This window comes from Notothenia rossii, assembly GCF_949606895.1.
Source record: "Notothenia rossii genome assembly, chromosome: 7".
NCBI classification, from domain to species: domain Eukaryota; kingdom Metazoa; phylum Chordata; class Actinopteri; order Perciformes; family Nototheniidae; genus Notothenia; species Notothenia rossii.
Genome location: NC_136905.1, coordinates 29,076,106 through 29,364,463, shown reverse-complemented (window position 1 = coordinate 29,364,463; position 288,358 = coordinate 29,076,106). Strand labels below are relative to the sequence as shown.

Below are 288,358 nucleotides of genomic sequence, written 5' to 3'. Positions count from 1 at the left end.
CATTGAGGAATGGGTATATTACTTAATGGAATGCAGAATAGAGGAGTCAGAATGTATTGAGACCCATGTTTGGTTTAGTTTTGTTATGATATTTAATGAAAATTAAATATTTTTTATTTGAGTCGGAGTGAATGTATTTTATAGAATGCAAGAATGAAAGAGCAAGAAGGATAATAAATCACTGAGTGAAGTTGAAAGGTTGTGAAAAAGACCACAATAAATTGTTCTGTACTACTATTCCTGCTGTTGATGCATCTTACAGATATCCTGCAAGAAGAGAGAAGCGTAAGAGCTGAAGCTCTGTTCTTAAGGAATCAGTAGAAATGGATTATCATTTGTAAAATCTGTGCTTCCCATGATGAGAACGGGTGTGATGTTCTGACAATGAAAAAGGCAGAATGATTTTTCCACTAACAGGCTTGAGAGGTCTTAGGTCTGAGATCTGTGATCAATATCCTGGACAGAGGCCTTGCTGAGCTGCAGGAGCTTTCCTTCTGTTCACTGAGCCAGCACAGAAAAGGAAAAGTGTCATATTGTGATCTTTATCCAGTAATCGTCCTGACACACAGTCAAGTGATATATATGTCCGCCGGTTTGCTCCGGGGCTCCATGACTGTCCGCTGTGCGCAGCGCAGCTATAACATCTCTGCTGAACCCCGCTAGCACCTGGCCATAGAAAAAAGCTCAGAACCAGAGGAGAATGAAAAAAAGCAATTACAGACAAGTTCCATTGGACATTGTTGCAGCAAAACAGCCCAAGAATGAACGGATACTTGTGATTTTCGGGATCAGTCGATGTTTATTTTCAGCAGACACGCAAAGTAAGCTGTTTGGCTAAGAAGATGGACCACGTGTTCCAAGGTCAAACTGAATGGCTACACAAGCCAAAAAATCGTTATGACATCATAAAGTGGCCAAAATCTGATCAGCTCATTTTCAGACAGGTGTTTATATAAATGGATCAGGACAAAAAGAGAGAGAATCATTTTTCCTGAAACCTTCAGAATCTCTTTACACAGAAGGGACACATGTTGATGTAGAAGAGACATGAAAAAGTGGATTTTGCATAATAGGTGACTTTTAAGTAACATGTCTTAGGACTTCTTCCACCTCCGTTTAAGAAAAACTACAGGGCGAACTGCTCACTGGTGTAGGGTTGATGTAAACCAATTTGAAATAAGCATCGAGTAAAACAAGTTTAAGCTCTAACACAAAAGGACCAGACTGGCAAAAAAACGGAAATCGACCAAAAATGTGGGTATTATTCCTACAATTTTAACTCTCTCATTGATCTATACTGTGATAAAAAAAAATGTCACATTTACGTGGGACTGACTTCCCTCTTCGATTATCTATCAATGCAATCATCATTCCCAACATGCCATCTAAGCATGATAACTTCATGTCAAACCAAAATGTCAAATGGACGTCAAAACTATTGACAAAGTGATTATCAGTGTATTACTTAGTTACTGCTAGTAACTCACAACAATGTGATCCTGGACAAACAATCGGGGGGTATTTTTATAACCCGGGTTGCTAAAGTGGACCGAACTTAGGTCAAGGTTGTCACGATTCTCATGTTATGTCACGTTTATAGTTTTGTAGGGTTTTTGCTGTTTTCCATTTCATGTTTTCCTCTGGGTTATTGTCTGGTCCTTTTCCCTGCGTTTTCCTCTTGTCATTAGTTTCCCTGGTGTGTCTAATTGTCTGATTATGTTCACCTGGGCCCCTGTCTTTTCTCCTCCCTCCTCACCTGTGTGTTGTTGTGTGATTAGTCTTGTGTGTATTTAAGTTCTGGGTTTTCTGTCTGTCTTGGTCGGTTCGTCTTGTTCCATGAGTAGTTCTGCGGTGAGTGTTCTGTTTTGTCATTGTACATATCAAAGCCTTGAAATAAAGGAAGTTTCAGTTTATATCTGCATTTGGGTCCTGCTTGTTTCACAAACCTTGACAGTACGAACCGACCAAGAAATGGGCCCAGTAGATCCGTTCGAGTTGGAATTATTACATATTTCCTTATTTTTGGCTAACTGCTCGGATAGATGGAAGAGAGCACCCGGAGTTCAGCAGCGGGAGGCTGTGTTGTCGGAGGCGCGCCAGATGGCTAGAGAGAAACCAGGTATGGTGAAGTTCTTACTTGGCTGGATTTCAAAGATCCTCCCTGTGTGTGATTCCCGGCCTGCTAGCCCCAGGCATGCTAGCTCCCGGCCTCCCAATTCCCAACCTGGCACCATACGCCTCGGTGGGTTCCGTCTGCAGTCAACCCATGCTTCTGCCCCAGTTCCTGCTCCTGTCCAGGAGTCATATTCTGGAACTCGTCTGGCTTATGGAGGTCCACGGTGTATTCAGGCGGCTGCTAAGAGGAGGAGTCGCAAGGCCAAGCTAGCAACTCAAGCCCCAAGACTCATGGTTCCAGCCCCAGAACAGGCCCCAGCAGCCGTGGCTCCGTGCTCCAGTGCCGGGCCACGCAGCTTTGCTTCCATACTCCATTACCTGGCTTACACAGCCAGGCTCCAGGCTTCCGCTCCGCGCCCAGCAGCCAGGGTTCCGGCTCCAGAACCGGACCTTACAGCCATGTTTCCGGCCCCAGAACCGGCCCTTACAGCCATGTTGCCGGCTCCAGAACCGGACCTTACAGCCATGTTTCCGGGTCCAGTGCCGGCCCACACAGCCATGTTTCCGGCTCAAGAACCGGCCCACACAGCCATGTTTCCGGCTCCAGAACCGAACCTTACAGCCATGTTTCCGGCTCAAGAACCGGCCCACACAGCCATGTTTCCGGCTCCAGAGCCGGCCCACACAGCCATGTTTCCGGCTCCAGAACCGAACCTTACAGCCATGTTTCCGGCTCCAGAACCGGACCTTACAGCCATGTTTCCAGCTCCAGAACCGAACCTTACAGCCATGTTTCCGGCTCCAGTGCCGGCCCACACAGCCATGTTTCCGGCTCCAGAACCGGACCTTACAGCCATGTTTCCAGCTCCAGAACCGGACCTTACAGCCATGTTTCCGGCTCCAGTGCCGGCCCACACAGCCATGTTTCCGGCTCCAGAACCGAACCTTACAGCCATGTTTCCGGCTCCAGAACCGAACCTTACAGCCATGTTTCCGGCTTCAGTGCCGGCTCCAGTAACCATGGTCCCGACTCCGGCTCCTCGTCACCTGCTGACTCATCGGCCGACGCCAGCTCCCCGTGTCCTGATGGCTGTCCGTCCGACACCAGCTCCCCGTGTCTTGTCGGCATACCGGCCAACTCCAGCACCTCGTCTCCGGTTGGCTGTCCGTCCGACGCCAGCTCCCCGTGTCCTGATGGCTGTCCGTCCGACGCCAGCTCCCCGTGTCTTGTCGGCATACCGGCCGACTCCAGCACCTCGTCTCCTGTTGGCTGTCCGTCCGACGCCAGCTCCCCGGGTTCTGTTGGCGAACCAACCCACTCAAGTTTCGTTGGAGGTCCCGCAGACTGCCCTTCTGCCGGGGGTCCTGCCAACCCCATGTCCTGAGCCGTTGGAGGTCCCGCAGACTGCTCTTCTGCCGAGGGTCCTGCCAACCCCATGTCCTGTGCCGTTGGAGGTCCCGCAGACTACTCTTCTGCCGGGGCTCCTGCCAACTCCATGTCTGGTCCCGTTGGAGGTCCCGCAGACTACTGTTGTGCCGGGGGTCCTGCCAACCCCATGTCCTGAGCCGTTGGAGGTCCCGCAGACTGCTCTTCTGCCGGGGGTCCTGCCAACCCCATGTCCTGTGCCGTTGGAGGTCCTGCAGACTACTCTTCTGCCGGGGTTCCTGCCAACCCCATGTCCTGAGCCGTTGGAGGTCCCGCAGACTGCCCTTCTGCCGGGGGTCCTGCCAACTCCATGTCTTGCCACGTTGGAGGTCCCGCCGACTACTCTTCCGCTGGGGGTCCTGCCAACTCCATGTCCTGTCGCGTTGGGGATTCCGCCGACTGCTCTCCTGCCGCGGGTCCTGCCGGTCCTGTGTCCTCTTCCATGGGGGATCTTGCCGACACCAGCTCCTGAACGGCCTCCGGAGCTGTCGGGTCTTCACCCCTCCTCGGACTCTGCCTTGCCCCCTGGCCGTCCGCCCGAGATTCCCTCCATGGACTGAGCCTTGCCCCCGGGCCGTCCGCCCGAATTCCCCTTTTTTGAACTCTGCCTTGCCCCCCGGGCCGTCCGCCCGAGACCCGTCCTCCAGACCCCCTCCACCCACCCTGCTGGATTTTTGTTTTTTTGGGACGTCTGGAATCCTTCCCTTAAGGGGGGGGTTATGTCACGATTCTCATGTTATGTCACGTTTATAGTTTTGTAGGTTTGGGTGTTTTTGCTGTTTTCCATGTCATGTTTTCCTTTGGGTTATTGTCTGGTCCTTTTCCCTGTGTTTTCCTCTTGTCATTAGTTTCCCTGGTGTGTCTAATTGTCTGATTATGTTCACCTGGGCCCCTGTGTTTTCTCCTCCCTCCTCACCTGTGTCTTGTTGTGTGATTAGTCTTGTGTGTATTTAAGTTCTGGGTTTTCTGTCTGCCTTGGTCGGTTCGTCTTGTTCCATGACTAGTTCTGCGGTGAGTGTTCTGTTTTGTCATTGTACATATATATCAAAGCCTTGAAATAAAGGAAGTTTCAGTTTATATCTGCATTTGGGTCCTGCTTGTTTCACAAACCGTGACAAAGGTGGTGAATAACACATAGGGACCAAACAAAGTATAGGAATTGGATATGAGCATTGGGAATGGAAACTTGATGATGTTGTGCGTTAAAGCTTTGCCAGCACAGCATGCAGGAGTGAGTGAACTCAGTATAAATGGGAAAAATATAAAATAAAAAAAACTGAGTGATTTTCATCTTGTGATCCAGTCGCAGTCATCGGGAGTAACACTCAAGTCAAGGTAGCCATAGTAATGTGAAGAGACATGTGTACATGACAGCTGAGTGTCCTGAAAATAAACAAACCCCTGTCAAATAAACATGTTTGTCAAAAGGCTTTCTGAGATAAATGCAACATATTCCAGAGATTGGTGTCTTCAAATTAAAACCTGAATAAAGAGACTTGACTTAAGCACCAGTCTTGAATCAGAATCAGCCTTACTGCCAAGTGGGTTTTCATGCACAAGAGATACAACTATAGAAACACTTGATGAATCTATTAGCAACATCACCTCCAAGGTGATCAGTGAAATTAGTTACCATTATTAGTTACGTGTGCGCTCACATAACCTCAGCTGACTTATGGAAGCTTCTGGCCATCAACAAGCATAAAAAAATATGAAAAGAAGCATTTGTAGTAACCCACTTTAAAGTCCTCACTACAACTACATAGATACTGTATACTGGTAAGGTATTTCCTATTCAATGTCTATGTTTAACACACAACCCAGTAGCTCATGTTGGTATGTAGCAACATTTAAAATGCTATAGTCGATTATATGCATTTTTCAAGCAGAAAGGCACATTCTAAGAAACATATTAGCAAACCTTTTGGAACCATACAACATTCAAAGTGGACTTTAACGTCAATCTGTGTGGATAAAGTCTGTGTTAAAGGTCCTAAATCAACTAATTGTTTAGTGGACAAAATCGTGTGTGTTGTAGTCAACTTAGAATTTGGTCGAGGACAGCCCTAAAGCTATCTGGGTAAAAGAAGAGCTTGTTTACTCATTTGAGCAGGGTTAGGGTTCAACCCAACCTGTTATTCTAGACACATGTGCTTCAAGTAATCTAATATATGTAATCCTAGATATGTTATGCACTCTTCTGAATGAACACCTTAATTTTCATATGTGCTTTTTGTCCGTTTGGCTACATTTTAGACATTGTGTTTTATGCGTGTACCAAGTACACAATGATGAGAGTGACTGTAGAATGGTCAGCAAGGTAAGGTATCACCAACACCTTTCCTTATGCAAACCTGACACCTACTGGGCATCTACAGTACACTAGGATAACCAATCAAAAAGCATAAGAAATAAAGAAATACATCTTATTAAATTATATTATTTTTCTTTCTATATTTGTATCTTTTGTACATATCTTTAAATTAGGTTGTGTATATCTTTATGGTATTGTGTTTATTTTCTTAGGTTTCCTTTACATTTTTACACATTGTACATTTTATTTATTTTGAAAAAAACATTTGTACAATAGTAACTTGTTTTTCTCATATAACCATTAATCCATTTTAAAAACCTAAATGGGATTGTGATTCTGTGGATGTAATACACCACTGTACAGTATTAATGTTAATATGACATATATTGTTGAGTTTGTAAAAACGTTTATTAATACAAGTATACCTAATGCCATATTAAGATTATTAGCTTTGTCGACACTATTATTTGTATATTTTGCATGTAAAATGACATATTGTTTAGGTCTTTATTGTTTTTCCCATGCACTAGCATTTGAGATGCATCTGCTGAGTTATTCATAAAGCCCCATTACTCCTTATGCATTTTTAATTGGCCAGACATAGCCTTTATGTCATGATTTGGAGGCTTGTAATGAATATTTACTGTCCAATTATTAGTGTCCGGGACGATTAATAATAACCTGAAAGCCATGGCACATAAAAATTCCGCCACACTATTCATTCAGGTAAAAGTTGTATTATATATTTAGCTATATTTAATTGTAATAACATCCTTTTAATCATTGAGATTGTTCTTTATTCTTTGACCTTTGTTTAAGATGTGGAATATTATAATTCAAACTGCTGTAGGGGAATCATTTCTGCATTTGCTCTAAAAAAGTGACTATGCAGAAGGTCTCACTCCATTTGTCCCTCATTGGTTGCTGAGGTAGAATATCATTGATTTCCCCCCCCCCCCCCCCCTGACCATATGTCCTTACCTTGAATGTCAGAGATGTTCATCACCCTTTTTCCAATATTTGTTCACCATCGTGCCGTCCCATCACTCACACAGACTTTCAGTGTATTTAAAAATGCACCGTCAGCAGCTCAATGATAGCTTCAATGACTGCCAGCTTTTACTTTTTAGAAAGATGGAGAGAAAAGGAAAAGAGGAGACTGTCAAGTGGGAATTAGAAGTATCAGAACTGCATGCTCGTTTAGTTTTTTGTTGGGGTTCGAGTTGGGGTTAGGGTTGGGGTTAACCTACAGTATTCACCTTGATGAGTTAACCTTTCTACAGTCAAATAAAGTGCATGATCTAATCTTTGATTTTCAGGGCCAGATCACTGATGGTAACATAGACGCAGAGTTACAGCTTACAAGATCTGTCCTGTCTACTTCTTGTATTTCTTTAATCACATTTACCCTTGTGGTGACATCAGACAAGTGATATGATGGTGAGACCGGACATGTCTGCAGCCGTGTAGTGAGGACAGTAAAACACTCGCTCACATACATTCGTTTTCAACCAATTGTATTATAGGTACCGTTTGGTAAAAAGTGAGATGTCCATGTCAAAAGAAATTAATAAGGGCTTTAGAAATACTGTGAAAGAATCAAAAAGCTAGATCTATGTAGAAATACACATAACAACTATACTTAAATGTATAACTACACTATCTAAAACGTGTGGCATAAATTATAGCATCAACATTGATCGTCAAAATGTAATCAAACATTTTAAGCATGAAAATAATATAATATAATGTTTTTATTATATGGTACGTTTGACATTCATTGATATAAAACAGCAAAAGCAGCCCCAAATGTCATTGTTTTTCATGCAAGTTGAAAATAATACAATACAACTAACACTAACTATTTATGACCAATCATTTTGAATACAAATATTTTATTCTTGTTTATTTGTTTTATTTATATTTAAGAAGTGTGTTTATCCCTATCTTATTCTTTAATCGTTTAAATCATTATTATTTGTTTATTTTTAAGATACGCAGATACGAAAAGAAAACAAAAGAAACATGACCAATCAGAGCAGACTTGGAAATGTTAAGGTGGGGCTTAAAGAGACAGGTGCTTAAACAGAGTGTTTCAGACAGAGAGTGAATTCAAGTATATTCTGACAGATAGTTTGAGAAAAATAAAGTGTTTTCTTTACATAAAAGCACCTAAACATATTCTAGTAGCAACCCAAAACCCAACCATAAAACAGAAAATGTGCATAATATGTCTTCTTTAATATGTATAGGAAATGTGTATAAAGGTTGGTGTCAATAAATGCATACATTTTATATCAAATTGAGAAAAAACGAATAAAAAAAAGGACATTTATCTTTCATTGAATATGTGTCAGAACGTATGTGTGAAATTCTGATCTCCTTAATTGAAGGAAGGTATTGATTTCATTCCCTTTATTTCGTGGAAAGCATTTTTGACAGAGCTTTGGCGATAGGATTTCTGGAGATGGATGTCCTCTATTCTACAAGACACCTGTCTCTTATCTCCCCAGCTTATCTGTGAGGATCGAAGCATGCAGACTCTTGAATTACCTATCCATACAATGTCATCTGTTTGTCCCCCAAGTTGGTGGTAACCCGACCTTGAAATCAGAGCCTCCTAAAATAAATAAATGAAACCCTAATCAAAAATGCTACTCTCCTTTTGGACGGGTGTCAAAGAGGGGAAGGATGATCCGTCCTGATTTGATTTTGTTTCCAAACCACATGATGCATTCGGACAATTACAATTTCAGAAAGTCTTTCGCTGATAGCCCTGTGAGTGAGTGCCGCTGGGCCGGGTCTTGGGTTTTGGATTTCTTGCGGTTCGGCCGACACTCCGAGGGCAGGTTATTTATTTTGGCCCGCTGCCACTGTCTGAGGAAACCCATGTTTCTCTGAGTGTGTGTCTGGAGTTGCAGATCAAGGTCAAAGTGTTCAAGGAGCAATGAAGAGATTCAGTGTGCTTTAATAGAGAATATGCTCGTGTACATTCATCGCAGTGTTCACCTGTTGTTGTTCTCTTCACGTAACACCTTAGATTATGCAGTAGTATAAGTTGCATTATAAATACACGTTTCATTCCACTGTACAAAACCTTTGTAAGAGAGGATTTTGGTCAAACTTAGCACAGCACTTCCATATGAACACTTGTAGTTCCAATACTCTCTGGAATTGCCTTATTTAAGAATACACTCAAAACATGAAACGTTGACTTCAATTAAATGTATTCTGTCAACAGATTACTCATCATTGTATTATTAGGTTAGTTGAAAGCAATAATATTTAGTTGAACCAAATATGTATTATTTTTAACATAATATTATTTCTTTCAACTAACCTAATATAGCTATGTGTAATCTACTGACAAAACTAATTAAATGAAAGTAAACTTTTAAGTGTGTTGAGTGAAAAGTTGACTTAACACTATCTGTCAGCTTAAATTGCATTGTAAACACTTGTACATAATAAATAAGTTTCAATGTATTATGCATATGATTTAAAATGTACAAAGATATACATCATTTACAATAAATGCATTGCATTATATGGATGCATTCTGCACATTAACTTTAACAAATCTGATTGTTTTGTGTTAAATGTGAATGCTTTAGTTATTAGTAAGAAGTCACAATTTAAAATTGAACTACGTGGCGTTAGAGCAGGAATTTCCTTCCTTTAAACTGAAAACCAGCAGAGTCAGACTCGTGTGTGTGTGTGTGTGTGTGTGTGTGTGTGTGTGTGTGTGTGTGTGTGTGTGTGTGTGTGTGTGTGTGTGTGTGTGTGTGTGTGTGTGTGTGTGTGTGTGTGTGTGTGTGTGTGTGTGTGTGTGTGTGTGTGTGTGTGTGTGTGTGTGTGTGTGTGTATGGAGCTTGTCCCAATGGAATCAATGAAAATAAATTAAATGAGGGGAGGATTTTAAATGGTTGATTAAAAGTGACTCTAGTTTGTTAGTTAAAAGTGAAAGTACAAGTATTAAAACACAAGTGCAATAATAAAATAAGTGCAATTAACAAACTCCCCAACAATTATAATAGAAAGGAAGGGGGGCACACCGGGTTAGTGAAATAGTATAAAAATTAAGTAGATGTCACTGAGAAATAAAAACCACTAAGATCAAGGTTGGGTAAGTTTAAAAGATTCTTCATAGGACAGGTGTTTAATGTATTTTAATTTGTTTATTTAAAAAGGTGGCAGGTCGGTGAAGATGTTCTCTGCGGGTGGTTTTGCTGGCCTCCAGGTAATAAATAAATAAAATGATCCCTCCTCATGTGGCTTTGATTACAATAAAAAGGTAAATGCATGCAAATATATACATAAAAGCATGTAATAAGTAATAAAAACATACGAGAAATAAATATAAACACCATTAAAATAAATAAGATAGTGCCAAAAACATGCGTTAAAAATGGAGCACACTAGTAAAAAAAAGTCCAGATGAGGAGGATCACAAAAATGTATTGGTTTAGAATTAATATAAAAATATTTTAGGGTTAAGCATGTGTTGGTTATGGTTAAGGTTAGGATACGTCTCCAGGAAATGCATGTAAGTCAATGTAATGTCCCCTGAAGTTGTGTGTGTGTGTGTGTGTGTGTGTGTGTGTGTGTGTGTGTGTGTGTGTGTGTGTGTGTGTGTGTGTGTGTGTGTGTGTGTGTGTGTGTGTGTGTGTGTGTGTGTGTGTGTGTGTGTGAATGCAGCTTGTGTGCAGCCACTTGTGGAATGTGTTAGCAGCCAGCGTGGCATGGCGCTGCGCAGATAAAAATAAATTAAAGTGAATGTGATTAAGATGAAGTCATCAAGTCTAATCTGCTGCTGCGGAGCCACACTGCAGGCTCCTGTGGTCGGGGGCCCTTCTGTGCCCGGCACTGGACCAGCAGATATGGCTATGCAGCAGTCCGTGACACCCTTTTACCCAGAGGGGTTCGTCCACAATGAGAGTGACAGCGATGATGATGTCATCAAAACAGACCCCGGCGAGATGTGCACGAGAAGGGTGCTCGGCTATGGGGGGAGTTGTCGATTTAGTAAGCAGCCAAGCATGGCAGCTGCACTACAGGCAGTGCATAACTCCCAGAAAGGACATTTGCTTAAAAAGAAAAAGTGTCTTTCTTCCACATAAATAATCAAATATAAATGGCACTCTATTCCTCCTGGCTGGCTGTGCAGGGCTTTTTCTGTTTTTCTTATTACACTCCATTGGGTTTTTTCCTCATTGAATTTCAATCTTGGGGAAACAAAGACCACTCTTCAAAAACAAGTCAACAGGAAATTCCTAAACGAGCGCTCCTCCAGGATTAAAAGCTGTCAGGGAACTTTCTTTATTGCTTTTGCATTATGAATAGAAGTTGTGGCAGTGCTTTTACAGAGGCTAGGAACCATAGGCTATGAACAAATATATATTTCTCCGTGCTCATTTCCCAAGTGCTTTGGGTAAAAGTGAATGGAAATTACGCAATTAATCAACACCTTTTTTACCCTTGCCAGTAACAATACTTAGAAAACAGTAATATAAAAAAAGTGTGATGAACATTTTCAGGAAACAACATATAACACAGCAATTGACTGGTAATAGATTGAAAAGAGAAGACCAACAGACAGAACATTAAACATTAATTAATAAGTCTTAAGAAACAATTTGCATGCCAATCAAGTGTGTTATAATTATTTAGTTTCACTATAATCTGGAGTAATGAGGAAATTCCTCAGGATGGTGTTGATGGCAGTAGTTTATGTTTAGCATTCAATGTTCGATCAAATCACAATGCTGCCATCAAGTGGGAGACTGTGAGAATTACAGTCGCAGACAGGTATGATAGTAAAAATAATGCTTTTGGGAGGTTTTCCCTTTCCTGTAGTGTGTTACTGTATATAGGTTTTTGTGCGAGTGAATAATCTGCTAAGGCTAAAATCCCAAAGTTCCGTCCAGAGGGAGTTTCTCTACCACACACCACACACTTTCTGCTGCACGATGTTGGCAGTTTAAACAAAGATTACATCTGAAGTGGATATCACTCCTCCTTGTCTTCCCAGCAAATTAAAGAGTCCTGAGGCCCTGAAGTATAGGCTCGATGTCTCTCTGCAATGGATATGTGTTTGTCCTGATACACCCCTTTAACTCAACAGCGGCGTATTTTGGTATGCCTGTCCCATTTTGCCAAGTGAGAACGTCCCACACTGCATCAATTACAGACAAAATAAGATTATGAGTTCAACCAGTAGAGGTCACCATAACACAGTGTATGAAATCTCCAGAGCATCGTCCTTCCAGCTTCCCACAGTGATGATCTCATGTTTTTAACCTCAAGGAAAACCTAGATATTGTTCTATGTAATGGGATGCTAATCAACAGTGATCCAAACAGCAGGGGCAGATCTAGAAAAATATTCATGGGGTGGCAGGAGGGTGGCAGGAGAATTTGAGGGGTGGCATCCCCATGGCAGAAGTATATGCTGATTTAATCGCAGTCATATTAATCAATGTTAACTTGGAAAGCCACAATATTGATATTTTAACTCAATATAACATTAGGTGACATTATTGTGGCACATCAGTAAAGCCTTAAATATAAATATATAAGGTGGCAGACATCATTTAATGAATTTTAACTGAATTAGTTTGTTTCACTCTTAGACCAGCAGGGGTGCCAAATCTATGCAGACTGCTGCAATAAGTACATGAATTAACTGTCTCATCGATGTGTGTCTGTATGAATATCCATCCATCCATCCATCCATCTTCTCCCGCTTATCTGTCGTCGGGTCGCGGAGGTAGCAGTTCCAGCAGAGAGCCCCAAACTTTATTTTCCCTGGCCACATCAACCAGCTCTGACTGGGGGATCCCAAGGCGCTCCCAGGCCAGCGAAGAAATATAATCCCTCCATCTGGTTCTAGGTCTACCCCTTGGTCTCTTCCCAGCTGGACGTGCCTGGAACACCTCCTTAGGGAGGCGCCCAGGTGGCATCCTAACTAGGTGCCCGAACCACCTCAACTGGCTCCTTTCGACGCGAAGAGTCTGTATGAATATGATAATATTAACTATCAGCTTTCAATCACTTTTATGATTCACATATTCAGTGTTATTATTAAATCAACTATATTTTTTTGGAGCAGTTAATTATGAATGTTCCTCAAGATCCTTGCTCACCCTCCTTCAAATTTGAAAGACAAGTAATTACTATCATAAATCAAAAATAATCAAAAGAACAGTTCAGCGCCACACAACTTCATTGCAAACAGTTACAACCTTGACTTTACATCAGAAAAAAAAACATCAAAAGAAGTGATTAACTGCATCAGTTATGGTTAAAAAACGTTTATTCAGCTAAAACATATACATCGCTGCAGTTATTATCCAGTGGAAAGTCCGCCACTGGCCTAGTTAAATCAAAGTGGTTGCTTTTTTTTGGCTGGGCAGTGTAGTTTTACACACCGTCTTATTTTACTTTATCAGGACTTGAAAAAAAATGTTGGGGGCAGACCCCCACAAAGAAGAAAAATATATTTACACACGTAAGGTCATCATTTTAACAGTTGTTTATGCTCATCGAGTCATCCGTGAGCAGAGCATCAAGTTGGCATGCCTATTACAGCTGAATGTGGAGATTACCATCTTGATCAGCAAAACGCCTCACAAACTTATTAAGATCTAAAGCTATGGTGCGTTTTGATTCAATGCTGAGTACAGCCAAACTTGACAGTCTCTTCTCTGTCATTGTAGACAGTGGCGGCGGCAGAGTATTTGTGTTGGGTATAGTAGGGCTAACCCATACAGTGGTGGGGCTCAAGTCAGTATTTGCAATGTAATTACATACACGCTCCCCTTGACAGTGAAACGCCACGCGTGAGGTTTAGATTATTTCCCTGTCTCAATCCAAATTGAACTGTATGAAATAAAAAGGCACATTTTTCTTGTAGTAAATAAAAAGGGCGACCTGGAGCCAATCCTGCAATTTCCCTACAAGTGAAAGAGTTGACATGCTGAAAACCCAAACCCGGAAGGGGTGTCTGGGGGAGATTTTTTGAAATGCTAACATAAAATACATATTCTGGTAGTACGGAAGAGGATTAGGGCCACATGATTTTTTTTTTTGGGAGGATTTGAAAAAAAAAGTCAGAATTCTGACTTTAATCTCAGAATTCTGACTTTTTTCTCAGAATTCTGACTTTACTCTCAGAATTCAGACTTTTTTTTATCAGAATTCTGACTTTAATCACAGAATTCTGACTTTTTTCTCAGAATTCTGACTTTACTCTCAGAATCCAGACTTTTTTTTAATCAGAATTCTGACTTTAATCACAGAATTCTGACTTTAATCTCAGAATTCTGACTTTTTTCTCAGAACAAAATAAAAATATTGTTTTTGGGAGAAAAACATTTCTGACTTTAAAGTCAGAATTCTGAGAAAAAAATCAGAGATTGAAGTAAGAATTCTGAGAAAAAAGTCAGAATTCTGAGAAAAAGTCAGAATTCTGAGATTACAGTCAGAATTCTGAGAAAAAAAATCTGAATTCTGAGATTAAAGACAGGATTCTGAGATTAAAGTCAGAATTCTGACTTTTTCTCCCAAATTATTTTATGTTTTTTTGTTCTGAGGAAAAAGTCAGAATTCTGAGATTAAAGTCAGAATTCTGAGATTAAAGACAGATTTCTGAGATTAAAGTCAGAATTCTGACTTTTTTCTCAGAACAAAAACAAAACATATTTTTTTCAAATCCTCCCAAAAAAAATTATAATGTGGCCCTAATCCTGTTGCGTATGGTAGGCTACTCTCTTGAGAAGAAAAATAAATAAATCTATTACTCCACGACATATTTAAAAAAAATGAATGTCATTTTAGTTTTTTGTTACTTTGTTCTGAAAGCTGAACCTGCTGCTCCTCACTGAAGAGAGAAGAGGCTGTGTGAATTACTTTACATTGTGGATAAGGGTGGATAGCCCCCATAAGTTCTGTGTGTCAAAATGAAAGACAGCCCACACACCTATCAATCATCAAACCGTGGGGTTTTATGTCATTACGTGTTGATTTCTATCAACATGTAATGTTGTATCAATGTATATAGAGATGTACTACAGCAAAATTATTCTCCGTCGGGACTTCCTGCAACAACACCACGCCGTTATCTTGATTCTGATTGGCAAGAAGACATTATCAAAGATGTTCTATTGAGAAGACGATCACTACGTGACAAAAGTTTTCAAAATCGTTTCTAGTCTTCGGTATTTCCAGACAACTGGCTACTGAAATCAATCTTACTAACTGCTGTCTGTGCAATTTACTCCGCGCGAGTTGGCGGACTTTCTATTTTGCTTACTTTAACATCATTTTTCATGGTGGGGCTAAGCCCTTTCTTGACCCCAGAGTCCTGCATCGGGTCGGGTATCCGCGGGTACCCGACGGGTGACCCGCAAAAAAGGTGATTTGCGGGTGGTATTTTAAACGCTTTTTTCCGGGTTCGCTTCTGGGTAAAACAAAGATGATGCGGGTCGGGTTGCGGGTGTTGCATAATAAATATATTTAAACAATAATAATTTAGTTTAATGTTTAAATCCTCAGACCTCTCCTCCGCGGGACCGAACATAATCATAATCTCTGCAGTGCCTCTATCTGCTGCTGAGCGCACCACATTCTGAATGGCTGAGGTGAAGCTCTCTATAGCGGAGAATACAGCATTTTCAATAACTCTTCCTCAAGAGCGAAATCCAACGTCTGGGAGGCTTTTGGTGTCATCCTAGATGGAGAAAATAACCAACATCCCCGGCTTTTTGAGTAGAATATGCAACTGCGTGTGTTAATAATTGCACGTTTTCACTGCTTATATATATGCGGGTTCGGGTCGGATTGCGGATCTTGTGCCGGCGGGTCGGGTCGGGTTGCGGAACTAATTGGCAATATGTGCGGGTAGCGGGGCGGGAGCGGGTCTTGAAAATCAGACCCGTGCAGGACTCTGCCTGACCCTGACGGCAAATACCTAATTCGTTCCGTCTACTTGGATCCGAAATGCTTCTCGTTTTGCGCTGTCCCCCCCGTTCAAATGAAATCGCCGCCAATCATATGTCCACGCTCCCACCAGGGGGGGAGGGGTTACAAGGCTCGCGTCTTGTGCTGCATTCACTTGCACTCGGACATTAGAGATTTTCTCTCATAAATGTCCGATGAGCCACAACTTTTCTTTCAAAACAAAGCTGCCAAATGGGGTGGCCCCGTAGAACCGCCACTGCCAAACAGTAAGCAGCACTTCATTGTCGATTGTGGTGTGTCAAATTAATATAAGACTCGATAAGGCATTCCTGCTTATCTATTTATGCAAGACATTGAATGAGATCCCTTTATTTTTAAAGAAAAAATATAATAATTGTTCAAACAAATATTGTTTTTAAACCTTCATAATAAAAACTTGATTGCTCAAGACCCTGGTATCTTTGCTCATTTGAAAGCAATAGCCATAGCAATAGCCCTGGTATCCCTAAAAAATAAAGTACGGAAGCCATGAGAGGCAAAGAGAAAACAAATATTTGTATCAGTCTTCTAAATCTGATGTGTTTATGACTCCACAATACGTTGTGCTCCTTAAATTATCATTTAGTTATTGTTGTAAAAAATATCTTTGAAAGAGGTGGAATTTAGTTTTCTTTGCCAGAAAGGATCATTTATATTTATTTTGTTCTTGTAATGCTAATTTGTTACAATGCTCACAAACGATGAATGTTTAATGTTCATGTGTTTAATGTAACTTCAACACTAACACACTAGAAAAAACCTTAAGATACAACTCAACCCATTGCTTCCGTTGGGCAATATTATAAGGAATCACTCTGTACATTTTAATTGTTATGCGGATGATACTCAATTATATTAATCTATCAAGCCTGATGAAACCAATCTAAATAAAATTCAAGACTGCCTCAAGGACTGAAAAACTTGGATGCTCATACGACCAAATACGTTGATTGTTCACCAGCTTATCACAACCTATAATCACATTTTAAAGTTATCCTGTAGTGCTCCCGTTGACTGCAAACGCTCCGATGGGTCGTATATTCACAAATAACTCTCTCTGGAAAATCCTAAATTGTAGGATAGTTTGGCCATTGGCCAATACTTTTTGATTACATTTCTAGCGAGAAGTGTATATTGTACTTTTATAATCCACGTCCAGTGGATATGTAGGATCTACAGTTTGATAGATATTACGAAGATGATTTGAGGTCTCGCCAGGAGAACGTGTATACTACGTCTTTCCCCCTATTAATTTCTCTTGACGGCAGTGTCCATGTAAAGTTAGCGTCAACCCTCAGGGGGTGAAAACAGTATTTCCGGTCTCGAAGTTTTCATAATAAAACCTGTTTCCCCTCACTGTCAAATGATTTTAAAGTTATATCTGCGGTAGTCATCCAATAAAAAACATCAGTTTATCCTAGGTTTAAATTGTATACAACTCTTTTGTGCTTTTCCCATAGGTTTTTCCCTTTCGATTCTGAGAGACACATTTCTTTTTTCAGAGGTTTTGACAGGCTAAAACATCTAACCACCCATAATCCTGAGCTATCATTGAAGCTCGGTGAATGGATGTTTTAGCCGCAATGCACGTTGGCATAATGATGTATGGGATATGAAATCCGAAAACATAAATAAAAAAAATTAAAAAATGTATTCCGCGTGTGCTTGCTCTTTTCTTGAAAGTCATCACATAATGGTATTGTAATACACAGTTTGGCTGCATTCAATATTACACATCTGCCGTAATTCTTTATTTATAGAGCACTGATTAGAAGACTTCTGAACAAACAGGAAGAACTGCCACCGAAACTGAATACGTGACGTGGATCATAAATATATCAGCAATTAAACAACATCTTCAATTTCTCTTAACACAATACGTCTCCTTGCAGTATCAATAGTAATTTGGCTGACTTTTATATTTGATCCAATTGGTAGATAGGTTATATTTACACCATAACGGTGCACAGCTGATATAAAAGGACTTTCCTTTTTAAATATATTACTGATTTTCTTTGAATATAAGAATGTAAATATTGAGAGAATAGTCAGGGGTTTTGGGTGATGGGAGACACATCTATGGAATCAGAATTCCAAAGCTTACCGTTAAATGACGGATATACCTTTCCGTCTGTGATGTTTTACAAATTAAATATTAATGTGTAGAACTACAATATGTGAAATAAAATAGCAATATCCTGTAAAATGATGTGAAAACATGAATAAAACTACACATCTTCAGATGTTATACATAAATAAGTGTCCTACACTAATAATACAAACTTATTATGGCATTGTATGCTGTGTGTCATTTGTAACATCTTCAGAAACTACCTTTCCAACTCCTCACCAGTTGACTGTTACAGGGGTGAACATAACTTTTTTGCCCTGGTTCCCAAAGGAGCACCTGGAGATGTTGCTTTGTGGGGGGGGGATGTTAAACATGCATAAGTGTCCGATACTAATAATACAAAGTTATTATTAGTGCTGTGTGTACCTTGTGTGCACCGCCTAGTGGTTAAAGCACGTTATTGAATTATTGTTGTTGAATAATGTTATTTTTGTTGAATAATGTTATTTGATGAAAAACATATTAAGAGTACATACTTTCAGGTCAATGATAGAAATATAGAATAAAAAAAATCAAGAAGATACTGTAAGTGATCTCTACAATAAAACAGTTTAGTGCTGGATGTACAAAGATATTAATATGAGGATGTGCAAAACAGACAAACTAATTAACATGTATTAACACATTAAGGAATACTTTAGGTTAAGGAGTTCTTTTAAATAAGAAAAAAGGTTTGGGCTTATCTATATACAGATAAATATTAAGCCTGACAAGGTACTTAACGTCTAATATAATACTTTCCTAAAATGTTAACTATGTTGAAGCACTTATTTTTAACTGATATTATACACATTAATTATACTCTTATGTATGTAGATAGTATAAGAAAAAATTCGCAGAATTTGACAGTTTAATGATGTCAGATTCAGATGTCTTGTAATGCACTGTTGAGGAACCTGTGACCCAAGTTGTTCATTCATTGCATAACTACACTGTAGTTGTGTATATGATATGTCAATAAACCTTTGAAATTTTGAAATATTGAAAGGGATGTCCCTCCTTTCGAGTACCTTAGAGTAAACTTTCCCGGGGAGGCTGAGTAGTGTGATGCCTCGGTAATTGGCACACACCCTCTGATCCCCCTTTTTGAAAAGGGGAACCACCACTCCGGTCTGCCACTCCTTCGGTACTGTTTCCGACTTCCACGCAACGTTGATGAGACGTGTCAACCATGACAGTCCCTCAACACCCAGAGCCTTCAGCATTTCTGGGCGGATCTCATCCACCCCCGGGGCTTTGCCACTGTGAAGTTGTTTGACGACCTCAGTGACCTCCCCCCGGGAGATTGGTGTCGATCCCCCTTCATACTCCAGCTCTGCCTCTAACATAGAGGGCGGAGTTGTCGGGTTCAGGAGTTCCTCAAAGTGCTCCTTCCAACGCCCTAACACTCCATCAGTTGAGGTCAACAACGTCCCATCCTTACTGTACACAGCTTGGATGGTTCCCTGCTTCCCCCTCCTGAGGTGTCGGACAGTTTTCCAGAACAACTTTGGTGCCGCCCGAAAGTCTTTTTCCATGTCTTCTCCGAACTTCTCCCACACCCGCTGCTTTGCCTCGGCCACGGCTGAGGCTGCTGCCCTTCGGGCCTGTCGGTACCTTGCAACTGCCTCGGGAGTCCCCCGGGATAACAAATCCCTGAAGGCCTCCTTCTTCAGTCGGACGGCTTCCCTGACCACCGGTGTCCACCAGGAGGTTCGAGGGTTACCGCCCCTTGAGGCACCTAGGACCTTGAGACCACAGCTCCCCGCCGCGGCTTCGGCAATAGAGGCTTTGAACACCGACCACTCTGGTTCAATGTCCCCAACCTCCACAGGAATGCCCGAAAAGCTCCGCCGGAGGTGTGAGTTGAAGGCCTCCTGAACTTGGGCCTCCCCCAGACGTTCCCAGTTCACCCGAACTACACGTTTGGGCTTACCAGGTCTATCCAAAGGCTTCCCCCGCCACTCGACCCAACTCACCACCAGATGGTGATCAGTTGACAACTCCGCCCCTCTCTTTACCCGAGTGTCTAAAACATACGGCCTCAGGTCCGATGATACGATAACCAAATCGATCATGGACCTTCTGCCTAGGGTGCTCTGGTACCACGTACACTTATGAGCATCCTTATGTTCGAACATGGTGTTTGTTATGGCCAATCCATGACTAGCACAGAAGTCCAGTAACAAACCACCACTCCGGTTCAGATCAGGGGGGCCGTTCCTCCCAATCACTCCCCTCCAAGTGTCTCCATCATTGCCCACATGTGCGTTGAAGTCTCCCAGCAAGATTAAAGAGTCCCCTTCAGGAGCCCCATACAGGACTCTTTCCAGGGTCTCCAAGAAGGCCGTATACTCTGAACTGCTGTTGGGTGCATAAGCACACACAACAGTCAGAGTTTTCCCCCCCATAACCCGCAGGCGTAGGGAGGCAACCCTCTCGTCCACTGGGGTAGACTCCAACAACGAAGCACCCAACCGGGGACTTGTGAGTATCCCCACACCCGCCCGGCGCCTCACACCTTGAGCAACTCCGGAGAAGAATAGAGTCCAACCCCTATCCAGAAGTAAGGTTCCAGAGCCGACGCTGTGCGTAGAGGTGAGCCCAACCAGATCCAACTGGTAACGCTCCACCTCCCGCACAAGCTCCGACTCCTTCCCCCCCAGAGAGGTGACGTTCCACGTCCCCAAAGCCAGCTTCTGTCGCCCGGGTCTGGTCCGTCGAGACCCTCTGCCTTCACTGCCACCCTTCTGGCAGCGCACCCGACCCCATTGCTGTTTCCCGTAGGTGGTGGGCCCGCGGGACGGAGAAGCGGAGGTGTTGCCCACGTTGCCTTTTCGGGCTGTGCCCGGCCGGGCTCCGTGGCAAGCCCGGCCACCAGACGCTCGCCGACGAGTCCTCCTTCTGGGCCTGGCTCCAGAAAGGGACCCCGGGCTTCCTCCGGGCCGGGTATCCTCACTTCGTGTGTCGTCTTTCATGAGGTCTTTTGAACCAATCTTAGTCTGGCCCCTTGCCTGAGACCAATTTGCCATGGGAGACCCTACCAGGAACACAAGGTTCCAGACAACACAGCCCCCAGGTTCATCAGGGCACACAAACCTCTCTACCACGGTAAGGTGCTGGTTCTTCAGAGAGGTAAGGTACTCGAAAGGAGGGTCAGGCCGATTGTCGAACCTCAGATTGAGGAGGAACAATGCGGATTCCGTCCTGGTCGTGGAACGACGGATCAGCTTTTTACTCTCGCAAGGATCCTGGAGGGTGCCTGGGAGTATGCTTATCCAGTCTACATGTGTTTTGTAGACTTGGAGAAGGCATATGACCGGGTTCCAAGGGAGTCACTGTGGGAGGTGCTGCGGGAGTATGGGGTGAGGGGGTCTCTACTCAGGGCCATCCAATCTCTGTACTCCCAAAGCGAGAGCTGTGTCCGGGTCCTCGGCAGTAAGTCGGACCCATTTCAGGTGAGGGTTGGCCTCCGCCAGGGCTGCGCTTTGTCACCAATCCTGTTTGTAATATACATGGATCGGATTTCGAGGCGTAGTCGTGGGGGAGGGGGTCTGCAGTTCGGTGGACTAAGGATTGCACCACTGCTTTTTGCAGATGATGTGGTTCTGATGGCTTCATCGGTCTGCGACCTTCAGCACTCACTGGATCGGTTCGCAACCGAGTGTGAAGCGGCTGGGATGAGGATCAGCACCTCCAAATCTGAGGCCATGGTTCTCAGCAGGAAACCGATGGACTGTCCACTCCAAGTAGGGAATGAGTCCTTACCCCAAGTGAAGGAGTTCAAGTATCTCGGGGTCTTGTTCTCGAGTGAGGGAACAATGGAGCGTGAGATGGGTCGGAGAATCGGAGCAGCGGGAGCGGTACTGCAGTCTCTTTACCGCACCGTTGTGACGAAAAGGGAGCTGAGCCAAAAGGCAAAGCTCTCTGTCTACCGGGCCATTTTCGTTCCTACCCTCACCTATGGTCATGAAGGATGGGTCATGACCGAAAGAACGAGATCGCGGGTACAAGCGGCCGAGATGGGTTTTCTCCGCAGGGTGGCTGGTGTCTCCCTTAGGGATAAGGTGAGAAGTTCGGTCATCCGGGAGGGACTCGGAGTTGAACCGCTCCTCCTTCGCGTCGAAAGGAGCCAGTTGAGGTGGTTCGGGCACCTAGTTAGGATGCCACCTGGGCGCCTCCCTAGGGAGGTGTTCCAGGCACGTCCAGCTGGGAAGAGACCAAGGGGTAGACCTAGAACCAGATGGAGGGATTATATCTCTTCTCTGGCCTGGGAGCGCCTTGGGATCCCCCAGTCAGAGCTGGTTGATGTGGCCAGGGAAAAGAAAGTTTGGGGCTCTCTGCTGGAACTGCTACCTCCGCGACCCGACCACGGATAAGCGGGAGAAGATGGATGGATGGATGGATGGATGGAAAGGGATGTGCAAAATAGCAATTATATACAGTTTTTAATTAACTATTAGTAGAGAATAATGATTAATGAATATACTTTATAGAGATCTGCAGATAAATGTTTAGTCTTCTCAAGCACCAACAATCAAATATCTCTCATGATTGTTGGCACTTGACAATCACCTTTCCCTGAATGTTACTCAGGTGTAACTAAAGTCTGCTTTAAGGGTTGTTTATATTTCACATCATTAATCAGAATCTGAAGTAACTAAAATAAATATAGTGGAGTAAAAATACCAGGTTAACCTCTGAATTGTAGTGGAGGAGAATTACAAAGTAACAATGAGCTGTCATGTGGGTATATATGCTGCCCATTATGGATACAAGCAATTTTCACCCATTTAGTAATTACATGTTTTAAATTTGTACACACCAATTTGTTTCCTATTGCCTAAACCTCCAGGGCTGTACACAGTTTAATACTGTCAACTTCTAATTTTGTGAAAAACGAAAACGTCTTTTAAAACTACAATTCTCAGTAGAGACGTGCCATAGAGAACATGTTGCGAAACACAATAGCCAGCATGTGTATTTCTGGGGCGGCGTTCGAGTCCAGTTTTGAATAGTCTGCCATGGTTTCGTTCCATTTCAAAGTGCTTGACGCTCGGCGTAACCTTGGCGTACTGCCACTCCAACATCCAATCCCAGAGCTTGAAGATTAATCACAGGGTTTGTCGCAAAACGGACAGGCGTCTTCACAACAATAGCTGGGGATTGTGGGTAGTTTAGTCTCTTGGGGGCTCCACATTTCAGATAAAACAAGTTGTTTCTCAGAATTGAAGGGGAAAAACACAAAAGCATTGTACACAATTTAAAGAGCATCTTGCAGGGTTTTTTTTCTTCTACATTTATGCTTAAACTTGCTTGAAAATTACAATTAAAAAAGTGAATGTAGGATTGGATATGTTTTACGAGACATAAGGGCAGGAATTAAGAGGGAAAGGAGCAATTTTGAGCTCTGCTCTTAAAAACGGCTTTTTTTTAAGGTCATACGTCAAACGCGTCATATTACATCACAAAGGGTAAACATCTCCGTTCTCTGACCGCGGGTATAGTTAGTAGTTGCGTTGAGTTGAGCGGTTGTGTTTTAGTGAGCTGGTATTTTTCTGTAGTTTTACATTGTATTTCACCATTTGTAATCATGGTGCAGTATTGTGTTTGTGCAGGTTGCACAAATACCAGCCTGTCAGGACATCGAGTCCACAGTTTCCCTCACGGGAAAAGGACCGGAGCTAGCGTTCGTTCCTGGGTGCGTTGTGCTTCCACCTCCCTGCAGCACATACTCTCCACAGCTTTATCAGGAAATCGTATTACATCTCTCTCCAACCCCCCCCCCCCCCCCCCCCCCCCCTTCGCTGCTCTCTCTCTCTCTCCCCTCCGGTACACGGCACCGTAAGCAGGGGCGTAGCTGGGGGGGGGGAGGTTAGGATGATTCCAAGGGCCCAGCACTGGGGGGGGGCCCAGAGAACACTATTATTATCTTTTTATTAATATGGTTTTATTATTATCCTAAAGTAAGTTAATGTAAATGACTCAAAAGTATAATTGCCTGTATTAAAAAAAAACGTCCCAAAAGAAACAAACAGGTGCTTGTTACTCTGTTTGACAGAATGAGCACCCCTCCCTTCATTCATTGCATGGTATGGGCGCCTGAGCAATGGAGCAAGCGGAGCAGGTGCATCCCCACAATTGACCTTGGGGGAGCAAACGTGTGCTTTTGCACCCCCACTTTTTGATCATATGAAAAATATGACATTTCCCCCCCAATATATCACTGTAAACATAAGTGTGTAATTTCAATCGAATTAATAATACGCAATGAAAGAACTTGTGCTGATTATAGACACTTAATAGCGAGTTTTTAAGTTTCCAAAGATTGTGACCCCCCCCCCGCATTTCGCTCACAATGGTTTGATCAACTGCCTCCCACCCACAGCAGTCCTGATGCAGGTAGGCTGAGTGTAAATCACCGCGAACAGTCTGTCATTGGTGGCAGACCTTTTCAGTAAGTTGTTCAAACAAAGAATATGTTAGACATGTCTTTACTTCTACCACTCAATACAATAAAACACATTTATAATCATCACCTTCTCTTCATTTTCGCTGCATTGAATTACAGGTCACTCTTTATGTTAGCTAGCGGTTAGCTGACGTTTGCTAGCTAGCTAGTAACATCAACCAGTGTGTGTGTTTGACTAGCTAGCTACCTGGTAGATCGAAGCCCATTAGAGTTTGAGTTTATTAGGATCCCCATTAGCTGTTGCATGACAACAACTAGTCTTCCTGGTGTCCACACAAAACATAAAACATTGCATTCGACAAGACTTTTACAGAACAGTAAATACAAAATAAAAAACTTTTCCGAAGTCCATTTTCCTTCAAGCATTGACTTTCATATTTTCCATCATATACCACTTATTTTCTGATTTCATTTCATTGGAAAGAAAATAATGATAATAAAATAAGAATAAAGTACTTATATCTATCTGCATTTACAGATGCCAGCCTTCAATTCTCTTAAGGTACAACTACCTGAAATGAAAATAAAAGAAGAATGAATTATAGAATGATAGAAGATAATATGATAGAAGCCCATCTCCTACTGTAACTAACCTGCACACTGTGTGTGTGTGTGTGTGTGTGTGTGTGTGTGTGTGTGTGTGTGTGTGTGTGTGTGTGTGTGTGTGTGTGTGTGTGTGTGTGTGTGTGTGTGTGTGTGTGTGTGTGTGTGTGTGTGTGTGTGTGTGTAGCCAGCCAGCCAGCCAACCAGGTAGAACATGGCATAAAAAATAAAAAATCATGTATTCAACCCAGTTCAGTGTATTCATACGTGTATTGCTCTCCTGTGTAGAATGATGTGGTGGTGACAGTGCAGACTCAGGGAGGAGGCAGAGAAGGAGAGAAAGAGACAAAAGAGTTACAGGTAATGGAAATATCAGTCAGCTTAAAGTGTAGGATAACATAACAAATTAAGACACAAATACTTGGATAATATATTCCCCCCTCTCTCCCTTTCTTTACAGAGTAGCATAAAGATTGTGTATTCAAACCAGTTCAGTGTACTCATAAGTGTATTGCTCTCCTTAATGTAGAATGATGTGGTGACTGTGCAGACTCAGGGAGGAGGCAGAGGAAGTGAGAAAGAGACCTAGGATAACATCCCTAGTCAAAAAATGCTATAGGAATCTCTATACGTTTTTGGAACCCTATAGGAATCCTTTAGGATCCCATAGGATTTTGAGACAGTTCTGTGCTCTATATTGCAGGAAATTGCACGTACAGGTGTTCATTAAATTAAAACAATTCTGCCTTGGAGGTGGTCGTGCCTGACCCACTCCAAACCACCCCTTGCCTGCCAGTTACTAATCTTGCACCCCCACTTTCAACTATAACTAGGCGGCACAGCAGTGCACCAGCAGCTTGCAGCTTGAACAGACTGACAGGAAAATGTCCTCTACAGCTCATGAATCAGGAGCTCAGAAACGAAAGAAAAAACGTCAGCAAGAGGAAAATAATAAAAGAGGTCGACAGATAGTCACCAAGTATTTTCACAAGAAAGGTATTTATTCACAGAACTTGTTTTGAAGCCCATAACAGCTTAGCCAACATTTTGTGGCTGACGTTAGCTACCTGTTGCTATCAAAAATTAGATGAGTGTCGATGAGCCCAGTGAATTTGTATCCAGCAGCTATGCCCTTTTGCTATGGCTAGCTAACCTAACCTGTATAATGTTACATGCTAATCACATCTGCTCTAATGCACAGATGCGGCTTCAGGATCAGTACCCCTTCCCTCAGGCCGGTTCCCAGTTGAAGGAGAGGGAGGTAAAGCAGCAGGGCTTGGGGTTAACAAACAGATTTTAAATATGCTTACCATGCATTGAATACAACTTTAGGTAATATTCACATTTAGTTACTCTAGTTCTTCCAGTAATTGCAATACCATTGACCACTGGCACATTAAATTGAGGTTGTTACAGTAGCTATAGCTAGATTTGAGCAATTGAAAAATATCTATACAAATGATTATTATTATTATTATTATTATTATTATTATTATTATTATTATAACAATTAAGAGATAGCTCGAGCTGTACTGTGTTATTACTATTATAGGGCATTTTATAAATTATGTACACTATGGATACTCTAGAGCCAGGGCCTTCGAGCAAGGCAGCCAACGAGGAGAGCAGAGGTGAAGAGGCAGAGGTACCAGTACAAGAAGAGGTCGAGGACCATGAAAGCAGCACAGATGAGGAGGAAGCAGCTATGGACAGTCAATGTCAGGGACAAAGTGAGGCTCCGACACAGGATGCCACAGATACTGAGCCACCTGTAGTGGTGTCTGAGGTAGAAGATCTGCTATCACTTGACCCAGGGTTGTTCCCAGCTAGGATGAGTGACAAGGACAGGGCAACTATTGTAAAGAAATTAGCAATGCGAGAAACAGATCAAGAAATTCCACATGATTCAAAGGGAAAGAGATTTCCAGATTACTTGAAATACACCAAAGCAGATAAGGGTAGGGGAAAAGTGAAAAGGGACTGGTTGATTCACAGTGAAAGTGCAAATGCACTGTTCTGCATACCATGTGTTCTTTTCTCCAAGGAGCAAAAAATACCCTCTCTTAGTGCTTTGAGTAGTGACCAGGGATACAAGATGTGTGACGTCGAGTGGCGTCGCATGTATGATAAATTCCCAAGCCATGAAACAAGTAGGAATCACAGGGACTGTTATTTGCGATGGAAACACCTACAGTGTTCGGTTATGACTGCATGTGGCGTTGATCATCAGTTGCAGAGAGAGCTACAGTCTGAAATTGAGAAAAACAAAGCTATCTTGCAGAGACTCCTTGATGTCACTCTGCACTTGGCAACGAGGAATTTAGCTTTCCGAGGTAAAACGCATGCTTTGGGCGATGTCCACAATGGAAATTTTGTAGGTACGCTAGAAATTTTGTCACGATATGATCCACTCTTGAAAGACCACTTAGACAAAATCAGGACATCCAAAAAAGGAAGCCAGCTAACTCATTATCTGAGCCCAGACATCCAGAACGAGTTTATTGAATTGTGTGGGGGAAAGGTTTTAAAAACCATTCTGACGGAAAGGGAGGATGCCATATACTATGGAATCATTTGTGATGCAACGCCTGACATTTCCCACACCGAGCAAAATGTTGTGCTCATAAGATATGTACATTATAATGAAGACACAGGCGAATGGGAGATCACTGAAAGATTTATTGAATTCAAAGATTTCAACGGAAAAACAGGATGTGAAATAGCAGGCATGATGGAGAGTGTGCTTCTGGATCTAGGGATAGACATTAGTGATTGCAGGGGGCAAGGGTATGATAATGGGGCGAATATGTCAGGGAAAATCAAGGGAGTCCAAGCACAAATACTGAAAAAGAATAATCTTGCTACTTTCTCACCTTGTGCCTCCCACACGTTGAATCTGGTAGGCGTGCATGCTGCAGAATCGAGCCCTGAAGTATCCAACTTTTTTGGTTACATTAACCGCCTCTACACATTTGTAAGTGCCAGTCCATCTCGTTGGTCTATATACAAAAAGAAAACAGGTTGCTCTGTACATAGGCTATCTGACACTCGCTGGAGTGCGAGAATTGATGCTGTGAAACCTGTAGCAAAGCACCTACCTGGTGTCATTGAAGCCCTTGCTACCATACTGAGCTCATGCAGTCTCACAGGTGAGGCCAGATCTGAAGCTGTTGGTCTGAGGAACTACCTCATGTCATTTGATGCCATTGTCCTTCTCACCATTTGGGTGAAAGTATTGCAATCTATTGATGACAGAAATGTGATACTCCAGTGAGGGAAAATCTCAATAGAGGTGGAGGCAGGTAATGTTGCTGCACTAAGAGATGAGATGCAGACTCTCAGAAATGGATGGGATGCTATTCTGTCTGAGGCATCAATGGTAGCTAAGGAAATGGAGGTTCCACCTCATTTCAAAAAAGAACTTTGCCGTGAGAGGAGGAGGAAGAGGTTTCATGATGAAACTGCTGAAGGAACAGGTCAGGAGGATAGGCCAGAAACAACATTCCGTAACACTGTGTTTCTCACTGCCATGGACCAGATCATAAGTGACTTGGACACTCGGTTCCAAACAACAGCAAATATTGTTGAAGAATTTGCTGCCATACTTAAAATTGGGAAGTTGAGTGACAGTGTCATGGCTTCTGTGTGTCAGCCACTGAGGGAGAAATACTCACAGGATCTCACAGATCAGTTTGAGAGTGAGATAAGGCATCTCAATAAAATATTTTCTGCCACTTTCCCCCCTGATTGTAGCTCTCTTGATCTACTGAATGCAATATACAAGATGGAACTCCAGAGCATTTTTGGAGACGTTTGCATTGCCCTCAGAATTTTCTTGACGCTCCCAGTTACCGTAGCTGGTGGTGAAAGATCATTTAGTAAGTTGAAACTTATCAAGAGCTATTTAAGATCTACCATGTCGCAAGAGAGGTTGAACAGCCTTGCAATGTTATCGATTGAAAGCAAGCTGGCTCTGTCACTTGATTTCAAAGAGCTCGTAAAAGATTTTGCCACCAAGAAGGTCCGGCGATTGGCGTTCGGGATTTAGGAATAAAAATCCAGTCTATGACAGGATTGTGGGATGTTTCCCTATAGTAAGCTGACAGGCTACAGCCCACATTGTGAACAATTACTATCTGATGCATAGTCCTCTCGCACTACATTTTTCATTGTTTGCTGTAAGTGTGTTCATGTCCTGAGAGTTTATTGTTTTATAATTATGTTCAAATCTTCAGTTAATTTATACTTTTGTCCTTGTGTTGTTCAAATCTTAAATTAATAAGTCAAAGAATGTTGAGATTTTTTGTTTGTTCATTCCTGTATTGGGTGTAATTTTCAATTAAATAGACAGAAGATAAAGTTGATAGTCAGTGCATGTTGATTTCTTGCAGTCCATTACAGTTCATTAACTTCAACAGGGTTTTCGAGGTTGGGTTTCATCGTGTCGTTTTGGGGGTGGACGCAAGGTTCTGACCCCACCAGTATCCAAGAATCCTGAATTGTCCCCACCAAAAACTCAACACTTGTCACTCGCGCCTCCTCGAATTACTTGCGCGTGTAACAGGTAGGGCTTTAGCACTCTGCTGAGAAAGGCAGCAACCCGGCCGCTACAGCAAAAAAGCTAGTGCTCTGCCCGCGACAGTTCAAAATCTGCTTCGTAAAAGGTATATCCAAGCAGGGAACGATTGTATACTACAGAGCACATCAAAATGTAAGTGTCTGTCAACCTAATAGTGTGCTTGAGTAGACTATTTGTGTTGGAGATGGGATTACAGAGAGACAGGACAAGTAACAGCTTTTGTATGTTGAGTATCAGAAAACATTGTCACAAGAATAGGGGAAAATATGCCTAGCTAGTGCAACTCAAGGTTGTTTGGTAGACTATTGCATTGGTCCATTCATTGAAGATGAACGCAATGCGACATCCTGAACTGGTGCTGAACTGCTGATCCGAATGTATAGGTAAAAACCATATTATGCGTTTTCATCAATAAATAAATGGCCACATTTTTTTTAGCGTGCGCGCTAATGCGCACTCGCATGGATTGGGGGCCCCAAATAGATTCTTTCATGGGGCCCAGAATTTCCAGCTACGCCCCTGACCGTAAGACATAGTGTGGAGTTGCATTAGGTAACGCTGTAGTGGTGTGTTTGTTTGTTTCCCCCTGTCTGTGCTGTTTGTGTATGCGTGGTGGCTGTCACTCCTGGCTCCCGGCTCAACCTCCACTCACCTGCTGCAATCAGCTGTGCACCCTCCCCGACTACACACCTGCTTTCCATCAAGCCATTTACAACGACATATCAACGGAGGCTCCACAACCTTTCTCCGCCAGATCGTCAAGTATCAGACGTATCTCGGGTCTCCCCTCCGGTACACAGCACCGTAGTGTGGAGTTGCATTAGGTAACGCGAGATACGGCTGATACTTGCGCATTAGTTTCTGTTATGGATCAGTATCAACAGTCCTGCCAGTAACGTTACTATACTATCAATGCTACTTTAGTTATAGCCTGATATATAATAGCTAACTTCACAATGTTGTGATGTGACGTTAGCTAACATTCTGTAGCTAACGCCGGTCACTCACCAAGATAGCTGCCCAGTTATCCACTGGTTCTCCTCACACCACAGCTCAATTTCTCTCCGATGGCCGTTATTTCTTCTAATCCTTGGCTGCTCCTGGTCTCTTGGACGCCTAGCAGGCTCATAATTATAAGGTTGTGGTCCTATGCATTCGAATATTCATGTTCAACTTCTTCTGTGTCTTCTGTGTCGAAACTAGCATTGGGATCCATGTTTATTAATACGTTACACCGGCCGCTCTCCCCCTTGTTTCCCCCGTGTTACGTCACACGCGGGAGGTCACGTGCCGAGGCTTTTTTTATGCGGAAGTGAACATTTCTTACAAAAACGACGCCAGATGTCACTGTAGTGTATATTTCTGTATATTTTTTTGAAAATCTAGTGTATTCATCATTTTCCTACACATTTATTCACAGGTGTTTTTAACCTGGAAGTTGCTCTTTAAACCTATCAATGTTGTTTAATTAACAAAGGTAATCTGGTGTTTTTGAGTTGATGAGTAGTGGAGATATCACTGTCAAATCAATCGACAGTAAGGAGAATACTTACTTCCGGGTGTACAGTCATATTGCCTTTAAGAGCTGCCAACATAAATGGATGCGGTGCTTCCCTAAGCGTCAAATACCGCCGCCGATGGGAATATATTGCAATCAGTTGAAAGCTCTTTGCGTCCGTTTATGAAGCTGAAGGAGCCTCGGCGCGTCACAAATGGACGCCACGGGACCCTGACCAAGCGTCGCTCCTGGACGCTTAGGGAGTGAGAGTGTGTTGAATATGTTGAAGAAAAAAAATTATATTAAGAGTACATACAAAATAGGGGGTAAGTAGAAGGTCAATGATAGCAATATGGAATAGAAAATATCAAGAAGATACTGTAAGTGATCTCTACAATAAAACAGTTTAGTGCAGGACGTCCAAAGATATTAATAGGAGGATGTGCAAAACAGGCAAACTAATCAGGCTTTATTTAACATTAAAGAATACCTTAAGTTAAGGTCTTCTCTTGAATAAGAAAAAGGCTTTGGGGGCATCTACAAATAAATATTAAGCCTGACAAAGTACTTAACGTCTAATATATTGTATAGTTTATTTTGGCACTTGACAATCACCTTCCCTGAATTTTACTCAGGTGTAACTAAAGTCTGATTTAAGGGTTGCATATATTTCACATCGTTAATCAGAATCTGCAAAGTAACTAAAATAAATGTAGTGGAGTAAAAAATACCAGGTTAACCTCTGAATTGTAGGGGAGTAGAACAAAGTATAATAAATGTCATGTTGCACATGCTGCTGTAACAAAAACATTTCCCAAATTGGGATCAATAGAGTATATCGTATCTTATTTTATCTTAAGATGATCGATGGCTACTGCCATATTTGCAAAATTTGCCTCTGAACCTCAGCAAGTGCATGTTTCAAGGCTTATCAATGAACAACAGGAGGGGTCAGAGACATAAGACCAGCTATTAAATAAAGCTCTTCTGACCTCAGCTGTCATGTGGGTATATTAATGCTGCCCATTATGGACACAAGCAATTTTCACCCATTTATTAATTATATGTTTTAAATTTGATAACACCAGTATACACAGTGTAATACTGGCAACTTCTAATTATGGGAAATACGAAAACGTCTCTTAAAACTACAATTCCAAGTAGAGACGTGCCATAGAACATGTTGCGAAACACAATAGCCAGCATGTGTAGTTCTGGGGGGGGGGGGGCTGGACCCGTTCGAGTCCAGTTTTGGATAGTCTGCCGTGGTTTCATTCCATTTCATAGTTCTGTTTGACGCTCGGCGTAACCTTGGCGCACTGCCACTCCAACATCCAATCACAGAGCTTGATGACTAATCAGGGGGTTTGTCAAGCAAAGCGGATGTTGTAGTCGCAAACGATAGCTGAGGATTATGGGTAGTGTAGTGTCTTCGGCCATCCTAAACTCCCAAAAATTACTATTTGTGTTGTTGTGGGGAAAGACGTAGTATATTAACATTCTCCTGACGAGACCTCAAATCATCTTCGTAATATCTATCAAACTATAGATCCTACACATCCACTGGACGTAGATTGTAAAAGTACAATATACACTTCTCGCTAGAAATCTAATCAAAAACATTTTAATGGCCAAACTATTCTACAATTTAGGATTTTCCAGATAGGGTTATTTGTGAATATACGACACTCCGGAGCGTTTGCAGTCAACGGGACCATCAGCCCATATGCCGCAAATTGTTGTATCTTACATGACCACTAGAGGTGCTAAACTTTAAAACTTGACTATAGGTTGTAATAAGCTGCTGAACAATCGACCTATTTGGTCGTTTTTTGGAGGAGGACAGGCTGATGTTTTTATGTTAAACACGGAGAAAACTTAAGTTATTGTACTCGGCCCAAAGAACCTATAACAAACTATCTAAATATATACTCATTCTGGATGGCATTAACTTGGCCTCCAGTGAGACTGTGAGGAATCTTGGTGTTATATTTGATCAGGATTTATCCTTTAACGCCCACATAAAACTAATCTCACAGACCGCCTTCTTTCATCTACGTAACATTGCAAAGATTAGGCATATATTGCCTTAAAACTGATGTAGAGAAACTAGTCCATGCATTTGTTACTTCAAGGCTGGATTATTGTAAATCTTTATTATCAGGTTGTACCAAAAAGTCAGTTAAGTCGCTTCAGCTGATTAAAAATGCTGCAGCACGTGTACTGACCAGAGTTAGGAAAAGGGACCACATTACTCCTGCTCTGGCTGCCTTACACTGGCTCCCTATAGAACACAGGATATAATTTAAAATTCTTCTTCTCGCCTACAAAGCCCTTAATGGGCAGGCGCCATCTTACCTTAAAGAGCTCATTATACCCTACTGTCCTACTAGGGCATTGCGTTCCAAGAATGCAGGGTTGTTGGTTGTAGAGTCTGGAGTCTCTAAAAGTACAATGGGAGCAAGAGCCTTTTGTTATCATATGAGGGGCCGTACAGGCCGTAATACATACATACATATATTTTCACTCTTACACACATACATTCTCCTTTTACATACATACATTTTCACTCTCACACATGTATATATTTACACTCACACATTCATACATTTTGCTCTCATATTATCATATTTCAATGCACACATTCACATATTTTAACGGTCATATTTATACATTTTGCTCTCATACACATTCATTCAATGTGTACATTTAATATTATAAATAATATTTGCATGTCTGAAGACAATATATGTATGCAAGAGAAGAATGCATGTATGTGTGAGAGAAAGTATAGTGGAAACGGAAGGAGTATGGTGGAAACGGAAGGAGTATGGTTGAAACGGAAGGCAGGTCATTATTGCGTGTGATTGGCTCAGAAGGTCGAGCGGGGCGGGCTCATGTTCAGAACTTCGGATTCAAATCAACATGATGGAGGGAGATGAATCTGTGTATCTTCGTACCATTTGTTTTTCTTTATTAAAAAAGTAAACGAAAGAACGTCTGCTTTTTGTTTTTTACCTTACTAAATGGTCTAATGGTCATTTGAGCGAGGGGCGCGAAACTCGCGGAAGTGATTTCAAAACAAAAGCACTTGTCTGCTTGGAACGGTGATAATATTATAAACAAGGGGAAATAAGGTGAATTTAGCGATCAAAACAAAAATGGCCAAGACACACATTGAGCCCAGAAAATGAATTGTATTAAGGGCTGTAAATATAATAAACCTATGTCTAAAATGGAAAACATTGTTAGGAGATTTAAACCATACAGCGATTCTGCACTGTTGTCAACTCAGCCGTCTCTCGAGTTTGTTTTTCAAATCAGCTGCTCTTCATTTTTTTCCCTGCTATATTTGACGAGTGATAATAGGTCGAAAATGTATTAAAAAAAATTATGTAACCTGAAATAACAATAAAAACAATAAACAGCAGCAAGTCTATGAACATATCTACAGTATAAAGGACATGAATCACAAGAATACTCAATATATAATGTTCTAGATAATTTAGACTGTTCTGATCATTTAGACTGAACAAATATGATGTTAAAATCTTGTCACCTTAACCAAAGACCAGGATGTAATGAATTACAAAATTCCAATAAAAGCACCTATCAAGCTTTCTCTGAGGCACCTATTAGCTCAGTGTTGTGTATGACTCTGTGGACTGAGGGGTGATGAATAGAAGATGTTGCTTTTATGCTGCAGAGAGGCAGAGAAATGGACCGCAGTCTGACAAAGACACATTCAACCTGATTAGATCAGGTAAAGCTGCTCCGTCTCCATGGTAATAAGCATCCACAAGAAGGGGAGTGCAATTAAGATGGGCCTAATTCTACTTAATGGTTTTAATAGAGCTGACATATGTGGGAGGATGACACATGGACACAGCCATTCAAACATGTGTCAAAGAGTCACATTATGATCTCCCGCTGGGCTTCACATCCAGATCTTCAGATATGAGCCGTATTTATCAGGGCTAAGAGAACAGCCCTTTTTATGACCTTAAAGGAGTTTTTGACCACAAGGGGGCAATTGTTTGATAAGCATGAACCAGTTTTATAGTCTGTCAAGATTTAGAACAAGACTACATGCTTACAGGATCAGTTTTAAGTATCTTACAGGGTTGAGTATCTTATAAAAGAAGAGAACAACATGTTGACTGGAGGTAGTGTGTTTGAAGCACTTCACTGTCAATTGTAGTCAGATTACGGTAATTAATGACACCCTATAAACGCATTCCTGCTACCTTATTTATCTCAGGCATCAAATGTTGAATGAGAGCCTTCACTATGAACAATGTATTTCTCAAGACCCAGGCATCTTGTCTCCTTTAAAAGTGAAGGATTAATACACTAGCCTTATAGAGTCAAAAAGAAAAAAGATGGATATAAATTGTCTGTTCATGACTTTAACCCTCCGGTATCACTCTGGACGTTTTTGTCCCGAATGACTAATTAGGGTAGTCCAATCGAATGATATCGGAGGGTTAAAAGGTTCTAAGTAATAAATGATTATTCTTACTAGATTATTTCTTTGTTGAAAGGATCCATTTTCCAAGTTTTTGTTATTGTAATGCTAATCTGTTAAATAACAATGCTAACATAAGGACCTTTTTATTAATGTAACAATAAAAACAAAACGATTTTTCTCCAACTTATTTGCTTCAATCACAGCCATAGCCGCCAACATCCTATTCTAAAACAGGGAGGGAAGTACATGCAAACTCCACACAGAAGGTCGATTTTGAAACCAACCGCCTTGCTGCGGGGCAATGGTGCTAACCACTCTACCATTTTGTCACCAAACAAGCGGAATACTGATAATTAGTATCAATAGGCAGGCAAGGATGAGAATAACCACATCAGTTGGATGCCTCCGTCTACCAGTGAAGTTGTGGTTTACATCGTTGTCCATTTCATCCTATTAGGCATTTGAATTCTAGAGTTATGGCTGGAAATGTGATTTGTCAAGTAATTGTGACCCACAAAATTCTAATCAGTTGCTTTGGTCCAAGTGGACACTTGTGCCACATTTGAAGTAATTATCTCCTGGTGTTAAAGAGATGTCAGAATAACAAAAATGATTATGGGTACAACTGGGTTGTACATTGATTGTAAATTGATTGAGTCAATTGTTTTCGCAAGAATTTGGTCGTGTATCTTGATTGTAAATTGATTGAGTCAATTGTTTTCGCAAGAATTTGGTCATATATCAAAGCAATGTAATATTCAACATATTATACTAGCTTCGGATGAGAAGTCAGAAGACCACGAAATATTACAATTCATTCTCAAGTTACGTGATAAAATGTCGGTAAGAAAAATTGCAATCTATTTTAGTTGATGGGTGGACGAATATGGACTAAAATGTTCCCATACATTAGGCCCATGTGTCAGACTGCATTATTAAAACGTAGAGTGGCTGACAACGGCTGGTTGATTCTAAAGATGCATCAAGTTTCCCTTTGGAGCCAAAGGGCCCTCTCTGAAGGCAAAGTGATTAGCTCAAAAGTTTGATTAAATGTGTTTATTGGATGATTACTTTAATTCACTTCTTGGATAGACTCTGTAGCGTGTGACTCACCCCTCGAGACACTCATAATTAAACGGATATCACAAAATCAAATTTTGGTGTTAATCATTTGATAATATGCCAAAACTTCTTCGTGCAATATCTTCTCTAAAACAAGCAGTCAAACTATATTAGTCATTATAAAACGGACAAGTCAAATCAAGCAATCTGATTGGTTCTTAGCCGTGATATACTGAGCGTATACCATGGGTAGAATTGTAAGTTACTTTTCACAACAAGTCAGTATCCCTCCGCGTCTACGAAAAACAGTATACCGATGGGTTGAAAAGCAAACTGCCTGAACAAGAAAGCAGCGGATAAGTAACGGGGCAGAAACCCTCCTTTTTACGCAGCGGTCCAGACATAGACATCAAACGGCAAAACATATTCAGTGTGCAGTTCCTTTGGCATTAGGGCAGGGATATCTAGACACTTTCCAAGGTTTGACATAATGAATTGTGCTACTTTTAAAGCAAGCAACGATGTTTTCAAATCTGTAATCAAAGAGGTCCGCAAAAACACTATCGACCAATCAGATTGCTTGATTTGATTTGTCAGTTTTATAAATATATTTGCATTTCTTCAGTTACGAAACAAACTTACAAAGCCTAAGATGGAAACATTTAAGATTAACTTCGACCTCCGGGGGGGTCTTACTATGGAGGAGTGGATTGAGCAGTGCCTATCTCAAGAAAGCACCTAAACGACGACATGCAGAGCTACGTGAAGAGCAGGTAGACCAACTGGAAAAGTAGCACCATTCAAAAGCTTTCTGATGCGGGTCTTGAAACAAAGCAGAGAATTTATGACCGTTAGTGGCCACAGGCTGAGAAAGCTCTCTCCAGAGCTACTGGAAGCCCAATCTCGGGGACCGGAGAAAGTGGAGCAATATTTTCGCCACGCCAAGCAACTGCCTAGAACAACCTCAACCTATACAAGTGACCACGTAAGCCATGCTACTGATGCTGGACAGTTTTTCAGTGGCTGCACAATAAACAGCAACATACACATTAATGTAAATAAACAACCAAATAATGGATCAACGCTCTCTGTCTAATATGTTCGATAGCTGTTAGTGTTGTTGCATAGCAACCACCTCGCACTATGTTTTGTGCAGAAGGCAACGGAGGGACTATTTTATTTTGATCATCATTATTTACGAATAAAAACTATTTAAATTAGAGTGTGTATTTTTCTTTCATATTGCCACACTTGGTAACCGTTTTATAAAAGCAATAGCTCACTTCAGGCCGTGGTATATGCTCATTATACCACACCCCTTAGCTGTGATATAATGAGCATATACCACGGCCTGTCGTGAGCTATTGCTTAAATATATTAATATATATTAATCAACTCCTAAAAAATCATTGGAAACTGTTGCCTCTTTCTTCAGCTAAGTAACTAGCCAACTACATTTTAAGTATCATGTTTTAGGGATCAAACAAACCAAATTAGTACATTGAACTAACTCAAAGAATGCCAAAGTGTATTAAATATCTAAAAATAATGCTTGAAAACTGTTTTAAAGTGTACTCTGACTGTAATTCTGCGGCTCTCCTGGTGACTTTTAACCCTTAGATGCACGAGTGACTGACCTACACTCTTCCATAAGTGGGTCAAAAAGCACCCGTATTAGAATAATATGTGTTTTTATGCCATTTTTGTCATTTTGGTTAAGAAAAATCACTTGTATAATAATTAGTATTATATGTTGGTTCACGCTACAAATAAGTTATATTTCATTTTTCACTATTTATAATTTTCCAAAAAAAAATTACATTTTCAAAAAGAATGTTTTGAACATATTGATGCAAAGATCTCCGCTATTCTGAGACCCTCACAGTATTCCATTCCCTTTTCTTAAAATGTATAACATTTCAATTTGAAATTTGAATGGCATGATAGCCAAAACATGTTTTTTGAGGAATAGCTGGAATATGAAATGATAAAATGTTTTAATTACAAAGATACTTCAAGAAAACCACCTCACCGGGTCAAAAAAGACCCACTTATGGAAGCTTGGGGTAGTAATACGAAAACTACTATTTCTTAAAATGTATTTGTATTTTTATTTGAAATCAGTAAGATTTGCAGCATCTTGAATATGGTGAAAATTCGTGCCACCTCTATCACTTTGTCTATCATTCTTTCTGACTTAAAGTCCTTATCTTGTGTAATTTACTGTAGCTGAAAGATCATAGAACTGTTTCAAAATGCATTAACTTGTTGGGTCTTATTCCAGTAACACGTGATATAGATCGAATATCGTTTCCTATTTGCTGTAAATCACTTGTTAATATCGGGAAAATGGGTCAAATTCAGAGGTATCCAGAAAAGTCTGGATTCAAACTTGCCGCTGCTTGGTGCTGTGTCGTGACGTCACGTGTGGTTCCGCGAATCCTGGTGAGTTCAGCCCGTCCCAGCATCACACAGTGTAGCATTGCTGGTATAGCCGCATGTCAACTTTGTGTATCAGTGTTTATCTCCGAGTTTGTCTTGTTTTTTCCGGATCATGGTGAAGAGGTGTGTCGTTGGCGGGTGTAGCAACACCAATCGGGATGGTTTTACCGTTCATTTGTTCCCGAAAGAGAAGGTTTTACGGGAGAAATGGGAGCGATTTGTGCGGAACACAAGAAAAAATTGGCAGTGCGCCAGTGAAACCAGCGTTATTTGTGGGGCACATTTTGTTGTCCCTGATGATTTTGAAGGCTACCAACAATGGAAGATGGGTTTCAAAAAACAGTTGGACATAAGAAAGGGTGCAATTCCATCAATTAGGACAGGTGATTCAACCCCAATGACTTCCTCGCGTTCCGAGGCTGAGCCCCAGGCATCGTCGATATTTCGCGGCCAACGGGAGACAACGCTGTCCGATAGTAAACAGGGTGAAACACAAGTGATGTCAGACTCCTTGGCGGAACCCCTACAAAAGAAACACAGGTCCGATAAAGCTGTGAAAAAACTAACACTGTCCAGGGTGAGTGAACCATCAATTTGAAATTTGTTTATCATTTATATATCCTAATCTAAGTTGTAAACTGGGAGAAACCCAGGTATCATTGAATGACATGGCACTATAGACAGACACTCTAGTTAGTGCCCAAATTCGCCACGCCCAAATCCGTCTTGTCTTGTAGAGTCTATTTATTTATAAAGACTGATAGACAACAATGCAATTAAATTTTGTATGAATCAGGGCACCTAGCTGGTATGCAATGAGATCCGGACGGCAGCAGGGAGCCAGACAGCGGCAGCCGGGAACCACACGTGACGTCACGAAATGGCCTGCTTCCAGAAGCAAAGTTTTTTTATTGGACCTAATATTTTTCCTTTTTTTACATATTATTCAGTATGAAATAAAGAAACATACATTGACTATCTGTTGCATACACCCCCCAGAAATCAACTGCCAAAAAAAGTTTTTAATGTAAGATAAGGACTTTAAGTCAATTGGGTTGTTGGATAAGATAATGATTAAAAACAATCAATCATGAAGGACTGAATTCCTTTTATTGCAATATGGCAAATCAATATCTGAGGTCAACATCCTTTCATGAACCTGTTGACAATTTTATTGACAGATGAGATTAGACGTTATTATTAGCTCACTGCCACTAAAATCGAAAGCCCTTTTTGCAATTCATGAGTATAAGACTAAACATTTTCAAGAGGTGGAAAGCCATGACTCTCACCTGAATTGGAGTGACTCCCTCTCCACTCATGCTCTCAAAGTCCATTTTGTTGCATTTTTGAAGAGGTAGAGTGACCAAAACACAGTAATTCAAGACTTCTTGATTTAACATATTAACAGCTTTATTTAATCTACAACTTAATATGTATGGATAACAAAGCTAATTTGTTTAGCTTGTAACAGAATTTTTTGAGCGTTTTAAAACCATGGTTTTGCTATATTTGGAGATTTGGACCCAACTTTTTGAAGCAACCTAACTGCTGTCTATTGTCTTTCCTGATGCTTTCACATGGGGGCACTACATTGAAAATGTCATATTTGCTTTGAAGGCACATGACTATAATTGTGTGGTTGTTGTTTGTAAGCTGAACCTCCCAATTTAGCCCTTCCTACCAGCACAACAAAGGTTATAGTGCATTTATTTTGTTGTGCTGTGTCATTTTAAAGAGACGTCCATTAATGATGACAGGAGGCACAGCAGCCCTCTGCCTGATGGACAGATGTGATCATGATGACTTATACATTTACTTGTAATTCATTCACAGTGCGGTATGATGAGTGAATAACAGGCTACAGATGCGGAAATATGCACACACATTATATTTATGGTCGCTGAAATAGGGAATTGAAATTACGGGCCAAAAGCTTTATTTTCAAGTATTAAAAGTAAGCATAGGGAGAGATATCCGGGAGGATGGCGGAGAGACTGGTTGTGTGATTGAGTGGCTCTCCCAGGTCGGGCAAATTATCCCACTAAATGCAAATAACTCAACGTTTAAAGTATGGAATGAGTGGGGTAAAAACACGGAGGAACAGTAAAAATAGTAAAGGACCAGGAAAAGTGAAAAATCAACTTACAATGGATGAAACCCCCGAGCACGAGGCTAGCGAACACCATGATAGCGAAAACGACGGCTCAGATGCACTGCGGGCAGGCTTTGCCATCATTAGCAAAGAAATTAAAGACCTTAAACTCGAAATACGACAAGAACTATCCACATTCAAAGACGAAATAAAGAAGGAGCTGAAGGAGGACATCACTTATCTGCGACAAGAACTCGACCGTAAACTTATGGAGAACAACAACGAGCTGCAGGCACAACGGGTGAGCATAGCCGAGGCACAGGAGCGCATATCAGATGTGGAAGAGTGGAAGACGGAGGTGAATGAAGTGATGTCGGTGATGATGGAGCAGACTGGACTGATGCAAGGAAAATTGACTGATCTCGAGGGGAGATAGAGGAGAAACAACATCCGAGTGTTTTGCTTACCCAAGGGCACGGAGGGGAACTCCACAGCCAAATACATGGAGTCACTTCTGAAAACCAAACTAGAACTACCCGAAGAAACTCGGCTCCAGATCCAGCGTGCTCACAGAGCACTTGCCCGAAAACCGAGCCAAGGCTTTACTCCCAGATCAACCGTGGTGAATTTCCTCCGGTTCGAAATAAAAGAGATGGTCTTAAAGATGGCTTGGCAGAAAAAGATACACGAAGGGGGCAAACAAATATTTTCCGACCACGACTATCCTACAGCCGTGGTCCAGAAGCGACGTGCATATTCAGGCATTAATGAGTTCTTATAACTATAATTATACAGTGTTATAAGCTGATTATAATACATTATAAGAATGTTCATAATGCATCAGACATTGGGTGCATAGCAAGTATTAGTGTATTACCGCTTCATTTATTATGCTCTGATTCTTCCTTTGAATAAGATTACATTGACAATGTACACATGGTTCTGACAGGAGGTAATTATAAAACAATATAAGCATACATCATACATACAGACGTACTGGGAAGCTGTGGTTGGCAAACAGCAAGTCAAATAATGTATGGCAGCTACAGACAATTTCTCCAGAATTGCCAGAATTCAATTTTCAAATATTACATGACATTCTTCCAAATATGTAAAACCTGTACAAATGGAAGCTTGTCCCTACTCCTCTATGTGCTGTTTGTTTGGTCACAGAGGAGACAGACCATTATGTTTGTTTCATGTCAATGCTTGGGCAACTCAAGTTGCTGCCCTTATCTTGTTTCTGTTCAAAGTGGAATTTACACGGAAATAGCCAAATATCATTCTGGGTCTTAACACACCCCATAGTGAAATATATAGCCTAGTGTAAACCTTATACTAATAATAGCAAAATTGTCCATCTAAAAAACTTGGATGATATTCAAAGATGACCAACAAAAGTTGTATAAGGCAGACAGTGTGTTTTTCTTTCTGAGTTCATGTTAAATATCAAAATTGATCTTTTGATTGATGAAGTCAGAAATAATTAAATCTGGGCACATATTTTGTGGTTGCTGAATTAGAACACCCAATAAAATGTTTATGTTTAATGAAGACTTTCCTCTTTGTATGTACTGTATATATTTTCCTTTGTACAATGTATTGGTATGTACTATACATTTCATCTTTAGTATTTGATGTGTATTGTAATGTTTCAAAAATAATAAATACGTTAATTAATTAATTAATCTTACCACCAGACACAACATGAACAAATGAATGATACACATCAGGACAGTAACTTCAACTTCAGTATTTTAGGTGTACAGAAACCTCTACTCATGTTGTTAAATGATATACAGCAATATCTTCCATAAAACGTAGTTGATTAATTTGAATAATAATTGCTACCACTGCACAAACAGTAAAAAATGATATGCCTACAATTTATGAGTTTAATGTATCCTATGTTATGATAAACTATCAAATTGACTCTGTATTCATTATGATCTGTCAATAGGTCAATTAATTTGTCTTCTCTGTGGGTGGTATACTCTTCATTCTTTATGCAAATTAATTATAATTATTATTTTTCAAAGTTCCTTTATGATTCATTCAAAGCATTAAAATAAATGAGAAACAGAGCGTCATATACCTTTAAAAAATACGTGGGGGGCGGGGCTCATAACCCTTTAGGAAACGCCCCCTATAGGATATATAGACTGCATACAGACTCTATTGATATTGACCGCAAAACAGAGACGTGCACACATAAACTCTAGGTAGTGCTTGAGCACCTACCCGTTTTGCCCTCTGGACAGCAATGTGCCCTTTTCAAAGTTCGTTTTCTAGTTTTTTTTTTTTTTTTTTACAGTGTACTGTACGTGGCTCATGGTAACATCGATCAATTCTGGATTAAAAGCTTCTAATATATACAACAATGCCCCAAATGCGCGTTTTAATTTTGTCAGACATCCCCACACGTGCCCCGCGGCACTCCCGTACGTGCCCTGGCTGCAGCCCCTCCCTTCCCTGCTCTCAACGTGAACGCGCAGCGCGCAGAGCAGACACTAGGCTGGTTTGAGACGCGTTGCGGCTCGCCTCGAAAGTAGACGAGAATAGCCGATCACAGCCGGGGGAGGTCTCAAAAAGCTCGTCAAATCGGACAGCTCCGAGTCGGCTTCTTCTTCTTCTTCTTCTTCTTCTTCTTCTTCTTCTTCTTCTTCTTCTTCTTCTTCTTCTCTCGGTTCTTTGGCGGATTGCAAACAACTTTAAGGTGCATACCGCCACCTCCGGAGTCGGCTTGACTCGGTTTGCATTTATAAAGAATGCACACATGTGTTTAATTGTTAATGTCAGATATGTACTAAGTAAATACATTTGTTCCTGCTCAAGATTAGATTCAACTTTATTGTTATTGCACATATTACAGGTACTGAGACAACGAAATGCAGTTTAGCTTCCAACCAGGAGTGCAACAAGCAGTAAAGTGAAAAGTAATGTATGTACACAATCTACAGAATAAAATATAGAATTAATTGAATGATGAATAAACAGTGAGGGGTATGAATACATTAGATATACACAGCAGCATGAGCAGTATGAACAGTGTGTATGAATATGCTTAGATATATAAAGTATAAAAACGGTAAGTAGTGCAAGTATAGTATAAAATATATAGATATTAATTTCATGATGATAAACATTGTGGACCAATGATGAAAAATATGAGTGGAAGTGGCGATGTAAAACTGTCACAAATCAACAACAAACTTTTGCCAAGCCAATGTGAGAGTTTCATCAGCAGCACGTGGTAAAAACCACCAATGAGCGCTCAGCTCGAGATACCAGCGAGCCGTTTCCCATCAAGCATCCGCAGCCCGTGGAGAGGAACTGTGCCGCCTCGCCGCGCCTCGCTCTCAAGACTGCTAACCCTAATCCCCTAAATCAGATGCCAAACTAAACTCACTTCTTTTCTTGCATCCATCCATTTAGTCTCGTTGTGCACTTTTGAAAATAGCAGATCTACAAGCTCACAATGCGTCATTATGTGCTTGTAGATCTGCTATTTTCAAATGGGCTGAAGTGATGAAATGTATGTTTTGTAATAATCTTAATCTAAATCTACAAAGCAACTAGTAACTACATTTTTCAAATAATTGTAGTGGAGTAAAAGTAGAATATTTGCATCTGAGATGTAGTGGAGAAGTAAATGTATTGAAAATGGGAAATACTCAAGTAAAGTAAAAATGCCTCAAAACGTACAATATAAGTAGTAGTAACCTTATAGGTTTACATTAATGCTGCTGTTAAATGTTTCTAGGAGATTAACCCTTAATTATCATGCACAGTAGAGCAGTACATTGATTTAGCTCATTTGCATTTACCACTTGTAGAATAATGCCAAGAAGAGACCGGATAAGAAAAGAAAAACAAAGATAGCTATAGCAGGCAGCCCGGGGAAGCAGCTCTCTGCTCTCCTGGGTAAAGCAGCCTGAGCCTACCAGCAAGGAAGATGAGGATGCAGATGTGCCTGATGAACCCTTACCCATCATCAATGATGAAGATGAAGAAGAAAGGTCAGAGTCAATACCAGAGTCATGTTAAGGGACAAACTGTCTGTCTAGAGCCCTTTCATGCTCAGATTTGAACTAACCCTAACCCTAACCCTATTTGAACAAAAATAAGAATTATAACCCTAACCCTAACCCTAACCTAACCCTAACCCTAAAAGCGAAATAAAGTAACCAAAAACCGAAAATAAACTAACAAAAAAAAATTCGCGCACAATTTCGGCGCGCGAAGGTGCCCTTTTTTTTCCTCTTGAGCACCTGCCCCTATAAATGTCTGTGCACGCCACTGCCGCAAAACTCACAATGTCCCGGTTTTCAAAATCTGGTCACCTTACTTTAGTCCCTCTCTCTTGTCTTTCTCTCCTTTCTTTTCTTTCTTGAAAGCCTGCCTTTGTTAGTCGTTGAGACATCGTACACACGTAAGTACTAGCATCCTTCCTCACATGCTCTCACTTTCTGCTAGAAAGGGCCCCTAACAGCGTTTGGAGGCAGGACCAAACCATTACATGTAAATAGAAGGGGTGTTCGATGCTTTGGATAATTAACTTTTGAAAGAAAATAAGTTAAATGAATAGTAAGTTTAGTGAGTACATTATCAATATGACGTTATATTAATGTTGATTATTGATGATTGATGAAAGGTTACTTAAACATTTTTTCTTAATTTTCTAAAAATGTTTGGGGCCCCTGTCAGTCACGAGCCCTTAGAATCGTCCTAATTTACGGCGCCAGTGTTTTTAAGTGTAGTCCCACTGTTATGTTCCTCCTTCCTACAGAACAGACAATGAAAGGATAAGATGTAATTTTTCAGTATAGTCCTAATTCTTAAAACCTTCTCTGTTGTTTAAGTTTCTGATACTTGATAACCACGAATAGTAAGCAATGATATAACAGTAATGATATAACTATAGGCTAGGCTATAGGATAAAGTCAGACACTGTGTTTTTTTCAACCTGATCTCACCAGAATGCGTGACTCCACCACGACTCCTTAACACCGCATTGCGTGGTGGAGTGACGAAATTTGTTATATTTATTTGTCGGCATCACGCAAACAACGCCAATGTAAAGTGAATGAGGCTCCTTTGTCGTGGTGCACACACGCATTTCTACAACGTCCTGCAGTGAGCTTTTTATTCGATAAAACGTTTTTAAAATCTACTTTATATCTTGTAGTAACTCACGGGAGGCTTGTTTTATTTTATTTGTATTCATGATCATTTCTATTTTTCGTCAGAATGTATTATGGTGCATTATTTACCTAATGTGTGTTCTCAAAAAACAGTGCATTGTGTGTAATACAACTGTGATTTTTATTAAATTAGTTATTTTTTAAGGAGGGCCAGAGCCTCAGCTGTGTCAAATAGATTGTTCCCTTTAGTTTACGTTGTTTAAAAGACAATTATATTCCTATTTGATCAATAAAGGGGTATTGTAGGCCAATATTAGTCATTTAAAAAATATATAATGATGATAATGATGGTGAAAACCACTCCCCCCACATCGGAATGACGATGGCTAACTGTATTTTAAGTGCTTTTTGTTTAATAGTAATAATAATCATTTTTATTATAACAACAATAAACCAGAAGAAGATTCCGTCATTACCACGGCAACGTTACGTCGCGCTTGACGGCAACGTGACGTAGCCACGTTACGTTACCCACAATCACCTCACTTTCATTAATTTCATCTGACAACGGACAACAGTAAGTATCTAAAATCAAGGGGAGTTTATTTCTTTAAAACACGAAATAATATTGCTTTTATTTATTCCACTGTACAGTAGCACAGTCTCTATAGCGTTTAATTCCTGGATATTAGGTTGAGTTTTGTAGTGTGTTAAGCTTTTACAATAGGCAAGCTAGCGGCCACGTTCAGCTAGCCTCCGGCCTTCCGGTCAAAGTTTTTAGCTGGATAGCATTTATAGTTTATACAGCTAAATGACATTAGCTGTCACCGGCACAGTTGGATAGTGGAGGTGCGTGCTAGAAAAATATGTTTAAATGCATGTATGTTCACATGTGTTGTAAAGACAGTGTTCAACACAGAGTTTTAATAGTGGCTAAAGGGCATCGGCGATGGAGTGGAACAAAAATGTGGAACTGGAGTTTTTCCAGAGGATTTGACTGGCCACCCAATGTCCCACTCTGAATCAGAAATACTTAATTGATGTCCGGGGGAAATTGTGATTGTTACATTGTAGAATTTAAATATATAGTAGAAGATATAAGAAAAACAAGTATGTAAACATATGTGCATAATATAACAATATGCACAGTATAAATGCATAATGCATGCCAGAGTATTGCTCAGATTAATTATTATTGCATATAGAGTAATGCACAGATTAATTATTATTGCATAGAGTATTGCAAAGATGTTACTGTAAATAATCCTAATCATGTTTTTATTTTTCCTGTTTTACAGCTTCATTACAACACTTAATATCTCCAACACACACATATCCACACACACACACACACACACACACACACACACACACACACACACACACACACACACACACATAAAACCAACGGCACTTTTAAGAGCCACTCTCTCTCACTGTCTCTCTTTCTATCACTCTCTCTTTTAATCGCTCTCCTGTCTTTCTCTCACTCTTCATTTTGTGTATTGTTTGTATTATTTGTATGCCATGTCCCTCAACCCTGAAGTGAGAGTCTTTGAGGATCCCAATGAGGCCACGATGCACATGGCATCATTGATTAGCGAGGCTCATCTCCATGAGGCCAGGGTGAGGCTTTTCATGATATCCATGAAGCAAATACCCAAGTCTGTAATATAATCATTGCTATTGCTTTTTATTGATGTAATGTAAAGGGTCCGTTAGACCTTTTTATGCAACCGTTAAATAATTGCTCAAATATAAGTGCTGCTGTCTTATGTTGTATTACAACTTTGTTGTTGATCTCGACCTCTGAAAAAATATAGGCTGCCATGGCCACTGAAACTCCTGCCATCCCTCCAAAAAAGAAAAGAAAAAGCAGGAAGAGACCTCTTTCTAATCCAGTGGTCACACGCAGACGTGAGAGACAACGGGAAACACAACGCTCCTTATCAGGTTTGTTCTTTACTATATCATGATTTCTAAGTCTAACAATAAAGATAATTCATAACAAAGTTATTTTGGTGTAAACAGTATGAAATTATGTAATTTGAAGATACCTCTGTCTTGACAAATCTGTTGCAATGTTTAAAACATTTTCAAATTAAATCAAGATATTTTAAGAGCCTGTGACTGATAATCATTGCTTGTGTTGTATTTTTTTAAATGTGTACCTCGATTTGGATAAAAGTATGCCAAATGTAAATTGTCATTGTGATGCTGTGGTAATATGTTCTTCGTTTCATTACCTGAAGTCCTTACAGAGCATTTTCATATTACAATTAATTGGTGTAATTTTAGTTTGATTGAAGGGTTAGACAAAAATGACTGTCTCTGCAGCTTCACAAGCCAGAAGAGACGATCCTGTGCATGAGGAAGGCCTTCAGCTAGAATATCAAGAGTTTGGTAGTCTTGGTGAATATATTGATTATAACAGCAGTTGACTGGCACTACAGTTTTTCCCAATGTTTCCATTTTTATACTCATCTAGTTAATCATAATAAAGTATTGAGTATTGACTGTTTCATGACAAGTGAATGCATATTTGGTATAAGTATCACTTGCTAATATTGCTTCGGATGCATATAATGATTCGTAGCATCTTGCTATTATTAGTCCGCATATATTTTTCCAACTCAAAAGTGTTTCAGTATACTACCTTAATATCCATCATACCAGTTTTAGGATGGCGGCTTAACAGCTGTTCTATTTTTTAGAAACACATCTCCAAGAGTTAAGGGACACCCTAACTGCAGTCCAGGTTCCGGAGGCAACAGAAGGAACGGTTTCTGCCTGGGCACAAAGGCAGCTTCTCACAGATGTGAGAATGAAAACTGCTAGGCCAATGCTTTTTAATGCAAAACTCTCAGCTGAGAGAATAGCCATTCAGAGGTGCCACAGATGCTGTGCAGAAGAAGCGGCTATTAGGTGCCTGGACTGTGTTCCACTGGACATGGAGTTCCTCTGTGCAACCTGTGACATGGAGGCCCACAAGAGGAATATCTTCCATGACAGAGAGGCTGTGTTCAATGGATTTCTGGAGCCCATTCCCCCTACAACTGCTGTGGTGGTGGATGAAAATGGCCAGCCTCAGTTTTGTGAAAAAAGTATGTAAAGATTAACATTACATTACAATGTCCCATTATAGTGTAGTTCCCAAAATTAAGTGCGAATGGGAAGTGTACATAGCTGATTGAAAAAAGTATGATTGGTTTTGACTAGGGCTGCAAGATATGTGGAAATTATGCAACATTTTATTGAATATCTTGATAATCTGGAGAATTAAGGAAAAACTGTAAATACACCCTTCCTAACTTATTATCTATATTGCAGTATGTCAACTGCCTGTTCCTACTTCAAGGTCAATCTGTGAATGCTCTGATGATGTCACAGTTACTCCTTGGAAGCATATTTCTGTGGTCACCATCAACGGTATGTTGTTCTGAAAGCCCTTCTTTTTGTACAAGTAGTATTGTACGGCAGAGTTTTAACACTTTGTGCAATGCAAAGATTTGTATCACCTTGTCATTTTCAGACAACACCCAAATGCCATGTCAAATAGCTAATACATCATATATGCACATCTATGTATAAAATCCAATATTTTAAGGCAAACTCACAGTTTGATTACCGAAATACCTTTACTTTGTCCATTTGTTCACAGGACGATACAATGTCTGCTTGCCTCGGAAATCAACCTGCTTTTGTATCGGTACTGGTCAGCTAGCACCAGCTGCCAGACGCTTTACAAATATGATGTGTTCACCTCATTCGAGCACATGAAGGTGACAGCACCAGCTATGTCCAGGCAGACATTTCTGAAAATGTTGGAGCACAGCTCTGTTCAAGCTGGACGGGTAAATCTGCCTGAATCACACGGAAACATACAAAAAACAATATCATATTACTGTATACCATATCATAAATTGTTGGCATTGCTTTCAAAACAATACTTACTAATCCACTTTTTTAAAATCAATATACAGACAGGTAGTATCTGTGCTGATACATTTCAGCGAAGCTTCTTCGAGTTTTGCTTCTGTCAGTACAAACAAGAGGATATGTGCCAGATCCATCACTTTGTTTGTCCAGCATGTTCTCCAGACATGTTGGCTGTCTGCTGTGATGGAAACCGCAAGCATTACCGCTTTTCCAAGTCAAAAGGGTATGTATAGGTATTAATGAAAATGATAAAGAACACACCGCTAATACAAATAGTAGCCCTTGGGGTTGTGTTTGAGTAGCCATAACAGACATTAAAACAAATCATAGTAATGTATTGCTTTGTGATTTTTATTATTGACTTGTATGTTAACTTATCATGGACAGGACTGAGGAGTCGCCAATCTATGAGGGCTTGTTCCTGGCCAAGGACGAGGAAGTCGCAACATTTGTTGACCTTGTCAGAGGCAACATGAAAAGTCTACGTTTTTTTTCTTATTATGATAGTTGCAGTTACAGCTGTGTTGTTCTTTTATATATATGTCAAAACTTGTGTGTAATAAACTGACTTTATAGGGAAATGACAGTGCCGTCTGTGGTACTGCCAAATTCACCGCTGGCAGAGAGATGTCAAAAAAGTCTGGTGCCCAGATAGACGAGGAGGGCATTCAAGTGGCATTTTGCAGGTATGTATTTGTAAGTGTGTCTGTGTGTGCATATGTGTTTGGTTCTTGAGTCTGGTCTCTTTATTTCAGTTTTAATAGCAATCCAAGTCTAAGCCTTTGTAAGAATTGGAAGCATTAAACACTTTTGATTGTGGAGCGGAATTGATCCATAATTTGTAGCATCCAAGTGTTATTTTTTGTTATAACCACCTAGATGACAGAGATGAGTGCTTAAGCCAGGCCTTGCTGTGTCAGTTTATTATTAACAACTAGATTTCTTCTGATTAATCAGACATGGGTTTCTCTTACGAGGACTGAACCACTTCCGTGGAGAAATATACGCTTACCCAATGTTTCTCCAAAAAGAGATGTCCAAGAAGGCAAATGTTGACTTCTTCTGTATGGATGTAACATGCAGGTAATCCTCACTGTCATATTGCACATCCACAACAATGTTTAAAATGGCCTATGCCTCAGCAGTCATTTTAGATGTTATTGATATTGTTGTCATGTCAATTAAAATGTTATCTTTGGAACACTCAATCACAAAATGCTGCTCCTGCTTCTTAGGTACTGGCCATACCTTAACAAAATAGCCGAGGGATTACCAGAGCTTCTGCCGTTGACAGAAATGAGGCCATTTCTTAGCGTGATGCATGCTAAAGCCCATACAGCAAAATGTGATGTACATAACATCTTTAATAAAAAGGACTTTTAAATGTTGTGCATGGCATGCCTTATTGGATATCAAACACTTCTAAAGAAATGCTACATAACACTACTTGCGCTGTGTTGCAGGTGAGATGGGGTGGCAGAAGTCAGGACGGAGCAGGAAACACAGTGGGAGAGGAAGTAGAGCAGGTATGTTATTAATGGCATTATTGTAACTGTATGGATACAAGAAGTCTTAATAGAAAGCAGTACAAATATGTATGTGTCATCTCAGTGACAAGCCTGTTGATTAGTTGAAAGCATATCCTTTATGTCTGAGTTCAAATGAAAGATAGGCAGTTCATATGTTTAGCAACACTAAATGCATGCATATTGTAGGAAGTCAGTACACAAGTTTTCTCTTAAACCATCCAGTTCAAGATCTATGATGTGTAGGTGATATTGTTATGTAATGGTGACCGAACATTAATTGTAACGTTCATTATAGGTGAACAGCTTTCTCTCCAGGGCAGCTCTGGTCACAAAATACATGACAAAAGCAGGTTGGTATTAACACTACACACTGTGATAAGGCAGTCCTGATAAGTATTTTACAGAGAGTTCCCTCCTTAAAAACATTATTGGTGTATTACTTTACTGTAATGACCAGCTCAACAACCTTTCAACGATTGGGTTTAGTCACGTCTATCAGGTTTCTCACTCAGTATTGCCTTTTTGATGTGAATACTTACTTTTTTGTTTGTGGATATATTTTTGTCTTTTTTAGGAAGAGTGAACATGCTCACTCAACAGGCCATGGGTTGGAAGAGAAGGAAGAGGGACAACCTTCATCCAGTTTTAGCCCACAGATATGTAAAAGTAAGGGCAAATTACAATTGTCTTCTCATCTGACATTACATATTTATGAAGGATGTCTGCAATGTAACCTCATGGCTATATACATGATGTTCTCCCTTATCCACACTTCCTCTTGCAAGTCAGATGGTGTCATGGAATGTTTCAACTGTTCCTCTGAAGGTCTTGTACTGAAAACTGGTGTTCTTTGCATTATGGTGTTGCATGGCGCTTTTGCTCTGACATTTTCTTTTTTTGGTAAAGATCACAGAGAGGGAAAAGGTGGAAGCTGCCAGCTTCAGCGACTTCAAAAAAGAGCACAACCTTGATCAGGAGACCATACAGCAGTGGGTCTATGATGTCAGGCAATGGGCGGTCACAGGTAAGACATACCACAGGTTTTCCATATATACACCTGTTAATTACTGTAAGTTTAGACACACAATATAAGTTTGGCCATATGTTGAAATTGAGACTGTCACTGATTGCATCTCTTCTCCAATTGTTTTTTTGCAACTATTTAGAGAGTCTACGCCCCAGGGTGTACTGAAGGACTGAGGGTGGATATTGAGAACATCACCGTCACTCTTTTGCGCAGGAAGCAAGATCTGTATCGTCAGCATGGTTTGTTGTCAAACGTAGTTATTGAAATTACACTTCAAAAACAACAAAAACATTCTGGCACCATGACACAGTTTTGTTTCAGTTTCACTTTGCAAACAGCAACCAGGCAAGGCAAAGAAAGAGGAAGAGAATGACAGAGCTGAAGAAGAAGCTTCGCGAAAAAGTTGTGCAATACAACACAGGAGTTCAGGAAGAAGAGATTGACGAGGAGTTGGCTTGCAGTCTCACAGAGGGCTACATCCTACCATGGGAGAGGCATGCAAATGGTAGGATAATTGCTAGTTTGGCTTGTTTTTTTTTTTAGTGTATACCAAAATATGACAGGGGCAGAAAAAGCAATGGTGATACCTGCAAATATATAATATTTGTTATTAGTTTACATTATAGAGAACCAATGCTATCGCTACAAAGATTCGCGTCTCAGAAATGAAAATCATTCTGTAATAATATAATTTATGAATAAATATTCCTTGTCCACTACTCCATTCCTTTCCTCAACCTAAAGGCCACACTTTCAGGTTGAATAGGTCTGTCTTTGACCAGGTAATGCTGGTCAGACGTTTGGAGGAGGAGCAGAGCATCCTGGTGAAAGAGATGTCGCAGCACATCATGTTCCTTCTGAAGGAAGTGCAAGAAGTGGAAGCACTCAGAGGACAGACTTTGGAGGGCATCAAAACCAGCAGTATGTCTGAGATCTTAACATTTTAATATTTTCATCCACTCTTCAACACATTGCATGTCTTACATAAGTAGAACACATCTGTCACTGTGTCGGGCCGAAGTGAAATAGTAAATTACTGAAACTATTCATTATCAAGATCATAATCGATTATTTTCTGTCTATTGACTAATTGTTAAGCACTATCAAACATTAATCAACATATCCCATTTGGCACCCAATATATAGTAACATCCTTCAGTTTAAGATGGATTTACCTATTTTGTAGTGTTTTTACATATGCAGCATTGTACAATGCAAAGAGATTTGCAATTTTCATGGTTTGTTTACATTGAGCCCTTTTTCTTTGTGATTATCCCTCGACAGATTTCGGTGACCTGACAGAGGATGCTGTAGCCGTGGTGTAGCCGCTATGGAATGCCATGATCTTCAATTACAGCAGGACATTGAGGAGTCGGATGACAATGGCTACACTAGCCCTGAGTCTGAGGAAGAAGACCTGTAAAGGTTTCTGCCAAGCAACGCAGAGGCACAAGCGACGTGTCACGTCCACACGCTGGCGCACGCCATAATAATGACAAAACACATTTAAAAAACACTATATATGAGAACGATATGAAACTATGCACTTGTTTCGCCCGACTGAGTTCATAGTAATTTGAAAATGTGTTTATATTTTGTACTTCTGTTTATTTAAAGCGCTTTGACTTGCTGATGTGTATGAAAATAAATTGCCTTGCCTTTATATTAAACTGTCTCTTATTACTCAAACAAGTGCTATACAATGGTTGTTTTCTTGTCACTGCATTTTGTCATTCGTTGATTATGAACTATTAATGTGAATACATTGTAAATAGAGTTCATACATTCACGTAATTCTTTATTAGTAACGTGCATAATGCAGGGTAAATACCAACACATTCTCACTCCCAACTCGTACTTCTAATTTTGTATTATTTTCTAAACCACACAGTGTTATTTACTCAACAATAACACACAATTATTCTTGTGTTTATTTGTTTGATTGTATAATGTCGGACTTTTGGAGTCCGTCAGGACCTATGGTCAGGACCGAGGGTCGGAGCAGCTCATAGTAGTTGCTTTAGAGAATTTTACACCCGGAAGTAAGTATTCTCTCTTCTTTGCTTGACAAACCCATCCATGGACAAACCCCGTGATAGTCCTCAAGCTCTGTGATTGGATGTTGGAGTGGCAGTGCGACGAGCGTCCAACAGCACTTTGGAATGGAACCACGGCACATGGTCCAAAACTGGAGTCGGACGGGTCCTCCCCCTCCCCCTCCCCCACCCCGTCACCAGAACTACACATGCTGGCTATTGTGTGTTTCGCACATAGGTTTCCATGTTCTATGGCACGTCTCTACTGGGGATTGTAGTTTCAAAAGACGTTTTCGTATTTCCCATAATAAGAAGTTGCCAGTATTAAACTGTACATCCCTAGAGGTTTAGGGGATACGAAACACAGTGGTGTTATCACATTTAAAACATATAATTAATAAATGGGTGAAAATTGCTTGTGCCCATAATGGGCAGCATTAGTATACCCACATGACAGCTAAGGTCAGAAGAGCTTTATTTAACAGCTGGTCTTATGTCTGCGACCCCTCCTGTTGTCCATCGATACGCCTTGAAACATGCACTTGTCAAGGTTCGGAGGCAAATTTTGCTAATATGGCAGTAGCCATCGATCATCTTAAGATAAGATATACTTTATTGATCCCAAGCGGGGCCATTTTTTCATTACAGCAGCATGTGTAACAGTTGGAAATATGCAGTGGTGTTTATTTGGAAATCATTTAGTATAATCACACAAATTCTATGTTTTATATGTAATAATTTTCTGTTCCTCATTTATTGGATGTTCAATACCTGACAAGGTCAGAGATGAAAAAGTTCAGAGATTAAAAACTTGGGTCCCAGGTTCCTCAACAGTGCATTACAAGACATCTATCGATATGTATGTACCTCCACCATTAAACAGTCATATTCTGCACATTTCTTATACTATATAGATACATCATATAAGAGTATAATACATATGTATAATATCAGTTAAAATAAGTGCTTCAACTTAGTTAACATTGCAGGAAAGTTGATTGTCAAGTTCCAAAACAAACTATGCAATATATTAGACGTTAAGTACTTTGTCAGACTTAATATTTGTCTGTAGATAGATACCCTCAAAGCTTTTTTCTTATTTAAAAGAAGACTTTAACTTAAAGTATTCTTTAATGTTTAAATGAAGCCTATTTAGTTTGTCTGTTTTGCACATCCTCCTATTAATATCTTTGGACGTCCTGCACTAAACTGTTTTATTGTAGAGATCACAACAGTATCTTCTTAATATTTTCATCTATATTTCTATGATTGACCTTCTACTTTCCCCCTTTACTCTTAATATTCTTATGTTTCATCAAACATAACATAATTCAACAAAAAAAATCAATAACGTGCTTTAACCACTAGGCGGTACGGGTTAAAAAAAAAAGTCAACTTTAAAGTGTTAACAAGACAAATTATACTGCTGTTTCCAGTTTAGTTTATGATGGATGTATTTTATTATCGACACATATATTGTTTTGATATTTGTGACACCAATCTTCGGAAAAAGTGTGTTTGGTATGTGAAATAAATGAGGGTTATGCAGGTAGCGGAGAGTGGACCGGCTCCGTTTCCACGGCAACGGTGGCTGAGGATCATGGGTAATCTAGCCTTCTGCTGTCCAAAAAGACCACAAAAAAATGAGTAAAAAACCTTTGAAGCCCCTGTACTGGTATTTTGAAGTTATCTACTGGCACTTCAGCATAGCTTAGTTAACTGGGGAAAGAATAATAACACTAAATTCCTCCCATCAAGAGCTCCCCATCAAACACCGCATTGACTTTAAAATATTACTTTTCACTTTCAAAGCCCTCAACAACCTTGCCCCCACCCGTCGCCTCAGATGTTAGCTGAAGCTAACCTACTGCAGCCCATCAGGAAAAAGCTCCGGACCTGGGGTGACAGGGCCTTCGCAGCAGCCTCCCCCACTCCCTCTCCAGCCACGTCAGATCCGCCAACACTCTCACATCATTCAAACAATCTCTCAAAACTCACCTTTTCACTCTTGCCTTCAACTCCTAATCAACTAACCCCTTTCCCTTATTCCACCTAGCTTAGCACTTTCTACTTTTGTTATTTTTGTTTTACTTGCTTGTAAGCGCTTTGAGGACCAGGAGAAGCGCTTTATATATGTAATGTATTATTAAATTAAAATAGCCTACAAACAGTGCATTTTCAAAGGATTGAAGCATTGGCTACTTATTTCTTGATGTTTTGTGCATTAAGCATTCTGTTATTAATGTTTTCAATAATGTACTATCATCTCAAGCACCCCTTGTGTGCTGCTTCTATGTATTTCAAGCAGGAGAGACTTCATTTTGTTTAAAGAACATTTATTGACACATGCCATACGATAAATGTTAAGTCTTTGGCGATTAGACCCCGATCCTGAAATGGTATATCTAAAGGGGGAAATGGAGCCGTGAGCATATAGGGAACCCCCCCTCCCCTGGGGTCTAGACACTGGTGATGATGCTGAAGATCTGGATTTGATGAGGAGATGGGATGAAGAGGGGATGTGATGAGGTCTTTGGATTAGCTCTCCTGGCAGTGGATGTGATGAGAGGAGGTGGATGGGGTGGAGGCGGGCGGCAGCATGACAACCTGAAATAACAGCTGACTGCAATTTTAAAGTTTGGCTGCAGCACGGTGATTGGCTGCTGGAGAATGAGGTGAAATGTAATATGTTAAAGACAACGCCTGTGATGAGCTGATTATATGCAGCTGCAGAGTGAATGTATATATATATATATATATATATACCCAGACAGTCTTCCTGAAAGAACTTGCGCTGAGCTTCATTTTACATCAATATGTAATTCACCTGTGAAATTAATTGCCAGTGGCCATAAAACAATGCAACAATCCTTCAGGTCAAAATAATGTTAAAGAGCAACTTCCAGGTTAAAGACACCTGTGAATAAATGTGTAGGAAAATGATGAATACACTAGATTTTCAAAAAAATATACAGAAATATACACTACAGTGACATCTGGCGTCGTTTTTGTAAGAAATGTTCACTTCCGCATAAAAAAAGCCTCGGCACGTGACCTCCCGCGTGTGACGTAACACGGGGGACACAAGGGGGAGAGCGGCAGGTGTAACGTATTAATAAACATGGATCCCAATGCTAGTTTCGACACAGAAGGCACAGAAGAAGTTGAACATGAATATTCGAATGCATATGACGGACCACAACCTTATAATTATGAGCCTGCTAGGCGTCCAAGAGACCAGGAGCAGCCAAGGATTAGAAGAAATAACGGCCATCGGAGAGAAATTGAGCTGTGGTGTGAGGAGAACCAGTGGAGAACTGGCTATCTTGGTGAGTGACCGGCGTTAGCTACAGAATGTTAGCTAACGTCACATCACAACATTGTGAAGTTAGCTATCATATATCAGGCTATAACTAAAGTAGCATTGATAATATAGTAACATTACTGGCAGGACTGTTGATACTGATCCATAACAGAAACTAATGCGCAAGTACAGTATCAGCCGTATCTCGCGTTACCTAATGCAACTCCACACTACGGTGCTGTGTACCGGAGGGGAGACGCGAGATACGGCTGATACTTGACAATCTGGCGGAGAAAGGTTGTGGAGCCTCCGTTGATATGTCGTTGTAAATGGCTTGATGGAAAGCAGGTGTGTAGTCGGGGAGGGTGCACAGCTGATTGCAGCAGGTGAGTGGAGGTTGAGCCGGGAGCCGGGGGTGACAGCCACCACGCCCACACAAACAACACAGACAGGGGGAAACAAACAAACACAAAGGAGACGGCTGGAGCAGTATACAGCCACCACAGCATTACCTTCTTGTCTTACGGTGCCGTGTACCGGAGGGGAGAGAGAGAGAGAGCAGCGAATGGGGGGGGGGGGGGGGAGAGAGAGATGTAATACAGTTTCCTGATAAAGCTGTGGAGAGTTTGTAATTCTTACATGCAGGGGGTCCTAGCAGTGCCAGTGGTCCACCATGCAGCATTACGAGTATCATACAGTAATTAAATGTTTACAGCAATCAAACTGATCGCTTCAATATTTGCAAAAGTCAATGGTATCCCCCATACTGGGTTATCATTGGAAAATGGAAGTTTGATAAGTGAACAAAATATATTTATTTAATTTTTGGCCTGCAATATAATTAGGAGTCATATGTGAGATTGCGCGAGAGCTGTCACTGGCTTTATTTCTAGACTTTGCTATCCATATGTGTAGGTGGGAAAGATGTGCTGGTCGAGGTCACTTGAGAAGACGTGTGTGGGGGCCGCAGTGTCTTCAGTGCGCTCTTTGTGCACCACAGAACGCATTGGAGACACAGTCTGGTACTTGCATCTGTTCTGCTATTGTTTACTGCTATTTCATGTTATCTTGGATTTTTTTCATCAGCTGTGGTGCGCTCCACAACTGACCACGAGTGTCAGTACTATACTGTTTCAACCATCTCCCCTGCGCTCCGATAGTGGGGAATGTGATGGCGAGACAGTGCTGATGAAATACAAAGTGGAATTTGATTTGAGATTTGAGTTGGCTTACTTCTTTTACAATTGAAAGATGCTTATGGAATTAGTTATGGCTCACAAGCATATGCACAAATAACACTGATGGTTTTAATGTTGGATCTTTAAGAAACGTGTGATATTAACTGAAATTAAATATGTGAGAGGCTTTATTATATGTATAATGATGCTTATAACATGTATTTCTATAATCTGGCTTCAATTCACCACCTCACCATCTGCATAGACAATTTCCTCTGTCATCATAATCTTCTGTCAATTAAAAAATATATATAGATTACAACTTTTGCATAGGAAGTGGCATACACCTCTTTCAAGCCCTGTTTTGTGCATACATAACAGTTATAAATGAGACCCCAGCTGTTTAAAATGACTCTCTTTGTTGCTTTGAAATAAACAGGACAAATCAACACCACACATTGTATAACAGATAGTCAATATATGCATGAGTGACTCGTGCAGATGGTTATTAAATAAATGCAATCTCACCTGCAACCATCAGCTTGAAAATGGCCTCCACATTGTCGAGGCATGTCTTGGCTGATGGGCTAAGCTGGACATGCATGGGCATCAAAACCTTCATTTTAGATGTCCGTGGCACCCTCTTGGTGCAGCAGCAGCAGGGGCTTCAAGCCAAGGGCATGCAACTTCTCCAGCTGGGAAAATAATTGTTGAGAGGTAGAGAGATCAATTAAATAAATACACAAAACTGTTGTTTACATTTGAATTTATCCTAATATCCTGGCATCATAATAAAAACAATGATTTGTTCATAATGTTTTGTTGGATACATTTTGGATTTTTAACTTATGAGACACTTCCTAAACTTCCAACACATAATAGTTAACTATGTTTGAAAATCATTAATCATGAATTATACTCTCATTAATGATACAATTTAATACTGTGGATGTAAAGCAATACCAGTTAATTTATAATCCTCTGTCAAAGTAATAAAACTACTTTTCACACTTTTGGTGAATGAGATAATTCAGTAAACTACATACCAAAAGAGCGGCGTCATCAAGAACGTGGGACTTGATTCTGTTTTTAGTCATGGATGACAAACACTGCTCCTGCTGGCTTTGGAATTTGTCCATTTTCTTTTTGAGTCTCACATTGTTTGGCTGTGGATGTTCACATAGTGGGCAAATATTTTCTCTACAGTTTGGGCAGGTCTTTTTTTGTGACCCTCCAGCCATTTGTAGGAGTGAGAGAGTGATTAAAAGAAAAAGTGAGAGAGTGATTGAAAGAGAAAGTGAGAGAGAGTGATAGAAAGAGAGACAGTGAGAGAGAAAGTGGCTCTTAAAAGTGGCGTTGGTTTTATATGTGTGTGTGTGTGGATATGTGTGTGTTGGTGATAGTAAGCGTTGTACTGAAACTGTAAAACAGGAAAAAATAAATAGGATTATTTAGAATAACAGTAACATCTGTGCAATACTCTATGTAATAATAATTAATCTGTGCATTACTCTATATGCAATAATAATTAATCTGAGCATTACTCTGGCACACATTATGCATTTATACTGTGCATATCAGTGTTTCCCCTACCATTGTCTTGGAGGGGCGCTACGCCCCGACAACGGAGCCCCGCGCTCCCCCTGAAATTCAAGGTGTTTAAAAACACTTTTTTATATATATATATATATATATATATATATATATATATATAGCACCAAATTGCAACTAATCTATATCTACTGTCACTTTTCACATTGAACATGTGTTCTTTTATTAAATAAATTAAATGCTTTCATTTTAAGTTGTGAGTTTAGTGTTTTTGACCCTAAGAAACACTGATGCATTAATCAATAACAATAATCCACAGCTCCTCTCTCCCCTCAGCCAGCACCCCCCCAAAGCAGTAAACCTAGGGGAAACACTGCATATTGTTATATTATGCACATATTTTTACATACTTGTTTTTCTTATATCTTCTACTATATATTTTTTATTCTACAATGTAACAATCCCAATTTCCCCGGAGATCAATGAAGTATTTCTGATTCAGAGTGGGACATTGGGTGGTCCCCACTGGCCAGTCAAATCCTCTGGAAAAACTCCAGTTCCACATTTTTGTTCCACTCCATCGCCGATGCCCTTTAGCCACTATTACAACTCTGTGTTGAAGACTGTCTTTACAACACATGTGCAAATACATGCATTTAAACATATCTTTCTAGCAGGCACCTACACTATCCAACTGTGCCGGGGACAGCTAATGTCATGTAGCTGTATAAACTATAAATGCAATCCAGCTAAAAACTTTGACCGGAAGGCCGGAGGCCGATAGTAGCTGGAAGTGGCCGCTACAGTAGGTTGCGCGTAGCCTATTGTAAAAGCTAAACACACTACAAAACTCAACCTAATATCCAGGAATTAAACGCTATAGAGACTGTGCTACAGTGGAATAAATAAAAGCAATATTATTTCGTGTTTTAAAGAAATAAACTCCCCTTGATTTTAGATACTTACTGTGGTCCGTTGTCAGATGAAATTAATGAAAGTGAGGTGATTGTGGGTAACGTAACGTGGCTACGTCACGTTGCCGTCAAGCGCGACGTAACGTTGCCTTGGTAATGACGGAATCTTCTTCTGGTTTATTGTTGTTATAATAAAAATGATTATTATTACTATTAAACAAAAAGCATTTAAAATACAGTCAGTAGCCATCGTCATTCCGATGTGGGGGGAGTGGTTTTCACCATCATTATCATCATTATATATTTTTTAAATGACTAATATTGGCCTACAATAACCCTTTATTGATCAAATAGGAATATAATTGTCTTTAAATAACGTAAACTAAAGGGAACAATCTATTTGACACAGTTGAAGCTCTGGCCTTCCTTAAAAAATAACTAATTTAATAAAAATCACAGTTATATTACACACAATGCACTGTTTTTTGAGAACACAAATTTGGTAAATAATGCACCATAATACATTCTGACGAAAAATAAAAATTATTATGAATACAAATAAAATAAAACAAGCCTCCCGTGAGTTACTACAAGCTATAAAGTAGATTTTAAAAACGTTTTATAGAATAAAAAGCTCACTGCAGGACGTTTTAGAAATGCGTGTGTGCACCACGACAAAGGAGCCTCATTCACTTTACATTGGCGTTGTTTGCGTGGTGCCGAAACGTAAATGTAACCAATTTCGTGACTCCACCACGCAATGCGTTGTTAAGGAGTCGCGGTGGAGTCACGCATTCTGGTGAGATCAGGTTTTTTTTTTTCTATCAAGCCTAAAATATAATTTGTTCAAACTGCTTCACTCGCTTTAATTGCTCCTTTGAATGTAATTTTCCTCTGTGATTACTTACTCAACACATTTTTGTATTGTAATGCCACTCATATTGTACTTGTTACTTTTATTTATTGAATGTTTTGAAAGGTGCCCTAAAATAAAGTGTATTATTGATCTTATATCTGTGCCTATATCACACTATTAATGTTCCTTATTTTAGACTAGGTTTTCCTGGTGTCAAAAGGGAAGATCTGCACTGTTCTACATATGTTCAGCAGAGCAGGTATTTCTCCTGCCAGATATGGCACCCCCCCCCTACAACCTTGTCCAGGACAGTCACACCGTCACCAAATTCATACTGGTGTTGCCTGATCACCTCTAGTTTGTGCTCACAAAAGCATTTTACTCTGGGTCCAGCAGGTAAAAAACTAAAGAGGGGCTTCCATATCCGGCAGAGAAGGTGTTGTAGCTGCCGGATTTGGAAGCCCCCCTATATCTTTGTCCAGGATAGTCACAACTTCACCAAACTCATACTGTGTTTGCTGTTCCCCTCCAGTTTGTGCTCACAAAAGCATTTTACTCTGGGCCCAGCAGGTACAAAATTAAAGAGGGGCTTCCATATCCGGCAGAGCAGGTGTTGTAGCTGCCGGATTTGGAAGCCCCCCTATCTTTGATAGTCACAACGTCACCAAAATCATACTGGTGTTTGCTGTTTCCCTCTAGTTTGGTGAAGTTGTGACTATGAGCCAGAGTCCTGCACGGGTCTGATTTTCAAGACCCGCTCCCGCCCCGCACCCGCGACGTGCAACACTGAACCCACCCCGCTACCCGCACATATTGCCAATTAGTTCCGCAAAAAATCATTTTATCTCTCATGAAAGATGGCAGAATTTGGCAGCCTATTTGTGGTAGTAGTCTAACAAGTACTGAGTCAAACAGAACCAATTTTATTAAGAACTTATGGCTAAAAATCATTTTATCTCTCATGAAAGATGGCAGAATTTGGCAGCCTATTTGTGGTAGTAGTCTAACAAGTACTGAGTCAAACAGAACCAATTTTATTAAGAACTTATGGCTAAAAATCATTTTATCCCTCATCAAATATCATTGATTGATTTCAGTGGCGGCTGGTGGAAAATATTTTTGGTGAGGCTATGGAAATGGTGACAAAACCATACTAGGGCGGTCCAGGGGATCGTCCCCCGGAATAATTTTTTGAGAAATGACCCCTTAAATTATGACTTCTGGTGATGTTAGAGGGGAGGGGGGGGGGGACAAATTGAGGCTTAAAAATATGAGATAATCCATAATCTTCAGTGTGGTTAGCTATGAATCTTCCTGTGCAACAGTACAGTAGGCCCACACAAACTTTGGGAAGACTCAAATGATTGAATTCCCATTTAAAATCAGGAGACTAAATACAAACTGTGTGTGTGTGTGTGTGTGTGTGTGTGCGTGTGTGTGTGTGTGTGTGTGTGTGTGTGTGTGTGTGTGTGTGTGTGTGTGTGTGTGTGTGTGTGTGTGTGTGTGTGTGTGTGTGTGTGTGTGTGTGTGTGTGTGTGTGTGTGTGTGTGTGTGTGTGTGTGTGTGTGTGTGTGTGTGTGTGTGTGTGTGTGTGTGTGTGTGTGTGTGTGTCATACTTGCCAACCCTCCCGATTTTCCCGATTTCTGACAAAATCAGATTTAATCACGACTGTTTCCACTCGGACTTTAATACAACTACACCATTGTTTGGGTTCCATGGTAGCGCGTCTCTTTAGCAGCACACACAACTCAAAGTCTGAGAGGATGAGGAAGATGAAAACTGAACAAGAACCGACAACTCAACCCTCTGCTCACTCCTTTCCTGTAAAATACAGGTCCAGCCCTCACATATGCTCCATGGTGCTACAGGCATTGCCCTTAAGTTACAACTACAATAAGCATGTAAATGTTAATCTACAGCTCCGGCGATCCACTAGCACCGGAGTCTCCACCTGCAGACAACTACTGTAGCGTCACCTTGGATACGAGTCCAAACAACTCACAGACACACAGGCCAGGGCGCTGACACAGGGCGCCCTTTGAGCATCAGATCTGACGACACTGATTGGCTGAAATTATGTTTCAGCGGCATAGTTTACAGATAGCAACAGTCAGCTTGTTGGCTGCTGCTGCTCTGGCTGAGGGATCCTTTCTACCGCCCGGACGAGAGAGGGTAATGATACACGCTGCGGCCAGCCAGGAAACATGTGACTTATCAGTAACTTTAGACATCGTAAAACAATTTTAAATGAGATTTTATTGTAGATTATACATTTTACTGATACCAACTATATAATATCTACCTTGTTCTTTAAAAATAATTTTAAATGTTTTTTTTTAAATATATATATTTTTTTAATGACAACCAAACGTGGGAAGAGGGGGGACGGCCGGCCGCCACTGATTGATTTATCAAATATAACAAGCTCTTGTACTACCGTCAGCGCCGCTTCTCGGCAATTACCGTAAAGACGCTATTAATCGCGCACTCAAAAATGAAGCGCTGCTCATTTGACCAAGCAAATGCGAGAGACGGCTGAGTTGACCGCAGTGATTCAAGGTACTGTATTTTTTTGTACTAGAACCTGAATACAAATTACCCATTTTCATCTCTTGTAGCCATCGATTTATTTTGTCTTGCAAATGGTCCCCAATAGATACACACTTTTATATTGATACAGCAACATTTTATAATTTATAACACGTTTTAGATACACCCTTGCAACGTACCCCACTTTAAGAACCACTGTAACAAAGGACGTACAGCATTCCATTATCAATCCATAGACCCATCGGGAAAGCAGCAACACTCACCTACAGTATAACATCACAGGACCTGCTCTGTTTGGTACAAATCAATTGTTCCTCGTTCCCTTTGGCTTGTCATTGACATGTTGTCCAGAAACAACCTGCCACTATCAAGAATTTCCAGGTTGTCACAATAAGTGTCAATGCACCTTCATACCTCCTCACATCTGGAATAGGCCTAACAACATGAAACAGCGTCCCCTCAATGTTAAAAATGATCCTTATCAGCTCCCTGTGATTATAAGGGTGGTGGTTCACAAGTTCAACACATCCCTGTCACATTCAATCAACACATTGAAGCTGTCTTTTATCTCACCTCTACTTTTCTGATCATTATGTTACTGCTTCTGAGTGTTACACGTCCCTCACTGGTTGTCTTGTTGCTGACTTGAAGTTAAACCTTTCGATCAATACAAGGACAAAAAGACTGCACTATTTGACAATCCAAGTCAAATTAAGGGCCTATGAGCATAAGATCTTCCAACACACTGCCAATGCTGCTTTTACACAGGGGTTGAATAATACAAATGTAGTATATTGAATTGAATTTATATTTGGATTACTGTAGAGATTAGTTGTCTCTGTGTTGATAGTAGCCAATAGCATCATTATATTACAGTACTTGATTCAATGTTGAACTTGTGAGATAATAAAACATCCAAGATGAGGTTGAATACAATCAAATCAAAATTATGATGTGCCAAATATGTTATAAGCTGATAGCATCAATTATAATAAGCATGACAAGCATCATATATAACCTATATAATCTTGATCGGATGATGTTTGAGTTATCGCCCATGTCCTTCTGTTCCCAAGGCACACAATTTCTTCTTCCCTTTATCGATTGCTGCCTTCATCTCGATAGCGAAGCCGTCATTTCATTACCCTTATCATCTCCTTGTTATTGCCGTGACCTTTCACTGAAGAGTCTAGGATGAGCTAAGAGGCAACGTTACCTCATAGCTCATTCATTTTATCAAATGGAATGTGCAACCATGTTTGAATGTAGAGGACGGGGCTGTCACTGGGTTTATTAAAGCGGGTATACCATTTGTCAGAGACGTCTCAGTAAATTAGCTCTTGACGCAACCAGAAGGCTCAGGCATTCGAAACCCACAGACAGCTAAAGTCTTTATACCAAGGCCCCGGATCTCAAACGAATGTAGTTCTAAATGTATCCCCGATGACTGAGCAAACGAGGGCAGCTATCAACGCTTTTTTAATATCTCTGACAGTCGTGGTTGTTGACCTTTAGCTTTCAAGTGTACCCAGACTTCTGCTTTCATTTTATATTGAGCCGTTTATTGACTAGGCTGCAATCAAGCAACGCCTACATCTGATTTCAGATGTAGGTATACAAATGTTTATAAAAAAAACTAAAAGGGCACCCAGTGAGCGCAGACCTCCGCCAAGGCTGTCTCCATAATTGAAAAACTAGGCATGGATCTGCTCCCTATTTCATGGGTTTTTACTTTGCCCTTTCCACAAAGTTTTATTAAAATTGGTTCAGAAGTTGTGCTCAAGACAACTAAACAAACCAAAAACATATCCTCCTTAGCGAAGGTTATAAAAGGTACTTTGCTATATTTAAATTAAAAGGGCGGAATCTCATTGCAGCATCTTTATCCAAGCTACTTTAGCAAGATACTTCAGGAGTTGGAGGTCACCACCACAGTGTTTCTCATGGATTTTAATAGTCTGCTTTCAATGTTTGGGTTCGTTTCAAGGTGCCACTCAGCTCTCGGTAAATCAGTCCGATGTGTGGGTGCTAAAGCAACTCTGGCTTGACCCTACAAATCAAATGTCTGTCTCTGACCCAGTCTTTCAGCCCACAGAATGGGAAAAAGAGGGAAGTCTTATTGTTGCCTGTTAGATAAAAGCTGTGCCTCGTTGTCATAGCATCCAAACAATAAACAAAAGTGCTCTGGGTATCACAGCAAATGCTTTAGGGGGACGTCAAACACCTCATGGCATATCTGCAGCTCTAATGGATAAGTTCTCAATCCCTGTAAACCAGAGGCATATCTTTGTAAAAAGAAAATGGGGAAAAGTTGCTCTATACACGCATGGAAGCTGGATTAATAACATTTTCCTCAAAGCGTTGAAAATGAAAAATAAATACACAAAGCTGATGTTTTATCTCAGTGTTTTCATTATGAAAGCAAGGTCATGTTTTTAAAAGTTTACTGAGTTATCTGAACAACTTCCTGGTGCTCCAGGTGTTGTTTGATTCCGATTTACATTTTGGGAAGCAGGTTAAAAGTACTATCGAGGGGTGAGAACCAGTAAGTGACATTTTGGTCAAAAATGAGTTATATATATCAAATGAAAGCTCTCAATAAGCTCTTTCTACTGCCAAAGGGGTGCATGTGAATTCTAAACCAATCCAGAGTTATTCATCGAAAACCAAAAGACCTAACACAGAACACACTGAACTATTTGGGGCCAAAAGGACCTAAGTGCACTTAGGCCCTTTTGGCCCTGAGAAATGTATTATGGTTAAAGCCTTTGGATAAAATGGCTGACACCATATTTAAGCAAGCTAGGTCAACCATGAGAAGAAAGCTTTTCACTGCTGAAGAAGTGTTACTAAGCTTATTTCAAGATGCAGAAGAGCTTGATGAAGAGAATGAACTAATCCAGGATTCAAAGTCAATGCTGAGTGACAAAGGAACCTTAGTTTCTTCAGATCCATCTTCAACAGAGAATTCAACTCATCAGAGATCAGCACATGCATGTTCCAGTATCTGTCAACTCTTTCAGGTATGGCATGTGGTGGGCAGAACAGGAATGCTGGTTTTAGTGCCATGTGTCTCCATGCAGTTAAAACCTTGCCCATCTCCATTATTGACCATACATTCATGGAGTCTGGACACAGCAAGATGGAATGTGACAGTGTTCATGCAGCCATTGAGACCGACAGAAAAAAAGGGCCTTTGTGCAGTTCGGAGGGGTACTACACTCTTGTGAGGATGGCAAGGAGGAACAGGCCATAGAAGGTGATTGAGCTTTGGCACAGTGACTTTCTGGATTTCAAGTCCTTCTCACAACACACTAGGGCTGCTCAATTATGGCAAAAATCCTAATCACGATTATTTTGGTCAATATTGATATCACGATTATTAAATACGATTATTCATTGACTTTGAAAACATCCATTTATTGAACTTTTAAAAAATAATAATAATTTGAACAGTATCTTTTTAACAGTTGATAACCCTGAACTTTAAGTATAACTCAACTGCAAAGTATTCAGCTAAAGCCACACATTTTTTAACTTCCCCACGGCATTTGTCATATAGGGCAGGCAGTGCAGATCTGGTGAAATGATACCGAGATGGCATCCCGTAACGCTTGTCCATACATAGTGTTAGCCAGTCGCTTAAACCCTTGGTTGCTAACCGTGCTAACCGGGCACATGTCTTTAGCTATGTAGAATGTGATGGCATGTGTTATATCTTTGTGTCCTTGCGAGCTGGTTGAGTTGGCCGTTGCACTGTAAAGTGCGTCCTTAATTGATGACTGTGATGTGGTGGATGAAGTCGAGGGGGCACGCTCGTGAACTGTCAACAGGGGGGGGGGGGGGGGGGCTCGCTGCGGGGAAACTATGGACCTCGTTGCAAGCCGACATCGTAATCGAGATTAAAATATGATTAATTGCACAGCCCTACAACACACGGTCCGAAACAGAACCAAAGACACAGAGGGACAAACAGTTCGTTGGCAGAAAATGAAATGGCTGTGCTACACAAAAGAGGATCCGAAAAGGATTCAGTTCAAATATGAGCTGTCCGACCAAACTGCAAGTTGGAAAGCAGGAGACCAGAGGTGCTCATGCAATTGAACCAAAGAAGATGCACACAGGTCCACCTGGGACCACTGCTGTGAAAAAGAAAGACGTACTCACAGGGGCGGACCTAGCACATTTGGTGCCCTAGGCGAGCTTCACCACTGCGCCCCCCCCCAAAAAAAATATCAAAACATCTTAACAGTTATACAGTAAAGTACTGCAGCTTTATTTATTACAAGCAAGAACAAGAGCTAAGAATAAATGTAAAGTGCACACTAAAGAATTAAAACAAATAAACAACTTAGCTAACAAACAATAATAATATCAATAACAAACAATAAAAGAATGTGCAAATTTGCTTTCAAAGAAAATTAAGAAGAAATGTAAAGTGCACACTAAAGAATTAAAACAAACAACTTAGCTAACAAACAATAATAATAATAACAATAACAAACAATAAAATAACGTGCACATTTGCTTTAAAAGAAAATTATGTATTGTAAAATATGTTACACATGTCAAATAATCAAAATATAATATGCTAAATAAACAAACAAATACATAAAAATTACAAATTCACTTTGTCTCAAGAACTATTTACATTCCACTCCCTATCATCACACAAGGTTGGCCTACATATTAGCTCCTACTGGTTTCCATTTACAGTGCAATCCTTCTGGCCTTCCTCGCTGCAAAGTCATCAATCACATCATCATATGAAATCTGACCACCAACCTCATGGTTAATACTGATTACAGCCAGACCACTGAGGCGTTCTTGAGCCATGGTGGACCTCAGGTATGTTTTCAAGAGTTTTAATTTGGAAAAACTCCTCTCGGCTGAAGCTACTGTTACTGGTAGCGTTGCACTGATCCGCAGAGCAATACACAAGTTGGGATATATTTCGGTGAGCTGCTTTGTATGTATGAATTTCAACAACTCAAGAGTTGTCATGCTCTTTGAAGGCAAGTCAAGTACATTTTCCAACTCCTGAGCCAGCTCCTTCCCATCCAAATCAGATTGCCCTCCATGGCTTAAGGTGTGTGCAAGTGCCTCTGCTTGCTTCATCAGCTCTTGGTGTGGCAGGTCTGGGAAGTTGTACAGAATGCCAAACTTGTCTTGCACATGTTCAAGAGTGGTAAACCTCTCCTTTTGTGCTGACACTGCAGCATCTACCACCACGTTAAAGAACGTTACCTCCAGATTTTGCAAGGCATTCCTCAATGGCTCATCAGGAGACTCATATGAGAAGTGCCTCTTTGTTGACTTCAGCCGCTTTTGCACAAGGACTGCATCCACATTCATGTCTTCACACATGTCCTTGGCTGATGTTTGTGAAGCCACAAAGCCTGTGGCTCTGTAGGATTTGAGAGCTTTTTCAGTCTTTTTCAGTAGACTTACTGCTACATCCACTTGCATTGTTTGGGACTGCAGGACTTTGCTCACCTGCTGAATTTGACTTAACATGTCATACCAGACCACTGTGCACAGTGAAAAGCGGAATGACCCCACTTCTTCTGCCAGAGACTGGGCTTCAATCCTGATGATTGGGTCTTTGGCCTGGTTTCTCACCTCAAGCAGTGCCTCTCTCACAGCTGTGGCTTCATATCGCAGAGGCTCCACAGCTTTCACTCTGCTCTCCCATCTGGTTTCTGACCACATTTTGAGTGAAAGGTTGACGTGTTTCTTGAGGATGGCCCATCTCTGTGTAGAGGCAGAAAACAGGCAGTATAGCTTCTGCACAATGCCAAAAAATGATATGGCATCTTTGGAGCTTTTGGCAGCATCAGCAATGACCAAATTGAGTGTATGTGCCCCACAAGGCACAAACAAAGCTCTTGGGTTCAACTGCAGTAGCCTGGCCTGTACTCCCTTGTTCTTCCCTCTCATATTTGCGCCGTTGTCATATGACTGTCCTCTGCAGTCATCAAAGGCAATCTGCAACTCCTCCAGCCTCTTCAAAATCAGGGCGGACAAACTTTCACCAGTGGACTCCTCTGCTACTAGGAATCCCATGAAGTGCTCTTTAATCTGGGGGTCTTCTTCCAGTGTCACAATTCTGATGACTACTGACAGCTGTTCAGTGTGGCTAACATCCGGGGTGCAATCTAAAATGAGGGAAAAGTACTTGCATTTCTTTATTTCTTGCACTATTGTTGATAGAATCTTTCCACTGATGCATTCAATCAACTCATTCTGAATGGTTTTGCCCAAGTAGCTGTGGTGGGATGTTTGACTTTTAATCTTGTGGATGTGGTCTTTCATCACTGGGTCAAACTGCGCCAAAAGCTCAACCTCTTTCAAAAAGTTTCCATTTGAAGGAGAGTATTTCTGTCTTTCCTCTCAATGCCATATTTCGCCCTGCCAGAGACTGTACAATAGCAACCAGTCGTGTCAGCACTGCTCTCCACCGACTCTTCTCTGCCTCAAGGAGGGCCTGCTCTTGTTTGTCTATTGTTGTACCTTGTTTTAATCGAACTGCCAATTCTTTCCATGACGCCAAATTGTTCAGGTGTTCCGGACTATTTTCATGGCTGGTCAAAGCAGCACTTGCATTTTTCCAATCCGACAGTCCTGCATTTGTTAAATTAATTTGTTTTGGAGATAAAAGTTGACAACAAAAACAAAAAAGACTGTTCTTCTTTTTTGAATATGTCACCCAACTTCTTTTGATCCTTTCTCCATTTACTAAGGTCCTGCTGAAGTACTGGTGGTGGCAACTTCTCCCATCATCTCTCCTTGGGAAAATGAAATCAGGTGTTATCTGATATGGTCCTCTCCGAACAAACTCTGTCCTCATTGTGTCTGTGAGATGTGAAGGGCAGTCAGCAGGATCGGTTGGTAGTGGATCGTCTGTCTTTGCTGCATCTGGAGGGCATGTGAAGCACATTTTCTCACCTCATATTCACAATATCTTCACACACACACACACACACAACACACACACACACACACACACACACACACACACACACACACACACACACACACACACACACACACACACACACACACACACACACACACACACACACACACACACACACACACACACACACACACACACACACACACACAACCCCAATTCCAAAAAGGTTGGGACAGTGTGTAAAATGTAAATAAAAACAGAAAGCAATTATTTGAAAGCATGAGGACAATTAGGTTTATAGCTAAACATCTTTACATTCATAAGGCACACACCTGAGAAGAGTGTATGGGTGGAATCTGTGGTGCAATCAGGATGAGATGCAGCAGGCTGTTCTGACGTTCCTTGCAGTGGTTCTGGGCCTATACATATATAGAGAACACACAAGAGCAAATATATTGGCTGGATTAGAAATGGCACGACAGTCATTTTTACATTCAATTATTTATCATCACATCAGGAACATCTATTGACATATTGTACTCACCAGAACAAACAGACACAGTGGTCAGTGGCAGGGTGGAATCAGTGGTCATCTCATCAGGATGAGCAGCTTGCTGTTCTGACGTTCCTTCATGTGGTTCTAGGTCTATAAATATAGAAAGAAAACACAAGAGCAAATATATTGACTGGATTTCACATTCAATTATTTATCATCAGGAACATCTATTGACACATTGCACTCACCTGAGGAAGCCGGCACAGCTGAGGTGCATGGCGGTTCCTTGTCAACTGATGCAGCAGATGGTCCCAGATATTTTAAAAGTGAATCTAAAATGATATAACAAAATGTGTATTATCAACATTGAATCATTTCCATTTGTTAAATGTAGCTATTATTTAGTTAGTAAGCATTAGGACAGCCTGACAGGTCTGATTCAACTAATCAAGAGCTATGCCTATCTTATTAGAACAGTTGAATCAGGTGTGTTAGTTCTGGGTTGGAACGAAAACATTCAACAGGACTGGAGTTGAGAACCACTGAGCTAGTTAGCTAACGTTAGCGCACATTATGACAGGGTTGAATTTGGCAAATGTTTGACTCGGATAGTCAATGTGCTTTCTGAGGTAAACTTAACGTTAGCTAACGTTACCAACTAACTAACATTCCACCACACTGGCTAGCTCGCTACACCAAAACTAACATTGTTTTTATTACTAATATTTCTATTTCATGACACAAAGAAAATAGCCTTATGACAGTTTCGACTGAATGGCAATAACAAACGCTGGCTAGCTAACGTTGGCTTGGCTAACTAGCAAGATTACATGATCCATTCGCTAATGTTGACAATACAATCAAAATTGCATACCTTTCACCTTGGCACGTTTCTCTTCTTCTTCTTTTCTTCTGTTTTTATACTGCGCCCCAGATGGCTTTTGCCTCTTCATAGTTCTCTAACGTTAGTCTTTCTTTCCTCAACGCTCAATTTGATAAACACTTGACCGATACCCATCAATGCACAGCGCTCTAGCATGTTCTGACTGTGAACACCTAAAGCCGAGGCTCTCCGACCGACCGTTTTAGATTTTTGGCTCATTTTCCCTTATGTTAGAATTTTTTTTTTATGTAAGAATAATGGTTGCAGATATAGAGGGGGGGCGCCAAAACTGCGCCAAGCAAAAAAAAAAAAAAAAAAAAAAAAGATTTTTTTTTTTGTTGCAATTTTTGGCGCCCCCCTCTGGGTGGCGCTCTAGGCAACCGCCTATATTGCCTGTAGGAAGCTCCGCCCCTGCGTACTCACACAAATGGGAGTATCCCTCACTCCTATGTGGACTTCTACCAGTCTTTGCAAGTCATTCAGGCAGAGTAGGCTATTTCAAATCAATATGAAACGTACATGATCTGCATGAAATATGCACGTATATAATTATATTGCAATATTTGACATTCCCAAACAGTTATTAGGCCAGGTTTAATGTAATTTATTGTTATTCAGTGAACTAATGTGATATTGATATTTTATATGATCACAATGGACTCTGTAGCCTATTTTCAATTGGTTATTTGGGGAAATGGCTAAATAATTAATTATTTGGCAAAATGGTTATTAATGTTTTTTGTTTTAATATAATTACATTCAATGAACTAATATGCTATAAGGATATTTTCATATAATATTGTTATTATAACAATTGATTACTGTTACTTTTGAACTCATTAAGGTAAAGCCTTTTTCCTATTTTTATCAGATACACCCTTTTTCTTAGTTCATATGAGATAAAATCTTAGTTCCAAAAAGGCGCATGTGACTTTATTCCGAATTTTAAAAAAAATAGAAGAATATTTTTTTCAATAAAAGTCAAAATATTGTTCATTAAGTATATTGTCATCCACATGTTTATAAAGTTTTCATATTAAAGATTGAATTTAATAAACAAAGTCAGGACAAAGTATGGTCCTTTTTAGTTTTGGCTCTCCTGTAAAGTTGGTCAAATGTCACTTACGCCCCTCTGGTTCTCACCCCTCGCTATGCGCTCATTCTCTGGACCACTTCAATTAATAACCTCCACTGATTTGGGGAAGGTCGTATCTGCAATCACCTTTTTCTTATGCAGCACTACCCTGAAAAACTTTCTGTGGTACTTGCGCTTTTAAGCACTGCACAAGCTAAGCTGCATCAACATTACATCCCTACTTACTATACAGAATATTTCAACCAGCGCCATATAGACTGAGAGTTATGTCATCTCCGTTCACTCCAATGGACCACTTTTTTACAGCAATGGCAGATCGTGGAGCCTCTCAATCGTTCCCCGGAAGTTAGCGCCAAGGCTAGCAGAGCTGTAGAGTTGCAGCATAATAGACCGTTCGTGACGGACTTTTAAAGGTAAGAAGAAGTTTAAAGATTTATATTGTGGATATTATCAGTACATCTGTTTCAAATTAACATGTGTATTAAAGGATGTCAGTGGATTATCCCTAAATTAGTAGATTTAGGGAACGTTTACAGATAACAGATTAAGCTAGGATACCGTACCATAGTACCATACACTATACCATAGTGGTTGAATACACAGTATTAGGAAACACTTTATACTTACTGGACATGTTATACTCTTTACATACTGTATATAAAATATGACCAAGAATGTGAGACAACTTTATAGAAATTCATATCACATCTGTTACTGATGCCATTTGTCATACTTTGTTAAACTCACAAATAATAAAGTTCCATAACTTCAGTTGGAACAAAGACCACACCTTATCTCCCCAAGGCAATTTCCCATCCAATAGGTGTGCTATATAGGTGTGTATAACCCTTTCTCCTGTCTGTTACTCCCTCTTTCAGCACAAGAACCAGAGGGGGATTCAATGGAGCCTGAATACCTGCACTGAGACCCTCACCCTGCACTCTGAGTCTCAACTCTCAGTGTTTTTCAAGCCTTTCCCTGTTTTTTTCTATTAAACAAAACATTAAGCTTTAATGCAATTAAATGCAATTACCACTTCAATGGTGTGGTTTTCGTTTTGTGAAAAAGTGCAAATGCAGTGTTTGTATATAATAACCTCACATATTTTTTTGCTTTTGGTCATGAAATTGCTCCTGCTGATTTGAGCCAGCCATTTTTTCCTCCGCTCTGTGTCAGTGGGGAAGCCGTACAATTGTACTCCTTTCTCGGAGCGATTTGAGCATCCCCAGGCAGCACAGCAAACCATGGTGGCGACTAGGAGGCAGCACAGCAAACCAGGACAACACGGAGGAAAAGGCACAGACAAACTGCATGATAAGCTATTCAATGTTTATTGAATTCCATGTATTTGCAATGGATGTTCCTAAAACAACACATTTAACATCATCATCATCATGCTGCTGCTGCTGCTGCTAGTCCTTTGATAGTCACCTGTCCTTTCTGAAAGCCATAAAGATGACATTAGTCATTTAGATAACTTGTGTCCTCAATTACCATGGGATTACTGAAACTACCATGAATTTAAGAAAATGGTAGAAATTAATCTAATCTGAATTTTGAAGCATTCCTTTAGATCCCCTCCCTCTAAATATATCAATAAACATTAGAAAGTGATGCTCCTGACTACCATACAAGTTTAAGAAGATAATATTGGTTTTAAAGAATTCAAAGCTATAAACAGCAACAGGCTCTTTAACCAAGGCACTGTTAGCCTAACATGTAAACTAGTTGTTCACACTAATCCTAATATTATCACTTAATATTAGCAAATTCTATTTTATTTAAAAAAAAATATTGATCTAAATACATACACATATCGATTTGTTGTATAAATATTGCAAATCAAAACCTTTATTCACTAATAATTACCAAAAATCGTAGTTCTATCTCCTGTTATCAATGCATTCACATTGCCCGCCATGAACTTCCGGGGAACGATCCTCGTCTACATGAACCACGTGACGATAACCGTTTTTGGACTTATTTCAACCACAACAAAGCAGATTTTTTTATAGACAATGTTAACAGTTATGAGACAGGTAGAGACTTAAATCCATACATTATTATCTTGTACAATTCTGACCAAAACATTTAAAAATGGTAAATTAGAAAATAAAGGTTTTTGAGAATTTATATAATAATGTGTCATCTTTGTTTTCCCTCTGTGGGACGAAATAAAGGCATTCTGATCTGTTAACTTCAAACATAGACTGTATATATTCAACCTATAAATGGATCATGTTGTTTTATATAAAATAGTTATAATGTTGTTGCGTATGTATCATGCTCTGTAACCATATAATTTATATAGCCTATATACAGGGCCGGCCCTAGACTTTTGGGGGCCCTAAGCAAGATTTTGTTTGGGGGCTCCCCTCACTCTAGCGCGTTCTCACTACACACAACACGGAACCAACTTTTGTCTTATGATGTTAGTATGAGCACACATATTGTACAAATAAGCATGTAAACACTAAAGTGGGACCTGAGAAGAGCAGCACAGTCTTTAAATTGACTACAAATAACTACCTAGGCTATAACTAATGACTATATAAACTCAGTGAACAGAAATATAGAAACTCCTCAGTCCTCAGTGACATATGTTTTGTTGTTGTGGCTCTGAGTCTGTACTCCAGCACATTAGATTTGAAATGAAACAAGGACTATGAGGTTAAAGTGCATACTGTGACCAAGTATTAAATATGACTACTTTGTTGAAGTGTATGTTAATTTGTCCAATATTACATTTGATCCCCCATTTTAGGGGATCAAAAGTACTCTGACAAATGAACATAAACTTGAATAAAGTAGTCATATCAGATAGCACTGATGAACTGACAGTACAGAATAAAAAGACTGACAAAGTGACCATCACTGTTCAAAGATAGATATTTTTAATAAAAAACACTCAACACTAAATAGAATATATAAATAGATCCAAAAATACCTTTAAAGGATTAAATAATATGTGCAAAACAAACTGCTTAACAATGAAATGAAATGTAAAAAAACAAATGCAAATACAAATGTTCCTCTCGTACGTACAGTCAGAATTGTTCTCTTCTTGCTTTCCTGGAGGCAAAGTCATTGATGACCTGATCATAGGAGATCTGGCTGCCAATCTGGTGGTTTATGCTGATTATTGCCATTCCACTCAGGCGATCCTGGGCCATGGAGGACCTCAAGTATGTTTTTATCAGTTTGAGCTTCGAGAAGCATCTCTCTGCGGACGCCACTGTCACTGGAAGGGTACAGGCTATTCTCAGCGCTATCCAAAGATTTGGATAGATCTCACACAGCTCGTTTTCATTTAAGAAGGTGAGCATCTCCAATGTGGTCATATCTTCTTTGGGAAGCTCTGGAAGGCTTTGCATCTCCATGGCTAGCTCTCTCCAGTCAACGTCTGCCTCTTCGCTACAGGTCAATGTTTTTCCCAGCAGGGCACATTGGTCTGTAAGTGACTCATCATCCAGATTATGGAAGTTGTGAAGCACTCCAAACTTGTCTCTTACTTCCCCCAGGGACTTGAATCTGTCCTCCAAAGACTGGATGCCACCGTCCACCACAACATTAAAGAATCCTGTTTCCAGTCTCGTCATGGCATCAGCCACTGCCTCGTCAGCTGCCTCGTAGGCAAAATGCCTCTTTTTGCTCCGCAGCCTCTTTTCTTTCAGCACTGCCTCAACATTCATATTTCCACAGAGCTCTTTTGCTGTGGCCTGAGCATCTGTGAACCCAGTGGCCCTGTAGGTTACCAGCGATGCTTTGGTTTTGTCTAAGAGACTGACCGCAACATCCAGCTGCATGTTGACAGACTGAAGGAGCTTGCTAACTGTATTGATCTTTGACAGAATATCATACCAGACAACAGTGCAGATTTGGAATCTAAATGATCCAATTTCTTCTGCCAGGGATTGGGCCTCAATTCTGACCATGAGATCATTTGCGTTTTCCCTCACCTCTAGCAAAGCCTCCCTGACCTTATCCGTTTGGTAGCGCAACGGCTCGATGCTATTCACTCTGCTCTCCCACCGCGTCTCACTCCAGGACTTGAGAGTGATGTCCACATGTTTTTTCAGGATGGTCTACCTCTGGGGAGAACCTGAAAACAAGGTGTACAGCTTCTGAACATTACCAAAGAAGCAAGTAGCATCTATTGATCCTTTGGCTGAATCCGCCACCATCAAATTCAGTGTGTGGGCTGCACAAGGAACATACAGAGCTCGAGGATTCTTCTCCAACAGCCTGGCCTGCACCCCTTTATTTCTGCCCTTCATGTTTGCACCATTGTCATAGGATTGTCCTCTGCAGTCCTCAAAGGGGATCTTCAGCTCCTCCAGCCTGTTCAAAATGAGTGTAGACAAACCAAGCCCTGTGGATGCAGGGGCTATGATGAACCCCAGAAAGTGCTCCCTGATCTCAGTCCTTTTCTTCACACTCACTGTTCGAATCACAACAGTCATCTGCTCCTGGTGGCTGACGTCTGGGGTGCAATCCAAAATGATGGCAAAATACTTGGACTCTTTGATTTCAGCCACCATTGCTGCAAGTATTGTGTCACTGATACAGGACATGAGTTCATTTTGGATTGTTTTACCCAAGTATGTAGTGTAATTTCCTCCACTGTCAATGTGTCTGATGTGTTCTTTCAGAACAGGGTCAAACTTGGCAATTAGCTCAACTTCTTTGAGGAAATTCCCGTTGTTGTGGTTATGCAGGGTGTCAACAGTCCCTCTAAGTCCCAGGTTCCTCTCTGCTAGAGATTGGATGATGGAAACCAACCGAATGAGCACCTCTCTCCACCTCTTCTTCTCTGCCTCCAGGAGGTACAACTCTGTTTTGTCTATTGTCTTCCCTTTTCTAAGACGGAGCTCTAGTTCCTTCCAAGTCAACACACTTTTCACATGATCTGGGCTGTTGTCGTGTAGCTTCAGTAATGCGCCAATATTCACCCAGTCCTGTTGTCCCTCTGTTATGAGCTTTAATGATTTCTTGGAAAACAACTTGCAGCAAAAGCAGTAGACTGAATCATTGTTCTTGGAGTATATTAACCAGCTTCGCTTAACTTTCTCACCATTTACAAGTGTTCTAAACATGTAATGATAATGAAAGCTTCTGTTGTTTGGTGTTTTCGGGAATACAAATCTCTGTCCACCTGTACTGGCCCCCTAATCACCAGATCTGTACGTACGTGATCGTTAAGTACTGATGGCCACCCAGTTGGATCCATTGGTGAACCAGAGAGAAAAGGAGTAGAAGTTACAGAGGTAGGTGTAGTAGGCGTAATGGTACTGCTCTCAACTTCAATGGGTACAGAAATACCTATAGGGAAATTAATTTTAAAAAATAAGTTTTTGTTACTTGACATGTTTACAAGTTGATGTTCCTGGCAATGAACAACACAGTTGAATGATTGAACACAATAGTAATAATAATATTCATAATAATAATAATAATAATAATAATAATAATAATAATAATAATAATACCATGATTGATTGGACATATAGTGCTTTGCTTTTCTTGACAAACAAAGTTAAGGTCTCTTTGATGTAGGCCTAAACTTACCAGCATTGTCAGAGGTGGTTTCTTCAGTGATGGAAGTTGATGGAACTGCTATGGAATAAAGAAGTATATCATTGTTTAATATATGACTATAGGACTGTCTCTAGATCAGCTGTCTTTTCACCACTATGGTGCTGCTTTTGAGATAGCTCCAAAGTGCTGATCCAGAATCAGTCCTTAAAAACAGGTATCATCAAACTCCTGCCCCATGCATGACAGATATTTATTATAAGCAATGAACAGCGAGCTTGCTCAATAGAACTTCGACAAATGGCAATTGTAGCTAGCTCTATGGGCTTAATCTATACACTTAACACATCATTTACCAGCATTGTCTGAGGCGGTTTCTTGGATGACATCGGAGTCACTGGTGCCAACAGCTGACCTTGTGGTTTCACATTCACCAACAGCAGCGGTGGAGGTTGATTGACCTGCTATGGAATAAAGAAATATATGATTCGTAATGTAATGATTTAATATTCCAAATTCAGAAAGCTCTCACTTTGGGCCCATTTGAACTCACCAACAGTGTCCTCAGTGGACGTTGTGGTGTGTGCTGGCACCTGCTGTGGGCTTCCAAAGTACTTCAGAAGTGCTCCTGAGGAGAATATGTTACAGAGTTAAGCTTTATGGAAACAGACTTGAAATGGAACATCAAATGGAACATACTAGCTTTATATAGCTAATTCAATATTCAGCCAATGAATACTTGCATTTACATGAACTTAGAACCCACACAATGATGTTTGGATAGTTCGATAGATAGATAGATAGATAGATAGATAGATAGATAGATAGATAGATAGATAGATAGATAGATAGATAGTACTTTATTAATCCCAGGGGAAATTGGTTTACTTGGTCAAAATATGAAACAAGCACATATACCTAGCTAACATTAGCTACGAGTGTGACTTGCTGCCTGAGCTAAACTTTTCTAAAGTAAATTAATCAGTAACGTTAATAGCATCGCATTATTCTACAGAAAGGCTGAGATAATAATGATAACTTGGCTAGTTAGCTAGCTGTAACGTTAGCTAGAAAGTAAGTAGTAGTAGTAAGTAAGTTAGAATACTCCCAAATCCAAGTTATCCAACTATTGTTAGTGGGACACAGGACAGGAGACAGAGCCATAATATGAAGTTACATACCTTTATTGTCTTGCCTTTTTTCTTCATTAAGTTTTCTATTTTTTCGTTTTTGATCACCAGAGGCGTATGTCCTTTTTTTGCCAGACATCATGCAAACTGAAGGCACCACAGTTGAGCGCTCAGCTTTGCCTGCCTGCTCGCTCAAGTTGTCACAGAGTTACAAATGTGCCACAAAACCAACCAATCGGAGAACTCGAGAAGGTCAATTCTGATTGGCTGGTCGTCTCCAATCATATCTTCTATCTGAGATAGATGAGAGTAACACCTACGCCACGACGATTGTTTTTGTACTCCAAATATTAAGCAAAATATGTCACATTATATAATGACTGTTACAGAGTCATCATTTTGAGAAAAAGGCCTTCAAAGTTTCCTCTTCTCTGGATCGATCTGATTGATTATTAGCGGAGCAAATTATCAAAATAGTACGGAGGGAAGATATTTTCGTTTGGATTACTGGTCTGGGGGAAGCCCGCGAGTGTGTGCGTGTGTGTGTGTGTGTGTGTGTGTGTGTGTGTGTGTGTGTGTGTGTGTGTGTGTGTGTGTGTGTGTGTGTGTGTGTGTGTGTGTGTGTGTGTGTGTGTGTATTTTTGCATTTGTGTGTATTGTGGGAAAACACTCGAGAAACACCGGCTGTTGTTATGCCTGCTGTGACGTCAAGTTACTCCGTTCTCCGCTTTTAATTATGCCGTTACAAGCTTCAAAGTTTTATTTATCATCTGAATTTGCCGAAACAAGTTTAATATTCTGAAAGCCAATACTTTGTTTATTTGAAATCAGATGAAAACAAACTGTAACGGACCCTGCCGTGTTATCTATGATTACTATACACCTTACATTCATCATTTCAGCGGAGGGAGGGGAAGCGGCGCTGCGGAACAGCAGAGTGGCGAGTGAGAGCTGTCATCCTCCCTTTACAAGCTTAAAATGCCTGTAGCTAATGAGATTGAATCAGTGTTCGAATTACCCATTTGCTTTCGGGGGAGCCCTATTTATTTATTTTATTGCTAATCATATAGGCAGACCTGAAAGATCTATATGTTTCCTGCATTAGGTCAACATTGATCGCCAATAGCTTGTTTGGTAGGACATCTTTTTTTCTCCTCTCCGAAATCTCGATCGCTTTTTCGTTTGCCTGGCCCTTATGGTGATTATAAATCTTTTTCCGCAGGTTATTCTTTTAATCACTGCTGACTTTTCCCTGAATCCTTTCTTGTGAAAGGTGCACTCCGGTGGATTTTTCTGCGAGCGGCAGAGAGCTCAATATACTTTTTGCGTCTTTGCAAATCTCATATCCACATTCATCAGAAAAGATGGAGTGAGTGGAATGAAAAGCCATGGATAGCTTTCATTCCACTCACTCCATCTTTTCTGTGTCCAGTTAAAAGGCAGGTCATGGGCATCGTCAGGTTTGCTAGTGCAGGTGGCGCCGGCGGCTGTGGCCGTTGTTGAAGCCTCTTCAGGCTCCGCATCGGCAAGCCTCTCCCTCGGTGTGGAGCTGTCAAACGCGACCCTAACGCCGCTTACAGCCGGCTAGCTAAAAGTTGTTCCGTTCACGTTGTCATTTTTAGAATCCTTCGCTTCTTTGCTTGTGAATCCAAAAGCTGCGAGGCTTGGCTGATTTCGTTTCGCCATATTTTTTATGAACATTTCAAATACGCCGCCGGCATTGCCACCGTAACCATAGCAACGTAAGTAGCGTAAAGAATGCAGCGTCGCCACGTACAGATGGCAACACCCAGAAATATTCACAAATATAAAACAAATATTCAGAAACTGTAATGAACAATGACTATTATTTATTTCAAGAACTTTTATTTACAGAAACTCAACATTTCTAATCTGTGTGACACAAATATGCAGCTCCCCCTATTTATCTCAAAGTCGGCCTTCAGGGGAGCTCCCTCCCTCTTCGGGGGAGCCAAGCTCCCCCTTGGCTCCCCCCCATTTCGAACACTGGATTGAATATAACAATCAAAAGTAACAAAATATACACAGCTAGATCAGATCGCGTTTTAGATGCGACTTTAGAGTAGAGCAACGGTGTACTGAGATAAAAAAAAAAAATTAAATTAAAATTTTTTTTTTTTTTTGCTAGGGGGCCCCTCAGTGGCTGCGGGGCCCTAAGCGGCCGCTTATGTCGCTTAATGGGTTGGGCCGGCCCTGCCTATATATTTAACGTTTATAATATGGATTAAAAAAATGGTAAAACTGCATTTCAAATATACATATGTGGTTTCCTCTGTTTCGGGATCCCTCTGTTAACAGTTTTTGAATACTTTTCTCAATATGTAAAGTTTATATTATAATAGAAGTAGTTGCAGCATTGTAGCTTATTAGTATATTAGTAGTGGAAGCAGCACTAAAGAAGCGGCAGTTGGTTGAATGTCACTTTCTCTATTGTCTTTCTCTATCTCTATTGACAAATGCTGCATTCCTCTTGGTCACGTGACCAGCCCGCTGTCTAATCACGTCGTTCAAATGGAGTGACGCAGGAAATTCAAAGTCGGCAGCAACGTCTCTGCTAAGAGGTTTAGCCTGCTGCATTTTCACCGGCAGCTGAAGCTTTTTAAAAGCTTCTAAAAGTTATTTATCTCCATGTTTTCATACGAGGGAATCGGGATTTCACTATAAGAATGAATGGTAAAGTTATTGGAACGGGTCCATACCGGGCAACCAAGCTGGTGAGTCTGTTGTTAGCAGAGCAAAGAGAAATGTTACGTGAATGTGAGACTGTACGCTAAGTTGTAACGTTAACATTAACTTGCTATGTGCATTTCATGTTGGAAGCGTTACATAATGTACTTTTCCAGCCTTCATTGAATTTAATTTCATTACGTTTTAAGCTAAGAATTGTTTTACTTTTGCGCTCTGGTAACGTCACTGAGTTTACGCGTTTTAAATAGTAGGCACCAAATAATAGGACATTTACTAAAAGGGCTCAAAATGTATGTTCAACCAAAGCAACTTGTTATGAAAAAGTTCAGCTCTGCTTTTCTGTGTTTGACCTGACTTCATCAGAACTATGCAGTAAGTGTTGTTTATCATTTATAATCACACCATTTACATAAGTATTCCCAAGTGTTTACGTAAAGGGAAATTGCTGTATCTACCAGGTTAATGGAGTGCTAATGTATTCTCTGTGCTAATCATAGGTGCTAATGCAACATGCATCCTTGGCAGTCACTATCAGCTATGTAATTACATGTTAAAGAAAATCACAACATGCATTATTGTTTCTGGCTTTTTGGAATATGTAACCCCTTTCAACACCATTCAGTTACTGCATGGCTTACATTAATGCAACACCCACACACATAATCTTTATGTTGTTACATGCAATAGTGAACATACTACATTAACAACAGGCTGGCATTTTATTTTTTTAAAGGCACATTTGAATCCCAGCGAGTTATTTACAAACCACATGGTTCTCCATGAGCCTTTTTGATAGCACTCACTTAATTCTTAAATACTAAAAGCACAGGTGTTCCTGATGTATTTAAGAAGCGCTGTGTTCCACTTAAGTCTCCAGCATGCACAATACAAGGGTCCTGAAACAAAAGCAGCTTAATGGAATTCAGCCATTGTCCATTTTATTATTTGAACCTCTGCCTTTCTTTCTGTGACAATGTCAACATGTCTTTGTTACCATGTCAGGACAATCTCTTTAGAAAAGCCCTCTGCTTGGTCAATAATAATGAGATGAAGTTTGACAGTGCACTTGAAAAAAACAAAAATGGTGTACCATACTATTTTTACAATTTCCTGATTGTTTTCTGCCTAGTTTATTCATCTAGAGTTAGGTCTCATACAGCATGGAGCATGTTGAAATACAGTTTATTGAAGTGTTCTTAACAAACTAAAGTTAGTACGTTGTAAAAACATTTATTTTCCCCCAATGCCCGTTTTTCTCAGGAGACACACATTCCACTTCAACAAAAAATACAGATGAGCTGGAGAGACATGCCAAGAGATTTTCTTTATTAATGAAAGAATACTTGTGCCTCTTCCCCCAATTGGTTCCAGACTTACTTATTGGCTTTTAAATGTCTCAAGTTTTTCAATTTTCCACATTTGACGTTTATTTATTTTCAAAATTCGGACCAACAGAAGTGGGCAGTAATTTGCTTCAAACAACAGTGTGATAATCTCCTGGGTTGTAATGACCTTGAAAAACCAACATTTCCTGCTCCATCCCTCTACTTCCATCTTCTTCTTTTTTTCTTTTTTTATCTACTACTACTTCTGATGACTAGATGAGTGTAGTCTGGATACTGCGTGTGATTTGAATCACTATTCAGAGACTAGTTATGTGCACATATTTACTGCTGCAACATAATATTGTATGAATAAAATTAGTAACATGCACAGTTGTTTTACTACAACTAGCTCTATATGCATGTCTGTGTTCCCAGTTACTAGAACAGTGTAACAAAGCCTCAATAATATTAAAAACAGGAACCCAGTGAATGCATCAAATGCTGCTATCTGGGCTCTATCAGCAGTGTTGCTATGTAGTTGGTTTCCTCCCAAATGGGCTTGTTTCATTAAGTTGGACGGGGAAAATTGCGTTGGGCTGGAAAATGAAATTTTGAATGCTTTTGTCAACATTTTGCTGGTTTTTGAACATATTGTGGAAAAAATATTACCAAACAGTCCTGTCATTTTGGTGGAGGCGTGTGGCGCAGTGGAGTTGTGCGTTGGTGTTCGGATCAAGGGAGCACAGGTTCAAACCCCACTGCAGTCAGGATGTCGTTGTGTCCCTGGGCAAGACACTTCACCCCAAATTGCTCCTGTGGGGATTGTCCACAGTATTGAGTATGCAAGTCGCTTTGGATAAAAGCGCCTAACAAGTAACATGTAATGTAATGTAAATGTTATGGTCGATCCAATTAATGATTGTGTTCACTCATTTATAAATAGTTGATTTTTACAAGTTGTACAATTTAATTAATCTTAACTGATAGCTAATGACCCAGTGTTTCCCACAGAATTTGATTCTATTTGTGGGGGCACCGCACCGCACACGTAGTGGGGTTCCAGGCGGGATTTGAACTCGCAACCTTCCGATCATCAGCCCACCTCACTATCCATTGATTAGACCACCAACATTCTTTTTTTTCTTTTTTTTTATGAGATCCATTTGTAGCGGATGATATTTAATTGTGGCGGCCTGCCACAAATAAATCAATGTATGGGAAACACTGACCTATTATATGTAGTTATCGTTGACTGACTGCACCCTTATCTTTGGTTATTTGATTCAGACATTAAACTTTGTATGATTTGGATCTTTTTAACCTTCTATTGCATATGTGAAGGTTTAATGTAGTTTCTGGTGGGTTATGATTTAAGGTATTTTTTTACTGAGTGAGGCTATCCATCTGATCTGGCAACACTGTCTATCATAGAAGCAGCCTAAGTGACATATTTACATGTCATATCTTACAGTATTACACTAGATTGCAAACAAACACATCTGAATTCACTGTCTGTAGCAGAAGTTTTCTCAGCATTTGTCTCACCACATTGTCTCCCTCCCTCTGTCACATGTGTCTCCCTTCTCTGCAGTGGAATGAAACCATTAAACTGTTCCGTGGAGGCTTGCCGCTGAGAAGGCACTGGGCGAACTTCCGCTCCTATGATTGCAGTTTCACAGGAGCTGAGGCTGTCGATTATCTGCACGATCTGCTGAGGCGCAATTACAACTTTGGGCCCGAAGTGACTCGCTACCAGACTCTGCAGCTGCTCAGGAAGTTCCTCAAGGCTCATGTAATCGAAGACATCAAAGGACGCCACGGGAACGAGGACTTTGAAGACAATGGCCATCTGTACAGGTACTTAATTGTCGCCTTGTAGGCCTACTGTTGTTCATGGTATTTGACGCAACAAGTGTTGCACGAGTGGTGCATTAATGTCGTATTTTTTAAGGCTGACAGGGAAGCATCGCAAATGCTCCCTCGACATAAAGTAATGGGATTATTCCATTGGATTTAACAATATTGAAGGAAGATAAGATCTGTGGCGAACACGTTTATGATACATACATGTTTTATTCAGCAGAATAATCTAAACATTTGACCACAAATGTTGTTATAGTTGAAGAGTGAATGCAATCGGCAGAAGTAGAAAGCTAACGTTAGGCTATAAACCAATGACATCAATGTCGCATAGGTTCGTGTCACCACCGCTAAGCTAACAAACTTGTGATCAGCGAGATGACATTTAGTACTCTAATCTTAGTAACTTGTTAGCAAACATCATTTTTAAGACAAGGAAAAGCTTCAGACATTAATGGTTAAGTTTTTACTGACATATTCTAAGTTCAACAGGCCTCACAACAGGCATCGAACAACAAATGAGTTCAATAAACCTTTGACTTCGAGTGAGGGAACCAGACGTGGTGAAATGCTCACTCCTTTACGGGTTCTAGGACTCATTCCTGCACCACTCTATAGAGCGCTTTTGCTTTTGCTCTTGCTCTTGCTCTTACCTTAAGTCCCGCTTCCAATCCTACACCTCACAGCAGCATCACGTTCTTGGCTCAGTCAAATGGGGGAAAATAAGTCTGGGTTAGGCTTTTTGAGCATTTGACATGATCTTATGAAAGAATGATTCAAATAAGGGTTATCAGGTGTTTGTACTGGGTAGTCAATTTAAGTTGAAATAAATGTGTCCTTCCCAACACTATATTAGTGTTGTTGTTGCTTCTATAGAGTTGGCCCCTTCATCTGTTTCAGCTAAACCCAGTGCTGTTGTCTCTCTTCAGGTTCCCCCCACTGTCTCCCCTGAAATCCTTCCCAACAAAGCCTCTGTTTAGAGACTGCGGTGACCTTCCCAGACTCATTCGTTGGGATGACTACGAAGAATTACCTCAGCGGGAAAACATAGCACCACTGAAGTCTTCTGTCATGGTGAGAGGAAGACAAATATGTGTCAGCTGCTCCACTGCCTTGCCTAGACTCACGCAGGGCTTAATGCGCTTAAGCGTATTCATGGAGAGCAAATGGCAAGAGGAGATGATTTCAAGTCTCTACTCTGATGCAATTACAGCTGTAATCAGTCATTCTGCACTTTTAAAGCAAAGTGCATTGAGAGGTAAGGCATTACAAGAGGCCTATATTTGTACTTACTGCAGCTGAAGTTTATTTGTTGAACTTCATTTTATGGTGCAGCTTTATGGATATATTTAATAGCATTATATTGAAGGGCTTTTCTAATACTTTGTTCACTATATTTGCATTATGGAGAAAGAAACTGTGGAAATCTATACACCAACAGTGCAATACAATACTGTGGAACGACAACAAAAACTACAGTTTGAAAAAAAAAAACGATTAATGTTAACATGTGATTCAAACATTGACAGAAATGAAATGTGTGTTATTTGTTAACATGAATGCTGTTTGTTTTTGTACAATTGTATTGTACTTTAGGCAGTTACACACTGCCTACATTTTGTTCTGCCCTCATAATCTAAGTCAAAAGTAACCTTTTCTCATTCATGTATCCATTTTTTTTTTAATCAGACCTCAGATCTGTGGAATAAGAGGCACAGTGTTGCTATTGGGGATGTGAATGAGTGCAAGCTCATACGAAGGAAGGAGATAACTACGAAGCAAGTGGACCACATATGGAAATCAATGACAGCTGAGCAGTATGTAACCTATCCAGAACTTTTCGTAAACACTTCATTTGTACATGTTGTTTTTAACATTTGCTCTAAATCAGTGGTTCCCTAACACATTTTTTACCATGACACTTACTTACTTTTTCTTTTAAATTGGCTTATATTTAATATTAACATGTTAACTGTTTGCCTTTAGACCCAACTCCACAGGAGGTTTCTGGTGTTGTGTTAATGTGGAGATGAGAGCCAGATCACACATATATGCAATACCATGCAGATAGGGATGTTTACAATGTTCACCACTCTAGATAATTAATGGCAACTCTTTTGTTTCAGTTTACAGAGAGTGTTGGGCCTAAAGTCACTGGATGGCGTTTTAAACCCTACGCATGTGAACGGCAAGCACATCGTTCACAACGTGTTCAGCGTGAATAAGACGGGCATAGTCGTACTGGAGAACAAAGCAGGTATGATGCTTTGCTTCACAATAAAAAAAGAAAATGTGTTTTGTTGCAACATATATTACAACTCCCCCTATCTTCTTTTGCATCTCCAGAGGACATGCCATATTGGGTGGTATCAGCAATGAAATGCCTCGCCAATTGTAAGTGTACATTTTATACTCACTTTTGAAAAAACTCACCATCTGCTTCAGGACTGCAGTGAGTCTTCCACCTCAAGGACATAAGTACAATGTTAAACCTGAGAGCTTATGCTACAGTTACTTCACTAATGATCATTTTGAAAAAGTAGGTTCCAGATGGTAGATATCTTACTTTGAGTTTAACTGTTTACATAATGTGAGTGATTCCGCACACATAAACCATAAAAACCTAAGTAGCTGGTTTGCATTTTGATCTGCACGATCACATTAACTGGGGTTTGTCGTAGACATTCAATGTGAATGTCCTTAAAGTGAGAGACGAACAAATAATGTGTTCATAAGAGATGCCTGAAACTGATCCTGAACAATACAGAACACACCATTTCTAAACACACACACGGAGGCAGGTGCTGAAAAAGAAGCAGGGATTGTACGCACATTCTTCCCTGTGAATCTTCCCATGCCAACAGCACTTTCGTAGGCATGGATCAAAGCTAGCAAAGAGGCCCCATAGTGAAAGTTCATTGCAGTCACATCATTACATTTCAAGGAATATATCACTTAAATGTAATGCAGTTGAGTTGAAATTACAATAAATCTGGATACATTGCTATAACAGGGATAACTGTATATTTGCTATTGTCTTGCATTCTGTGTGCTTTCTCAGGGCCGAATGGCAATGGAAGCAAACAGCCGGCGTATCCTGGTTTTGAGAGGGATGTTCTGAAAACAGTAGCGGATTACTTCCAGAGGCTCAAAGAACCACTGCTGACTTACCATCTCTACGAAGTCTTTGTCAACATTCTCAGTGAGTGCTTCACCACATGCATCTACTGATATGTGTGTGCACAGTGTGTGTTTGACTCTCCTCTTCCTCATGTCTCTGCAGGTCTGCAGCAGCAGCAGGAGGTGGCTACTGAAGCTCTGCAGCTCAGCACCCTCCTACTGCCCCCCCCCAACAGAAGACGCCTCCAGCTTCTCCTGCGGCTCATGGCCCGGGTGTGCCAGAATCCCCACCTGCCCCCCCTCAATGACGCCATCGCCACCCGCACACTGGTACACGTATCCAAAGTTTTAACATTCTGTTTGTGTGACTTTTCAAGGACACAGTGTAACAAACACTTTAAGTCCCCATTACCTTTTATAACACTTTGCATAGAAGAGGTTTGGTTTGCTATAGTTGTTGTATATTTGTATTTAATTAAAAAAACACTATAGAGAACTCTAACACAGTATGGAAGGGGGGCAAGGACACACACATTCTAGCCTCTGGGCACAGAGGAATATTTTTTGTTCAGAGTCATATCATGGTACCTGTGAAAATATAATGGAAAGTGGGCAATCTTTAAAAAAATGTGAATTGGAATACAAAGCAGTCGGGATCTGTAGACGATATAGAAAAAAATCCCTAGGGTTAGAGTGCAAAGATAATGTTTGTTGCAGCTCTATTGCATTCAAATTAAATTTGAAGCCAAGCTGTTTTTTTTTGGTGTTTTTTTGCATGTCTATTCATTCTGTTTAAAGTCGGCATTTGTGCACAGTGGCAGATAACAAGGAGCTACACTAATATCATTTTGTGTGACTGGCGAAGCCACACACAGTCTAGTATTTGACATACTTATCTCATCTTATTCTCCTTCTTCCGCCACAAATGTTGTCATGCTACTCGTCCGGCAGTGTTGACACGAAATACACAAAAAACACATCAAAACGTGCGGAATGACTGGGATCGGGTTGCTTTTTCTGCAATCATTTGTCCCATAGGAATGAATGGGAAATCCATTTGAACAGAGCTAAAAAAATTCAACCCACTTCGACCCCATACAGATTCCGCATACTTTAACGTAGAACAGAAATTACAAGTTTAAACGGTTCTCGAGAGAATTGACTTCATTCGACTAATTGGATATTTTTTGATAGCTAGTACGGTTCTAACGTAGTCGCAGCTTACGTTTTGTGAACATTTCACACTGTTTCCCATTTTATAATGGGTGTGTATGGGAGAGTTAAGAGTTAGAGTGGGTGACATCACGGCTAGAGGGGAGAGGAGCTGGAAAATCTGAAGAGTTGTTTCCCAATTATTGCTCGGCTGGCCACAATCTTCACTCTTCATACGTAATTTGGTGATCATAATGTAGGGACATTTGTCACGGCCACAACAATATGCTGATTTAATCAAACGGACTTACATATAGCAAACACAGAGTCATCGGTGTTCATCTGGTATCCTGAATACTCGGGTAGGATATTTAGCTGATTGGAGTTACAGTTTTTTACTTAGAAGCAATAATGCAGCACAATATTGTCAATACAATCCCCGACAGGCTGTCTCTCAATCACAGGCAGGGCGTTGCCGTGGAAACGCTTTGAACACACCTGTCGGTCGTTAACTAAATCCAGTGGTAATCTAAAGATGTTCAGAAACGATGCAGGAATGTGGTACAAGAATCCAAAAATGTAATGGATAAACAGTTAAAATAATAATACAAATAGTCAGCTAAAATGAATGGATATTCTTTGTTGTACCTCAATAATACAACTAATGCTATTAACAGGGGTGCACATAACTTTTTTTAGTGAGTTACTCAGATGAGTGCCAGGAGACAGCATTTGGTACTCACCCCACAAGAAGCGTGGTCCTCCTCAGTGTCTCCTTCTCTGTCCTCTATTTACACTTCTTGCATGCTAGATGATGAAGACGATAAAGATGCAACTCCCTGTCTCTTTTTAAGCCTCCGACTTGCTTTCTCCAAAACTTGTTGCCAAAATTGTTAAGTCCTTGCATTTCATGAGGCCAGGTTGAAGGATCAAATACTAAGAAATGATCACATGACTTGAAGTCATATCTGATTTCAGATGTGGGAATTTACTAAGTACACTTATTCAAGTACTGTACTTAAGTACAATTTAAGATACTTGTACTTTACTTGACTTTGATGCTACTGTGTACTTCTACTCCACTACAGTTCAGAGGTAAATGGTGTACTTTTACTCCATTACATGTATTTAATACCTTTTTAGTTATTTTACAGATCTGGATGAATGATGTGAAATATAATCAAGTGTTGAATCAGACTTTAGTTCCACCTGGAGTAAATTCACAAGCTACCTTGCAGTATACAAAGTCCTTCAAACTAGCTGCACCTTTACCAGCTTTGATAACACTTTAATGATCAATCATTATAAAACATATGATATATATTATTCTGAAATGGACCAATCTGCACAATGACTGCTTTTACTTTTTGTACTTTAACAATATGTTGATGCTCATACTTTTCTACTTTTACTTGAGTAACATTTTTAATGCAGGACTTTTACTGTAACAGAGTATTCTTACACAAGGTCTGAGTACTTCTTCGACCTCTGTCTGATTTCAAACTCTTCCATTAACACCCTGAGGAAATTTGCAACTGCGTGTTTTACTCCACTTTGTCGTAAATAAAACTGCAGCAGCTTGACCACAGAGCGTGAACGTTGTGATCAGCTGATTTTGACGACGCTGAAGTTGGCTTCCAATTCAGAGCATCCGATTCGGCAGTTAAGGGGAAAGTTAAGGGAGATTTAATTTACAGCGCTGAGCAAACAATGCTCCGTGTTTGAACCTCTTAAATCGCTGCATATCCGATTTATTTGGACTGGATTATCCCAGAGAGTCTAAATATTATTTATAACCCAGTTTGAGATTTGTGAAACCTTTATTCTATTTGTGAAAATACAAAAAAGGGAGATTTCGGTGCTTTTTTCACATGTAGACCACATTAGACCAGGTCCTGATCTAAAACCACTAGACCTAGACTCATCAAATCTGGACTGGATTATCCCAGAGAGTCTAAAGATTCTTTATAACACCGTTTCAAATTTGTGAAACCTTTATTCTACTTGTGAAAATACAAACAAGGGAGATTTTGCAGCTTTTTTTTAAAATCTAGACCACATTAGACCAGGTCCTGATCTAAAACCACTAGACCTACACTCATCAAATCTGGACTGGATTATCCCAGAGGGTCTAAACATTCTTTATAACACAGTTTCAGATTTGTGAAACCTTAATTCTATTTGTGAAAATAAAAAAAGGGAGATTTTGATGTTTTTTTTTTAATCTAGACCACATTAGACCAGGTCCTGATCTGAAACCACTAGACCTAGACTCATGAAATCTGGACTGGATTATCCCAGAGAGTCTAAAGATTCTTTATAACACAGTTTCAGATTTGTGAAACCTTTATTCTATTTGTGAAAATACAAACAAGGGAGATTTTTCAGCTTTTTTTTAAATCTAGACCACATTAGACCAGGTCCTGATCTAAAACCACTATACCTTCAACCTCCAGACAGGGAAGATAGACAAACTAACATCTCTGTTAACCACCTTTGCTTTCTCACTGTCTCCATCCCCACCAACTCATAACGCTGGCAATGTCCTTGATCTCATATTCTCAAGGAACTGCACTACTTCTAACCTCTCTGTAAACCCGCTCCACACATCCAATCACTTTTTCATTTCATTCTCTCTACCCATTTCCAAACATAACAACCTAATCTCTTCTAATTCTGAACCTGTCCACCGTAACCTCCGTTCCCTCTCGCCCTCTACCTTTGCCTCATCGGTGCTCTCAGCCCTCCCTTCCTCTGATTCGTTCCAACTCCTGCCTCCAAACTCTGCTGCAGAAACTCCTCTCTACTCTCTCATCCTCTCTGGACTTTCTCTGTCCTCTCACATCTCGGCAGGCTCGTCAGTCCCCTCCTTCTCCCTGGCTAAATGACCTACTGCGTGCTAATAGAACCATCCTTCGGGTAGCAGAGCGGAAATGGTGGAAATCCAAACACCATGACGACCTCCTAACCTATCAGGCTCTCTTCTCCTCTTTCTCTGCTTCCATCTCTCAGGCAAAAAGCACTTTCTTTCAAGATAAGATCCAATCTTCCTATTCCAATCCCCAAAAACTATTTTCAATCTTTTCCACCCTCTTGGAACCCCCCAAAGCCCCTCCTCCCTTCTGTCAAGCGACTTTGTTAACTACTTTTAAAAAAAAAAGGTTGATAATATTCGCTCTTCTTTTTCTGACTCACCTTTACTCACCGCTGGGTCACCAGAACCTCCTTTCACCCACACACTGACCTCCTTCTCCCCTCTCTCTCCAAGTGAGGTTCTTACCCTCGTTACCTCTGCCCGTCCTACCACCTGTCCTCTGGACCCTATCCCCTCAAACCTCCTTCAGACTATCGCTCCTGATATTCTTTCCAAACAGTCTCAAGGAGGCAAGAGTAAACCCTCTCCTAAAGAAACCCACTCTCAACCCGTCTGATGTTATAAACTACAGGCCTGTCCCTCTCCTCCCGTTCCTGTCTAAAACACTTGAACGCGCTGTCTTTAAACAACTCTCCTGTTATCTCCATCATAACAACCTTCTGGATCCGCACCAGTCTGGTTTCAAGGCAGGTCACTCAACAGAAACTGCCCTCCTTGCTGTCTCTGAGGAACTGCTCACTGCTAAAGCAGCCTCCCTCTCCTCTGTCATCATCCTGTTGGACCTGTCTGCTGCATTCGACACGGTGAATCATCAGATCCTCCTTAGCACTCTCCAAAAACTTGGAGTTTCAGGCTCTGCACTTTCCCTCCTCACCTCATACCTCAAAGACCGCACCTACAGGGTAACTTGGAGAGGGTCCGAGTCCGACCCTTGTCAATGAACTACAGGGGTCCATCAGGGCTCTGTTCTTGGTCCCCTCCTCTTCTCCTTGTACACAAACTCGCTCGGATCAGTCATTAGCCCGCATGGTTTTTCATACCACTGCTACGCTGACGACACCCAACTAATTCTGTCCTTTCCCCGCTCAGAGAGCCAGGTCGTCGCACGCATCTCTGCTTGTCTAGCAGACATCTCTCAGTGGATGTCTGCTCATCATCTCAAGCTCAACCTTGACAAGACTGAAGTGCTTTTCCTTCCGGGAAAAGATTGTCCAACTCTTGACCTAACAATCAACATCGGCACCTCTGTTGTTTCCCCGACTCAGACTGCAAGGAATCTGGGTGTGATCCTAGATAACAAACTGTCCTCCACTGCAAACATTGCTGCTACAACCCGCTGCTGCAGATACACTCTTTACAACATCAGGAGGATACGTCCCCACCTGACCCAGAAAACCGCGCAGGTTCTGGCCCAGGCTCTCGTCATCTCACGCCTAGACTACTGCAACTCCCTCCTGGCTGGTCTGCCTGCGCCATCCGACCTCTGCAGCTCATCCAGAATGCAGCTGCTCGTCTGGTCTTCAAACTTCCAAAGTTTTCCCACACCACGCCGCTCCTCCGCTCCCTTCACTGGCTTCCAGTAACCTGCTAGAATCCACTTTAAGACACTGGTAATTGCGTACCATGCTGCGAATGGATGTGGCCCTTCATACATCCAGGACATGGTTAAACCGTACACCCCAGCACGTGCACTCCGCTCTGCATCAGCCAAACAGCTCGCTGCACCCGCACTGCGAGGGGGACCCAAGTTCCCATCAGCAAAAACACGTGGGTTTGCTATCCTGGTTCCAAAATGGTGGAATGAGCTCCCCATTGAAATCAGGACAGCAGAAAGCTTACACATCTTCCGGCGCAGACTGAAAACTCATCTCTTTAGACTCCACTTCGAGCGATTGAATTACTAACAAAGCACTTATATAATAATAAAGGGCTGGCTTATCTAAAGCCGGTTGAGTAGCACTTGAAATGTTTGGCTCTATGAAACCTGATGTACTTATATGATTCTGTTTTCTTCAAGGTTGTATCTTCCTGGTCGAATGTACTTATTGTAAGTCGCTTTGGATAAAAGTGTCAGCTAAATGTCATGTAATGTCTCCTTTTTATTGCGAGATGCAGGGTGTACAGGAGGTTGTCCACTGTGCAAGTGTTTGTCATTGACACAGTTTGCTGTCCAATTGTTCCCTCTCCTCCCCAATGTGGACAGCATCCCTTTTGCTTTTCCCTTGCTTCAGACAGTTTATACTTTTTTCTCTGAGCAGTTGGAGTAGGGGGGCTGAAGTACTTCGACTTTCTTTTCTGCGTTTTACTTCGCTTCCTCCATGTCTCCTCTTGTGACAGAGGAAGTGTCTCTGGTCCCTCAGATTGTCTTTTGTCTTCAGCGTATGTTTTTGAAGGATGCACCTGTTTTTTCATTATTGCAACGCCCTTGAGTCTTCCAACCACAAACTCTTGCTGTAGCTGGAGAAAGTCTCCTGCTCATCTGTGCAATTTTGATGAAAGGATCACTTTTTTTCTTTGTGCGGAACCAGTTCTCTACAACAGCATTACTGTCACAGGTTTTGCCAAGATCTTTAAGCATCAGACCTGTCCAAAGAGGCACAGTACCAGTGTAATGGAGAATTATTTCCACAAGTGTCTCACAATAATGAGGATCTGCCGGCATTCTCCGTTTGCGTCATCCTCCTTCCCTGCTTCCTCCTGTGCTTGTGTGACCACCTCTTTGATAGGAGCAAAAAAAAGGGGATGATTTTGTGAGAGCTCTGTGCATGTCTTCAAAACTCAGAAGGTGTGTGGTCTTCATCTTCATTTTTGAAATTGATATTTTCTGACTTCTGTGTCCGTATGGCCTCCTGCAGTGCTGAGAGATGTTTCTTGCACCTATTAGTTTCAGTCTTTGATGAAAAAACATGTACCAACCATACACCTTGAAATTGACAATACCTGGCCAAATACAGTAGCATTTTGAAGGAGGCCAAAACAGTACAAAAAAAATAGTTGTGTCTCCTTTCTGCACTGAACCATGGACAACTTCATACTGATCAACTTCAGCATGTGAGCAGCACAGAGGTGTATTACTGTCAGCTGCACTGACCGCTGCCCTTGGAATTAAGATAAGGTTTTAAGGTATAATAAGGTATAAGGTTTTATAGAATAAAGGTTTCACAAATCTGAAACTGTGTTATAAATAATCTTTAGACCCTCTGGCATAATCCAGTCCAGATTTGATGAGTCTAGGTCTAGTGGTTTTAGATCAGGACCTGGTCTAATGTGGTCTACATGTGAAAAAAGCACTGAAATCTCCCTTTTTTGTATTTTCCCAAATAGAATAAAGGTTTCACAAATCTCAAACTGGGTTATAAATAATATTTAGACTCTCTGGGATAATCCAGTCCAAATAAATCGGCTATGCAGCGATTTAAGAGGTTCAAACACGGAGGATTGTTCGCTCAGCGCTGTAAATTAATTGTCCCTTAACTTTCCCCTTAACTGCCGAATCGGATGCTCTGAATCGGAAGCCAACTTCAGCGTCGTCTGATTTTGCGCAGTTCTCCAGTGTGTGCGCGGGGCACAGAATGTGCACAGGGGAGTCTCCCACTCCAGCCAGTTGGCGGAGTTTTGGCACAATTCTGTTGTTCATACTGACGTTAACCCTGTCAGTGTGTACACACGGCGACCAACTCTGTTGTCCGGTGATCTGCCTCCTGTAAAGCTTTACAGGACCGTCGATTATGTCCTGCGCGGCTCGGCCAGCTCCCGAAATATGTGTTTTTGTTTTGAGGTACGCAACGGCGCGTAGTGACACAAGTGACGTTACGCAATTCCGATTTGTACCGCGCATGCGTACCTGCGTACAAGTTACTGTATGTGCACCCCTGGCTATTAATACTTACAAAGCGGGGGTAATGTTAGCATCGGCAGCCAAGTTTCAGTCACACAGTCAACATTTCTCTGAATTTTCTAGTTTGTATTATACTATTTTTAAAACTGCATTCAAGTAATGGCTTTATTATAATTATTAGTTTCGCAAACATTTCAGACTACACGAGGAATGTCAATTTCAAAAGTCAACATTTTTGTAATTATGTTTCAATCCTTATTTCTTAGTGTTTAGCCTTTAAAAAAAACACTGCGGTTAAAAAGCTCTTTCTGTTTGTGCACAAAAATAAGCATGGACTTTATATTAATAAAAAAAGAACTTACAAAAAATACATACAATACAGCCCTAGATGCTATTTGCTACCGGCAGTATGGAATCATGAGGTCTGAAATGAGTGTCCTTTCACTGAATTCAAAACAGGCATATCTGATCGGATGTTTTATCAGCAATTCAGAATATATAAAGTTAACATTTGTTGTGTTGTGTTGTTTGATTGAGACTTTATTGGTGGATCATGGTCTCTAACTCTTCTCTCGTTGTGTTTGGTCCAGATGGTGCAGATGTTCTCCCACTGCGTCCTGGGCTCTGTGGATGAGATGGACCTGGACGAGCTGCTCTCCACCAAACTGGTGACCTTCATGATGGAGCACCACAATACCATCTTCCAAGTCCCTGCAAAGCTGCGTAGCCAGGTCCAGGAGCACCTGTCCCACCTGAAGAGAGCTCAAGTCAGTTCACTCTCTAAGCCTTCAATTAATTAATGACTGTGTGACGAAGACTTATCTGTGCCTCAATGTGCCGGATGGTTCCATCCTCTTGCCAAGCACGAAGCGGGGAAGTGGGGAGACATTAATATATTAATGAAAGCCTCATAAAGCCATGGATCTCTCTGTTATTAAGAGTTGGAAACATTTTAGGCATTAACTGTATTCCTCTTGATGGTTTAGTCTCCAGCATCTTTAGTGACACATTCACTGGATTTTTTGTATTTTGCTGTTCTGTTTGTGTATGTTTCTTGGCAGCTCTCTCTGCCCCTCGCCTCATTTGAAAAGCTTGACTAAATTATTAATTACATGATCTGTAAACAAATACCATTTTGCGTTTACAAGCTAGTTCGTAGTTCAAAGATTTTTGAATGAATGGGCCCTACTGTGCTTTTTTGGGGTTCTGCCTTTACTGTAGTGCAGTGGTTCTCAAACTTTTTCTGTCAGGGGGGGAAAAAAAAGTCCCCCCCCCCCCCCCCCCAACACAAATAGTCACGTAATGGCCAAGTTAAAACATTTTTAAATACATCAATATGAACATGAGAATCCCTTTTAAAAAAAATCACTTTGCTAGACCATTGATAATAAAACAATGCTCAATAAGACTGTGTGCCCAAAAATAATAATACAATTGTGCAATCCCTTTGCTAGAACAATAAGTTATAATACTTTGCCACTTTGCAATCTATTCAAAAAATGAAAAGAAAGAAAATACTGATATCTTTTTGTGCGTGTAAATGGTCTGCAAAGGCTTAAGTCCCCAAGTTCCCTCTATATGGAGTTTCTCTCCCACACACACACACGCACGTGCGCACGCGCACACACACACACACACGCACGTGCGCACGCGCGCACACACACACACACACACACGTGCGCACGCACACACACACGGAATTGAGAATGACTGAAGGTGAAGGTAGGTTTTCTGGATTGAATTTACGCTCAACTTCATTCAACTTGTGACAGGCTGATTGAGAATGTTGTGCTTTCTGTTGATCGCCTTATGCAGTCAGAGGGCTCTTGTTCCTTTTATTTTAGCCATTGTGCACATTTGGTTCATCTTGATGTGTGCATGTGTTTTATTTTGGCAGGCAGATCATAAAAAATAGAACACAGTCTATATTGACTGTCAACATTGTTTGGAAATGCTTAATTTTATCTCTTCATCCAACAGTGGAAGCACAGGCTTAAACTCCCCCACTGTCAATGAGAAGCTGTAGATGGTGGGAGAGAAACTCCCTCTGGAGGGAATGTTGTGATTTTAGCCTTTGCAGACCCTTTACATGCACAGAAACCTATATAACATACTACAGGAATGCATAATAGGAGCCCCTTAATGATCACACTTAAACGGTTCTGGGGAGAATGTATAACCACAGTGTTTCCCCTAGGTTTACTGCCTTGGCAGGGTGCTGCTCGGGTACCCCGAAAATGTTGTATCCTCTGGAGCAGAGAGAGGAGCTGTGGATTATTGTTATTGATATCGTACAGTAACAAAGTATTTGTACATTAAAAAGTAATAAAGTACCGTGTTACACTGTACTTTATTACTTTAATTCAAACTGTATTCCCTTCTTATCATGTAGCCTACACTTCTTCCTTTCATTGATACATTTAAATCACCTGACTACAGCATAACATACCTGCTGCAACCCTGTGCTGCTGCTGCTGCTTCTCTCTGCCTCATCCTTTATTGCTGGAGGCAGCTCTACCTCATCTGATCTCTGATATGAAAGCAATCGTGTTATGATCATATTGACCTATTGGTGTGAGTCTAACATTAAACAAGCAGTCTGCTTGTCATACATTGCTGACGATACATTTTAAGTGACAATTTGTTGAGTAACTGCCGCTAAATGCCGGTAGCATCAAGCTAGCAAATCCTGCATTAGCCTCACATCAACAGGTGTAGACAGAACATCCAATTATCCTGAGCTAATTTACTGAATAAACCAACTCACATCTCCTGTCTTTTTTTTCAGCCATCTCATTAGACTATTATTCTGCTGGCGTTTCATTGTTGCTTTATGTCAAATTCAATACTGTAGTTCAAATGTGAATGTGAATACGCAAGGCAGTGGACACTGAAACATGCACATTGGATAAATAACATAGGCGTTTAGTTTATTTAATAAAAGAGCACATGTTCAATGTGAAACGTGACCGTAGATAGATTACTTCAGTTGCAATTTTGTGCTATATATATATATTTCTTTTTTAAATAATAAAAAAAAAAATGTAAATAAAAAAAATAGCACCTTCAATTTCAGGTAGGGTGCGGGGCTCCGTTGGCAGGGCGCAGCGCCCCGCCAAGACAATGGTAGGGGAAACACTGTAACCAGTTAGCCACTGTATGGGTAACGGGACAATTATTAAGAGACTAGATCCTAACCAATCAGAATTCAGCCTCCAAAATGTACAATATCAGAATATTAACGCCATTGTAACTAGGGTTGCAAAGGGGCGGAACATTTCCGGTACATTTCCGGAAAGTTTCCATGGGAAGTTAAGCTGGAGAATTTTGGAAATATTCGATGCAAAGTTAAACAAAAAACATGAAATTTCAAGAGTTCTTTTCTGTAGAACAGAAGTTTTTATTATTTTATTGAACAATTATTTGTTTCATTGAAGAACGAAAACAGGAATGTTGAATTAAATATTACTCATCCCCCCCAACCCCACTCATTAAAAAATGAACAAAAATGCATCCCCCATCCAGAGATCCCCACAAAGTCCCATTCAAAATATTAAATGAAAAGAGCCCTTCTCCCTCCAAAAATTCCCATTAAACATGCAAATTTTCCATCAAGCGATCCTCTGCATTTTTGCTAAACCCTTTCAGTCAATGGGCTCTTCCTGGGCCTCATCAATATCACACTCTGAGTCTTCCTCTTCAGTGTCACTGTCCAGCCTTGTTGAGGATGGCTCTGTGTCAGGCTCAAAGAGCCTTAGGTTTGCCCGAATGCCAACCAGTTTTTCCACTCTCACATTTTTGAGCCTGTTGCGAACCTTTGTGTGGTCTCAATAGCCATGTGCTATGGCATGGATATTCAAGTGTACTTGAATGGCATCTGTTTGTTTTAGTCAAAATTATGCTAAAATATACTTTCCCCAACTATATTGAAAGTGGACCTATCATGCTATATTTCAATAATATAGTATAGGACCATACCTATCCACCTATCCACTTCCATGGGAAGTTAAGCTGGGGAATTTTGGAAATATTCGATGCAAAATTAAACAAAAAACATGACATTTCAACAGATTTTTTTTTTTTTTTTTTAAGTAGAACATAACAGCTTTTTATTATTTCATTGAAGAACGAAAACAGGAATGTTGAGTTAAATATTACTCATCTGTGCATGTGGTGGAGGAATGCACAATGCCTGTAGGGGGTGTGGTCTCAATGCCCATGCAGTAAGAAGTGTGCTATGGCATGGATATTCAAGTGTACTTGAATGGCATCTGTTTGTTTTAGTCAAGATTATGCTAAAATATACTTTCCCCAACTATATTTAAGTTCCCTATGAAGAGCCAACCTTCAATTTAGAAAATTCCCAGTTTTTTCCCGTTAATTCCCATGGAAAGTTTCCATCTTTGAAAATTCCCGGAATTTTGCAACCCTACTCACAGGGAGGGGGGGCAGGAGCTCCAACAAGCCGTGTAGGACAGAGAGTGAATACACATACTTTACAGAGATGCTGTATGAGAAACCAATGTGAGTTTGGAAAATGTCACAATATAAATCTATTCTAGTATACCCAGTGTGAGAAAAAGTTTTTAGAGAGTACTTGTCCATGGACAAGTGAGTTTGGCAATTTACTTGTCCGAATACATTTTTCACTTGTCCAGAATGGACAAAAATTGGGGCCACTGGAATCTTATTCTTCGCCATCGTATTTTACATTTTCACACATAGGGTTGGGTATCGTTTGGATTCGAACGATTCCGGTTCTGCTTTTCGATTCTGGTTATTTTCGGTTCTTTGAGAGGGTAAAAATAAGTCCCATGATAAAGTGGGAGAAAAATATATTTATGAAAACATTAAGTCAAATCTGTATTCCTATTTACAAATCACTTCATACTGTTTAATTTCTTATGGTTATTGAATACAATTATATAAAAATAATCTCTTCATTATTTAGTTAGTTCTAAGTGGTGCAGTTTGAGAATGTACAATTGGCCCAGTCTCCTCTGATGTTACACTGCAACCTGCCTGATACCTGCCTATGTAGAAAAGCGCTAGGCCTTAAATATAATGATAATAGGCTAATAATAATAGCTTATAATAATAAGTAATAATTAATTATTAGGCTACTTATTAGTAGCCTAATAATAAGGCCTAGCGCTTTTCTACAACTCAAAGACGCTTGCACGCTTACACATGTCCTTACGCATGTGTATTACATGCTGCAGCTGCCCAGCTGCTCACTGTTTGTAAAAGTAAATAAATAGTATTTTCATTTCAATAATGTACTTTCTATACCCTGCTTCATAAACAATACTGACATCCCTGTGCTCCTCCGAGTCTGGGGGTCCGGGGATGTGAGGACAGCGCGAGGACACAGGGAGGCTGCTTCACTTCATAAAGGAAATGGCGGTCAATATTAACAACACAGGAGCTAAAACGCTTAATAACCTTCATTACGTATTAGAGAAAGAACATAAGAAAGTTTGAAAAAGATGAGGCTGTTAAACGGGCAGCGGATCCGCTGTGTGTAGAAAGAGAGAGAGAGACGCTGAGCTGCACCATGCAGCGAACAGCTGATCCGGAGAATAGAGAGAGAGAGAGCTGTGGTCCGCGGGGCTCGGCCTCGCCTCCTGTCCCCACAACTCTTATTAATCCCGGTACCGGACAATTGTTATTTGTTCCTACTCGGAACAGAGTTTTGCTTCCCAACCCTGCCACTGTGCTACACTTCCAGCGCTGCCCCGCCCCGCCCTAACTGTACAGAAAGCGGCGAGATGCATTCCCTTAGGAATCGACAAGCAGAACCGAAACTAACATTTCTAAACAAACAATGGCGGACACTGACAATTTGCGAATGAGTTCTGCCTTATGTAAACTGAATTTATCAATAAATCAGGGCGAAAAACGTCACTTGTCCGCCGGACAAGTCAATTGAAATATCTACTTGTCCGATATTGTAAATAACACGTCCCGGACGGTGGGACGTGTACTTTTTCGCACACTGATACCTCAACAATGGAATTATGATCAGTAGAAATGGCCATGACATGGGACTTTTAAGATGCCCTCACGAATTGCCCGATGTTGTTACGATCAGAGCCAAATTTGAACATTTCCTTTATCGTGTGTCCGTCTGGTGTCAATTTCGGGACAGTGTGACAGGGGCTTAACTGGCTGTATGTTTTTAGAAGATATTTTGCTTATTTACTTTATAACTTTTGACCTTGAGTGTTGTGGGTTTACATCATTTGCTGGTGATAATGCAGTAAATAAGAACATTTCGAATGCACTTTACCTTTATTTCTTCATAAAATAACAAGTGAGCAAATATCCAGAATATTGTACTTTGGGCGACAGCTGTGTTGGTGCATCACTAAATATGTATCCAACATTTCCTCTGTGCCTTCCATCAGATCAAATACGCGGGTTCAGACACAGACTTCAGCGCCTCCCCAGCTTTCTGTAAACAGATTCGCAGGGTGGAGTCGGAGGAGCAGAGGGTGATAGGAACGCAGACCCCGCTGCAGGCGCTGCTGGAGGGCCTGATCGCAGACAGAGAGCTCCCTGCCAAGGACAAGAGAAAACGCCTCAAACAGGTAGGGCTGGACTAATATGTTTTAAAAGAGAAATGTCATTAAATATAGGCCCTTTATGAAGTTATACTGTAATGATGCATATCCTTTCCGTTTCAGTTCCAGAGGTCGTACCCAGACGTCTATAACTATCGATTTCCCACGGAGGAAAGCAAAGCTGCTGCACTGCCTGAGAAAGCCCCACGACTCAAACCTCACCTCATGTTCCTCAGGAAACCTTTCCAGCCCTTCCAGAGGAGCTGGAGCTTCAGAGCGTGAAGAACCCCGCTGACACATCTACTCTCATGCTGTACACACAACTCTAACTCAGCGTCATGAGGAGAACACTGTGGTTGTAACGGTACTCTGGCCATAAAAATAATGTTTAAAAAGAATAACTGGACTAGGCTGTAGCACTGTTAACCTAAGATAATACTGTAAAGGGTTGGTTCACACAAATACACTTAATTATAATAATAAGACATCCTAACTGTTTTACTCTTAGCACTATCTGAGGCTGCATTTAAACGGGAACGCAAACAAACCGAATTTGATATCAAATAAGTCTTCCGTTCACACGGATACGGCTCAATAAACGTGTCCCTTCACACGAGACCGCTCGACCCGCTGGAGATACTGTAGTACATATGCCGGGCCTGTAAGTGGCGCTGTACTTCCGCCACAAAATACACCAAAAGCAGCGAAGAAGACCCCCGAGCATGGTTGCCATGGTTGCCCTTCTGTTTATTCTCCGCAGTGGATTTAGGAACATGTAGTTCATGTAATTCTCCATGTCCACTTGTTGCTGATGGTTGTGGTAGAGGAGCTGTAGATTTTGCACTAACATCTGGAGTGGAGTGCAACCAGCTGGGCGTAAGCTGGGCGTAACTCTACGTCCGACGTAGAACCGAAGGTTAAAACCAAACTAAAATTATGACTAGTGCACCACTTAGACTTAAGCCCTGTATGCGTTGCGCCCGGGTGTAACTTTTCGCCTAGTATGGAGCAGGCGTAAATCGGAAAGAGAGACTAGTATCCATAGTAACGTAAAACAGGCAAGAAGGAAAATAACTATGGCAGTGCGTCTTGTTTACATGTTGTAACAACGAAAGGGCATTAAGACGAGAGTCGTCCGTGATCGAACAAACCCACTGGACATCTATTCAGTGAGCTGATAGAGAGGTTTCGTTTCGGCAGACAAGCCCTTTTTGATTTAATCGAGGAGATCTCCCCTCAACAACAGAACGGATCAGACAGAAACGCTGCGCTCTACCCAACCTTGCAGTTGCTGATTGCGCTCAGATTTTACTTTAATACTGTGGGAGACATGATTAATGTTCATCGCACAACTGTATGTCGGGCTAATAGACACGTTTCCTTGGCTCTCCAGCGCCGCCTTAGGAATTATATTTACTTACCAACACAAGAAGAAGCAGCAAAATCCTCCTGGCATCCGTGAAGATATCGGTGGGCGACTTAACCGCAATCACATAATAAACAACATATAGCCCTGTATATTTGTAATATGAACGCTGCATTTCAATAAGCTCACATTGTGACCACATATTTTCATTGGGCCGTTTTATAGCCTATTTTATTCAAAAAACACACACAAGAACATTAGATAAAAACATTTGGAGAACTATTAACATGCAATTGATATAAAAACAAGTACAACAAATATGATTAGAGAATGGTGAATGACAAATTGTCTTCTTCAGTGATTCTTTGCGGATTCTTAAGAATTATAATTTTGAGTCTTAATTTCTTCTTTTCCAGCTCAATTTTGTCATGTTCCGCTGCAGTTTTGCGCTCTCCACCTCCACACGAACGATCTCTTTCTCCACCAGTTCACGCTGTAGCTCTGTAAAATCCCTCTTTCTTTGTGGGCGTCATTTTTCTCTTCTTTTGGTTTCTGTTATCCATGACTTTGTTATCCAAGTCTTAGCTTGCTCTGAATGGAGGAGTTTGAGTGTTAAATTATGTAGACGTGTGTTGCTTGGCAACAATTACTGTTTCGCGTGTATTCACGTGCACACCAACGCGTTTTCAGCTCCGGCTCGGAGCTGGAGCCTGAAAAGTACAGTTTTTTCCTGTTCACACCGCAGCGGCACAGTCAGTTTACCTTCGGTTGCTATGCTAACATCACCCATTTTATACCAGAGACACTTTCATAACAGCGTTGTGATGCCAAACAGCGTCAATTCAGACTGACACACATTCACTTAAGGGGAATTGGGGATATGTATCAGCTGCTTGTGTGACAGTCAGACAGTGAATACTTTAGAGAGGCCGCTCTAAAGTATTAGCTAACCCGGAGCTAACGGGAGAATAAACTCCAGTGGACAAGCAGCACTGCAGCGGTCGGTAAATGCCGCTGAAACACATTAATAAACAATGAACCACGGCACTCTGGAGAAAAGTATAAGCTTGGAGAAGTCGTTATTTTATTTAATCTGACTTTGTGTGATTAAAAGCAACACGATCATCAACCCGACGCAGTCCCCCGTTGTTGTTGTTGTGAGCGCCGTTGGGGAGCAAATCAGCGATGTAAACGGTGACGTCATGACACAGCAGCGGAAGCACCAGTCGGGCTCTGGGCGGTGTGAACAGAGCGGGAGCAGAAAAGGAAATCCGGAGCTGAACCAGAAAAGCTCTAGCTCGGAGCTAGAGCGGGAAAAGCGCTGGTGTGAAAGTTGCATGAGTCGGACGTAGCTAAGCCCGACGTTAGAGTTAAGACCTACTTTTTTAAGCCCAGCTGGTGCACTCCACTCCTGTAGCATGGTCAGTAGCAGTAGCAGTAGCTACTGACCATGCTTCAGCAGTGAGCAGCGGAGGTGGGGAGAGGCGGGGCTATGGCTTCATCGTTATTAGGAATTGATCGTATAGGGCGTACGCACGGAGCCGTTTGGCCCCCCAGAGCGTTCCGTCCATAGATCTATCCACCTTGGGGCCCGTTATCATTTTAGGGGTCCGTTTCCGTGGTTCTGTTACAGCCTCGTGTGAACGAACGGGCTATACGAAAGAGAAAAGTAGCGGATACAACCCGTTTCGTTCCTGTGTAAACAGCACCTAAATGTCTGAATTGACCCTTTAAAATAATACATTTTTACTGTTGCTAGATGACTTGAACAAAGTATAGGAAAGGATGATGCACTAACAGAACCACTTGTGTTTCTTAAAATGAACTCTCATAGTTGTTCAACAAATGTATATTGGTACATAATTTACTAAGATACTGTACATTAGAAATATCATAAGCAGGCATGGCATTGAATGACATTGGTCTTGCTGTATCTTGATTGAATGAAATGCATTTCTTAATAATTTGTTTACGAAAAGTAAATGATCGAAGAGCATCATACTCGCAAAGCATTTCTATTGATGTATAATTTTGCACTGTTTCATATTCAGATCATTTCTTGAATAGGCTTTCAAACTGATGATGTCATTTCATTTGATTGACTCTTGGCAATGCAAAGAGCATTTCATTTTTATAAACACTGTTCTTGAATCTTGAATCTAGGCAGCTCCAATTCCAATATTATCTATAATTGTTATCTTTGTCACTTAATGTCAGTAAACATCACAGGATTGATAAGAAATACAGCATATATGAGGTGTTGCATAACTGAGAAGCTGTATTGAAATATAGATGATCATTGCTAACATTCGTAACTACAAAACAAATAAGGAAAAAAGTAGATGACATTGTTTACAAAATTGTACAACTACATTTAAAACATTTGATATCCATATGCTAAACCATAATCTCAGAAAAAGGAAGGAAAGGCTAAATCAAACATTTCTCATGTTACAAACGGTCCTTTCTAAGCCCTCCTCCAGATGACTGGACGGGTCCCGCTGCACTACGACTCATTTCATGTTTTTACTTGTCGGTTTTATTCTGTATATAAGTACTGTTTTATTCATTGTTACATATTTCAATTGTTCAATTTGGTCATTTTCTATTACCTGCTGTTCTTTAATTTTTCACTTAATTTTACACTTACAATTGTTTATTTTTTATAAAGATTAAGTACTGATATTCCTATATGGATTTCAATTAATGCTCTTAAACAAATGTAATAATGCTGGAATAACTGTTACCCTTGAATTGCTGCTCTTCGCTGGAAAAATTCAACAGAATAAAACTGAATGCATGTTGATACTGATTTTTCTATAAATATTCTAATTGGCAAATGTGAGTTTTTTTTCTTGGCAATTATGGGTAGTTATTTGTGGCATACAGTACATAAGGAAATATGGTGTTGATGTAACCAAAACTTCTACATTCTCCAGCGTGGGATTGGCAACTGCAATTGGTGTAATTTATTGTACATCTTCACCTCCTGTTCAACAGAAATATCATTAATGCAACACACAGTTAGATATTTTTTTCAATTGTTACATCTGTGATTTGTTAGTTTGCCTGAACCAAAATCACATTTTCCAAAAGCAGTCATTTATCGTAGAAGCAGTATATTCGAGGAGGATCAAGAATATTGCTTTTAAACAACATCTAATGGACATATTTTTCGTTTATAATTCGTTTTGCTAAAAGATACTGCACTTTTCAAGCAATATTAATTTGCATTTTTGCTAGAGAATTAAAGAATGGGATATTCTAAATGTGTCTAACTTTTCTGTATGCTCACCTGAAAAGCTTTTAAGTGATGGTAATCATACGCTGTCTGACAGATTATATGAATATACAGAGTGCTAGAGTGACAGTTATATGTTTAGCTGCAATCAGATTTGGGGGGGGGGGGGGGGGGGTTGGTGCAGTATTTTTGTATGATTGCACAAGAGATGCAAGTCAGCAGCTGACACCTGCAACATTTCACAAGAAAACATCCCACGCTGTAAACACTTTGGCTCGTGTGCTGGGTAAGAAAGTAAAATTCATTATCCCACACAAGTCCTCACTATAGATATGATTCACAATGTTGAGGCAACTGCACAAAAACAGCAACTTTCAAAGTATTCTGGTGGCACCAGAGAAAATAAGAAATGATAGATAAAATTTGCTAATTCTGACCCTTACACGTATACATTGGTCTTTGCCATTATTTTTTTTATATACAAGCACTGGGCTGTTGGTAAAGTTTAAAATCTTTAATGTCAACCGATGGTTTTTACATGATGTGACATGCTGACGAAACATGTTTAACATGCTAACAATCTTACAAATTCAGGTCGATTTGACACGTTAAGCGACAATGGTTTTGTATTGATATGTACTGTAGGCTATTTAGCTCGGGTGACTAGCCTGTAGGTACTGTTGACCTGATTCTGGTGCTTGATGGTGTCTGCACTTATCCTCAATATTTCTGAAATGAATCCTGAGAGGGACATGAATATGTGTAGCATATTTTCAGGAAATAAGTCACACAAATGATCAGATTAGATATCGGATAATGTTATAGTATGTTTTATCTAAAACCTAAAATATAAATCTCATGATGTCACAAGGGGATCAGCAAAAACAGCAGGATTCACTTGTGGCCGTCATGAATGTCTCCATCAATGTTCCAGCCCATGAATCTAGATAACCAAAGCTTTATATGTACAGCATTTCTATGCCATCCAACAGCTGTTGAGATATTTTAGTCATATCCAATCTCCCCACCTGGCTCTGGGTTTTAAATGTTCTCAGGCAAATACAAATTGTTGCCTTAACCTGCAAGCTCCAATGCTAATAATACATTTCAGCAATCATAGAGTCGTATTAAATGTGTTCCCGGTCGGCCACTGGACAAGCTCCAGAAAATCACTATGAAAACATCATGCCCAATTGCACATAAGCTAAATTGATTCAAAACATGACATTGATAAGGAAGACCACATCCGATGCAGACTACTGTACGCCCCTTTTGTTTACCTTTAAGAAATCCATCCCCCATCTGCTGTAGAGGATAACTACATTATTATAATGTAGTTACAGTAGATGGAGATACCAGTGAAAGGCCAGTCTGGGTATCTGAAAAGCACCATGTTGAGGAGACAACTCAGCGACCCTCTGGCCAAACCAAGTGACCATGGAAGTGAAAGTCTGCCAGCAGGAGGTGACTCCACCGGTTGAAAAAAAATTAGTCCAAAAATCTATAGAAGTCAATGAGAAAATGTATATTCTCCTCCTTTAACCTGGCCGGCAGGTGCAAACGCGGAACAACGGCCAAAAACGCATACATAAGCAGGAAACAGTTGCAAATAATGAAATGAAAAACAAACAAATACAACAAAAAAAAGCTGCATTTACAGAAATGATGCAAACTAAATACAACACACAAACCCCGAAAATAAACGCAACAGAAAAACGCTGCAAATACAAAAACGATATGCAAAGTCAAAAACACATACAAACCCAAAAACACACAGTGCTCCAGGCCTCTAGGGGGCACGTTACGTGGAACAGATTGATGTCCGACCAGACATGGAGAGAACGAACGAGAGTGATGGAAATTGAAGCCGGAGGAAACAAAGTTGATCGAAGTAGACAAAGCCGATATAAGAAGGTAAGTTTTGTTTTGTTTTTATACAAAGAGTGTCATACTTACGCAGCTAGCATTAGCGTGCCTACAGTAACTACTACGCCAGCTGAGGAGAGGAGAGCTTCACGTGAAGAGAAGATAAAGTGAGGGAGGAACATTGTTGGCACGGGCCACGCCACAGTAAGTTCACTTTTTTAAAAATTTTATCTGTTTCAAATGCAAGAAATAAGGATTCAACACACTACTCTGTTTAGAATACTAATTGGCAGATGCATACAGTTATCAGCATGAAGGACACATTTGTTCACTGTCTGTTTATGTAAAATATGTAGAAGCCATCATTAAATTGTAGACCAATGCATGATTAAATACACAAAACAGCTTATATTATACATTAATAATTGTGTATTAGTTCTATCATTATAGAGAAAATTATACATTTAGAATCAGATTTTGAGACAGTGAGCGGCTGGGAAAGTCTCATCGCCATGGGGCACAAACAGTTGCTATGACATGATGTTTTCTTTGCATTCTCAGGCATTCCATAATAGTGTCCACTCCATCCTCAGTTTGTCCCTCATCATCAGTGAACTTCTTAACTGACATCTCGTGAGAGGGGTCGAATGAGGCACCTTTGAAGCCGCGGATTGCTCCATCCCACACATTGGCTCTATTAATATTGAACTTGCTGCAAGATGTATTTGTTATTTTTGCAGAGTTCTGCGACAATGTCCTCCGCAGTCAGGTATTCTGTGCTGGGAAAGACAAAGTGATGTATTGTAATATTAAATGATGAAGCTAGTAATAAGATTTATAGAATAGACAAATTAAGTGGTAATAGTGACAATTAATACCTTTCCTCTGCAGTTTGCTCCATGTTGTCTTTTGGCTCAGGCTGGCTATCAATAATGATAGGTGCATTGTGTAGTTGCTGCAGTAAGAAGACAGTTGAATAATTACTTTTAAATACATAATATATGCATTACAGTCATATTTACCATCCTCTTCCTGTTTTCCTTTTAATACATTGGGTTCTAAACTGACAACAACACTTTGTCATACTCCTGCACAATCCTTGTAAAAATTTTTAATGGATGCAAGAAACAATATCTGATCTTTGAAAAACATTTGTGGGTGTTTTTTGTATTGTCTTCACTAAGATGTAAGATGTTGTGGGTGTCATTTGGAAATGTATAAAAGTATAATTTTTCTGCTTCCTGGCAATGTTACCCACTGTGATTGGAGGCTATACAAACAAACAAATGTACAAATAAAGATACACGCCAAACAACTGTGTCACGATGCAACTGTCAACGTTGTTTACCTATAGAAGTTGCCCGGGGCAGACTGGACCTCTTCCTGGAATGGGGTTGGTGCTCCATCCTATTTTTACCAAGGAAATAAGTGCAGTTGATCTAATGACAGTGTCATTACACAAAGGTATTTATTGATTTCATGATCACAAATTCAAACCTACATGGTATAATTACATTTTGAATAAGTCTTACCCGATCAGAAGCTGGTTGTGGGTGCCTGAGAGGTCTGATAAAGGTAAACAAAAAATATATTCAAACTACTGTACTGTTAAAACATTCTGCTTCTTGTGGCACAAAATAATATGTAGACAATGTTTTATTTTACCCTGGCAAACTGTTGTCCATTCTTGGAGTGCTCACTTTTTGAACATTTGGAATGTCCCACACCTGCATACACACAAATGACTGACTGAAATAAAAATAAATTCGCTTTAATTAAGAATAAATGCCACGATAAATCCAAACTAACCATCCATCCATCTTCCATCCATCTTCTCCCGCTTCCGTGGTCGGGTCGCGGAGGTAGCAGTTCCAGCAGAGCCCCAAACTTTCCTTTCCCTGGTGAGGTGAGGGTAGGATCGAAAATGGCCCGGTAGACAGAGAGCTTTGCCTTCTGGCTCAGCTCTCTTTTCGTCACAACGGTGCGGTAAAGCGACTGCAGTACCCCTCCCGCTGCTCCGGCCCATCTCACGCTCCATTGTTCCCTCACTCGAGAACAAGACCCCGAGATACTTGAACTCCTTTACTTGGGGTAAGGCCTCATTCCCTACTTGGAGTGGACAGTCCATCGGTTTCCTGCTGAGAACCATGGCCTCAGATTTGGAGGTGCTGATCCTCATCCCAGCCGCTTCACACTCGGTTGCAAACCGATCCAGTGAGTGCTGAAGGTCGCAGACCGATGAAGCCATTAGAACCACATCATCTGCAAAAAGCAGTGGTGCAATCCTTAGTCCACCGAACTGCAGACCCCCTCCCCCACGACTACGCCTCGAAATCCGATCCATGTATATTACAAGCAGGACCGTGACAAAGCGCAGACCTGGCGAAGGCCAACCCTCACCTGAAATGGGTCCGACTTACTGCAGAGGACCCGGACACAGCTCTCGCTTTAGGAGTACAGAGATTGGATGGCCCTGAGAAGAGAACCCCTCACCCCATACTCCCGCAGCACCTCCCACAGTGACTCCCTGGGAACCCGGTCATACGCCTTCTCCAAGTCTACAAACACATGTAGACTGGATAAGCGTACTCCCAGGCCCCCTCCAGGATCCTTGCGAGAGTAAAAAGCTGATCCGTCGTTCCACGACCAGGACGAAATCCGCATTGTTCCTCCTCAATCTGAGGTTCGACAATCGGCCTGACCCTCCTTTCGAGTACCTTAGAGTAAACTTTCCCGGGGAGGCTGAGTAGTGTGATGCCTCTATAATTGGCACACAACCTCTGATCCCCCTTTTTGAAAAGGGGAACCACCATCCCGGTCCACCACTCCTTCGGTACTGTTTCCGACTTCCATACAACGTTGATGAGACGTGTCAATCATGACAGTCCCTCAACACCCAGAGCCTTCAGCATTTCTGGGCGGATCTCATCCACCCCCGGGGCTTTGCCACTGTGGAGTTGTTTGACGACCTCGGGTACATTATATTGTTGACCGTCCTTAACTCTCTGTGAGAATGCCAGAGCAGCCATGGAGGCAAAATAGGAGAAGCAGGCAGGTTGGTGTTTTTCCACAGAAAACTGTTTTATTTTTCCATCCACTGTGACCACATTGCGGCCTCCACCACTCTTAACAACGTTAACAGACAGCAGAGCAGTGGGGGCCGGTTGGTCAATCCCCGACCCGTATTGCACATGCGCAAATCTAAGATCCAGTAGAAATTATAAAAAAGTAAAAGTCTGCTACTTATTGTTCTACTACGCCAACATAGAGTCAAAGAGTATATGAAACGTGAGAGTGTGTTAATGAATATATTTGGCAGTTTGGAGTAAGTCTGTAGATTTGTTTGTTTGTGTGTTTCATGTATAGGCCTCCCACGATAATTAATTTTGTCGGACACATTTTCCCGGAAATTATTGCGAAAAACGATAATATTGTCGGCAACGTTTCATGACCGTTTTAGACCACTGACATAATGATAATATATATTAACAATTCAAGTACATCCTTTCAAACTGCTAGTCACATTCTCATGTAAATGGCAATTTATCGAGTTAATTTTTATTTATATATATATATAAGTCAATTATTTGCTAAATCGCGACAGTGGAAACAAACATGTGACTTTTCATTAGTGAATTAAACTGTGTGCCCTTTATACTGTAGTCTGTCTAATATTGTGTATTTGTATATATTGTATATATATCCTATATATATATACATATATTAATGCTGTCAAAATTATCGCGTTAACGGCGGTAATTAATTTTATTTATTAATTGCGTTCAAATATTTTACGCATTTAATGCATGGGCAGAATGGCCCGCCCCATATATCCCACCATTGGCAGCGCTGGGGTAGACTACAGCCATACCAAGAAATGGCTTAGCCCCACCTTTAGCCCCACCATGAAAAATGATGTTAAGTAAGCAAAATAAAGTCCGCCAACTCGCGCCGAGTAAATTGCACAGACAGCAAAGTAAGATTGATTTCAGTAGCCGCCTGTTTGGAAATACCGAAGACCAGAAACGGTTTTGAAAACTTTTGTCACGTAGTGATCGTCTTCTCAATAGAACATATTTGATAATGTCTTCTGGCCAATCAGAATCAAGATAACGGCGTGGTCTTGTTGCAGGAAGTCCTGACGGAGAATACTTTTGCGGTAGTCAGTGGCGGCGCAAGAGTATTTTTGTTGGGTAGTCTATGGTAGGGCTAACTCATACAGTGGTGGGGCTCGAGTCAGTATTTGTAATGCAATTACATACACGCTATATCGCCCCCCTTGACAGTGAAGCCACGCGTGAGGCTTTTATTAGCTTTTATTAGTCTCCTTTTATCAGCTAAATTACATCGAGAGCAACAGGTCTGAGTTAAACAATACAATAGCCTATTCTGCTAATTCCACGTTGTTACAACATGCTACGCAGCGGCAGAAACAAGAAAAGTTGGCATATAGAATTGACACGCAGAGGGAGAGAGAGGGAGGGAGAGACAGAGAGAGAGGGAGAGAGACACAGACACAGGTAAACAGAGAGAGACAGACACAGCACACAACAGGTTCAGACTTGCCAACCTTGAGACCTCAGAAATCGGGAGCATTTAAAAATGCAAAATGGAGGGGGGGGAGGGGTGCTAGTGGATCGCCGGAGCTGTTAGATTAACATTAACATGCTTATATTGTAGTTCTAAGTGCAATGCCTTGCACCATCCTTGATGGAGCATATGTGTGGGCAGGAAAGGAGTGAGCAGAGAGTTGAGTAGTTGTCGATTTTTGTTATGTTTTCTGTGACTATTTTCCTCACCCTCTCAGACTTTCATTGCGCGCGCTACTAAAGAGACGTGTTACCATGGAAACCAAACAATGGTTTAGCTGTATTAACGTCCGAGTGGAAACAGTCCTGAGTAAATCTGATTTTGTCAGAAATCGGGAGAAATGTGGGAGAAATATGACCCCGGGAGGAAACCGGGAGAGGGCAATGAAATCGGGAGTCTCCCGCGAAAATCGGGAGGGTTGACAAGTATCATACAAAACACTTTTTCAAATGACCCATTATTACAAGATATATTCAAAACTCACTTTTGACGTTCTCAAAGCGATCCGCCTGTTGTTGTGGTTGGAAGCGAAAATGTCAATGACACGCTGGACATCCAGTGCCTTACTCCTCTGCTTATTGATAGCCAGCAGGCCCAGGTTGCTGTTCCGTGCATCACCACTGCTGTTTCTTAGATAATTCTTGATGCGACGGAGACAGGAGAAGCTGCGTTCGCAGCTAGCAGAGGTCACAGGCAGAGTCAGGGAAATGCATATAGTCTGTGTAAATCCGTAAAGGGTCGCATTAAAGCGCCTGTTCGGCTTGTTGTACAATGCGAGGGCGTTTAAGAACAAATCTATCCATCCGAAATATACAATTAATCCTAGAAGTTCTGCTGTCTGTCTGCAATTTACTCGGCGCGAGTTTGGGGACTTTTCACTGTGAACGTAACATATCAGTAATGCATGACGCAGCAGACCCAACGTTTCGTTGCTCTGATTGGCTGTAGGCCTATTCAAATTGCATTCGGAGGCATTTTGATCTGACCGCGGCCGTGCTGATATTATAACGCGAGAGAATCTCCACACCTTTGTGCAGGGTTTCCCAAACTTTTTCAGCATGAGACCCGAAACAGAAATGTTGTGGTCCTAAGGGACCCAAGCTAAAAAAATGTCAAGATTTTCCATAATATCTACATTTATAAACAAAGAATGCAACACACCATGAATTTAAAATGTAAATGAAAATGTTTATTTAATTATAAAAGTGCTTCGCAGCAGGTTTCTCACCATAAAAACCTTCCCTTTGAGCTTGCCCAGAAAAAATAAGGATCAAAGCAAAAAGACGAAACATGGGAAGTGCAGTCAAGTATATACAGTACAAATCAAATTTAAATGATACAATTAACAAAAGTGCAATATTAAGTTTGTCACTAGCTCAAAAACTATGTACACACCATTTTAAAGTATTTTAAATGAACAAAGAACAAACATGTTGTAAACAGAAAGGGACAAAACACTAACTATAGAAAGTGCAGTATACAGTACCCCACAGGTGAAACTACATTTAAATTATCAGAAGTGCAACATTAAGTTTGTCACTTGATCAACAACTATGTGTACACACTTTTAAATGAACAGAGCTGTTGTAAAACACTCTGAGAGACAAAGAAACTCCAACACTTGGCAACTGATTAACTTTACTGACTTATTTACAATATGTTCTCATCTGACATGCTAGAAGGGGTATTATATAATATATTGATACATGATATAATATAATAACAATTACATCTAATGAGAGGTATGTGGCTGGTTGAAGTTTTCAACCAGCAGATCTATTCTGGGCTGGGTTTTTGATAGTGCCAATCTGAGGTCATACTCAGGATCTAGCCTGTTTCTGTATTTGTTTTTCAGGTATGCTAAAGTAGAAAACCCAGATTCACACAAGTATGTGGTGCCAAACTCTATCAATACTTCTACAGCTATCTTAGCCAAGCAGGAGAACTCAGCCTGCTGGAAATGATCAACCCAAAACTGTGCCAAAGTGGTTGTTTCAAACAGCATCTTACTGCCCCTGTTGACCTGCAGTGTGACCAGTGCCTCTAACTCTGCCTGATTGAGACCCAGGTCTTGTGATGGCACAGCTTGGAAGGGAAACTTCACCCACTGAAGGTTTTGAGCTCTCTGTGAGTCAGGGAAGTACAGCTTGAAGTTCTCCTGTAGTTGAGACAAGTGCTCGACTATATTCAGAGAGACGCACATCTTTAAGACAAGGCTTGATCAGCTGCTCCCCGATGGAATGGGGCTTCTTTGCTTTGGCAATGTGGAGGCTGACTTGATAGGATGCCCTCAGTGCCCCTCTGTTCCCTTTGAATGCCTGAAAATAAAAGAGAAGATATCATCATTAACATTGCTGGGTTATTGGGTGATTTTTAACGCCAGCCGGCGTACGCTGTATACCTAATGTGGACCTGGCAACCGCATTTATAGCGCATTACATTACATGTTACTTGTTAGACGCTTTTATCCAAAGCGACTTACATACTCAATACTGTGAATTAGGACCCGCTAGCCGGTACTAGGCCAAGTGGAAACAAAACCAAAAACGGGCCCCGCACGGCTCGGCACGCTTAAAGCGAGCTACCCGCTGCAGTGGAAACGCGCCATAAGTGCAAGCAGGCACTATTTGAGTGTGAGGACAGGGTTTGAGGGAAAGCAATACATATTCTGAACCTGAAATCAATAAAGTATGCTCTCAAATTTAAAGACCACGCTCTTGAATAAAGATAGGGAATAACCCCCATATGTATTGTGCATCACACTGCAGCAGTCACGTCCGTGCGGCTGCAGTGAAAAAAAGCTTTCTCTCGCTTTCCTTCTCATTCTACCTGCCACTTTCCCTCTAATCTTCCTGTGGTTATTGTTTCTCTGTTTTTCTCCCTGCCGTTATAAAAACATTTTAGGCTAGTAAAAGTTGAAACATCGCTCTGTGCCACTACATTCTAGACATTCTAGAGGACGTGCGAGAGCGCGCAGCTGGAGGTCCGCTCCGGGGCTCAGTCTGCATTTCATCCAACTTTGCATTAACGAAACAATTTCACAACAGACCCGTACAAACTCACAAACACACAAATCAAATGATTAAAATGAGTGACTTACTTTTCCGCCGTCAAAACACTGCTTCTTGAACGACTCTTCTTTGCAGATGAAAAAATCCTTCGATTTGTCCCGATGCAGAAGATGTTTTGTTTGGAGATGCCGGTCCAATTTGTTCATTTTCAAGCTTTCGTTACTGAGCACCTCTCCACATAAAACACACTTAGGCCACTCCTCTCCATTTCTAACAGCTTTTGTGAAGCCAACGTTTAAAAACTCCTCTTTGTATCGTCTTTTTGCCATCATGTACGATCAGCTCTGTTTTTCAAACAGAGCTGATACAAATAAAATCTTTTATTTTTAGTTTATTTGTATTTAGAAAGTTTAATAATTCAATATACAATGCTATATTGCATAATTTCATTTTCAAAATAAAAAATTAAATTCAAAAATTATAAAAAAATTGTATTTGCAACGCAGCCATCAGCTCTGACGCTGTGTGTGTGTGTAGCAATGCATTTAACATGGCGACCCAATCAAAACGGGTCCGCGACCCATTTTGGGTCGCGACCCTGAGTTTGGGAAAGGCTGCCTTAGTGTATAAAACTCACCCACTACCTAGACCAGGGGTCGGCAACCCCTGGCACGCGTGCCAGCATTGGCACACGGGACCGTAACCAGTGGCACACTAGGAATAAGTGGAATAAGTGTGCAAAATATTTAAATTAATTTTCGGATCCTGAACGCGAGACCGCCGCCAGAGCGCGTCTCCCCGTTACCTGCAGAAGGAAGCCATGCACGCAACGCAGCCCCGCTCTCTTTATCTCCAGGTGACTTTCTGCCGCTTTCCTCCGTGGTGCAGTGCTGATCGTTTCACCACGGAGGAAAGCACTTCACTAATTTCAGTACCCATAAGGAGCTGTACAAATGACGCAGTTTTTGCGTGGCTGTGTTTATTTAGTTGAAAGCCCAGTGCTCATCTCTCATCGAAATAATATGCTACAAAGGGGCGGACTGGCCATCTGTGTGTTGAACTTTCCTGTCGGCTCCCAGACCGTAGTCGAGGAGGGCAGAAGCAACAAGCTTCAGGTTCAATAACCCACTTTAGCTTAAATGACTGGAGAGAGGCAAACTCTTCTTGGGAGGACGTTGCATTTATTTAGCTGTTCTTCTGTTTCACAAAATACATCACAGACCTCTGTTTTTCTGCTTTCCCGTTTCACTTCCAGAAACATACACACGTTCCCTCACTGTCGCTCTACCATTCACAAACACACATGCACAAGCCGCACCCCTCTCTCTCTCTCTTAAAGGGACAGTGATCTCATCTCACTCTGCATGACCCTAATATCATAACTTGTGTGTTCTGGAGAATCACAGAACGGACGATCGTCCTTATTATTATGCCATTTAAACCAATTATTTAAATGTGTATGTTAAATTTGGCATCATGTAAGTTGCGCTGACAGGCATACTTGTCAACCCTCCCGATTTTCGCGGGAGACTCCCGATTTCATTGCCCTCTCCCGGTTTCCTCCCGGGGTCATATTTCTCCCGATTTCTGACAAAATCAGATTTACACACGACTGTTTCCCCTCGGACTTTAATACAGCGACACCATTGTTTGGTTTCCATGGTAACACGTCTCTTTAGTAGCGCGCGCAACTCAAAGTATGAGAGGGTGAGGCAGATATTCACAGAAAACAGAACAAGAATCGACAACTGCTCTACTCTCTGCTCACCCCTTTCCTGTAAAATACAGGTCCAGCCCACACATATGCTCCATCAAGGACTGTGCTACAGGCCGCAAGTCAATGCACTTACAACTACAATAAGCATGTTAATGTTAATCTAACAGCTCCGGCGATCCACTAGCACCCCCCCCCAATTTTGCATTTTGAAATGCTCCCGATTTCTGAGGTCTAAAGGTTGGCAAGTATGCTGACAGGTCCACACACTGCTTCCCCGCAGCGAGGCTCCCCCGCCTTCCTGCTGGTAGTTGACGAGCGTCAAGCTCCTCAACCCCCCCCCCCCCCCGTTGATAATTGTCGATCGTTGGCACGCTGATAACATTTTTTTTTTAAATGGCACTTCATATCAAAAAGGTTGCCGACCCCTGACCTAGACTATTCCTTACACCCCTCTAGCATAAGCCCGAATGGTCTCAACCATATTGCGTCAGTAACTTGCACTTCAGGATCAGTTTGTGTGTTGTGGACACGACCGGTAGATTTTCGCAATCCGTGTTCTCAACATGCTTACTTTAACATAATTTTTCATGGTCGGGCTAAGGTAAGGCTAAGCCATTTCTTGGTATGGCTATAGCCTACCCCAGCCATACCCTGGCGCTGCCACTGGCGGTAGTACATCTCTATATACATCGATACAACATTACGTGTTGATAGAAATCAACACGTAATGAAATAAGACCCCACGGTTTGATTATTGATACAGTATGTGTGTGGGCTGTCTTTCATTTTGACACACAGAACAATGTTATAATAAACATACATACATACGGTATGTTTAATGGATATATCCGCCTTCTTTCATTTATCTTTCCATTCCCACAACAATATAGATAAAGAAATGGCATATTTTGGACATAGTTCGAATGGTGATTAATCATGATTAATTAATTTTTAAGCTGTGATTAATCTGATTAAACATTTTAATCATTTGACAGCCCTAATATACAGGACTGTCTCAGAAAATTAGAATATTGTGATAAAGTTCTTTATTTTCTGTAATGCAATTAAAAAAACAAAAATGTCATACATTCTGGATTCATTACAAATCAACTGAAATATTGCAAGCCTTTTATTATTTTAATATTGCTGATTATGGCATACAGCTTAAGAAAACTCAAATATCCTATCTCTAAATATTAGAATATCATGAAAAAGTATACTAGTAGGGTGTTCAACGAATCACTTGAATCGTCTAATTAACTCGAAACACCTGCAAGGGTTTCCTGAGCCTTGAAAAACACTCAGCTTGGTTCAGTAAACTAAATCACAAGTATGGGGAAGACTGCTGATCTGACTGCTGTCCAGAGGACCGTCATTGACACCCTCCATCAGGAGGGTAAGACACAAAAAGAAATTTCTCAAAGAGCAAGCTGTTCACAGAGTGCAGTTTCAAAGCACATCCACAAAAAGTCTGTTGGAAGGGGGAAATGTGGCAGGAAACGCTGCACAACCAAGAGAGATGACCGCAGCCTTAACAGCATTGTGAAGAAGAGTCGCTTCCAGAATTTGGGGGAGCTTCAAAGACAGTGGACTGAAGCTGGAGTCCAGGTATCAAAAGTCACTGTTCACAGACGTGTCCGGGAAATGGGCTACAATAGCCGTATTCCCATGGTCAAGCCACTTCTGAACTCAAGACAACGGAAGAGGCGTCTGACTTGGGCTAAGGAAAAGAAGCACTGGACAGTTGCACAGTGGTCCAAAGTCCTCTTTTCAGACGAAAGCAAGTTTTGTATTTTATTTGGAAGTCAAGGCGCCAGAGTCTGGAGAAAGGCTGGAGAGGAGCAAAATCCAAGTTGCTTGAAATCCAGTGTGAAGTTCCCACAGTCAGCGATGGTTTGGGGAGCCATGTCAGCTGCTGGTGTTGGTCCACTGTGTTTCATCAAGCCCAGAGTAAATGCAGCTGTGTACCAAGAGATTTTAGAGCACTACATGCTTCCGTCTGCTGAAAAGTTCTATGGAGATGAGGAATTCATTTCCCAGCATGATCTGGCACCTGCCCACAGTGCCAAAACCACCAGTAACTGGTGTACTGACCATGGCATTACTGTCCTCGATTGGCCTGCAAATTCCCCTGACCTGAACCCCATAGAGAATATGTGGGGTATTGTGAAGAAGAAGCTGAAAGACACCAGACCCAACAATGCTAATGAGCTAAAGGCCGCTATTGAAGCATCCTGGGCATCCATAACACCTCAGCAATGCCACAGGCTGATTGCCTCCATGCCACGCCGCATTGATGCAGTAATCCGTGCAAAAGGATTCCCAACCAAGTACTGAGTGCATTAATGGACATTTTCAAATGTTTGATTGTGTTTTGCTGTTATAAATCTTTTTTTTTTTACTTGGTCTGAGGAACTATTCTAATTTTTTGAGATAGGATTTTTGAGTTTTCTTAAGCTGTATGCCATAATCAGCAATATTAAAATAATAAAAGGCTTGCAATATTTCAGTTGATTTGTAATGAATCCAGAATGTATGACATTTTTGTTTTTTTAATTGCATTACAGAAAATAAAGAACTTTATCACAATATTCTAATTTTCTGAGACAGTCCTGTATATATATATATACTAAGGTCCCGCTACTGACACGATAGCAGTCATTTAGTGCGCATGTGTGTAATTAAACCCATGATTTCAAAATCTCACTCCAGCCAGGTACTCAAAGTTGGCAACCCAGCTAAAGTGCTGAGTAATATTATGTCCGTGCACAGGGAAGTTGTCGTCAATATACCCTATACAGTACAATGATTATATATCATTTTCACTCACTGATACCTAGGCACTCGCGTGAGGCAGTCGCAATGTCTTCAGGCTCGTACTACCTGTTAGCATCTAGCTCTCCTGCTTACAAACATTTAGCCATCCCTGCTTATACAAGTAGTAGTTTTAGTTGTCTGCGATCTGCGGAGGCCTACTCCCACCTGTCGAGTACGGCTGTACTGAGGTATTTTTCCCCCGGAGACGTCGCGAAGAGACGGAGCGGCTCCACCTGTTGCTGCCTGCGATCTGCGATCTATGGAGGCCTGCTCGTCGCGAAGAGACGGAGCACTTCCACGCTGCTGCTTTCGCCTGTCCTTTGCTGCTGTGCTGATTTGCTCCAGGAACATCGCGGATACTGTGTGCTGGTCTGGGAAAATGGCCCATATCGGGATTCTGCTGTGCCTGTTAACTGTTTTGGACTATGAGAAGATCTCTAGTCTTTCTGAGAAGTCTACTGGATTCAGGTCTGTTCTGCCACCCGCAGTGGGCATCCCCTGCAAAGGTTTGGATGTGTTACACAAACAATTACCGGTTGCCTTGTTACGGACAATCTGCTCAACAAAATATGTTTGTCTTTTTAGTTTTCCTGCGATGATTGTTCTTCAGGACTGCTTCTTAAGCTCAAATCACACTCTCGCAGACTTTTCAGGTGTTCCTAAAGTAGATGACATTGTATGTGTGTCGTTTAAGAGGAAAAGATGCCTGGTTTTTGTTGTTGTTATTACTGTCAGGAAATGTACAACCTAACCTTGGTCCGCCCAGTAGTAGTAGTCAGATCGCTACTCCTGCTGATTTTAAAGCTAGGTCTGGGTTGGGTTTCATCCACTTGAATGTGCACAGTCTGTTAGGTAAACTAGATTTTGTCTGCATTTGGGCGAGCTCGACTGACGCTGAAGTCATTGTTTTATCAGAAACATGGATAAATAAATCTATTTTGGCCTCTGACATTGCCTTAAATGGTTATAATGTGTATTGTTCCGACCGGCCTAATAAAGGTGGTGGCGTTGCCATTTATGTTAAGAATAAGTTCAGTGTAACCACAGTAGTTTCCAAATCTATCAGTAAGCAATTCAAATGTTTAGCCTTAAATATAGAAGTGGCAAAGGGGCAACAGGTCATGGTGGTGGGCTGTTACAGACCCCCCTCAGCTGGCAAGGACTCCTTGTCTTCGCTAGCAAATCTTTTATCGCAACTAGACTACAAGGAAATAGTGCTACTTGGAGATTTTAACTGGGTCTGGTTAGCGGCAGTGTCAGAGGATTTTAAAAACCTTTGTATCTCTTTGAATGTTACTCAGATTGTTGACAGTCCTACTCGCCCTAACATTAAGTCCCCTAATAAATCCTTCCTAATTGATCTCATTCTAACTAATGCTCCCTATAAATACTTATCTGTGGGAGTATTTGCGAATTATCTGAGTGATCACTGTGTTGTAGCCAAAATTAGGGACACTAAGGTTCAAAAGATTAAACCTCGTATTATTATTAAGAGAGACATAAACCATTTTGTGGAGCAGGGTTTTGTACATGATCTGTTTGGGTTTGATTTGGGAAAAATCGATCTGTGTGCTTATGTAGAAACTGCATGGTCGTATTTTTATCTTGGTTTTATGGAGATCATTGATAGACATGCACCCCTGCGTACATTTAAAGTAAAGGGACGAGACAATCCTTGGTTTTCTGCTGAACTGTCCAGTCTCCTTCATGAGAGAAACAAGGCCTGGGCAAAGGAGGCAATCAGGCTCAGAGGTAGAATGGCTGCGTTTTAGGCAGCTAAGGAATAGCTTCACTTCAAATGTCAAAAGTGCAAAGTCGAAGTACTATTTGTCAGTAACCACAGAAAACCTAAATAATCCTAGGAAATGTTGGAAAGCCATACAATCGATATCCACCGGTGATATCCATAATGAGCTACCTCCATGCCTTACCACAGCATCTGGCTCTATATCGGACAGGGCCACTATGCTAAATTGCTTTAATGAGCATTTTGTGTCCTGTGGCTCTCTGTTTGATTATGTGACTAACTCTGCTGCTATGAACACCCCAATCCGTGACTCTGAACAATATGGTCTGGGAAACCCTTTCAGTTTTACTCCTTTTAATGTCAATGTTGTTCATGAAGCCTTATCTAAGCTAGATCCTAAGAAACCGGCTGGCCCGGACAACGTAGAGCCTTTCTTTTTAAAGATAGCTGCAGATTTTATTGCTCTTCCTCTTACTACTCTTTTTAACCTCTCCCTCAGCACAAATGCAATTCCAAAAGTATGGAAGTCAGCTTATGTCTTGCCTTTGCTAAAAGGAGGGGAGGCAACTATTTTAAATAACTATAGGCCAATCTCAAAATTGTCAGTTCTGGCGAAGGTGCTCGAACACCTAGTGAGTGAACAAGTAAAGGAGTTTTTATGTAAAAATGACATCCTGTCTAAACATCAGTCAGGCTTCAGAAAGCAACATAGCACCATGACTGCGACAATGAAAGTGGTGAATGACATTACGAGTATTTTAGATAATAAGCAGAGTTGTGCAGCTCTATTTATTGACCTTTCCAAAGCGTTTGATACCGTTGATCATCGCATTTTGAACCAGAGGCTACTCAGTATTGGCATATCCATCCATGCAGTGGGGTGGTTTGTGAACTACCTCTCTGAAAGGTCTCAATGTGTTCACTTTGATGGGCTGTCTTCTGAGTGGTTAAACATTGCTAATGGTGTTCCTCAAGGTTCTGTTTTAGGTCCACTTTTATTCTCTATATATATCAATAGTTTAGGTGAAAATGTGGATGAAGCTACTTTACATTTGTATGCGGATGATACCGTGATGTACTGTGCAGGTCCCTCCAACCTGTTAAATCCCGAGCCTGTTTTTCAGGTTTCAGGCTCGAAAATGAAATTCCCAGAACAAATGACCATATCTTCCCTTCTAAAAGGGTTAAATTAATCATCTTTTTCTCAAAGTAATGATAAACCTGTCAGTTGGATGTAGAAAAGTCAGGTTCAATATAGATGTTTTTTATTTTAAAGAAAATTAAGATTGAACATGGTAAAAAACTGTAAATTATAGTGTCCGTCCAAAAGATATCTTGTACTTATAGTGAAAACTAACCTTGGATGATGGGTTAGTAGAGTAAAAGCTTTAGGAATCCAAAGTACAACATATAATAAGTACCCTATATCAAGATTGATGCAAAACAAGTGATATTTGACATTTTTAGACAGATTTAGCAAAAGAAAACCTCTTCTGGGGCCATTTGGGTGGATTTTTCATATCTCTGGCTCCCCCTGCTGGATTTTGACATGTGACATCTCTTTCTAACCGTCAGAGCCATTGGAATCGAGGGGAACTCCCACATAGTCCTTATTTGGTCATGTGTGTGTATTATACTGCCGCATAGCCAAGACCGGAAGCAGCAGTCACTCTGGTGGCTACCATTAGTAGCTAACTTTTGCTCTGCGATTTTTACATAAAAATGGAATTATGGATTATAAATAATTCCAATTATTGCCCAGGAACTTTATCAACCTATGGATTAACCGATTCAGCCGCGTTTTTTCTCGTTTTAATGCCATTGAACACTTCTTTTGATCAGATTAACAGCTACGGTGAGACGATCTCCCTAGAAGCTACGTAAAGGTACGTGTTGTGATGTCTGTCTTTGCTTCCCCTGTTGCAAGTTAAGATCACTCAGTGATGATACTATATACCTAAATAATCTGTGGAACCTCAGCTTTAATCGGAGATCTTGTATGTGCAGCTACGATAAGTAATAAGGATACTTTTATCTTGAGTTCTGTGCCAATGTCCGTTAGCATTTTTCGCTAAGGGTCATTTAGATGCTTCTTATGAGACTTGTATTTTGTTTTGGTAAAAATGGTTTATATCGTCAGTTAGCTGAGATTATTTCCGTTAATTTGGTATAACAAATTAATAGGTTCATAAATATTAAGATCCCCTGAGACACAGTGTCCTGAAAAAAAAAAAAAGGGTCCCCGGGGACCTTGGGGCTTAACAGGTTTAAGGAGGCTGGTGTTAAATTACAGGCTGTTTTTAACATTATTCAGACTCAGCTCGCTGAGTTTAAGCTTCTTTTAAATGTGGATAAAAACCAAGGTAATGCTCTTTTCTAAAGCTAAAAAGACTACAGACACTGCTTTGGATATTGTTACTATGCAAGGACAAGTACTCAAAGTGGTTACCTGTTATAAATACCTAGGTATCTGGGTTGATGATTGTCATACTTTTAAACTTCAAAGGTCATTAATCTGCTTAAAAAGCTGAGGGTTAGACAGGGTTTCTTTTTCAGAAACAAGTCCTGTTTCTCATTTGAAGCCAGGAAAAGGCTAGTCACTGTGATCTTTTTACCTGTGCTGGACTATGGTGATTTGATCTATATGAATGCACCTGCCCATTGCCTGGAAAAGTTAGATGCCGCCTATCACAGTGCCCTGAGATTTGTTACTAACTGTAAAGCACTTACTCATCACTGTACCCTGTATGCAAGGGCAGGTCTGCCTTCACTAACTGTACGGAGGCTCAGTCATATGTTCATCTATAAAGCCATGTTGGGTAAACTACATTTTTATATCTGTTCTCTGATCTCTCGACGAATTGAAAGTACGTATTGCCTGAGATCTCATGATGTTGTTTTATTAAATGTGCCAAGTGCTAGGACTCTTAAGGAAGAAAGCTTTTAGTTGTGCAGCTCCACTAAATTGGAACAGTCTGCAAACATGTTTAAAACTGAGCACTTTGGTTCCCCTGCATCATTTTAAAACTCGGCTGGATGACATGCTGTTTGATACTCATGGTACCTGTCACTGTAAATAGAGTTTGTAAACTGTACCCTGTACATTATGTTGTATGTCATCCTTATTGTTGTTCTGTTGTTTTTATGTTACATGTGTAACTAATGTCCTGCAGGTCACCCTTGAAAAATAGATCTTTTGATCTCAAGGGGCTTTCACCTGGTTAAATAAAGGCTACAAACAAACAATATAAACATGTTAACGAGAGCTCTAGTAACGGCGTCTCATCGTTACACTCTCACATTAGGATTTACATTGGGGCACAATAAACCAACTCCTCTCTGCACCTATAATATATCTATATCATGTCAAGAGCTACATTTAGGTGCACAATGCTGTCTCTTGACTTGCAAGCTCTTTTACCAAACAAGCTAACGCTAGCTCTGTAAATATGACGCTCTTTCGTATAACAACAAAACAAAACTTACCTTCTTATATATCGACTTTGTCCACTTCGATCAACTTTGTTTCCTCCGGCTTGAATTTCTATCACTCTCGTTCGTTCTCTCTATGTCTGGTCGGACATCAATCTGTTCCACGTAACGTGCCCCCTAGAGGCCTGGAGCACTGTGTGCTTTTGGGTTTGTATGTGTTTTGGTGTTTGTATGTGTTTTTTGACTTTGCATATCGTTTTTGTATTTGCAGCATTTTTCTGTTGTGTTTGTTTTCGGGGTTTGTGTGTTTTTCATTTCATTATTTGCTGCTGTTTCATGTGTTTTTGGCCATTGTTCCGCGTTTGCACCCGCCGGCACTGTAATAACCTCACTCAAAAATGTTTTCAACAAGTTTGGTTATCAATTGCTAGTTTTAAGATGTCTTTACAGCATGATGTTCATTTTGTAAGCTTTGGCCGTATTAAAACAAAACATTGACAATTTCAATCAGGGGGTTCCTTGACAAGTGGCTACTATTGCACCAATACCACAGCTTTCTGTTGTACTAAAAGACACTCAAAGGAATCAGCCGTTTATTATTACTGTTAAGTACTGAGAAGTCATGAAGGGGAGTATCATAGAGGGGAGATACATACACACAGGTGTGCAGGTGTGCGTCATATGCGAGGCCCCGCCTTAAAGCCCCTGTCACACTGTCCCGAAATTGACACCAGATGGACACACAAATAATTATGGAATTGTGAATTTTGCACGAAGATGGCCTCGAACCTATGGGCTCAGAAGGATTCACACTTGTATTTCATGATCCGCAAAAGGATTCACACTTGTATTTCCGGATCCACACTTGTGTTTTTCAATGCACACACAAATGTGTTCCGTTTCATATACATGTAAATAAAATCCAAACACAGAAAAAGGTTTTACATATGTATTTTTGATCCACACATATTTGTTTTTCCGTTTAAAACCCCTGAACCTGCAAACACAAACCGCTTTATGTGTATGGATTGCTGTGCATTCGTGTGTGTTTTTTTTTAGACTCCCCGGACTCGTACTTGTACTTTCTCTCATCCATAGCCAATCAGATGTCTCCTCCAGTCTAAGCCAATCACATGAGCGCGCCCCCACGAGGGTAGGATTTCTTGCGTTCATGACACTTCATATCTGCTTCATATACGCATTTTGCGCTGTCCGGGCGGTCAGCTCGCTAAACAAAGGGTGGAGCATCAAGTGATCATTCAGAACTTCGTGTCTCCGTCAGACTCAGCAGCTGATCTAATCTCTCTCGCGCGTCCGGTTACACTTCACTCGCGTTTATGTCCATATCGATCAGATCCAGCTCTCCTGTTAATAATGACCGGCGGGGCTCCCCCCCCCCCCCCCCCGTTGACAGTTCACTGTCTAGCACTGGCTTCGTAGTGCACTGATCGATTAGGCTAAGCTAACCTGTAGCTGCTCCCTCCACACTCACAACAACTTCATACATACATAAATAAAGCAGCTGTATTCGCCAGGAAACACACATTTAAAACGGTTTTGCCTGCCGTTTTTGTGTACACACAAGCATTCATCAATGGTTCGGAAAGTGGCTGAGATCCACACCTGCAGGCAGGCTCCATGGACCTGTCCGCTCCGGACTGCCTGACCGTCAGGGGAGTCTCAAAAAACCCACACACGAATGCACAGCGATCCATGCACAGAAAGCGGTTTGTGTTTGCAGGTTCAGGGCTTTTAAACGGAAAACAAATATGTGTGGATCAAAAATACACATTTAAAACTTTTTTCTGTATTTGGATTTTATTTACATGTATATGAAACGGAACACATTTGTGTGTGAATTGAAAAAGTGTGGATCCGGAAATACATGTGTGAATCCTTTTGCGGATCATGAAATACAAGTGTGAATCCTTCTGTGTGCATGTGTGTATTATGAGACTGTTCTGAGCCCATACGAACCACACACGAAGGCAACATTTACATTACATTTAAGACATACAACTGCAACGAAAGTAACAAAAACAATTACGTTAAAGTACTATGATACTGTACTGATATTTTCAGACTTTGTTCTTTACTTTCTCCGTCTTTATATGTAGAAGTTTTCTCCGTCATGTTGTTTCCATAGCAACAACAACTTCCTGTCGACTCACCTTCAAAATAAAAGCATCTAAATAAAACAGGAAGTTAACCTAAATTACATTTAAGACATACAACTGCAAAGAAAGTAACAAAAACAATGTAATATCCTTTTCAGTTTCACAGAACACAAATTGGGTTATTTACATAATATGTTTACATGATTTTGTTGAGCAATATAACAACCAGATGGACACACGATAAAGGAAATTTTCGAATTCGGCTCTGATCGTAACAACACCGGGCCATTCGTGAGGGCATCTTAAGCCATCGTATGAATGCCGGTGGAGTTTCTCAGGCTCCGGCAGCAACGTTGTGAGCGGTGGCAAAATCTTTGGCATGCCAAAAAATTGCAGAAGGACCTTGCGAAGGTTTATTTTCGTGTCCATTTTCGTCTGATCATCGGTGCTATCGGGCATTTTTCGCCCCGATGATCAGATGAAGATGACGCAAAGATTAACCTTTGCAAGGTCATTCTGCAATTTTTTGGCATGCCAAAGATTTTGCCACCGCTCACGAAGTTGCTTCCGGAGCCTGAGAAACTGTTGTTACGATCAGAGCCGAATTTGAACATTTCCTTTATCGTGTGTCCATGGTGTCAATTTCGGGACAGTGTGACAGGGGCTTTAATGGAGCGCGAATTCCGCCAAAGATTTGAAAAATTGGTCCGTGCGCAAAGAATTGTGGGGACTTTAAGACCGCGGAGGATACACATGTGCAGCCTCGACATTTCTCGCTACGAAGGATGCCGTGCTCGGTAGAATTCCAAGGAGCCTGGACATTGGAACAGTCCTTTGGCGGGACTCGATGACATAGCATCCTTGAAATAATGGCTCTGGAGCATCCTTCCTTGACATTGAGAAACACCCAAAGTATGGCTGGAAGAGACAATGTTTGAGGTTCACAGAGAGAGTTTTGATTGATTTAAATACAAATGTGTTTTGTTTGTTTGGAAGAACTAAGTGGACATGTTTCAAGAAGATTGAATACACCGGATATCCACGCTTGCTGACTTACTAAAGTGCTCCAAGGGAAAGATCCCGACCCCTCATGACATCACAGTAGGTTTTGTTTGGATCATGTTTTGCGCTAGCCAAAATTAGGATCTCAATTAATATCACACTCAACGTGAATTCCAGATACAACTTGCTTACCAACCTAGCTAGCTAGCATTAGCATATCTTATACACGGCCTTGCTGGGCCTCACCCTTGGCCAGCTTTATCCAAACATTGTCAGTTGGCATCAGCCAAATGCCAATGGGTGATGTCACAGTTGCTACCGCAGTCCATATGCCAAACTCAAACATGGACTTTGATGCTGCTATTGAACCATGCATTTTAAAAAACCTACTGAACTACAATAATGTAACCATCCCTGTTACACATCTCAGTTAAAAAAGTAGCAGGATAAGGACTCTCTGAAAGGTTTTCTATTGCTAATGATGTGGTAAATATGTTACATTTGCTAGATGATCACAGGACTCTAATGGGTGGTGTAGTGGCGAGGTCTTTGGTCATTATGCTTCAGGTATAATCAGTGCATTAATATTCTATCAAGCAGTTAGTACAGTAGGGGTTCCATTCAGGAATAGGGAATAGCTGATGTTTTTGGTGTGGAACGAAGGAGAGGGAATTAACTCCCATCATCGGGGAACCCTTCAGCCTTCTTAGCCATGAGGGCAAAACCCTGATCTGAATAAAACTCAGCCAATTTGTTGTAATTCATCAAGATTGTGTAACTGGAATAATGCACAGCTTTTAACTCTGCTCAGGGTACTTCAACATATGGAAAGTAGAGTGGAACTGTGAGGATGCAGACCTGGGCCAAGGCCAATTGTGCTCATTGTATGGTCCTAATTTTCCTTTTAAGAAAGTTCTTGTGACTTTGGTGTGATCATCCACTTTAGGTTGTAATTCGGTAACAAAAATGACGCTACAGAGAAATTGTGTTGTACTTTATTGTTCCATCTGTACTGTTTCCCAGCCTGGAATTCATTTTCCTGATTAATCTGATACCACACAAATTATAATGTAAACTAAATTGAAACATAATTATTGTATTCATCCAGTGACTTGCCTGGCATATGCTATACCATTCCACCAACTTTAATGAAAATGGGCCTTTTTTTTCACCTCCTTGTCATTAAAACTAATAGAAACCGAAGGTGGAAAAAGATAGTCTACATTTTTGCACTACTACTGTATAATCAATTCAATTTACCTTAGCACTTGGTAATAATTGTCTCCCTGCTATCGACTGAAAGCCCCAGGTCCTGGGTAAAATAGTGAACCCTGGTTTTTGCATTATGTCATTTTCTTTTAACCAGAATGTTCATTCAGAGTTCTTTCCACTAACATATGCAAATAGATTGCCAATGAACTTTGGATTGTTTGAGGATAGCTAAAGTCTCACATTGGTCTTCTGCAGTTCTCAGACTCCCAAATCCACATGAGTCCTTAAAACATTTTTTTTTGTTTTATGAATAAGTAAGTCAGCCCATGGTCTACAGTACGATTGGGAAATCTTAATGCTTTTTCTGGGAATAGACATGAAGCTGTGGTAATTGTTTTTTCACTCTAGAAGGGTTTTTCTGAAAGCAATACAACACAAGGAGAAAGCAAATCCTGCTGTCTGTGTGATATTGTATCAATTTCAAGTGAAGAATTATTTAAAAAATGAAATGTAATACTTGTTGCCAGTATTCCTGGTGCAGCCAACACTCAATTGTTGGATTAACTTTCCTAATGTTCCTCGACTGTTTGTTTTTGCCAGCAGCAGACATTCAGTGTTAAGTTGAATTCACACAATTAAGCAAATGTTACATTTATTCAGATTGTTGCATGCTGTGCACTAACCATGTCTCTTTACTAATTATGCATGAGTCATAATGACAACAGCACAAACATTCACAGCATGAAGCCTATTTACTCTGCAGAGAGGCAGTGAAACAAATGTTCTGCTCCTTTTCCTTCGACTTCTGGATGCACCGTACAGTATTTATTTTACAACAGTATTGGTCCCTTGAGATCATAGATCTCTTTTTCAAGGGAGACCTGCAGCATATAGGTTCCACATAAAACAATGATTCCGTTGCCAGAGAATTAGGGAAACACAGAAGTGCAGACAATTCACATCATCTTCTGAAAAGTTAGAAAAGAGTAAACATTTTGAATGCAGATTTCTATTCAGACAGCTTAATATACAGGACTGTCTCAGAAAATTAGAATATTGTGATAAAGTTCTTTATTTTCTGTAATGCAATTAAAAAAACAAAAATGTCATACATTCTGGATTCATTACAAATCAACTGAAATATTGCAAGCCTTTTATTATTTTAATATTGCTGATTATGGCATACAGCTTAAGAAAACTCAAATATCCTATCTCTAAATATTAGAATATCATGAAAAAGTATACTAGTAGGGTGTTCAACGAATCACTTGAATCGTCTAATTAACTCGAAACACCTGCAAGGGTTTCCTGAGCCTTGAAAAACACTCAGCTTGGTTCAGTAAACTAAATCACAAGTATGGGGAAGACTGCTGATCTGACTGCTGTCCAGAGGACCGTCATTGACACCCTCCATCAGGAGGGTAAGACACAAAAAGAAATTTCTCAAAGAGCAAGCTGTTCACAGAGTGCAGTTTCAAAGCACATCCACAAAAAGTCTGTTGGAAGGGGGAAATGTGGCAGGAAACGCTGCACAACCAAGAGAGATGACCGCAGCCTTAACAGCATTGTGAAGAAGAGTCGCTTCCAGAATTTGGGGGAGCTTCAAAGACAGTGGACTGAAGCTGGAGTCCAGGTATCAAAAGTCACTGTTCACAGACGTGTCCGGGAAATGGGCTACAATAGCCGTATTCCCATGGTCAAGCCACTTCTGAACTCAAGACAACGGAAGAGGCGTCTGACTTGGGCTAAGGAAAATAAGCACTGGACAGTTGCACAGTGGTCCAAAGTCCTCTTTTCAGACGAAAGCAAGTTTTGTATTTCATTTGGAAGTCAAGGCGCCAGAGTCTGGAGAAAGGCTGGAGAGGAGCAAAATCCAAGTTGCTTGAAATCCAGTGTGAAGTTCCCATAGTCAGCGATGGTTTGGGGAGCCATGTCAGCTGCTGGTGTTGGTCCACTGTGTTTCATCAAGCCCAGAGTAAATGCAGCTGTGTACCAAGAGATTTTAGAGCACTACATGCTTCCGTCTGCTGAAAAGTTCTATGGAGATGAGGAATTCATTTTCCAGCATGATCTGGCACCTGCCCACAGTGCCAAAACCACCAGTAACTGGTGTACTGACCATGGCATTACTGTCCTCGATTGGCCTGCAAATTCCCCTGACCTGAACCCCATAGAGAATATGTGGGGTATTGTGAAGAAGAAGCTGAAAGACACCAGACCCAACAATGCTAATGAGCTAAAGGCCGCTATTGAAGCATCCTGGGCATCCATAACACCTCAGCAATGCCACAGGCTGATTGCCTCCATGCCACGCCGCATTGATGCAGTAATCCGTGCAAAAGGATTCCCTACCAAGTACTGAGTGCATTAATGGACATTTTCAAATGTTTGATTGTGTTTTGCCGTTATAAATCTTTTTTTTTACTTGGTCTGAGGAACTATTCTAATTTTTTGAGATAGGATTTTTGAGTTTTCTTAAGCTGTATGCCATAATCAGCAATATTAAAATAATAAAAGGCTTGCAATATTTCAGTTGATTTGTAATGAATCCAGAATGTATGACATTTTTGTTTTTTTAATTGCGTTACAGAAAATAAAGAACTTTATCACAATATTCTAATTTTCTGAGACAGTCCTGTATAGCACAGGCAATAGAACATTTTTGAAATAAATATGTTAGGCATGTTAAACGCCGTAATACACACACTTTGTCATGGAACACAAATAAGAATTTATTAGCAGTTAGAAGCCAGCTTTTATTTTTTAAATGTACTTTGAAAGAGATGGCACTTCCTATGTGGCTATGACCACTTCCTTTAGTTTCAGGAAGTCCTTTTTAGTGATGGGAATTATGCTGGAGTTATGGCTGAAGTCGAATAGTCCATTTAGCTTAGGAACCTTCCTAACGGAGTGAAATGACCTGGAAGTCCCTCAGTGGCAGCCATGATAAGTGCCGTTTGAATTCTCTAGAAGGAAAGGAGGTTTCAAACTTCCTTTATAACCTCCTTTAGCTTAGGAACCACTGGACCTCCCTCACCAAAAGGAGAGGAGAAAATGCTGCCCCACAATGCCTTGCAGCCGCAGCATTTGAAATGATCAAATAAAGTGAACATTTCACAGTCTTTACTGAGGTGTGTGGGGTTTGTTCAACTTTTAAAAGATGGTGATATACACAGTGATAGATGTTAAAGAGCAACTTGCAGGTGAATAAATGTGTAGGAAAATGATGAATACACTAGATTTTCAAAATATATACAGAAATATACACTACAGTGACTTATGGCGTCGTTTTAGTAAGACATTTTCACTTCCGCATAGAAAAGCCCCCGTACGTGACCTCCCGCGTGTGACGTAACATGGGGGAAATCGGCCGGTCTAACGTGTGAATAAACATGGATCACAATGCTAGTTTTGACACAGAAGAGGTTGAAAATATATATTCGAATGCATATGATTATAATTATAAGCCTGCTATGCGTCCAAGAGACCAGGAGCAGCCAAGGATTAGAAAAAATAACGGCCATCGGAGAGAAATGGAGCTTTGGTGTGTGGAGAACCAGTGGAGAACAGAGCAGCTGTCTTGGTGTGTGACCGGCGTTAGCTACAGTTAATGTTAGCTAACGTCAGTCACATCACAACATTGTAAAGTTAGCAATCATATATCAGGCTATAACTAAAGTAGTATTGATAATATAGTAACGTTAATGGCAGGACTGTTGATACTGATCTTTAACAGAAACTAATGCGCAAATATCAGCCGTATCTCGCGTTACCTAATGCAACTCCACACTACGGTGCTGTGTACCGGAGGGGAGACGCGAGATACGGCTGATACTTGACGATCTGGCGGAGAAAGGTTGTGGAGCCTCCGTTGATATGCCGTTGTAAATGGCTTGATGGAAAGCAGGTGTGTAGTCGGGGAGGGTGCACAGCTGATTGCAGCAGGTGAGTGGAGGTTGAGCCGGGAGTGACAGCCACCACGCCCACACAAACAACACAGACACAGGGAAACAAACAAACACAAAGGAGACGGCTGGAGCAGTAGAGCCACCACAGAGTTACCTAATGCAACTCCACACTATGTCTTACGGTGCCGTGTACCGGAGGGGAGAGAGAGAGAGAGCAACGAAGGGGGAGGGGGAGAGAGATGTTTTACGGTTTCCTGATAAAGCTGTGGAGAGTATGTGCTGCAGGGAGGTGGATGCACAACGTACCCAGGAACGAACGCTAGCTCCGGTCCTTTACCCGTGAGGGAAACTGTGGACTCGATGTCCTGACAGGCTCAAGTTTGTGCAATCTGCACAAACACAAGCTCATCATGATTACAAATGGCGAAATGCAATGTAAAATTACCGAAAAAATACCAGCTCACTAAATCACAACCGCTCCAACCAACTACAAACTACTACCGCGGATTGGGCAGAGAACGAGTCCGAGAAAGTTGCTCCCCCATGTGACGTATGACGCGTTTGACGTATGACGTTAAAAAAAAGCAGTTTTCAGTAGCAGAGCTCAAAACGGCTCCTTTTCCTCTGAATTCCTGCCCTTATGTCTTGTAAAACATATAAAATCCTGCATTAACATTTTTAATTGCAATTTTCAGGCTAGGTTAAGCATAAATGTAGTAAAAAAAAAAACCTGCAAGTTGCTCTTTAAGGACTAACGTTTATAATAAATACATTTGTATTGATTTTAAGATCTTTTCATAGTTCATACAATCATACGTATTGGGATCTGTATTAATGTGGACCGGAGGGAGAGGGTGGCAGTATAAGTTTCACTTTCCTTTTTTATTTCAATTCCAACTTTGGTCATGAAGAATATGTTTCTCTGTTGTCCACGTTCACAAAGCATAAAACAACAGCATCAGAGCAAGGTGCAGAGTCTCAAGATGAGTTTACAGTAGTCCATCATTCTTATTATACATCCATGTTGTAGTCCGCTGTATAGAAAACTGTAGTTTCCATAGTTTCCCCACAGCAGCAGACGCACATGTATGACGTCCGCTGGCGCATCATAAACACGTCGGATAGTGAAAGTGCAGTCGGATTCTCTAAAGTACCGCAGTCTCTTCTTCTAAGTCCTTTTGAATTCTCCTATCCACTATCCCTTAAAGAGCAACTTCCAGGTTAAAGACACCTGTGAATAAATGTGTAGGAAAATGATGAATACACTAGATTTTCAAAAAAATATACAGAAATATACACTACAGTGACATCTGGCGTCGTTCTTGTAAGAAATGTTCACTTCCGCATAAAAAAGCCTCGGCATTTGACCTCCCGCGTGTGACGTAACATGGGGGAAACAAGGGGGAGAGCGGCCGGTGTAACGTATTAATAAACATGGATCCCAATGCTAGTTTCGACACAGAAAACACAGAAGAAGTTGAACATGAATATTCGAATGCATATGACAGACCACAACCTTATAATTATGAGCCTGCTAGGCGTCCAAGAGACCAGGAGCAGCCAAGGATTAGAAGAAATAACGGCCATCGGAGAGAAATTGAGCTGTGGTGTGAGGAGAACCAGTGGAGAACTGGGCAGCTATCTTGGTGAGTGACCGGCGTTAGCTACAGAATGTTAGCTAACGTCACATCACAACATTGTGAAGTTAGCTATCATATATCAGGCTATAACTAAAGTAGCATTGATAATATAGTAACGTTACTGGCAGGACTGTTGATACTGATCCATAACAGAAACTAATGCGCAAGTATCAGCCGTATCTCGCGTTACCTAATGCAACTCCACACTACGGTGCTGTGTACCGGAGGGGAGATACGGCTGATACTTGACGATCTGGCGGAGAAAGGTTGTGGAGCCTCCGTTGATATGCCGTTGTAAATGGCTTGATGGAAAGCAGGTCTGTAGTTCGGGGAGGGTGCACAGCTGATTGCAGCAGGTGAGTGGAGATTGAGCCGGGAGCCAGGAGTGACAGCCACCACGTACACACAAACAACACAGACAGGGGGAAACTAACACAAAGGAGACGGCTGGAGCAGTACAGCCACCACAGCGTTACCTAATGCAACTCCACACTATGTCTTACGGTGCCGTGTACCGGAGGGGAGAGAGAGAGAGAGAGCAGCGAAGGGGGGGGAGAGAGATGTAATACGGTTTCCTGATAAAGCTGTGGAGAGTATGTGCTGCAGGGAGGTGGATGCACAACGCACCCAGGAACGAACGCTAGCTCCGGTCCTTTTCCCGTGAGGGAAACTGTGGACTCGATGTCCTGACAGGCTGGTATTTGTGCAACCTGCACAAACACAATACTGCACCATGATTACAAATGGTGAAATACAATGTAAAACTACCAAAAAATACCAGCTCACTAAAACAAAACCGCTCAACTCAACGCAACTACTAACTATACCCGCGGTCAGAGAGCGGAGATGTTTACCCTTTGTGAGGTAATATGACGCGTTTCACGTATGACCTTAAAAAAAAGCCATTTTTAAGAGCAGAGCTAAAAAAAAAAAAGCAGATAGCAACACCGATACAAAATGATAACAAATCTTTGGTGAGCCTAAAAATAATCATAAATAAATAACATAATGAAAATAAATATATTGCAATGTTCAAAACAGCATCATCCAACAGTCTCTAATCCTTGGATATTACATGTCACTGCGTGCATGCACGGAGCACCCGTAGCGCGGGTCATCATATCCTTCTGTCTTGTATTACTTTAAAAAAAAAAAAACGGCTCGTTCACGGGCGCGAGCCGACTCCCGCCGTTCACTTAAAAGAGCCGAAACATCACTAGTCCTTTTACACATGGACACTAATGCAATAAGCATGTAATGGGAGCACTCGATGCAGAATCCCCATCCATCCTTCGTTCTAAGCCCTAAACGTGGTATTACCAGTAACTCAAGTTTCCAATTATTATCTTAGCTTATCTTAAGTGTTTGATATTATTTGTGGTAATATCATTTTGTAGTAAGGATAATTATTATTTTTGTAAGAACTTGTTGCTGTGTTATGGTGTGTTACGTAATGCTGTGTAATGTTGCATTTGTAGTGCAGAGAGATAGGGAGTCAGAGGTGGTGCAATGATGGTGTAAAAGGGGACTTTATTGCGGAGCAGAAATAGAGATGTTGTTGGGTCGCAGCCCGAGAAGAAGAGAGTGAAATCAGGAGAGCATACAACATATATATATAGTTACAACACATATGTCCATTCGGACACAATACCCCTACCCCACGGTTCTGTGTGTGAATTATGTCCCAGTGTATTAAAGGTGGTCACCACACAAGCCTCCCCAGAATTCAAACATGGCAAAAATCCTCGCGTCCGGGAGGAAGCACCACAGCGGCTGAGGAGGGTGAGGTTGCAGGTGAGGGCCGGGCCATGGAACGGGCCGTCGGAAGGGGGCAGCAGGAGAGGGTAGGGGCCCCAACGAGGGCGAGGGCATCCCTACCGGGGGTAGGGGGCGGGCCGGAACGGGCCGTCGAAAGGGGGCCGCAGGAGAGGGTAGGGGCCCCAACGAGGGCGTCCCCACCGGAACGGGCCGCAGCAGGCGCCGTGGCGAATGAAGTCCTCACCCGCCAGTCGGTGAAAGCCGGGTCGCTGAGCCGTGACGGGCGTGAATAAACCGGTGGTCCCCGGCCGCAGGCGAGGGCACAGCGGCGGCGTGCATGAAGTCCTCGGGAGGAAAGAGCCGGGTCCCCGGGGAGCAGGAGCAGCATCCCCGGGAGGAAGGAGCCGTGGACAGGGGAGAGGCCAGACGGGGCGCCGTCCGAAGCCGCCGTCGAGGTGAACCGTGAGCCGCGGTAAGAGGAGAGGCCAGGCAGGGTCCCGGAGCGCGCCACCCACGGGCCGATGAAGGCATGGGCGACGTCCGAAACCGCCGAGGCGAAGGAAGAGGCCAGACAGGATCCCGGAGCGCGCCACCCACGGGCCGATGAAGGCATGGGCGGCGTCCGAAACTGTCAAGGCGAGGTCCAGAAGCGCGACATCCAGGCGCCGATGAGAGCGCGGGTAACGTCCGAAGCCGCCGTGGAGGTGGTGAAAAGGCGAGAGGGTCCACACGAGGTCAAACCTCCTCTCAGGCACCAGAAAAAAACTCAAAAGGTCGATAGCCGTTGGCAGCTAGCCGTTAGCCGCTAGCTGGCAGCCGTCGGTAGCCGCTAGCCGTAGCCGTTAGCTAACGAGGTTAGCTGCTAGTCGTCGAAGGCTAGCGCAGCCTGGACGTGCAGCCGCACGAGCAGAAGACAACAGCCCCAGGAGGTAGCAATCGGGTTCATCCCTACCCAGCGGGTCGTGCATTGTTTCCCTGTAGCCGGAAGTCCGATGCAGGGATGGCGAGCAACGTCCCCAGCCATTCTGCGAGGCGCGCACCGAGCCTCAGTCCGCGTGCCGGTGGCAGCCACGGACGATTCCAAAAATCCCCGGCATTTCGAGAAAGAAACCTGAGTTTCCTTTGCCGTGTTCGGGTCCGTCTCGGAAACTTCTCAAAACGCTATTGGGGTCACCAGTGTAGTGCCGAGAGATAGGGAGTCAGAGGCGGTGCAATTATGGTGTAAAAGGGGACTTTATTGCGGAGCAGAAATAGAGATGTTGTTGGGTCCCAGCCCGGGAAGAAGAGAGTGAAATCAGGAGGGCACACAACATACTGTATATAGTTACAACACATATGTCCGTGCGGACACAATGCCCCTACCCCACAGTTCCGTGTGTGAATTATGTCCCAGTGTATTAAAGGTGGTCACCACACATTGCACATTTACCTGCAATAACCTGCTCTTTTAAAAAGTACATTTATTCTGTAAATGTTAAGAACATATCATTGTTTTATGTGTAGGCTACTTATGGAGAAATGTATTCTGTTTCAGTTTAACACTCATTAAAATTCCTGCCAAATACAACACCTGCCTGTTCCTTGGAGGAATGATGCTGAGGAGAGTTTAGCTGGCTGTTAAGTTCAATATCCATACGTTGAAACGAGAACAGTAGACTACACACTTGGTAATGGGACCTTTTCAATACGGCTCTCTATTTTTTATATTTTACCTCCAGTATGCACAGCTGCTCATTCGAGCCGAACTTGAACCAATTCTCGCTCCATCAATGTCAAAATTAGGAAATTAGGCCACGCTAAGTGTACGTGGGTAGAGTGAGAGACGTGTCAGGAGTGAGGTATTTTTAAGTGTTGATCACTGCTTGGAGTGTTTTTCTGTTGCTTTCAGCAAGACAGCTTTTTGTCTCTTGTCCTTTTGTGGTGAAGAAAACGCAGCGTGAGTGGTATTAGTCTTTTGTGCTAGTCTCAAGGTGTGATGCTTATTAGCAGTAATAAGTCCTTTCTTCATGAAAAGGAAATAAAGAAGCATTATGTGTTAGATGGCTAAAGAACCATGAGATGAAATGAAGTGTTACTCAGGTGTTCTTCCCAATTGTACTTCTTTTAAAATAGCAGAATCAGTTCATCAGTTTTTAATGAATTGATAGTCGTGAAATAGTTTTTTTCCTGCAGTTTTAGTGTGTGAAATCTGAATCATTAAGATCCTTTTTACTGTTGCAAGTACTGACGGGATTTAAAGGCCAATGTAAAAGTCGAATAAGAAATGTAGGAGAAAAAAAACGAAGAAATTGCCATTCCCTCTGCTTGTTTTATTAAGGCTAATGTAGGAAGGCCCTTTGACTTTCGATCATACCAGCCAGTGTCAATGGTTCTTTGGTCATCACATAAAAACAAAAGAGAAAACTCTTTGGAGTAATTCAACAACCCCACTCTCAGCGGCTCAAGACAACAAAACACATATTTAAATGACTTTCTGACTTGTCAACAAATGGACTAAACAACAACAAATAAACAATGTTCACATAGATATCTCTAAATGTATCCCTAACCTTAGCAGCATTGCCAAATGGGAAATGTCAAACTATCGTACAAAACCTTAAAATTATCAGATTTGGGGAGAATTATCTTACGCAATCAATTAAAATGAGTCTGCATACTTCATGTATAAACCAACTACTAACTGTAACTGTGATAAAATTGTCAAATGATCGGACATAAAACGTTTTGACATCATAATAGTGTTACGTCCCCCTCTAGGGTAGAGGAAAACAACACACACCAGAATGGAATTGGTAATGATTATAATAGGGTTTAATGAGTAACAAACAGGTGTACAACAAAAGGAGGGCAAATATAGCCTAAGTGAAACTAAAGAGCCAATAGGGCACAGGTGAACTGCTGAACAGAAGGAGGACTCTAAAAATGAGCCTAGTTGACACACCTGAGATCACTTCCAATCAACACCACATGGAAGGAGGCTGCAGGTAAATGCAGTAAACAAGGGAAACTGAACACACTACTCTAAGTACATATAACAGAACACGCCACTCTAAATACAGATAACAGAACACGCTACTCTAAACACATATCACCACACGATACTCTAAACACATATCTACTAGCTTAAGTCTGTAAAGTCCACACAGAAGCAAGAGGTGTGAGGCGTCTGATTGCAACAGAGCCTCCCGAGTGATAGCTGTCCCCCAGGCTTTGTAGTTATCTCCAGCAGGTGTGCGCCGGCTGTGCGCTGCGATTGGAGTGCATCGGCCCGGTGTGCTCCAATCACAATCTTCAGGAGGCGGACCAGGAGATGGCAGCCAATCACGTCAGGGCAACCGCACAGCTCATTTGCATACAACACAGTTAAGAGGACCAGGAAGACAGCAACTGTGACAAATAGTTTCACGTACACAATTTAGGATAATTATGTGGCTGAACATAAAACTCAAGCCATTAAACAACTCAAAATGTATTATGGAACTAGAAGCCGTTTTCCCACGTAAGCAAATATTGTTTTATATTGGCAAAGTTTGTTTATTTGGAATCAAACCCAGATGAGTGTCAGACAGCAAAAGCAGAGGAATAATAATTTGATGGACAAAAAACAATGTTCCCCTGCATATCACCTAGACTTGGCGAGCAGAGTTGTGCCTTGGATAAAGTTTATTTAATTTGTCCAGAGCCAACAGAACAGCACTCACTCTGAAAGCTTGATCAGCAGCTGCACCTATCACTATGTGTTCGTCTCATGCTTAATGTATAACGCAACATCTTTGTGTAGCAACAAATTTCCCAAATTGGGATCAATCCAGATATTTTATCTTATCTGGCCTTTTTCTCTCTGCTTTTTCTTACTTTTCTGTTAAGAGAGTATAACTCCCAATGCACCAACAATTCTAAACCATCCATATTGGGTCTCAGGTGTGCTGAATGATGAATCCACTTGTAAAATTGAGGGGCATTGCTTATTTTTTATTATAAGTATCAGTTAAGCTGCCTCAAAGGTGTTGTGCTGTGTTCTAATAGAGTGGTATAGCAATGATTCCTAAAACCCAGAAATGACTTGGCATTTCACCACTTCCCTTGTCATGAAGTCAACGGTTTCTTGAATGTGGTCAGAAGCCTAATATAAGCCTTTTTTACGTTTTGTCCCATGTCGGACTCTATGACATATAACACTTAGGAAAGTTTGAGGCTTTTGTGTCCGAAAAACTGCTGTTGCTTACAAGTGACCAGAGTTGGGTGTTATTCTGTAATAATATGACTTTTGTTGGTAACGGAGTAATGTCACGTGTTACTTTTATAATTCAGTAATCACACTACAGTTACTAACATTGCCCGACACGCGTTACTTTGTTACTTTTATAAAATCAATAATCACACTATAGTTAGCCTACTAACATAAAGAATTACTAGATTCTCCCTTTGACAGACAAGAGGGATTTCCGCCGCAGGTTTATATTTACGTAACATTTGCGCGACTTGCGAGTCCAGGTTCACATGCAGTGCATAAACATGGATGAGTCAACAGCGATAACTTTCGAGGGGTGGAGGTATGCCCATTATTTTGAGTTTGTCCGAAGAAAGGACAGGAATGTGACGGTGAGGTGCAAACTTTGTCCAGGCCAGAAGCTTTTATCCACTGCTGCATTCTGCTATAATGGGGTTAATGTATGATATTGCTTAATAATACAATACATTATAATATATAATATGAAAATTACATTTGAATTGTATTCATTTCTTATTTCATAGAAACTTATCAAACATTTAATTAAAGAATGGTGATATACACAGTGATAGATGTTAAGGACTAACGTTTATAATAAATAGCCTAGTATTTATCCATATTCATAATAATATTTATAAAACAATTTTGTATGTAAAAGGTTCATAAAATAAAAACACAACAATGTCATTGCAAGTGACAATCAGTTGACTTTTATGTTCAACTGCTAAATTCGTCACTGATAAAAAAGGGCCTCTACCTAATTACCTTAAATAACACACATTTTTCTTGGACTTTTTTAACACCATAGTCCCTAATATATTTGTAGAAAGGCAGGAAATTGAATTGAATCGGAAAAATGTTTAATTGTGGAGGACCCCCTGTTTCGTGTCCCCCCCCCCACTTCTCAAACCAAAGTTACACCCTTGGACTTTAAACAAAGTCACGTGACCACAACAATATTAGAACAAATATATATTTGTATTTATTTTAGGATCTTAAAATCAGACCTGTTTTTTAAATGAAATCTGACGGCAGGCAGGCAGCTCTGATCACCTAATGATAAATGCGCCACACCTAATCGCCGGCCATTCAGCCACAGCTCCCTCTATACAAATCATCTTATCATATCTTATCTTAATATCTTCATATTAATAAATCATACAGTATGTATCCAAAAGGGAGCAGGAGGAAGCAAACACCAAAAAAAATATCACAAAAAATATACTGCATATTAAAGCACACTATTGTAAAGGTAAAAGTATGAACATTACAAATAAAGAAGTGTAAATATTTACATTATTATTATTCGGATTATTTAATATATAAAGACTATATATTATTGAATTACAAGATTAGATATACTTTATTTGATCTAAAATATTGATGTTTTTTCGTTATACTGTAGTAGCCTGTGAAAACCATAACAAATATGTGTTCAAATGCTCTTCACCAAAACACAACTGAAGTACTGAAAGTCCATGAAACTTGTCTTTCTGTATTTGTGAATGAAGCGCCATCTCATGGTTAAATCCTGAAATTGTAAAATCTGGCCACGCCCTCTTGGAAAATAGTGGGAGGGCTTAACATTCCCAGCCGCTGGGATCCGTTGGGTTTTTGGCAGGAACCTGTTGGCTGGAGTCCTTTCTAGGGTTCTACATCTGTACCAAACCGCATCACACCACGAGTACGCCTTTAGCTTAACAGTGGTGACGTGCAGTAATACGACCGGGATGTAGTTTGTTTATAGCCTAATGCTAGCTTTGTGTTTCTGCTGATTTCATTTATGACCCAAAAAACGAAAAGTGGTGTTAAAATGTCGAGATTATCCTGCTGAACAGAACATAGTAAGTATCACAAACATGTGTTGGCCACAAAGATTAACCCAAACTGCTCAAATAGTTGGAGATTCAACATATCACGTCTAGAGAGTCGACATCCAAAAATATCACCATCAGTATTTTGGAAAACTAGAACATAGACTGAAACATCTACGCTCCCAACATTCCCACCCCCCAATGAGCAAATCCAAATTAACGACACGAAAAGAAACAATTGTGCTTCTATTGGCTAGCGCTTCAACACAATGTATGTGATTGGCTAAGGGGCGGGACATCTCTAAGCGATTAACCAATCTCAACAGAGCCGGCCAGCTAACCAATCAGAGCAGATTGGGCTCTGGTTTCAGATAGAGGGTGAAAAGAGGAGCTGCATCACAGGCAGTATGAGAAAAATAAATACCTTTCTGAACATTAAAGCATGGAAATTAGGGGTGAAACGGTATACGTACCAAAATTATTCGGTATGGGCCCTTCGGTTCGGTACACGTGTGTACCGAAGTGTACCGAGCGAATATAATGTAAAAAATGTAGAACGTGACCAACTTTTTGGAAGTAATCTCAGATGCTGCGTCACAGCGTTCAGTGTAATTTGCTCACATTGGGTTCAACGCGTCATAGAGCGACCAAGTCATTTCATTGGACGAGAGGCATATTATGAGAGCTGGTCACAGGGATGCGTTCAAATGTAGTCAGTAATTTGAGGAACTGTCGAAATGGCGAACGCAGATAAAGTTGAGCTCGAAAATCCTCCAGCATCATTGAAGTCTCCGGTTTGGGAACATTTTGGTTTCGCAGTTACGTACAAGGATGACGGATAAAGACAGGTGGACCGAACCAAAGCTGTTTGTCGGCATTATTCAACTAAGATTGGTTACGCGGCTGGCAATACATCAAACTTGCACACTAATTTGAAAAGGCATCACCCGAACGTGAATATCACCGGTACCAAAAGAAAAAAGACTGAAGTGCAAACCCAACTCCCGCTAGCATTTAAGCCTCCACCACTCGCAAAAAGTTCAGACCGAGTCAAAGCTATTACAAACGCCAAATATCCTTATGTTGCCATGTTAGCAAAGCACTACCTGGCTGTATCTGCTATCTGTCCCTAGCGAGAGGGTGTTCTCCACAGCAGGAGACATTGTTAGTGCCAGCAGGTCTGCCCTTTCGGCAAGCAATGTGGACAAGTTCATTCTCCTTTAAAAAAAAACATGAAAATACAATGACAAGCAAGCAATTACTAATGTCAAGCTGGCTGCTTAGGTACTATTGCAGTACAGTTCAAATACATATGATTTCAGTTCATCGAAATGCTGCACCTTAACGTTTATTTTATTATATTTTGTATTTATTTGAGTGAATATTCACAGTTTAATAATAATTAAAAACCCAAAACTAATATTTTATATTTTGTGAGTACTAGTAGTACAGTTCAAGTACAGATTATTTCAGTTCATCAAAATGCTGCACCTTAATGTTTATTTTGATTATATTTTGTATTTATTTGATTGAATACATTATTCACAGTTTAATAATAATTAAAAAACCCCAAAAGATGATCTGCTGTTCCGAAAACCTACTGAACCGTGACCTAAAAACCGAGGTACGTACCGAACCGAAAAGTTTACACCACAGTTTTACAGTTTTAAAAGTTACACCCCTAATGGAAACATGTCACAGTAGAGGCACAAAATACGATTATGAACCTGAACATTTGCAGAATAGGGCCCCTTTAAAAACCACTTGCTGGCCAAGTGGTTGCTTACGCAAAGGACGCTCCTCCCCCTCACCAATGGCAGACCACGCTGGATAGTTTACAATGGAGACAACTTCACAAGCAACAACCTATTGACAGCAATAGCAAAATGGCTTGCTTTAGGCAAATTAACATTGTGAAGGATGAGGGTCTGCTTGAAGTCATGTGGCGCTTTCATACCAAGTACTTTTCCCAGGAATAGTTCCCGGAAATCTTTAGTTCCGGAACTATCTAGTAGATCACGTTCACACCGGAATAAGTCCCTGAGGGAGCCGCTGACGTCGCTTCTTCTTCTGCTTTTGGGTTTACTGGCAGGCCGCAAACAACTTCCCGGCCGGAAGTCCGGCGATTTACTCGGAAGCAGTGGTGTAGTGGAGATTTTTTTACTGGGTGGACGCTATTTTAATTAGGTAATCCCAAGCAATGCCACAAGTGCGCACGCAAAACGGGCAGACAGGTAGAAACTACCGGTAGGCCTATGCTTAATCCTACTTTAGTTACTGTACTGCAAAAAGGAGACGGTGCGGCGCTCAACACACACAGACTCGAAACCATGGATACACTGGCACATAAGTTACATAAACAATGTATAGGCCTAAGTTGCATAAATGCTTGAGCTTCAGTATTGCAAGTAAGCAGACAGCGCTGCTTCTCTCTCTCTCTCCACTTTCAAAATCTATTGAAAACTCATAACAAACAATATTCCCAAAGTTGTCCTGTAATTCACTTATTTAGCTTCGGTGCTGCTAGCCTCTTTCTTCTCGTGAATGATATTCTTTTTAGAAAATAAGTCAAGTAACGTTTTTTTGCCTGCCATTATAGAGCTGTTTCGTTTGCGTTCTTGAGGGAAAGAGCTGCTGCAAAATCGGCAGGCGGCGAGCTGGTGGTTTCACCCTGGGGTCACGAGCGTAGGCGGCCGCAAGACGAACGGAAGAAAGCAGGAAATGTTTGGTGTGTGTGTGTGCAAGCCCGCCTTAACCTGCCATCAGACCCTGGGGCTGATAAGTTTTGTAGGCCCCCCATTTAAACAACAAATCAAAGTCATTTATAGCCTCGGCAGGCTCTGTGATCGCACTTCTCCACCAGATGAAAACAAACTGTAACGGACCCTGCCGTGTTATCTATGATTACTATACGCCTTACATTCATAATTTCAGCGGAGGGAGGGGAACAGCAGAACAGCAGAGTGGCGAGGGAGAGCTGTCTTCTTCCCTTTACAAGCTTCAAACCAGGGGCAGACTGGCCATCGGGACGTTCGGGACGTTCGGGACGTTCGGGACGAATCCCGATGGGCCGGTACTGAAGTGGGCCGGTCGGACAATGTCGACGATGCCGGTAACCGGCAGGGCTCGACATTAAATGACCCGCTGGCCTAGAAGCACTATTTAGACACCCCGGGCCAGCATAACGTACTTTCCACTTGCCAGCTCGGGCCACTAAAAATATTGCTTTAAACAATGGTCCTGTGGTATTGGTATTTTGACTAGCAATTTAGTTAGATTGTTTTGTTTATTAATGCTACAACATAGCGTTCCGTGAGTCGGTTGTCGTTGTTGGGTGAAAAGCAAACAGCTGTTTGCTGCTGAGTGCAGCGCGAGCAGGCTTCCGTGAGCGGGAGCACGCTCCTTCACTACAGACTATCGCGCCACCTAACCATTCGCCAAAAATGTTTTTAATACCAGCGGTAACAGGCCAAGCGCCAGGCAAAAAACAATCTTCAAATAAATAAAAAAGTCACCGGAGGAGTTAAAGGAGAGTGACAGGGAGCATGAGAAGAAGAGGGAGAGAAAGTTTCAGCCAGCTTGATCGATGGAGTTGGCTTCTAGTGGTGCAGTGATGCTTCCTAAAACCCTTTTATAATCTATCGATTACATTTATGATTCGAAAATTATAAAAGTAGGGTAGACATGTGGAGATTATCCGGCTGAACAAAACGTGCATTTATCAAACAGGTTTGTTTTCCACAGACCTTAGTTCCAGCTATTTTCCAAAACCCTGTGGAGAAATCTCATTGCCTTTTGTCGAGGGAACCAGCAGCTTACTTCCTGGTTTTAGGACGCGTCACTGGCTGCACCTCTCAATATGATGCCAATATAAACAAGGTCTTCTGTCGGCTCTGTACATCAATGCCGACCTATGCTGACAAGTAAGTGAAGAGTAGACAATATAAAGGTATTGGCGAAATATCCTAGCAGTTTAGGAGAATGAAGGTTCTAATCAAATCAATTACATAGCCATTACATGTCTAACTCCTAATGACAGGAAGCCAGAAAGTGCATTATACAAATAATAATAGCAGACATTTTTTTTAAATGACCACAATATCATTATTTTTATAAACCAAATATGAACAATTGAGGAAAATGAAGAAGAACTGATGATTCAAATGTTGTTGTAATGTAGTTAGTGCATAAATTACTATTGCAACAAATGTGTTAATTTTCTTCATTATTAGTCGATTTTTTTTTGGATGAATGCTCCGGGCCAGTGGGTACAATGGTGGGGCCAGTGATAATACAACTCCACCGGCCCGGAGGTAAGTCACTAGCACCCCCGTCGACAATTTACTAGCGGTATTTAATCTTCTATAAAGCAAGCATATTTATCCACTCCCATGCTAAAAGGCCATTAAAAACAAAAAATATCCCTTAAATGTCCATTTACAAAACAAATAATTAATCGCGACAATGGACAATCAAAAACATTTATTGGGATTACATTTTGTAATCGATTGGCAAACATTATAAACATGCATGCCATATTTAAGGTACACATTATACACCATATCCTTTATTTTCTAGTCCCTTGTGTTTTTGTATTTCAGTGGAGGATGTGCATACCACCGCTGCGTCTATGAACCAAAGCATCATATATGCTTTGGTTCATATCTTTCCCATGTAAAAATAACCTAATCTTTATAATCCATTCTTTGCTAATTGAATTGAAAAAGACCCCTTGTTGCTAAAGACATTTACAGTGCAAGGCACCATGGGACATGCTGTTTCCTCAGGCCTCTTAGATCATTGGGTTGACTTGATGCCAGGAAATGTAATACACAAAAACTCAGAGGGGAACCCAACTGGTGGGAACCTACCGTGCCATTTTCTTTCTTTTTTCACATCCCATTGTGAGAGTGAGGGAGGTGAGGATTGATGTGTCAGTGAGGCTGAAGAAAAGCTCCTTTGATAGAAGTGAAAGCCTCAATTAGACATAAGTTGTATTTTGAGATTTTCATTCGTGAGAAAATAGAGGAATTAATAAAAAGACAGATAATGACAAAGAAATAAAATATTTTCGTTCAAGAAAATGCAGGACAGGTTAATACAATCATTTAATATTAGTAGCACTGCATAAAGACACAATCAATCGCCTTGATATATTTAAAAATACCATCCAGAGCCTTCAAAGTTTTTTACATGTTGCATTTTCAAGCATAGACAGATTAAACATCTGGTAAATAATTTGATTTAGACGACACACTGAATCAATACAGGAAAGAAGGTTGAAAAGACACACCAGGACCACCTCAGTAAAACACATAAAGCACTGAACGCTGTACAAATATTGTCCTCTTAGTCTATAAACGAATACAAACTCGAAAAATGTAAATCGTTCAAGCTTTATGGAGGGCATGCTCAATGTGTGTCTGTATTCACAACGTCTATTTACTGTAAATATTAAAAAAGAAATATTTTCACCTAAAGTCAAATGATGCTGTGAAAGTTGCACTGGAAAAGTTTAAATTAACACTTGGAATTAAGGGCAGTGAAGAATATATCTGTATTTGTAGATTTTTACTTTTGAACATACTGTATTTTCTTTTTTGTTTCACGATACAGTAGGCTTATTGTTTGGGTGTCAGTGAGAACAAAAATGATTTAAAAAATCTGAAAGTTCAAAGATGTATATATATTTCGATTATAAAACCAATGATAACCTTAACCATAACTCGTTTTGTTTTATTTTTCATTTTCTTGCCTTTTAACCCAACAAACATTGAAAATGGGCAATCCATTACTACATTAAAAGGAACCAAAGAAAACTGTCATTTTTTAGCCTTGTGAAAAAAATATTTTTTCACCTGTCCTTACTGTAGAGAAGTCCTTACACCAAGAGAAGAAAAAAGTCCTTACTGTAGACACGATACATTCATTTTAGTTTATTTCCAGAGATATGGTTGACAGGATGTTTGTTTCTCTCTTTCCTCTGTTGGCTTCCATATCAATTGTTTTATTAATGTAATAGTTTTATTTATTTCTAAGTCCCTCTAAAAGAGCTGAAACTATATGTACATATTATACTGATACCTCCTATGGTTAATACATTACATTCATCTGTGAGATGTAATTGAAAGTGTGCTGCTAACAAAAAATATGTTGTTCCTGTGCTCTTTAAGTGGTTATATCTCAGAACACAACACTTAATTTTTGTTTCACACCATTCAGCAGCAATAATTAAAAAACGAATTATGGATGCGGCACATTCCTTCAAGTCCACAACTTCCAAAATATGTGACACTTTAGGTCCAGGTTAAAGGCCTGACATAGTAATAATGATGTTGTGAAACTGAGTTAAAGCTGCTGCGTGGAGGCTTGGCACATCACATACACAAAGCAACATCAGAATTATTTATTTCCACAAGATCTCTTTTTTTATGGTCGGAAAGATGGCTACCAGAAAGGGTGCAAAACAAGCATGGAGCCTTATATGCCCAGCATTCCGGCTCATACAGCACAACACAATCTGAAAACTGTTAACATAGCATAGTGAAGCTTTTACAGGCATATGTGAAAATCAGCTTCGTTGGTTCTCAGTAATGACAACCAAATGTAAAATACAGGCTTTAATGCAATGGCAATGGTATGGTGTTTTTTCTCCATATTTACAGATGCAACCTTTTTTAGCAGTGTTGGGCAATTAACATAAAACTTCTTTTTTATTTAACATTTTATCCATTAGTCTATACATTACTGTCATTACCATTATACTTTTTGACAACACCAAAACTCCACACATACATGTAGCATTTTCTGTACTTGCGTAGAAATAAAAAAGTGTGTTGTTGTAGTTTAACAAGGGGCCAACCTACAGTTTGGAGGGGTTCAATAAGGCATGTATCTATTGTAGTTTGGGTAGATGGCCACGTCGAGTTGTTTTGTTCCAATGTGCACATTACTTCATCTACTCTGTTTATGGGCCAAGTGCAAAGTCCGACAATATCTGACAAAACAATAATTTGCAAAGTAATTTGATAAAAACGCACTTCAATTACATTTGAGAATGGAATAGAAACATGACTTCTTATTGATAAGTTAGCTAAATAACCTGGCCCTTGTCTTGCCAGCCAGTCGTGTTACTGGTCACATTGAGATTTCATCCCACTAAAGCAAGGAGGGCTAGGCAGTTTGACAAATTTGTATACTTCCCTTAATACACTGCATGTCGTACAGTACACTGTGAACACTAATGCAGTGCTTGAATTTGTAATATATAGTGTGTTCTTAAATGGCTTAAATGGCTACTGGTCCCTCACCAGTAGTGGCGATTTTCTCTGTTAACGATCGTCTCTGTTAACTTGGAAATCTAGCTAGCTAGCTAGATATCCAAGTTATTTTTCACGGTACCAAACTATTTCAGACTGTACTAACCCTATGGAATTAACAATGGCTTCTGTTTGGCACAAGTAAAGTGGTACATTACTTAAACAATAAAAAACATGTAGGCTCATTACTTTTATTTGTATAGTGCTGTTTTTTACTGGAGCACCCCAATCGTGGCTGGTCTAGTAACTTCCGTTACAAAGCCAAGATGGAGATTGTTGTCGAGAAGTGTCCAGCGTTCCACACTAACAACATTTTAACATTCCAGGTACTCATAGTAAACTGCATTTTGCAATTGTACAGGAGTATGCGATTTGAGACACAGCAATGGTTTCTCGGGCAGCTACAGTATGTTTTTAAGTCTTAATTAATCCAGAGTTGATGGAAAGTCGATAGTGGCCTTTTTAAAAGAGTCAACAACTAAACAGCTTTATCCAAGGGAGGAATTTAGACACCTAGGCCTACCTGATGTCCAACTACTAGTTATATCTGTAGTCATAACTCTGTGAAACCAGCTTCTGTAGTCCTGTTCAAACACAATTTTGTTACTGGGTTTAGTAAATGTATTTTCTGAATTTCAAGTTGTAATCTCTGACTCATACATCAAAGAACACAATTCTGTAAAAGCTCAATGAGTAATGCCCAAAACACTGTTCTTCACACAGAAAAGAGCAACAACAGTTGTATTTCAGCAGATGATGATGCTGTGACTCTACACAATACAATAATAATCTTGAAAGAAGACTGCCAATTTACATTTTCAATAGGTTTGAAGTCCGAAAGTAAAACAACCTCATAGGTATTGTATTTTGACCTTTAGTAAATTCTGTCTCCATTCAAAGTCAGTTTTATTTAGAGAGATTATTATGAAAGATGTAATCTATGAAAGAGAGACACAGACACTGATCAAAGACGGAGTAATCATGCCCTGCCAACACATCCTCACTTCCAGGTCGGTCTATGTTGACATTATGTCAAGTCCCCAGTGTCGGCTTTTTCCAACGAAAGGGGGGGGCGGCCATGTCGGCTTTTTCCAATGCAAGGGGGGGCTGCCCTTAGCTTACATTTTCAATTTTCCGGGATGTCCATAGGCTTCTATATAGCTCCCTAAACGTATGTTGTAGACAACTTGAGATCCCGAGCGAATGCTACCTGAAGATCCATTCTCACAGCGTTTATCAACCTATTTCTAACTCAATATCAAGCCAAACTTATTGTTTTTACTTCTTTATTTTAATTGAATAATGTAGGACTTTTGTTGCCGTCAGTTATGGGGAGAGTAGGGGCTCAGAATACTGAAATCTGTATCTGTATCTGTATTAATGGACGTGCCGTTGTGCGATTAAGTGATTGCGCAATAATTTACAAACTCTTCAACTACAACCCTAATTATATTTAAAAACATTTTAGAAGGCCTCACGAAATACTTTAATGTAAATTAAAATGTAAATGTGAAGGGATGTGTGTAATGTGGTGATTGACATTATTCGCCCACGGATCTATGGGTTGGGGTATTGTTCCGCACGGATATTTTAGTCAACCGGACTTCCTGTTGATGTGGAATACGAAAACATTTTTTTAAAATAAAATAATACTTTATTCTGAGTGTGCTTGCTTTTCTCTTTGAAGGTCATCACATAACGGCATTGTAATAAACGGTTCGGCTGCATTAAATATTACATATCTGCCGTAGTTCGCCATTTATAGAGCCCTGAGGAGAAAACTTCTAGACAAACAGGAACAACTGCCGCCGAAACTGAATATGTGACGTGGATCATAAATATATCAGCAATTAAACAAAATGTTCAATTTCTCTTCACAATATAAGTCTCCTTGCAGTATCAATACTAATTTGGCTGACTATATTTACACCATAACAGTGCAAAGCTGATAGAAAGGGACTAAAAAAGCACGTTGGTTAAAGCACGTTATTGAAATGTATTATTTGTATTATTAGATATTAATAGGAGACACAGACAGACAAACTAATAAGGCTTTATTTAAACATTAAAGAATACTTTAGGTTAAGGTCTTATTTTGAATAAGAAAAAAGCTTTGGGGGTATACATATTAAGCCTGACAAAGTACTAATATATTGCTTTCCTGCAATGTTAACTACTGTATGTTTAAGCACTTATTTTAACTGATATTATGTATACTCTCATAAGATGTATGTAGACAGTAAAAGAAATGTGCAGAATATGACAGTTTAATGGTGGAGGTATAGACACATATTGATAGATGTCTTGTAATGCACTGTTGAGGAACCTGCGACCCAAGTTTTTCATCTCCGACCTTGTCAGGTAGTGAACATTCAATAAATAAAACACAGAATTTGTGTGATTATACTAAATGATTTACAAATAAACACCACTGCATATTTACAACTGTTACGCATGGTGATGTAACGCAAATGTTTCCAACTTGGGATCAATAAAGTATATCTTATCTTAAGATGATAATACTGCCATATTTGCAAAATGTGCCTCTGAACCTTGACAAGTGCATGTTTCAGGCTTATCAATTAACTACAGGAGGGGTCACACTCAAACATCCAATTGCAGAGCTTGAGGACTATCACAGGGTTTGTCAAGCGAAGCGGAGAGAATACTTACTTCCGGGTGTAACATTCTCTCAAGCAACTAGGCTACTATGAGCTGCTCCGACCCTCGGTCCTGACGGACTCCAACTTGTGTTTATTAATCAAACAAATAATTAAACACAAGGATAATTATGTGTTATTGTTGAGTAAATAACAGTGTGTGATTTAGAAAAGAATACAAAATTAGAAGGAAAAAACGCAAAAACAATACAGATTTCAGTATTCTGAGCCCCTACTCTCCCCATAACTGACAGCAACAAAAGTCCTACATTATTCAATTAAAATAAAGAAGTAAAAACAATAAGTGTGGCTTGATATTGAGTAAGAAAAAGGTTGATAAACGCTGTGAGAATGGATCTTCAGGTAGCATTCGCTCGCGATCTCAAGTCGTCTACAACATACGTTTAGGTAACTATATAGAAGCCTATGGACATCCCGGAAAGTTGAAAATGTACGCTAAGGGCCGCCCCCCCTTGCATTGGAAAAAGCCGACACGGCCGCCCCCCTCTTGCGTTGGAAAAAGCCGACACAGGGGACTTGACATAACGTCAACATAGGCCGACCTGGGAGTCAGGATGTGTTGGCCCTGCAGCTACAGTGGCTTTATCTCCTCTGGTCCAATAATGAACAGCGCTTATGTAGAATAATATAGCTGCAGCATCAAGCAACCACACTTACCTAGAGCAAAAAGTCCACACACCAACTCATGTCCTATGGCTCTTTCATTATGACTTTACATTGAGTTTCTGTGGGATGGTAGGTATTCAATTTGAGCCACCATCCCCACCTCCTATGTCAGACGTTGGTGCAGTTAGTCGAGGGTGGGGTGTCCGCCTTGCTGCGAATCTCTTTGAGGTCGTTGAGCGGGGAGTCACTGGTGCCGATCTGGCATTTGAACACCTGCTTGTAGGCCTTCCTGAAGTTCTCCGACAGGAAGGCATAGATGACCGGGTTCACAGAGGAGTTGCTGTACGCCAGGCAGTGGGCGGCCACCCGAAACACGAAGGAGGCCTGGTTCAGCGGGAATTCCCCAAACTCCGCCCACAGGTGGACGATGTGGTGAGGGAGCCAAGAGATGCAGAACACCACCACCACCACCAGGACCGTCTGAGCAGTCTGGGAGATACAAATGGGGGATACAGAGAGAGATTTAGTCTGGTAACTGCAACAACACTACTCAGAGAATCAACATTTGTACTTAGCTTTAAATGAAAATCAAAATGGCCGCTTGTTTGTTCATTTCTCAGTGTTAGCTTGTTACCTTTTTATCTTTTTTGCTCTATGGGATGCCCTTGCATGTTGAGATGTTTCCTTAAAAACGGCAATAGTTGTACCTGGGTAGTAAATTCTCCAAACATTTACGAATATCTTATGCTTTTATACGAGTCCTAGTTTAAATTTCATCACAGTTAATTTTTTGATTTCAGACAGTTTGGTAAATGTAGGTCGGATGTTGTCTAATCTTTTAGCTCTATTTACCAACTTCTGAAAAACATATGCAGCTTTTTAGAAACCACAATCTTCACTTGCTAGAAACTAAATGATAATAATGAGACCAAATGAATTAAACATTGAGCAGAAATATACGAAAATGCACCATTAAAGGGCCCATGTCATGCTTTTCCGGTTATTACCCGTCCCCTTGTGTGTTATGAAGGTTTTTATGCACGTAAACGGTCTGCAGTGTCAAAAACCCTCAAAGTACACAGTGTAGCGAGTACAACTCTAACACAGAAAATACCTGTCTATGCTGCCCCTAAACGCCTTGTTGGAGATTTCTCATTTCCCATTGTTTACTTCCTGGGTACTGTGACGTGTGAACACCCAGAGGCCACGCCCTCTGCCAGCAGAACATATACTGTTGGAAGCTCAGGTTCAGTTCAAAATTGTATCCAGTCATGCCAACGACGGTCTGTGTCCTGTATTGTGAGGGGAAATCTTCAATGCATGCCTTACTGAGGGCAGAAACACGACAAAGTCAGTGGTTGACATTTCTTGTTAACACTGTTCCTTCAGAAGTTCGAGCCGGTATTGTACTGTGTGCACGGCATTTCACGAAACAAATCTTCACAAAACTTTCAGAGACTCATGCCGGATATGTACAGCGTAGGGCACTGAAGAACGATGCTGTTCCTACTTTGTTTGGACCAGCGGGAGATTCGGGTACACAATCTGTAAGTATTCATTGTTGTTTGTGTATTTATGATGTTTAAAACAAACAAGCACTGTTCGAAATGGGGGGGAGCCAGGGGGAGCTTGGCTCCCCCGAAGAGGGAGGGAGCTCCCCTGAAGGCCGACTTTGAGATAAATAGGGGGAGCCCAAAAAAATTGTGCATATTTGTGTCACACAGATTAGAAATGTTGAGTTTCTGTAAATAAAAGTTCTTGAAATAAATAATAGTGATTGTTCATTACAGTTTCTGAATATATTTGTTTTATATTTGTGAATATTTCTGGGTGTTGCCATCTATACGTGGCGGCGCTGCATTCTTTACGCTACTTACGTTGCTATGGTCACGGTGGCGATGCCGGCGCGGTATTTGAAATGTTCGTATTGATATATTTTTAACTCTGGCTTTGTGATAAAAAATATGGCAAAACGAAAACAGCCATGCCTCGCAGCTTTTGGATTCACAAGCAAAGAAGCGAAGGAGTCTAAAAATGACAACGTGAAAGGAAAACCACTTTTAGTTGGCCGGCTGTAAGCGGTGTTAGGGTCGAGTTTGACAGCTCCTCACCGAGTTGAGTATTGTTGGAACGATTTTGGCAGATTCAGATTTCACGGATCAATAACTCATGAACAAAACGTTGTCCAGACACAAAGTACGTCTCCTAAGTACCGTGGTAAGGTTGACAACGAACTACAATCACTACAATCTCATTTTGATTAAAAAAAAAGCCAATACGTGCTGTCCTCCAAACTGGACACATTACATTGGTCTCTATCCGCAGCCGGAGAAGAAACGAGTGCTCAGGGACCGTCTGCAAAGTGCAACTCTGAAAAAAGAGAATACAATAATATTCAATTACTTCACATTTATACAGTATATTTCTAGCAAACTCACTACAAACATCAATAGTCTCCTGTTGGTCATACTACAGCAGAGAGTTTGGAAGAATGAGCTTTTGAATAATTTTGGTGAATATTTCTAATGTAAAATCTTCAATAAACATGGCATCATCTTCAAGAACGTTACTATTATACAGTATAAATATTCACCAAAATTATTCCAAAACATATTCTTCCAAACTCTCTGCTGTAGTATGACCAACAGGAGACTATTGATGTGTGTGGTGAGTTTGGTAGAAATATAATAACGTTATTGAAGATTACAACTTAAGATGGGATGACAACTCTGATGCCTCGTCCTAAAAAGCCGCACCAACACACTCTCACTCCATAATCGTCCAGGAGCGACGCTTGGTCAGGGTCCCGTGGCGTGCAGTTGTGACGCTCCTCGGCTCCTTCAGCTTCATAAAGGGACGCAAATAGCTTTCAACTGATTGCAATGTATTCCCATCTGCGGCGGGATTTGACGCTCATGGAAGCACGGCATTCGTTTTTGTCGGCTGCCCTTAAAGGCTATGTGAGCGTCCATTCCCATTGGATAACGGAGAATTGTACACCCGGAAGTAAGTATTCCCCTTACTGTCGATTGATTTTACAGTGATATCTGCACTACTCATCGACTAAAAAACACCAGATTATCCTTGTTAATTACACATCATTGATTGGTTTAAATTGTGTGCAATGCTTTTGTATTTTCCCCCTTCGATTCGGAGAAACAAATATTTTTTCGGAGTAAAGGATGGCAGAAGACACTACACTACCCAGAATCCCCAGCTATCGTTTAGGACTACACCATGTACTCTGTTTGACAAGCCCCATGATTAGTTCTCAAGCTCTGGGATTGGTTGAGCTCCAACTGCATTCCATTCATTCCAATCGCTGGCATCTATGTCACGTGATCTTCAAATTTCTCCCTGCAGAAAATAAAACATGGCCGAACTTCGTTTTATTCTCGGTGGAAAATGCCTATTTTAAAGGGGACCTATCATGAAAAATGCACTTTTATACATGAATATGTGTCCCCGGTGTTCCAGGGAACTCACCAAGTGTCAGAAAATACAACCCTCTTTCTTTTCCTCCATACCCAAATCTCTAAAAACGGGGCTGCAACGGATTTGATACATGTGGATTCTGATTTGCACCTCTATGATGTCACAGAGGTGCACTCCGCCTGTATGGTCAACTCTCCACCTATCAGGGGAATGAGAGGTTGCCATGGCATGGCAACAGCACAGCAACAGTGCTGGAAACAAGGAAATATTGTGATATTATATTATCGATGATGTGATATGAATGATAAGTGTGACACGTCGGCCTCTTCTCTGCATAGGCTACGGCAGTTTAAACTGTATTTCCTTTATCCTGTAATATGACTTGATAGATTTAAACTCCGCACACTGACCTCTGATTGTTCAGCAGGCGGTGCTTTCACTGAGTTGATCTCTTTTCTATAGACGCCAGAGGCGGGCAGCGTCAGGTAAAAAAAAGTAATTTAGCCTTCCCAGACCTGAGCCTCACGCGCCGCCTATGCCGACGCCATTGTAAAACTGATGTTCCGCTCAGAACCGAAAAATGCACTGTGTTAGACATGGGCGGAGCCTCTCTGGTGGTTGACTAATCAGAACAGAGTGGCCGAGCTGACCAATCGGAGCACACTGGGCTCACAGGGAGGGGGGGGGGGGGGGCAGGAGCTCCAACAAGACGACACAGAGCTCAAATGAGAGTCGATATTGGACTACAATTCACCAGGCTGTTAGGGCTGAAGGATTAATCGATTTTGAATCGAAATCGCGATTTGAAATGATGCCATTATCGAATCGCAAAGCCTGTGATTTTTTATTTATTTTTTGTTCTTGTGTGTCATTCATCCACACCAATCAGAAGTGCTGTGCTCCACATGTACCAGCCATTGTTAACCAATCAGAAGTGGCACATGATAGAAGGTGATTGACAGATTGATCCAATCACCTGCCAAATATTTTTGAAATACTTTACTAATGGATCCCAATGGAGCTTTCCTAGATGGTTTGGTGAAACAAACCATCTGAGTCAGGTTAGTAATGCTCCATCACATGTTTTACCTCTATTACAGGGTCAATCTTAAACTGAAGCTTGACTTTAAAGCAACCCAAGGGAAGTTTCATGTAAGTTTAGTTCTTTCACTCGTAGCTCGGGCTGCGGGGGTGCTAGAGACGGGAGCACATTGATACGACCTTCCTAGCCGGAGATTTGCTGACCCCAAATCGTGCAGCCCTACAGGCTGTTAAACTCAAGACTCAAAATGAGTGTTAATGTTGCGCTGGATCTGTAAATATTGCCAGTATAAAAAAAAGTTGTATTTAAAACTTGTTGTGCTGACCCAAATTTGCAAAGAATTACGTTGAAAATTTAAAAGAGAGAGGGGGGAAAGAAACCCCTCAGAGATACTAAATTAAACTGGTTCATTTATTGGAAAACATTCAATGTTGGGTGCATTCACACCAGCCTTGTATAGTCCGGTTGAATCGAACCCTGGTGCGTTTAGCCGCTTGGTGTGGTTCATTTGGGTCGGTGTGAACACATTCCGAGACCTCTTAAGTGAACTAAACAACCGGACTCTGGTCCGCTAAAATAAGTGTTCTTGGAACGCTTGCTTGCAAACTCTGGAGCGGTTCTTTGCTGGTGTGAACACAGTCCGCACCAAAACATAGGAAGTGTAGTATTTACGTGTCACAAGAACGCGGATGTCTTCAAAAATCTTTATCGAAAGAGTCTTTCAAGACATCCGCGGTTGTTTAGTTGAAGAGTGAAGCAGAATTAAGTGTTGAACAGTGTTGTGTAAAGTAAAAATGCTCCGTCAACTACATACAATTAAGAACACCTTTCGTCTGTGAAAGGCCCCTCCTTACTGCAGAACGTCTCTCATTATATGTGTTATAATGTTTTTTAACGGACGTTGTCTGATTATATAATCATATGCGCGGGCCGCTAGTGTCTGTTGATCTCCAGATTAACAGCAGCATGAGAATAACCTGCCGAAAATGCCGATGCTCCATGGCGGAGGCTCCGGTAGAAAGTGCCGGGATTTGCGTTTTTACCCCCTTAATGTCTGACCAATGGTTGAACAGCATTTCCGTGCACATGATTTGTGTTTAAAGTTTATAGTCCGTTTGAGTTTTGCCTGGTGTGGACGCAAACTTCTGAAAAATGAAACAATGTAACAAACTGTGGTCTGGTGCGCACCAGAGAAGCGGACTATTACTGTAGGTGTGAATGCACTCGATTTTTGTCAAGAGACCACATCTCTTCCTGTTGAAAGGTTGCATCAATGTTGTTTCAATGTAGGAATATCTAATTAATTTGTATAGGACCTAAACTAAAATACACCATTGTAAAAGGTGAATTTAAACAACCATGAAAATGATTCTAGCAGAATGAACACAGAAGAATGTCGACTCCCCAAAGCCAACAGAATGCAGCGTCGATCTGTTTTACACATTGATCATATGAGAAATAAATGTCTCTGAGTGGATCATGGACAAATCGAAAAGAAAGTTAAATATTGGCCAGAGATATCATATCAGCCAGACCATTATACACACACAAACGCATACAAATAGACACATTAACCAAACAGAGGTTCCGAAAGAGCAGATTGTTAATAACTGCCTTGTTTGGATAGCCTCCATAACATATTCATGTCTTCAACTCAACCCCCAGAGAGCCGTCAGAGGCTAAACAGCAGCATCATCACAGGAAGACACAACTACTCAAATATTCTCCTGCCACGCTGGTTTAGCTGCTCCCTGAAAAGCATCCCAACCATTGATTAAAACCTGTCAATATGTATTTTTGACATTCCTATTTTATATTTGCAATGATCCACCTTTGTGTCTAATGAAAGGCAAAGCAGGATATCAGGACACAAGACAGGCAGAAAAAGTACACACTAATAACATATTTAAAGGCAAATATGGTTATCATGATATGACGTTCTCTGCAATTCAAGGCGCCTTTTCATCCATACATTCCATAATAAATGGCAACAGCAAATCTTGTGGAGGTATTACCAGTTCACCTAAATTGAAAACTGTTGCAGGAAATACGTCAGCCATGTAAAGCGTAATTGGTAGTGATCAGGTTTTGATATCAGAATGAAAGGGGAAGAAATGCATCAAGGGAACAAGGTGCCAATTTTCTTCAAGGTTGGTTTGTATTGACAACATTTTCAATAGACCAGAATGTATTGTAGGCATAAGACTGATTTGGTTTGGAGGTTCAGCTGCAGACCTCATATCTGAGTTAGAAAGCTGAAAGTCAATATAGAAGTAATATTGTTCAATATAAAAAGCCTGTGAGACACACTGGGATAATATAACAACAACGTTGTTGTGTCTGAATGCTTGATGTGCGTGCATGGTCTTAGCTATTGCAAATTTGTGCTTCTTTATGGACTAAATGAAATTGTGCATTACAATGGGTAAATGGTAACACACTTATTGACGTCCTCAGATAGATTTATATTTTATTCCAGATATAACAATCATTTTTACATGGTCTATACTACTAGCTTCTCAAACAGGCTAACACTACCTTCCCTTTACATACAGTATATCAGCCAGGATGTACTTTGTGTTATTTAGCTGAAACAGCGACGTGCGGTCAGGGGAGGCAGAGCCTCACCTCTCATACTCCAATGTAACGGAAAAACAACTAAAGAAAAACTAAATAGTAATAATAATAAAATGTCTCCACTGATCTGTGTTGTAAATGTGCTTTATGTATGATTCCAATCGCTTTTTAAAGTCAAAATCATCAAATTTGCCGAGCTCCGCTACAACTGAGAAGTGAGGCAGGGACGAGCTCTGCCTCTCGTAAGCCCATAGTCATTTGCTGGAGCGCAGGCACTAATTTAACGCGGGCACTTATTTTGTGAGCTCGCTCAAGCCAGTTACTGTGGGGTGAGGTGAGGCACAGATGAGCTCTGCCTCACCTCAGAATGCGTCACCCCACAGAAACTGGAGCGCGGGCACTAAGCGCATGCCTGTTACCATCTCACTGTATGTCACCAATGTAATGTTTGTAGATCCCTTTATTACATTTATCCTCGCCATCCATAGTCTCCAAATAACTTATTTCACGTATATATGATATTTAGGCTCGCTGGTCTCATCATACAACGGCAAGGAAAAAAGCACCAGGGGAGGCAGCCATAACCTCTGCCGCACTGAAGGGGGCGCACGTGAGCCCACAGGTTCTTGTTACTACTGTTATTCTACGCAGAGACGGTAGATAAAAACAACAAGCTAGACTTTTCAAATTACAGGAAGATAAGGGGGACTTTTACAAAAAACTAATAGAGATTGTTGTCCAGAAGGATAGCATGGACTTCATCTTCAAGTCAAGGTAAGACCACAATTGTAATGAAAATGGGATCTTACTAAGAAAGAACAATCCAATATTTAGATGTTGGGTATCCTTTTGTTGAACGTTCTGTTTAAAATGAATTGAAGCATCAGACTAAAAAACCTTTTGAAAATAGCCGAATATTTCGATTAAGGTCAAAATATAATATTTGTAAATCTGACTCTGAAAGAGTCAGTGCCTCACCAGCCATGAACCTCACCGCACGTCACTGAGCTGAAACACTTTTACAGTTTACATACTACAAAACTATATTTAGCTAACTTCTACAACGTTATCTTCAAGATACTTAATATCTAATGTGGAGTGTATTCTAAGAATGATTTCAAATTCTGTTTTAAAAAGATGTTAGAGCAGGGGTGGGCAAACCTTTTGGCTCGGGGGCCACTATGAGTTTAAAAATTTGACAGTAAAAAAAGATTTACCTGTCCACTCCTCATTATACACTCGGCACTCAATGTTGACTTTTCTTTTCTTTGGTCCACTCATTGTTACAGATGTAGGTTCAGAGGTGAATTATTGCGTCATTGCGTCATTACGTCATCGTTTGCGTCATGACGTAACCGTTTACGTGCCTTCTTATCACCCACACAGCGTTTTACGTCGCTGATTTTCTCCGCAACACCGCTCACAACAACATCAATAGAGGACTGCGTCTGGTAGTTTTTAATTATACAAAGCCAGATTAAATTAAAGAACTACTTCTCCAACCTTATACCTTTCTCCAGAGTGCCGTGGTGCATTGTTTATTAATGTGGTTCAGCTGCATTACTGCCCGCTGCAGTGCTGCTCGTCTACCTGAGTTTATTCTCCCGTTAACTCGCGGCAGCGGCCGCTGTAAAGTTCTATTTCGTATAAGGCTTCGCCCTCTAAGGCCATTGCTATTGGGTAATCCCACTGCACGTGTGCAGCACTGACAGACTTAATCCACGCCCACCTATGACGTGGGCCCCACCTACGGACTCACTTCCGTATAAATAGGAAGTAGTCCCTACAATCTGCTCCCACTTTTCTTCAGCACTCCGTTGCAGAAGCACTGTACAGGCACAAGCTATTTTCAGAGCTGTTTACCAGAAAGCAAACATTCCTAGTGGTTCCCCTGGCCCCATCCTCCCTCTCCTCCGGACGGGGGAGACAGGGCGGGGGCCCAGTGTCAACCCGACATATGAGTTACGACCGGAGCTCACGGTGTGAGTCCTGCCGGGGGTTGGAGCACGCAAACGCGGCTCTCACTCCCCAGGTGTCGTGCACTCATTGTGTCCGTCTCCCTCTGGCCCACAGACAGTGGAGAGCGGACGCTCTCGCTGCTGCGGCCGAGGATGATTGGCTAGTCCGGGAGTCTTACTCTGTGGACCAAGCCCTTGATTTATGGGATCCGAGTGGCGGGCAGCAGTCAGGGGACTCCTTCCCCTCCATTCACGGATCTCCATGGGGTTCCCCCGGCCCCATCCTCCCTCTCCTCCGGACGGGGGAGACGGGGCGGAGCCCGGTTCCCTCTATCCGCCATCTCGGCTCTGCCGTATAGGCGGTATTCTCCAGGAAGTCCCGAAGATCATCGGAAAGGCAGCCGCCTAATGAGATCTCCCCGTTCCCCCGGTTCAGGAGAGCTCTTTTCCGGATGATATAAGCGGCTACCTCATAGCCTGTCGGTTATTAGGCAGCGGGGCTCGCGGCACAAACCGGCTGTCTTTAAAACCTGTCGGATGATTAGACAGCACGGGCTTGTTTCCTATGTCACAGATATGCCTCTACACACCCCCGCTCATTCCTCAAGCGCGTTTGAGCGTGAACGCGCGTCAATGTCCGGTTTACGAGCCTTCTCCTAAACGGCGACATGATGAGAGCCGCTGTGCAATACAGCGTGTGGAGGTGCAAGAGCCGGCTGTAACCTGTCAGTCAGCAGGCAGCAGGGCTCGTGGCGCAAGCCAGCTGTATTTAACCAGGCAGCAGGTCTTGATGTTTAAACCTGATGCTCCTAACCTGTCGGTTAGCAGGTAGCATGGTTTTTTCCTCTGTCCCAGATGTGCCTACTACACATGGTTGTATTATACGCACTGTGTGAATAGCACTGCACACACCTCCGCTCATTCCCCAGCAGGGTTGAGCGTGAACGTGCCTCAATGTCCAGTTTACGAGCCTTCTCCTAAACAGAGACAGGATGAGAGCCGGTGTGAGATGCAGCGTGGGGAGGCCCCCTCGCAGCTTTTGGGTTGCTTCAAGGTAGGCTTGGGCGGTATCATTTTTTTCATACCGTCATACCTTGCTGACATCATAACGTGGTATACGGTATATGACGGTATGACTTGGGTCGACTTGAGCGAGGTGGCGTTCGGCGGCTAATAGATGTATATTATATGTTCGGTGTAAAATGCAGCCCGAGCCGGTAGACGCTCGCAAAGTGCTGCGACGTGCGTGCAAGTGCAAAACAAGGGCTGCGTACATGACACATTGTGCAAATGGCACATTTTGAGATCGGATACAGGACGCGTTTGTAGATGTCCGACGTTGTTTCCATTGTGAGCTAAGTTAACAATATATCATCATACATAAACATTTTCCGGGAGTAAATACTTGACTTATTGAATAAAGTTTGCTATATTCACTAACTAGTTTGGCAATATTATTCCGTGCATGTGTTAAACACCTTATTTCCATTTGATTAATTAGTTTACTCGCGTGAATGTTTTGCACGTAAATGCTTTCGTTTTTAAAACCGTCCGACCTCGACTACAAAACCATCAACCAGTTGCATAGGATTAAAAAATGTCAACACTCACTCACCCCATCTTAAACATTCCCAAAGAAGTGCCTCTGTCTCTCGTTGTGCTGGATGAAGTCACTGGCGACGAGTAAACCCAAAATAGTCCCAAACAGGCGCAGAGGCATTTTTTTTTTACTAGTTGTCCGAGTTCGGGGCCGGCAAATGCTGCCGCCATCTTGCTCAGCTCAGCTCTGTGCTGAGCTCTGAGAGCGGGAAAGACGGACTGCCCTCCCCTGCCCTCTGCTGGCGCGTGCTGTGCATTACAACCAATGTCGTCCCTGTCAAAACTCTGTGTCAGTGTAATATAATGAAACGCATCTGTGATTTGGCGCACAGTCTGTGACGTCACGGTATTGAAAATCATACCGACGGGATTTCGAAATACCCTGGTATACCGTAATACCGTCATACCGCCCAAGCCTATTTCAAGGGCAACGGCGGCGAGGGCTCTGACGTGGCTCGTCAAAATGACAACCACAGCACATCCAGAGCATGTCGCGCGCTCTCAGAGTATTACTCAGAGTGGCGACGCGTGTGTTCAATGGACAAATGGATAATAATAAGCAGCAAGGCCCACCGGGTAAGCCGGCTGCCCCTAACCTGTCGGTTATAGGCAGCATGGCTCGCTGCATAAATCGGCTGTCGTTAAAACCTATTGGTTTTTAGCCAGCTCGGTTTTTCTCCTCTGTCCCAAACCTACCTCCTACACACGGTCCTAATGAGCCCACGAGTGCCATTATTACAGTGTGGACAGCACTGCACACACCTCCGCTCATCCCTCAGGGGTGTTAAGCGTGAACGCACCTCAGTGTCCAGTTTAACACTGTAAGCAATTGCTGTTAATTTAAAGCCAATTTTCAACACTAATCTACTGGCAGCCCCCTAACCAGAATGTTACTGTGAATTATTATTTTTTTTACAGTAATAAACTGACATTGTTCAACAGTATGAATACTGTATAATTTCAGTGTATTGATGACGTCTCTGCTGCCAGGATTTTACTGTTAATTGAAAAAATACAGCGGTATACTGTATTTTATTTTTACAGTAAGAGGCTGTAAAGTAATTTCACAGTATGAGTACTGTGGTATTACAGTAAAGGGCAGAAGTCTGTGAAGAGACTGCCAGCACTTTGCTGTTATTTGACAGGAAAATGTGTTACAGTGGACATAATGAGAGCCTGTGTGAAATGCAGCGTCAGGAGAGCTCTGGCGTGGCTCGTCACCATGACAACCACAGCACATCCAGAGCAGGTTTGCACGCTGAGTGGCGGCGCGTGTGTTCAATGGACAGATGGAAGATAATATGCAGCAAGGACCCCCGGTTAAGCCGGCTGCCAATAGCCTATTGGTTACTTGGCAGCATGGCTCGCTGCCTAAGCCGGCTGGGTTTTTTAACTTATAAATCGGTTAATAAAACAGCAGGGCTTACTATTCAATCCGTCTACCTTAAACTTTTTGGGTTTAGGCAGCACGGATTTTTCCTCTGTCTCGGACGTACCTCCTACCCACGTTCGTAATAAGCCCACGGAGGGCCATTATTGCGCATTGTGTGGACAACACTGCACACACCTCCGCTCATCCCTTAGTGGTGTTGAGCGTGAACGCGCGGTTTACGGGTCTTCTCCTAAACGTCGACATAATGAGAGCCTGTGTGAAATGAAGCGTGTGGAGGGCTCTGGCGTGGTTTGCCACCAACCACAGCACATCCAGAGAATGTACACCCGGCGCTATCAGAGTACTGTATGGTACTCAGGGTGGCGGCACGTGTGTCTGATGGACAGATGGATGAGCAGACGGATGGGCAGAGGGTAGTCTCTGCAGTTCGCCTCTCCCCCCCCCCGCAGTTCTACAGGATACATGGAACCCTGTCATCCCAGGAACAGTGTCTTGCGCTCCGTGCAGAGCGGCAGGAACTCTTGTTAAAAGAAAGCTTTTTTCCAGGGTTCCTCAAGGGGAAGAAAATCAGGGGTTTTTACTCCCGCTATTTTCTGGTCCCGTAGGAGATGGGGCGGGGGGAATGAGACCCATCCTCGATCTGTCAGTGTCCGACAAGGGAATCGCTTTTCCCCATGCAGACGATCAGGTGCTGGAGTGTGTTCACCAGGGAGGTTCACATCCATAGTCCTGAAGGATGCATTCCTCCACGTAACCATCATCCCGAAACACAGCAAATTCCTGCGTTTCTCATTCCTGGCTCCACGCACTTGTTCAAAGTGGGTGGAGACGGTTGGAGCAGCTACTCAGAATGGGGATGAGAGTGTTATTTTACCTGGACGACCGGCTGTGGCTGGCTCGCTCCAGGAAGGGAGGAAGCGTCTTACAGACGATACAGCTACGTATCTCATCTGTCAAACCTGGGTTTCATTATCAACTGGAAGAAGAGCTGTCCTCTTCCCTCCCAGGTTATCATTTAACTGGGAGTGGAATTGAACTCAGCCCGCATGAGAGCGTGACTCTCACAGCGGAGAGGGGAGAAAGTGACTGCTCTCCTCATGCGCGTCACACCCCGCGGGGCGGTGACAGCCCTCTCCGTGATGCAGCTGTTGGACATGATATCAGCTGGTCACGTGGTGATTCCCCTGGGTCTCCTTCACAGTGAGGAGACTCCAGAGGTTGTTTATTCGCCTGCGAATCGAACCCGTGCGTCAGAAGAGACGCATGGTGTACATTCCTCCTTCCGTGGGTTTGGATTTGACCCACTGGAAAAATCTCCACGTCCTGTCAGGGGGGGTGCCCCTGAGCAGAGTGACGGCACACACCGCAGTGTTCACAGACGCATCTCTCGCAGGCCGAGGAACGTGCATGTCGCAGGCAGTGGGGGGACAGTGGCCGGTTCACATGTCTCTCCATATAAACGTGCTGGAATCACTCTCCGTATGGAAAGTGATCCAGCACTTCGTCCCGTTGCTGTACAATCAACATATGTTGATTCGAACAGACAACAAAGCAGCGGCGGCCTACATAAATCGCCAGGGAGGTGTAAGATCGGCGCAGCTGCTGAACACACCAGAGCATCCTACACAGCCAAATGGACAATGTTCCGTTTGGTGTGTAGGGAAAAGCCTGGACCCCGTTACGTGCCCCCTGCCTCTCGTGCTGTCGTTCCTCCAGCTGTTGCTGGACAGGAATTGGCTTATAGCACGGTAAAAACATATGCTGCTGCCATTTCATCTTGCCACGTAGGTTTGGTGTCAGCACGGTGTTTAGTCACCCGCTGAAAAAACGTTTTCTACGGGGAGTAGACTCAGACCTGTGTCACGCGCTTTGGTGCCTGAATGGGATTTGGCTTTAGTGTTACGCGCACTGAGTAAAGTTCCATTTGAAACTTTAGATCAGGTCCCCCTAAAGTTCTTGTCAGCCAAAGTAGCATCTGTTCTTGGCTCTGACATCAGCTCAAGGGGTGAGTGATTTGTCTGCTCTCTCTGTGGCTCCGTCATGCCTCCGGATCCAAGGAGAGGGCAGCTCAGCTGTTTTGCGCCCTAACCCGGCTTTTATGCCAAAGGTGATCACAAGCTCTTTTAGATCGAGAGTGATACATTTGGATGGCTTCTTTCCTCCTCCTCACACATCAGAGGAGGAAGCCACATCTCATCTCCTCTGTCCCGTTACTTTACGCAGTTCCCAGCATCTGTTGGTGCATTACAGAGAGCGCTCATTAGGGCAGCCACTGTCTGCACAGCGCCTGTCACACGGGCTGTGTGAAGCTGTGTCACAGGCGTCTCCTCTGGGGTGGATCCCCCAAAGAACATCAAAGCGGACGGCACCAGAGGAATTTCCTCCACCACGGCGTTGCACGGAGGAATGACAGTTGAAGACATTTGCACTGCTGCATCTTGCTCTTCCCCCTGTTCTTCTATTCGTTTGTATTTGAGGGATGTCTCCCATTCCTCTCTGATACACTCAGTACTGAGTGTCCTGTCAGAGTTAGTAATATCGGGGACTCAACTGCATGCCCTCTCTCCTGCCTGTCGGCACTTAGAGAGCTGCCCTTTTCCCCCTCTTTGATCGTTTTAACAAGTGGGACTTTGGTCTCTACTTTTTATAAACGACAGGTAGCCTATTTAGCCTACCTTCTTTCCTGTATGGAGAATATTCATTTTTTAAATGCTATATTCCCTGGGAATGTCATGCTCCATTACGCATGGGTTATTAATTGAGTAGGCGTGTTTTTGTGCCTCTGGTAACGGACAGACCAGTGGGGCGTGGACTACATCCTGCTTCGCCCTTAACCCAATAGCGATGGCCTTAGGGGACGAAGCCTTATACGAAATAGAACTGGGGTTACGTACTGTAACCCAGCTTCTATGAGTATAGGCGCAGCCCTCTAAGGTTCGTGCCCCACTGGCTCCGCGAATAGCTGAAGAAAAACTGTTTGTGTGGGAGCAGATTGTAAGGACTACTTCCTATTTATACGGAAGTGAGTCCGTAGATGGGGCCCACGTCATAGGTGGGCGTGGATTAAGTCTTTCAGTGCCGCACACGTGCTGTGGGATTACCCAATAGCGATGGCCTTAGAGGGCTGCGCCTATACTCATAGAAGCTGGGTTACAGTACGTAACCCCAGTTTTCATTGTCTGATTGTCACACAAGCAGCTGATAAATATCCCCCATCCCCATAAGTGAATGTGTTTTAGTCTGAAAGCTGTTTGGCATCACAACGCTGTTATGAACGTTTCTCTGGCATTCTACCGGTGATGTTAGCTAATCAGACTATCTTGACTACTTGTTGCTATCATATTGTGGCATAAGCCGTTTTCTACACGCATATTTTACCGGCGTAGTTTTCGTTATGATTTTACTTGTGATGGCCACATGTAGCCCATGTATTTATTCTATCCGATAGCTGCAATAATACAAAACAACAGGAAAATGTCTGCCTCTTCACAATGGTCAATAACAGTGAACGGATGGTGATTAAAGTAAGGTAAAATAAACAGAATCACACTAAGCCTGGTTAGTGTCGCCTGACTTTATATACAGGGGTGCACATAAGTGGTACACAGGTACGCATGCGCGGCAACAATCTAAAATGCGTACCGTCACTTGTGTCACAAAGCGCATTTGCGTACCGACGTACTTGTGAAGCTTTTCCAGAAGGCGGTTAGATCACCGTGTGCACAGACAGGGCTGCTGTTAACGTCGGTCTGTACAGCAGCACTGCGCTAAAACAGCTGATCACAACTTTCACACGCTCTGTGGTCACGAAGCTCACCCTCCCCCACCCCCCGCTGACATTCGCGATACAGAGGGCTTCATGGGAACTTTGAGGGGAGCCAGAATTTGGAGTACCAAACACTGACTCCAGGTAATCATCTGAGTATCTCACTGAGAAAGTTGTGTGCACCCCTGTTTATATAAGTGTTTTTTATAAGTGTGTGGTCGCATTCTAGTCACTTTGCTCAGCGCTACTGCTTGTTACAACTTGTATTCGCCGTACTCCCCATGAATTGTTATTGCTCAGGTTAATCTCGCCCCCTCCAATGTAAGCGTGAAATATTTGGTTCTTTGACTTTGGTGGGTTGCGGAGTGGGGCCAGAGAATAGACCAGACTCCAGCAAAGGTCAATTGTATCTAGAGTGCGCCATCTAGTGTGATCAACTGAAATGCTGGGTATTGCAGGAAAAAGGCTAAATGAATGCGGTCTTTACTATAATTTGGACAATTTTGTACCAATATTCGGTGGGCCGGATTCAAAAGCCCAACAGGCCGTATATGGCCCGCGGGCCTTAGTTTGCCTATGCCTGTGTTAGAGGATAAGAAAGGGAGCTAACCTTTTATTTTATTTTGTTTTTTTTAGCCCCTCATGCTATGATCATGTGTATTTTCTCCATTCCTGTTCATGTGTCTTCTCGCAACTATCACTGGCCCAGTGTATCTCCTAATCGATATAACCGGCCTGCTCTCATCCATCCCACATGCTCCACTGAGATCCAACATCTCGTTTCAGGGGGCCTGTGGAACTGCCAGTCAGCTATTCCTAAGGCTGACTTCATCTCTGGCTACGCTTCCCTGCAGTCTCTGGATTTCCTTGCTCTCACTGAGACCTGGATTACTCCATCCAACACATCCGCCCCAGCAACTCTCTCCACAGCATATTCCTTCTCCCATACACCCAGACCCACTGACAGAGGAGGTGGCACTGGTCTCCTGCTCTCTCCCAACTGGAGCTTTTCCCTCTTCAAGCTACCTAACTTCACTCCTTCCATCTTTGAATTTCCATGCCGTCACAGTAACCCATCCTATACAATTAACCATTGTTGTTCTCTACCGTCCACCAGGCGCCTTGGGGGACTTCTTGGAGGATTTAGATAATCTCCTCTCACACATCCCTGAAACTGGCCCTCCCGCTGTATTTCTCGGAAACTTCAACCTACAGACAGGGAAGATAGACGAACTAACATCTCTTTTAACCGCCTTTGCTTTCTCACTGTCTCCATCCCCACCAACTCATAAAGCTGACAATGTCCTTGATCTCATATTCTCAACGAACTGCACTACTTCTAACCTCTCTGTAAACCCGCTTCACACATCCGATCCCTTCTTCATTTCATTCTTCCTACCCCTTTCCAAACATAACAAACTAATCTCTTCTCATTCTGCACCTGTCCGCCGCAACCTTCGTTCCCTCTCCCCCTCTACCCTTGCATCATCGGTGCTCTCAGCCCTCCCTTCCTCTGACTCGTTCCAACTCCTGCCTCCAAACTCTGCTGCAGAAACCGGGTCGTCGCACGCATCTCTGCTTGTCTAGCGGACATCTCTCAGTGGATGTCTGCTCATCACCTCAAGCTCAACCTTGACAAGACTGAACTGCTTTTCCTTCCGGGAAAAGATTGTCCCACTCTTGACCTAACAATCAACATCGGCACCTCTATTGTTTCCCCGACTCAGACTGCAAGGAATCTGGGTGTGACCCTAGATAACAAACTGTCCTTCACTGCAAACATCGCTGCTACAACCCGCTGTTGCAGATACACTCTTTACAACATCAGGAGGATACGTCCCCTCCTGACCCATGCGTCGCAGGTTCTGGCCCAGGCTCTCGTCATCTCACGCCTAGACTACTGCAGCTCCCTCCTGGCTGGTCTACCTGCACGTGCCATCCGACCTCTGCAGCTCATCCAGAATGCAGCTGCTCGTCTGGTCTTCAACCTTCCTAAATTCTCCCACACCACGCCGCTCCTCCGCTCCCTTCTCTGGCTTCCAGTAACTGCTAGAATCCACTTCAAGACAATGGTACTTGCATACCATGCTGCAAATGGATCTGGCCCTTCCTACATCTAGGACATGGTTAAACCATACACCCAGTGGCGGCTGGTGGAAAATATTTTTGGTGGGGCTATGGAAATGGTGACAAAACCATACTAGGGCATTTAAAATCAGGAGGCTAAATACGAACATAGTGTGTGTGTGTGTGTGTGTGATACTTGCCAACCCTCCAGATTTTCGCGGGACACCCCCGCATTTCTCCCGATTTCTGACAAAATCAGATTTACTCACGTCTGTTTCCACTCGGACTTTAATACAGCTACACCATTGTTTGGTTTCCATGGTAGCGCGTCTCTTTAGCAGTGCGCGCAACTCAAAGTCTGAGAGGGTGAGGAAGATGAAAACTGAACAAGAATTGACAACTCGACCCTCTGATCATTCCTTTCCTGTAAAATACAGGTCCAGCCCACACATATGCTCCATGGTGCCACAGGCATTGCCCTTACAACTACAATAAGCATGTAAATGTTAATCTACAGCTCCACTATCGATCCACTAGCGATCCACTAGCACCGGAGCAATCCTCGACAGCTACTGTAGCGTCACCTTGGATACGAGTCCAAACAACTCACAGACACACAGGCCAGGGCGCTGAAAGGGCGCCCTTTGAGCATCAGATCTGACGACGCTGATTGGCTGAAATTATGTTTCGGCGGCATAGTATACAGATAGCAACAGTCAGCTTGTTGGCTGCTGCTGCTCTGGCTGAGGGCTCCTTTCTACCGCCCGGACGAGAGAGGGTAATGATACACGCTGCGGCCAGGCAGGAAACATGTGACTTATCAGTAACTTTAGACATCGTAAAACAATTTTAAATAAGATTTTATTGTAGATTATACATTTTACTGATACCAACTATATAATATTTACCTTGTTCTTTAAAAATAAAAATAAAAATAAAAAAAATATATTTTTGGAAATATATATATATTTTTTTATTTTATTTTGAATGACAATCAAACATGTTGGAAGAGGGGGGGGCGGCGCCCCTAGCGCCCCTATGGGCCGGCCGCCACTGCATACACCCCAGCATGTGCACTCCGCTCTGCATCAGCCAAACAGCTCGCTGCGCCCGCACTGCAAGGGGGACCCAAGTTCCCATCAGCAAAAACACGTGGGTTTGCTATCCTGGCTCCAAAATGGTGTGGAATGAGCTCCCCATTGAAATCAGGACAGCAGAAAGCTCACACATCTTCCGGCGCAGACTGAAAACTCATCTCTTTCGACTCCACTTTGAGCGATAGAATTACTAACAAAGCACTTATATACTAACAAAGGACTGGCTTATCTAAAGCCAGTTGAGTAGCACTTGAAATGTTTTAGCTCTATGAAACCTGATGTACTTATATGATTCTGTTTTCTTCAAGTTTGTTTCTTGTTGGTCGAATGTACTTATTGTAAGTCGCTTTGGATAAAAGCGTCAGCTAAATGCAATGTAATGTAATGTAACCGCAATTTGCACTTCACTTGGGGTCCCACCTATTGGCCTTGGGGTTCCATATCTTGACATCGACCCTAATGTGGGTGGAAGTTACATTTATGAGTATGTAAAGCACTATTAGGGAAATACAGTTCTTGATGAATATATTTATCTTAATTATTTTCTAAATTAATTTTTTAATATTCCTCTAAATAACTATTAAAGCCACTGAAATGTGACTCAGTGATGTTGAGTGTTTCATAACACTCAGTTCAGGACGGTAATGAGCATCTCCGTCACATGTGAGAGGTTGGGTAGTTAGCTGTGCCTGTTTCACTTTACAGATGTTGTTAAAATAATTTCAAGACGACTTGGCTAAATATTCATATTCCTAATTATCCATAACCCTCTGTGTGTGCTCAGTCTTGATGCCTGACTGACTCATATCCCTAAGAAATAAAATCCTTAACCTACATTGTTAATTACTACATTTTAACTTCTGTGAAGCCATTAAAAGCATTATTGTTTGCCAAGTCAAATAAACTCTGGTATTCATTCCCGAGACAATAAAACTGGGAGCCATAAATAAACATATTCAGCTTTTCTTTATTAGAACATGACATAAAAGCCAGAGGGGAGAAAGAGATTTATTAAAAGAGGATTTGTCATGCTCACAGGACTTGTGGAAAGATTACGTAAGAGTTACTGCTAGGTTGATGTTTTTTTATTTTATTTGGCTTTTGTGCGTGTCTGCATGACTTTAACAGGCTGTCTGATGCCTACTGAGGGTGATAAGATGTTTGTCGGAACAGCAGTGGGAATAACCTTGCTCTTTACAGCTGTCACTGACATTATATTCACAGGCCTGGTGTTAAACTGCAGACCCAAGTGAACCGCACAGTGTTGATTAAACACTTATTTGTACAAATTCTCCCCTTTTTCTCCAAGGGCACTCTGTAACCCTCTGCAATCTCCTGATTTGTCTCACCTTATGTTTTGTGCGAAGCACCCATGCTCCTGTGACATATCAGTTAATGCTTTAGGAGAGCACATGATATGCACATTGACCCCAACAAACATGACTTCAACCTTTGAGACACTTTAGTTAAGGCTTAAATTAATAGTTTGACATAGTGGGAGATCTGGTTATTCATTTTTGGCCAAGAATTAGATGAAAGTTTGATTTCCCTCTCATATCTGAAAGATAAGTACACTGAACAAAAATATAAACGCAACACTTTTGTTTTTGCTCCCATTTTTCATGAGATGAACTCAAAGATCTAAAACATTTTCTATATACACAAAATAACCATTTCTCTCAAATATTGTTCACAAATCTGAAAAAATCTGTGATAGTGAGCACTTCTCCTTTGCCGAGATAATCCACCCCACCTCACAGGTGTGGCATATCAAGATGCTGATTAGACAGCATGATTATTGCACAGGTGTGCCTTAGGCTGGCCACAATAAAAGGCCACTGTGAAACGTGCATTTTTGCTTTATTGGGGGGGTCTGGGGGGGTCCGAAAACCAGTCAGTATCTGGTGTGAGGGTTAGGGTTAGGGTTCGGGTAATGTTGTGAATCGAGTGGCCTGTGTTCGTCGTCCATAACATACGCCTGCCCATACCATAACCCCACCACCACCATGGGCCACTCGATTCACACCATTACCCTAACCCTAACCCTAACCCTAACCCTCACACCAGATACTGACTGGTTTTCGGACCCCCCCAGACCCCCCCAATAAAGCAAAAATGCACGTTTCAGAGTGGCCTTTTATTGTGGCCAGCCTAAGGCACACCTCTGCAATAATCATGCTGTCTAATCAGCATCTTGATATGCCACACCTGTGAGGTGGGATGGATTATCTCGGCAAAGGAGAAGTGCTCACTATCACAGATTTTTTCAGATTTGTGAACAATATTTGAGAGAAATGGTTATTTTCTTTGTATGTAGAAAATGTTTTAGATCTTTGAGTTCATCTCATGAAAAATGGGAGCAAAAACAAAGTGTTGCGTTTACATTTTTGTTCAGTGTATGAACCTACAACCAGATAAAACTTGGCAAAGCTTGGCAAGACTGGAGGCAGGGGTAGTTGGCAAGTTTGGCTCTGTCCAAATGTTGAAAAAGGTAGGTTACCTCACATTCTATAAAACAAACCCTCTTTTATCATCTGCTTGATAAAGAATGGGAACTAAATGTATAAAATAAATATGGTGCTGTATATATGAAGACTTGAAACTAGTGATTGAGACCATAACCATCAAGGAAATGGTAACTGAGGTAAAAAATAAGTGAGAATAAAGATAATATTCTCATATAGGAGGCGTGTGGCGCAGTGAGTTGTGCGTTGGTGTTCGGATCAGGGGGTCACAGGTTCAAACCCCACTGCAGTCAGTATGTCGTTGTGTCCCTGGGCAAGACACTTCACCCCAAATTGCTCCTGTGGGGATTGTCCACAGTATTGAAGTCGCTTTGGATAAAAGCGTCTAACAAGTAACATGTAATGTAATATACTTCTATAGAATTGGACCTCTTATTCATACTAGCCTAGTCACCTTAGGCTGGCCATTAGAAAGAATGTCAATGTGTACATCGAGCAACTGCTAGCTAAAAGCCAACTAATTAACATTTTGTACCAAGGCTGCCCGATATGACCAAAATATGCGATAAGGTTGTTTATAATAAGATAACGATATTTATTAGACATATTGCACATTGAACTAAATCCAAAGTGCAAAGATAAAAGGTGTAAATTGGTTTCCAAAGTCCTGTTTATTCCTTTTTAAACTATTACAAAAAATGTGAGTGCAATAGCGCAATGTGTTTATCGCGATGGTTGAGGTTTATCGCGTCAGGGTTAAAATAAATTGTATAGTTTAGCCATATGTCACATATTTGTTCCCTCTTGGTTGAAGTGTAGCATTTACTTCCATATCTTATCATTGTCATTAGATTACCAGGCAACCAGCCAAGTCAATACTCCCGGTCAAGAAATACCCTTACATGACTGTCTGTAAACCAACAAAATACATGTTGTTGTTACATTGAATGTTTTCCATTATTATCCATCCATTATCTGTCACCACTTATTATTTAAAGGGTTGCCATTCACTCACAGAACATGAGCAAAATAAGAAGATGTAATGTCCAATATTATGAGATTGAGATGTGTTAAGATGTGTTGGTTATTTGTGGTGAGAGTCTGTTAAAATATTAATAATACTCAAAAGACAGCATTTATGTTGCACTTTTGTCTCTTTTTTTTGTAATACAATTGGCTCACTCACACACAAACACACACACACACACACACACACACACACACACACACACACACACACACACACACACACACACACACACACACACACACACACACACACACACACACACACACACATCAATGTCAGTAAGCCACCATGCAAAGCACCGACCTGACATCTGGAGCAGTTGAGGTTAAGTGTCTTGTTGAGGACACTTCAGAATGTGGACACGGTAATTAGGGAATAACCTTCTGAGCCACAGCCTTCCTGTCCTGTTACCTTTGGACAGAGCCAGGCTAGCAGTGGTTTAGTCTTTAATGCTAAGCTAACCTGCTACTGGCTGTAGCTTCATATTTACAGTACAGATTTAAGAGTGTATTGATCTCCTAGTCTAACAATGGGCAAAAAAGCTTAGTTGAAAAACTGGACTACTCATTTAAATATAAGCTTTACGGAATGAAAGACAGATTTAGGACTGCTTGACATTGGTGACAGCTGCTAGAACACACTGTAGCGTCATTGACAGCTCCTGCCGGGTTACAATAGAAGTAATTAAAGGCAGTTTTGAGAATAGCTTGTTAAGGGCAGTTAATGGCTAATAATTTCAAAGCTCTCTAAGTGGTTAGAAATGTACATTTTCCTTGTATATTATTCCCTCATTTTGTAATCGTGTTTTTCAGTGACTCTATCCAGTAGTTAATTTACCTAGCACATGTGTAATTTATTATCCATTAATTATACAAGCGACATACTGCACAGTGCTTGGCTGCACATTAGTCTTCTTTCCATTCCAACATTCTCCTTGAAACACACTGTACGAAACGACACACTGCCAAGAAATTAGATTTTGGCAATGGCTCCATGCTTGTATATTAATAGAAAAGTCAGCGTCCAATATGAAATGAATCCCTGAAGTTGTTGATACCTCACTCAGATTTAATATGTGTGTGCAGACAGCCCGTTGTTGTGACATTAGAGTTTAACAGTAGCCTTCCTGCCAGGGTAATTTATGTCTCATCCCCGGCTTTAATGCACTGTTAGTCACAAAGCTGTCAGTGTAACATTCCCTGTGTGTATTCTGGACCAGTACTCTGCACAGTGAGCGCAGTAAATCATCAGGATATGTGGAAGTTTCCTTTTTAAGCCTAGTACAACAAAACATGCATGTAGAGAGGTGCACATTAATTAATCGCATCAATTCCTGACATCCTGGTGTCGTTGCACAATGCCGTTATCAGAGGATTGCTACTGAAACATGCCCGATGTTAGGGACAATGAAGAGGCCAACAGACAGATAGATAATCAAGCGGGCGACAGCAGATAACTGTGTCTCAGGGAAGCGGAATTACGGCCATAATTAAGGCTGAAATGGGGTTTGATCGCACATAGCCCTTTCGGCCACTTTGCTCGAGTGTGCCATTACCAGTTAGCATTAGAACATTAATATTCATCTCAATCATTTTGGCCCTAAGGAACAGCAGAAGCCAGGGAAATTGTTTTCTCTGATGGTGTATTTGGTGCAGAGGGATTGTAGCCCCTCACTGAATAATGTGAGGGTCCTTGAACTTGTGGTTTATATCTTCCTTAAGGCAAAGAACCCTGACCCCTGCTTTGAATGGAACAAAGTGTTGACAGACGAAAAGGCTCCTGCTTTAGCATGACATGCACAGATCCAGAAATATTGAGGTCATTTCCTTAATTACTTGGGTTTTTCTTCTCTTGAAAAGGGCATTTTGTAAAGGGTGACATAGTTTAACCTTCATTATAATCATCATTTGCTAAATGGCAACAGGGGCCGGTTGGAAAACGGAAATTTTTCATTTTCTTTGAAGGTCACAGAAACAAAGATGGAACCTCATAAATGTTCGTTTTCCTGACCTGCAATCATCTATGTTAAAGCATGAATCAAAGTCAAGATTCTTTATGGCTTTCCTTTAAGCAGAAAGGAGGTCCGTGGACAAAACATATAAAAAACTTAAAAAATGATACTTCTAGGTATTAGCCATAGGAATCTGCTGCATTTTGATGTAAGATTTAAAGTGTGACATGAGTGCTATAAGCTATAATTTCAACACTAAATTGGGTCAATTGTGATTAGGGTTTGCACTGGGAATGTTTAATTTTGCTGTGGTATTTTATTCATTAAAAATTGGCAGTTATTTTATCATATTTTTAGTTTTTTTAACTCGTGTTTGTTGGCAAATATGCACAACATTCATGGAATCAATAATCAACTAATTTTAGAAGTTGGTTTTATCCATGCACATTGATGTACTTATAGCTGAGATTGTATAACCTTCTATTTGCTACTGGAGACTTGGTGAACATATTACACCATTTATTGGCTATTAATATATGATTTGTAGACAAACTATGTACCTAATACATGACCATATCTCTGTCATAATGTTTATTGAATTCACGCAAGTAATGCAACACTCAGTAAGTCAACACCCCGTATTTGTATCTCCAATCCAGTGTTTATACGTTTTTGCTTTGTGATTACAATCAGAAACATATGGCTGTAATCAATGACATCCCAGACCCCAAAAAAAAAAAACAGGTGTGAATACATACCTTTTTCTTTGATGCCTCTGACTTTTTGGACATATTTCTCAGTTTTTTGTGCAAGTGATTTAAAACCTGCAAGCAAGAAAATAGAGGTGAACTGTATGTCTTTAAAATAAAGTCTAGAATTATTAAACGACCGGTTTGGAAAGCTTTTCCTTACCTTTGCATAACAGAAGGAAATCAGCAGCAGAGGCAACACATAACCAAAAATAAACGTGCACACCACATAGACTTTCTTCAGAGTTTGATTTGGCCACCCTTCCCAGCAGTAGGTTTGATTATCTCCCATGCGGAAAATGTTCTGGTAGTACATGACGGGCGCAGCCATGACCAGGGAGAGTATCCAAATCACCATCACCCCGATCAGCGCGTGCCTCGCCACACGGATAGAGGAGGACTTCCTGGAGTGCACAATGGCAATGTATCGGTCCACGGACATGGCAGACAGGGTGAAGATGCTCACCAGCATGGACACGGTGAAAACATAGTGGCTGAATTTGCAAATGAATGCGCCCAGGACCCAGGTCTGCATCATGTAGACGACGGACTGGAAAGGGATGCAGAAGAGCAGATAGGACAGGTCTGCGATGCTCAGGTTGAGGATGAAGATGTTGGTGGTGCTCCGTGGCTTCCCCGGTTTGCTCCGGGCCAGCACGGTGATCACCATGGAGTTGCCCAGCACACCGAGCATAAAGATGAGTCCAAACACCAGCAGCGTTATGAAATTATCCGCGCCGATGCCGAAAAGTTTCTCCCCATCTTCATCCGCTCTGCTGCGGTTCCACTGCTCCTCCAAGAGCCACACAGACTCCGAGTCATTCATGATGTATTCTTCCTCCTATATATTAACTTGAAAATGATCTCAATGAGGTCTGTGCAGAGGTTTTAGGGGAAAAGGTTTGTTGTCCGGTGCGTCTCCATGCGCGCTCCTCAACACACATGTCTTTCTTGCATCTTACTCAAGATTTCGCTATATCCCTTTACTTTTTCTTACGCCTCACATTAGTAACACCTCCAAACAACAGTACTTTCTTCGCTGTAAAGCATGCATTGTCTCGCTGCTGCGCGTCTTGGAGTCTCTCCTGGTGCGCACCTGATGCGTCTGCGCACCGTCCGCGCTGATCCGCTCTGAAGCCTTGCCTCTTTGAGTGTGGACTTTTCCCCTCCACATTATAGCAAGGGGCCGGGCTGAGGTGATCACGTCAGCACCCAGTACACCACCCTCCCAAGGAATAGGGAAAAGTTTGGATTCGTGTGCAACTGCAATTGGCAACATTGCGTACCAACAACAATCTAGTTCGGCTGTCTTGCTATTGTTGCCTTATTTGAGTTTCATGCTTGTTTTATCCCAAAGCAGAAGTAAGCTTTAAAAAAAAAATGTCTAACTTCTGTTGTGTGTGTAGTTGTGAAATAAGTATTCTAACACAGTGTAGAAAAAAAGTCCTACATTTTATATACTTTATTTCTCAAGTAAAAGTGATCAGGTATTAACATCCAAATATATTCGAGAGGCCTCTATTATGGGTTTCCCCTTCCTGTAGTGCTCTATAGGTTTTGGTGCATTTAAATGCATGGTCTTCAAAGGCTAAAATCCCAAAGTTCCCTCCGGAAGGAGTTTCTCCCTCACAACTGCCCCCCCCCCCCCCCCTGCCTGAATCGCCTCCATTGGACTCACTATGTAACACTTGCGCTTCCATTGGCTAGTGTTCCAACACATTGTACGTGATAGGCTATGGTTATTTGTTGATCAGAGCAGACTGGGCTTCCATTTCAGACCAAAACCGTTTATTTTAATATTATTTTATGCTACCGAATAGCATAACCTATAATAATATATTCAAATGTTCTTATTTAAATGTGATAATAATAAAACCTAGTAAGTATTAAATGCTTTCAAATAAATGTAGTGGAGTAAAATGCACAATAATTGCCTTTTAAATGTTATGTTTAAAGTAGCATTCTCGAGTCCAACAAAATTGTACTCAAGCGATGTACTTATTTACTTTCCATCACTCCAAGCTGTCAATAGTAGCAGTGTAATAATGTGGAAAATACATTTTAATTTCATACAACTTAAACACTTGTAAACAGTGCTGGAGTCTGCTTTGTTTCTAGAGATAAAGCCATGAGAGTTGTGTGCACTCTCGTGCTCACTTTGTGAACAGGTCTAATTTCCATAGCCCATCCATTACAATTTGCTCTCATCAAAAACCAAGACTTGCAAATAGGTTTAGAGACTCTGAAAAAGCACTGTATTATTTCTGATTTGATTTATCTTTGGCTCCATCTTGGGGTTCATTTCTGTGTTGTTTGATTGCCAAGTACAGTGTTTCCCCTAGGATGGAGTCATAGCAGCGGTGCTAAGGCACGTGGGCCCAGCATAATGTGAGCGCGGAGCGCGTGGAATATTTTAGTGTGTGCGCGTGCAAAGTGCGCCCCGCCAATTTGTTTCTATGTGTCAGCACAAGAAAGGCTCTTGAGGCCTAGTACCAGGGCCGGTTCTAGACAATTTGCTGCCCTAGGTGAGATTTTAGGCGACATTTTATATGTAAAGAATAAATGAAAAATCTCTACAAATTACCTCACAAATACACTACAAAAATACACTACAAAAACAGAAACTTATTGACATAGGTAATAGACGTCAAAATGGCTTCAAATGTATTCAGTATTGTATGAACATGTTTGAATTGGGAGGTGGACGTCACATCCTCTAGGGGGGTCCGGGGGTATGCCCCCCCGGGAACATTGTTTTTTGAACATTTTACAGTAAAATGCTTCAATCTGGTGCACTTTGAGCACACAATTACTAGAGACTGATCTAGGGGGTACAACTCTAAAACGCCCAGATGAAAAAGATCGGTTTACATTTTAATAATCTAATAAGTATATGAACATAACCAATAACCTACCATAGCCAATAACAAATAAATGTAGCTTATTTTATTTTTGTTGTTCATTCATATCTTATTTTAGCTAGTTAACATTTATTTATTTATGCATATTTTTGTATCTCTCCAACTTTAAACGATATTTTTGGTTTACTGTCCTATAGTATACATTGGAATGATTTCAAACCTGTTTTTATTTATCCTAATAATTAAAAAGGAGTGCCTTGGAAATATGTGTTTACATAATTTGTGGTCAAAACGTTTGAGACCCACTGAGATAACTTAGACTAAAATTAACTAATGATCTAAACACTCAGAGAGTCCTTTACCTCACTGAGCCTCTCAGTCTGACAGGAGAGCTCTCCTCCACCCTGGTTGTAGAAACATCTACTTCTTATATCCGTTAGCGCAGCTAGCACCAGATTCTAATAACAACAGCGCCGGTACCGGTGCGCCCTCTCCCTTGCTCGCTCTCTCGCTACCACGCTCGCAGTTTGGCTGTGAGCTGCGGGCGCCTGATAAGCCAACATCCCCCACTTTCATCACTTACAGCGCCCACCGTACAGGGCAAATTAAATGTGTAACCGGGGTGAAAAGGGTGTTACATTTACTTAATTATGAATGTTGTTACATCAAGGCCGAACATTTGGATGAGCGCCAACGGTCAAAAATGTTTTTTCCCTCCCAGAGCTACCAGCGCAGTGCCCCCCAGATCTGGCGCCCTAGGCGACCGCCTGTGTCGGAAATTGGCCCTGCCTAGTACATACAGTGGCAATGTCTCAAGATTTAGCAAAAATACACCTTTGTTGAACATACAGTAACACAAATACTACAAATCCACATAACAAACAATAAAAAATGAAAAAAGTTCACCACTTATTATTATTATTATTTTTTTTGGTACCTGGCTGGCGCCCCCTAGCAGCGGCGCTCATATTTCAGCAGCGGCACTGCGCCGCCACTATTTGTATATTGGGGAAACACTGAAGTAATGATTAAACGGTAGACCAGGATGTTTCAATTCTGCAACCTGCAATGACAGATGGTGTGTGACTCTTGGAATAAGTAGTTGATCACTTGTGAACACAATGTTGACATATTCTCGCTGTTTAGGTTGCTATGGTGGACTTATTAACAAACAGTGGCTCATTTATGAACCTAGCAGGCATGTAGCAACAAGATCCTTTAATTTGAGTTGTTTCTGTGACATCGTTGTGAATATAAATCCAGTATTCAAACTCTTTTAGCTCTGTTTTTGGTCACCATCAACAGAGTTCTGGGTCCTAACCTGCTTTTGGTGTTGCTGTGTTTTTTTGTGTCGGTTCAGTGGTTATCACTGCTTTTTCTGCTTCAAACCTTCTATTTCTTTTTTGTTCCGACCAATCTTGAAATGGTAAACAAAGCACTCCATGTGTGCTAGACGGGACTTCTGTAAGGAGGAAAAACAGTGCATAGAGAGGGTTAACTACAGAAAATCCTAAAGCTTTTTTTAAATGCATACGTTGTGTTGTATTTATCATATCATTGGTTTCATACTATCATGTGCAACAGTTTAAAATGCAGAGCTATGATTGTAATTGTTTTTATATGCACTGGTCTTGAGGTTGAGGATTTGGCCTATGTTGCTTTCATAACATTTCTTAGAAAGAAAACAACCGCAATTCACATTTTGGTGTTTATTTTTCTTACATTGTTGTTTTGCATGTTTAGATCCCGCCAAAATTCTCCAAAAGTAAGCATGAATCAATGTTTCATTTGCATATTTTAACATACATAACATTTCAGAAATAATTGTGGTTAATAGGATCACTGTTCAATTGTGGTGCCTTGCAAAATATATAAATCAAGCTTTTATTCTCATACTCCAAAATTCTCCTATTCAGTATAAATACAAATTTTTACAGTTTGATTCCTACTGTATCTATATGCTGATGTGTTTTACAGCGGCATGTTCATATGTCATTAATAGTCTGATTTATATACTCCAAACACATATATACACATGATAGGCTTTTTGAGTGATTTGCTGACATATTTTTAAATGCATTAAGTGATACAAAGAGATATCCAAAAGTCCCTCTGTAAAAACACAGGTACAAATATTTGACTCTGATGTGCCAAAGATATGCCAAGTTGTATCCAATGTTCAGAATTCAGTTTCAGAAATGTAATGTGTGCAAAATAGCAAATAAATAAAGACTTTTCTAACATTCAAACGTATTTACCTATAGTAACACTCCTTACTGTCTTACATCTAGCTTTACAGCAAACTGCTATAACACCTTTGGATGTGAACTCTCTTCATCCATTTTTCATTTTATGTTCCTGCCTGATCCCTCATGGCACAGGCAATTTTTTTTCTCGCATCAGAGAGAAGCACTGGGGGCATTTCCTTGTGGACAGTGAATGCTTCCATGTCAGAAAGCACGCTCCTTTTCGCTGTCCATTGTTTGCCTTCCTACTCCTCCACTGACATCTTTTGTATAGGGTTGTGTCCCATTAGATTCTAGCTGAGTTAGAAGAAAAGAGTGCAGGCAGCGATGGCCACTAAGCTGAAAGGCGGAGGTGAGGAATGGCCAGTATAGAATAATACAGTGGTCTCTGCTAAAGCAAAAATAAACTGTATACTGACAGAATGCGAGGCCGAGTGGAGAAAACACACACCACAAGATCCATCCATCCATCTGGACATGATTAGATTGAATATAGTTTAGAAATGGTCAATTTAATTGTCATTCAAAGCTCAGACGCACAACAACAACAACAACAACAACAACCAATACAAAGCTACATTAATAAAAGGTTATTCTACAATAATAAGATAGAACATAATGTATATTGACTTTTTGAACAACTCCACTTACAGTATAGTAGAGGAAAAAGCCAAAAAAAGCTTTAGTTGTTGAGATACCCCAACGTTGAGTAGTGAGCATTTTCGATAACTCTTATTCGTCTATTTTTTTCCCAATAGATGGTTGTAGAAAAACATTTTACTTCAAATGAAATAGTGAAAAAAGTATCTTTATAAGTATCTGCTTTATAACATGTATCTCCAAAACCATCTATATTTCGTTGTCTTTTATGTATGAAAACTGTTATCATTACAGTATATAGAAGGTTGAAATGTTTGGGGGATTAGTCTCCTCACTTTAATAATGACATACTACTAAATATAAATACCTTTTGGATATTGAATAATGATGGACTAGCAGCTGTGCAGTGTTTTGCAGTTGTACGTGTTTTTATCGTAGTTCTTTAAACCTCTCACAGTGTTTGGTAACCTGAAATGTCTTGTTAATTTGTACTTAGATCGTCCCTTTCGTGTCAGTTTTGGCTCCAAAAAAACAAAATGGCGAAAGACACTCAATCGTAATCCACAAAACCATTGGGGGACAAATTGGTAATTTAGTCCACTTCTTTTACTTTGTCCATAGCAAATACTCATGTCCATTAAACTCCATGACTACATTGGTGCAGGCTTTCTCTAAGAAAATCTGTAGTGACATCAGGGTTAAATCTCAGACTTAAGAAAGCTCACTAAGACTCTACACAAACAGGCTGTGCTCCTTTAAAATGGAATTGTATCTCTAATATATCGTCTCTAACTAAATAACGTCATCGCATTGACTGTAACACCAACCAGCAGCCTTTTACAATAGCCTGTTATCTTCTCTCTTTTAATTTCTACGGATAGTTTATGTATATTTTCCACTAGATGGGGCTAATTTGTATAAAGGACATTGATTTAGGAACTAAAATGCAGATGTGATGGGAGTCTATTGTTAGCCAAATGTGCATTTTCGAGTGTCCTGGCCCAGCTGAACGACTGTCTCTGGCACTAATTCCCTCTTTGTATGTTTGGTGGGTCATCAGTGGAAATAATGAGAACAGGCCAATTTGATTTAGCAAAGTCAAGCAGCTCTGTGGTTCCAAATAACAATTGCAGATACAGCTCCAATATTTGAGGATGCATAATCACATTGGGAATATGCCCTTAGAAGGTTGTCGTAAATGTAGGGATTTGCACCACAGAGCAGCAATTTGAATAGATTTCTTCCACCACGAAATGCTATTCTCTGAATAATATGCTGTCTTTGTTTTGTGAGTATCGCATAACTGAATCGGACTTGTTTTATTGCACATTCTCTGTCAAAAAGATAAAGCAGGTCAGTTCTAGCCATTAGTGCATTGCTTTGCCAGATAAAGTCAAAAATGAAAAGGCTGTTTAATAATGTATTTTTATTACTTCCACATGTCACCATTATCAGTAAGAGTAAACAGTGATAGAGGAAATTCAGAGGATCTACATTTTCTATTTTGTAGAGCTAATTTGTTATATTCTGGGGTGAAATGTGTAGCCATCCTGGACATCAGCACGACAAATCCATTGTGTCCTTACCATACTGTCATATCTATCAGCCTTACCAGTCAAATCCATTGTGAGATGAGAGTCTTTGCGTGAATGATTTGTATGTATTGCTCTGTCTGCCAGTGCTCGTGGCTTCGCTCGGTGTTTGCGATGTTATCTCTGCTTTTCCCCCCTTCTACGCGATTAAACCGTGAAAAGTGAAACCAGGCGATGTTTAATATCCAGGTCCCTTGTAGGTCATTAGCTAAATGTACAGAGATAAGGTGCAATTGCTCCAACAACATCCCAAAGTGCCTTTTTGTCAGTATAACCCTGAACATTAAGACTGAATTTGTAAACTGAGAAATCATTTTGAAGTCAAATAACTGGTATTTATTCATGTTCACTGAGGTCACTGTCTAAATTACTTTTCCAATTTTCCAATTCCTTTCCCTGCGTCATGTTTGGCAACTGTTGCCATTGCTTGAGGTGTTTACTTGAGTCTCTTTCGTACAGAAAAATCAGAACAATTCCTCGGTTCAACATTGTTTCATAACCTTGTTTTGTATTTTATACATTTTAACACGTAAACCTATTTCTAGGTATGGGTTGTTTATAGGAAGGCCAACAAGCCAACATTACTTCAAAGCAGGACTAAAGCTGAATTCATTATGGAACTACGGGATTAGACTGAAAGGCTAAAAAGATAATGGAGCGTGGTCAACTCATATGACACCTTATCGAAAAACTGTTTTAAAATGATTACATCATCATAAACATCTAGACAACTTTATAATAGACGCATTTGGGTAGATCTAAATCACATGGAAAAAAACATTAACGTACATCGACAAAAAGGTAAAAATAACGTAATTTCTAACATCATGCCAATAACGAATCAGCTTAATGTGATAATATATTTCTCGTTTTGAACTGCATAAATAACAAAACTAATAATAATACCAAATTTGGAACACATATTTTTCTTTGTACAAATAATATAAAGGTCAAACCAACGTGTATAAATGATCAACAGTTTTTTGTTGCCCCTACTTCTCACTTGATTTATAACCCCAGTAAGCAATCTCCAAGTAAGCTTACTATCCTTTTGCTGGTTGATGAAGTTCATTTTGTAAGTTAAGGTCCCATTTATAGTAAAATAGATGAGTATGCAGCAAATGTTTTCAGGCATGGCTACCTTGTGATTAACAGGTTCATTCTGCAAAGTTGTCTGGTTTGGGTGTGCTCTTTGTCCTTTTATGTGTTTTATGTTCATGCAAATGTAATTGTTATATTTAGGTTGAATAACAACCAGTGTCATTCAGCGTGTTACTTAGCTGCACCGTCTTGTTGTACCAAAAAACAAAGATGGCGATGGCCAAAAAACAAACTTCACAGCCATAGTCAACAAACAAATGGGAGCCACATCCACTTTTAGTATTAGTGCAAAAGCAAGAGTACAATGTGTTGATTGTTACGGTATGGGAAAGGTAGGACCCAAAAGCAGACTACAAAAAAGGTAAGTTGGTCTAGAAAACAAAAAGCAAGCTTTATTGCAAAGCTGATCACAAAAACATGGCATGAATCAAACAGTAGCTCAGGAAAACAATAACATAAAAACTGACCGTGAAAAACAGGGAGGAAGACAGGAGAGAAAAACATGAGACGTGACGTGAAGGGAGGACAAACAAACAATGAACCGACACCGAACACAGGAAGAGACAAGACTAAATACAGGGAGAGGTAATCACGAGACGAGAAACAGCCGGGCAGGGAAGGAGAAACACAAGGGCAACAGGTGAACACAATTAGACACACCAGGGAAACTAACGACAGGGAAGAAAACACAGGGAAAAGGACCAGACAAGAAACAAGGAGGAAAACATGACAGGGAGAACAGAAAAGCAAAATAACCCCACAACTAGACACAACAAAACTCAAACCCTGACATAACCCCCCGTCAAGGGACGGATTCCAGACGTCCCTAAACAAAGTCCAACACTTCCAACTGGGGAGTGGAGGGGGTCCGGAGGACGGGTCTCGGTCAACAGCCCAGGAAAGGCATAGTTCATTGAGGGGGTCTCGGGCGGGCGGCCCGGGGGCAAGGTAGATTCCATGGAGGGGGTCTCGGGCGGACGGCCCGGGGGCAAGGCAGAGTTTGAGGAGGAGGTCTCAGGCGGACGGCCCGGGGCAAGGCAGAGTTCATTAAGGGGCGAAGGCCACAGCGGGCGAACTCAGGGGGCCGAGCATGAGGGCGTAGGCAGCGGCTGGAAGAGTCAGTTAGGACGGGCCCGAGGGCGAGGGCCGCGGCTGGGGAACTCCGGAGGACGGGCAGGACCCGGTGTCGGCCGGACAGGAACCGGAGCCGGTGGGACGGGCGTAGACAGGATCCTGGACATGACATGGGCTGGTGTCAATGGGACCCCGGATGGAGCAAGGGCTAGTGTCGATTGGACCACCAACGTAACAGGGCAAGGAGTAGGCAGGACCCCCGGCGGGACAGGTGTCGGCAGGATCCCCCACGGAAGAGGACAAGGAGTTGGCAGGACCCCCGGCGAGACAGGTGACGGCGGGACCTCCAATGGAACAGGAAATGGGGTTGGCAGGACCCCCGGCAGAAGAGTTGTCGGCGGGGCCTGCAACGGCATAGGAGATAGGGTTGGCAGGACCCCCGACAGAAGAGTAGTAGGCCGGACCCCCAACGGGACAGGACATAGGGTTGGCAGGACCCCCGGCAGAAGAGTAGTCGGCGGGACCCACAACGGGACAGGACATCGAGTTGGCAGGACCCCCAGCGGAAGAGTAGTTGGCGGGACCTCCAACGGCACAAGCCATAGGGTTGGCAGGACCCCCGGCAGAAGAGTAGTCGGCGGGACCTCCAACGGCACAGGACATAGGGTTGGCAGGACCCCCGGCAGAAGAGTAGTCGGCGGGACCCCCAACGGGACAGGACATAGGGTTGGCAGGACCCCCGGCAGAAGAGTAGTCGGCGGGACCCCCAACAGGATAGGACATAGAGTTGGCAGGACCCCCAGCGGAACCTACAACGGACCTGGACATTGGGTAGGGACTCGAGAAGGGACTTGACTGGAGAGGGGACTCGAGATGGAACTCGAGAGGAGACTCGAGAGGTGACTCGAGAGGTGCCTCGAGAGGGGACTCGAGAGGTGACTCGAGAGGGCACTTGAAAGGAGACTCGAGAGGGAACTCGAGAGTAGGCCTGTCAGGATATTTAATTGTGTTGGACAATAAATTTTTCTGGAAATTATTGCGATAAACGATAATATTGTCGGCACCGTTTTAAGACCATTTTAGACATAATGATAATATATAATAATAATTCAAGTACATCCTTTCAAACATAACTTTTTATTGAACATTCAACATAGCAAATGAAATGTGAAATAATATTAAAATATACCAATTATATATAATAAATAAAACAGATTAATTAAATTATAATAAATTAATTAAATCACACACAACCAAAACAATAAATTAAATAGAGTCAGGCTGGAAAATAGAGCTCTCTCTCTCATATATATATATAAATAAATACATATGAGCACACATTATCTCACAAGCAAAAAAACCTCCTTAAAACAACAGTCAAGTGTACAGTCTACTGTCAAAGACCCAGATGCCTCAACAGGCCATATCCAAATCTGTTTTCTAAGTTTTCGAGCAAGGAATACCAACATGTTTGCATTGTCGGGCGGGGGCTCTCCATCTCCAGCTGCCGTGTTTGCTCCCAGCTGGGAAAACGGAATGGGGTGGTTGTGTTTTAGGTGGTTTAAAATGCGTGGTATTGCCTGCTTTTGTCACTACCTTTTTTAAACCAATGCGACACACCGCCCGGCTCATTCAAGTCCGTAGGTTCGCCTCATTGATTTGGTTTGAATCCAAAATACTGCCACACCGGAGAATCGAGATGTGTAGTTAGGTTTTGGAACCAATTCCATTTCACTTTAAATTCCCCGCGAGTAAGTCACACGTTGTCTCCCGCTTGTCGCTATATTATTAATTTGGCTTCTCCGCTGCTGCACGTGCACGCGGAGTGTCCTGACCTGGCTGTGTGTCAGCCCCGCCCCTCACAGCGCGCCTGGCAGCCACAGCGCTCCAGGCTAAAATGCTGGTCACATCTTTATGTAAACGGCAATTTATCGAGCTCAGAAAAGTTATCGAGTCCATTTTTATTTATCGTACGATAAGTCAATTTATCGATTATCGCGACAGGCCTACTCGAGAGGTGACTTGAGAGGGGACTCAAGAGGGAACTTGAGCGGGGACTCGAGAGGGAACTTGAGAGGTGGCTTGAGAGGGGATTCGAGAAGAGACTCGAGAGGGGACCTAAGACCAAACACGAGAGGAGACTTGAGACGGTCGGTTCGCCGACAGAACACGGGGGGCTGGAGTCGGCCGGAATGCCGACAGGACACGGGGAGCTGGCGTCGGCCGGAGAGCCATGAGGAGACGAGGGGCTGGAGTCGGCCGGTACGCCAACAGGACACGGGGAGCTGGCGTCGGCCAGAGAGCCAGTACTGGAGCCGGAACCATGGCTGTGTAAGCCAGGTAATGGAGCACGGAAGCATGGCTGTGTGGGCCGGTACTGGTGCACGGATCCATGGCTTGGTGGGCCGGTTCTGGAGCCGGAACCATGGCTGCTGGGGCCAGAACTGAGGCCGGAACCATGGCTGCTGGGGCCAGGACTGAGGCTGGAACCATGGCTGCTGGGGCCGGAACCATGGCTGTATTGGCCGGTTCTGGAGCCGGAAACATGGCTGTGTGGGTCGGCACTGGAACCAGAACCACTGGAGCATGGGCTGGAATCTTGGTCTTGCGTCTCCTAGAGATTCTTTGGAGGATCCGTGGGCCTCCCAAGGCCTGGTCATACCCCAGGAAAGGGTTAGAGGTTTCGGACAAGTCCTCAGGACAACTTGTGAAAAGTTGTAGCCACTCAGGCAACATGCTCCTGAGCCAGCGCTTGCGAGCAACCTCCTGACGTGCCTCCTTCAACGCAGCCTCTCTACCCCGTCTAGATGAGGCGCCATTCCAAGTATAAAAAATGTACTCCAGAGAGTACCCAAGACATTCCGCCTGTAGAGCAAAATAATCAGAGTCTGCTGAGTCCAAAGTTGGTCAGTTCATTCTGTTACGGTATTGGAAAGGTAGGACCCAAAATCAGACTACAAAAAAAGGTAAGTTGGTCTAGAAAACAAAAAGCGAGCTTTATTGCAAAGCTGATCACAAAAACAGGGCATGAATCAAACAGTAGCTCAGGAAAACAATAACATAAAAACTGACCGTGAAAAACATGGAGGAAGACAGGAGAGAAAAATATGAGACGTGACGTGAAGGGAGGACAAACAAACAATGAACCGACACCGAACACAGGAAGAGACAAGACTAAATACAGGGAGGGATAATCACGAGACGAGAAACAGCTGGGCAGGGAAGGAGAAACACAAGGGCAACAGGTGAACACAATTAGACACACCAGGGAAACTAACGACAGGGAGGAAAACACAGGGAGAAGGACCAGACAAGAAACAAGGAGGAAAACATGACAGGGAGAGCAGAAAAGCAAAATAACCCCAAAACTAGACACAACAAAACTCAAACCCTGACATTGATTACAAGATGAGGCCCTTGTGTGTTTCAGAGTAATTTCACATCATTATCTCTATTTGTTAGAAATCTTACCCGAAAATTCAGTAATTGCTAAGCAACTCTGAGGTACTGTACGGATATGCGCTAAGTTAATTAAGAAATGTTAAGAAATGTTCGCTTAATGAAGTTCACATTTAGCTTTCTAATTTAGAGGCTTATTATGTACAAATTGTCAAAATATAGTTGGTTATTATTATATACCTATTATGTCCTTATTTCCCTATATAGTTCACACATGAGAGCTTTTTAGAATGAAGATAGACATTTAACAGTGAGGCCATTTCCCCCTGACAACTGTAGGCCTATTGGTGGTTCTGTTATAAACAAACCAGAAGAAAATGAGATTGTACAATCCAAACATATAGCTGAAACATCTTCTAACAAAATAACCCTTTAGTTGAGGATGAGAGGAGATCCATACTGCTGCTGTATACATGAGGACTTTCAATCAAGCTAATTACATTTGGAAACAAAACGGTCAAGAGCAAGACACCTGGATATATTTCCAGCATGTAATCAAGCAAAACATCCACTCATACATGAAAACATGAAATCAGGACGATGTGTCTGTTGCAGGCCCGCTACATCACCATCTGTCCTCGTCTGCCTTGAACACCCTGTAATCAATGGGGGATTTTGAAACAATAACTGAGGATATCGTGGTTTCTAGTTTTGAGTAGAGGAAATATGAGGATGCTAGGTAATACCCACTTGCGTCCTTCAACACAGATACATAGATGACAAACAACCACAATCCCCCTTCCCCTGAGTTACTGTGATGGATAATCCATGCTGTTTTAGGCCCATTACCTCAACTGAGGTCTGGCCATTTCCATGACAACTAGTTACTATATCTCTGTCTAAAATCAGTCCAGGCTCAAGTCAAAGCTAATGGGTTATTATTATATGACTGACAACATGGAGTCATTTTTTCCTGCCTTTGTCTTATCTCCCTTGATTCTGTAACCCTTTCAAGAACCCCAATGCTACCCCTCACTCCCTGGTGTCCCAGCGGTCCCCAACCTTTTTTGCGCCACGGACCGGTTTCATACGAAAATATTTTCGCGGACCGGCCTTCAAGTTGTGGGGGGATAATTAAGACGAAATAAAATAATACGACCTGTGTTCCTGTTTAACACACACACACACACACACACACACACACACACACACACACACACACACACACACACACACACACACACACACACACACACACACACACACACACACACACACACACACACACACTCGCAAGCTTCCCCCAGACCAGTAATCCAAACGAAAATCACAGCGTTATATGACGTTCCAGAGTCCAGACTGCTCTCGCGCTCAGTGTTGCCAGATGGGCAGTTTTCCATGAGTTGGGCTGGTTTTCTCTGCAGCCCGGTACCAAATGACCGGTGGTTGGGGACCACTGCACCAAGGCATGGGGCCGCTCTTTCCGTAAATCCAGTTTAATGAGGAGGACTGGATCAAGAATTGGACAATAGATATGCACACTGTATTAAAGGTTCCCAGATATTTTAACTGTGCAATGTCTCAATCTTACAGAGATCTTTGTCACATTTGAAATATTTTAATACAGTGTGCAGATACTTTGTCACATTTTTGTGAGAGTTAGATTTTTGATCAAGCATCTGTGAAATGTTTGGGATGTGTAACCTGCTTACAAGAGAGGTTATATGGCATCTGGGGGTTCAACCTTACACATACAGTACAGCATGGGTGTGCAAGGAATTCTTGATTTCACAATGAGACACTGAACAGTTTAAAGAATTTAAGATGGTACATCAAGAAATAAGCTAAATTTGTGCTTAACATTAGCATGTTTGCATTGTAAGTAAGAGCCTGTTAGCATTCTGACATTAGCATTTAGCTCAAAGCCGTGTCTACAGACACTATAAGAACCACATGGTTGCAAACTCTTGTTTAGGGTTTTATTGATTCCTGTCTGACTGGTTGGAAATGTCACATCGTATATTGTTTTTCTTAACAATAATGTCTCCAATCTGGAAGAGCAAAACCAATTTTGATTCTCCTTTGAGTCATTCTGAAAGAAAAGACAACCCATTGTATTTCTATAATAAAAATAATTCTCCAACAATTAATCAAAGTCAGTTATGGAAACTTATAAAAAAAGAACAGATTTTAGGCAAACAAGGAATGACAACAATGGGATGCCTTTGTAGTTTTGGCAATGTTCTATTATAACCTTGTCAATCACAGCCTGACATAAAACATCTGAGAGCGCAAGGAGACTGAACAAAAAGCTCAAAATGTAATCGCACCAAAGTAAAATAAAAAAATACAATAAATAGATCAAAATGGAGTTTCAACTTTCACATCTGCTCAGAGTTGGACTTTCAAAGTCATGGAAGTTTTAGCATTTTTGCTTTGGTGCTCTGAGAAGATAAAAGTCTGTACCTTCGGGCCTTTACGTAGTGAAGTACAACTAAGGATTCTTTGATCATTAAACAGCACCATAGAATGCAATTTTCACATCACAAAAAGAGACTTTCATGGTGTGGAAATTATTTATGTTAATAATACTTGGGAACATATTTCTCAAGGACGACAAAGAAAATATCAATAAGCAAATCAATACAAGGCCCATGGGATATTTACATGAGTACACACAATAAAAATACTTCTCGTTTTAAATTGCATTCCTACTAGGAGCACTTTGGTGCAATGTTTGCTGACATTATCAGTATATTAATTGCATTCCACTCAAATATAAAAATGAAGTCTTGCCTCAAGGGGTATTTTAGGGGCCCCTGCTGCCTTGTTCCCTTGGCATGTGTCTTGTTGGCCCGTCCAGTAGATTTTCCAAAAATGCATTAACAAAGGCATTGTTTTAATCTTTTTTGCTGGTTTTGAAAAATGAATCCAATTACTTTTTTTTGTATCTTGCTAGGAAGTTGAACCTATGCTTTGTGTTCTTAAAATAATTTCCAATTGTATTTTAATAACGAAAGGCAGTTTATTTTGGTGCAGATTCTAATCCATCCTTCCAAGACTCTGATTGGGATCAGGAAGCAATATTGAATAATTGGGACACTCCTACTTTTAATAATCTCTGTTACTATAACACAATAAATATGACAAATCACTTTTCACTGCTGTCTTGGCACCTGGGCATGTGCGTAGAAGGCCTGATTATCCAACGATGCATCATCATAAACAGTGATTAACAAGCCAGAACTTGCCCGGACTTTGCTGACCGCATGTTGAGTTGGAGCAATCTGCATTCATCCTGGAAGCAGAACTCTATATATCAGTGCAACAACAGGATTTTAACCTAATAATCTATCAAGTTACCTGGTAGCCATTTTAGCTTCAGCTTCATTTACAACAGCTGCTTACTGCATATACAGTGTAACACAAGCTGTAAGGTAGTCATCAGCTACTTGTTTTAAGCTACTGTAGCATGTATAGCATACTGATTATATAACATTTGTTATAAAAAGTTCATTGTGTAAAGAACATTTTAAAATAAACTGTTAAAAAGTGGAACTTAAATGCGTATATCATTATATTGCATGGACATTTTTGAGTAGTATGGGCTTAAATAAATAAATTACAATAGCTTACATTAAACAAAATGCAACTTAATATCACTCCATCTTTAAGATTAAAATTAAGTTGGTTCAACTTAATTTAGATTTTAAAGGTGAAAGCAATTATGTTTGTAGTACTGAACTATTTGAGTTAATCAGATTACAAATGGGTACTCGGATTAATTTAATAATCGATCAAATTGGAAATACTTAAAAAGATCAACGCAAATTGTTACCTCAATTTATTTAAGTGGAGCCGATGTATTTTTTGCAAAATTGAGTGTACATTTGCAAAAAAGGAAATCACAACATTGCCTTTTGTTATATATATATATAAAAACCTCTATATGCACAGCAATTGCAGAGAAGCCGACGTAGGCTATGCAAATTGTGTTGATGATATCAGGCTCGCTTTCAACAATGCTCAATATGGGCTAAATAAAAAATAAAACCGAACAAGTAAGAATCTATGGCATAAATAGGTGCTCCTCTGTCTTGGAATAGTCTGCAAATTAAATGGAAAACTGAGCAATCTGGTGCCACTAAATGTTTTTAAAGCTTGATTGGATGCTACTGACTCGGATGCTGTCGGTACCTGTTCATGTGGATAGTTATTGTAAATTATAATCCCTGTAATGATGCTGTATGATGTCCTTTTTATTGTTCTGTTGTTTTATGTGGTTATGTTTCATGTGGAACCTACTTGAGCAGGTCTCTCTTTAAAAAGAGATCAATGATCTCAAGGGATACATCTGGGTAAATAAAGGCTTGAAATGAAATGAAAATGAATAGGCATACATACAATAAAATAGTACACATTTTCGGTATACATACAGCCCCAATGTAACCTAAGAAATGGCATTTAGAAAGGGGACCTCTGAACAGTTGGATGCCTCTAAATATGTTCCTATAGTGCAAGGGTGCTGTAGTAGTATTACATCCCTGCACTGGGTGAAATATGACTGCAGCGATTGCCACACCTCTTCCTCAACAGCGATACCCTTGAGCAATGCACTGCCCCCAGTGAACATGGAGACAAATGGTGCAGGAAATAAGACGTCTTTAGCTCACTGTTTCTGCAATCCTGCAGCTGTTTGAGTCACGGTCTTTATTTCAAAATCACGTCTCTGTTTCGCGCGTTAATTGAACCCTCCCTACCATGAAGAACGAGCTACTAATCATGCACAGACGTGCACCAACGTGCTTTTTAGCCCGACATTTCTTGGCGGACTCGAGCTGCATACCGCCCCACCCCTTACAAACAACATCATCCCCACTGTACCTAAATCAGGAAGCACCACCGAGACACGTTTTTTTCTCGTTTTTGTGTTACGGAGGCACTTTGGTGAACAAGGCAACGGCGAACCATAAAGGGTGAGAAGGCGTTATTGTTGATGCTGTTGACGACCACCGTCCAAAGAAGACTGACAGTTGGTTACATCCAGTACAAGGCTCAGCTGTGGATGCATTTGACACAGACTAACCGGAGAAGGGTATGTGCACTGTAACATTAACCAAAAAGCAAATGAAAGTCTATAAAGCCCGTGTAAAGACAGTTTCACACATGTAGTGGACACATTACTATCGCAATAGTGGGGTTTTTTCTTCCGCATGATACGCGATGTTGCGATAGTATGCATGATATCCACGTCGACTTGTTTACAACCGCTCGTTTCGAAACCTGCAAGGAGAATATGCACGGCATGTCATATTGTTTTGCCCGTCCAAGTCTACCTAAACCCTGTTTGACTATTAGTAGTGAGTGTTTTTAAGAAAGCATCACTGCTAGCAGACAGCGTCACTGCTTTGTCATGTGCTTTTGACAGTGTCGCCCCCCACCTCTACTACAACCACCACCCTCCCTGTTGCCTTCTATCCTTGAAACCGAACATAGTTAACAGGCAAAGCAATTTAACGAGTATTTGCTTAGTGGAAGCTTAACACGCTGTTCTAAAAACGACTTAAGGCATTATGTCAATATCTAGAGTGTTCTCTTCAATTCGGCATGTAAACCTAAGGCCAAGCTGAACTTTAACCCAATACAATTTAGAGTTTTTGTAATTGCCCCTTACTATTTACCACCAGAAAACCCGGTTTGTTTTCGTAGCATTCTACCATCGGTGCAAGAGTGAAACCCATTGTTTAGTTTAAACTGGATTAAATGCGGGTGTCATATATATGCCGAATTGACCACACGATCACAAGTATTTCTGGTAAGTGTTTTTTATTTTTCACAAGTCATGGAAAATATGCATCAAACCATTTATTCTTAAGAGTGTACGTTTTTATTAACGGAGTTTTGCGCGTTTATGAGATTACCTGACAGTACAGTAATTTCTGTATCACAAGGGAATATGTCAGAGACTATGGTTTCAATATATTGTAGGTTTTCATTTGCTTGTAGAAATATTAGTAGCCAGCATTTTGGAGCTGAAAACATGCACTGAAAAGCCTTGAGGACACTAAGTATTACATAATTCTTCATCCTAAGCAGGGCCTGGTAAGCAGCAAGCTCCACTTGTTACTCTACTTTACATCAAAACACTAAAGTCCCTAACAGAAACTCTTCAGGCTCTATTGGTCTTACTGAAGAGAACCGACCTATACACTGAGTAATTCCAGGATGTAACAGCAGCATATGACCCAATAGTACACGATGCAGAGTGTCATTTTTACACATAGTAAGTTTCATGAAAAAAAAGAGAGTGAGTCCAAGCGTTTATATGCTTATTTAATGCTGCTGCTATGCACGGTCTAGAAATAAATAACTCACACACATGAGTGGCTGCTTACGTCTGAACTGCACTGATTTATTGAAGCACGCAGCATTGGATGTCCTCTAGCCAGGGAACACTCAACAAAGGTAACCTCTGGCTCCATTTGATAAAACACTACATGCAGGTTTAACCCTTAACTTTTTCCTCCACCTTGAGTTGAGAAAAACACAAAGTAGACCGTATTAGTTGAAACACTGAGTGTGATATCTCATTTTCAATATATCAGGTGCACACGGTCACACCAACATGATTGAATTTGTTTTATTTGACACAGACCTTTGTTACAGTGATAGACATCTATTTGGGTTGATGTTGTGGCATGTCAAGTATTGGTTTGTACGTAGCGGTATGCCAGCAGTTGTAACCACCGCATAGTTTGAGGAGAAACGCCTCTGCTTGCCTTGACTACCTGAGCTGGGAAGGCTGCAGGAATGCATTCCTTAACATTTTCATTGGATTTGCCTTGGCTCAGCCAAGAGAGAAAATACCAGGAGGTATGCTCAGCCGTCACGTGTGTCACTCGAGTGTCACTCGAGTGTCGAACTACACCCCCCTTCCCAAGGAAACGTGCATCTAGTCATTGACAAGAGGCTCATCATTACTTGTTGTGTGTGTAGTTCAGTAGAAAGAAAATAGTTCCTTTATGAAACTGCTCACAACAAGGTCTGTTGACTATCTTGAGTAATTAGGTCTGAAAAAAGACATTGCTTTTGAGTTTTTCAAATGTTTATTGACACTTTGAGCACCACAAGCCAAGTGCAATCTCGTTTTATTATATAAGAGGAGGCAGACATCTCAATCTCTCTACAACTCACACCAAAAGATGTAGATAGTCCCTATGTGTAATTTGGCAGAGAAACAGCAAGGGGTTTTGATTGAAGTCCTTAGTTATTCAATACAAAGTAAGGTTTTCCACCCTGCTTAAGAAATGTGCGTGCAACTGTAAGCTATATCCGTGTTGTGCAGGTTATACTGACACTGAGGTTAGTCAACTTCCGTTGTCACAAACTAACACACTTCCTCCCTTATCACACTTCCCCTCCTGTCTGCGCCTGTTCTTGGCAGACAGGTTGAGTCACATGCATTACCTGCTTCACTATCAACAGCCAGCAACGCAAGAGATTTGTCAGAGTTCTCCAAGGCGTGGTGCTGCCAGTCAACTCCAGGTGCTACCCCGTCATCCGTGGTGTCATTCCCTGCCTGCAGTGTGTTCTCACAGGGATCACAGCATATAGTGGAGCTGAATATTTTGCCTCCGGATCTAAGTGGAGAGGTTGTAGCTTGGATTATTGGATAGGAAACCCCAGGTGGCTGTGGGTTGTGTCATCTCTATTGAGGAGTATTGAGATTAAGGCTCAGTCCCGGTGCTATATCACTAGAACGCCCCAGGGATTCACAGGAGGTGTCCATGCATAACAAAGCAAAACAAATATAATTAACCAAGCAAGTATCTATACACAGCATTGGACCCATGGGAGTATTTTTTTCCCAGTAATTGTCTTTCAGAGCCATATGTGCTTGTTCAAGGGAGAAGTCCCACAGCGGTCCTCTCAAAAATGTAAAGAAGTTGTGAAGAATAACAGCTGAATATTTGTCTGTACACCAACCCCTCCTCCTCCTGCAAAACAACATCTGAGTATGTGCGCAAGAATGACATGGGAAGCACAACTAACTCATGTTACGAGAGAGGAAGCTACAGATAGCAGCAGCCCTGGTTGTTCAGACGGGCAGCTGGGGCCCACAGGCAAACAGACCTTCACGGCTGAACGGTCACTGAGCCGACAAAACTCTGACTTCTCTTCTAGCCTGGTCCTAAATATGACTGTCCTCGCTTATTTACATTGTTGACTTCAAACCAGACTGGCATTGTTATCTAAAAGTTTTCACGATTGTGTCATAATAGCAGTGATGATGTAAACGCAGGGCTTAATCTGTCGGTGATTAGACAAATATTTCTGAGATGACTCAATTGAAAAAGTTCTTAACAATCTGCAGATACCTTTAGTACCACAGCTGTTTTTGTCTTTCCTGTTTAGTTATTTTTGTCACTTTCCTGCCTGTTGGTACAAACATCCCCTTCTAAGAAAAATGTTGATGCATCAAAAGTCACCAGCCGTTAGCGAAGTCCCTCTCTCTTAAGTTACTGATGCTTGGCCTGAAAAGCTTTCTGTTCTCTGTTCTTAAAACCAGAATTCTGAGGAACAAAAGAATGGTGGACAGACAAAGGCTTCTCATTTCCAGGCAGATAATGACAACAGTCTCAGATGTATGCACTAGCTATACCCTATTAATCTACCCGTGGTTGAAAATTCCGTCAATGGCTAACTTTTTAATGGTTTCATTTGACAAAAAAGTAAATTTTAATATACATTTGATAGCTGCAGAAATAATACTTTGCTAGAAGACTGATGGTAAAACTAATCGCGTTCAAACAGGCAAAATGTAATAATTTTACAGTAATTGCATGCAGATAATCAATCAATTTTGAGAGCGGTGAGAAATGGCCAAATCAAATCTTCTTCCCTCTTTCATCGGAAAATTATTACATTTTGTATTACTCTATAAAAACAGATATATGTGTATGAATGCAATACTGTGGTATGCATTGTCTCTATTCTAATTCCATTGTCAAGTCTCAAATGTCTAATTGCACTGTACCCAATGACCGGCACTCGAAAGAGCCCATTAAAAGAAAAAACCTGGAATATTGTCCAATTGCCCATGAGGTTTTATTGTCATCTGACAGATAGCAGATGGGTTCAATGATTATTTTCCTGGCACTGCAATTCATGTTAAATATAGAAGACAAAGGAGAAAAGATGCAGCATTTTTCTTGAATTACAGGGTACTGTTAGATACTCTTAGCTTTAGAATGTTTATAAGGTCAAATTTAAGGCCACGTTTAGACCAATAGCAACTCTGCATCAAAAACGCAGCCCTCTCATTCATCTGAATGGTTGTCTCATGCAGCAAGGATGCCAACATTTTGGGGAACCAGCTAAACAAAGCAAGGTGATCAGGACACATGTTTAATTTAATCTGGCTGCAACATGGATGTTGGCCATCACATGTGTAATTCCTGGAGGATTACTTTGTATCTGAACGTGTTAATCTAGGGATCGTCTCAACCAAAGACAAATAAATTGCCAATGTGACAACGTGAACACAAATTGGTGTATGTCTTTAAACACAATGCTAACAATAGCAAGGTTAGGGTTGGGAACCGAAACATGGTTCCAGATGAGAACTGATAAGAAAATACCGGCTACCCATACAAAATACACAATTTCGGTTCTGCTTAACGGTTCCCAAACGCGGTAGACCCTGTATTCCAGTGGTTCCGTCTGCGCCTTGGTGACCCGGTGGAATACGGGGCGGACCTGGGGAAACACAGAACGGCCAGTCGTCAGCGGGCCGTTGACGGCCGGCACCGCCCTTAATAACGGCATCATGTAAGTTGTGCTGACAGGCGACAGAGGTCCACAGTTGCCCCGCAGCGAGGTTCCCACCGCCCTCCCATAGACAGTTCACAAGCTCAGTCACTTCATAACACCAAAGATGGATCGCGAAATGCTCTAAAGTGAGGCTCCACTACACTAAAAAAGAAAAAGACAAGGCACAGTGTAATGCCTGTTAATAGCTTGCCACAGGCATAGCTCAGTTAAAAGAAAGCACAGCTATTGTGCAATACATTTGTATTGCACGTATATTTTGTATTTGTAATGTCAATACATTTCAGTTAAAGCTTAAAAGAATAAAGATATGTTTGTTATCTAAACGTTTGAACTCTTTCTTTTACAATTTTGGAATCTAAACGGGGAATCGATAAGAACCGGAATCGATAAGCAGAACCGGAATCGGAATCGATACATTTCAAACGATACCCATCCCAAAGCAAGGTGGATAAATACACCAGTCAATTAATTCCTTACAGTTTTGCTTTTGTGTTTCTGCTTCTGGAAAGGCTAGTAAAAGACACTACAAACTCTTTACATCTATCACTGTTACCCTTTCACCTTTACCTCGATCAAGGCAGGCCTATTCTGGCAACATCCCAGAAGGAAGTCAAAGGAAGAGAAAGGATGAGAGGCTTCCTGCAGCGAGCACTCATCACTGCTAGAGCTGATGTCTTCCCTCAGGGACAGATGTTGACCTTTGACCTCAAATCTCTTGTCCAGAGGAGAGTACTTTCCCTGTTAGGCAACGTGTTACTATATCACTATTTCTCATCTCATCACTCTCTCTTGTGCCCCCCTCGATTCCAATCCACTCGCACACATGCTCTGTATTTATTACGTAATTGACTCTCAGTAGAGTGCAACACGGTGCAGTCACTGAGGGCAGCCCGAGGGTTAAGGACAAGTTGTTGCATTGTGCGAACAAGAGAAAACTTAAAGTGAAACAAGGGAATCAGACATCGACAAACAGAGGCACATTTGTTCCAGCCAATTACACTTTTAGTGGTAGACTGAGAAATGGTTTTGTCAGCATGTGCGCAGTGTAATGCCAGGCAGGCTTCTTAGCAAATCAAATATGCATGCAGTGGCTACAGTGAAGTACATCTATTGTGTGTTAAGTGCTTCAGTGACCAGTGTTGGGAGGGCTATAACGTAAATCCATTCAAATACAATTAGTTTTTTACAAACAAAATGACAAGTAAGAAACATTAACTTTCATGCTGAAACCTTTTGTTGCTTGAAAGAAATTACTACAGTAATTTTCAGAAGAGGTCTACCCAATAGAACATAACTTACTATGATTTATGGGCTGGAAGAAAATTAGTTTTTGATGCTCTTGCAGGCTCTGCTTGCACATTGAACCACCAATCACAACATTTTTCTAACAACCAAGGCTAGCCCTGCTAGTCGACAATTGCTACATCCAATAAGCAAAGAACAGGATAAAAAATCCATTCAATCAAAAATTGGTTTGCGATAAAAAACGCAGCCTCACTAGTATAGAAAAGATTAGGGCTATGTAAAGGATGATGCTGAACATAAACAAAAACTTAAAAATATATATCACAATATCAGTTTTGGCCAACATCAAGCAGCAAAAGTTTATTGATCTACTGGAAGTAATTTTTTTTAATTTCTAATAATTGCCTGCTAATAAGTCCACATTTTACCAAACGCTCCCTAATTACTTACTTTAGTTCAATATACTAGTTTTGATGTTTTCTTTTGTGGGAAAGTAGTTATTGAATGTGTTCACTGTTGCTTATGACACTTTGATGTACTAACAAGCTAAACACAAAGAAACATGGCACATTGTTCACTCGGCTGCTTACATCCATCTTCTCTGTGAGTCATAGTCCTATAAAAGTCTGTTTTATGCTCTGCGACCCTCGCTTTGAGGAAGAATCCTTCAGACAGCGCGTTCCCGGTGGTGTGAAATCCATTTGTTATTTTGGCTTTGTTTGTAATTGTTTCTCCAAAAATGAAAGCAAAAATGCACTTACTGCAGGTTGACAAAGCAAGCCTCATTTTGCAGAAATATATTGTTTCCAAGGCTGATTGCTCCCAAGGGTTTTATTGCCGTGCTTGTCATAAAGTATTACTTTCTCTTTTTTTATCAGCAGTTGCACAGGACAGGAAGATTTATGTTGCTAAAAGGTAATATCCCTTTCATATTCACAGACCTACAGTCAGTGAAATAAACATTAACTCTATCCCCACTAAGAAAATTGTCATTTTTATCAGTTACTAAAATTATACTAACCAAATTGTTGGCAGGTATGATTCAGTTTGTACTGCAAACAAACATTTCGTAGGAGGTTTGTTTAAATGCCAAGTTCCTTTTAAACTAATGAGCTCCTTTTGTTATCTGCGTTAAAGCCATGTAAAACATCAGCTGCTAACGAGGATGTAATAGCCTCGGGTGATGGACAGATCTGACACATAATTGCTCCTATGTGCTGCAGACTCTGCTAAGTGGTAATGGATTCTTCCAGGTGCTGGCCTATCATAAGAGCTTTTTCCATCCAAATGGTATATTTAAAAGGCAAACAGAAATGTTTTCAACAGATGCACTCAGAACACCTGGCAATTAAGAGCGACTTATACGGGTTAATTTGGGTAGGAGTGATAACATTTTCTCACTGCACGTTTCCACCGCCTTCCTATCGCTGTAAATTACAGGGCAATGTGTGAGGAAAAAGTAAAGGCGAGGCAAATAAGTGTGTTTGCAAAAATGACTGCAGTTCTAATTGCAGCCTTGTATCAGCCCCCTCCTCCTCTCTGCAATCCACAGTCTATTATGCAACAGTGTTTTGCAAGTCCTCGCAGGATCTGATTGTGTAACATGGAGAGCGAAACTGGCTGCAAGGCCTCATGTTCGGTCGCACAGAATCCTGGTGGAGTCTCCCCACGTGCCAACAAAGTGATATTGGCTTTTACGCTCAACTGAACGCATATCAACTAGGGATGCCATCGATTTTTCGAATATTCGTTACAATCTCCATAATCGAAAATTATTTTTTTAAATTCGATTTTATTTATATATATTTTTATTATTATTTATGTTTTTCTTTTTTTTCCTGGCTTAGTTTCAACCAAAATATAGACTAATGCTAATAATAGTAATAGTATTAATAATTGTAAATTGCCATTGGTCACGCCACCAGTTTGTTTTACTGTAAACTTGGAGGAAGCCAACTGCACAGAGTGTACACTGCAGACTGCTGCACTCTGCGCAGCCTGCGCTGCTACCCACATGAGCAAATGCGGGTAAAAAGTGTCTTGCCCAAGGACACAACGGCCTGATGCAGTGGCGGCCGAGGCGGGTTTCGAACTGTGGTTCACCAACGCCCCTTGATCTGATGATCAACGCTCTAACCAATGCGCCAAAACCAATGATGTTACTATGTTACAGAAGTAAAGAAAGTCCAATGGAGGCATTTCCGGCAGGACGGAGTGTGTGGGAGAGAAATTTCCTCTGGAGGGAACTTTGGGATTTTAGCCTTTGCAGATCATTTACATGCACAAAAACCTATATAACACACTACAGGAAAGGGAACAAATATAATAGGGCCTCTTTGTGGAAAATCCCATTTTCCGCAATTGCCAACGTATTTAGAAAAAGTAGCTCGAAAATGCTGTGCAACAGCATTCCACTATAGTTCTTCTTTCAACCAATATTTTGCCTTCGAATAACTTCAGCCTACTTTTTTTTTTAAAGCATTCCACTATAGTTCTTCAAATCTTTAATCATCTTCAACTTCTTCTTTTTCATATTTCACCAAATAGTTTGGCTCTCAATAACTTCAGCCTACTTTCAGCTACAGAAACCATTCAAATGTCAAAAATATTCAGCCTTTTCAGCACATGATGGGAAACTTTCAACTTCTTCAAAATATGTTATACCTTTTGAAATATTCAGCTTTTTAAACTCTTTAAATGTAACTCAATGGGAGGAACGTTCAAATCTCCTTTTACCTACACGGTGCGCCAAATGCTACTCCTTCCACATACTTTCAGTTAGAGACTTCATTCCAACTTTAAAATGATCACAAGACATTCAGCTATTAAAATTGTATTCAGATTCAGTCTCCATTAAAGGTAGGGTAGGTAATTCACTTCAGAAACACTTTTTGTTATATTCCATTGAATGCTCTTAACATCCCAATAGCAATGAATATATTAAATGCTTTGACAATAAATACATTAAAAAAATTCATCTGTGGAAGTCGTGGCGCTGTAAAAAGCATGACCAGTTATTTTAGCCGGGCCGGCTAAAATAACTGGATGGCCTACCTGCCTGTCAGCCTTCCATCTCGTGCACTCATTGGTCATGTGCGTGTTTGTGTGTGTTGGAGGAGGGGCTCTGTAAGGAAGTCTGAAGGAAGGGGCAGATTTTTTTCGGCTGCGTACTTTCAAATTCTAGCGCACGTTGATAATGTCTTCTTCACCATGGTAACCTTTGATCTCTGGGCTTACACACACAGGTGTTTGATAACGTTGCCACCTCAAACACAAACACACAGACTGTCTCAGCCTAATATTTTCTGTCTGATGGAGACTTCATACTGACTTCAACATGTTCCACATATTTTATGCATTATTGGTGACGTTTGGTTTTAGTTCAAACGTCTGCTGCTTTTCAAAACAAAAAACAAAATAAGACATCTTCATGGTGAACTAAATAACATTTTCCAATAGCTCGGAAATGTCTGATGAGCATCTTTGTTATTCATAAATAAAATCCTTGTAATCTTTCTCAAATCTAAATATAACAATGAACTATTCCTGTTTGTGGTAAAGACACACACTAACGTTATGTAATACAATTTCATTATGGATTCAAAAACAACTAAAGTCATGATGCTGTCAGAGTGAATGTAAGGTACGTCATTCTCTGCTTGGATCGTGTGCAGAAATCCCATCGATTGCACCTGGCAATACTGCTTCTACCTGTCTATTATCAAGCTGAAAAATGAATACAGAATTCCAACATACTGTCATCAAATGTCTTTCTATTATGAATTTAAATTAAATGTATATCCCCATCATGACCTAAACAATAAAGTCTATGGCTTTTACTTCTAATTCTTTACCAGGCTAGTTACAAGATGTTGTCTAAATTAAATTCTGTCTCATTACATTACTATGTTTTAGCTTAACTTAACTGTAATATGTTCTTTTTTACATTTCAAACCTCAGTTACTCTACTCTCTATCAGTCAATCTTATTCTTTCCTTTAACATTTTACCACTTCTACTACATTTGATTTATTAATACTATTCACTTTTGTCACTTATGAGATTTCATAGTTTTTGTTTTGCTGTTTAAGTACTTATCTGCTGTGGTAATAGCCACTGTCTGACGCACATCTTGTGAATTGTGAAGCGTTTGCTTTTTTAGGTGAATGACGACTGAATGGATGCTAATGTTGCTCTGTGTCTGCTGAAATTGCCCAGGGTTGTTAAATGTCCCTCATTAATACACTTATTTTCAGATATAGCTCCTCCTCTCCTTTGAGATGTATCAGGGCCGTAATGAGAATGATTTTCAAAGGACAAACTCTTTTGTGCAAGTGTTTTCCAGTCCCTAGGAGAATATCTAATTGCTTAAGGTGCTCTTTTAGTTTCTGTTTTTTGTTGCAAATTCTGTTCCTTTGGGTGCAGAGCTTTTTACCTCGAGTTATATTGTTGTGATAAAACATCTTGAACTCAAGCTGATTAGATTCTAATTGCATTCCTCCCTGAGAGCAATACTAAAACTGCTGCTTGTGGTACTGTAAACACTGCTCCCCTGGGCACCTTGTTCAGAGGACAATGGATGTATTGCACTTCTCAAGGCTTTATATTAATTAGATAATTACATTACATTTAGCTGATGCTTTTATCCAAAGCGACTTACAATAAGTGCGTTCGACCAACAAGATACAAACTTGAAGAAAACAGAATCATACAAGTACATCAGGTTTCATAGAGCTAAAACATTTCAAGTGCTACTCAACTGGCTTTAGATTAGCCAGTCCTTTGTTAGTAAATAAGTGCTTTGTTAGTCATTCTATCGCTCGAAGCGGAGTCTAAATAATAGGTGTGTATGTTAGTTTGTGTATGATTGCTGACTTGGCTGGATGTTTTGTTTTGGGATCATTATTGCTCAAAAGTTGTATTAACATATATTTAAATCTTTGGACTGATTGACCTGAGAATAGACAATGTTTTGAATAATAATGCTAAATTAAGCCACTTTTAAACATTGTGTTGGCATTGGTAGAGTTTCCTTCATTGTTGGCTGTGCAGTCGGCCAAAATGTTAGCAGGCTTTGCCAACATCAGTTTGGACCATCAATGGACCCTCTAATGAACACATCAGCAAACTAAAGCACAAAATGCAGCCTAAAAAATGTTGTGTTTGTCTTGTTATAACATTGGGAAAGTCCAGAAAAGGAATTATTCAAATTCCCAAGGGTTATGGAAGCCTTTTTTGAGGGTTACGACATTTTTCTTAAAGCCAAAAATACATGCGTTGAGTATTTGAAAGTACAGAAGAAAGGTCCTTCAGAGGAAATACGTTTTTATCTTTAAGTGATGGGGGCTGGCTAATGTTTTTTTATTCAAACCATATTCAGCACTGCTGTATGATAAACACTGTGTTTACACATTGTCTCACCTCAAATAGTCGAGTGAATGGCAGTTCTCATTTGCTTCAGATCAAATGTTTCATTTCTCGCGTCTTTATGAGTATGACAGTTTTTAGTTGTAGTTTGTGATCTTTGAGCTAACACACCTGATACCTCTCCTTATTGCACTGACATTTCTCACATGTGGAGCTCTGCCTTCTTCCCCTTTTCCCTTGAGGGGAATAAACCTTTCTGCACATGTTTGTTCTTTTCAGACACTTTGTAGTACACCTGTTGTTGTTTTTTTTGAGTTATTGCTACTGCACTTTATTTGACATATACTGTTTTCAACAGCATTGAGACACATTGACACAGAACACACTGACATTCTGTTTTGTGCCACTCACTTTTTGATTGTGCACAACAACCAAGGATTTTGTGTTTTTAATCACTTGAATCATAAAAGCTGTTAACTGAGCAGCATTTTGAATAAAAAGCAGCACTGATATTGTTCTCTTACCATTACACATTTAAGCCGATGGCGTAGTAGCAGATAATGGAAAGGTTGCGAGATTAATTAAACATCATAAGTTAGTAAAAAGGAGTCACATCCAAGGGGGGATGACACTAAATAAGTAGCAACTGATCCCTGGAAGGCTGTGTTTTTACACCAGTGTTTCATCACCACAGGACATCAGAATATTGAACTGAAAGCAAGTTCAGTTGCATTTGCCCATTTTTGATTTGTTTGAGCTCTTGGGAAAGGTTATACCGGTAATCGAAACTCAGTGCAAACTAAGCTACTCCAAGGGGCTCCAAGTTATAGTGCAATATTGTAGGAAAAGCAAAAGACAAGGGGATGTATGGCATGCCACTCAATCAACACCTAAAGTGCCATTTCCTGCAGTATAGATACGTTACTCATACCCACCCTTATAAAGCTTAGTTTATACTGCAAAACATATAATAGTATTTCCCACAGGATTTATTTGGAACCTCTAGGTTGGTACGGGGGCAAACACTATTTGAAAAAAAGGTGTGTACATTTTGAGATTAATACTTAAATCGAGAGAACAAAATTAAAATGCCAAATGGATGAACAATGTTGCACTCTGGTCAACAAGTGTATACTACTGCATATGAAATTGCAACTTATAATATTCTTGACCAAAACCAACTCAAATGTTTAAAAAAATGGCTTGACGTTAAAAAAGTGGGAATGCATTGAACACCTGTTTGCCCTCCCAAGTCTCATACTAGAGGTGCAACTGCTACATTGCTCAGGATGTCCACGACCACTTTGTGTTATCGCCTGTCGCCTGGCAGTCTAATAATGCGAATAATTATTTGTCTCTTCTGACACAAGAGTGACCCGTTTTTTGGTGCGCGCTACAACCCGATCCATAGTTCTCACACCAGCCCAAACACAGAGTGCTACACTTGTGGAAAAACCAGTGTTTTTATAGCTGCGTGTGTGTGATGATGATGATACGAGGTAGCCCGCCTTGCTTTGGACAAGGATGAGAGCATAATCTTCAGATAAATATGCTGTTTACGGTCTCCTGCTGGTGTAAACTTATTTCTCTCTGTTTTTCTTCCAGTCTCTGTCAGCAGCATGGGCCAGCACCTAGGAAAGAGAGAGGCTCCCACCGACAGCAAGGTAAGAGTCTTGTTTCGTGCCAGTGGAATAACAATATCTTGAAAATGTATTCAGGCTTTTTTGCCAAATGTGATCAAAGCAATGAAGCATGTGTTGGATAATTTTCTCCAACGGCACCTGTGTGAACACTGGCCTTTATCAGCAGGACTTTGGACTCTGTTAAGTCATTCTGATTTATCACCTTCAGCTTTGCATTACATTGCATTTTTTTTTTTTTTTTTTGCAGTGCACAAGTCTATCTGTTATTCCTCAGGATGTGGATTTATCTCTATGATGGATGCATAGAATGTGTTTTTATCTTTATAAGTGATTTGTGAGCTGCCTGTGTGTTTGTCGTTATAATGGCACTGCCAAGAGCCAACCCCTCATAATCATATCTCAAATGTAGTGAGACGCAGTGGTATGAATAATGCACCATCTCGTTCCTTCATATTCAGATTTTTGTTGCAAATAGTAGTGGAGAGATGAGGTGGAGATGACTTTGCAAATGTTGAGTTGATGTTCATTTATATCCTTTAATAACCTGCAGTACTTTGACTTTAATGGACAACATGTACATGTTACACTCTAAAATTGTTTTGATATACCACAAAAATACATTTGAACCCAATAAATATAACAGTGTTTTTTTGGTGAATTGGCATGAGCCTTGTCTGTAAGACTTACATAGTTGTTGCTTATTATACGTTGAATACCATTCCCATTCACTGAAAAACACAGGACAAACAACATTGTTTACCTGTTAGCCTCATCATTAAGTCATTACATTTATTTTTTCAGTAATTTTTACTCAAAAGTTGTAAGATGTAATTATACTTATCCATATTCGGTTTATAGTAGGTGGTGATTTGAAAACAAAAAATACTAAAAGTGTATGCTTCATTAAACATAATTTCGTTGCTTTAACTTTTCTTGATCCATCTATAAGTTGGATTCTTTTAACAGGAAACTATTTTTGCTCTCTTCAAACACAACAGACTTCATTGACAAAATCACACATCAATCAATCAATGTTTATTTATATAGCCCAATATCATTTGTCTCTTTGAACTTCACAGTTTGTACAGAGTATCAGTATGACAATACGACACCCTCTGTCCTTTGACCCTCACATCGTACAAGGAAAAACTTCCTGAGAAAACCCCACAGTTTAAAGGGGAACATGGGAGAAACCTCAGGGAGAGCATCTGAGGAGGGATCCCTCTCCCAGGACGGACAGACGTGCAATAGATGCCGTGTGTAAATCTAAGAGATAATACATTTTACAGCATAGGTAGACCAAATGTTTGGAAATGCATGTGTCTGTAATAAGAAGATGAATCCACGAGGATGTCAATAATCTTGTGGGAGCCATCAGGGAAGTAGCATGATGAGAGTGAGGCAGGACCGCAGAGACAGGTTCAGCCACGACTCAAAGTCAAGGACTCAGATCCAGTACTCAGGATAGAGGATCCAGGACACACGACCACAGCAACAGGATCAGCCTCGACTCAGGATCCCGGCGTAGATATAGACACAAAAAAGAGATTTGGGGGAAGCTGGGTTATTCGGAACATGAGAGTACACAGGTACAAACAGTAAAACAGAAGTAAGGTGTCCCCGACAGTTCAAGCCTATAGCAGCTAAACTAACGTGTCTACGTACATGCACTCCCTTAGGATAGGTTGAGGGAAAAGGGTAGCAAGTAAGAAAGAGAGGTGGAGAGGCACACGCAGGGAGAAAGGTCCCCACTGGAACACATTTTACCTTATTTTTACCAAAATACAAATGGACTGTTTAATGGACTGCATTTATTTAGCTCTTCATCCAGTCTTTATGACGCTTCAGTTTACATTTTAAAGTCATCATTCACACCTCATTCATACAGAGTAGTGTGCCCCTTGCTCAAAGAACAGATAACATGCACACACATTAAACTTGGGGTTAAGTACCTTACCCACAGATGCATCGACATGTTGACTGCATCGAACCCTCAACTTTCAATTGAAAGAAAACCAAACTACCTCACAGCCGCAATCGCGCCAATACAAGGTGCTCGTCTGCTTAAATCTTTAGATCCTTTGTGATATTTGTGTCTTTGGTAAATCCAAACTAACCTTATTTTTGAATACTCAGCCTTTTCAAAAATACTTCTGCGTAGATGGGATTGCTGGGAAACTCTTTCAGAGTTTAGACTTTTTATTATTAGACTTTCTTTTGCACACGGCTTTCTAGACAGTCATGTATTCTGTGTCCCACTCTTAATAGAGCCTTATTGCCATGGCCATATCCAAAGCATGATGGCTCTTGTGTTTCTCTATAATAACCCCCCGGAAACCATGAGCCCTCATTTTAACAACGATGCGAAAGAGAACCTGTTGGAACCGGAGAAAGTAAATAGATGATTGTGGCCATCAAGGCTGACACTAAAACCTCTCCAGGTACACATCTCATTTAACCATTAGCTTTGGCTCGGTGATCATCGGGATTCTGTTTGGCTACGTTCACAAAGTTCAGCTGTCTGACATTGATAATTGACCATCCATATAGCAGCACTACACCCTATCATTATCCCCACAGCATCAACAATGTCACCCTGGGAGTCCATTTAGAAATAACTGGATTTTCTATTCAAGCAGAACTGATAGGTGTGAAATGTTGTACGACTCCGTTCTGTCAACAAGTTGGGAGGAGTGATAATTACACTGTAAAACATCTGCATGGATCAGTGGGTTAGGTCGACATAAAAGGCCTTTTAAATCAGCGCTATAGTATAATCGCAAAATATGAAAAAAGCTTGAATGTTCTTGCAACTAATTAAGTGCAATTTTAGCCTTTTTCTTTTCTAACAAAGTTTTTGAGCACCTCCCAATGATTATTTCTAATTGGTGGCGCTATGCTGGGTTACCACATGATGAAAAATGTCCACCTCTAATAGGCTGTAATTAAATATAGCATATATGTTTGACAGATTTTCTATTTTTGGTTTCTTCTTTTTACTCTTTTCAGTAATGTGAGAGCAGAAATTACCGGCCAGACGCTGTTCCCATACAGTATGCCAAGTGTGGAGGAGGATCAGGATTAAACTGGGACAGTAATGTAATTTAACGAATAAAAGTTATTAACCTTGGCTTTTGCTTAAGTCCCATTTTGTCACAGCTTTTTAAAAATTACATCACATGTAATGACATTGTGAGATTTGAAGAGGTTGCGTGAGCCCGACTTTAAGTAAGTAGGTGTTGAAAGATTAGTAGCATTTGGTTTCCGTGGGCAGCAGTGTAAAGACCTGAGGTCTGCCATTGTTTTGTCTCACCTCCTAATACCTGGCTGGTGCCTGTAATGGGCGGATTGAGACCGAACCAGCAGGGAAGGCCAATGGCTCAACCCACAGATGATTTGTTTCCTTAGCTGCTAAGCACACTCTCTAGAGAGAGAAGAAGCAGGAGCAAGAGAAGGGGATTACATTTGCAAATGAAGCAGTCAAGAGAGGTGTTAGGGCAGCATGTTGCACCAAAGCCATTACTCCATTGTTGTTGTTTTTTGGATTTTATGCCTTCGAACACCGCAGGCGCTATATTGTGCATTAATCCTACATCCATTTAATTTTCATCCATGTCATGAACTTTTTCAAAACAGATCTATTACGCAATGAGAAAACAATGTGATTCTGTCATAGCAATGTGAGCTTTTGCGCTGCAAAAACAAGCATCAATCAATCAAGTTGTGCAAAAAGGAGATATTCAAAACATAAATTATGAAGATTATGGTAACAACATTAAAGAGGACATATTATGCTCATTTTCAGGACCATAATTGTAATCTGTACTTCCACTGTGACATGTTAACATGCTCTAATGTTCAAAAGGTGCTTTATGTTTCACATACTGCCTGTGCTGCAGCATCTGTTTTCACCCTCTGTGATTGGCCAACCGCTAAGATATGTCCTGCCCCTTACGGCCTGTCCACACAGCGGCGTGCGTTGAAGCTTGCCGGCGGGCGTGTCTGAAACTCAACCAACAACCAATCACATGAATCTCCCGCCCCTGACACACAAGCAGCGGTTTGATCACATGCAATTGGTTGAAGCACTAGCCAATAGAAGCTTGAATGTTACATAGCGATGTCACTATGTTGCACAAGTAAACAAAGGTGTCCAGTAGAGGTGTTTCAGACAGGGGGGGGTGTGGGAGACTATCTACATGCGCAAAACCTATAACACACTACAGGAAAGGGAAAACCTAAAAAACCATGATAGGGCCCCTTTCAAGAGGAACCGTCTAAAAACAGCAAACTTTATTACACCTCTAAATCATTCAGATCTATTTCTTTCTTACCTTCTTTCACAATAAAAGCAGCAAAGAATCTCAAAGTTCGTAAAAGACACATGAAAAACATACACTATGAGGATAATAACATTAATATAGTAGTCTCTGTAGTCGGGACAAATAACAATAAATCCCCTTTTTTATTTTCCTTTCACAAAAAGAGCCTTAGTCCCTGGTGTGTTGTGGCCTTTTTGTATATCTGTCTATCTCCATAATTTGTTTGCCTCTCTTGCTTAAAGCACGATAATCATGACATCAAAGTAAATTTCTGACAGAAGAGCCAGTTGTCATAGCGACAGTTAAGCAGGCACAGAGTGTGACAGAGTAATGCTGGTTGTGTTAAGATGCTGTTGTCTTGAGTCATGATCCCTCTCCCAGTCCTTTGTCATTACAGGAAGATCACACCTCAAAGCAGCCCAGACAAATATCTCTCTTAAATATTCATACCACTTATATTTAAAGCCTTAAATCCATATCGGAATTGCTCCACGGTAACAGCCGCTTCTCAATGTGTTTTTTGCCAAAAATAGAAGAAAAAAAAGCAGACAGTTTTTTGAAATGATTTGTGGAGATTTATTTTGGTCCATTGAACGATGTGTAAACAGTTGTCGCGATCTTCCAAGAGTTGGTTATGACTTCGTTCAAAGCCAGCAAATCCTTCAGTTAATAAATAGTTTGTGTTTTGTGTCATTCTACAAATAGTCATTTTGTATGTTGTGTGTTGTTTGATGTCTTTGGGTTGACACTGTAAATAGGAAAATGAATTCAACCACCACTGTTTAAATAAGTATCAACTTGCATTGAACCATGCATTTGTGACCCTTTTGGGGTGTTATTGCAGAAGAATGGCCTGCTTGAGAGTATGATATACTCTATAGCAGTTGGGAACAGCACTAGTTAAAGCAGCGTTTCTCAAAGTGTGGGGCGCGCCCCACTGGTGGGGCGCAGGGATGTGATAGGTGGATCGCAAACGGACGTGATGAATGGGAGATCATTATTATTATTATTATTATTTTTTTAAATATATTTTTTGGACCTCAGGCCAGAATCAAACCTGGGTCCTCGCGGGCGGTAGTGGACTGTTACAGCCGGAGACTCGCAACGGCGGTGGACTTTCACAGCGCCGAGCCGCCGGGTGTTTGCGACAGTAGATGCGGTACCGGCGCAGCGGCGCTGTGAAAGTCTACGTCCCACCTATGCCAGAGCCAGCGGCCCACCAAAGGCAGCGGCCCACCGGGAAAAGTCCTGAATCTCCCGATGGCCAATCCGAGCCTGCTCACACACACACACAACTGAAACCAAAATCATTTACAGACATGTACAAATCTCTCATACACACATGTGAAACGCTCTCACACACACACACACACACACAACAGCTTTGCAGTCGGGAAGAAAAGCAATGTGGAGCGGCACCTCACCACTTCATAAGGAGTTTAAGAGTGACATTTTTCCAAATCCCGTTTGTGTCCCCCCACTTTACAAATAGGCCTATGTTTATGCAAAATATGCATAAATAAAAATAAAGAATGCTTGTTTGTTTGTTTGTTTGTAGCCTTTATTTAACCAGATGAAAATTCCATTGAGATCAACGGTCTCTTTTTCAAGGGAGACCTGCAGCACATTGGTTACACATAAAAACAACAGAAAACAAAAAGGGCATCAATACAACCTAATTACCGGGGTATACATTAGCAACCTATTCACAATGACAGATATCTAATAACATTTCATCTATCTGAGCTTTAAAATGATGCAAGGGAACCAAAATGCTCAGTTTAAAAAAAAATGGTATAGTATTCCAAGCTAGAGGAGCAGCACACATAAAAGCATTAGTATCTAAACCAGTCCTAGCACTTGGCACATGTAATAAAAACACATCCTGGGACCTCAGGCAATAGCTACTTGCCACTCTCTGTGAGATCAAAGAGCATATTATAAGTTAGTAGTTTACCCAACATGGCTTTATAGATAAACATGTACCAATGACTGAGCCTCCGTACAGTTAGTGAAGGCAAACCTGCGCTGGCATACAGGGTACAGTGATGAGTAAGTGCTTTACAGTTAGTAACAAATCTCAGGGCACTGTGATAGGCGGCATCTAACTTTTCCAGGCAATGGGCAGGTGCATTCATATAGATCAAATCACCATAGTCCAGCACAGGTAAAAAGGTCACAGTGACTAGCCTGTTCCTGGCCTCAAGTGAATGCTAACTAGGTAACATAAGATAAGAATAAACTAGTTTAAATGATTTGTTATTGGTTGTGATCATATTATAAAGATGTTTGGATTATTGAAAAGTATACAGCTCTCTTTCATTGAGTGTTGAAAGCTGTGTCCACAAATTCCTTTTGTGCTCAAAGTGCACCAGATTGATGCATTTAACTTCAACATTTAAAAAACAATCTACCCAGGGGTGCATGCCCCCTGATCCCCCTAGAGCAGGGGTCACCAACCTTTTTTAGGACGAGGGCTACTTTCAAAAAATAAAACAAGTCGGGGGCTACTTTTACTCCTCTTTTTTTTGTTTTTTGCACTATATATATTTAGCACATTTTAACATTATTATATGCTTACCTTTAACCTTTGTGTGCTGTTTGGGTCTGTGGGACCCGTTTTCAGTGTTTACTAAAATAACATGTATGCAATTTAATTATTTTAACCTGCTTTATTTTGGGGGGGGACCTCACATCCTCCAGGGGAATTTTTTTTTAAATGTTGAAGTGAAATGCATCAATCTGGAGCACAAAATGAATTGATGGATACAGCTCTCAACACTCATATGAAAGGGAGTTGTATACTTTTCAATAACCCAAACATATTTAGGATATGATCAGAAACAATAACAAATCATTTCAACTTGTTTATTCTTATCTTATGTTACTTAGTTAGCATTCTATCTTTTCATTTATGCATATTTGACTAATCACTCCCCTTTTAAACTGTTTTTTTAAAGGAAATTACGCCATGTGTATGTGTGGGTCAAGTGCATTAAATATATATGCAAGTTGCAACACACACACAGTAAAACTCTGCCCCTCATGTGTGGTATCGGCTGGCATGATAGGCTGTTCAATGGGGCTGATGTGTAGATTCTGCCAGAAGGAAAATCAGCGGGGAGGTGCCACATTGCTTTTCTTCCCGACTGCAACGCTGGTCCCGCAAATCAAGCCACAACGTGATTGGTCGATATTAATTGTGGGGGAGGGGGGAGGAGGGGTGTTAGATAGATTTAGAGTTGTAGTAAGTAGATAGGGTTCGCTATGATTGAGGTTTCGTTTATGCATAGGGTAGGTTCTTTTAATTACATTTCCTTTTTTGTTTTGTTTATTTTATACATTTTGGATTTGCTTGGCGAGATATTTTTAGAACATGCCTGGCGGGCGACTCAAGTTGCCCATGCGGGCGACTAAGTGCCCGCGGGCACCGTGTTGGCTACCCCTGCCCTAGAGGATGTGAGGTCCACCCCAAAATAAAGCAGGTTAAAATAATTAAATTGGATACATTTTATTTTAGTAAACACTGAAAACGGGTCCCACAGACCCAAACAGCACACAAAGGTTAAAGGTAAGCAAACTAAGGATATAATAATGTTAAAATGTGCTAAATATATACACTGGGGAAAAAAAGAGGAGTAAAAGTAGCTCACGACTTGTTTTATTTTTTGAAAGTAGCTCTCATCCTAAAAAAGGTTGGAGACCCCTGTTGTAGAACGATACATTTGACAATTTTAAGCTTGGCCTAACATTTTATTGGAGCGATGAGGAACAGTTGGGGCTTGAAAAGGCCCACCTGTTCAAAGTGGGGAATGACAGAAAAAGTTTGAGAACCACTGAGTTAAAGCAATAGCAATGGTGTAGCAAGAGCCAGAAAGAGTAACTTTTTCTTTTTAAAAGCTTAGTAAAATCCACAACCTGCATTGCATTTGGGTGTATTCAGGTTATTGACAGTTGAGAAACTTTGATCCATGTGTTTGGTGTGATAGATTTCACTCTGATTATTCAGTATCACTAGAAAATATTATGGTGGAAAATGTGCATCTACAAATATTAGGTCTTAACACCATCTGGTGATGTTCACTGTGGATGTCTGAGATATGTGAAACATTTATTTTTCATTTTACTTTAGCTGCGGAGTAAATATCTTATCATGAGGAACCTACTGTTCACATAATAAGGTGGAAGAATGAAAGGGTATTAGGTTGCATGCTATTTATCTTACACAATACATAAATAACCTGTTGAAGAAAAGTTAGGTAAGGTGCATTGAGTAAAAGGTGGGTGCCACCCATGGAAAAAGATACTCCCAGTCTGCATTACATACTCAAATGCATTAAGAAATAAATGATGGGAGGGAACAATATCTCAACTGTAATTCCTTTGGCTTTCGACATAAACATAAAGGAAGAAACACACACTGTTTATTCCATTTCTCACACTCGTATTCCCTCAAACCCCTTTACATACCAAGGATTGACAACCACAGTGTTGTCATTACCATCGCAGTAAGAACTGAAGGAACAGGTGTTTTTACTTGTTCTGGGTAACAGTATTCAAGCACTTGATTGTCTTTCCAGCTCTTGCGAGGGAAAACATTTTAAATAATTATTTTGCATTGAATAAGGGACACGTGTACTCAAGTTTGAATTGGTTTAGAAACTGGATTATCCTACCCTTTATGGCTACACTGGAAAAGAAAACCAAACGTACTGAATATATGGAGAGGGAAATCAATGTCTTAAACTTCAGCAGACCAATTAAAATCTATTGAAAAGAGGTTCTATATTTGAAACACTAAGTAATTGTGCCTTTCAGTAAAGAGGGTTGATGATGTTACCCCTTCTTTGTGCCTGGCCGTGTTACATTCCAATTACTAAAATACTGAATTGACAACCAGAAGTCTCCAGATGAGGGAGCTTGTGTCTCATCAGGATGGCTGTACCCAATTAGAGCTCTCTGTGTTGTGACATGCCCAGCAGTCTTGTCCTTGTCTTTTCTGTTCCTCTGTGTGAGATCAGCCCACATCGGAATTACAACGACAATTCTCCCACCTCAAGTCTTATCTGTTCCACCCACAGTCTGATCTGTTTCAACCACCAAAGTAAAACTGGGATACCTTTTAGGGTGAAAGGGTTGTATTATCCTCAAGTCAAGATGACAGATGTCCTCTTATTGATCATGCTTGTACTATAAAAACGTTGTTTTACTTGTGTAATATTGATGTGTGGCACTGTACCTTTTATTTGAGTTACAGTATATTTGCTTCATAATATGAATATTGTTTTCTTGTTCTCAATGAAAAGGTATCCCTTAAATGACACGTGTTTTCTTTTTTCTCAGTGACTGTAAAACCAAGACTTGCAAAATCTTAGCAAAACGATGTTGTATACCATAGGCGCGTTCACACCAAGTACTTTTCCCACAAAGGTTCCTGAGAACTACGATTTAGTTGCGTTCACACCAAAAAGTCCCAGGAACTAAATGAGTTCAAGAGAACCTTTTTTACCCCCTTTTCAGTCCCTGCTGGAGAGCAGGGACTTTCGTGGGAGAAAAAGGTTCCTGTGTCTGATTGGCTGGGTGGAATGCAAACCACGCCCCGTCAAACTCCCAAAAACTTTTGTAAAGCCGCCATTTTATTATCCTCGCATTGCATTATTAGCATTAGCATTAGCCCAGCGTAGAAACGCAGAGAGACTAACTTATGACAACACAAAATAAAACATGGGAGCGGTGGAGATGAGGAGGTGTTGGTGTTCTGGCCGTTTACTCGGAAGGCTTCAGTAGAAGCTGCTGGGAGTCCCAGCAGCTTCTGCTGAAGCCAGTCCCTAACTCTGGGGACTTCCGGTCGGGGATTTTGGGCGAAATATATTTTATTTTTGGGCGATTTATACGCCGTAAAGTTGTTTACGGCCTGCCAGTAAACCCAAAGCAGAAGAAGAAGAAGTGACGTCAGCGGCTTCATTTGCCTAATCCACCCCCAGGAACTAATTTCCGGTGTGAACGCGATCTGTACTTAGTTCATGAGAACTAAAGAATTGTCAGGAACCTTTGTGGGAAAAGTACTTTGTGTGAACCTGCCTCATGTGGTACATTGTGTAGACTCTGATACTTTGATATAAAAGGTATGTCGCAGTGAAGACTATGTAAGGCAGTTTCACATAGTGTTTCTTTGAAGAATCTCCCCTACAGTGGGGGGCTACTATCTTCAGTTGAAAACTAAATAGAGAAAATCAATTGGTACCAAAAGACAGTTTTGATAAGAGTCCAGCCCAACTGTGTAATGTCAATAAAGCATTGTTGTCCAAAAGACGTTTGGCCCTCATCAGGTAAATTGAAATACTGCTGAATTTCATTAAAGTTTATATCCGACCTTCTGAATGTAGAGCCACACTGTCGAGAGCCTCCCTGTGCTTTTTTTATCTAAGTGAAAAGGTCAGATGATTAACCTCCAAGGTGTGAACAGGATGAAACTCTGAAGGACAAAGCTATCAACGAGGCCCAGATGAGAAAAGGTTTCTTTGAAAGTCTCAAATCAGCCCAGACCTGGAAGGTGTTGAAATGGCTGCACTCTCCTTCCCCTCTCACTACTGCATTGAATGAGAGCTATCCTTTGAGTGGTCCTTTTAACTGCATATACGGTTATCTACTGCTGAACCAAGATCATAGGGCTGAGTGGAGCTGAGGCAGCAACCACTATGGGCTGAAGGTTAAAATCTTCAGACGAAACATGCTTACAAATAGGGTTAATATTTTCCTACAGTACAAAAAGCGAAACAAATCAAATAACTTTAATACCTGTCAAGCTTTCCATTCTCAAGGTACATATACAAAAAAGAAGGTGGCACATTTTGAAATTCTACACATTTATGAAACAAAAGGTCATTGATTTCCAACAGGTAAACAAATGCAGATTTATAGCCAATATCACAACTGAAATTGATGGATTTTACAGCTTTATGCTAGCTGTCTAACATAGCTAACGCTATCTCAGTGAGCTTTTAGAAAATGCTACCAGCAGCCATTTTTATGTTCCATGTGGCTCATTTTAAAACCAGAATCTTAACTAACTACTAACTACTACTACCATAGTTAAGATTGTCTTATCCAAATGTCAAGGGGTTCCAAAATATGCATTTGATGGCCTATATGCATCACATTGAAGAAGGACGCAATTCAAGTGAGATTATTTTCTACCAGTTATTAGAAGAACTGCATCTTTAGATACTTAGACACGGGTTTCAACTTTTTATTGTGGGGGTTGTTGACAGGTGTAAGAGCTCTACACCCCCTTATTCTCAGGGGAGGAATGGGTAAATAGTGCTCAGCTAAAAGGTGAAGGCCAACAGGAAGCCACTTGGAAGACATAGGTAAATGGAATAAAAGCTTTAACCTAATTGAGCTCTTTTCCTGATCTCCTTTATATGCCCCAGGGTCAGGTGATGCTTCACTTTCTCCTATACACAAACTCCACTTAAAAAGACCTTCTGTATTTTTAATGAGACACTAGTGGTGAGTAGGTGTCAGGTCAGGCTGACAGCAGCTGCCCACGACCAGCTTTAATCCTCTGTGCAGGTCCATTGCCAACATGTTCTTTTTCTTCCACTTTTCTCCCAACGCTCCATGTGTTAGGGCCAGATAGGATCACTTGAGATATAACTTTGATAATTCCAAAAGGAAATTATTTGGCCAGACAAATAATACAACAACTTGACAATAAAAAAAACACAAATGCTGAGGTTATATCCTGGATTGCACCGGTTCGTTATCTTGATGAATTCCTTTGCATCTGCTAATACAATTATTGATTTAACTTACATCTCAATCTTGTAAGTTATTTGATACATTTTTCGTATTGCTTGTTCTTTATATTGCTCGTAAGTTTAATTCTTAAAGATTTTAGAGCCCATATTTATCAAACTTAGGTATTTAAAATCTACTTAACTTTGCAAATATCTCTTTGTATCGTTAGGTTTTCATGACTGAATAACTACCAATCGAAATACACATTGACGTATTATTTATTGAGAGTTTCACATAAAAAAGCATATTTTCAGCTTGATCAAGACAAATTGTATTCACACATTTTGACATAAAAACAGTGAAAAGACTTCAGAGAAAACAAGAAATACAGTACATCTGAAAGGAAATTAATAAAAGGTTGGCAGAAAAGTGTGTACCTAAAGGACGCTAATAGTCAAGACAAAATGGTTTTCTGGGTCTTTTATAAACCTCTAGAGTTCTCCTAAATGTAACATCATATTTCAGTCAAATATGAATATGTATGTATTAGTAGGAGTCATGGTAGAGACAGTGCCCACTTGATACGATAACCAACAGCCTTTATCTACAGTAGAACTACTTATGCAGATTCATCATCAAGCTCTTTGAAGGCAGGACTTTGTTTGTATGTAATTAAATCCAGTATTGAGCCTTCTCATGAAATCTGTATCTCTTCATCCCAAAACAAGTTTATGTAATTAGTTTGTACATAATTTAGCAACATAAAGATGCAAGGTCGTTTGCTGACATTTACGTGATTTGCATCGGTGAGTGCTTGCTCACTGCACTCATCCACCTCCAACTCACAGGACTGTGGTACAGTTGCTCATGCAATGGTGATGGTTGGCAGTGCATGGGGCCAAGAGTTTTTGAACGCCTGTGTTGATTTCCCATGTTGGCAAGTCCACTCGGAAGTGCAAGCTGGGGATATGAGTGCACATTGTCCTCAGGGAGGAGGAGGGAATCAGTAAGAGGATTTGCGAACGCAGTTATTAAGTTCTCTTGGAGACAGAAATTAGTAGCAAGAAACTTTACTTGTTGTGAATAACAATATAAAAAGAAATGAACATGACTAAGCCATTTTTTAGATGAATTTGTCGCCCCCAATTACTCAAAAGTACCCGTTCAGTGGGTATAGTCATTGAGCTTGCATAATCTTAACCTTATACTCAAACATCCCGAATCAGAAGAGATGTCAGGCAGCTGAGTACTTTGATATATCTGGAAAGCCTAATAACAAACATTAAATGGTAACATTTAGTCTTTATATTGCCTTAATGTAAGCCTCTCTGAGGTAATGTGGACGTAGAGCTGCAATAATTCATCTTTTAATTGACAGACAGAAACACTGTGAGCTTTTGTTTGTATAATTGATTAATCACTGAGTAGTTTTAAATGGAAGAATCTGGGTTTTGGGCTGACAAAAGAAAACATTGCCTTTGACTTTGAGAAACTGGAATTTAAATATTTCACAAGTTTTTACATTTGTTGATCTCAAATAATTGGTAAATGTAATGACAAAGAAAATAAATACGAGTTGTTTTTAGTTCCTGGTTTTCTATGGGTTGTCATTTTTGAATACAAGATTTTTTCTTGAAATAATAAATAATAAAAATATATTTTATAGTGATATAGTTATATTATAGTTAATACGTCCATTGCTTTGTTTGAAAATATCTTTGATCATTAAAAGATCACCTTTAGAGCCAAATTGGAGATATTTTCAAACAAAGCAACGGTTGTAGAAACTATAATATAACTATTACTATAAAATATATATTTTATTTGATTTATTATTTCATCAAGATCTTACATTCAAAAAGCTAGCAAGTGTAGTTAAGCTAAAAGGAGGATTATATCAGGTATTTTGTTAGGAGTCTGGTTTTGGCATTTTGAATGAACTTGAGTCTGGAAAGATCTGCTGTGTGTGACACCTGCTGGAAATAGTTATTTTCTTAGAAGCAATTATTGGGATTTTGAACAGATGTGATCACGATGCAAAACATTTTAATTGAATCACAGGCTTTGTATTAAGATCCGTATCAAATTGGTTTCTGAAGGAGAGATAACGAGCTCTTATGCCAGCTTACACAAGGGACTAGTTAGTCACAGTATCACAGCTTTCCTCCGTAACCATTGCAACAGCTTCTCTGTACATACTCTCAGTAGCCTATTAACCTCAAGGATATAAGATGGCAGATTTATATATGGATTTACTTGTTGATATTGATAAACTGCCTCATTTTAACACAGTGCATTTGAGACTCACAAAAGCACATTTCGAACAAATCTAAAATACTGTTGGACATCACGTATTATGTGCTCTTGGAAAACCCTCACCCTAAACTCCAGGAGATATTTAAGAAAATAACACAAACGGACATAAGCATAGAATTCAGAATCATAATGTATTAAGATTAATCCTATAATCATAATATTATGGCAATTAAATGTTGAATGCTGAAAAGGTTTTGACCACAATGATCATCCATAAGTACAGTTACATGAATATGTGTACAAAATGATCAATGATATATCACTTTTTGCATTTAATAACAAATGATTTTGTCCAACCCACTTGTTGTTACAGACTGTTTCCTGCCTTATGTCCAAAAGAAGATTAATGACATTTATATTTTTCTAGAATTGGCTTCAAAGAGGGCAAACCTTAATATCTATGCCATTGTGCCACCCTAATTTGAATTATAAATGAATGAATCTGAGAATAATTCTGCTTTAATTATAAAGCCTTAATAGGTGTATCTATCCCTCTCATCCTCTTTTTCTGTCTCTCCTTCTGTTGGTCTCTGTCTTTGCTCTGTTGCCATGGCACCTCAGCGTCTCACCTCTTCAATCTGTTTTTGTGTTTCCATTAAAGGCTCCGTCACCTGAACCTGAACCTGAAGCAGAGCTGACAACAACAGCAGTAGCAGCAGAAGTAGTAGTAGCAGCAGCAGCAGAAACAGTAGCAGCAGCAGAACCTGAACCAGAACCACAACCTCAACCTGAACCAGAACCGGAACCAGAACCACAAGATGAAGTCTTTGGTAAGAGGATCAAACACATCTTTAATTTCAATACATAACCCAACTCTCTACTCTTAGACCCTGTTTACACGGAAACAAAAACAAAAACGAACAGAATTCGATATCAAAAAAGTCTTCTGCCCATACACAATCAGCTCAATAAACGTGTCCGTCCACACGAGACCGCTCGACCCGCTGGAGACGCTGTAGTACATATGCCGTGCCTGTAAGTGGCGCTGTGCTTTTGCCACAAAATACTCAAAAAGCAGCGAAGAAGACCTCCCGCGCATGGTTGCCATGGTTGCCTGGTTGCCCTTCTGTTTATTCTCCGCGGTGGATTTAGCAACATGTAGTTCATGTAGTTCTCCATGTCCACTTGTTGCTGATGGTTTTGGTAGTGGAGCTGTAGATTTGACGCGGGGATCAGAGGTGGGGAGAGGCAGGGCTCTGGCTGTTTCGGCGGCCTCCGTTTCTCTTTTTCTCCCTCCCCGAGTGCTCCTGCTTTAAATGTCAGGTGCGCCGCACCCACTGCCACTAACTCTGAGCCTGGCTCCCGAGCAGGACGTTCCATCTCCCCAGTAGTCCACCAGCAGCTGAAAAACACCCGCCTCTCTGCCTCTCCCAAGGGACGAGGGAACCATGCGGCAGAGTTTCCGTTAGGATTTCTTTCCGCCGGTCAACATGTCTCTTAAAGTTTAAATCTTCCGGACAAAATTAAAAAAGTGCCGGTCAAAGGTCTTCTTTGATATTTATTGAGATTTAAATCAAATTAATAACGACTCTATATAATAATATAAGAATAATACACGGAGCCTCTCTTTTCCTCCCCTTCTCCTGACAGCCCGTCAGTATCCGTCTCATGCAGCTGGCTGATCCAGTAATGAGTGACCCGACAGTAGGGCAGTCCCGAATACCATTTTTCGGGGTCCGGATATTCGGTAGTAATCCACGCGGGGGTTGTGTAGTAATCAGCAGCGAACAGCTTCAACACGTGTATTTTGGTTTATTCACGGCATTCATTTGGTTCTTCTACAGTATTGTTGTTTTATAGTTATTTGTTAATGTATACAACCCAATTTGTGTTCTTTGAAATTGAAAAGGATATTGCATTGTGTTTGTTACTTTCGTTGCAATGGTATATGTCTTAAGTGTAATTTGGCTTGGCTTCCTATTTAGTATGGACATGCTTTTATTTTGAAGGAGAGTTAGCACTGTTGACAGGAAGTTGTTGTTGCTATGGAAACAACGTGACGGAGATTAACGGAGAAAAAGTAATATCTACATATAAAGACGGAGAAAGTAAACGATAACTTTTATGGTTAAGTGTTAGCACCCCCCGAAGAGGCACAAGCTCTTACGTTGATATTGGAGATTTCAATAAATATAAAAAAAACAAATATCCGAATAACGAAATTGAAACCCGAATAGTACTCCAGCGAACAAATGTTATATATTTTTTTAGCGTTTATTTATACAGGTGTAAAATCTCCTTGAGACACAAGGTCTAATTTTCAAGAGAGACCTGTCAGTGGTAACACTACCACACAAAGTTACAGACAGACATGAAACTAACCACAGAGGCAACATTAAATTATTTAAAGAAACCTGTATAACCTGGAAAATCAGCCTTCAATCCCTAATTTACAATGGAGCTCCTTTTACTCCATCTATAATATCCATTTATTTATTTTTGGCAACAATGTAAGGCTTTTGCTTTGCAACACCGACCCAGAAGCTGATAATCCTGCGGCGTGACATTTGTGGGAATTATGCAGCGTGTCTGGTGATAAGTTACCATGATGAACGACACTTAATGGTTCGTGAAAACCAACTGTTCATCATAAAATGTCACAAGAGGCGAGTTCCAGGCTCTCCAAAGTTTTACTTTTTTTTTTTTTTTTACAGCTTAGCCCTTAGAGAAGTTCTCCATCTGTATCATGAATTGGGACATGTGGGGGGTTAAAAAAAGGTATTTGTAATACTGCAGCTCAGCAGATGAGGGCAGAGTTTGTTGGCTGTAGGTCGATTACAAATGAGGATAAAGTGAATTAAGCTGAGGCCAGAAGAAAATTGAAGTTGTAGGTCCATTCAAAATCCATAACCATAAAAGAAGAAAAGTTTTTCCATGAAATCATCCCCAATGAAAAAATTGTTACCGCTTGAATGAAGCCATCACCGTGTCTAAGGCTTCCCGTTGCCTCTTGTCAACGTTGGAAATTGGAGCTGAGAGAAGATGCAACCTCCCTGGGTGAAGGGAATATCATTTTTTTTCTCACATACAATATGTACTGCAGCAAATGCCAAGAGACAAACTTCACGGAATCACAGTGTGTTGGCTTCTAAAAAGATGCCTGCTGCGACTTGTTGGTATGCCAAAAAAGTAATCTCAAAGCAACCAGGAGAGGTACACGTTTTGGGAGAGGCATGTTGGTTGTTCATTCCACAAGAGAACAAAACTTCAAGAAATTGACCGATTTGTGTGGGAAGAGTGTTCAAGATGGGAAGACAGCAGAAGACAAGTGTGGCCTGTTTTCTCCCTTCTGTGTCAGTCTCGATTGTTTCCAGGGTGAGCTGAGGTGAAATGCTAGAGGGGAAGGATTTGGCCATATGTCCTGACTAATGTAGCCAACGCAAACTACAATACTAAGCTTGTAACTTTTCCAGAATGTTCTCCTTCACCGCGACTCTCGACCATCACTGGCAGATAGAATCTAATCCCAAGAGATATTAAATAGTACTTTCTAGTAGTAGTTTGAAAGGATAGTCCAAAGAGCTTGAAGTGCTTTTGTTTGAGATGCTTATGGGTAGTTAGTTAATTACTTCAAGTAGATTGCGGTCAGCATGTTGCATGGCATAGGACAAAAGCAATGCACCTCTATGGACAGAGGAAGTGCTGAAACATATTAAGCGTCTAAAAGAAAGACTCGACCAAAAAAATCAATAACAGTTTAAGTTTTCACTCTTATACGACAGCGCTTTGCGATGGGGAAATCAAGCTATTATTTCTCCTCTTTTATAGGCCACCAGACTCCTTTGACAAAAAACTGTAATTCTACCTCTCGGAAAACAGGGGTTGCTGGTCCACTGCTGCAACGATCGGTTAGATTGTGTGTGTTATTGTGTTTCATCTGCATTTTGAAGGGTTTTGTGCAGTGGCGAGCCGTCAGGGTCCTCTAGGCCCTCTCTGAGGTGCTAAGATATTCTACAAAATCATATTTAAAAAACATTACAAAAATATCTCTTAAAGTGGACCTATCATGCTATATTTGAATAATATATTGTAGGGCCATACCTATATAAAACATGTCTGTGAAGTTTTCTTTTCAATATACCAAGCAGATCATGTATTTTAGCCATGCCTCATTTCGCTCTATTTGCTCTATTCCAGCCCTGTCTTCACAAGGGCTGATTCTGTGGCAAATGAGCTGCAGCTGACCACGCCCCCCTGCAATTTTTCACTAGTTTTACCAAAATAACTTGATTTAATTGTATTTAAAATAAAATGTCCAAAGAATTGAATCTGCCTATTTAGTTTTTGTTGGAATGTGAAGGGTTAAGAGGGCCTAGGTATAAAAGTCACGGCTCGCCACTGGGTTAGCCTGAATTCACACAATATTACATGCAAACTTACGAAGCAGGTAAACTGTTGGTAGAATGAATCATAAGGCATATTTCACTACTTTACCAAAAAAACATATTACTGATAAATAAATCAAATGCCAAGAATCATATCGAGGAATCTGATCCGAAGTGTGTACTGTTTAGCATCAGTTTAAGTTCTATATTTCACAGTCAACATAGTTATGCTAAACCAATTTCTCAGCCTGAACTGTGTGTCCACGTGCATGCATGCATGATTGGATTTGTGTGCTGCTATATTGATGTCATGTCAGGGCATCTTGTTTGAGTATGCAGTCTTCTTATGCATAGGGAAACTACCAGATAGCCAGGAAAGTAATACCTTGCATAGGCCTCATAGGATTGATCTGTTAGCCACTTGATTCCTGTTCTCTGCGGTTAATTAATGTGCCTTGTGTTTAACACCTGCCATTGATCGGACATGGAGGATCCACCACTGACACAAGTGATACCTCAATGAAGCCTCCCACGCAACACAACATTACTCTTAGCCTTTGTAGATTACATGGTTACCAAGCAAAGACATTAAATGAATCAACATGTATGTCAGATAAGTTACTGTGTGACCAGGCTTTCTACTTCAGTTGCTTTGTTGCTATTATCTCCCACACTAGACTCTTGATGGACCTCAGTTTCTGCTTCTGGCAGCTCATAATCAGAACACATATAATAATGATGCCACATCAAGTAACCAGAGCTTTAAATAGGAGGTATGAAGAGAGCTGCAAATAAACCTCCGTCTTGCAAGATGAAAGTCTAGCTCGGAAAACCTCCAAATAAAGTATAAACTGTTGCTTTGATTTTATACCTGCAGTTTTTCATCAAGCAATCCGTGTCACTCAAACCTCCACTATATATGAAATGCATTAAAAGAAATGCAATTCAGGTTGTTGGTAATCATTGAAGAAAGTGTTGCTTGTAAAATAGAATCCTTCTTAAACTTGATACCACAATCTTGTAGGCAAACCATTTTTTGATTTACTTACAGACGACATTAGCATTCAATAACAGTCCTGCTTACATCCGTCTGTTAATTGTCAGTTCTATATTTACTTTTGTTTCTGTTTTCGTCACCAGGTACTCTCTTTTCTTGCCCGATGAAGGTCTAGCACAACAACAAAAAACATTGCCTCTGTCTCTGTAAATAGAGGTGCATAGTGTCCTTTGGATAAGAAGAAGACTAAGACTACTGATCTGAATGCAGTGTCTGCCACGCTCCTTTAGGTTTAAGATTGATTCATTTGGTAAATGAAGACGTGAGCAAAAGCTTAGAGGCTAAACTTAAAGAGGAGTTTGTCTTGATTTAGGTTTGTTATAGAGGTAAGTGGAAATCAGAGGTCTATCATAGTGTGTATTTAGTTTGATAGCCATTGGTCAACAAACTACTTGAGAGCACTGCGGTATAGATTCCACTTTGATTCTTAATGTTTAACCGGTTATTTGCTCAGTCAGCACTGCTTTCTAATAGTATTTAAAAAATGCCATTTTCTTATCAGTTTATAACTCTTGCTAAGGGGAAAATAGCTGTTAGGATGCATTTAAAACCGCCCTCTTACACGTGCACCCAGGCTGAACTAATTTAGAGCCATTAGAGTTGATTCAGGTTGCAGGCAAAAAAAGAAAAAGACACATTTTTGGCACAAATTAGCCTATAGTTTGAGTGGTTTCAGTGTGCGAAAAAGCACACGTCCCACCGTCCGGGACGTGTTATTTACAATAACGGACAAGTAGATCTTGTAATTGACTTGTCCGGTGGACAAGTGACGTTTTTCGCCCTCATTTATTGACAAATTATTGACAAATTAAGTTTACAAAAGGCAGAACTCATTCGCAAATTGTCCGTGTCCGACATTGTTCGTTTAGAAATGTTAGTTTCGGTTCTGCTTGTCAATTCCTAAGGAAATGCATCTCGCCGCTTTCTGTACTGAGACAGGGGCATGGCGTGGCGGGACGTGTAGCACAGTGGCAGGGTTGGGAAGCAAAACTCGGTTCCGAGTAGGAACAAATAACAATTGTCAGGTCCCGGGATTAATAAGAGTTGTGAGGACAGGACGCGAGGCCGAACCCCACGGACCGCAGCTCTCTCTCTCTCTCTATGCTCCGGATCAGCTGATCGCTGCAGCTCAGCGTCTCTCTCTCTCTCTCTCTCTTTCTACACACAGCGGATCCGCTGCCCGTTTAACAGCCTCATCTTTGTCAAACTTTCTTATGTTCTTTCTTTAACACGTAATGAAGATTATTAAGCGTTTTAGCTCCTGTGTTGTTAATATTGACCGCCATTTCCTTTATGAAGTGAAACAGCCTCCCTGTCTGTGTCCTCGCGTTTTCCTCACATCCCCGGAACCCCAGACTCGGAGGAGCACAGGGATGTCAGTATTGTTTATGAAGCAGGGTATAGAAAGTACATTATTGAAATGAACATACTATTTATTTACTTTTACAAACAGTGTACAAACATGTGTATTGCAGGACATGTGTAAGCGTGCAAGCTTCTTTAAGTTGTAGAAAAGCGTACGCCTATAGGCTATGAAAATAATGTATTATTATTATTAGGCCTATAGTGTTGGACATGTGTGGTTGGACTCTGTCTCACAGGCAGGTTGCAGCATGTGTGTTGCCATATTTTCCATTCTGGACAAGTGAAAAATGTATTCGGACAAGTAAATTGCCAAACTCACTTGTCCATGGACAAGTACTCTCTAAAAACTTTTTCTCACACTGGGTTTATGACGGGCTTGTTAGCTTTGCTTTATTAGAGGCTGTTTTGGTAAAGTTGTCATCAGCAGGCGTCATGACTCATCCCGGCCTGTCCAGCGTCTGGGGATGTCTCCATGCGACACTTCCTGTTTGCACTGCTTTTCCACTGAAGGGCAAACACTACCATCAGCTGTGCGGCTCTTAAAAGCCCATTACGGCCCCATTACCTGACCGAGGCTGCGAGCAGGCCCCCGCTCAGTAAAACAGACCCCCTCTATCTGCCTGTCTGCCTGTTCTGTCCGGGTCACTGTTTTCACCAGCATCACAGGGTGAAGTGAAGAGAAATGAAAAACAGTTAAGGATAGAAACCCAGAGGCTTGTGTTGATGAATGTCTGATTTGACATATGAAAGATTGGTTTCTACCAATACATTATTATGCACATGTATACTGCTAATAACATTCAAAAATTGTGCTAGAAACGACTATATGGAATGTGTAGGAACAGCAATATGAAGGGTTAGAAACAATTGTATGCGTTGCGTAGAAGCGGCTTTATACGCTGGTAGAAATAAGCAGTTTGCAAGCCTTAATAAAGGCTATATGCGGCACTTTGAAATAGTTATGTGTGTTGTGTTGATAAGGCTGTATGAGGTGCTTGAAAAAAGCTGTATGGGCTTAATACAGCTTTGTGCAGGAAAAGAAACCGCTATATGCACTGCGTGGTATGCAGTGCTAGAAAACAGTTGTTTATAAGGATTTAAAAAACTCTGCCTCACAAAAAAAAAGCATTATGCTGGGCTTAAAAAGGCTATATGCGCCAATAAGGAACAGCTCTTTGCACGCTTGAAAGTGGCCGCTTGCAAGGCTACAAAGGGCTATATGTGTGGCATAAAAACGGCTCTCTGGAAAAAGAATAAGGTCTGAAGTCTATTTACAACCAAAGCAACAGGCTTAGAAACCTTGTTCTCTGCACGTATATATAGATCCCTTCAGTACGACGAACAGCACCATCAATGACCAACACAAAACAGTTAAAAGCAGGATTGATTGATTCCTAGTGATGGTTTTTGAGCAACACAAAATAAAAAGTACTACCTGTTTTTTTTAGGATCAAATTGTCAAAGCCTGTTTCCCAGTCCCTTAACCCAGGGATCCCCAACCCCCGGTTGTTACTGCCGGGCCACGAAATAGCTGTGAGTTTATCGTAATATTTGCAGAATTATAAATATATAAAAATATTTTATCAAAAAAAATTCAATATATTTTATCAATTTTTTTTAATTTAATTTTATACCAGTCATATTATTTCATCCAAAACATACAAAATAAATCAAAATTGGTTAGCATAAGGTCTCAGCCTCTCGTGCGCAGAGAAAGTTACAGGTGGTGCGCCAATAGGAAGTGGAGCACACAGGAGACAACCGTTTAATCGCAGACTGTTATGTTTGTGGGGGAATGGCAGTGCATACATTATTTTAGATATATTTCGAACTCGGACTTCATTTTAAGGACATTGCGGCCAGGGGTGTAGAGCTATTTTTTTTTTTTTTAAAGCCTCCTTCACTTCATGAAATGGCTGCAGCATCAGGAGGCAGCCTCTGATAAGTGCAGCACCAGCGCGTACACACCGCCTTCACTGTGTTCCCCACTGCAGGCTGCTACTTTTCAACTACACACACCTCTACACACACACACATCGAACGGCCCGATTATTCCGCCTATTACTCGTTGTATGAAGGAAATGTCCGGTCACAAAGGCGCATGATGTGTGTGTGTGTATGTGCTCTGCTCAGTTCCGCTGTGTGTGTGTATGTTTGGTGTGTTTGTGTGTGTCCAACAACGGCATTTGTTTTCAAATGACCATGAACAGTAATTTACACACATCTGGCCAACTCCATAGGTATGTGGGTGTTCCCAAAATAAGTTAGTTTAATCTTAATCTCGATGTAGTGCTAAATGCTATCGGAGTGCACCGGAACGAACGCCCCGGTATGACGTTATTATGGCTGGCTAACAAGCCCAGGGGTCTCACTTACATTTAAGTTATATCAATATGTGTACAGTGGTCCTAATTTGTTTTAATTGTATCCTGGTTTTAAACTGTGTTAATATGTTTTGGATGCATATTGTTCTATTATTTGTTCAGGCTGTTTCATACAATTGGCCACTGTTGCCACCTATATTAGGCTTTATTATATATTATATTAATATTTGTAAAGCGGTCCTAATTTTTTGTTTTAATTGTATCCTGGTTTTAAATGTTGTTAATATGTTTTGGGTGCATATTGGTATTTCTTCAGGCTGTTAAATACAATTAGCCTCTGTTGCCACCTGCTGGTGAGTAAATATTCAGATCAGTTAAAATTGACAACCGGTCTGCACATTTTTTTTAATGTATCTGCCGGCCCTTGGCACAAGAAAGGTTGTGGACCCCTGCCTTAACCCATTGTCAGGGGTAGCTGCAAATTGATGGGCTCAACTACTGGATGAAAAACATCCTTTGAATGTTAACAAAACAACAATATATCTACCTGGTATCCTCTCTGATATGTCTTCTTGCCAAATGAAATGTGTACTTCCTTCTACTGTAAATGCTATAACATAATTTTTGACTTTTGGATATTGACTTGATGTCAATGTCGGAAGATGCCTTAGAAAATTGTTAGCATTGTCGACGTAAACAAGGTATATTCACGCTCATTACCCTTTTTTGCTGAACATTTTTCAGGATCATAGAAAGAGAACTAGTTCAATGGAGGAAGTACACAAAGGATTATGGCTCTTTCTCTTGGTTTAAAAAGATAGGCTTTTCCTTATAATTAGCCTGTTGTTGTGCTCCAGTCTCTTCCTACTCCCACCCTCATTGGACATGACTTTATTGAGATGATTCAATGTGGGTTGCCTAAGCGCACACGTCACGTACATAAATACATCAGTTCTCATCCCCAAAATTACGTTAATATAGGAAAAAGGGCTACAGTAGCTTTGGAAATGTGATTCATATTTAAATAAAAATGAAAACGTTTTTGAGCTTTGCACATTTCCCCCAATAATATAGTATGCCTTTACCACAAAAGAGAGGGAAGATATAAAGAGAGATAAACCATCGACTGCATCAGTCAGAAAGTGACAACTCCTTATTTTAAGCCTCATCTCACATTGTCAGTGCGAAGAAACTGCATACTGTCAGTAAGGGTCTTTGTGACTCCGTTAATACACATTGCACACAATAATACGGTAATGCTCTCTGGCTATAGCAGCTGAATGACTAAATGAAGGAGGACATGCAAATACAAAATTAGATGGGAATTTTCAGACCCAGAAGAAAATATAACTATATATTAGAATATATATTAATATAGATATTCTTTATTGATCTCAATTTGGGAAATGTGTCCATCATAGCAGCATGTAAACAATCATTGCACATGAATTGAAAATTAGTATGAAATTGTTTAATTCCGTGACATTGTGACATCACTACGTAAGACTAGCAGTTATATTGGCTAGCGCTCCAACACATTGTACTTGATAGGCTAAGGGGTGGGACATCTCTAAGCAGTTGACCAATCACAACACAACTGGTCAGCTAACCAATCAGAGCAGACTGGGCTCTGGTTTCAGACAGAGGTGCTGCAGCAATGAGAAAAATGAAGCACTTGGTGAAGGCACAAAATAAAAATGTGAACCTGGAAATGTGAACCTGGAAATGTATATAATAGGCTCCCTGATATCAAAAGCTTTTTTTGATATTGTCAGTTCTCTTCTGAGTTTATTTTCTCTTTTGAAAAATAGCAGTGGCAAAAGGTAAAATAACTTTTCGTTCTCTCACAGGATTTATACTTTAATATCTTGAAAAGATCAGTTATGGAAGCAGTACGTCAGAGAAGCTAATATTGTTATACACTGTATACAATATGTTATTTGTATTAAAGTCTGTTTTATTTTTGTTTAATTGGAGAAAGTTATGACACACCCAGTCATTGATTTGTTCAATGCACTTACTCAGTATTTGAATTGGAGCATAGTCTCCTGGTGAAATGGTTATGTACATTTTAGTGTCATCCGCGTAGCTATGGTAACTTATTTTGTAGTTTTTCATTATCTGATCCAGTGATAGCATGTAGATGTTAAAGAGAAGAGGCCCCAAGATGGAGCCTTGAGGAACTATAGAAACAAAGTTATTGCTGTCCTTTAAGTAGGATTCAAACCAATTTAGAACTGTTGCCGAAAGTTTTCCAGTCGGTCTAGTAATATATTGTGGTCAACAGTGTCAAATGCAGCACTGAGATCTCATAATAGTAACACTGAAGTTATGCCATTGTCTGTGTTTAAGTGGATGTCATTGAAGACCTTTACAAGAGCAGTCTCAGTGCTGTGGTTTGGACAAAAGCCTGACTGGAACACATCGAAACAGTTATTTAAATGCAATAAATTACTTCATAAAGAGATTTGTTTTCTATATAAAGTAGATCTGAAGCCATGCAATGAAAAACATTTTTGAAAAACCCTGTTGGAATAATATCAAGGCAGCAGGAGGAGGATTTCAGAAGTTGAATAATGTCCTCTAGGTTTTTATTATTAATCTGATGAAATTGTGTCATGGTGTTTGAATTGATTTTAAGTGGAAACAGGGACAAAACATTTGCTGTACCTGATACAGAGGCACTGACTGCTTGTCTAATTTTCTGAATTTTGTCACTGAAGAAGGAGGCAAATTCATTGCAGGCCCTGGTGGATAGAAATTCAGAGGCTACTGACACTGGGGGGTTTGTTAGTCTGTCAGCGGTAGCAATCAAGGCACATGCGTTGTTTTTGTTTTTGGCAATGATGTCAGAGAAGAAAGACTGTTGTTCCATTTTCAATTCCAAATTATAAAAGCCAAGTCTCTCTTTATAGATTTCAAAATTAACCTGGGCACCTGCGTTCAGCTTTTTGACACACTCTTTTTTCTGATTTCACTCTCATGGCCTTTCTCCATGGAGATATTGTCTTGCCAGTCACTTCTTTTATCTTAGTTGGAGCAATGGCATCTATAACATTTTTAATTCAAATGATCTACTAGCTCATTTACTGAGATGTTAGCAGGGGCAAGTGTGGAAGAACATTTCTGAGTAAACATTTACCTAGTATTTTCAGTTATATTTATAGCTTTGTGGTTACTTATTTTTGAAAAAAATTGTGAACAGAAATAGAGCTCTCAAAGAAAACACAGGAATGATCAGAGAGTGCTACATCAGTCACCACAACCTTTGAGATATTCAGAACCTTTGAGATAATTAAGTCCAGAGTGTGCCCCTTATTGTGCGTGGGCTCCATCACATGCTGAGTCAGTCCATAGCTATCAAGAAAACAAAACAGTTCTTTAGCCCCTCTGTCCTGGGGGTTGCCAACATGGATGTTAAAATCACCAACAATGACTAGACGGTCAAAGTCAATACACACTATAGCAGTTCAGTAAAATCATCAAAAAAGCTTGCACAGTATTTGGATGGTCTATAGATATTTAGGAACAGAGCTCGAGAAGACATTTCAGCTGAAGGGCCACATATTCAAAAGAAGCAAAGTTCCCATAAGATGTCTTCCTGCATTGAAGGGAATCATTGAACAAAATAGCAACTCCACCTCTTTTCCTATGCATTCTTTCCTGACTCATAAAACTGAAGTTGGGAGGAGATGATTTGGTAAGAACAGCTGCACTGTTATTTTGTTCAATCCAAGTCTCCGTTAAAAACGTAAAATCGAGATTGTGCTCAGTGATGAAATTATTGATTTAAAACATTTTTCTTGCCAAAGACCTAACATTTAATAAAGCTAGTTTAAGTTCGTTAAATAAACTATCAGTCAGATTTTTTGTGACAAGCTGTGGCTTACATGGAAACACTGCTAAATGTGATAAACTCACACAAAGATTTGAGCGCTTCCTGTTTCTAAGCTGATTCACCGCTCTCAATCTATTACCTATCAACACAGATATCGGCAAAGCTACTGGCAGGCAGGGCCCCGGCATGTCCTGGAAAGAGTTGAGAGTGCCATGCGCCCTTGAGCCTGGACCCAGCACGTATCAGTTAGAGTTTGCTGCGTTTTGTACACACACATTCTTATCAGGCTTCGGAGACCGCAGATGCTGTCTTGAAGACGGGGGAGGTGGTTGACGTAGGCACGGTGATGAAGACGGGGGAGATGGTGATTGTGGTGGCCGTCGTTGAGGGGGCGGGGGCAAAGGACATGCTGCCAACCCTGCGTATCGCCTTTGTGCGGTCATTGATCTCCAGGAAGGACTTGGTGCCAACCCTCTGTATGTCCTTCATGTGGTCGAACTCCAGGAAGGTGGGCAAGGGTGAAAGGGTGAACGGAGAGTAAAGACAGCTGGGGGGTGAAGGAAGAGTATCCTCAAAGGTGATAGGGGGGTTGAAGAGCGATGGAGACTCCTCCATTTGTGTCATAGGTCTCCCATAATCAAGACATTCCCTCAGGCAGGTGCAGAGATACTCCTTCAAGGTTTTCTGCGCGATGTGCTGTGTATATCTCTTGTTTTGAATCCTCTTGTTGCTTGTCCTTGGCAGAGGGAACAGATTGATGACGCAGGCAGTTGAATATGTTAGAGATAAACAATTTCACTCCTGACTTGTTCAGGAAAACTCCATCTGCCTTAAAAATATGTCTGCGGTCCCAGAAAAAGTTAAACTTGTCAATAAAATGTACAGAATGGTCAGTACAGGCAGTTGAAAGCCACGTGTTCAGTGCAAACAATACACTGACTGGCGGTAGAGGGCCACTGATGACCACCTCCGCATTTAGAGAGCTGACAGTTTCCAAAAGACATTTAAAGTCTTCTTTCAGCATTTCTGACTGTTGTTTCACAACATAATTTGTTCCAATACGTAGTACCACATTCTTCACAGTCGGATGTTCAGCCCCAATATGCAGGATCTTCTCAGCCAAGTCAGAGACCATATCCTTGGGAAAACAGAGTAATTTGGTGTTGTTCTTACTACACAGACTTTTTACATCTCTTACAGAAGAGTCACCCACAATCAGAGTGTCAGGCCCAGTCGTTAGCTTTCCCTCTAGCTTTTTACTTTTGGAGTAGCTATTGGTCCTTACCCTGCTGTGTGAAGAGGACAGGTTATCCAGGTCATCAGAAAGAGATCTCCGGTTCTGGGTCAGCGGAGCATATCTGTTCTGGATTGGCACACTTGGTGGTTTAGGAGGATTGTTTGTAGTTTTCCCTTTAGCAGCTGTCCACGGCTGTTTCCTAGTATGAATAGGGGTTGAAGAGGCGCTCTTCCTGGATGATAACAATGCAGGCCAGCCGGTCGCATCACAGATTTCAGAGTGCTGGGCTCTGCCTGTTATTCGTCCTCCCAAAACCCATGGAAATGATTTACTCTTAGGCTTTGCACCCAGAGAGTTCCAGGGAGGACTACCACTTGTAGATGTATTACCCGGTACACAGCCCTCCTGTTCCTTGAAACCCTTGTAGCTGCTAACTAGCTGTGAGTTAGCATGCCTTTGTCCATTATTTTGCAACACTGGTATAGTTGTGTCATTCCAACCTAGTCCATTCACTACCACGTTAACTTCCAACCATTGCATTTTCATTTCCAACATGGCCATCTTCTGTAGAAGTTTGTGGAAGTCATCTGTAGAGAACGGAGGCATTTGCTGCTAACTAGCTTAAGCTAAATAGCATGCAGTACCAGGCTTTAGCTGTTGCTAGGCCACACTACTGTAAGACTGAGGTCATCGTAAAAATATTGAAATATGGCTGAAACCCTTCATCTATTTACGAAGAATAACTGTCCCAGTGATAAGTTAATGTCCAGGAGCCGCTGCTCGAAGTTTTCAGAAAATAAAAATAGGAAAATCAGCATCAAAAGTAAGCAGAGGCAAGAGCAAGCAGAAACGCGTCTGCACTGTAAGAAAGCAGGAATAAGCATTTATACAGCATTTGCATTATACAACATCTGGAAATTGTTGCACTACACAACTCCAGCACCTAATAGCTTTGGCTAAAACTAGCGTTATATCAAAATAATTCAGGAAATGTTCTGCACATAGTGCTACAGTAGTGTCACTTCACAACCCCTGGGAAGTGCACATAACAAAGTTGATTGGATTCTCCTCCCCGTCTTTCAAAATCAAAAGAGGAGAGCCATACAACACGATAGGACTCTGTTCTCTCGAGACCATATTCCACTTTGGATTCATTTTTTCAGGCCACCCTTGAGCTTCTATCAGAGATATTGAACTATATTGTTGTGAGCCACTTATCACTTATTTCATTCACTATCTGCTTCTCTTGAAATTGCTTTAGAGACCTACAGGCTAACCTCGTAATCTTAAGGGCTGGTCAGGCTTCTTCAGGCTGCATTGATTTGGTCAGAACCTGCTGGGGTTAGTCACGGTTCAATTCCTTGATACTGGCTGAGAATGAGCAGTTAGAGGATCTAAAGACTCCATCTCCCTGTTACTAACTCTTCTCTGTCATATTTTCTCAGTGGATAACAAATTAGTTTTATGGATTTTGGCTTAATCAGACACAAAAGCTCTAAGGCAGGGGTCTGCAACCTTTTTGACCAAAAGAGCCATTTTGCTAATTTTTCAACAAAATGTTTTTGTCTGGACTCGCAAAACATATTTCATAGATTGATAGCTTATAAAGTTGTATTTATTGCTATATCAGACAAAAACTACAGTTTTTTTGCATTTATTAGGCTATTTATTACATTATGTAAAAGTGAAACAAAGAACTCCTATAAGGAGAATTAAAAATAATACACAGGCCTACTTTAAAATAAATTAAACACAGCACTTGGGGAGTCCTCTGCACATTTGAAGGAAAAAATATATAATTAAAATGGGCCCACTTTGAAATAAATAAAACATATAGCTGCACCCTAAAAAGAGTTAAAGGTAGGGTAGGTAAGAATGGAGAAACCAGCTCGAGTGCGCTAGAATTTGAAAATACACAACCGGAAAAATCTGCCTCTTCCTTCAGACTTCCTTACAGAGCCCCTCCTCCAACACACACGAACACGCACATGACCAATGAGGGCACGAGATAAGTTTGTGCAAAGATGGAAGGCTGACAGGCAGTTAGGCCATCCAGTTATTTTAGCCGGGCCGGCTAAAATGATTGGTCATGCTTTTTACAGTACTACGGCTTCCACAGATTAATTTGTTATGTATTTATTGTCAAAGCATTTAATATATTCATTGCTATCGGGAGATTAAGAGCATTCCATGGAATATAACAAAAAGTGTTTTCTGAAATAAATTACATACCCCATTGAATTATGACTGAAGATCGTCAGCTGTCTTCCTCTTCCGTTTTTCTCCTCGATACGTAAAGGCTGCAGCACCTTTGACAACTTCTCTCTACATATATCAAACATACTGGTAAACCAGCATCGTTTGCTGTGAAAACATATAACTCTGTCCACACAGAATTAAATCCTGTGTTCCTTCCGGTACTTTTCTTTTCTTTGATTTATCCATAGTTCGCTCATGGAGCCGGGGGTCAGGTTATTCGCCTGCAAGAAAAGGCGTTAGCGCGGGACCATAGCAGGATGTGACGCATATTTTAGTTGACCTAATTAAAACCGTTTTGTTTTTTATTTATGTGTCACAGTATCACCTCAAAATACAAGATACGAAACATTTTCAACCATGCAAGAAAATATAAATAGTCCTACAAATACTTTTATTTTATTTCTTTTTTATTTTTGTCTAAGCTCAAGGGAGCCAGAGCGGAGGGCTTAAAGGGCCGCATGCGGCTCGAGGGCCGCGGGTTGCCGACCCCTGCTCTAAGGCATAGTCTCACAGATTAGCTATTTATATTCAAAATTGAACAGTTAAATACTGTATGTTGCATGGTCTTTTATTCTTTAATAAAGCCAAAACAACTGGCCTATAACTCATTCACATTCTAATTTCCAAATAATTCATGATTAGAAGGCAGCAGATCTTCAACAACAGGCAGTTGTTTTTTAAATATATTCTAAAAAGAGCGTCTGCAGCCTCCAGGAATGCTTCTTTCACAACTGCGCCGTCTTTGAAAGACTTCATGTGTTTCGCAAGAAAATGACGGACACGATAAGATGCTATGGTAGCAGCGTTGCTCTTGTTGTTTGGCCTGGTGAAAATGGAGTGCTGTGCATTTAGCTGTCCTTTCAGGCCCCTCACCTTTTGGGAGCGTAGGGCAGAATTAGGAGGGAATTCCGTCTCGTAGCGTTTGTGCACTGTTTTGAAATGCCGCTCCTAAATTACCCTTCTTTGATAAAGCCACGCTCGCATTGCAGATGAGACAGATGGACTTTGAATTGGAATAGATAACAAAATAATCATCGTCCCACTCGGAGTGAAAATGATATATTTTGAGCTTTTTTGCTTCTGCCATAATTGCGGTCTTGTGTGTGTGCGGACTGTCACTCCTGTTGCCACGGACAACGTCAGCTAACTAGTGCCCACTGTCCACCAGCCACGCCCCGACACATGGGGTCATGCCAATCACAAAGCTTTGATGCGTTCAAGTGCATTATTCTGGCACAGGAAGATTATGTTATAGGACATTAACGATAAAACAGAATATTGTTGTTCTATTGTTAGACACATCTCGCGATCGACTGAGAATCTCCCCGCGATCGACTGGTTGGGCACCCCTGCATTAGGGGATCCATTTAATGCTTGGAAATGCAAATTAGAACATTCAGTCCAGGCATGGGATCATTGAGTCCGGATTTAAAGGTAGTGAAAATCAGGTCAAGCTTTTTATCATATACAAGTGGGTAGTGTCAAACTGCTCTTTTTGCATGACAAAGCAGTTGTATCCCTGCACCTCCTTAGAGAAAGAGAAGTCTTTACACCAGCAGTTTAGACCTGTACATTAATTTGGTGATTCCACACAAAAAATAATAGCTACTGCGATCTTATGCCCTGGAACGCTCTTCTTTCGGAGATCCGCAACATCCCCACGCTTGACCACTTCAAAAGGGCCCTCAAGTCCCATCTGTTTGCTAAGGCCTTTGGCCCCTAATCTATTTGTTGTTTTGTCTGTCTGACTGTTTGTCTGACTGCCTTTTGTTTTTGTTATGTTTGTTTCTACTCCTGTTCTTCTTTGTAAAGCGAGCTTGGGTGTCATGAAAGGCACTATACAGTGGGGCAAAAAAGTGTTTAGTCAGCCACCAATTGTGCAAGTTCTCCCACTTAAAAATATGAGAGAGGCCTGTAATTTTCATCCGAGGTATACCTCAGCTATGAGAGACAAAATGAGAAAAAAAATCCAGAAAATCACATTTGCCTGATTTTTAAAGAATTTATTTGCAAATTATGGTGGCAAATAAGTATTTGGTCAATAACAAAAGTTCATCTCAATACTTTGTTATATACCCTTTGTTGGCAATGACAGAGGTCAAACGTTTTCTGTAAGTCTTCACAAGGTTTTCACACACTGTTGCTGGTATTTTGGCCCATTCCTCCATGCAGATCTCCTCTAGAGCAGTGATGTTTTGGGGCTGTCGCTGGGCAACACAGACTTTCAACTCCCTCCAAAGATTTTATATGGGGTTGAGATCTGGAGACTGGCTAGGCCACTCTAGGACCTTGAAATGCTTCTTACGAAGCCACTCCTTCATTGCCCGGGCGGTTTGTTTGGGATCATTGTCATGCTGAAAGACCCAGCCACGTTTCATCTTCAATGCCCTTGCTGATGGAAGGAGGTTGTCACTCAAAATCTCACAATACATGGCCCCATTCATTCTTTCCTTTACACGGATCAGTCGTCCTGGTCCCTTTGCAGAAAAACAGCCCCAAAGCATGATGTTTCCACCCCCATGTTTCACAGTAGGTATGGTGTTCTTTGGATGCAACTCAGCATTCTTTCTCCTCCAAACACGTCTAGTTGAGTTTTTACCAGAAAGTTCTATTTTGGTTTCATCTGACCATATGACATTCTCCCAATCCTCTTCTGGATCATCTAAATGCTCTCTATCAAACTTCAGACGGGCCTGGACATGTACTGGCTTAAGCAGGGGGACACGTCTGGCACTGCAGGATTTGAGTCCCTGGCGGCATAGTGTGTTACTGATGGTAGCCTTTGTTACTTTGGTCCCAGCTCTCTGCAGGTCATTGACTAGGTCCCCCCCGTGTGGTTCTTGGATTTTTGCTCACCGTTCTTGTGATCATTTTAACCCCACGGGGTGAGATCTTGCGTGGAGCCCCAGATCGAGGGAGATTATCAGTGGTCTTGTATGTCTTCCATTTTCTAATAATTGCTCCCACAGTTGATTTCTTCACACCAAGCTGCTTACCTATTGCAGATTCAGTCTTCCCAGCCTGGTGCAGGTCTACAATGTTGTTTCTGGTGTCCTTTGACAGCTCTTTGGTCTTGGCCATAGTGGAGTTTTGAGTGTGACTGTTTGAGGTTGTGGACAGGTGTCTTTTATACTGATAACAAGTGGAGGACAGAGGAGGCTCTTAAAGAAGAAGTTACAGGTCTGGGAGCCAGGAATCTTGTTTGTTTGTAGGTGACCAAATACTTATTTTCCACCATAATTTGCAAATAAATTCTTAAAAAATCAGACAATGTGATTTTCTGGATTTTTTTTTCTTCTCATTTTGTCTCTCATAGTTGAGGTATACCTAGGATGAAAATTACAGGCGTCTCTCTTCTTTTTAAGTGGGAGAACTTGCACAATTGGTGGCTGACTAAATTTTTCTTTTTTGCCCCACTGTATAAATCCATGCAATAATGCGCTTTGTCACCTAAGGGCAATAACTCTTTCCATCAAAAACGCAATTCCCGTTGGTGATCATCGTAGATGCCTCAGTTGTCATTTCAGAGACATTTTATCACATTTTAAAGCTTGAAACATTATAATTAATTAGGATTCCTACTTATATCCACCCCGTAGAATATACTCTAAGTCCTGTATTTATTCCCCTTTGAGTTCTGTTTTGGTCTCCACCAACTGCGTCTTTAGCAGTTACGCTCAATGCTACACTACGTTCACCAGCTAGTTGCTATTATCCCTGGTCTGTTGACTGGTATTGGAGAGGTCTCTTAAACACTGATGACCAGAGCGGGTAGATTGAGCTGTAAAGGTGCAGGCAGTAAAAACTAAAATGTTTTGCTTAAAAACAATAAAACGCTCCATAGAGCTGAAGGTAATTGTAGAGTCTTGTAAGTTTAAACAACAGGATATGTTAATGATTAAAATACTCTTATAATAAAATATGGTTTATTTATATTGACCATATTGTTCATACTTATATAGTCAGCAATGAGTTGGCCCTTATTGCTAAAACTGTCAAAGTCAACTGTATTGTCAATCTTTCAGTTTGTGTGTACAGACAGAGATTGAAATACTGTTTACCACAAGCCCGAATATAAAAACAAATGTATATTAAATATATGTGTGCAAATAAAAACACAATAACCAATATATACAAAAAAACTGACTGGTATTGAATTGAAATATCCCATTTAAAAGCTTTCGGACTGACACAAGTATTTGTTTGACTTCTAATAAACCCTCAAAATCCATTGGTCATTTGAATCCACACTCAAAAAGAAATCTTTTTGCTGATTTGCATCTATGTAAATGTGCTCTAAATTCTGAATGGGATTGTGCAATCAATGCTGACAGTGCATACAAACCAGTAATGAGAATATGTATGAGTGTGTTCCTCTGCTGTGCAATTGTCTATCAGCTGTTCACAAATATAAGTGCAGTGGCTCAGTCATTTGTCTCTTTGGCCGAGGCTTACACTTGCTGGTACGGGCTCTGGCACTGCCAACACGAAGCACCTCCTCTCCTTCCTCTCAAAAGCCCTGATTGTTAAAGGGCAGCTTCCATCACTGGACCACACCATTGTTCGGATTCCCCCCTCTCACCTCTTACTCTCGCCTATTATCTATTTCCCTTTCTTACTGGCTTTTGCTCTAACTTGCAAATGGATGGATCATTCTCAAGATTCCAGAAAACATGTTCTGCATGCACATTTTTATCTATTTATGCTATGCTTGATAAACAGGCATGTGCATTGCCTATGGTCTGCATCTTATTGATTTGATGACAAACCAACACCATGTATCTGGGCATTCTGAGTCTGCGTGTCTTAGTGCCATGTTGTAAGAGATTGAGCCTCGATGTTGCCATGAGTTCAGGAGGCCACGTCATCTTGCTTCAGCCATCTGGCAGCACAATCACTGAGTGTGTATGTGTGTTAGCAGCTGTGTCCGTGGATACAGGGGTCCAAGGGGAGGGGATGATTGGTAACGAACAGAGTACAAAAGTATTACCCTAGCCATTGCATCCCATATGTCAGACAATATGAACTGGAGTCCTTTTCCCTGTCGGAAGATAACAACTTAATGAGACCCCACGTGTTCCATCCAGAAACATACAGATTATGAAGATCCAGTTGAGAAGGATTACATTTCACACCTGGCATTAGATTCTTTCTCAAGTGGCGCCCAAACTTTGCTTCACTGCTCACGTTTGGTTTTATCTTTGGGAACACTCTGACAGAAGCCAAACAGAGAAACATCAACTGCTTATTTAACACAGCTGGGAGAGACCACTGTGACTATTGACTATAATACACTATAATGCTTGAATGAGCACAGTTGACCAAGTGGTCCTTCTGTGCAATTAGGGATGCATTTGTATTCCTAATTTCACCAGACACAAGTATGTGATCACCTATAGCCTTGACCACTGCCAAATGTTGCCTCAGCAATTAATCTCAATTACCTTATTTATATTGAGCCAATATATGCATTTGAGTAGATCGGATATGTATTGATTACCAGAAAAGTGTGAATTTGAGTCTTTTTGCGTTGGAAAAGTAAGACTGTAATATATATATATATTTGTTGTATATATATATATATATATTCCATTATCAGCAGGTGTCTAAAGCTGTGAATTAGTTGCTATCATCCACAAAGATAGTGAGCGACATCTGTGCCTCTCTGTAGAGTAAAAGGACTGGTAAATGATATGATAAAGTGATATCAGCCCGGTACATTGGCTTGCATAATCACAGATACTAGGGCTGCACGATTTTGGAAAAAAATCTAATTGGGATTTTTCGGACAAATATTGCGATTCGATTTGCGATATTTGTTTTTAAGCGTCCCAACGGAAGTTTATTGTAAAATGCGGCCATATCTCCGGCTAGGAAGGTCACATCAACGTGCTCACGTCTCTAGCACCCCCGCAGCCCGAGCTACGAGTGAAATAATTAAACTTACATGAAACTTCCGTTGGGTTGCTTTAAAGTCAAGCTTCAGTTTAAGATTCACCCTGTAATAGATGTGAAACATGTGATGGAGCATTACTAACCTAACTCAGATGTTTATTTTCACAAAACCATCTAGGAAAGCTCCATTGAAAGCCATTTGGAAAGGACAGGCACTTTCAAAAATACTTGGCAGATGATTGGATCAATCTGTCTATCACCTTCTATCATGGGCCACTTCTGATTGGTTAACAATGGCTGGTACATGTGAAGCACAGCACTTCTGATTGGTGTGGATGACTGACACACAAGAAAAACAACAACAACAAAAAATGTAAAAGACATCGCAGGTTTTGCGATTTGATAATCGCATCATTTCAAATCGCAATTTCGATTTAAAATCGATTAATCGTTCAGCCCTAACAGATACCCTATCCAGCATTTAGACTTGGAAGCATTTCTGATACTGGTGTTGGAACAAAATGGCTTCTTATTGCTTTTTCTGTGCACCTGTTATCTCTGTTTGTCATCATATTGCCCAAGATTATTTCCAGTGCTAATGTGAACAACCCAGCAGTATCAGAATTAGGGTTGCAAAGGGGCGGAAAGTTTCCGGTAAATCTCCGGAAAGTTTCCATGGGAAGTTAAGCTGGGGGATTTTGGGAATATTTGATTCAAAATTAAACAAAAAAAACATGACATTTCAACAGATTTTTTTTTTTTAATTTTTTGTTTTTAAGTAGAAAAGAACAAGTTTTAATTATTTTATTGAAAAATTATTTGTTTCATTGAAGAACGAAAACAGGAATGTTGAGTTAAAAATTACTCATCCCCCCCCAACCCCACTCATTAAAAAATGAACAAAAATGCACCCCCCATCCAAAAATCCCCACAAAGTCCCATTCAAAATGTTAAATGAAAAGAGCCCTTCTCCCTCCGAAAAAATCCCATTAAACATGCAAATCTTCCTTCCAGCAATCCTCTGCATTTTTGCTAAACCCTTTCAGTCAATGGGCTCTTCCTGGGCCTCATCAACATCACACTCTGACTTTGAATGGGGTGACGTAGAAGATTTTTAATCTTCGCCGAACTGCATTGTGGGGAGCATGGCATGGCTTTGCAAGCATCACGAGCGTCTATCGGCACGATGCTTGGCATCAGCCAATCAAATCCTGTTTATGCAAATCCCGCCAGTGCAAGTGCTAGCCAATCAAACCGCGTGCAAGCTGGGAGAGCCAGACCGCAGTTCATTTCCTCATATTCCAAACGAGATATTACGGTAGCAAATCACCCGGTTCTTTACGACCAGAACTATTTACCGGGATACAAACCGGAGGAACCAGGCATGGAGGGAGGTGGCAGAGACAGTGGGTGAAACTGGTAGGTTTTTCGCCTGTTTTGAGAGTTTATATCCAGTTTACTTCGTTTTAACATTTGCTATTGTTTTGTATGTCGGGGGCGGGAGATTCATGTGATTGGTGGTTGGTCGCGTTGCTCGCAAAAAATCGCCAAGCTTCAGACACGCCCAGCTTCAAGATTTTTTGATGCCTGTAGTGTAAACGGGCCGTAAGTCTTCCTCTTCAGTGTCACTGTCCAGCCTTGTTGAGGATGGTTCTGTGTCAGGCTCAAAGAGCCTTAGGTTTGCCCGAATGCCAACCAGTTTTCCACTCTCACATTTGTGAGCCTGTTGCGAACCTTTGTGTGGTCTCAATAGCCATGCAATAAGCAGTGTGCTATGGCATGGATATTCAAGTGTACTTGAATGGCATCCGTTTGTTTTAGTCAAGATTATGCTAAAATATACTTTACCCAACTATGTTTAAGTTCCCTATGAAGAGCCAACCTTCAATTTTGAAAATTCCCTGTTTATTCCCATAAATTCCCGTTAATTCCCGCTTATTCCCGTTAATTCCCGTGGAAGGTTTCCATCTTTGAAAATGCCCGGAATTTTGCAACCCTAATCAGAATCCACCAGCAAATGGTGTCCCACAGCAATACTTTATTCACATGTGTTCCAACACTCTGTTAGGTCTTGTTCAGAGAGCTGCTCAGAGCTTTGTAGGCTTGTACCATCCTGTTTTATTTAGACTACTGATTTACCAATGTACAATCCTTCTGAGAAACCTTCTTAAGGTCTTGTTAGCCTGACAGAGCAGAATGTTTCAGGGTTGTGTTGGGACTCATGCTCCCAGGATGATACGTTTCCTGTGCCAGTGATCACGCAGAATAAAACAAAGTGTAATGTCTCAGTTAGAGCCTTTGACACAAGCATTCGACTGGCTTACATCATGTCCACTGCCATGTTGAAGTGTGTATAAATGTGTTTCGGCCTCGCGTGTCTTCATGGGTGAGGAAACATCCCTTAGTACTACACAGATGGCATCGGCCCATGTTGAGCTCTATTCTTCTTCTGTGCTGTCCCACTTGGGACCCCCCATTCATACAGCTGTCAATAAATACCTCATCCTCTTTCACAAACACTTCTGTCATTACAGAGATATGGTACTGTACAAATAAAGCAGACTGAACTGAAGTTTAGATTCATTAGTGAGCTTGGAGGAAAGTATTAATCTCAAATCACAGTCAAATGTATTACTGCCATTAATCCATAAATCACAGTGAGACTAGTCATTTGTCGAGTTTTGCTGCCTCCTTCGTCGATTAGTTGACTAATTGGTCATTTTGACTTAGATTCCGTTAGTTCATTAGTCTGCTTTTAATGTTTTTTTTATACAGAATGACTGATTTTCAAGAAATGTAAAAGCCCATCTCTAGTAAACAAGGTTTAAATTGCTGCTCTTGCACAGATATGCCAAATAATCAACAAATTCATAAGTAGACAAAACTATATGAGTGTCAGTCACCTATGGAATAATTTAATAATTTAAATGATGCTTAATATCAACCAAAAAGATAATAGACCCTACCTATAAAATGTGAAATTTGGCTCCCCATCCCTGTTTTATAAATGTTGTATTTTAATATCCATGAGGTTTTGACCATTGGTAGAACATAGCAAGTGTATATGGAAATGGCTTTCCTCACTATTTTCTAGTTAGACCTGCTCATATTATCTATAAAATCTACAACAAGCCAATATGGCACATCATATGGAACTCTCTTGTCAATTATTTTGTAATATAGAAATTGGAGTAAAATATCAAGAGTGAAACCGCTCATGTTTGGTGTTGAAAAAAATTGAATACAAAAAGGGATTTGAAATACAAAAAAAAAAAGCTTTGCCTGTACATCAATCAAATCTAAGAGCTGTTGGTGGTGAGATGCCAGGGCTTTTCTTAAATACAGTAGCCGTGTCAGAGCTGCTTTACAGCTCTTGCTCTGCTGTGTATCTGATGGAGCCTCCAACACTCAAAGAATACTAATCGAGGCAATTCTCAGCATGCTGCTTGAGAAATCCAAATTGTTTTGTTTTTGACATGCTGAAGAAGAGATGTTGCGCTAAATAAAGTGTAGACTCCTCTTGAATCAGCACAACAGAGGTAGAGTGGTGTTTTTTTACTTGGAATACAAGTGGCAAGTTTCAGTTTTGCAAAGAAAAGCTAATGCCAAAGTGTTATTCTTTTAAATGGCTTTGAAAACACTTTAGGCGACTCCTCTGGTTGCAAAAATGGGTTTGATTGTATAGAAGTCTATGACCTCAGTAAACATTAATACACGGTCACAATAGATAGTAAATGATGGCCCCATTAAGAGTTAAATAGACGAGAATGGAGCAATTGACAGGCCGATACCACAGTGTTGTCCGCCTCTATTGGTGTTCACCAAATTAATACTAGAACAAGAAAACAATGTGTTTTGTCTTACAGTCAGTACTCTGTTCATAAAAGTTCATTGTAACCTTTTTGTCACCTAAAAAGTATGTTATTCAGCCTCTGGTCCCTGAAAAACAAGGTGGTATCGTCCACAAAGTTGACCTCTTCCTTTGGTTAAGGTCACGATGTAAATGTCCATTCCTGATATACATTCTGTGAGGACTAAAGGTCATGACCATGGCCGGGGTTATACAAGAAGGGAGTGGCTCTTATCTTGTCCAGAACAATCTGTGGAGGACTAACGTCCTGAATGCCAGTTGTGATTCCAAAAACAGAGAGAGGCTTTTTCCTCAAGGCTTGTGGGTGCTTTAGATCCACCATGAATGCAGCAGCAGAAGGATTCCCGCCCCCAGCTGGGAGGTTTGGTACAAAGCCACATAGCGATGGATGTTTTTTCAGAGGAATGCTTTCTGTCCCTCGGTCCTACCACAGGCCTTGTTGTTGTCACAAAGCTAGCTACACATTCTCTTCACAACAAGGAAGAGGAGGAAGTATGAGGAGATCAAGTCCCACTCCCTGCATACCTCTTCCTATGTGGAGGCTGATCTTTCCCCTCTTGCAGGCCGCTGAATATCTCTGCTGAACACATCAGTTTTTACTTTCTGCACCTTACAATTTAACCCAGGAGACATCTGTGGTTATGGTCATTTTTGCAGAACCAATGATCCTATTTATTTATCACATTATCGGCATCTTGCTGCTTTATTTCTCATTTGAATATCTTCGACTTGTTATGTTGAATTAATCATAATGAGGCAGCAGGCTTTTTTCTTGTCACCCTCAGACTGAAATGTAATCTTTGCTACATTATAAGAAGCACTGAAAAGATATTTTGAATGAGGCCAGTATGTTTTGTTGCTAATAAAGACAGGCAATGTGGTGGACTGAGCGAGCGCAGCAGATTCTTACCTTACTGTCTTCTCTTCTGGTGGCCTGAGGACTCCTCTGCTAAAACTAGTGATGGACAGGCTTTATCTAGGGATTTCAACTCATGAATACATATATTATGTATAAAGGAGGCATAACAAAGAGCTGAACCCTGCTTGTCTCTACAGTGTTATGAGTCAGACTACTGGGTAATTGGACATTAGTGTTGTTTACAAGTTCTCTTTTCATAACCTAATGTATTATATACAGAAGAAAAGGATACATGCAGCGTCATGTTTTGCCTTTTAACCCAGCTTTATTCTGCGCATCTTAAAAAGCACTAAAATGATGACATTAAAAGCTTATCCCTTCTTTTTTTTAATATTCTAAACCTATTTGTGAATGTCATCAAAACAAATGTTAGTGAAACGTTAAAGCTATCCATATAGTATAAGTAAATTGTACTCTGCACTGTAGGGGGCTCTAAATCACACAAAATACAGATGAAATTGTATCGCTATTAAGCATTTTTTTCCTTTTTATAATTCCAATATCTTGACATAAACTATTAATAAAAGTGGTCTTATATCAAGGTTGCTTTCTACGATACATCCTCCAAAGTATGTCTGTGCCAGATTTCAAGAATACATTTGTTTTTGCATTTTCACATATTGTTAGGGTTGAGTGAAGCAGGCAGGACCCAAATGCAGAATAAACTGAAAAAATTCACTAACCCGTGAACACAGTCAAAGACAAACAATGAACCAACAATGACAGACAGAAAAACCACAACTTAAATACACACAAGACTAATCACACAAACAAGACACAGGTGAGGAGGGAGGAGAAAACACAGGGACACCAGGTGAACACAATCGGGTAATCAGGTAGGAGGGAAAACGGACAGAAAGCGACAGGCAAGACAGTGGGTGAACACTCTTCAAAATAAAACATGAAACCAAAGACAGAAAAAGACAAGACAAAACACAACACAGACAGATCGTGACACATATAATGTTAGATATTGGCTTTTGGCACAAATTGGTTTGTTCCCAACCAATTTCCATTGGAAGCAAATCAATCCAATCTAATGTCAACAAAACAACACTCAACCATATGTCTCCACATTGAAATTGGTAGTTTTCACCTTTCCAATGACTTAACATCATACTATAAATATTTAACACAAGGTCTGAAGCCCAAATTATACACTGCGTATCCATGAGTATGCTAGGATCTGCGTGAGGTACATTTGGTCATCAAAACGCAGACTAGAAGTAAAAAACAAATTACTACCCGTCTGTAGTTTCTACAGCTGTCAGAGCACACATGTCAGGGCTTAAGATGTCAGAGCAGCACTGACAGTTGCAGTTATTGAAAAATGGATTAGGTTTGCCAAGGGTATTATTAAGCTCGGCAGGGTGCTGATGTATTGCCTAAACCATGGCAGTTGATATTAAACCAAAGGCGAAATGCAGTCATGAAAGTAACAAGTCACTGTGCGATCGACTGTAATTTAGACATTAAGTAGCGGCCCAATTTAAAAAGTCACTACAACAGGAGCAGAGATTCTTAGGGAACCTATTCTATAGAAACGCAGCACTCAAATGTTGCATCCAGGGCCGTGGGAAGTAGGGGTGCTGAGGGTGCTGCAGCACCCCCTGGTGGAGGACAGGGGATCTGCACTTCCACAAGATTAAATACAAATATAATACAAAAAGAATACCAAAAAAAACACGAATTTTCAGCCTTGATGTAACAACATTCATAATTAAGTAAAGATAACACCCTTTTCACCCCATGCTTTCACACATTCTGCTTCCACATTGAAAAAGAGCAGCTCAAAATGTTCGTTATGTGGAAACAAAGAGAAGGCTCCGTAACACATTACTCTAAGGATCGAGTTCAGACATATAGGCTGTCTTGAACACTATCATCAGAGTAACGTGATCTAATCAATAAATAAAGATTCAACCGATAACATGAAAGCACATGGCTACTTAACATACAGAATGACGTAATTGTGCATGCTAAGTAGCCATGTGCTTTCTGGGGCTAAATCTTTATCGGTAAACCGATTTAACCGGTAAAAGTTCCTTCAAAATAAGAGTCCCGATCACTATCAAAATAAAAGTGCAAAACGAAAACTTTACCATAGGAACATATTGGCATACAAATATAATCACTTCTCTAAAAGGTAACTCATTTTAAATATAGTTTATTTATATATAATAATAATATTAATATTAGTAATAAGCTTTGTATTTGTATAGCACCTATTACAATAATTGTAGCCAAACTCGCTTCACAGCAGTTCAATAGACAGATTACTATAACATGACAGGATAAAAGCAATGTAGAGGAGCAGCTACATTTCAAAACATATATCCACGAAGGTTAATACATGAAGACTTGTGACTCAGACTTGACTTGGACTCTTCTGAGGTGACTCGGACTTGGACTCTGACTCGAACACAGGTAATGATGACTCGACTCGGACACTCCTTGGGCGACTTGGACTTGGACTCGGACTCGAACACAGGTAGTGATGACTTGGACTCGACTCGGACACTCCTTGGGTGACTCGGACTTGGACTCTGACACGACTATGACTCTCCCTTGGTGACTCGGACTCGAAGAGTGGTGACTCGAGAGTGACTTGGACTCGTGAATTGGTGACTTGACTACAACACTGCTCTGAGGGTTTCGATAGTTGACTTTAGTCTAAATGATCTCAGTGAGTCTCAAAAGTTTTGATCACAATTTATGTAAACAAACATTTCCAAGGCACACCTTTATAATTATTAGGATAAATAAAAACAGGTTTGAAATCATTCCAATGTATACTATAAGGCAGTAAACCAAAAAATATCGTTTAAACTGGAGAGATTTAAAAATATGCATAAATAAATAAATGTTAACTGGTCAAATAAGATATGAATGAACAACAAAAATAAAATAAGTTACATGTATTTGTTATTGGCTATGGTAGGTTATTGGTTATGTTCACACTTATTTGATTAATAAAATGCAAACCGATCTTTTCATATGGGTGTTTTAGAGTTGTATCCCTGAGATCAGTCTCTAGTAATTGGGCGCTCAAAGTGCACCAGATTGAAGCATTTTACTTTAAAATGTTAAAAATATCTTCCCGGGGGGGCACCCCCGGACCCCCCTAGAGGATGTGAAGTCCACCCCCCAATTAAAACATGTTATAATACTAAATACACTTGAAGCCTTTTTATATAAGCTGTCCACCATGTCAATATGTTTATCTTTTTGGAGTGTATTGGTCTTTTGTAAAGGTTTATCATTGCCAGCTAAAATCTTGCCTATAGGGCAGCACATTGGTCAGAACCAGCCCTGGTGTCATCCCCACAGCACCCCCCATTTGAAACATGTTCCCACGGCTATGGTTGCATCTGAGGCTATTTTCTTTGTAGGTATCCTCTCTAGCTGCAACATTGTTTTGTAATAAAACATTTAGTTTTGCATGATATTGTTGTATCTGAAAAATGTTATTACCTGCCCTCAATATCCAGATATTAAAAAGTACTCAGCTCTGCCTTTCTGCTGCATTCAATACACTGCTAAAATGTCACAAATTGCTGTGAGCAAAATTGCTTGTTGCATAAGAGAAAGGACATTTTCGACCGTCCTTTGTTAAATATATTGAATTAAACATTGAATACAAAAAACAACAATAAAAAAGGCAAGTTCATTAATAACACTTTCAAAGAAGGCAAATTCAAAGTGCTTCATAACATATTCAGGGTTCGTACGGGTGCTTGAAATCCTTGAAAATGCTTGAATTTTTACGAGGTGTTTTCATGACTTGAAAAGTGCTTGAATTTTGGGAATGGTGCTTGGATTTGAGATAAAGTGCTTGAAATTGTAAATGCTTTACTTTTACAATAAATTGCTGTCTGACTGAATAGTTCGCTTTTTAGATTAAGAAAATAAAGAAGTCGGAGCGAGCTTAGTTGCTTCGCTTTTACATAAAACAGCTCCGCTCCGGCCTTCCCGCGCTATGCGCGCGACCTGCAAGTGTTTTATTTTGTGTGACCTGGGCCTTCTGATGAGAGAATGACAGTATGCCAGGAGGTTGCTGTTTTAACGAGCGTTGGCTATCCGAAAAGAAATACAAGCTGTGGCTAAAACGAGGATCAACCCAACGATTCGCCTTCTGCACAGTTTGCCACAAAGAATTTCAATTATTCGCGATGGGAGAGTCTGCGCTGACGAGCCATATGAAAGGTAAGCCGTAGTAGAGCATTTTGGATTAGGCTAACGTTGCATGTTACGTTTGTTTAAGCTAGTAACGTTAGCGAACTCGATGTGGGATAATTGCTTATGCAGGTGACAATAATAAAAAGGAGCGTACCTATGCTATGTCAGTATGTGCGACAGTCGCCATCCTGTGGTTTTCAGAGGATGAAGCACATAAAAGCAATGTATTTCTACTGGTAGTATTTTTTTGTGCCTAAACTTGCTCCATCGAAGTCAGTCACATTGACACGAAGACACATTTTGAGTTATACACTGTTGGAAAGAGGATATTCCTAGCTTTCTAACGGAGGAAACATGTTTTCGTTTGTATTACTGGCAGTGTTGGGTGTAACGCGTTACACAAGTAACGAAGTTACAGTAATATATTACTTTTTGCTGTAACGAAGTAATGTAACGCATTACTAATGAAATGTGGGGAATATATTACCCGTTACAATGCTCAGTAACGCAGTTACAACACATTTTAACCCGAAATTAAATGGTGTTTTGTTTTTTAAGAATGTACTAACATAGCGAGACATTCCGACACCCGGACAAATTGTGCGGGTAGATTAGTAAACCTGGTGTTTACCCTTCAGGCTTCGCGTCGAGATCTTCGGGGAAGTTGAACGTTATGCAACCATTCAAAAAAGAGAACGTAGCGAAAAATACTAACAACAAATTGTGTCAGGTGCGCGTGACCTGCTCCGCTGCGCGTGCATCATTTCCAAAGTGCTTCCACAGCAGTGACACACATCTGATCTGTGGATAATCATTTATACGAAAATGGTTAAAGCAACCATCACTAAACGCCAGCAACACTGCATCTACTGAAGACAGTAGCAACAGGTCAGATGCGGACATCACGTTACCCTCCGTTGTGGACACTAGCTTACTCCCGCCTGACTCGCCGGCCCCGGAGCAGCAGTCTTCGTCACCCGAAACTACGCCGCCCCTCTGCGGCCCGCAGGTGCCAGGTATATCTAAACAACTACCCGCCTGTACAGTGGGGTAAGGCAGTCATTTTGCAGCTTGTGGTATAAAAATAGACAATGGCTAGAATATTCATGTGAAAATAGTACCATATTCTGACATGCCTTTAGAAATGTTGGGTCAAAAATAATGCATACAATAGCACAGATGCCTTCACCACGAATGGCTAAAAGAATATCTCATATCCCAAGCTTATTATCAACGAGCTGATGTTGCAGCTGAAAGGTTCTCCAGGTCACAAATTCAACCTCACATGATGATGTGATACCAGTTTTCAAGCACAGTAAATATTCTCTTCCCAGCGTATATGATGGGACCAAGGTGATGATGTAGTAGGCTACATGGTTTTAATAATACTTTTGCCTTTCAATGTTTGCCATTTCAAACCATGAGCATGGTTTAAATAATATTTGCCTTGATTTACAATATGTTAACCTTCATTATAGTCCTTGACAGCGGTCTGTACTGCTGTATTAACAACGTGTCACATGTTAAGAATTTACAATCAGAATCGAGTATTCAACTAAGCCCTGTAATACAAGTTGTTAGTAGCCTTAAGGGCCTACACAGTTGTTATGCTATACAACATTGCCCTTCACTGGATGCATAATGAGCTGCACTAAACTACATTTTAGCATTTAAAATACCTAGCTATTCTTTTGCGGTTATTTTGGTGAAAGTAACTAAAAAGTAACTAAAGTAGTGTAACTCATTACATTTCAGAGACAGTAATATTGTAATGTAACTTATTACTTTCAAAAGAGAGTAATAAGTAATATGTAATATATTACGTTTTGGAAGTAACTTGCCCAACACTGATTACTGGTCTGTGGGAAGCTCGCGAGTGTGTGTGTGTGTGTTTGTGTATTTTTGCGTTTGTGTGTATTGTGTTAGTTTCCCGGGGAAAACACTCACGAGAAACACCGGCTGTTGTTATGCCTGCTTTGACGTAAAGTTACTCCGTTCTCCGCTTGTAATTATGCCGTTACAAGCTTCAAAGTTGTATTTATCATCTGAATTTGCCGAAACAAGTTTAATATTCTGAAAGCCAAGACTTTGTTTATTTGAAATCAGATGAAAACAAACTGTAACGGACCCTGCCGTGTTATCTATGATTACTATTCGCCATATATTCATAATGTCAGCGGGAGGGAGGGGGGAGCATCGCTACGTAAAAGCATTAGTGCGAGGGAGAGCTGTCATCTTCCCTTTACAAGCTTCAAACATGTATTTATCGGGAGATTTTGGCAATAAAAGTTTCATATTCTGAAAAAAATTCCCTGGAAACCTCCAAAACTCTTACACAGCAAGAGGATCTCTGCACACACTTTTTTTTATATCAGCTTTGTGTTTCAATGGTTTTGTCCTAACCTTGGAGAGCCGTATGTTTACTGCCACCCTAAAAGGACCTCAAAAATGTTAATAAAGAATTTATTGAAAAGTTAGTTGGCTGATTGTTTTATATTGGCTCAGCCAGGTTATATGGGATGCCCAGTCTACTATATGATATGGGTCACTCATTTTATAATATTAAACTTAGTTTTCTTTTCTTTAATTTTTCATCCTCATGTAGAATGCTATCACGAAACACACATTTGGTTGTTTATAGCATAAAGAACATCTGATTTAATGTGAGGTAGGGAAATAATCATTTGAGTATAAGTATGTGCATATAAATATGTAATTTACAACAGCTGTACGCTGCTTGAAAAGCTTGAAAATGCACCTTGAAAATGCACCTTGAAAAGTGCTTGAATTTGACTTTGGAAAAGGTGTAAGAACCCTGCATATTAAACAAAGAACAAAAGAAACACATTATACAACAGTTGTATACAATTATTGACAGAGCCAAGATAAAAGTACCATACGACAGACAATACATTAATTAAATTCACAGCATTTTAATAGAAAATAATAATGATTCGATTTAATAAAAGGCAACTGCAAACAGAAAAGTCTCCTGCCTTGATTCACAAGAGGAGAGATTTGCAGCAGACATGTGCAAAATGGCAGTTCTTATTGCCCAAGCTGACATTTTGATGACGAGAAAAGAACAACTTTGGGCATCTTCTATCACTTTTCATTAGCATAAACCATAGGCATAAACGATCATACTTAAAACTCCCTGTAGTACTTCCGGTGGATAGACCATAACTTTACTGAATATCAATCTCTCGATCTATGCAGACATTCATAAGGCAATGAGAACCCTGACTAACACAATCATCTTTTCCTCCCAGCTCCAGTGTTAAGTATTCTGAGCTTGCCATATAACACTGATTGCAGTTCCACAGGCTTCTCTCTTGCAAGTTATTGTAAACCAGTACACTGTGGCAATTGTCCAGCTCCCTCCGATGGGAACAGGACATTAGAATGCTTCCATCGCAGTTTGCTCATGTATCCACATATTAAATAATCATGCCTCAAATATACATCATTCTCCAAGTGAAGTTTATATTGACGCTGTTTTGTCCATTTTTACGAACAACATATTTTCCTAATGGAGGATTGTTTTTGCATTTACTAGAAAAAACAGCTGAAGATAATCACAAGCAGCAATAACAGGATCATTACCAAGTCTTCTTCTTGTTAATGGACGTTTATTGGCAACCACAGTATATCAACAGCACCGTGCGCCATGCAGGTAGGGGGGTAATGGATACCAATCAGTCAGTCTTATCTCTTCTATACAGATGAGTACGCAATCTTATCCAAGCAGAGATCCAATGAAATCACTACAAAGTCAAATAACACTATAAATCCCAGAATAATAAGATCACAGTGTTGTGTGCAACGCAAGGGGATTGAGTCACTTGGTTCGTCCACCATCCTTCCTTTTAAGGCATTACGAAAATGTTTGGGTGAGGTTTTTTTGTGTTTTCCCACAAACGAGTACGGATCCGAGCGCGTGGCAGAATTATAAACTCATTCCTAGCGGAGTCAGTCCCATCAATCACACACACACCTTCTGGTCAGATTGTGCAATGGAAAGCTAAAACCCTTACTCACTGCGCCATTAATAACTTATCTCCGACCTTATAAGAGGGAGTCACTCATCAGCATATAACCTTTTGAATAGCCACATTTGGTGGACCTGCACTCAGTATTATGCTGCAGTGTTGTGGACTTTGGAGGGCTGTAAAAGTTCAACCATGTCAAGATGTCTTTTTTTCTAATTTGTATTTTATTGATATTCTAGTGGTGGATGCTAGCCCCGCTGGGCTCAGAAAAGCGAGCAACAGGTGATGGATAAATAGAAATTATTTAAGAGGAGTCATGGCAGGCGACTGGCCGAAAAACAACAGCTCTATTATTTGTTCTACGTTTTTCTGTAACAAAAACAGCCACAGCCTCTTGAGAGGCGACTACATTGTGATTAAACATATTTACTGATGACAAAGAAGATTGATGCGCTATTTGTCAGACTCTTTACATTGTTTAACGAGGCTGTGGTCATTTGAGGAAGGCTATATATATCTAGACATTCATAGTTTAAACAAATAAGCTATCCCTGTAGAAATGCCACATAATTATATACACATTTATCATGCACGCTGTCACTAATGAGCCTCACTGTGGAGATCCCAAGCCAGCTTTTTCTCAAATGACTGGCAGGTCATGCTGAGTGCTGAAGAAACTACTGGGAACATTTGGAGAAACAGTGTGTGGGTTATTTTAAACATAAAGTTTAAGGCCAATAAAGTCATAAAATGCAACCTGCTGACGTAATAAACAAACTATGCAAAAGGGAGTGTATTATCGAGAAATCTCTGCTTCCTGCTGAACCCAGAGCCACTTACTGTTATTGCATCTCATCTTTAGGAGTTTTGGGAACTCAGGGGAGAGCATATAGACTTTCTTAATGCAGATATGTGCTTGGATCATCATATGGTTCGGAGAGATGTGTTCTGCAGTGCTCAACGGCTATAAGGCACTTTGTTGATTTCAGGACCTAGTATTAGATTAGTATCAAATCTTGAAGGGAAAATGTGCCACCTGTCATGTGGATGTCTCATCAGAGATGATGGTAAGTGTAGTCCTTCTTGCATGCATTTGTTTTGTATGATCTTGCTTGAATAAATACAGATGAAAATTATGGGATGCCATTTTCACCTTTGTGCACATACATAGTTTGCATTATAAACCAAGGGAACAAGGAGGTTCTGTTTTTGAGCCGCATCCAGAACACGTCAATGTGCTGCAGAATTCATTTATTCTTCTTTTTTTATTTGCTTCCTGTTATTTCTACAGACTTTATTTACATTTATGTTGATGCGTTCAGGACCATGGAAAAACATAGTTGCCCGGCAGCTTCACTGATTAGACATCCACAGAAAAATGGGTGAATTTCTCTTTTTAAGCTCTGATCCCCTTTATATTTGACTCGGGCAAATGGAGAGAAAAGGTTGAAAGGTTGTCACGTTCTATGATGTACACTTTAAATATCCGTTGTCCGTTTTGCTTTTGAGAAATGAAGCCCAGAGAAAGTCTTTGATGCATATAGCTTAAAGCAGATGTTAACCCTGTGAGGATTTTATTAGTTTACAGTGAGGACTTTAAGTCTCTGAAAATTGCTTGTAAAATAGCTTTTTCCCTTGACAAGGGTGACATGATGAGGAAATGAGACACACTGAACGAGACAACTTCACTAAGTACTTTTGACAGAAGTGCGGTGTGTGAGGCCAGGATGCAGCAGCCGTGCAGGTGATGGGGTTATGGACGTGCTAAAGAGACCACCCCGATAACAGCCTTCTAATAACCATGTCTTATTACAGAAGTTGTTCAAACAGACACTAATGCATGCGATGTTATGAGCATTTGATGTCTAAATAATTGTGATAAAAGCATATTAAGATGTGGTTAAACATCTTTAAAGAGTTGCTCATTTGTATGATTATATATTTATGTTGTGCCTGCAATGTCAGCCTTTGCAGACCATTTGCATGCACAACAACACACTGCAGGAAAAGAAAACCACAAAAAGCATAATAGGGCCTCTTTAAATTACTTTCACTTACCTTACACTTATTGCCGATATGCCACAAATCTTTTTTAAGCAGGCGTTTCTTTTTTACATTATTCCTGTAATACATTTAAATCAAGCTTTATTTGCACTTTTCTACCACAATAGCCAACTAGAGACCTTTTTTAAGTCACTCATAAGGATATTGACAATTGTCCCAACAATGGAAATTCACCCCAATTTACTTAATGTGTTTTTTACCACAGTCTACTAAGAAAATCCTAGATCTGCTCATCCCTATTCCTTCAAAGTTTGAAAATGAAGAAAACGCATTTCTCATTCTGTTTGTAACCAAGCAGCTGATGACATTTTGGTTGATCTGTATAAGACATTACTCACAGTAACACTTTAGAAGGATGACGACAAACCATTCTCATTCAACATTTGTATCTACTGAAAGCTGAAGAAAGTGCAGGTATCTGTCTGGCAGGAGACAGTTAATCACCCTTCAGTCTGCCTTGGTAATAAATGGTGAAGATAACACAGCAACAACCACATGAAATGTTCCATGAGCAATGATGTGTGTATGAAACATAGTGGCTCCTCGGGGCTTCCTTCCTCAAAGAACAGAAATGTATCCGATGTATCATTTGATACATGACTTTCAAATCCGCCTGAAGGAAATCAAGCTGAAGAACTCATTGGACCAAATAATACGATATTATTTTGCTGGTGTTGCTGCTAAAGATGCATATTTTAAGGAACATTTTCATATGAAACTGTAAGGAATCTGCATCTCCCCCGTGCAAAGCTCTGCCCGCGGAGACAGCGACCGTGCAGCTCTCGGTCCAGAATCAGATAAGTGTGAACGTGCATTGGGCTGAAAATCCATACTTATAGGAGTTATTTTAGTGACACTGGGCCCATTGTTCCTCTGTAATAACTATGCAGCTCCCACAACAGGCCTCTGTGCGGGCCATTATTAGCATGCAGATTCTCTGGTGCAGTGCTACACCATTTCTGCCAGTACAGGGTGGATATTGTTTTCGGAGGCAGGAATGCACTGGATGTCCTCCGCTGTGGGAGCGGGGCTAACTTAATGGATAGCTGTCAAAGTGGACATTAGAGAAGCAGCTGTATTTCCATCCCGCTAGAACTGATAGGAACATTGCTTTTTTATGGGCGAAGTGAGAAATGAGCCATGATAATGCAGGGAGATAAGAGCTAATGCGCTACGCAGGGTTCACTCTGTAGCAAGGTGGTGAAGCATTTCACGGAGATTCCATTATTTTTAAACTTAATCCTGCAAACGTACTTTTGTTGTCATATCTCAAAGGTTCTTTATTCTATCTTTTCCATTTGTAATGACATTGACATCCAATTACCTCCTTATGACTTCATATAATTGTTTGAAAAAGTGCTTTTTAATAATATCAACTTATTAGGGAACCTAGACAAAAGTTATTCAACCTATGGTGTTTAAATACATGGAACCATTTATGTGCTCATGTTTGCCACGGGTCCTAATTTAAAGTCACACACTCTCAGGGGGGTAGGGGTACGCTGTAACTCTTTCTTTTTACACATTTTGCAAATAAGCTATAAGTTTCCCAAAATCTGAATAATATGCCATTTTCTTCCAGACATTAATTGAACAACTTAAAAAAACTGAGAAGAAAAAATTAAGTTTTGCTATGACGGTTGATTGTAAACAATAGTTTACTCTTGAGGAACCCAGTCTGTAGTTTTTTCTTTTAAATATGTTGGAAAGATGATGGTTAATTGTTAAAATTGTATGAACCCACTTTTAAACTGTTTTGCTGTCATACATCCGGAAAGGCTTTGTGCAAGCTCTCTAATGAACCTGGGAACACCTGCTTACATTGTTTTGACCCAAAGTCAAAACGTTGCTTGGGAATCAAATTAACCCTTTATAGTTGCTCTGATCTACAATTATACAATTTCCTGTTGGTCAGGTAAAATATTCCAAGTTAATAAGTGAACTGTAATTGGTGTGTGGTTCAGCAGGAAGGGCAGGCTCTGGTGAAAAGAGCCCATTGTGCTGCTGCTGCTGCTGCTGCTGCTTGTTGTGTGAGCCCATAGTTGACCCTTGTTGTTTCTGCGCAGGCCTGGGTGAGGCAGATGCGGACCAGAACAATGGCTGCGTCTCGGAGAAGCCGGCGGTGACTGACTCCACGGGTGCTGAGGGCCCCCCCCAGCCCTGGCCCGACGCCAGCACAGCTGACCCTGACGCCGCCACGCCCCGCCCCCACCTGGCCCGCCTCTTCTCCCGAGATGCCCCGGGCCGAGAGGATAACACCTTCAAAGAGCGACCCTCTGAATCGGACGAGCTACAGACCATCCAGGAACACAGCGGAGCTTCAGAGTGCGGCTCAGACTACCCCGAACAGGACTTAGACTAGGCTAGCTACTTTTTGTTCCCTCCCTCCCTCTGTTTTTTCTCTCTTCTCCCGCCTCTATTTTTTCACTCTCTCATTTAAGAGAGCAACACGAACCCTACTTTTTGACACATACCGACCACTACTACAAACATAACATGGCATCCGCAAGCCAGAAGAAGAAGGCCCCTGGACTCATGGATCAGATCGGAACCTTCTTCGGAGGGGACAAGAAGAGGAAGAGCAAGGTGAGGAAGCAGGGAGAGGCGAGATGAAAACTCGAGCCCTTCTCGTGTAAACTTTTTACTTCTGATTCTTTTACCAGATCCTGTCAGAATTCATCGCAACATAGAGTGTCATATAGTTGATTTTACCGTTGTTTTTTTATGGTGAACCAAAGTCTGACTTTGTCCTATGATTCACTTTGGCTTAAGTCGACACTGGATAGCTACTTTGGGTGGGGTTGGTTTTATTTCTTAATGAATCATTTAAGGATACATTTCTATATTATTATGTGTATTTTCTTTCATTTGAATGGTACTGACATTGGTAGCATTTCTTCTCTTCGGTTAAATTTTATATATCTGTTGTGTACGTGATTTGGTGGAATTTCTTGCTGTTTGTTTGTGAGGACGTCAAACTGGAGTGAAGAACAGCCGTGTTTCTAGGTACTTTCCGTAATGATGATGTTGTAAGAGACGGGCCTGTATCATTTAGATGTAATAGCCGACATTATTTTAGATGTTTTTTACTCAGCAGAGTACATAATGCTTCTTTGATGTCTCTGTCTCCGTGGTACTTTTACAGATCTGTGATCAGGGAGGGACTTCTCCTGTTTGCACGGTACAGCAAGCCGCTAAGTCACTTTCAAAGTAAACAGATCACATTATGCTATAAATGATCAAAGAGATATACGATGTATATTATCATCAAATATATATAATAGAGTAGGAGCATATTATCATCCCCTGCTTGGGAATATATACAAGAGCCTGCATTTTATAAAGTAAGAACAGGCTTGTGGTATATTGCGGGTAAGTGATAATACAGAATTATCGCTTTAGAATGACTTGTACCTGCATGGCTTTGTTTGTTTCTTTGGTAAACAGGCATTTTGACCCAAAGTAAATCCAAACACCACAATGGCCCGGTTTAGTTGGAGTGTCAGTTTAGTTCCATTAGTGCTCCTGGCACCAGTTTGGGCACACTGCAAGGAAATGGATTTGAAGCTTCAGCACCAAATGTGGATATTTTGGTTGATCACTACTGACAACACACTGAAGCCAAATCCCAAAACCCCCAACAAGCTGAAAGGGAACATTTTCTCTTTTCAATACCAACTTTCTGCTCATTCTGATTTAAAACATGGAGAGTTTCCCTACAGTTCACTAAACAACAAATATCCCTCCCTCAATTTTTGAGCTTTTTTTGTTCTGTCCCGCTGTTCAAAGCCTGTAGAACTCTTATCAGCAGGTTTAGCAACGTAATTACAAATAAATCACTGCAGCAGCATAACATATGCATCTCCCCTCGCCTTATGTCCGCTATGAAAAGGTGTCCAGTGTAGGATTCAGGATCAAAAACACATTTTATATATACTGTATGCTACAAATCTTTCTGCTGATCAGACGTTTGTTTTGCTTTTGGAAAATGTTACTCGTGAAATGTTCAGGGAATAATGTCAACAGAAGAAATTATGAAGCTTTCATTCAACGTTAGGCTAGTGAACAATTTACCGCAGTATTTGTTTGATTTTTCTTATTCTTTATGCCATAAAATTGTACATTGCTCTGTATATTGATGACAGGTTTGCTAAAACAAAGTTGCACAAATATATATATTTATGTATATTCACCAAGGGTTTGCCTTCAAATGATGAGTGTTCATAACAGACAGGTTCGCCCCACCTCCGTTGCCTCTAGCAAAAGATCAAGCTGCGCTATCTTTCTGCTGCAAATGCTTATTTTTCCAGCAAGAGAACATCATGAAGATATTTTCAAAGCTTTGTTTCTGATCTGCCAGTGCGCACAGAATCTCCTTTTAACGTAAACTTTGCGGCAGTAGTTTTGGAGAAGATTGCACCAGTATTTCCTTTTCAATATGCATGTGAATCTGCGTAAGGCTGAGTTGTTTTCAGCTGAGGCAGCTGTGGAGACGTTTTCAAACGGATCCCTTCTGCTATTCATGTCCTTTTGTCAGATTTGACTTTAATCCAAGCCCCAATCAGGGCTTTGAGAAAATGCTTATACGTCAGCACGAGGTGTTTCATAAATAGTTGTGATGACGCCAACACCCCAGTCTCAGGACATGAAACAACTCCCAAAAAGAAATCGGCATTTGAATGCTTTCTGAAGTTGATTATTTCAAATGACTGGGATGATGATGTACTAATTAGAGGGAAATTAACTTTGCATCAGCTATTCTATCAGAAATGTAGACTCATAAAGAACAGAACATTTGTTTTATTATTATTCATTGAGTTTAGAATGCAGTGCAGTATTACCGTGTACAGATCAGGCTTCAGCTCACAGTGAAACGTCTTGTGATGCTGTCCTCTACCCCCAGTGTCTTGGAGGCAGAGGGGGAGTTAGCACCCCCCTCTTCCCCTCACATCAGTTTGCTCACCCCTCAGGTTCACGTGTCCCGACCTGTCAGAGAGTTGGTCTGAACCAGCAGTGGATCTGTGCTGATCCCTGTTTTATAACGCCTTCAACTTTGCAGTGTTTGTATCTGTTGTGAACTGTTGTGACCGGCGACCTGTTCCTAACCCAACCCTGTTTTAAAGCTTTTTGGATTACTGCTTGATTAAAACTCTTTAACAACAACCCTCAGGGCTCTCTTTGTTTTTGTTTTCATGCTCCATGTCTCTTTTGGTTCTTTTTCTGTTTGTTGAAGTGAAATATATTGTTTTAACAAGATTGTCTTTTCCAAAAAAGTAGCTAATAGAGTGCTGCAGTGATGATGAATTGTTTGTAGGAAAACCCAGATGTTAGCATCGTCAGGGTTCCCTGGACTTTGGAATAGTGCAGAAAATAAGATTAGGAAAAGAATAGTTTAACATACTTACATGTTATGTCCAGCGAAATAATCTCCACATATTAACACAGATTTTAAGATTTTTGAAGCGTAAATGCAATCGGCTGAATTAAAAAGCTAACCATATTGACGTTTGTTGTTAGAGAGCGACCTTTAGTGGCCACAGTAATTATGGCCGAAGCAAAGGAGGAAGTCAGTTTTCTACAGAGTGGGGAAGTCCACAAAGCATTTTGGGTAAAAAAAAAGAAACACAGAACATCACCCACGAGACCAGTGTTCATATCTAGTTTGAAACAAAGATTGTCAGTTTAAATGACGTACGTAACAACATTACTACTAACGTTGCGTAGCTACTACATCACCATGTTACAACATACTCTCGGTACATAGCTATGTCACTTAGCCTACATACTCAATTTAGCCCTAACCAGGATCTTTTTATTAACCAAGTTATTTTGTGTCTAAAAACAACACACTAGTTATATTTCTCAACATATGATGTGTTTTTATACTGCTTTGCTAACAACTGGTAACAGCCAGCCACTGGTTTGTTTGAACTTTGAAAAGTGACCAAGAATGTAAAACACATTTTTTCAACAAATGGGTTTATCCACCCTTTAAGGTTATAGACTATATAACCAATCTATATATCCCAGAGTACAGTCTATGTCATACGTACTTGAAAACAAGGTTTAAAGGAAAGCAGAGTTACTGTTAATATTCAGTACTATGGTTGTGCTCTAAAGAATTAAATCTAATGTACTGTATGACTGTCTGAACTTGTTTGTGAGAGCCTGTGAAAAGGTAAGAAGAGAAAAATAAATGACCTTTTACTCTTTTCACTCACAGTTTGCCCACTATGAGGGCAGGGCATTGTAATCGCCACAAGACCAATGTTCTTGTTTCCTGGAGTATGTGAATTGAAAAAGCAGCAGCATGTTCACTTGGATTACAAAAGCAAAAACATCAGAAGTTCAGTCGATACAGGCTTATTTTTATTTCTATTTAAGCATAAACAATGTGTTTATGCATCTTGGTCAGATGAGCCCAGAACAAAGTCAGCCCGGCAAAGAAAATAGTCGCAAAATGAAAAACAGCCTGGGATACAATTGTATTTGATGTAGAAAAACAGGCTGCGAATGATTAACCCTGAATATTAAAACCAGGCCTGCCTTATCAGTCATACATGAAAGAAACTTTGTGGATATAGCCTCAGAGTTAAAGAAATGTACGCACAAATATTGCTCAAGTATTTCATTTTTAAATTGGGTTATGTGCTGCAAAGCAAACAAGATGTAATTAGGCTTTAAAGGACTTGACGAAAGTTTTTTCAGGGAGGTTGGCTGAGCAATATAATAGGACATTATTATATATGTTTGGAACTTCTCCTTGACTTGAAAAAAAAATGGACTCCCAACAAATCCTTCAAAATAAAGAGTTCAGCTGCCACGATAGAAGCACAACAAAATAGTACAATATAAACGTTATATTTGTTTGTTCTAATATAAGTGGAATTAGCAATTGCCACTACTACTACTTTCCCTTTACCTAAATATAATATAATCCTCCCCTTCCCTAAACTCCGCTCTTCCATAATTTTTGACGCTCCCTAAGAAAATGTATTTTTTCCCCCACAATATTCCTCACAATTATGGCTCTATCAGCCTCCTTTTTAATCTTTCAAGACTCAGGACCTGATTTGGAGGGGAACAGCGAGCTGCAGCTGTTTGTGTATTGACATTTCCAGAATTTCAGAAACCTTTTCTCTCTTTCAGTGCTACAGGGTGCAGATTTCTAGTGTTTAGCTATAAAATCTCATCGCAAATCTTCCCAGTCTCCTATGGACGCTGGTTAGGACTATTTTGTAAATATCTTGAGAGAAATGATCTTCAGCCTTGTCCTCTGAGGATGAATTATTAAACATCATCCATAATAACGCAGATCCCTGGCCAGGCTGTGACCTCTAACCTCAGAGGAGACAGTTGTGATCATTAACCAGTCCTTTGGGATGAGCCCCAGCCCATGAATAATGTGCAGCTCTTCCTGTGCTCTGAATCAGGATTTCTCACTTTCCCTTATTTCACCCAACCATGTCACTTGAAGAAACATGTGAGAGCTTAAGCATTTGAGATATCATAATAATTAAAGGAATTTTAGGAAACACACTTATTAGTTGTATTTCTAAGATCAGACCCTGGATACTTCTTTATTGCTTATGCGATCATTTCGAAGCTGGAGACCAGAGATGTTTAGGTTAGTTTAGCATTAAGTCTGGAACCAGGGGAAACCGCCAGTCTGTCACTTATAAATGTCTTTTAGATTAATTAAAACTTGTAATATTATTCTGTGAACTTTAAGGCTGTAGTGATTGCAATATTCATCAGTTGGAACTTCTTGATTCAGACTAACATATCTCTACAACAAATGGAGGCATTCGGATGGATTTGTATACAAATATTCATGGACACACTTTAATTTGTCTAGTTTTCTGTGTTGTTTTATGACAACATACCAACAAAACTGACTCAGATTTAGCGTGTGCTTAGTGCTAATTTAAACCTAAACATTTAGACACATTTTAAGCATGTTGCTATGCTAGCGTTAGCATGTAGCTTAAAGCACCGCTTTGCTAAAGTACAGCGTTACAAAGACACTAGCATGGGTAATACTGTTAGATTTGTTTTACCTTGGTGCTCTGTCTTCATTTTAAGCTAAGTTCTCCTTCTCCTAGTTTAGCTTCATCAAAACAAGTGTATTTCCATAAAATACACAAGCTCTAATTCATCAGCAATGTTTATTCTTCAATATTTTGTTATAATGCTCGACAATGGTTGTAGCCATGATTAAAGAAAAACAGAAATGGTACCAAATAGAAAACTCCAAAGCAAAGGAGTCACAATACACGCACACACACACACACACACACACACACACACACACACACACACACACACACACACACACACACACACCCACAGACCCGCACACACACTGTATCTGAACTCAGACATCAAACTAAGATCATTGATTGAGATCCTCCGGTTTTTTAAAGACCCTGCAGTCGGAGTTTGAGAGGAAGTTAAAGAGCTGAACAACTTTTTCTTTAGCAACAGAAACTTTTGATAATCAGCTCAGGCTTGGAAGAAGCCTCTGTGTCACTGCTCAAGATTTGAAAATCATCATTTACAGAATTCCAGGAGCTAATGGAAACGGCATTTGCATTAGGACACAGGAAATGACCTCATGAGTTCAGTTACACAAGAGATAGCTCTCTTTTTTTTAAATGGAAAATATAAAGATAGAGGAAGCTTTTTTTAACACGACATGAAATGAGAAAAAATACAGAGGGACTCACTCACATCAAAGGGACAACTGGCGGTAATTGAGTCAGTACCAGCAGAATTCATCCAGCGTTATTTGATCTAAACCTTTTCCTTTTCTCATGTCCTTTTCCCAAACAAAAGCACGACAGCGACCACAAAGGCTGCTCTATTTTCTCCCCTCCCTCTCATTTCTGCCTCCGTTTCCCATCACTTACATCATGACAGATTCAAGAACACACGCAGAGACACGCACCTATTCAACTGGACATCACAGGGTCACTGTTGACGCACAGTGGTAGTCGTATAGCTAAAATGCACAAAATGACGTCAAATACAAAGGGTATCTTTTCCTCTGTCTCCTACACGGTGGTCCATTTTCACAAAACCTATAAAAGACAGTAAAGGTGACAACACCATATCTATCATATTGGGTACATTTCCCGTTTTTAGTAAGCTTAAGGTTCTTTGGTGTGAGATAATGGATTCAAACCATAATTGCTAATCCCCCCCCCCCCACACACACACCTCCGTCCCACAAACCATTTCCTGTTACATTAACAGGGTTAGAGAAAGGGATGAATGAGGTAACATTATCTAAAAAGAATAAACATACTAAGTGGGTGGAAATTACAATGTTCTCATGGGCTGCAAGTTGAGGTTGCAGTATTAAAATAATTACACTTTTCACCTTTTTAATGTCAGTGCTAAAGTAAGTTAATAAGGGATTCTGGGGTGGGTGATGTGTTTTAGAATTAATTTTGTTGTATTTGCTAAAATACTTTTTACATCCGGACAGCAATTAATAATGCTGTTAAGAAATATGTATATAGGCTATATATATATATATATATATATATATATATATATATCCTGTATCTATGGCTTTTGCAGTACAATAATAAGTCAGTCAGGATCTCTAGCTTCTAGCTAGCTTCTTTAATTTGAAAAGGGTTTGCATTGGTTTTTTAATTGAATAATTTGAATAATATTGTACTTCTAGGCAAATTTTTTTAGGATAATTACCTTTTGAAACACTCACACACTTTGTCAAGTCTTTCTTTAATGAACTGCATTGATTTGTTCATTGTCAAGAACTCAACTGCTCATTTGTAGAATTTTAATTAGTTTTTAACGAATTGTGGCCAAAGGTTTTTATCTGTTAGGGATGAGTGAAATGTGAGTGGCCTGGGACGTGAGGCTACTGTTAATGCTTCCAATTCAATAAAAATCTGAGATGGAAGTTATCAGCAGACTTTCCACAGAGTAGTCAGACTGAAAATAAGTGCATTTTCAAAAGAAATTCTGCACCTGAGCAGCCACTACTGACTCTGCAGAGTTTATAGGGGGGAAAACGTTCTGAAATGTTGGCACATAAATGTTTTTCTGTGCCAACACTGGCATCAACTTTCATGAGTGATAGTAGGCCAAATTAATTAAATATAACTATGAAGCTGTTGCACAAGCTACAGATTCATTATTCAACTCAACTCTGATTATTAATATTCCAGGTAAGTGACCCAGCTACAATTTTCAAACCATTTTGTACTGTATTTTATTGTCAACAATTCTATCTTTGAACAGGTAAGTTAGACAAGCAACAGGATGACCTTCACACGTTTCTGTATTTGATGCATTTATTCTTACAAGCGGAAAAACTCATTTCTAAAGAATTCAGATGCTATCTTAAGCTAATATTAGCATTAACACGTATGGGCTGTTGTTTCTTTCCCTTCCCCCTTCCCAGGGATCTTTCCGAGGAGCCCTCTCTCCAGCCCCTCAGAAAGCCGCCGCCGCCCCACGTAAGCGCGGACCAGAGAACGCTGTGGTCAGCTTCTTCCGCACGATCGTAAGTAATGACATAATACACTATAGCTTTCACAGGAGGAGTCTACATCTGCAGTGTCTCTACCCACCCCAGTCTCTCCTTTGCTCCCTCCATCTTTGTTTCTTCACTTTCTCTGATCTATATCAAACTCTGTCAAATCTCTTTCCTCCCTGTGGTTAACTCCTCCCAGGTGTCCCCTGCCCCTCCCAAGTCTAGGGTGAGTCTGCTTCATGTTGCTACTATTGAAGTCCAAATGTTCTCTTATATATATAATATCATTAAGTGTGTAAAGGAACAAAAGTCAAGGATTTTAGCTTAAGTGTAATCTGAAATTCCAGGATTTTGTGTTATAGAAAGTTAAAATGTCTACATTTTTATTTTATTTATTTTTTATAAACCTTATATAATTAAGCATTTATAGCACTGAAACTCCTTCATTCCTTTGAACAGCAACATATCCTATTCCATGCTAAATTATGTTTGGATATAGGACTAAAAGTCTGATTATTATCATATTGCAGGTCTAGGACAGTAACTGTGATTTGAGTATATTATTAAGTAATGAGACTTTTTATTTGAAACCCATTTACTGTAAATGTGCAAACAAAATAACCCATTTGGATAAAGTTTGACGAATGCAAATACCATTCAAATTCAAACATTTAACCCGAATGTTTGAACACAATGCATTTAAAACTTTTGACTGGTATTAAATCAATTATTTATGTGCTACGTCTGCAGAATGTCACTAAATGTGTGCTCTTTTCAATGTGAGCCTCGCTCCTCTCTCCTCCCCCCCTCATCATTCCCTTTGTTCCTCATCTGCTCCTGCCCCCCTGTGACCCTGTGACTTCCCCCCCCCCCCTGGATGGACTCTCCTCTCCATCCCATCCTGCCTTTGCGCTGAGTAAGACACTCATTTCTATTTGTCTCCTCTCCCTTTTACCTTTTGTTCTTGTCTCTTGCTTCACATCCAGTGGAGAGGACTAGTTGCCAAGATGGGCCTGGTAGGTGTTTTAAAAAGAAACACATATCATGCCTAATTAAACCCAGGGGGCAAGTGAGGTCACCCTCGAAGAACAGCCTTCGAGTGTAACGCCTGTGCCTCTATTCTCATTTAGTCTCCATCAAGCACTTCAGCCGCTGTAATCAGTCCATACATCAGCGATAACGACCTCATTTCCTTCCGACTTCAGTCCATTTCCAAATAAACCATACCCATTTTGTAGCTTTGCAGCCTGACTTATCATATCATGTGCTTGTATTGTATATGTTCTGATAAAACAGGCATTGTCCGGCTCTTAATTAGCCTAGTTTTATTTTTTTAAATCCTCTGTGGCTGACTAAAGTGAGGCTGCCTTGTGCTTCATTAGGCGACGTTATCAGCTCTTCATTTAGGGCCCTCATGCATGTGTGTGCAAGTGTGATTATGCTCAGAAAAAGAGACTCTCCTAGAGACCGTTTGGAAATGATTTGGGCAGGACAAAATAAAAAAAATAAAAATCTGTATATCTTTTTCTTTTGGTAACTTTTAAGTGCACCATAGTTCATATAAATGCAATTTGGCATTCCCAAAAGACAACAGCTCTGTCTTTGCATTTGAGTTTTATTAATGTGTGCATTGGTGGCCCAGATAAGAAGTTCCATGAATATCCAACTCCTGCATTATTCACTCAAAAACCTTGAGTAAAAAGATGCCAGATATGTAACAAAGATATACTGTAAATGTGTGGCAAATTGGATTGCACCGTAACCAATTGCTGATTTCGTCCAATATTCTGGGTTTCTGTCAAGCCTGCCGCTCTGTCACCCCCAAGTACACCCTGGAGTAAGAGGTCTGATATTTGATCTTCTCATGTCTCCTTGCTCTCTATAATGAGAATCTGGGGATCTCTGTAGAAAGGTCAGTCCCATGTTAATCCCCTGCTGAACATCTCTAAGACTCCTTTGACACACTGCTTCCTTCTCTCCCTCTGGCAGGGCGACCAGAAGTCACAGTCTGCTAAAGCCAAGAAGGCCAGTGCAGGGGACGGCAAAGGCACCCTGACTAGGATCTTCAAAATGGTAAAAGAAATGCATGTCAAACACTTTTCATTCCCACTGGTTTCTTTACTCTACTTCTCTCTTCTGGAACTCAAATCAAAAAGAACAAGTTGTATTTCCCTAATCACTTTCTTGCCCCTCTTTCTTCCTTCTGCCTCAGTGATGATATCAGCAGCAGAGTGAGTAACTTCTTGCTCATGGAGGGATACTTGAGCTTAACTCACTCCGCTTTTGTTCAACATTGATATGATGAAAAGACATCCTAATCTCATTACTCCTGCAGCAGCGGCGGCAGCAGCAGAATAATAAGAGGCTTTTAGAGACGAGATTGATTATTGTGCATGCTTCAAGCGTTGTGCCCGCTCTGATATAATCAAGCCGAAGATGTTAGATCCAGCTGTGATGATTGTCCGATGGGGCTTTGGCTAACATTCTTCATCTGCTTTACAGGGGGGGGGGGGAATGGTTGAGCGTTATATAATATAAAATTATTATGCAATATCACCAATAACTTATCAAGCATGACTGACTTCTAGGATTGCTTTGGAGAACTCACACAAATGCTGGCAGAATATACAACTTGTCATCAGGCACACATAACAATGCCATCAATCCATATCATCCAGAGCAGCATCATATCTATTAATAATATCTAAATACAATATGTTAATACTTAATAATATCCTGGTACTGATTTATGTGTTACACACTACATATTGCATTTAAAGCCTGTGTAATCAATACTTTCAAAATATCATTGCCTACAATTACTTTGTCTATTGTGAAACTTGAGGCTTATGGTGACATACGCATAGAGTATCACTCCCAACTCTGCATTTCCTTTTAGTGCTACCTAGCATTTTAGCCTCTTTCTGGAGCAGTAGTATACACTTAGCATAGGCTTTTTTTTTCAACAACAGCTCTGATAACTTCACTTGCTACCTGCCCAGCATTAATTCTGAATAATTTAATGGGTACAACCATTTTCCGAGTTGGTGGAGGCTAAAACAGAGCCAAAAGTAGAATGAATGCTACCTTCGTCGTGTGTTCAGAGACAAGACGTCAAACAATAGGTCTTTATCGATGTTCAAAATGTAAATAGGCAACCTATAAGGAGCTTAAATACAATCACAGCTATGTTATTGCATGTTTCAAGCATCCATAACCATTCACCGAAGTTTAACTTATATTTGCTAACTGTTACCTTGACAAAAATGTGAATACTTTCTTATATTCATTGACAACAACTGTGCCAAAAGTGTGCCATTTTGCACTTATAAATGCTGTATCGTCACGTCTTTGGGAACTCTGATATTTTACATATATGTTAATATCATTTTGTATGCTAATGCTAGCTTACATAATGTTCGCTAGCATGCAAATGTCACCATAAGAGAGTCAAAGTAAACTGGCTAGCATCCATCAGCTGTAGCGGTGTTGAAATAATGGGTTCCCTGTTTAAAGCATACTTGTGTGTGAAAAATAAACCCTGGAATCATTGAGGTTTGGGACAAAAAAGTGAAGTACACATATTTTTTTTGCAGTTTACGGAAGTACCTCTCACTCTCGCAAAAAACAATTTTGCTGGACAAAAAAGCCTCCAAACATTGAAGGTCAAACCTACTCAGAGCAGAGGCGGTACTGTATGACTCAGTGTAATGAGGTGTTCAAACTCCCACTCAGAAAGTTTAATCTGATACCGTTTAGCATCCTCCTCACACACTCATCAGCACTTACTTCAGACTGCAGTTTTCACAACTTCCTCTTCTTAGTTGATTTGTTTTCTATGTCATGAAAAAGAGTGTTGCATTTTATGCTCTGCCCGTTTTAATTAGCCTGCCTCTCAATGTACCTGAGATTACTTAGTTTAGCAATTACTGATGCTGAATAAGAAATTCTAATTTCCCACGGGTTGCATCCTCCTCTGTAGTGGGTAAGTTGTTGTCACTAAACTCTGGGGAGGATGAAACTCTGGGATGTTATTTTCAAGTCTTTCTGATACTGCTAAGTAGCATTGAAACGGTGCCATCACCCTATCACTCTATCCGTGTCTACCAAACATAACAGGGCTATACAGTCCAAACGGAAGTGAGCATAAATCTATGTTAACTTTTAAATAATGTTTCATGCTTTGTTTCTTCCCATTTTTCAGCTTTCATATTCAGATGTTGCTGTATATTGAGTTTTGTCGTTCATGACAGATTAGGAATTTCTTCTGAAATGGCTGATAGAACAGTTTAGAACCAAGGCTCAGTCTCAAGCCTTTGTTTTCTAAAAAGGGATGAGTCATTTCTCACAATATGGCTCATATTCCTGAAGCAATCCATCAAGATTTGTCACCTTTCAATGTGAATAAGTGAGGGGTGGAAAAAGTACAATATAGTCACAATCTGTTGCAACAGATTGGAAATGGACTGAGTTTCCTCGCCAACTTTCAAATTATGTTCTTCTCTTTACTTTGAGCAAACATGTATAACACTGAATTCATATCAATTAGGGACCATTTTTCTTTAAATAGAAAATAAAGCTCCCCTATGAGCAACATTTCTGTCAAGAAAAAACAACGATGTAAGCTTCAAAATGCTAACAAAGTTAGAAGTTTCAAATCACGATTAGGATTTCATAAGACAACATTATGAAGCTTGATGTCAGAATAATGAAAGAAACTAAATAAAAAGTTACTTTTTAAGATAAAATGAGTTTGCATTTCAGACGAAGGATGAATACATATTAAAGCAGACAGTATTAGAAACATCCTCTTTTTTACAAACATGAGAGCATACAAAAATGTTGCTAACCCTTTTTTTTTTAAAACAGAGTGGTCCTTAAATGCCGTGGTCTTTCATTTCCACATATTAATTAAATATGTCTTGTGTGTCAACAGGGAAGCAGGAGTGCTTCTCCAGTAAAACGCTGAAGCCCCCCTCTAGGACCCCTTCCAACAGCAGCATGGCACGTTCAAGATCACGGCACTAAAGAGGGGAAAAAGAGGAAGAAAAGGAGGAAATCTTGTCACACCATAAACTCACCTTCTCCTCCACCTCTGATAACACTCTAACATTCGCTAACCCCCTCATCTCATGTTCCCCTTCTCATTTTGGCTGGTAGATAGCGACACAATCTGTTGCCCATCCCCCCCCCCCCCCCCCCCTGCATGCGTTGTGCTGAGTCTGTGAAGTCATCATCCTTAGCGTGAACTTTTTGCTGACCCTGCTCACATGTGCAGCCCGAATGACCCTCCCCACATCTGCAATGGCTCTCTATACTTGTGCTTGAGTTTATTGTGGACGTCTTGTATGGTTTCTTTAACAAATAAGGTGGATAAACTGAAGCAAACCCAGAGCAGTTGAAGGATTATGGCCGATGCAAGTCCGACTGATTTGACCGTTATTGCCGCTTTCTGATTGTCGAAAAGTCTGGGGTGTTTTATTTTTTTGAGAGCGGTTTTATGTCTCGTCACACTGTCTTTGTCATTCCCTCAAACCTTTTTTGTGAACCCGAACTGATTAATCAATTCTTATGGAGAGCCATGTGTTTTCCTTCAAACCATTGTGTCTTAGCTGTAGTTAAATGTCCTGTCTTAAATGTGATGTCGATCTATGTTTGTCTTTAGGGCCTAAGATTGCCTTTGGTTAAATGTTAAAAACTAGTCATTTCTAATGTATTTCTTTTTCAGTCCATGAGATAATAATACACTAGCTGTCCTCTTCATGTATAACCAAAATGTCATGTCCACCTAGCCAGACTCTTATTCTGAAAGGTGATGTTGTTGCTAGATGTCAGAATCAGAACCTTTTATTTGAGCTTTAGTGTCGTCTAGTCTCTCCTTTGTTGTCGCTGTTTTTTTCTGACACTCAAACTGTAAATTAAATCAACAAAACCCTTGTGCCTGTCCTCCTGACTACCAACAAAATGTGCTGTGTTGCCTTCCTGTGTAAAATAAAAGAACACCATTTCAAAAAGGTGCTCTGTAACTAACTTTGGAGTGACACAATATAAAGTGTTTTTTTGGAATGTGTAAGTTGCAAGTTTTCTCAGAAATAAAAGCTCAGCACTACTACTTGTGCTGTTCAAAACATCCATTGTCCATATGTCTTGTAAAGCATCTCTCCCACTGTGTGTGTGCTTGAGCCTCGTGAGTGCTATGTAGTGTTGTGTCTGAATGGATCCTGTGGATGAATGTAAAGGTCCTCTTCATTACTGTATGTGTAATTAAACATGACCAGCCACTAAACTGAGAATAAAAAAATTATAAAACCAACGTTATTCATGTTGTGTATCTGTTTAGTCACGGGCGTAAAAGGAATTAGCTTAATAAACGGAAGGGGAGGAACATGATATTATCGGTTCAGCATCACAGCAGGCACATGTAGTTTCTCTCACAAAGCCCCAATTCATGACGCATTTGGTCATTGTTCATGCAGTGCTATAAGAGCGACTCGTGACTGGAACAGTTGGAGCACCATGCATGCTGACGTACAATCACATAAAGGATATGCACTTTCATGGCATGTGGAAATGCAAAAGAAGGCTAGCTGATAATGAAACACAAACAACGATCTCTTTAAATACATTTGTTTTATCAAATATATAAATGTTTTCTCACACTGCAGATGATGTAATGAGGAATAAAACATGAATCAGAGGGAAGGCAGTATACGGTCTTCCTTGTAAGCACAGGGAGGTAAACTTAAATCAATTATTTCATAAAATCATGATGAAAAAGACAGTTTGAGAAACATCACAATGTTCTAATACTGAGACATGATTGAATTACTGTGTAAATTTATACGATCAATATAAGATGTTTGGGCTTCACATTTGTATTAGGCTCCCATACAATACCTTGCGGAAGTATTCACCCCTTTGGCTTTTATGCAGTAAAACCTGACATTGTAGTTGATTTTTGGAGAGATTGTAATATTTGATATGCACAACATGCCTACAACTTTGAGGACATACAAAACTATACTGTTATTTCTTTCATATTTTCGTCATATTATAATATATGTGACCCGCTCTATCGAAATCAGTCGGAAGTCGCAACGGCTCATTTCAAAATAAACGTGGATTTGCGTAAAAAACTATTTTTTTCGGGTTCGGGTGTTTTGTTTGATTTTAAACAAACAAAGTCTTGGCTTTCAGAATATGAAACTTTTATTTCCAAACTCACACGATAAATACATTCTTTAAGCTTGTAAAGGGAAGATGACAGGCAATCTGCTCTTCCGCAGCGCCGCCCCCCCTCCCTCCGGCTGACATTATGAATGTAAGCGTAGAGTAATCATAAATAACACGGCAGGGTCCGTTACAGTTTGTTTTCATCTGATTTCAATTAAACAAAGTCTTGGCTTTCAGAATATTAAACTTGTTTCGGCAAATTCAGATGATAAATACAGCTTTTAAGCTTGCAACGGCATAAATACAAGCGGAGAACGGAGTAATGTAACGTCACAGCAGACATAACAACAGCCGGTGTTTCTCGTGAGGGTTTTCCCCAGGAACGCAATACACACACACGCAAAATTACACAAACACACACACACACACACGTATACACACACACACACTCGCGAGCTTCTCCCAGACCAGTAATCCAAACGAAAATATCTTCCCTCCGTAGTATTTTGATCATTTGCTAATAACCAATCAGATCGATGGATTCCAGAGAAGAGGAAACTTTAAAGGCCTTTTTCTCAAAATGATGACTCGGTGACAGTCATTATATAATGTGACATATTTCGCTTAATATTTGGAGTACAAAAACAATCCTGATATCATTAGAAAGCTAGGAATATCCTCTTTCCAGTAGTGTATACAACTCAAAATGTGTCTTCGGGTCAATGCGACTGATTTCGATAGAGCAGGTGTGTTTTTTGTATATTTACGAATATTAGGAAAATATGCAAAAAGCGACATGTCGAAGTACAGTAAGTTGAACATATTCAAAAAACGAGATAGTATAGTATAATGTTTTAATAAATGTTTCATTTATAAAGAACCAGTTTATGTGTTTGTGTGCGTTAAGTAAATCAGCCTCTGTTCACCGAGCCGACTCCGATGTTCAGACTATGAGACTACAATAATTGATTATGCTATCCTATTTTCTCTCTTAGTAGTAATTATAATTAAAGGTGGTGTAGGTAATTTTGGAGAAACCAGCTCGAGTGCGCTCGAATTTGAAAATGCACTTCTGCCACTTCCTTACAGAGCCCCTCCTCCAACACACACAAACGCGCACATGACCAATGCGGGCACGAGATAAGTTTGTGCACAGATGGAAGGCTGACAGGCAGGTAGGCCATCCAGTTATTTTAGCCGGGCCGGCTAAAATGATTGGTCGTGCTTTTTACAGCACCACGGCTTCAACAGATGACATTTTTTGAAACAACATGGATTTTTTGTCAAAGCACTTAAGATATTCATTGCTATCGGGATGTTAAGAGCATTCCATGGAATATAACGAGAAGTGTATCTTGAGCCGGTTTCTCAAACTTACCTACCCTACCTTTAATAATTAAATCTGCACGAGCAAATACTACATATGTTGCCCACGTGCGAGGCCCATACATGCTACAAATACTATGTCGTTTTCTGCATATTTTCGAAATATTATATACTATGTCGTTTTAACAAAAAATATTGACATAATATACAATTACTTTTTTGCGTATTTTAGACTTTGTAAACTGTGTTCGTTATTCTCCCGTCCAGGAGAGAAGCTTTAAAAGGAGACTAAATGGAGTCTCTGTGAAAGTTCAATTGGGTACTTTAATTAAAAAAGGCGCGGGTTGGTCACAAGCATGATATTGTTCAGTCAGACAAACAGCTGTGATCCGCTCCTCGTTAGGGAAGAGAAGAGCCCCGATCCCTCGTCCGGTGCTGTTATATATCCTCTGCTGGCTCCTCCCCGCCAGCCGGCTCGCCTCGTCTCCAATGTCCGTTGTTGCATTTAAACAGAGGATCGGTTCTTTTCACATTCAATATATGCTTAACACGCCTTTTTTCCTCATATTCTCTTTCATCACTTTTCATGTAACACATTCTAAACGCTGTAATCAATACTCTAAAAAATACTTCTCGGCTGGTTTGGTTTCCGGACATTCCGGACGTTGTCACATGCTACTCTCGTCTGTAAACAATAATGTATTCAAATAAACTGTACCTTCATTTAATATTCAGCATGGTAGTATCTCGACATCTATTGTTGTAGTGTTAAATCAGTAGGCTTCGGTTTGCACCACTCCATATCATTTCGCTACTAAATTCACCTCTTTAGGAAATTGTAAATTTCCCACATGCTAACTGCCAACCGGAGTTGAAAGAGTTTCAGAATAAAGCTTAACAGCTGGTTGTGCACAAGAATTTCTGGTTTTTCAGTGTAAAACTGCATTAAAACTGACGGCATGTTTAAACTACATTTCCCCATTAAAACATTGATTTTAATTTCTAACAGTCCCTCCTTACAACCTAAAAGGTGTGTATAATACTGAAATCAATGAGTTCTTCATCTGAACTTTGCATATTACATATCTCATATTAACAAACATACAATCAAAATGGAATGGTTCAATAGGCTTAACTTTACAAAAATACAAAATAAATTCCTGTCTGTGTTCAAACATAAAAGTTTTCCCTTGTGCATAACTTCTAGTGTTTACATTCAATATCATTCTTCAAAATAGCAGCAATGGCTTGGAATCAGAACATTTCTTCCTCCCTCCTTTCACAGAAACCGTTCTCATACCACGCTCAGTGTTAAGGCACTTGTTTTTACAAAGTGAAAAGAAACAAACCATTTTAGAATAGCAATGATTTTTACAACATGAGATCCACCATATTAGAATAGTATAAAGTAATAAAGAATAAAATAAAATATCTTGGATTGGCAAAGTAAATTGAAAAATAAAAATAAACTATCTTGGAATAGTGTAAAGTAAATTGAAATGGATTCACTCCATTTTAGCATTTTATTTTGCTCACTTCTTCACATGATTTCATAATTTAAAGAATCACATCAGCTGGATATTCATTGATCAATCTCATCTCCGAACATTCATATCATTTAAACTAACTCATCATTGTCATCAACATCTGTATACGGGGTGGGTCGTCTTGTTCTGCTAGCATTTGTAACTGTCTCCTCATGAGAAATGTACCCTCCCTCCTTTCATACCATTTAAGGAATGATAGTAATATGTTCTCTAGAAGGGGCCGTCGTGATCAATCGGTACGTTCTACTCTGGGGTACGGCATTCTAGACAGTCATTTCTGGGAGAAGATTTTGGTCAGTTACAACAGTTGTAGCAAAACTTAAAAGTTCCTACTCAGTACCTTTGGGTGGTCTGTTCTAATGCAGTGATAAAGTCCCTGAAATGGTGTGAGAACCGGTGGAATATCAATAACTCATTATACTAATTTATTTTCAATTCTTGTCTACTTAAATAGCTATGCTAACCCCTTTAACAGAACCTTGGGTGCTAGAGCATGTGATAATTACTCCCTCCTTTAACAAGAACTTTAAAACAGAAGTCATTTCATTAATGGTTTGCAGTTCAATTCAGGAATTTACACCTATGGCAGATATGTTTCTCCTTTAAATAACATCTCTAAATGTCAGGTCATCACTGATTGAATGGATGACCTTTAGGAGCTGGTGGCACTCGAGCGACCCCTTCTCCCTGAACGATATTTGTTGTAAAATATGCACCATCACAATGAGTGATCCAAGGCCCCGCATGTATTACTCCCAATTATATTAGTTTTTTTTTAATTAAAATGTGCAATCTCTCTTTGCCCAGTGTCTTTTAAAACTCTACATCTTTGACAAAAAACAAATGTTATTTCCACCTTAATCTTCCCTCCTGAGGTAATAACCATGCTACAATGGAGATATCAATACTCTAGATTGGAATACTATCTTTGGCTTGGTACTAGCTCTACCTTTAACATTTTCCATAAAAATAAAGATTTGTCAGCTTTTATAGAGTGGTTACTAAAACCATCCCTTTAAACTGTAGGTCTATACTGTAACAAGTTAAATCTTCCCCAAATTCACACATGAATAAAAAAACTCTTAAAGAATAATTTGTTCATATGATGAAAAGATTGAATAATATGTTCTACCCTCAGTGTGTTTTTAGGGTTATTTAATAGTTTCCTCTTTCTTTCTTTATAAATTCACCAATTGATTAATTCATGGCTAATAAATATTTTTCTTTACTTATTTCTCGTTGGTGAATAAGTGTATTTATGTGTAAACTCACTCACTCCCGTTTTCCTTCTCTCCCACTCTGGTTGTCAAGCCACGCCCCCCTCACATTCTGCCGGACCATGCCAACTCCTCCGTTCTTTCCTCTCCTCAGTCCACCTTCTCCTCAGTCCATCTGCTCTTGGATCCTTCCGCTGTAACTCTTTTGAGTGGCCCAACTGCTTTGCTTTTCATCTCCTCCTTTACAGTCTCTACTTTGTTGCATGGAGGGCGTATTCTGCTCTCATGTCCCACACTCTGCTCTTGTGTCCAAATCTTGTGGCTCAGCTTGGAACTTCATGTCCTGTGGGGGACCGATGAGAGTGTGCCTTTTATGTCACCTGGTTTTGGTTCTTGGTGCCTCAGGTGGAGATAGTTCTGGATGCAGTGTTGGAGTTGTTGGTTCAGCTCTGGTTCTCTGTCTGTTCGATGGAGGAGGAGGAGTCTTCCGTGGTGAGGTCTTTTGTCTGCTTGGAAGTTGGGGTCGTAGCGTTCTGACAGGCGGAGAGATAGAGAGAGAGATCTCGGGACGCATTATCTATAGTTAATTCTAACACACTGAGGGAAAATAAATCCAATCTTTCCCACTCTATTTTCCTAACCATACTATCTTTCTTTGATGTTAAATGTCATCTAAGCCCAGTTAATGTCTTCTAATAATTGTACCATATCCCTAAACATTGTTTTCACCCACTGTAAAATGTTTACTCCAATTAACTCTTTCAGGAAACCACTTTCTTCCATACATTTAAATACCTAGATGTTTCAAGCACCACATATTTCACACACTATAAAAGAACGTCTCCATATTTTCTCCATCATTTTAAATCTCACTGTTATTTAGAACATAAGTAACTTTTGTGACTGGACATATCTGCAATGTCGCCACTATCTGCTGGGAAATTTTGTTCATAGAGTTTGTACGTACAAAGCTGTACTTTTGGGTTAGTAGCCTGTTTCAACTGTAATCATTTTCAATAATTCTACTCAGGTCACCGGTCGGTTGTTCATAAACTTAACAGGGGGTGTTTCTGCTACAGACTAAAACATGGATCCAGTGTATTTAGAGATTCCCCTAATCTGTAAATCCCCATCACTTACATATCCCGATCACTTAAACCCATCTCATCATTTGATACAAGAACTGCATATAAGGGGGGTGAATCATCTTGATTATAACCGCCTCACCTTTGGGAACGAGTATTTCTAACTCGTCCTTTTGTTACTCAGCTGACCTTTTGGCTCTGGGGATAAGTGAAAGTCTCTGAAACACAGCTGGAGTCTTGTTAGTGATGTGGGCATTCTTTATGAGTGAACTAATGGTTCCATGTTTTACTTGATATTGTACTCCCCATCCAACCAGAAAGGTGCCAAGTGTAATGAGCACAATCAACAATGCTATTCTGACTCTTATCCCTAGGGGACCCCACAATTGGTTTGGCTTTGTTCTTGTCATCATCTCTATTTTATCCCTGGTTGTGTCCGTTACAGAATTTAAGTAATGAGTACAAAAATAACATACAAAAAATTGGACTCTTTTTCAGATGTAAAACAAAAAAAATTGGTTTTCACATTAATGTACAATCTATAAAAATCTATAGACAATTTGTCTTTTGAGCTGTTTCTATCTTTATCTTATTTCTATTTATTGTTTTGTTCCAGCTCTGCCAAATCAGTCCTAACTCCCAATAATGTTCTGGAAGTTGCCAGTGAAGGGTGACAATGTGTGAGGTGGTGTCAATTTGCTCCTTTTTCTTTACCTTTAAACCGGAGCGTGTGTGAAGTTTGTTTCAACTTTTCACGCTTCCGTCCACCGGGGATGAGCTCACTGTCTTTTGTGAACCTTCACCCTCACCCAATCACCTGGCCGAACAGGAGTCTCTTCTGGTGTCTCGTCTGGTATCTCTGTAGTTTTCCTAGCCTGCTGTGTAGACAAAACTTGCATAATATTACTCAGAGTTCTGACATATTCATCCACTTCTATTTGTCTAATATCTAAAACTGGATAACTCCC

The 288,358-nt window shown here is 40.7% G+C and overlaps 6 protein-coding genes and 4 long non-coding RNA genes across 24 annotated transcripts; 5 read left to right on the top strand and 5 right to left on the bottom strand.

The window, feature by feature from the left end:
• Nucleotides 1-50,262: 50,262 nt before the first annotated feature.
• Nucleotides 50,263-54,406, top strand: LOC307013778 (uncharacterized protein). 2 transcript variants are annotated; one of them, XM_079641322.1, is made up of 12 exons: nucleotides 50,263-50,431; nucleotides 50,596-50,894; nucleotides 51,166-51,291; nucleotides 51,444-51,558; nucleotides 51,672-51,734; nucleotides 52,033-52,087; nucleotides 52,312-52,403; nucleotides 52,644-52,761; nucleotides 52,904-53,003; nucleotides 53,086-53,269; nucleotides 53,509-53,685; nucleotides 54,049-54,406. In XM_079641322.1, the coding sequence occupies exons 2-9, from the start codon at nucleotides 50,836-50,838 to the stop codon at nucleotides 52,927-52,929; spliced, it is 654 nt and encodes a 217-aa protein (XP_079497448.1). In that variant the 5' UTR covers nucleotides 50,263-50,431; nucleotides 50,596-50,835; the 3' UTR covers nucleotides 52,930-53,003; nucleotides 53,086-53,269; nucleotides 53,509-53,685; nucleotides 54,049-54,406. The 2 variants fall into 2 exon arrangements, with proteins under 2 accessions (XP_079497448.1, XP_079497447.1); XM_079641321.1 differs by having other exon boundaries at nucleotides 52,904-53,269.
• Nucleotides 54,407-56,478: 2,072 nt separating this feature from the next.
• On the bottom strand, nucleotides 56,479-62,044 carry LOC307047618. Of its 2 annotated transcripts, XR_013810503.1 has the most exons (4): nucleotides 61,800-62,044; nucleotides 60,329-60,702; nucleotides 59,811-59,977; nucleotides 56,479-59,573 (listed from the first exon to the last, which is right to left on the bottom strand). It is a non-coding gene; the product is annotated as an uncharacterized lncRNA (long non-coding RNA). The 2 variants fall into 2 exon arrangements; XR_013810504.1 differs by having other exon boundaries at nucleotides 56,480-59,977; nucleotides 61,800-62,041.
• A 7,290-nt stretch (nucleotides 62,045-69,334) lies between these two features.
• On the bottom strand, nucleotides 69,335-73,761 carry LOC307013387 (zinc finger MYM-type protein 1-like). Of its 5 annotated transcripts, none has more exons than XM_079640774.1 (5): nucleotides 73,444-73,761; nucleotides 72,818-72,901; nucleotides 72,618-72,719; nucleotides 72,406-72,492; nucleotides 69,335-72,118 (listed from the first exon to the last, which is right to left on the bottom strand). In XM_079640774.1, the coding sequence occupies exons 1-5, from the start codon at nucleotides 73,520-73,522 to the stop codon at nucleotides 72,099-72,101; spliced, it is 372 nt and encodes a 123-aa protein (XP_079496900.1). In that variant the 5' UTR covers nucleotides 73,523-73,761; the 3' UTR covers nucleotides 69,335-72,098. The 5 variants fall into 5 exon arrangements, with proteins under 5 accessions (XP_079496900.1, XP_079496898.1, XP_079496897.1 ...); XM_079640772.1 differs by having other exon boundaries at nucleotides 69,335-72,072; XM_079640771.1 differs by having other exon boundaries at nucleotides 72,818-73,761.
• A 1,029-nt stretch (nucleotides 73,762-74,790) lies between these two features.
• On the top strand, nucleotides 74,791-75,562 carry LOC307013343. Its single transcript, XR_013800945.1, has 2 exons — nucleotides 74,791-74,961; nucleotides 75,427-75,562. It is a non-coding gene; the product is annotated as an uncharacterized lncRNA (long non-coding RNA).
• Nucleotides 75,563-78,209: 2,647 nt separating this feature from the next.
• Nucleotides 78,210-81,429, bottom strand: LOC307012919. The gene is made up of 3 exons (XR_013800770.1): nucleotides 81,265-81,429; nucleotides 80,637-80,711; nucleotides 78,210-80,547 (listed from the first exon to the last, which is right to left on the bottom strand). It is a non-coding gene; the product is annotated as an uncharacterized lncRNA (long non-coding RNA).
• A 2,354-nt stretch (nucleotides 81,430-83,783) lies between these two features.
• LOC307047609 (DEP domain-containing protein 1B-like) lies at nucleotides 83,784-108,864 on the top strand. Its single transcript, XM_079694615.1, has 11 exons — nucleotides 83,784-83,948; nucleotides 86,839-87,104; nucleotides 88,037-88,181; nucleotides 88,797-88,924; nucleotides 89,234-89,364; nucleotides 89,454-89,501; nucleotides 90,169-90,309; nucleotides 90,391-90,557; nucleotides 98,683-98,859; nucleotides 104,503-104,685; nucleotides 104,782-108,864. Exons 1-11 carry the CDS (start codon nucleotides 83,901-83,903, stop codon nucleotides 104,938-104,940), a joined length of 1,593 nt encoding a protein of 530 aa, XP_079550741.1. The 5' UTR covers nucleotides 83,784-83,900; the 3' UTR covers nucleotides 104,941-108,864.
• A 3,145-nt stretch (nucleotides 108,865-112,009) lies between these two features.
• On the bottom strand, nucleotides 112,010-123,567 carry LOC307047620. Its single transcript, XR_013810508.1, has 4 exons — nucleotides 123,432-123,567; nucleotides 112,664-112,697; nucleotides 112,480-112,538; nucleotides 112,010-112,086 (listed from the first exon to the last, which is right to left on the bottom strand). It is a non-coding gene; the product is annotated as an uncharacterized lncRNA (long non-coding RNA).
• Nucleotides 123,511-267,070, top strand: LOC307047614 (myelin basic protein-like). 3 transcript variants are annotated; one of them, XM_079694635.1, is made up of 4 exons: nucleotides 123,511-123,772; nucleotides 212,786-212,844; nucleotides 227,806-227,974; nucleotides 266,596-267,070. In XM_079694635.1, exons 1-4 carry the CDS (start codon nucleotides 123,526-123,528, stop codon nucleotides 266,889-266,891), a joined length of 771 nt encoding a protein of 256 aa, XP_079550761.1. In that variant the 5' UTR covers nucleotides 123,511-123,525; the 3' UTR covers nucleotides 266,892-267,070. The 3 variants fall into 3 exon arrangements, with proteins under 3 accessions (XP_079550761.1, XP_079550763.1, XP_079550762.1); XM_079694637.1 differs by lacking the exon at nucleotides 123,511-123,772 and adding an exon at nucleotides 199,604-199,830; XM_079694636.1 differs by lacking the exon at nucleotides 123,511-123,772 and adding an exon at nucleotides 200,484-200,550.
• LOC307045598 (galanin receptor type 1-like) lies at nucleotides 156,642-182,994 on the bottom strand. The gene is made up of 3 exons (XM_079691374.1): nucleotides 182,026-182,994; nucleotides 181,872-181,937; nucleotides 156,642-157,222 (listed from the first exon to the last, which is right to left on the bottom strand). Exons 1-3 carry the CDS (start codon nucleotides 182,686-182,688, stop codon nucleotides 156,902-156,904), a joined length of 1,050 nt encoding a protein of 349 aa, XP_079547500.1. The 5' UTR covers nucleotides 182,689-182,994; the 3' UTR covers nucleotides 156,642-156,901.
• mbpb (myelin basic protein b) lies at nucleotides 266,979-281,355 on the top strand. 7 transcript variants are annotated; one of them, XM_079694646.1, is made up of 7 exons: nucleotides 266,979-267,115; nucleotides 274,971-275,072; nucleotides 275,242-275,268; nucleotides 276,029-276,058; nucleotides 277,032-277,115; nucleotides 277,255-277,273; nucleotides 279,979-281,355. In XM_079694646.1, the coding sequence occupies exons 1-6, from the start codon at nucleotides 267,026-267,028 to the stop codon at nucleotides 277,255-277,257; spliced, it is 336 nt and encodes a 111-aa protein (XP_079550772.1). In that variant the 5' UTR covers nucleotides 266,979-267,025; the 3' UTR covers nucleotides 277,258-277,273; nucleotides 279,979-281,355. The 7 variants fall into 7 exon arrangements, with proteins under 7 accessions (XP_079550772.1, XP_079550777.1, XP_079550776.1 ...); XM_079694651.1 differs by lacking the exon at nucleotides 276,029-276,058 and having other exon boundaries at nucleotides 277,041-277,115; XM_079694650.1 differs by lacking the exon at nucleotides 276,029-276,058.
• The last annotated feature ends 7,003 nt before the right edge of the window (nucleotides 281,356-288,358 follow it).

Excerpts from the sequence above, each read along its gene's own strand:
- LOC307013778 (XM_079641322.1), top strand. The coding sequence starts at position 50,836 with ATGTCAAAAAAGTCTGGTGCCCAGATAGACGAGGAGGGCATTCAAGTG. Across the intron at positions 51,559-51,671 it reads CCCATACAGCAAAATGTGAT|GTGAGATGGGGTGGCAGAAG; the intron begins GTACATAACATC and ends GCTGTGTTGCAG. Across the intron at positions 52,762-52,903 it reads CAGGCAATGGGCGGTCACAG|AGAGTCTACGCCCCAGGGTG; the intron begins GTAAGACATACC and ends GCAACTATTTAG.
- LOC307013387 (XM_079640771.1), bottom strand. The coding sequence starts at position 71,469 with ATGAAAGACCACATCCACAAGATTAAAAGTCAAACATCCCACCACAGC.
- LOC307047609 (XM_079694615.1), top strand. The coding sequence starts at position 83,901 with ATGAATGGTAAAGTTATTGGAACGGGTCCATACCGGGCAACCAAGCTG. Across the intron at positions 89,365-89,453 it reads CGTACTGGAGAACAAAGCAG|AGGACATGCCATATTGGGTG; the intron begins GTATGATGCTTT and ends TTGCATCTCCAG. Across the intron at positions 90,558-98,682 it reads CCATCGCCACCCGCACACTG|ATGGTGCAGATGTTCTCCCA; the intron begins GTACACGTATCC and ends TGTTTGGTCCAG.
- LOC307047614 (XM_079694635.1), top strand. The coding sequence starts at position 123,526 with ATGGAGGCCTGCTCGTCGCGAAGAGACGGAGCACTTCCACGCTGCTGC. Across the intron at positions 212,845-227,805 it reads AGGCTCCCACCGACAGCAAG|GCTCCGTCACCTGAACCTGA; the intron begins GTAAGAGTCTTG and ends TTTCCATTAAAG. Across the intron at positions 227,975-266,595 it reads ACCACAAGATGAAGTCTTTG|GCCTGGGTGAGGCAGATGCG; the intron begins GTAAGAGGATCA and ends GTTTCTGCGCAG.
- LOC307045598 (XM_079691374.1), bottom strand. The coding sequence starts at position 182,688 with ATGAATGACTCGGAGTCTGTGTGGCTCTTGGAGGAGCAGTGGAACCGC. Across the intron at positions 181,938-182,025 it reads TTTCCTTCTGTTATGCAAAG|GTTTTAAATCACTTGCACAA; the intron begins GTAAGGAAAAGC and ends TCTTGCTTGCAG. Across the intron at positions 157,223-181,871 it reads CAGAGGCATCAAAGAAAAAG|ACTGCTCAGACGGTCCTGGT; the intron begins GTATGTATTCAC and ends TGTATCTCCCAG.
- mbpb (XM_079694645.1), top strand. The coding sequence starts at position 267,026 with ATGGCATCCGCAAGCCAGAAGAAGAAGGCCCCTGGACTCATGGATCAG. Across the intron at positions 267,116-274,970 it reads ACAAGAAGAGGAAGAGCAAG|GGATCTTTCCGAGGAGCCCT; the intron begins GTGAGGAAGCAG and ends CCCCCTTCCCAG. Across the intron at positions 277,116-279,978 it reads TGACTAGGATCTTCAAAATG|GGAAGCAGGAGTGCTTCTCC; the intron begins GTAAAAGAAATG and ends GTGTGTCAACAG.